This window comes from Pseudophryne corroboree, chromosome 4 (genome assembly GCF_028390025.1).
Source record: "Pseudophryne corroboree isolate aPseCor3 chromosome 4, aPseCor3.hap2, whole genome shotgun sequence".
In the NCBI taxonomy this organism is placed as follows: domain Eukaryota; kingdom Metazoa; phylum Chordata; class Amphibia; order Anura; family Myobatrachidae; genus Pseudophryne; species Pseudophryne corroboree.
Genome location: NC_086447.1, coordinates 78,845,041 through 79,096,471, shown reverse-complemented (window position 1 = coordinate 79,096,471; position 251,431 = coordinate 78,845,041). Strand labels below are relative to the sequence as shown.

The 251,431-nt window shown below is 45.3% G+C and overlaps 2 protein-coding genes and 1 long non-coding RNA gene across 3 annotated transcripts; all 3 read left to right on the top strand.

Moving 5' to 3' along the window:
• The first annotated feature begins 46,783 nt into the window (after window positions 1–46,783).
• LOC134908930 (cytochrome P450 2C5-like) lies at window positions 46,784–229,924 on the top strand. The gene is made up of 10 exons (XM_063915184.1): window positions 46,784–46,888; window positions 64,081–64,280; window positions 75,362–75,524; window positions 137,797–137,946; window positions 160,834–160,994; window positions 164,595–164,771; window positions 167,193–167,334; window positions 167,546–167,730; window positions 183,800–183,941; window positions 229,629–229,924. The coding sequence occupies exons 2-10, from the start codon at window positions 64,101–64,103 to the stop codon at window positions 229,805–229,807; spliced, it is 1,479 nt and encodes a 492-aa protein (XP_063771254.1). The 5' UTR covers window positions 46,784–46,888; window positions 64,081–64,100; the 3' UTR covers window positions 229,808–229,924.
• Window positions 229,925–241,945: 12,021 nt separating this feature from the next.
• Window positions 241,946–242,880, top strand: LOC134908929 (uncharacterized). The gene is made up of 4 exons (XR_010175820.1): window positions 241,946–242,090; window positions 242,173–242,278; window positions 242,361–242,466; window positions 242,549–242,880. It is a non-coding gene; the product is annotated as an uncharacterized LOC134908929 (long non-coding RNA).
• Window positions 242,881–243,027: 147 nt separating this feature from the next.
• Window positions 243,028–247,633, top strand: LOC134908928 (putative nuclease HARBI1). The gene is made up of 3 exons (XM_063915183.1): window positions 243,028–243,889; window positions 243,972–246,481; window positions 247,438–247,633. The coding sequence occupies exons 1-2, from the start codon at window positions 243,304–243,306 to the stop codon at window positions 244,376–244,378; spliced, it is 993 nt and encodes a 330-aa protein (XP_063771253.1). The 5' UTR covers window positions 243,028–243,303; the 3' UTR covers window positions 244,379–246,481; window positions 247,438–247,633.
• Window positions 247,634–251,431: the final 3,798 nt, after the last annotated feature.

Here is a 251,431-nt window from a genome sequence, read left to right as displayed (position 1 = left end):
GGAGGAACAGACAGGCAACACTTTAAACAAACATGTCTTAGTACAGGAGGAACCCCATGCCAGGATTTGCGTAGTCGTCCAATCAATTGTAGGATTGTGAAGACGGAGCCATGGAAGGCCCAGGACCACAGGATGTGTGGCTCTTGGAATCACTAAAAGTGAAATAAGTTCGGAATGAAGAACTCCCACTCTCAGACGAACTGGTAGAGTCCTTAGAGAAATAACTGTATCAAAAATTTTACTGCCATCCACAGCAGTTAAGGAAAAGGACGAAGGAAGTCTCTCGGTGGGTAGGGACCACCGTTTAACATAGGCTTCGGTAATAAAGTTCCCAGCTGCTCCGGAATCCAGGAGGGCAATGACGTTCTGATAACGTTGAGCAACTTGAAGCGAGACTGGGAGGTTACAATCTTGAGGAGATGGAGAGGAGATCATTACTCCTAGCCGGCCCTCTCCTTGGCGAGCTAGGATTTGGAGTTTCCCGGACGTTTGGGACAGGCATTAATGGTGTGAGACGGAGCTGCACAGTACAAACAGAGAAACTCGGAGAGACGTCTTCGGCGCTCAGCAGGAGTTAAACGGGAACGGCCAATTTGCATGGGTTCATCTTTAGTTGGTGACAGTTGGCGAGGAGGAGGAGCAGAAGATTTTGGAGCAGATGATCTTCCACGCTCAGTTGCTCTCTCTCTGAAACGTAAGTCAACTTTCGTACAAAGTGAGATTAACTCATCTAACTTGGAGGGTAAGTCTCTGGTAGCTAACTCATCTTTAATACGCTCGGATAAACCATGCCAGAATGCAGCATACAGGGCCTCGTTGTTCCATGCCAGTTCGGATGCCAGGATCTGGAACTGTATAAGATATTGTCCTACAGTACGTGATCCCTGGCGTAAACGGAGAATCTCAGACAAAGCTGAAGTTACCCGGCCTGGCTCGTCGAAGATGCGCCTGAATGTTGACACGAATGCAGTGTAAGAAGATAGCAGGGTGTCGGACCTCTCCCATAACGGTGATGCCCAATCGAGGGCTGAGCCACTGAGAAGAGAAATAATGTAGGCAATTTTTGTACGGTCACTGGGGAAATTGCCAGGTTGTAGCTCAAACTGAATCTCACACTGGTTGAGAAATCCCCTGCAGAATCTTGGAGATCCGTCAAATTTTGCTGGCGTTGGAAGATGAAGACGTGGAGCAGGAATGGGTAAGGTGGGTGGGGTTATAGCTGGAGTCACTGTGGTTGACGCACCAGACGCGCCTGATCCACGGAGAGTGGTCTGAATCCCATCCAGCCGAGTAGAGAGATCCTGGAGACAGCGGATGATGTGGCCCTGTGCAGCCTCCTGATGTTCTAGTCGGGCTGCCAGTTCTTGCATCGGCCTGGCCGCTTGATCCTGGTCTCCGGCTGGATTCATTAGGTCAGTGCTTACTGTCACAACTGAGGGCCTGAGCTGACGGGAGGCAGCCTCAGTTGTAGGGGCTGAGATGTACCGGAACCTGGGAGGTTGTATCAGACCCCTGGACATGTAAGTAACATGAATAATAACTGCCCGAAGGCGTGACCACGACAACTTAGATAAAAGTCAATGATGTTTATTATGACAACTCCGCATCACAGCAGCAATAAAAGAAAACGTAAAAGTCAGCAAAGAATAAATACAGTTCCTGAGTACTACAGCATGGCAGGAGCCACAGGGCACTGGTAGTGTGAGATAGTTCTTATGATCTTCTAGATGGAAAGTCCTTACCAGGCCCGGCTGTAGCAATGGAGATAACCCAGGATTGTACCAGCTGGTGTTCCAGGAAGAGCTGGGTTGCTGAAGGTAAAACAGCTGCTGTGGATACTGGCTGGAACCAGACTGTTGTTAGCACGGAGTGGATACTGGCTGGAACCAGTTAAATAATAAATGAACTTTGGGAGCGATGAAATGTGAACTGAAATGTAGAACTTGAGAGCGGAGAAATAATAATTCCGGTGGAGAGTGGTAAAGTGTAGAAAGGACACCGGCCCTTTAAGGGAAGCTGTATTCTGCTGGAAGCTGAGGCTGGAAGCAGGTAGTGTTGTAGCTGGAAACAGATGAATCCACAATGGATTGGAGAGTCAGGCTACACCGCAGGTGGAATGCTGGTGCGGGTCTCTATGGTGGAAGTCTTGAGACAGGAGCTGGAACCTGGAAGACAATCATAGAAGAGAGACAAACAGGAACTAGGTTTGACAACCAAAGCACTGACGTCTTCCTTGCTCAGGCACAGCTTACTTATACCTGCAGCAAGGAAGGGGTTGGCTAGGCAATTATGCAAATCAACAACACAAACAGCAGATTGGTGGAAATGATCAGACGACAGAATCCAAGATGGCTGCGCCCATGCAGACACTTGGAGGGAAGCCTGGCCCGTAATCCATGTGGTCTGGGAAACAGTAATGGCGGCGCCGGCCACCGGAGACAGGAGACGCCAGGCTGATAGATGCACATTTAACCACGCGGGCACAGCGGAGGCCGCGGCTGATGAAAACACCACTCTGACACTCTGCATGTGGAAACTCAGGAACAGCGGAATCTGGTCCCGGAACGCTGAGCCCGCCTTAGGAGGCATCTGAAGGGTAAGTAATGGCGTCCAGATACCCGGATCGTGACATACACCAGGATGAGGAGGATATGGGTGTTGCTGGCGCTGGGGAGGAAATTAACCAGGAGGATTCTGATGGTGAGGTGGTTTGTTTAAGTCAGGCACCCGGGGAGACACCTGTTGTCCGTGGGACGAATATGGCCGTTGACATGCCTGGTGAAAATACCAAAAAAATCAGCTCTTCGGTGTGGAGGTATTTCAACAGAAATGCAGACAACAGGTGTCAAGCCGTGTGTTCCCTTTGTCAAGCTGTAATAAGTAGGGGTAAGGACATTAACCACCTCGGAACATCCTCCCTTATACGTCACCTGCAGCGCATTCATAATAAGTCAGTGACAAGTTCAAAAACTTTGGGTGACAGCGGAAGCAGTCCACTGACCAGTAAATCCCTTCCTCTTGTAACCAAGCTCACGCAAACCACCCCACCAACTCCCTCAGTGTCAATTTCCTCCTTCCCCAGGAATGCCAATAGTCCTGCAGGCCATGTCACTGGCAATTCTGACGATTCCTCTCCTGCCTGGGATTCCTCCGATGCATCCTTGCGTGTAACGCCTACTGCTGCTGGCGCTGCTGTTGTTGCTGCTGGGAGTCGATGGTCATCCCAGAGGGGAAGTCGTAAGACCACTTTTACTACTTCCACCAAGCAATTGACTGTCCAACAGTCCTTTGCGAGGAAGATGAAATATCACAGCAGTCATCCTACTGCAAAGCGGATAACTGAGGCCTTGGCATCCTGGGTGGTGAGAAACGTGGTTCCGGTATCCATCATTACTGCAGAGCCAACTAGAGACTTGTTGGAGGTACTGTGTCCCCGGTACCAAATACCATCTAGGTTCCATTTCTCTAGGCAGGCGATACCGAAAATGTACACAGACCTCAGAAAAAGAGTCACCATTGTCCTAAAAAATGCAGCTGTACCCAATGTCCACTTAACCACGGACATGTGGACAAGTGGAGCAGGGCAGGGTCAGGACTATATGACTGTGACAGCCCACTGGGTAGATGTATGGACTCCCGCCGCAAGAACAGCAGCGGCGGCACCAGTAGCAGCATCTCGCAAACGCCAACTCTTTCCTAGGCAGGCTACGCTTTGTATCACCGCTTTCCAGAATACGCACACAGCTGAAAACCTCTTACGGCAACTGAGGAAGATCATCGCGGAATGGCTTACCCCAATTGGACTCTCCTGTGGATTTGTGGCATCGGACAACGCCAGCAATATTGTGTGTGCATTAAATATGGGCAAATTCCAGCACGTCCCATGTTTTGCACATACCTTGAATTTGGTGGTGCAGAATTATTTAAAAAACGACAGGGGCGTGCAAGAGATGCTGTCGGTGGCCAGAAGAATTGCGGGACACTTTCGGCGTACAGGCACCACGTACAGAAGACTGGAGCAACACCAAAAACTACTGAACCTGCCCTGCCATCATCTGAAGCAAGAAGTGGTAACGAGGTGGAATTCAACCCTCTATATGCTTCAGAGGTTGGAGGAGCAGCAAAAGGCCATTCAAGCCTATACAATTGAGCACGATATAGGAGGTGGAATGCACCTGTCTCAAGCGCAGTGGAGAATGATTTCAACGTTGTGCAAGGTTCTGCTGCCCTTTGAACTTGCCACACGTGAAGTCAGTTCAGACACTGCCAGCCTGAGTCAGGTCATTCCCCTCATCAGGCTTTTGCAGAAGAAGCTGGAGACATTGAAGGAGGAGCTAACACGGAGCGATTCCGCTAGGCATGTGGGACTTGTGGATGGAGCCCTTAATTCGCTTAACAAGGATTCACGGGTGGTCAATCTGTTGAAATCAGAGCACTACATTTTGGCCACCATGCTCGATCCTAGATTTAAAGCCTACCTTGGATCTCTCTTTCCGGCAGACACAAGTCTGCTGGGGTTGAAAGACCTGCTGGTGAGAAAATTGTCAAATCAAGCGGAACGCGACCTGTCAACATCTCCTCCTTCACATTCTCCCGCAACTGGGGGTGCGAGGAAAAGGCTCAGAATTCCGAGCCCACCCGCTGGCGGTGATGCAGGGCAGTCTGGAGCGACTGCTGATGCTGACATCTGGTCCGGACTGAAGGACCTGACAACGATTACGGACATGTCGTCTACTGTCACTGCATATGATTCTCTCACCATTGAAAGAATGGTGGAGGATTATATGAGTGACCGCATCCAAGTAGGCACGTCACACAGTCCATACTTATACTGGCAGGAAAAAGAGGCAATTTGGAGGCCCTTGCACAAACTGGCTTTATTCTACCTAAGTTGCCCTCCCACAAGTGTGTACTCCGAAAGAGTGTTTAGTGGCGCCGCTCACCTTGTCAGCAATCGGCGTACGAGGTTACATCCAGAAAATGTGGAGAAGATGATGTTCATTAAAATGAATTATAATCAATTCCTCCGCGGAGACATTGACCAGCAGCAATTGCCTCCACAAAGTACACAGGGAGCTGAGATGGTGGATTCCAGTGGGGACGAATTGATAATCTGTGAGGAGGGGGATGTACACGGTGATATATCGGAGGATGATGATGAGGTGGACATCTTGCCTCTGTAGAGCCAGTTTGTGCAAGGAGAGATTAATTGCTTCTTTTTTGGGGGGGGTCCAAACCAACCCGTCATATCAGTCACAGTCGTGTGGCAGACCCTGTCACTGAAATGATGGGTTGGTTAAAGTGTGCATGTCCTGTTTTGTTTATACAACATAAGGGTGGGTGGGAGGGCCCAAGGACAATTCCATCTTGCACCTCTTTTTTCTTTTATTTTTCTTTGCGTCATGTGCTGTTTGGGGAGGGTTTTTTGGAAGGGACATCCTACGTGACACTGCAGTGCCACTCCTAGATGGGCCCGGTGTTTGTGTCGGCCACTAGGGTCGCTAATCTTACACAGCTACCTCATTGCGCCTCTTTTTTTCTTTGCGTCATGTGCTGTTTGGGGAGGTTTTTTTGGAAGGGACATCCTGCGTGACACTGCAGTGCCACTCCTAAATGGGCCCGGTGTTTGTGTCGGCCACTAGGGTCGCTAATCTTACTCACACAGCTACCTCATTGCGCCTCTTTTTTTCTTTGCGTCATGTGCTGTTTGGGGAGTGTTTTTTGGAAGGGCCATCCTGCGTGACACTGCAGTGCCACTCCTAGATGGGCCCGGTGTTTGTGTCGGCCACTAGGGTCGCTAATCTTACTCACACAGCTACCTTATTGCGCCTCTTTTTTTCTTTGCGTCATGTGCTGTTTGGGGAGGGTTTTTTGGAAGGGACATCCTGCGTGACACTGCAGTGCCACTCCTAAATGGGCCCGGTGTTTGTGTCGGCCACTAGGGTCGCTAATCTTACTCACACAGCTACCTCATTGCGCCTCTTTTTTTCTTTGCGTCATGTGCTGTTTGGGGAGGGTTTTTTGGAAGGGACATCCTGCGTGACACTGCAGTGCCACTCCTAAATGGGCCCGGTGTTTGTGTCGGCCACTAGGGTCGCTAATCTTACTCACACAGCTACCTCATTGCGCCTCTTTTTTTCTTTGCGTCATGTGCTGTTTGGGGAGTGTTTTTTGGAAGGGCCATCCTGCGTGACACTGCAGTGCCACTCCTAGATGGGCCCGGTGTTTGTGTCGGCAACTAGGGTCGCTAATCTTACTCACACAGCTACCTCATTGCGCCTCTTTTTTTCTTTGCGTCATGTGCTGTTTGGGGAGGGTTTTTTGGAAGGGACATCCTGCGTGACACTGCAGTGCCACTCCTAAATGGGCCCAGTGTTTGTGTCGGCCACTAGGGTCGCTAATCTTACTCACACAGCTACCTCATTGCGCCTCTTTTTTTCTTTGCGTCATGTGCTGTTTGGGGAGGGTTTTTTGGAAGGGACATCCTGCGTGACACTGCAGTGCCACTCCTAGATTGGCCCGGTGTTTGTGTCGGCCACTAGGGTCGCTAATCTTACTCACACAGCTACCTCATTGCGCCTCTTTTTTTCTTTGCGTCATGTGCTGTTTGGGGAGGGTTTTTTGGAAGGGACATCCTGCGTGACACTGCAGTGCCACTCCTAAATGGGCCCAGTGTTTGTGTCGGCCACTAGGGTCGCTAATCTTACTCACACAGCTACCTCATTGCGCCTCTTTTTTTCTTTGCGTCATGTGCTGTTTGGGGAGGGTTTTTTGGAAGGGACATCCTGCGTGACACTGCAGTGCCACTCCTAAATGGGCCCGGTGTTTGTGTCGGCCACTAGGGTCGCTAATCTTACTCACACAGCTACCTCATTGCGCCTCTTTTTTTCTTTGCATCATGTGCTGTTTGGGGAGGGTTTTTTGGAAGGGACATCCTGCGTGACACTGCAGTGCCACTCCTAGATGGGCCAGGTGTTTGTGTCGGCCACTAGGGTCGCTTAGCTTAGTCATCCAGCGACCTCGGTGCAAATTTTAGGACTAAAAATAATATTGTGAGGTGTGAGGTATTCAGAATAGACTGAAAATGAGTGGAAATTATGGTTTTTGAGGTTAATAATAATATGGGATCAAAATGACCCCCAAATTCTATGATTTAAGCTGTTTTTTAGGGTTTTTTGAAAAAAACACCCGAATCCAAAACACACCCGAATCCGACAAAAAAAATTTGGTGAGGTTTTGCCAAAACGCGGTCGAACCCAAAACACGGCCGCGGAACCGAACCCAAAACCAAAACACAAAACCCGAAAAATTTCAGGCGCTCATCACTAGTTCACACCACACAAGACATTGTGCTTGTACCTCTGTCACCCACTGACTCTCCCTGTCACCCACTGACTCTCCCTGTCACCCACTACCTCCCCCTGTCACTCACTACCTCCCCGTGTCACCTACTGCCTTCCCGTCACCCTTTGCCTCTCCCTGTGACTCACTGCCATTTGGCATATTGTGAACTTGGGTTGGGGTGGAGTAGGGGGGCCCAAATTATATTTTTGCACCTGGGCCCACCACTTACATGTTCCGCCACTGTGCACCACCAACCTTAAGCCATGCTGAATCCAAAGATAAATGTATGTGAATGAGTGTAGTTAATGTGGCACAATTTTTCCCAACACAATTACACTAACTGATGACTTTTAACCCAGATAAAACAGGTGTGCACTGGAACAAGGTACAAGTTTATTTAACAATACACAGGAACATAAAGTAATGGCAAACAGACAGCACTGCAAATGCCATCTCTAGCTATACCGTTAACTATTTGGGGGTGGCCACCTGTGCTGGGCCCTTAGGCTCCTAGCTACAGTACATTACCCTGACTTTACACAAAGGATCCCCGCAAGGATTAAATAATGCACTTCCATGTAATTTAAATGTGGTGTCCTCTCCTTGCACCACCCAAAGGCATCAGCCTGCACTACTGTGCCATCACCACCAGGTTCCCTGCAGAACTGCAAGCCTCCACCATTGCTGCGACCACCCTCAATCCTATAATGATCTAATTTAAACCCTTAGAACATGATCATATGTTAAAACTCAATCAACATTCAAACCCATGACAGGTAATAATAAATTAGACACAAATTAACAAACCATGACATACAAATAAGAAAAGTGTGACACCTAGCAAGGTACAGAAAAATGGATCCAATGAAAGCAAGTCTCAGAGAAGAGCCATCAGCCAATCTAGGATCTCTTTTAGGAAAGACAAAATTCTGGAAAATCTCTTAAGGGGGTATATTTACTAAGCTCCCGATTTTGACCGATTTTGTGTTTTTTTTTTCAAAGTGTCATCTCGGGAATTTAATAAACACAAATCTCGGCAGTGATGAGGGCATTCGTATTTTTTTTGAAGGCAAAGAAAAAAATATGAATGAATACACCATCGGTCAAACACGCCTGTTATTTTATACAACTCGGTAATTTACTAAAAATTCGTATTCACAATCACTGCCGGCAATAGCCAAACACTGCCGGGAAAAAGTACAAATCGTAAAAAAAGCAGTTTTCAAATAGACCTGCTTTTTTTTTTTTTTACCGTATTCTGATAGGTATGCATGGATCAGTGAGATCCGTGCATGTTTATCAATGGGAAGGGGTGTGAAAGAGTTAAAAAACATTTAAAAAAAATGCGTAGGATCCCCCCTCCTGAGCATAACCAGCCTCGGGCTCTTTGAGCCGGTCCTGGTTGTAAAAATACGGGGGAAAAATTGACTGGGGTCCCCCCATATTTAAACAACCAGCACCGGGCTCTGCGCCTGGTGCAAAAAATACGGGGGACTAAAAGCGTAGGGGTCCCCCGTATTTTTAACACCAGCACCGGGCTCCACTAGTCAGAGAGATAATGCCACAGCCAGGGGACCCCTTTTATATTGGTCCCTGCGGCCCTGGCATTAAATCCCCAACTAGTCACCCCTGGCCAGGGGACCCCTCAAATCAAGGGGTCCCCCCTCCAGCCACCCAAGGACCAGGGGTGAAGCCCGAGGCTGTCCCTTCCATCCAAGGGTGGTGGATGGGAGGTGAAAGCCTTTTGTGTAAAAAAAGAGTATTGTTTTTTGTAGCAGAACTACAAGTCCCAACAAGCCTCCCATGCAAGCAGCTACAAGACCTTACCCTTCGTTTAGACACTCAGGAGGAAAATCGTAGGACCCAGACCTTCTCGTCACCTGCTCCGAGGGAAACTAAACTAAACCTCCCAGATAGGTTCTCTGGGGACCGTAAACAGTTTGTGAACTTCCAGGAAAGTTGTAAGCTGTATTTCAAGCTCAGGTCTTACTCTTCAGTTTCTGAATCCCAGTGAGTAGGAATCATAATTTCCCTGTTGCAAGGTGACCCACAATTTTGGGCCTTTGGCCTTTCAGCAGATCACCCCAGTCTGCATTCCATGGATTCCTTCTTTAAAACCTTGGGAATACTCTATGATGACCCAGATCGAGCAGCATCCGCAGAGGCCCATCTTCATTCCCTTAAGCAAGGGAGAAATTCTGCCGAGGTATATTGTACCGAATTTCGCCAATGGGCCAATGACTGGTTGGAATGACCTGGCACTTCGGAGTCAGTTCCGGTTGGGACTAACAGAGCAAATTAAGGTTTTTCTTGTCCAATATCCTTCCCCGGCAACTTTGGATGCGCTTATGGAGTTATCCATCAAAGTAGATAGGCGTATCCAGGAACACTAATCTTTCACTCCTATCCTTTTTCTGTGTGATGCCCTGGGGTGGTTTAGCTGGGGTGGTCTGGGGGTGCTCTGCGTCCCGGAGGTGAACCCCTATAGTGTTAGGGACCTGTCCGATGAGGTCACCGTGAAGCAGGTGGGCAGGCTCATATACTGGCCAATATATGCCAAGAACCTCGAATATTATATTACGGTTATAATAATTTTAATGGTGTATGGTGCACCTGCACCCTTTGTTCCTAAGTTGTAGTACTACAGTACTTAGTCCCAGCAAGGTAGCACATCCCATTATAATAAGCCAGGGTGTGCAGTCCAGGGCCCGTTTCCACATAGTCTATATCATGTATGTGTATACACACCTGAGGGATTGGGACAGCCCTCATTTCTGGATTAGCACCCCACCCACTGCCTCTCATGATTTTAAACAGGGAACCAGCACATTCTGACTGCACAAAAGACACAGGTATGATCCTTTTAATTATATACAAAGTCAGTTTGGGGGTGAGCTTTTGGGGCATGGGGCTCCCTGTATTGCTCTGGCTGGGCCACCTTGGGGCATCACCACCTTACATTTACTTTTAACACTTATATCACATTGTGTTTGTTTTATATTTATGTCGCTTTCTTCACATATCTCTTACACTTATAACACTGCTCAGCTAAACTTCACATTCTGATACTTTACTGCTGTCCTCCTCTTTTCTTTTATATTCAGCAGCCTCTTTCATTTGCTTAACACTAATCTTTCACTCCTATCCTTTTTCTGTGTGATGCCCTGGGGTGGTTTAGCTGGGGTGGTCTGGGGGTGCTCTGCGTCCCGGAGGTGAACCCCTATAGTGTTAGGGACCTGTCCGATGAGGTCACCGTGAAGCAGGTGGGCAGGCTCATATACTGGCCAATATATGCCAAGAACCTCGAATATTATATTACGGTTATAATAATTTTAATGGTGTATGGTGCACCTGCACCCTTTGTTCCTAAGTTGTAGTACTAAAGTACTTAGTCCCAGCAAGGTAGCACATCCCATTATAATAAGCCAGGGTGTGCAGTCCAGGGCCCGTTTCCACATAGTCTATATCATGTGTGTGTATACACACCTGAGGGATTGGGACAGCCCTCATTTCTGGATTAGCACCCCACCCACTGCCTCTCATGATTTTAAACAGGGAACCAGCACATTCTGACTGCACAAAAGACACAGGTATGATCCTTTTAATTATATACAAAGTCAGTTTGGGGGTGAGCTTTTGGGGTGTGGGGCTCCCTGTATTGCTCTGGCTGGGCCACCTTGGGGCATCACCACCTTACATTTACTTTTAACACTTATATCACATTGTGTTTGTTTTATATTTATGTCGCTTTCTTCACATATCTCTTACACTTATAACACTGCTCAGCTAAACTGCACATTCTGATACTTTACTGCTGTCCTCCTCTTTTCTTTTATATTCTGCAGCCTCTTTCATTTGCTTAACACTAATCTTTCACTCCTATCCTTTTTCTGTGTGATGCCCTGGGGTGGTTTAGCTGGGGTGGTCTGGGGGTGCTCTGCGTCCCGGAGGTGAACCCCTATAGTGTTAGGGACCTGTCCGATGAGGTCACCGTGAAGCAGGTGGGCAGGCTCATATACTGGCCAATATATGCCAAGAACCTCGAATATTATATTACGGTTATAATAATTTTAATGGTGTATGGTGCACCTGCACCCTTTGTTCCTAAGTTGTAGTACTACAGTACTTAGTCCCAGCAAGGTAGCACATCCCATTATAATAAGCCAGGGTGTGCAGTCCAGGGCCCGTTTCCACAGAGAATGAAGAAAGAGGTTCCCACACCTACATCTCGATGGACGGTGCCAGAGGTTGCAGGGAATACTAAGGAACCCATGCAAATCAGGGCTTTCCATTTGGCGCCTCAAGAGAAGGCTAGCCGTCGCAGTCTAGGACTATGTCTTTATTGCAGGACCAAGGGGCATCTGGCGAACACTTGCCCGCAGACAGCGGAAAACTAGTAGACCCGAGAAATTCAGGAAGAGTTTTCTCGGGTCTCTGTTCCATCTCCCCGAATAATTCTTTATTGTTACCTTGTAGGATAACTACCCCTTCTGATCCTATTGAAGTAACTGCTTTTGTAGACTCTGGTGCTGTCGGAAATTTTATGGACTTGGAATTTGCTCGTGCCCGACGAATTACAATGGAGACTCTTTGTTCACCAATTTCCATCTGTGGATTAGAACGGTCGGGTGAGCACCCGGAGGGGTGAGCAGCCCTCCAGTTTTTTGATGGAATGTTTCATTGTGAAGAGTTATCTTTTTTCCTTGTACATTGTCCCCTAACTCCAGTAGTTCTGGGTCTGCCCTGGCTAAAAGCTCATAACCGAGTATTCAACTAGAGTACAGGAGATCTTGTTTCCTGGGGTACGGAATGTGCAGGTCCACTCAGCACTTCCAGTCCCTGAAGGGTTGCCAACCCAGTACATGTCTATCATGAACATTTTTCCCAAACAGCAAGCTGAATCTTTGCCTCCTCAATGTCCTTATGATTGTGCAATCAATCTTATACCTGGAGCTAGACTCCCTAAAGGCCGCCTCTATGCTCTGTCTTTGCCCGAGACAAAACCTATAGAGGAATACATCCGGGAAAGTTTAGAGAAAAGCTTTATCAGGCCTTCTAAGTCACTGGTGGGAGCCGGCTTTTTCTATGTTGGGAAAAACGACAGCTCATTACAGCCATGCATAGATTATAGGGGACTGAATAAAATAACAATTAAAAATTCATGCCCATTGCCTCTGATCTCCATCTTATTTGATCAGCTCAGAAATGCTACAGTCTTCTCTAAGATTGATTTGCGAGGAGCATACAATCTTATTCGGATCCGGCAGGGGGATGAGTGGAAAACCACATTCAATACCCACTCAGGACACTACGAGTACTTGGTAATGCCTTTTGGACTCTCCAACGCCCCTGCCGTCTTCCAGGATCTCATAAATGACGTTCTTCGGGAATTTCTAGGAATTCCTAGGAAAAGTTGTGGTCGTCTATCTAGATGATATACAGATGGGTCCACGGTTATCTTGACTAGTTTTCTGCGCCTAGGCACAACATGACTTATTAGCATAAACCCTTCATCTATTGTTCTCAACAGCAATACAATACAGAGAACAATACAGTCATTACAGCAGGGGATTAAGGCCCTCATTCCAAGTTGATCGCTTGCTAGCTGCTTTTAACAGCAGTGCAAATGCTAAGCCGCCGCCCTCTGGGAGTGTATCTAAGCTTAGCAGAAGTGCGAACGAAAGGTTAGTAGAACAGTGCTGAAATTTTTTCAAGCAGTTTCAGAGTTGCTGCAGACCTACTTCTTCCTTGCGATCACTTCAGTCTGTTTAGTTCCTGCTTTGACGGCACAAACACGCCCTGCGTTCGGCCAGCCACTCCCCTGTTACCCCAGGCACGCCTGCGTTTTTGCCTGACATGCCTGCGTTTTTTAGCACACTCCCGGAAAATCACCCAAAAACACCCACTTCTTGTCAATCATTCAACGATCAACAGTGCGACTGAAAAGCGCACTGCCGCCTGTATGCATGCGCAGAAATGCGGATTTTTAGCCTGATCGCTGCACTGCGAACAACGGCAGCTAGCGATCAACTCGGAATGACCCCCTAAGTCCGACTGGCCAGTCTCAGTTAATCCTATTAAAGGTCAAGATAAACATGGACCCATCTGTATTGATCTACTCTGCCTCACTCAAAGAACACCGAGCTCATGTTAAAGCAGTCCTCACCAAGCTCAGGGAAAATCATCTTTATGCAAAACTGGAAAAGTGTGAATTTTAGGTTGAGAAGGGGTTTTCTAATTTCAAATGTGGAATGGGTTTGTCCCTCTAATCTAAAAGCTACTCAAAGTTTCCTCAGTTTTGCAAATTATTACAGAAGAGTTATTGATTAATTTTCTTCAATTGTAACCCCAATTGTGAGTTTAACCAAGAAAGCTGCGGATCCCGCTCATTGGTCACCACAGGTGGTAAAGGTATTTGAGGACCTTAAAAAAGCATTTATCTCTGCTCCTGTTCTCCGGCATCCCGTTACAGCACTGCCATTCATTTTAGAAGTGGATGCCTCCGAAGTAGGTGTTGGAGCTATTCTTTCACAAGTGGATCCAGTCAGTCATAAACTCCACCCCTGTGCCTTTTTTTCTCTGAAATTTTCCACTGCTGAAGTCAATTATGACATAGAAAATCGAGAGCTCTTAGCAGTCAAATATGCTCTGGAGGAAAGGAGGCACTGGCTGGAGGAGGCAAGGCATACAGTAACCGTATTCATCGACCTCAAAAATTTAGTTTATCTTGAATCTGCTAAAAGATTGAACTCTTGGCAAGCCAAATGGGCATTGTTCTTTGCTAGGTTCAATTTTGTAATTACCAAAAATATCAAAGCTGATACTTTTTCCCAGAGTTTTTTGTCTAACCATGAAGTCTCTAAGCTTCCAGAGCCCATTCTTACCCCAGGATGCATTCTTGTTGGTTTTACCTTTAATCTTGTTTCTCAAGTCCAGTCAGAACAGACGCAGGCCCCATCTGAGACTCCTTCAGGACTCCTGTTCGTTCCAGAGAAACTCAGATCAGCTGTGTTATCTGAGTTCCATTTCAACAAGACCTCAGGACATCCAGGGGTTAATAAGACTTTACACCTTCTCTCTCACACTGCATGGTGGCCAACTATCAAGACAGATGTTCAGGAGCTTGTTAGGGCCTGTCATGTCTGTGCTAAAAACTATTCTTGTTCTTCCTTCTGGACAATTACTTCCTCTGTCTGTACCCTCCAAGCCCTGGATCCATTTGTCAATGGATTTGATAGTGGACCTGCCAAGATCTTCCAAATGCTCCGGCATCTGGGTGGTAGTTGGCCATTTCAGTAAAATGGCTCATTTCATTCCCCTGTCAAAACTGCCTAATGCTAAGGATCGTGCTTCATTGTTCATTCAACACAAATTTCATAGTCATGGCTTACCACAGAACATTGTCTCGGAGGCTCTCAATTTTTAGCTCGTTTCTGAAGGTCTCAATATCAGTCTCTCTTCAGGGTATCATCCACAGTCCAATGGGCAGACAAAGCGGGTTAATCAATCATTGGAGCAATACTGTATCTACGGTGTTTCATCTCTAAATACCAGGATGATTGGGTTGACCAACTACCCTTTGCAGAATTTGCGTATAATAAGTCTGACATTCCTTAACTTCCATGTCTCCTTCTTTTGAGTTTCCGGTTTTCATCCTAAATGTAATATTTTCACTCCATCACAACAGTCTAGTTCTTCTTTTTCTTCCGTGTCTCGCCTCAGGAGGATTTGGAGGGAAGTACATCAAGCCTAGGAGGATGCGGCAGCCTGGTCTAAGAGATTTGCTGACAGATTTCGGAAACCTTGCTCTTTCAAAGTAGGAGGCCAAATTGCAGCAGAAATATAGAAAATTCTTAAGGGTTCACAAACTTTAAAGTATATATATATATATATATATATATATAACATGCAGTATCTCCACTATGTGGAAAAAGACAGCACTCTCCAGATTAATTTTCAAAAAAATAAAAAGTGAATATTTATTATAAAGTCTTATCTCACAGTTTTCCTGATATGTCCGTTTCGGTCCACACCGGGACCTTCCTCAAGGTGTGCAGCGACAAAGGCATCCAATACAGCAATGCAGCATAAGTCAAATCAAAATAGGGAAACTGGAGCACTGACATGGCCTCACAGGCCCCCATTATATACCCTGCTTTTGGCGCCAATATCGCCTCCAATTCAGTTGGAGGCATGGTGGAACGCACGGTGGAACGCAAAAACGTCACTTCCGGTCCGGAAGTGAGTTGCGTTCTACATCAAGAACTATTGAGTCACGGAGTTGAGCTTCCTTCATGTCCTGGGCCACAATAAGTAAAACTTCAACCACGCAGTGCCTCAAATAATACACACTGTTTGTCTTTTTTTGATGCAGAACGCAACTCACTTCCGGACCGGAAGTGACGTCTTTTGCGTTCCACGTGCGTTCCACCATGCCTCCAAATGCGTTCCAGCCTGCGTTCCAACCCCCGTTAACTCCGGCAGAAGGACTATTGAGCCACGGAGCTTAGCTCCTTCCATGTCCCAGGCCTCAATGAGTAGGACTTCTACTACACAGGGCCTTGAACTAATAACATAATAATACATACTGTTTTGTCTTTTTTGATGTAGAACGCAACTCACTTCCGGACCGGAAGTGACGTTTTTGCATTCCACCGTGCGTTCCACCATGCCTCCAACTGAATTGGAGGCGATATTGGCGCCAAAAGCAGGGTATATAATGGGGGCCTGTGAGGCCATGTCAGTGCTCCAGTTTCCCTATTTTGATTTGACTTATGCTGCATTGCTGTATTGGATGCCTTTGTCGCTGCACACCTTGAGGAAGGTCCCGGTGTGGACCGAAACGTTGGACATATCAGGAAAACTGTGAGATAAGACTTTATAATAAATATTCACTTTTGATTTTTTTGAAAATTAATCTGGAGAGTGCTGTCTTTTTCCACATAGTGGAGATACTGCATGTTGTACTATGGGTCCTGTCTTCTAGGAGATTGGACTCTGATTGGCACCCCAGTAGTTGTTTATATTATGTGAGAGTGCAGGGATTCCTATTATATATATATATATATATATATATATATATATATATATACACACAGTATATTTATATATATATATATATATTGGGGGAAGCGCACAGAGGTGTAAATGAACCCAATGCTATTAGTCACCTAGCGCCTCTGACTGGTGGTAATTACTAAATTTTACAGATGGAGACCTCTTTGTCTTTGCCTTTAACAGGATTAATTGAGCCAGGGCAGTCGGATTTAATCCCCTGCTGTAATGACTTAATCCCCTGCTGTATTATTCTCTGTGTATTGTATTGCAGCTGAGAACAATAGGTGAAAGGCTTATGCTAATAAACCATGGTGCACCTAGACGCAGCAGAGAAGCCAAGATGAGTGTGGCTCCATCTGTAAATGTATGTTTAGAAAGATGTACAATGTTCCAATTTAATACATTTATTAAAAGACATTTTATCATACATAAGCATAATAAAACAGTGTCTGTATTATAACAAAATATCCTTCTCCAGTCTTCTTACTAGGAAGATCTACAAGTCACAGTTGTAAGAAAAACCAACGCGTTTCATCTCTCACCGGGACTTCATCAGGGCTATATCTAAATACAAAACAATGATTTAGGACTCAGTTGTAGGGATGCAGCTAATAAACACTAATGCAGATGGCTATGGTGACATATGAATCCATAGCAACATAACCTGACTCTTCAGTAGATTAAATATGTAATGATCACTGCTGGAGGTACAGCACCACAGTGAATAGGGGCAGAATCCACTTTTGGAGTCCTCCACCAGCCAGATTGACAAATTATCTGATCAATACATATTTAATAAAAATAGATTTAGTAATTACCACTAGTCAGAGGTGCTGGGTGACTAATAGTATTGGGTTCATTTACACCTCTGTGGCGCTCTCCCACTATTGTTTAATATGCTCTTGGTTCTAGTTCCAACTAACAGGGAACTTAGGGGGTCATTCCGACCCGATCGCTCGCTGCAGTTTGTCGCAGCGCAGCAATCGGATCGGAACTGCGCATGCGCCGGCACATTGCAGTCGTCGCTGCCTGGCGATTTCCTCTGAGACAGAGGCGGTCGCTGGGTGGGAGGGGGCTGAACGGCGGCATTTAGGCGCGGTACGGCCAATGCAGGCGTGGCCGGACCGTTGGGGGGGCATGTCGCGGCAACTGCGTGACGTCTCACGCAGTCGCTGTGGCCAGCGGCACACAACTCCCGGCCAGCCGCAGGAGCTGCGCTGGCCGGGAGTTACTCCACAAATACAAGAGCATCGACGCTGTGCAATGCTTTTGTATTTGTGCGGGGTGGGCGGCACTGACATGCGGGGCGGACTAGCCCTGTGCTGGGCATCCCACCGCATGTCAGACGTGGCCCATCTAGGAGTTCACAGCACCCCTGTATTTTTACATCATACAGGACAGCAACACCCATAAACAGCTGCAGCACCCCTAACAGCACATGACACCACAGTGACAAGACAGCACTCCTAACAGCACAGTGACAGGACAGCACCCCTAACAGCACACACTGACCCACCCGAAGTCACCACCATCAGAAAGAGACAGAGGTCTGTCTCCCTCACTGTCCAAGTCCAGAGAGAAAATGTCTACGACGCACGGCTCTTTATATGGAATCCAAAACCTGCGAGAATCCAACAGCGGGATGATGACATTTTGCCTCGTTCTGGGATCAAAAGTCTGGAGGGAAGTCCCGAGTTGGACTTGGTTCCCGGCTCGGATCGTGAAGTTGCGGGGGTTCAGATCTCGGAGTTCCAAACCCACTCATCTCTAATCTAGATATCTTTGCAGGCAGTGCTCTGTAGCATCTGTCTGAAGGAACTAATTGAAAAACGTCACAACCAGGATGCGATTGATCCCCTACAATGTTCCTTGCTTGCTTTCTCACTCTAGACAAATACAACTCCTGGATGGGTGGGAGACCTGCACCAATAAGCCTTTCTGCTGTCCTCTCTATCCTTCTGAAGCCTAAGCCTATCCCATTTCCTCAGGGCCGTATTAAGGTCCACATGGGTCTGGAGCTGAAAATGATCAAAGGCCCACTGCAGGAAGTTAGGGAGGTGTGGCTAATGCTGTGTGGGTGTGGCCAGTGACATATGGGCATGTACACTCCCTACACTATAAGCCCCAATGTCTCCCAAAATATGTAAAAGTTGAATAATGGCATCATTTTGTGAGGAAATTAAAAACATAATTTTAATTCTTATGATTTATGGCAACTATGTGACCAGCTGGGCAGTTAGTCATCATCATGCTGTCATGGTGATGGGCCTATTTTTATCTGGGGCCTGGAGCTGTAGATCCATCTGCTCCATTGTTAATCTGGCCCTGCATTCACTAGCTGAGCCAAACCAAACTATGGGACTAATTCAGACCTGATTGCTGTTTATCGATCGACTGCGCATGCGTACAGATTGTAATGCGCAGGCACGAGGCCAAACTGCGAAAAACAAACTGCATTTTTTTTTATCGCTAGGCGAATGTAGACTGATTTGAAGGTAGCGAACATTTGGAAGTGGTAACTGTTTGTTTTCTGGGAGTGTCAGGATAAACACAGGCGTTCCCAAGCATTTTCTAGGAGGGTGTGACGTCAGCTCCGGCCCCAATCAGCCTATTTGTATTGCACTGTAGGAGTAAGTCCTGGGCTACGCACACACTGCACACAGTGGAAAAATCATTCGATGGTGAGTTGCGAATGGATTTGCAGATGTCCGCTGTCTGCCGAAGTTTTCACACGGCGTATGCACACATTCGCACACTTGCACGGCGCAGGTTTTCACTTTCTATGGGCTGCGGCTATCTGATCGCAGACCGCTGCAAAAATGCAGGGGAGCGATCAGGTCTGAATTAGGACCAATAATCAAAGTACATAACACAGACTCAATTATTGCAGAATATAAAAAGTCAGCAACTCTTGAGGAAGGTTGAACTTTTTAAGCTGCCACAAGAAATACCACCTTTGCTGTCCCTTTTTAACAATAGCATCAATGTTGGGCCCCCTCTTAAGGTCTCGTGAAAACTTAAAGGAGTCCACCATAGCTACTACTTTCCCAGCTATCCTAAGTGGGGACACAGCAACTGAGTGACTCCTGAAATCCACAACCATCCCCACTGTCTTGAATGGGTTTAACCCCAAATTATTCCTATTGCACCACAGGGCTGACTGGTCCACCTCTATAAGAGGACTCCTCCCAGTCTTTGATCAGACTGATAACTGTGGTGTCATCCGTTCCAATTTCAAGAATTTCACAGATTGGTCACACCCAAGGTGCAGTCATTAGTATACAAGGAGAAGAGCACGGGGGGGCACACACCCTTGGGGAGCCTTCGTGCTGATCTTTCGTACACTCAAAATGAACTCCCCCATTTTCACACACTGCGGCTTATCCGACAAGAAAACTACAATCCAATGATAGGTAGACATCGCAACCCCCAGATGAAGTAATTTGGAATATAATTTTTCTGGGACAACTGTGTTGAACGCTGAACTGCAGTCCATTTATTTATTATTTATTTATTTATTTATTACCAGTTATTTATAAAGCGCACACATATTCCGCAGCGCTTTACAGAGAATATTTGTCCATTCACATCAGTCCCTGCCGCTGTGGAGCTTACAATCTATATTCCCTATCACATGTACACACACATTCACTCTAGGGTTAATTTTGTTGGGAGCCAATTAACCGACCAGTATATTTTTGGATTGTGGGAGGAAACCGGAGCACCCGGAGGAAACCCACGCAAGTACGGGGAGAATATATAAACTCCACACAGTTATATTTATAACATAAATATATCATCTCATGTCCACGCAATCACATAGACAGGACCAGCACACTGTAGTTTTGTCAAGAAATGCTGTATTATAAACGTGAATAAAGTTACAAGGCTCGTCATATACTCATCGTTTGTTCAGCACAGGGAAACACAGTAGACCACCCAAACAGCCGTTTTCGGACTTAATCCTTCATCAGGGGAATAGCCTTACAAAGTGCCATAGTGCCATGTGCAAAATAAGCCTGTATAAAGTGCCAAAAAATCTATTCACTTGTGTGCTCTATTTAAACACACTTAATGGAGCTTACCTACTACACCTGTGCCCGCCATCGCTCCCATCCGCCCAGACCCGCCACACCGTCCGGCCGGAGTGCACCGCAGCTGGAACGCACGCCAGCGAACCACCCGGCCGGAAGTCCGGACACGCGACACGCACGCGTCACCCAACCGGAAGTCAGGACCCGTGAACCGCATCGTGCGTCCCACCTGCGGCGCAGACACCAGCCGTTGAGAACAGCAAAGTCAGAACCAAAGGGGGCGTGTACGGGACACCCCGCAGTTGGCAGCATCCACAACAGTATACAAAAAACTTATCATAAAAACCTAATCATATTCACCAACAATAGACCCAGTGAATGCTCCTCGGCACTGTTCTGCATCGGGTCCATATATTTATGAACCATCCACTACAGTAATTAAAGAGGGACAACGATGATCATTAGCCCCGATGCAGGACAGTATCGACAGAGTTGACATATACAAATAAATAAAAATAAAAATAAAAAATGGAGAATGATAATAAAACAATCCACTAGTTAGACCCAATGTCCTTGCACCAACTCTCTATACTTAATTATATAATATTATGGGGATCTTCAATCTATCACCAGTGCCAACATTACAAAAATGAAGCAAATGAACATTCTTCATTAAGTCCATTAGGGACCATCGCATCAAGCATGTAAATCTATCGGCACTCTTGCTGTAATAGCAGTCTGTGTCTATCTCCTCCTCTTCTCAAAGGTGGTACATGGTCTATAGGCATAAATTTGAATTCACCTAATTTGTGTCCCATAGTCACAAAGTGCCTAGCCACCGGTGGCGTGCTTCCATCCATTTTTTGATACGCCTTTTTTATGGAGGACCTGTGCATCGCTATCCTCTCCTTCAGCATACGTATCGTCTTCCCTATATAGATCTTCCCACAGGGACAGAGTATCAAGTATGTCACAAATTTAGTATCACATGACATCCGAAATCGTAGTGGGTAGGTTGTTCCTTTAGTTGGATGACTGCATGTTTTTCCTGTCATCATAAAGCTGCAGTTTACACAGCCATGGCACTTAAAGGCACCCTTTTGTAGCTGCAGCCATCTGTTGCTCCTGCCCACTCTGGGACTAATGTCAGAAAAAGTCACCTCCTCTTTCAGATTATGGCTACGGCGGTAGCCAAATAAAGGTGTCTCTTCGCAGAAATGTTTCATCACCGGGTCGGTCTGCAGAATGTGCCAGTGTTTCAAGATAGACTGACGAGCCTTGTTCGAAGAAATAGAATATGTGCTGGTGTATACCATCCTGTTATTCGTTTGCCTCTGTTGGGGTTTCAACAGGTCTTCTCGGGGTATTTGCAAGCAACGAGTTATCGCATCCTTCACTTCCTTCTCGTCATAACCCCTCTCAACAAATTTTTCACCCATAGAATGTAAGGCTTCAGGTAAAGCGGCTCTATCGGAAACTATCCTTGCGACCCGGACCAACTGCGAATAAGGCAGTCCTTTTTTTAGAGCTACTGGATGGAAGCTTGATGCGAGCAAAAGAGAGTTTTTGTCAGTGGGCTTCCGGTACATGCCAGTCGTTAATGTCCCTTGTTGTATACGCACCAGGACGTCCAAATAATTGATCTCAACATCACTACTGGCACTGGTGAATTTGATAGACCCCAATACATTATTAAGTTTATCAACAAATTCATCTAATAACTGCTGGCCACCAGTCCACAGCATGAATAAGTCGTCTATGAAACGTACATAGACTATTTTTAATGGTTTTTATTAGTTTGTTTTGTGGTTTTTTCTAATTGTTTTTGGAGTGCACTTTATTTATCTTTTCACTCAGTATATGATGGAGAGTGATGTAGGTAATCTTACAGGAACGAAAAGGTTTCTTGAAAAGGATGTTAATCGCATTTTATTTAACACCACAGATCAGCTGTCTTTTGATGTAGATTCACCAGCTGAGGTGAATAGTGATTTACTTAAGTTACGCAAGAGGTTGATTGAATTGGAGTTGCACGGTTTAACACTCTCCCAATATCATAAGGAGAACCTCATCCCGAGGGGGTTGAGGATTAGAAATCAACCAACACTTGGGCGTAATAATAAAGAATTTTGTAGGCAATGGTGCCAGATATTGAACCAGTGCAGCTTTGATCTGATGGTGTTAATTGTGCAACAAGTGAATACAGATATTGACAATGTAAAAAAGAAATAACCTTATGTGAAGCCCAGGGTCTTGCTATTTTGAAAGCTGACAGCACAGTGGACTGGTTGGCTCAACTTGATGAGAACTTGGTCTCGTTTAAAAATGAATTGTTAGCCTTTAAAAAAACTAAATATAAAAAGGTCAAGGATGACTACAAGGAGCTCAGGGTGTATCCCTGGGTATCCCAGTAGTGATGTTGAGATCAATTATTTGGACGTCCTGGTGCGTATACAACAAGGGACATTAACGACTGGCATGTACCGGAAGCCCACTGACAAAAACTCTCTTTTGCTCGCATCAAGCTTCCATCCAGTAGCTCTAAAAAAAGGACTGCCTTATTCGCAGTTGGTCCGGGTCGCAAGGATAGTTTCCGATAGAGCCGCTTTACCTGAAGCCTTACATTCTATGGGTGAAAAATTTGTTGAGAGGGGTTATGACGAGAAGGAAGTGAAGGATGCGATAACTTGTTGCTTGCAAATACCCCGAGAAGACCTGTTGAAACCCCAACAGAGGCAAACGAATAACAGGATGGTATACACCAGCACATATTCTATTTCTTCGAACAAGGCTCGTCAGTCTATCTTGAAACACTGGCACATTCTGCAGACCGACCCGGTGATGAAACATTTCTGCGAAGAGACACCTTTATTTGGCTACCGCCGTAGCCATAATCTGAAAGAGGAGGTGACTTTTTCTGACATTAGTCCCAGAGTGGGCAGGAGCAACAGATGGCTGCAGCTACAAAAGGGTGCCTTTAAGTGCCATGGCTGTGTAAACTGCAGCTTTATGATGACAGGAAAAACATGCAGTCATCCAACTAAAGGAACAACCTACCCACTACGATTTCGGATGTCATGTGATACTAAATTTGTGACATACTTGATACTCTGTCCCTGTGGGAAGATCTATATAGGGAAGACGATACGTATGCTGAAGGAGAGGACAGCGATGCACAGGTCCTCCATAAAAAAGGCGTATCAAAAAATGGATGGAAGCACGCCACCGGTGGCTAGGCACTTTGTGACTATGGGACACAAATTAGGTGAATTCAAATTTATGCCTATAGACCATGTACCACCTTTGAGAAGAGGAGGAGATAGACACAGACTGCTATTACAGCAAGAGTGCCGATGGATTTACATGCTTGATGCGATGGTCCCTAATGGACTTAATGAAGAATGTTCATTTGCTTCATTTTTGTAATGTTGGCACTGGTGATAGATTGAAGATCCCCATAATATTATATAATTAAGTATAGAGAGTTGGTGCAAGGACATTGGGTCTAACTAGTGGATTGTTTTATTATCATTCTCCATTTTTTTTTTTTTTTTTTTATTTATTTGTATATGTCAACTCTGTCGATACTGTCCTGCATCGGGGCTAATGATCATCGTTGTCCCTCTTTAATTACTGTAGTGGATGGTTCATAAATATATGGACCCGATGCAGAACAGTGCCGAGGAGCATTCACTGGGTCTATTGTTGGTGAATATGATTAGGTTTTTATGATAAGTTTTTTGTATACTGTTGTGGATGCTGCCAACTGCGGGGTGTCCCGTACACGCCCCCTTAGGTTCTGACTTTGCTGTTCTCAACGGCTGGTGTCTGCGCCGCAGGTGGGACGCACGATGCGGTTCACGGGTCCTGACTTCCGGTTGGGTGACGCGTGCGTGTCGCGTGTCCGGACTTCCGGCCGGGTGGTTCGCTGGCGTGCGTTCCAGCTGCGGTGCACTCCGGCCGGACGGTGTGGCGGGTCTGGGCGGATGGGAGCGATGGCGGGCACAGGTGTAGTAGGTAAGCTCCATTAAGTGTGTTTAAATAGAGCACACAAGTGAATAGATTTTTTGGCACTTTATACAGGCTTATTTTGCACATGGCACTATGGCACTTTGTAAGGCTATTCCCCTGATGAAGGATTAAGTCCGAAAACGGCTGTTTGGGTGGTCTACTGTGTTTCCCTGTGCTGAACAAACGATGAGTATATGACGAGCCTTGTAACTTTATTCACGTTTATAATACAGCATTTCTTGACAAAACTACAGTGTGCTGGTCCTGTCTATGTGATTGCGTGGACATGAGATGATATATTTACTTGCTTGACCGGACACCTGGACTATATTTCTGAGAGTGTCAGTGCGGCTTCCCGGATTCTCATTCTGTGATAATCTTATATGAAATTTTGGAGCTGCACCACTATTTGACTATTTTTAATGGTTTTTATTAGTTTGTTTTGTGGTTTTTTCTAATTGTTTTTGGAGTGCACTTTATTTATCTTTTCACTCAGTATATGATGGAGAGTGATGTAGGTAATCTTACAGGAACGAAAAGGTTTCTTGAAAAGGATGTTAATCGCATTTTATTTAACACCACAGATCAGCTGTCTTTTGATGTAGATTCACCAGCTGAGGTGAATAGTGATTTACTTAAGTTACGCAAGAGGTTGATTGAATTGGAGTTGCACGGTTTAACACTCTCCCAATATCATAAGGAGAACCTCATCCCGAGGGGGTTGAGGATTAGAAATCAACCAACACTTGGGCGTAATAATAAAGAATTTTGTAGGCAATGGTGCCAGATATTGAACCAGTGCAGCTTTGATCTGATGGTGTTAATTGTGCAACAAGTGAATACAGATATTGACAATGTAAAAAAAGAAATAACCTTATGTGAAGCCCAGGGTCTTGCTATTTTGAAAGCTGACAGCACAGTGGACTGGTTGGCTCAACTTGATGAGAACTTGGTCTCGTTTAAAAATGAATTGTTAGCCTTTAAAAAAACTAAATATAAAAAGGTCAAGGATGACTACAAGGAGCTCAGGGTGTATCCCTGGGTTTTTGCCCCGTTAAATCGTAGACCATGGCGATCAGGACAAGGGTATAGGAAAAGGAATGATATACACTTCACTGATTTAGAATCTCAGACATCACACAGTGACTCCGATACCTCTACCCAAAGTAAAGGCTCAACGGCTTTTTTAGGCGGAAGGGCCAATACCAGGAGCTACGTGAGGGGCAACAGAAACCCAAAAAACCTTGTAGACGGGGAGGGCAGAGACACAAAAGTCGCAGGAAAAAGTCAGAAGGGAGGCAGGAGATAACAGTATTGAACCTATCGTCCTATTCACCCACTGATTTAGAGCTAGCTGTCTTATCTAAAGGATTGACTCATGTACAAACACATCGGCAGAACAAATTTAACTGTGAAATTGAGTTATATAAGTTTCAAAGGCAGTTAAGACTAAAAAATCATTTTTTCAGGAAGGGTGAACAGGAGGACAGACCCTCGTTATTTAGAGGGAGGAGTACTTTTGAGCCACCTGCAACGAATGCTTCTATAGAAACATTTATGAGGCTGGTACGGACTGAAACTCTATCTTCCGTACAGAACACCAGGCTGCGTTTCTCTAATATGTCTAAAGCAGAAACGGAGGCAGTTAAGAGCCTACGTGAGAATCCAGAAGTAATCATACGCCCGCGGATAAAGGCGGGGCTATTGTCTTAATGGATAGACAGGACTACTTAGATGAGATTACACGCCAACTTTCTGATACGACATGTTATAAACTACTGCCCTGTGATCCGACAGAGCGCTTTAAGAAAGAGATTGATTCCATCATTCTCTTGGGCAAATCCAATAACTGGATTGATACAATGACCAGTGACTTTTTGACGCAGGAATATCCTATAATCCCGTTAATTTATGTGTTACCGAAGGTGCACAAGACGTTGGATAAACCACCGGGTAGGCCCATCATATCCTCGAGGGGATCGTTGGGCCAACCAATTTCCCAATATATAGACCATCATTTACAGTCGGTGGTTCAGAGTACACCCTACTATATTAAGGATACCACGGATTTCTTGTGTAAGTTGAGAGCAACCGGTCCACTGGTACCTGGATGTATACTGGTGACACTAGATGTCACCAGTTTATACACGAATATTAGTCATGAGGAAGGTATTGCTGCTGTCAGGGAGGTTGTTGGCCACAGTCCACATTATGAGGGTCCACCTTTGGAATATTTATTGTTATTGATTGAAGTGGTACTACATAAGAACTACTTCTTATTCAATAACTCATTTTTCTTGCAGCTCAAAGGTACGGCGATGGGGTCTAATATGGCCCCAGCCTACGCCAATATTTTTATGTACCAGTACGAGCGACTACACATCATGGGTGATCCTGTATACTCGCGATATATTAAGTTCTATGTACGTTTCATAGACGACTTATTCATGCTGTGGACTGGTGGCCAGCAGTTATTAGATGAATTTGTTGATAAACTTAATAATGTATTGGGGTCTATCAAATTCACTAGTGCCAGTAGTGATGTTGAGATCAATTATTTGGACGTCCTGGTGCGTATACAACAAGGGACATTAACGACTGGCATGTACCGGAAGCCCACTGACAAAAACTCTCTTTTGCTCGCATCAAGCTTCCATCCAGTAGCTCTAAAAAAAGGACTGCCTTATTCGCAGTTGGTCCGGGTCGCAAGGATAGTTTCCGATAGAGCCGCTTTACCTGAAGCCTTACATTCTATGGGTGAAAAATTTGTTGAGAGGGGTTATGACGAGAAGGAAGTGAAGGATGCGATAACTCGTTGCTTGCAAATACCCCGAGAAGACCTGTTGAAACCCCAACAGAGGCAAACGAATAACAGGATGGTATACACCAGCACATATTCTATTTCTTCGAACAAGGCTCGTCAGTCTATCTTGAAACACTGGCACATTCTGCAGACCGACCCGGTGATGAAACATTTCTGCGAAGAGACACCTTTATTTGGCTACCGCCGTAGCCATAATCTGAAAGAGGAGGTGACTTTTTCTGACATTAGTCCCAGAGTGGGCAGGAGCAACAGATGGCTGCAGCTACAAAAGGGTGCCTTTAAGTGCCATGGCTGTGTAAACTGCAGCTTTATGATGACAGGAAAAACATGCAGTCATCCAACTAAAGGAACAACCTACCCACTACGATTTCGGATGTCATGTGATACTAAATTTGTGACATACTTGATACTCTGTCCCTGTGGGAAGATCTATATAGGGAAGACGATACGTATGCTGAAGGAGAGGATAGCGATGCACAGGTCCTCCATAAAAAAGGCGTATCAAAAAATGGATGGAAGCACGCCACCGGTGGCTAGGCACTTTGTGACTATGGGACACAAATTAGGTGAATTCAAATTTATGCCTATAGACCATGTACCACCTTTGAGAAGAGGAGGAGATAGACACAGACTGCTATTACAGCAAGAGTGCCGATGGATTTACATGCTTGATGCGATGGTCCCTAATGGACTTAATGAAGAATGTTCATTTGCTTCATTTTTGTAATGTTGGCACTGGTGATAGATTGAAGATCCCCATAATATTATATAATTAAGTATAGAGAGTTGGTGCAAGGACATTGGGTCTAACTAGTGGATTGTTTTATTATCATTCTCCATTTTTTATTTTTATTTTTATTTATTTGTATATGTCAACTCTGTCGATACTGTCCTGCATCGGGGCTAATGATCATCGTTGTCCCTCTTTAATTACTGTAGTGGATGGTTCATAAATATATGGACCCGATGCAGAACAGTGCCGAGGAGCATTCACTGGGTCTATTGTTGGTGAATATGATTAGGTTTTTATGATAAGTTTTTTGTATACTGTTGTGGATGCTGCCAACTGCGGGGTGTCCCGTACACGCCCCCTTTGGTTCTGACTTTGCTGTTCTCAACGGCTGGTGTCTGCGCCGCAGGTGGGACGCACGATGCGGTTCACGGGTCCTGACTTCCGGTTGGGTGACGCGTGCGTGTCGCGTGTCCGGACTTCCGGCCGGGTGGTTCGCTGGCGTGCGTTCCAGCTGCGGTGCACTCCGGCCGGACGGTGTGGCGGGTCTGGGCGGATGGGAGCGATGGCGGGCACAGGTGTAGTAGGTAAGCTCCATTAAGTGTGTTTAAATAGAGCACACAAGTGAATAGATTTTTTGGCACTTTATACAGGCTTATTTTGCACATGGCACTATGGCACTTTGTAAGGCTATTCCCCTGATGAAGGATTAAGTCCGAAAACGGCTGTTTGGGTGGTCTACTGTGTTTCCCTGTGCTGAACAAACGATGAGTATATGACGAGCCTTGTAACTTTATTCACGTTTATAATACAGCATTTCTTGACAAAACTACAGTGTGCTGGTCCTGTCTATGTGATTGCGTGGACATGAGATGATATATTTACTTGCTTGACCGGACACCTGGACTATATTTCTGAGAGTGTCAGTGCGGCTTCCCGGATTCTCATTCTGTGATAATCTTATATAACATAAATATATATATCTCAATCTACTGTATGTAGGGGTTCGGTATGATATGCCGGCTGACGGGATGCCAGTTGACGAGATCTCGGCTGTCAGGATCCAGACAGCGGCATCCAGCCAGCCGCAATACCGGCAGCGAGCGCAAAGAGTTGGCTCGCTACGGGATCTGGTATCCCTTTGGTGGTGGCATGGACCCACCGCCCGAGTGGGAATACTGTGGAGTGGTCGGCATTTTAACGGCTGCCGGGATTCCTATAGCCTGTATATTAACTACATCCTGTATGTAGAATAAAGGTGCTCTCCAAGTTTGTTTTCTTTTGTTTTAAAAAAAAATAATGCAGTTTCTTATAGCTTTATTTGCATGCCATTGCGCATGTGTTTACACTGTACTTTCTTGCCTTGCCATTATCTTTGTATATGATGATGAAGTCTAGATAAAGATTTTTGTTGAATAGAAACGTTGGCGCAATGGCATGCAAATAAAGCTTCAAGAAATTGTATTTAAAAAAAAAAATGGAGAGCGCTATTATTCTACATACAGTAGATTGAAATACATATATTTATTGGATACCTAATCCAATGGATTCCTAAAGAGCACCCCAGTGATACACTCTTCAAATGCTGTGAGTGCAGGACCAGCAACACACACTAATAATATGTGTATACACACACATATACATATATATATATATATATATATATATATATATATATATATATAATACCATATATCCGCTCTTAACTAATTCTCAATTCCAAACTGTATTTCATTTAAAATCTGGGAATGTTAGTTTCCAAAATATTGGGCTCAGTGTATCATACTGATTTTAAATACAATTTATGCTTCTTCAATGGGTTTAGCTTCTGGCTCCCTGGCCTAAAGAGAGAGGACCACAACCAAGCATATCCATTACTGAGCACTGGGGAATAAGCTGACAAAACCCAACATATATGGGAAGTAGGGGAGCATTTTTATTTACATGATGTGGTCACACCGCAGTAGGTTGGTTGAGGGCTGTGGGTTAAAGCCAATTGTTTACGTTATATTTTGTGGTCACACTTTCTCTTACACATCACACAAAACATACAAGTTTGCAAAATTGCACTTCAGTAAACTCCCCCTTTAGATCCCCCCCCCCCGACTTAGATTTTTACAGTTACAGATCTTAAGATATTATTTTCTTTTTAAATGTTAAAATAAAAAATACAATTCTGACTATTGTACATTCCACATTTTTTTTCCTTAAAATTTCACTTACTGAAAATGTTGATATAGCATAACAGTTGGTATTTACAAAAGTATTCTTAAAACTGCAGTATAAAACATTGTATTAGTGGTTCTGATATCTTGCATAGGCCTCCTAACGCTCTATAACAGGCCTGGCCAACCTGTGGCTCTCCAGATGTTGTGAAACTACACATCCCAGCATGCATTGCCACAGTTTTAGCATTCCCTAATAGCCAAACTGTGGCAAAGCATGATGGGACTTGTAGTTTTACAACAGCTGGAGAGCCACAGGTTGGCCAGGCCTGCTCTATAAAGACAAATGCAGGTTTAATAGTGAAACTCCCAATGGATACGTGCTCTGGCAATTATCCAGCTACATCCACCACACTGACCGCAGCCTGAATGAATCTGATAATAGACATTACTAATGTTTTATAGCAAGGGCATACACTATACCCACAGACCTTTATATCAGGGCTGGCTGGACCGCAAACCCTACAAAAAGCATCTAGGTCTGGCCAGCACATGAAGCAAATGGCAGAGAGAAAGTCAGTGCAGTTCTCAGGGTCAATAATCTCTATCACAGGTTCTCAGACTCGGTCCTCAGGACCCCACACAGTTCTGTCCATGAACAGGACCCTCGCAAAAGTACCTGGCAGACCAAGATATTGCAGAATGTAATGCAGCCCCATATTGACCACATCCTCTACTGATCTATTCGCATAGTAGGCAAACTGCAAGGGGTCCAAATGGAGACCTGCCATCTCTTTCAGATGGTTCACCACTAATTGTTCAAACGTTTTCATGACCACAGACATCAAAGCAATTGGTATGTTGTCATTTAAACCTGAGATAGTAGGTTTCTTAGGTACCGGGACAATTGTGGAACACTTAAAACAGGAAGGAACCACACATCTTTTAAAGATCCTTGTGAATAACAGGGACAATTGCACGGCACAGGTTTTCAAAACTGATGGAGACACACCATCTGGTCCAGGTGCCTCAAAAACACCCCATACAGTACAGTCAAAACAAGCCTGAAGTTCCAACTTCGCCTCATTAGACCATCTCATTACGGACCCGACCACAGGCTTAACTGATACCAAACAATGATCTGAGAGACAAAGCGCAGCGTGAGATATGGATCAATAAGCAGCCTTTAAGGTGGTATAACAGCGCTTATACTTGGTTACTCATGACTCAGATTTGCTCTGTTAAAGTCTCCCAGCACAATGAACAATGAATCCGGATGTTTAAGCTCCGTATCAGTTATAAAAGCAGCCAAAAGATATAATGCTGCCAGTCTGCGTTTGTTAGGTGAGTTCAGTCCCTTGACATTGAGGGATAAAAGGTTCAGCATTGGGAACACATATCAGGAATGAGAAAAAAAGATCTATATTGAACAAATTTAGTGCAAATGTACCGAAAACCAGGGTTCAGCTGTGAATGGAGGAGTGAGCCATGTCTGGAGCTCGAAGGGAAGGGCGGCATGTGGGGAGTAGGTGAGGGGGGTTCAAATCGTGGACATAGGATGGAAACAACAAAGAAAAAACAAAAAGGTGTGGTATATTGGACCTGCATGACTACTACAGGGAAGGGGGAAAAGGTTCAGGGACTTGTAGTAGTACAGAAAAAGGTGGAGGCGGGCTGGCGAAGCTTGCACCGCCACTCTAATACAACATCAAAAAAATATTTAAACAAAAACACGTACATGTAATAGAAATCCTCACTAATTAGCAGGTGAGTGTAAATGGGGCAACAACACACAATCGACAGGAAGTATCGACATAACAAACTAGGGCCCCTCAACAAAAAAGAAACATTTGTTGAACAACATGTGAAAGAGTAAACCTGTAACATATAGACCTGAATAGGGGTCAACTAGTTAGGTAGACAACGATATTTAGAAAAACCTGCCCCTCTCTGAAGAGGGGGAGAGGTCTATAACCTCAGTGGACCTGAGAAAAGATAACAGAATTTGAAAGGACCTTGTGCAGTGATCTAGTGGTTCAAATTGTCGACCATTCCTGGCGGACGGCAGCTGCACGGGATGGTGCAGATGGCTTCTGGATAGTTATGTCCCAATCTAGTAGCAATTTAACTCCCGCATCTAGCGAGGAGATGACATAAGTCGAATCTTCGTACGTAACAATCAATTTGACCGGAAGTCCCCAGCGGTATTGGATGTCATGGGACCGAAGGGCGAGTGTGATAGGTGTAAAGGCACGTCTCTTTGCTATGGTGGCAGCTGAGATATCCTGGAATATTTGAAGTCCTCCTAAAGTATCTGAGTTCTTGGATTCTCTAGCGGCCCTCATGATACGCTCCTTAACAGTGAAGAAATGCACTCGAAGGAGGGTGTCTTTAGGAAGGTCGGATGAAACGGTGCGTGGTCTAGGGAGTCGGTGAATACGGTCAATTAAAAGCTCCGTGGAATCTGCAGCGGGAAGGAGCTTCTTAAATAAAGCAATGGCATAGGACTCCAATTCAGAGTTGGTGACTGAGTCAGGGATGCCCCTGATCTTGATGTTGTTTCGTCGTGATCTGTCCTCCATATCTGCCAGCTTAGACTTAAACTGGTCCAGATCTTGTTGTTGGTGATCGTGGGACGAGAGCAAGTCGTTATGGGAGGCGACCAATTCTTCCATCTTGCGTTCTAAATGGTCTGTCCTGTCCCCCAGCGCTACCAACTCGGTCTTGACCTCGCAGACAGCAGAGGTCAGATCTTTAGATAGTTCTGACTTGAAGGCAGACAGGATCTGGCAGAGGGATCAGGGGAGCATCAGATTCACAGTCCACTCCTGAAACTGAAAGAGCGGAGGACAGGACACTTGATCCCGTGGGATCCGGCATGATGGGAGGAGAGGAGATACTTTGCAAGGGGGAAATTTGGAGGGGTTTCTGAGGGGGGAAGGAAATTTTAGGAGGCATTGGATCTTTGTTTTTTTTAGGAGGCATTTCTCGTCAGCAGGAACGTATCCAGAAAGCACTAAAAGGCGCACCTCGGGGCCGGGTCCAATCAGCGAATTGAAGTGAAACAGGAGTACTCAGTCACATTGATAATATGTACGTGTGAATTAGGCAAACATGAGTGGCGGTGGGAGAAGCTAGGAGCACTTACATTTTGGAGGTTTCACAGGTGTAGGGCGACAAGGCCGTAGAGCAGGAAGCTTGAAAGTATAGAATGAGGTCGGAGTAGGATGGGTCGGCACACAGATCAATGGTTCTGAAGGGGTGGAGATAACCACTTCGGGGACAGCAAGGCAGGGACAGCCGGTGTTTTCTGTCTTCTAGGCCCCGGGGACGTTGAGGTAGCCGAAGCTATAATGGTAGGCTCTGACTCTCCCTGTGTGTGTCTCACAATGTGCAGGCTTCTTCTATTCCATGTAAGGGGGGGCCGCAGTGGAGAATGACCAGACGCAGTGTCCCCTTGGCTCTGGAGTGGGGGAGGGAGCTGACGGCCGTGCACCACCGCGGATTGAAGCGTCGGGTGGAGGGGGGGGATAATTGCCGGCACCCCACACCTCACGGGCGCCGCCGGCTGACGAACACCTCACCTGAAGGGCTCGACCCCCGGGCCTCAGGGGAGCCACAGGACAGGCAAGCCACAGGGCGCACTCCCGGAGGGCAGGTCCACCGGTACTCAGGAGGGGTGGATGGAGCCGGGGATCGGGGGCCGCGTGACGAGCCGCCGACCGCGGCACGTATCTCCAGATGCGCCGGTCCCAGGGGGTGAGGCACTCAGCCACGAAGGGAGGTGTGATGGGAGGCAGATGGAGGCAACAGAGATGGAGTGCAGCGGGGCAGCGGCAAGCCTGGTCAGTATCCGCGCTCTCCTCTGGGCTTCAAGATGGCCGCCGGCGGGAGGACGAGCAAGGGGGTCCGTACGGCAGTCGCAGCTCCTGCGGTGAGGCAGCAGTTTTACCTCATTTCTTTCGTGGCCGGAGGTCTGGAGCAGGGTGGAGAGTGCTGTAGTCAGGCCCAGGTGGGAAGGCACGTCGCTACGGATCCCGTTCTGGACGCGTTCCGGACCCGGAGCTCGAAGTCGGGCAGACCCCAAACTCAAGGCCCCGGCTTCTGATCGTGGTTTAGGCCTCAGTCTTTAAAATGGAGCAGCGGTCTCCCGGCAGGGTCTCCTCGCCCAGGGTGCAGCCCACGGCTGTGGGATGTGTTAGTTAGGGTGGGTTCGGATGTAGGGCACCCCCGGAACCGGCCGTTTTTGCCCCACTATAAGCAGGAGCTTTGGTATAGCACAACCTCTCACTGCAGCGTCCAGGCCACGCCCCAATTTTTTTTCAGATTTTTAAACACTTTAAACACCTTTTTAAGGTACACAATGAAGCCCTGCACGGATCCGGCCGGGATTCCTTGTGTTTTGTCAGGCAGTGTTTTACTCATCACTCCCGTAAAACACTGCCTAACATTACGAATCACATCGACATCGGAAAATACGAATTTGGAAAAGTCGGCAGCTTAGTGAATGACCGTATCAGGATTCAAAAAGTTGCAGTAGAATGCACCCGATACCATTCGAGATCAAACACCCTTAAAAACGGCAAAAACATGAATCTTTGTAAATATACCCCCAGGTGTCACAAATCAGCCTGGTCTCCACTGTCGTTGGTTACTCACCACTCACCCCGCTCCATATTTTGCTCCACAGCAGGCTTCCTGCATCTTACAGATGGCGCCGCGTTCATCTGAGGCGGCTCCATCCCAAACGTGTACTCCTGCCGTAACTAGGCGATCCGTCCGCCTAGTCACGCCGGGAGTGCACAGAAATGCTTCCCATTCTGAGCATCTCTGTCTGGGCGCGCACGCCCTCCCGGATGGAGACGCTCTCCATTCAAGTGAATGGAGCACATCTCCATCACGGGCGCGTGTTCCCGACCAGACGAAGACGCTCTCAAAGTCCCGGTGCGCCTGGCCATGTGCGCCTAGTCACAGACGAAGCCATGGCTCCATCTGTATGTCTGTACCATCCTCCAGGGACCCAAGTCACATCCTTGTTCATGCCATGGGTCCCTGGCATTGATAGACCGCAGTCCACATTGGTACTGAGTCCTGGGCACTGCCGTGACAGACCAGATCACATGACTGGGAATCGTCCAATCATAGACCAGCCTGAGCCACCTGACACTGGCAGCCTTCCCAGCTCAGCCAGTGGTATAAAGCCAGAACTCTGACACTCCCAAATTGCCAGTGCAATATTGTCTAACACAGTTCCTGTTGTGTTCAGCTATTTCCTGAACACCTCAGTGTAAAACTTCCTATTGTTCAGTGACTTCAATAACCTCCTGAGCAAACCGTTTACCAGACTGCAGTATTTAGGGGGTCATTCCGAGTTGTTCGCTCGGTAAATTTTTTCGCATCGCAGCGATTTTCCGCTTAGTGCGCATGCGCAATGTCCGCACTGCGACTGCGCCAAGTAAATTTGCTATGCAGTTAGGAATTTTACTCACGGTTTTTTCCTCGTTCTGGTGATCGTAATGTGATTGACAGGAAGTGGGTGTTTCTGGGCGGAAACTGGCCGTTTTATGGGAGTGTGTGAAAAAACGCTACCATTTCTGGGAAAAACGCGGGAGTGGCTGGAGAAACGGGGGAGTGTCTGGGCGAACGCTGGGTGTGTTTGTGACGTCAAACCAGGAACGACAAGCACTGAACTGATCGCAGATGCAGAGTAAGTCTCGAGTTACTCAGAAACTGCACAGAGATGTATTTTCGCAATAATGCAAATCTTTCGTTCGCAATTTTAAGAAGCTAAGATTCACTCCCAGTAGGCGGCGGCTTAGCGTGTGCAATGCTGCTAAAAAGCAGCTTGCGAGCGAACAACTCGGAATGACCCCCTTACTACAAGAGCATACTGACTGTGTCTAGGGGATGATTCAGATCTGATTACTGCTTTGCGTTTTTACACAGTGGGTGATCAGGGATTAACTGTGCATGTGTATGCACCGCAATGCGCACACGCATCGCCAAACAACAGGAATCGCCAACCAGCGACAGGGTGGTGCGAAAGTTCCGATCGCATGGGTGGTCGCAAGGTGATTGACAGGAAGAGGCTGTTTGTGGGTGGTAACTGGCCGTTTTCTGGGAGTGACAGGGGAAATGCACACACTGTATTTTTACAGCTCGGCGAACTCATGCATACGCACACTTGCACAGCGAATTTACACTCCCCTTGGGCGCCGAAAATCTTAACGCAGGACAGCGTTCAGTCTTCACAGACTAATCAGTTCAGAGAGGCTCTTCTGTGCTTTCCAATCTGCTACAGGAATCCTGAACCACAGAAGTGCATTTAACCTCTGGATTCCGTCCCTTAATTTAGTATACAGTATTCATTACCTCTGCCTGCTACCAATTATCAGCACCCAGCAGCACAGTCTTACCTTCAGTTCCCTGTGATTATTTTGCTCAGTTCCAACAGAGGGGGTCATTCCGAGTTGTTCGCTCGCAAGCTGCTTTTAGCAGCATTGCACACGCTAAGCCGCCGCCTACTGGGAGTGAATCTTAGCTTATCAAAATTGCGAACGAAAGATTCGCAATATTGCGAAAAGACTTCTCTGTGCAGTTTCTGAGTAGCTCGAGACTTACTCTTCCAGTGCGATCAGTTCAGTGCTTATCGTTCCTGGTTTGACGTCACAAACACACCCAGCGTTCGCCCAGACACTCCTCCGGTTCTCCAGCCACTCCCGCGTTTTTCCCAGAAACGGTAGCGTTTTTTCACACACTCCCATAAAACGGCCAGTTTCCGCCCAGAAACACCCACTTCCTGTCAATCACATTACGATCACCAGAACGAAGAAAAAACCTCGTAATGCCATGGGTAAAATTCCTAACTGCACAGCAAATTTACTTGGCGCAGTCGCACTGCGGACATTGCGCATGCGCATTAGCGACTAATCGCTCCGTTGCGAAAAAAAAATAACGAGCGACCAACTCGGAATGACCCTCAGAGTCAAGCTGTACTGAGCGCTGACTGTTTTCCTAAATCAGCTCAGTTTCCAGCAAGGTGCAGTTCTGCCTACAACTGCACTACCAGTACAAGTACCATCTTGATCATGGGGGTAATTCTGAGTTGATCGCAGCAGGAACTTTGGGGGTAATTCCAAGTTGATCGCAGCAGGAAATTTTTTAGCAGTTGGGCAAAACCATGTGCACTGCAGGGGGGGCAGATATAACATTTGCAGAGAGAGTTAGATTTGGGTGTGTTATTTTGTTTCTGTGCAGGAAATACTGGCTGCTTTATTTTTACACTGCAATTTAGATTGCAGATTGAACACATCACACCCAAATCTAACTCTCTCTGCACATGCTATATCTGCCTCCCCTGCAGTGCACATGGGGGGTCATTCCGAGTTGTTCGCTCGTTATTTTTTTGTCGCAACGGAGCGATTAGTCGCTAATGCGCATGCGCAATGTCCGCAGTGCGAATGCGCCAAGTAAATTTGCTATGCAGTTAGGAATTTTACTCAAGGTTTTTTCTTCGTTCTGGTGATCGTAATGTGATTGACAGGAAGTGGGTGTTTCTGGGCGGAAACTGGCCGTTTTATGGGTGTGTGTGAAAAAACGCTACCGTTTCTGGGAAAAACGCGGGAGTGGCTGGAGAAATGGAGGAGTGTCTGGGCGAACGCTGGGTGTGTTTATGACGTCAAACCAGGAACGACAAGCACTGAACTGATCGCAGATGCCGAGTAAGGTTGAAGCTACTCAGAAACTGCTAAGAGGTGTGTGGTCGCAATTTTGAGAATCTTTCGTTCGCAATTTTAAGAAGCTAAGATTCACTCCCAGTAGGTGGCGGCTTAGCGTGTGTAAAGCTGCTAAAAGCAGCTTGCGAGCGAACAACTCGGAATGAGGGCCATGGTTTTGCCCAACTGCTAACAAACTTGCAGCTGCGATCAACTCAGAATTACCCCCAAAGTTCCTGCTGCGATCAACTCAGAATTACCACCCATGTCTGTTGTGTAAACCTTTCCTTTGGCTGCACAGTAGGTTACTATCTGATCCTGTCTACCTTGTCCAGCAATCCATCACCAGTCGTATTCGGTCTTGTCTGTAATCCGGTAAAAACCATCATCCAGTTCCTGACCGTAATACGGATCCAGGCATCATCCGGTTCCTGATCTTTACAGTACTAATCCCGGTTCCAGCCCGGACTCATCATTTATGTACACTTCTCATCTGGTTGTATCTCCACCACACCCTACCTGCCAGCAACTAGGAATGAGCGGGTTCGGTTCTCCTAACTTTGAGATCCAAGCCCGGATACGAGTCAGGCTTGGATCTCCCTGCCAAACCTCAGGATCCCACTGTCAGATCCTGAGGTCTCAAATAGTAACGTATGGAAGACTGCTGATTGGCTGAGGGAGCCATCTGTCATGGCTCTCAGCCAATCAGCATGTCCCCATAGGCTACAACGGGCAAGATCAATGCCCCCACAGCACTAATAGCGCCACCTGCACTGCCAATACCGCCATCTGCACTGCCGACACGGCCGCCCACACTTCCCACACTACTACCTGCACTGCCCACACTGCCGACACTCCTGCACTGGGGACACTGCCAGCACTCCTGCACTGAGGACACTGACGGCACTCCTGCACTGAGGACACCTCCAGCACTCCCGCACTGCCGACACTAACGGACACTGAGGACACTCCCGGCACTCCTGCACTGAGGACACCTCCGGCACTCCCACACTTGCCGACACTGCCGGGACCCCTGCACTGTGGACACTGCTGGCACCACCACACTGAGGACACCACTAGCACCCCAGCACTGCCGACACTGCTGGCACCATCGCATTGAGGACACCACTTACACCATTGCAGTGCCGACACTGCCGGCACCACCGCACTGAGGACACCACTGACACCCCTGCACTGCCGACACTGCTGGCACCACCGCACTGAGGACACTGGTGCATGGCTTTAACACATACACTGCACTGTATCATTATAATTATGTTATTGCTGGAATACTGATGACATATATAGGTGCAGTGAATTTAGCTAAGCACCCGGGCCAAAGAGATAGAGGACACTATTGGTATCTGGAACTAATAGAATATATACACACGCCTAATAATATACTGTTGCTACTAAAAGTGAATCTGTATATGTAGTGGGTGCAGTATACTAAGCAGGGCCTGTTCTTGCCCTTGTGGCGCCCCGGGCAAAAGATAGGGGCGTGGCTTAATATGGGGGCATGGTAGCGCCGCTGAAAGGAAATAAAAAAAACAAAAACAAAGTATAATTACTATTCCCCGCTCCTGATTCCAGACCTGCAGACCTCCGCCGGCGCCGCTCTTCTCCTCGGATCTATGGGAGAGACGTCAGTCATGACGTCTCTCCCATAGCACAGCATAGGCACTAGAGGTCAATTATGACCCCTAGTGTCTGTGCCACAATGCTGTGCGGTGCGCGATGATGTCATCGCGCACAGCACAGCAAAGGTCCTCTCCATGAAGGGAAATTAGACGCTTAGCGTCTGATTCCCTTCAAAGCGCGCGGGGGGGGGGGGGGGGACCAGCGCCACGAAGGGAAACTAGACATGTAGCGTCTGGTTCCCTTCTCACAGCGGTGGGGGGCACAGCGGGGGGGCACACTGCACAGTGGCTGATCTTGCCATGGTACGGTGCCCTCCGGATGGCGCCGGCGCCCTCCGGAAGGCGGCGCCCCGGGCAAAAGTCCTGCTTGCCCGTGGCAGGATCCGCCACTGATACTATGTGGCGTCACTAGCGGTCCTGCAGGACACCGGCACAGCCGCTAACCATATAAATAAACTACAAAGATTACGTGTGGAACACAGACATATTGGTTAAATGAGAGCAACAATGTAACTTTATTGTATGTGAAACAAGTGTGTATTTATCCCATCCAGTGTGAAAGCAGAGGCTATATATAAGACATACATCTCGACAAAAAAGAAAACTTTATTGCAATAAAAACAAGTTACATTTTATTTCCAACAATTGATACTTTGTATAAACAGAAAGTGAGAATTACTGGTGATTGCTGAACAGTGACACTGAAAGTCAGCAGGATCACACAAATTATAGCTTTCTAATAGCAGCAGGGGCTATTAAGCCTTTATTAGAAGAGAAATCTTCATCATAGCAGCAGCAGTCTCTGTGGAAGATAATTAATTTTAAATTCACAATTTCTAATTCTTTTTTTCACCTACAGTATCTTTTTTTATATATTTCATAAGGCTGAAAAATTTTAATGAGAACAATAAAAGTTATATATTAATTTAAGAGTATTAGAATCTCGGTGCACCCCAAAAACCGGCTTCTTTCTCTGTATGTTTGCACTGAGGACACCGCTGGCACCCCTGCACTGCCAACACTGCCGACACTACCACACTGAGGACACCGCTAGCACCCATGCACTGCCGACACTGCTGGCACCACCGCACTGAGGACACCGTTGGCACCCCTGCACTGCTGACACAACCGCACTAAGAACACTGCTGACACCTCTGCACTGCTGACACTACCACTAGAAGGACACAGATGGCACCCCTGTACTGCCAACACTGCTGGCACAACCACACTGAAGACACCGCTGACAAGCCAGCACTAAGGACCCTCCTTCACAGTAAGTGCACTATTGGTGTATCTAACCTGCACTGTATCTGACCTTCACTGTAACCCATGCTGTATCTGACCCACACTGTATCCAACCTACACTGTATCCGACCTACACTGTATGCGATATGCACTATATAGGGGTGGTCTTCAGTATGCCAGCTCTTGGGATCCCGGCGCTCAGTATCCCGACACTTATTCTCCCTCGTGGGGGTCCACGACCCCCCTGGAGGGAGAATAAAATAGCCTGGCGCGTAGCACGCCACCGTGCCCGCAGCGTGGCGAGCGCAGCGAGCCTGCAAGGGGCTCATTTGCGCTCGCCACACTGTCGGTATGCCGGCGGTCGGGCTCCCGGCGCCGGTATGCTGGTTGCCGGGAGCCCGACCGCCGGCATACCAAACTACACCCCTATATACAACCCGCAATTAATTCCACCTACACTGTATCCGACCTGTCCTGTATCCACCTGCACTGTATCTGACCCACACTGTAACCTGCATTTTATCCGTACCACTTTGTATCCAACCTGCACTGTAACCTGCACTGTATCTGACCCACACTGTAACCTGCATTTTATCCGTACCACTTTGTATCCAACCTGCACTGTAACCTGCACTGTATCTGACCAACACTGTAACCTGCATTTTATCCGTACCACTTTGTATCCAACCTGCACTGTAACCTGCACTGTATCTGACCCACACTGTAACCTGCATTTTATCCGTACCACTTTGTATCCAACCTGCACTGTAACCTGCACTGTATCTGACCCACACTGTAACCTGCATTTTATCCGTACCACTTTGTATCCAACCTGCACTGTAACCTGCACTGTATCTGACCAACACTGTAACCTGCATTTTATCCGTACCACTTTGTATCCAACCTGCACTGTAACCTGCACTGTATCTGACCCACACTGTAACCTGCATTTTATCCGTACCACTTTGTATCCGACCTGCACTGTAACCTGCACTGTATCTGACCAACACTGTAACCTGCATTTTATCCGTACCACTTTGTATCCAACCTGCACTGTAACCTGCACTGTATCTGACCCACACTGTAACCTGCATTTTATCCGTACCACTTTGTATCCAACCTGCACTGTAACCCGCACTGTATCCGACCAGCACTGTAGCCTGGTCAATATTTAACTGTGTGTCCCAAAGTATTCCACACTGTACTACGCAGGTACGGAATGCTGTTTTTTGTGATTGGGGAGATTTTTGGGAGCTGCTCGACAAAAAGGCTGATTGATTCGGGCTTTACATGAGCACAGAGTGCCAGTCATCAGTTACCCAGGGCCCCCAGAGGGAGGTACAGACTGGGCACTGAGAATATGCATGTGCTGGGGGCATGTGCATCAATGCCTGCTGTTTCTATTTTACACATTTTTGTTTTATTCTGGTTTCTTTCTATGGGGTCGGATATTTTATTAAACTGCCATCCTGTCTACCCCTGCAGTACCACTCTGTTTCCTAGATGTGCCATGTTTGAAGTTGTGTTTGTGCCACTCACTGCTGTTGCTTAGCTTAGTCAGCGGGCTAGCTTGGTGCATCCTTTGGACTAAAATGCATGAAATAAATATTATGACCTGTGAGTTTGTCAAAACTGACACAAAATGACTGGAAATCAAAACACGTGAGGGTGGTTTTGATAGATTAAAACCAAAACATGAAATCAATACAGATCCGAAACCAAAACCAAACAAGGGGGTCAGTGCACATAGTAATATAGTAACATAGTATCTAAGGTTGAAAAAAAAGACAATTTGTCCATCGAGTTCAACCTATTTGTGGTCTCCTATGCAGGATTATTTTGGTCTAAATTTTGTCTGATGCTGATGTCAGCCGTTGTGTTTTATTCCTCTTTTTATAGTAACTAGAGTGCGTGACTATGCACCATAACGCTGGATATCCTTATCCATTAGGAATTTATCTAACCCATTCTTAAAGGTGTTGACTGAGTCCGCCATAACAACTCCCTCAGGCAGGGAATTCCAAACACGTATCGTCCTTACCGTAAAAAAGCCTTTACGCCGTATTGTGTGGAATCTCCTCTCCTCTAACCTGAGCGAGTGTCCACGAGTCCTCTGAGCTGATCTTACCAAAAAACAGGTCCCGCGCAAGCTCTGTGTATTGTCCCCTTATATATTTGTAGATGTTGATCATGTCCCCTCTTAGTCTCCTCTTTCCAGTGTAAACATGCCTAGCCTTGTAAGCCTTTTCTCGTATTCCAGTGTCTCCATGCCCTTAATTAGTTTGGTCGCCCGCCTCTGAACCTTTTCTTGCTCCAGGATATCCTTTTTGTAGTATGGTGCCCAAAATTGTACACAGTATTCAAGGTGTGGCCTCACTAGTGATTTGTATAACACTCTCGTCCATTGTATCAATTCCCCGTTTTATGCATGCTAATATTTTATTAGCCTTCTTTGCTGCAATCCTACTTTGGGTACTGCTGCTTAGTTTGCTATCTATGTGAACACCTAAGTCCTTTTCCAGTACAGAATCCCCTAATATTACCCCATTTAGTATGTAGGTGTTATTTTTGTTCTTGTTACCACAGTGCATTACCTTACACTGTATTGAAGCGCATTCTCCATTTGGCTGCCCATGCTTCTAGTTTAACTAAGTCATTTTGAAGAGACTCAGCATCCTCTTCCGTATTTATAACCTTACACAATTTGGTATCGTCTGCAAAAATTGACACCATGCTCTCTAGACCTGCTGTTAGGTCGTTAATGAAAATGTTGAACAATAGTGATCCTAGTACAGAACCTTGTGGCACACCACTTAGCACTTCAGTCCAATTTGAAAATTATCCATTTACCACAATGCACTGCTCCCTAATGTCTAACCAGTTTTTGACCCAAGTGCATATTGTGCTCCCTAGCCCTATTTCTTGTAGCTTATAGATAAGTCGCATGTGTGGTACTGTGTCGAAAGCTTTGGTAAAGTCTAAAAAGATTACATCCACCTCCTTACCCTGATCAAGGTTCACACTTACTGTTTCATAAAAGCCAAGTAAGTTGGTTTGACAAGATCTGTCCTTCACAAATCCATGTTGATTCCCTTTAATGACCTTATTGGCTTCAAGGAACTTCTGAATACTATCCCTTAGAATACCTTCCAATACTTTCCCCACTAGAGAAGTAAGACTAACTGGTCTATAATTACCCGGTTCAGCTTTACTTCCCTTTTGAATATTGGCACTACTTCCACTATACGCCAGTCTTTGGGAACCATACCTGATATAACTGAATCTTTAAAGATCAAGGGCTAGATGCATCATCGCTTGGAAAGTGATAAAAAGGAGAGTGAAAAAGTACCGGCCAATCAGCTCCTAACTGCCACTTTTCAAACACAGCCTGTGACATGGCAGTTAGTATCTGATTGGCTGGTACTTTTTAACTCTCCATTTTATCACTTTCCAAGCGATGATGCATCTAGCCCCAAAAACTCTCTACTTAAGATACAGTTTGTGAAGTTACACTGCTACTGTCTATATTCCTTGTACAGCGCTACAGACACTGTGGCACCTGAAAAATAAAAGATAATATTGTACACATTTTCATGAATCTCAAATCACATAAGTTCGAATGTTTGGAAAATGAAACAGAATACATAAATATACAGAAGGAATATATATTTTACATACTTTACAGTATAATGGATGGCAGACTATGCACATACTGTATGGTGACAATAGATGTAGTTTATGCAGGAGAAGAACCACATACTGTACAGCAATACCCAAATGTGTATAACAATAAACCATAGCACAACTAGATATGTGCAGGCTCGGAGCTCAGAGATCCAGCTGCATTTCTAGAGAGAAGGAGGCCCGTGTGCAGGCTCCGTCTGGGCCCCCTCCTCTCTAGTCAGCAGCACAGCAGCTCTGGACAATAGTGTCCCAAAGGGACTGCTGCTGTGTTGTGATGTGTCCAATGTCCATCCACTCCAGTCAGTGGCTGCTGTGCTGTGCTGTCTCCATTGTAAAGTGTCCATACACTCCAGTCTGTGGCTGCTGCTGTGTAGTGCTGTGTGCAGTGTCCATCCACTCCAGTCTGTGGCTGCTGCTGTGTAGTGCTGTGTGCACTGTCCATCCACTGCAGTCTGTGGCTGCTGCTGTGTAGTGCTGTGTGCACTGTCCATCCACTCCAGTCAGTGGCTGCTGGGCTGTTCTGTCTCCATTGTGCTATGTTCACTGTAGTCATTCCACTCCAGTCAATGGTTGCTACTGTGCTGTGTCCATCCACTCCAGTCAATGGTTGCTGCTGTGCTGTGTCCATCCACTCCAAATATAAGAAGTGTGACTCTGCATTGTCATTTGCAATAAAGTCTTAAAAAATGTAATAAAAAGAAAAAAATGCTGAAGCAATTGTATTTTTTTTGGAACAAATTATTGTATGTGCTGTACCTCACAGCATTTGATCGCATACATATAAGCACTGTGATATCCCACAGTGTGAGATGTCATTTGTGAAAAAAATAGTCAAAAATATATATTGATCTATTGTTTGAACTACTAATTCTATGCATTGAACTCAACTGTTTGTTTGCATGCATATACTGTGATACCTTGCAGTGTGAGCTGTCATTTGTGAAAAATGTAGTATAAATGTATATATTGTTCTATTGTTAGTACTCTGTGTGTTTGTCGATATGGATTACGATCCGTTGAGAGAAGAGCAGGTGCAGTAACTAAATACTAGCTCTGCAGCAGCTGCCAATGCTACCAGTCATGTTCTTCAGCTAGTACTTCACTAAAATCGATGCCTAGAGGCATAAAGGGTTTAAGTCTTGGCATCTAAAATAAAAAAAAACACAATATTTTACAGTGGTAAAGAAAAAAGGCTCAGGGCTTGGCAATTATTTCTGAGTGGTGATTTTGCAACTGTCAGTGAGGCAGATTCTTCTGCCTCTCATGACGATGTAAGCATTTATCATTCAGAGTCTAAAAAATTAAAACCACTAAGGGCCTAATTCAGACCTGATCGCAAAAGCAAAATTTTCTCTAATGGGCAAATCCATGTGCACTGCAGGTGAGGCATATGTAACATGTGCAGAGAGAGTTAGATTTGGGTGGGTTATATTGTTTCTATGCAGGGTAAATACTGGCTGCTTTATTTTGACACTGCAAATTAGATTTCAGTTTGAACACACCCAACCCAAACCTAACGCTCTCTGTACATTATATCTTCCCCACCGGCACTGCACATGGTTTTGCCCATTAGAGCAAGAATTTGCTTTGCGATCCATGTTGAATTAGGACCTAAGGCAGTAGATCTATCACACATCCCTGAGGAGTCTAGGGTGTCCACGATAGCTATGAGTGAATCTGACATTTCTCATACTGTCCTTATCATCAACCTCTTCATTAGTGATCAGAGGTAGTCCTTCCAAAAAATTGATTTATGAGGGCCAAAACAAAGCCAGCACTTCAGCCACAAAAGTGGTAGTCCCTGTCACTGAAGTGCTTGGTTTGTTAAGCTGTGCATGTCCTTTTTAATATCCAAAATACTAGCCCGTGGAAGAGCCCAAGGGCAAATATCACCTTGCATCACATTTCTTTTCATTATAGACTGTACTTTTGGGTTGCATTGGTGATGGCCTATTTTGCATAGACAAATTGTCTGGAAATGACTGGACATTAATGTTACTGAAATTAATAATAAGACATGAACAAAAAAAGGCACAAATTATGTGAATTTAGCAGTTTTTATCACATTTTTTTTGGGGGGGAAATACAATATTCAAAACCAAAACCAAAACATGGAGGTCAGCGGACATCCGTAAGCATGACTACTGACAAGAAGCCATTAAGGTAGCTCAGTGGATCATAACTGTACATTACAATTATTCTATATCATTATCTCTGTTTTGCCATTTTGCTGAGTGTATCTTTAAGGTTTTTTTCTGGCCAGTTTACAAAACCATTTATTGCAAAACTGTTTACTCAGGGTGAGATAACTTGTCCTTTCAATACCTTTTGATATTATGCGTTACAGCTTCTCTATAAATACGATATAACTGAAACTGGCTTGCTGAGTCTTCAACATAAAGTCGGTGAGTTCTAACTGCATCCCCTGCAGAATCTAAGGTGAGTCCTTACTATAAGTACAGACATCCGGTTGGTGTTATTTAAAGTCACTATTGTATTCCAGTAAGGTGTTTCAAGTTCTTTAGCAATGTAAGTATCAATTGTATTATTTACATATAAAAGTATATTGCAAAGCAGTAGTAATTGCAAATAAAAAATAAAACTAAAATGGTCCACTAAAGGCACTGGCCATGCAGTAAAAATGTAGAGGGAGGATGTCAACCTCTAAGCCCAGGTTTTAAAACAAGAAAAAACAGCGCTAATAGATATAAAAAATTTCTTGATATTAAAATCAGAGTTTCAAAGAACAACCAAATCAGGACACCTGTCCCTATCGGATATTCAACCGGCGCTAATTAAAAAAGGAATTAATTAGTTGTGTAACAACAGCAGCTGAGTACGGCAACTAGCTAGGTTGCCAACTTTATAGAACAGAAAAAGAGTTTTTGTGTACTCAGCGCTAATTGTGTACTGTAAAAAATTATTATTTAAACCTGAAATATAAATAAAAATAAAACTAAAGTGTGCGGTCTGTCATATCGAATGATTGACTCAGTAAACTGTATGAATAAATATCAATAAGTACTTTATCAAATAGTTGTTAAAAATAACATTACAAACGACACAAGCAGCATTTACTTAATAACAATTACTCAGTTGTTTTACCGATTATTATGGCAAACAATATAATGAGGTTTCTTGGTTATAATACTGTATAAAATACAATTACACTGGCGTCCCAGTGTTAAGTAAAAATAGTCCCGCAAGAATTTATCACAGTCTTAATGGAGATGTGCTTCAGATGTGTAGGAACATATAATTACCCGTGTGCTGATTCCGTTTGTTGGGCACGGCTGCACTCCAGATAATTGGAGGCTTTTTGATGTTCTTTGAATAGAACTTCACAGGCTCGCTTACTCGTCACGGATGTTTAGACCCCTCTGCGGAGGTCAGCAGCATTCAATCAGTGCGGGCAAGCAGATCACCGGACATCAGCGGCACAGCACTGCGGAGATCAGTAGCATTCAATCGGTGCGGGTAAGCAGAACACCGGACATCAGCGGCACAGCACGGAGATCGATGTCTGTGCTCCTGGTGAAAAGCCGCCGGCTGCAGCGCCTGGCGTCTGGCAGATCGTAGAGTATTGTAGTATGGAAAGCCGTTAGCCGGATCAGACAACGGGTAATACCGAACAGCTGATTGAATGCTGCTGACCTCCGCAGAGGGGTCTAAACATCCGTGACGAGTAAGCGAGCCTGTGAAGTTCTATTCAAAGAACATCAAAAAGCCTCCAATTATCTGGAGTGCAGCCGTGCCCAACAAACGGAATCAGCACACGGGTAATTATATGTTCCTACACATCTGAAGCCCACCTCCATTAAGACTGTGATAAATTCTTGCGGGACTATTTTTACTTAACACTGGGACGCCAGTGTAATTGTATTTTATACAGTATTATAACCAAGAAACCTCATTATATTGTTTGCCATAATAATCGGTAAAACAACTGAGTAATTGTTATTAAGTAAATGCTGCTTGTGTCGTTTGTAATGTTATTTTTAACAACTATTTGATAAAGTACTTATTGATATTTATTCATACAGTTTACTGAGTCAATCATTCGATATGACAGACCGCACACTTTAGTTTTATTTTTATTTATATTTCAGGTTTAAATAATAATTTTTTACAGTACACAATTAGCGCTGAGTACACAAAAACTCTTTTTCTATTAAAATCAGAGTAACTAGTTAGTACTTTTATACTTATTAGTGCTGTTTTTACTTCTAATTGAAAATAAAATGCACATAGAAATATAAAAATACAACCTTCAAACTAGAGATTACCTCTAATCCGGACCACTCCGAACACAGGCATTCGAGCTGCGGCTTTGAGCATCCTGTCTGATTCCGTTCTGGCGTTGAGGCTGAACATCATCTTCACTGCGTCGGATTCTTGTGGGACTTGGATTCTATATAAGGTGCCGGGGCCGTGACTTGGCACAATTTCACTGGAACGCACACTGCCATTTACTGCGCTATACTCTGCTGTAGTGGCTGAACTGGATAGTTACTGTATAATGTGTATAGGGGCCACACTGCACGCTGATGTATGCTGCGCTAAGCTCTGCTTCACTGGCTATGCTCTGTCCAGACTCCAGAGTGTCACAAGTGTCTGTGCTGTATATTAGTGACTGTGTATCGGTGGCATGCTGCATGCTGCTGTGTACTGTGCTATACTCTGCTATACTGGCTGTGCTGTGTCCAGACTCACAAGTGGCTGTGCTTTATAGTGACTGTGTATAGGGGGCACGCCGCTGTGTGCTGCGCTATACTCTGCTGTAAATTGTACTGTTTGCAACACTTTGATCACGTGCATCTATAAGCCCTGTGATCCACGGAGTTCAAACTAGAGATGAGCGGGTTCGGTTTTACTCGGTTTTACTCGGATTTACTCGGTTCTCAAAATGGCATCTTATTGGCTCACGGACGTCACGTGTTTTGGATAGCCAATAAGAAACATCCGGATAAAACCGAACTGGCGTTAATTCTGGCGTTACATTCGAACCCGCTCATCTCTAGTTCAAACCAAGCTGCAAGTTTAAAAATAACATATATATACAGTACCTATTGTTTTTGTACTGGTTGGTTGGTGGGCTTATAAGCACTGTGATCCATACAGTTGTCACCGAGCTGCAATTGCACAAACAGAAAGATTATATATATATATATATATATATATATATATATATATATATATATATATGGCCCTCATTCCGAGTTGTTCGCTCAGAGATTTTCATCGCATCGCAGTGAAAATTCTCTTAGTGCGCATGCGCAATGTTCGCACTGCGACTGCGCCAAGTAACTTTACTATGAAGAAAGTAAGTTTACTCACGGCTTTTTCATCGCTCCGACGTTCGCATTGTGATTGACAGGAAATGGGTGTTACTGGGCGGATGCACGGCGTTTTAGGGGCGTGTGGCTGAAAACGCTACCGTTTCCGGAAAAAACGCAGGAGTGTCCGGGGAAACGGTGGGTGTGCCTGGGCGAACGCTGGGTGTGTTTATGACGTCAGCCAGGAACGAAAAGCACTGAACTGATCGCACAGGCAGAGTAAGTCTGAAGCTACTCAAAAACTGCTAACTCGTTTGTGATCGCAATATTGCGCATACATCGGTCGCACATTTAAGAAGCTAAGATTCACTCCCAGTAGGCGGCGGCTTAGCGTGTGTAACTCTGCTACATTCGCCTTGCGAGCGAACAACTCGGAATGAGGGCCTATATATATATTGGAAAAGAGTAGCAGCGCCACTCCAGAAAAGAGTAAACAAGCAGCTTTAGTGATAAAACAAAAAAATGGTCACATACAGCCAACATTTCGGGGCCGGTAGCCCCTTTGTCAAGGCGTATACTGTGTGTGTGTGTGTGTGTGTGTGTGTGTGTGTGTGTGTGTGTGTGTGTGTGTGTGTATATATATATATATATATATACATATATAAAATCTTTCTGTTGTTACAATTGCAGCTCGGTTTCAACTGCAAGGATCACAGGGCTTGTAATGTGCACCCACCTACCAGTACAAAAACAATAGATATATTATATACAATATACATACAGTGCTCAAAAAAATAAAGGGAACACTAAAATAACACATCCTAGATCTGAATGAATGAAATATTCTTATTAAATACTTTGTTCTTTACATAGTTGAATGTGCTGACAACAAAATCACACAAAAATTATCAATGGAAATCAAATTTATTAACCCATGGATGTCTGGTTTTGGAGTCACACTCAAAATTAAAGTGGAAAAACACACTACAGGCTGATCCAACTTTGATGTAATGCCCTTAAAACAAGTCAAAATGAGGCTCAGTAGTGTGTGTGGCCTCCACGTGCCTGTATGACCTCCCTACAACGCCTGGGCATGCTCCTGATGAGGTGGCGGATGGTCTCCTGAGGGATCTCCTCCCAGACCTGGACTAAAGCATCCGCCAACTCCTGGACAGTCTGTGGTGGCGTTGGTGGATGGAGCGGGACATGATGTTCCAGATGTGCTCAATTGGATTCAGGTCTGGGGAACGGGCAGGCCAGTCCTTAGCATCAATGCGTTCGTCTTGCAGGAACTTCTGACACACTCCAGCCACACGAGGTCTAGCATTGTCTTGCATTAGGAGGAACCCAGGGCCAACCGCACCAGCATATGGTCTCACAAGGGGTGTGAGGATCACATCTCGGTACCTAATGGCAGTCAGGCTACCTCTGGCGAGCACATGGAGGGCTGTGCGGCCCCCCAAAGAAATGCCACCCCACACCATTACTGACCCACTGCCAAACTGGTCATGTTGGAGGATATTGCAGGCAGCAGAACGTTCTCCTTGGCGTCTCCAGACTCTGTCACGTCTGTCACATGTGCTCAGTGAGAACCTGCTTTCATCTGTGAAGAGCACAGGGCACCAGTGGCGAATTTGCCAATCTTGGTGTTCTCTGGCAAATGCCAAACGTCCTGCACGGGGTTGGGCTGTAAGCACAACCCCCACCTGTGGATGTCGGGCCCTCATACCACCCTCATGGAGTCTGTTTCTGATCATTTGAGTAGACACATGCACATTTGTGGCTTGCTGGAGGTCATTTTGCAGGGCTCTGGCAGTGCTCCTCCTGTTCCTCCTTGCACAAAGGCGGAGGTAGCGGTCCTGCTGCTGGGTTGTTGCCCTCCTACGGCCTCCTTCACGCCTCCTGATGTACTGGCCTGTCTCCTGGTAGCGCCTCCATGCTCTGGACACTACGCTGACAGACACAGCAAACCTTCTTGCCACAGCTCGCATTGATGTGCCATCCTGGATGAGCTGCACTACCTGAGCTACTTGTGTGGGTTGTAGACTCCGTCTCATGCTACCACTAGAGTAAAAGCACCGGCAGCTTTCAAAAGTGATCAAAACAGCAGCCAGAACGCATAGGAGCTGAGAAGTTGTCTGTGGTTACCACCTGCAGAACAACTCCTTTATTGGGGGTGTCTTGCTAATTGCCTATAATTTCCACCTGTTGTCTATTCCATTTGCACAACAGCATGTGAAATTTATTGTCAATCAGTGTTGCTTCCTAAGTGGACAGTTTGATTTCACAGAAGTGTGATTGACTTGGAGTTACATTGTGTTGTTTAAGTGCTCCCTTTATTTTTTTGAGCAGTGTATATATATATATATATATATAAGGCAACAAATGAGGCGGCACTCGGAGACTTTGAAAATCAAAAAGTGACTTTAGTGCATAAAGTGCTGAATCGACGTTTCAGGGTACTAGATCCCTTCTTCATCCTGAAGAAGGGGTCTAGTACCCTGAAACGTCGATTCAGCACTTTATGCACTAAAGTCACTTTTTGATTTTCAAAGTCTCCGAGTGCCGCCTCATTTGTTGCCTTATGGATATGGGGGATCTACCCTAGTGGAGGGCACCGGAGCAAGCCAGCCCTGGGGGCAGTCCGAGTGCCGGCGGTGTGTGCATGTATATATATATATATATATATATATTAGAGATGAGCGGGTTCGGTTTTACTCGGATTTACTTGGTTCTCAAAACGGCATCCTATTGGCTCACGGACGTCACGTGTTTTGGACAGCCAATAAGAAACATCCGGATAAAACCGAACTGGCGTTAATTCTGGCGTTACATTCGAACCCGCTCATCTCTAGTATATATATATATATATATATATATGTGTGTGTGTGTGTGTGTGTATATATATATACAAAACATAGCAAAATGACAGCATTCAGTAAAAATCAAATAATATTGACATGGTGGTGCAGGGTCCTGGAAATTGATACAAACACTCACTTTTGCAAAAGAAAAGAAAAAAAGACCAGCACTCACGTTTTGATGATGAAAAGAAAAAAGGGGCCCCTGACGAAAACCACGGAGAGTTGAAACGGCCGTCGGGCTGTAGTACTAGGATCATGTCCAGATGTTTCTTCTGTAAGGAATAAACCCCTTTTTCCTTTTCATCATCAAAACGTGAGTGCTGGTCTTTTTTTCTTTTCTTTTGCAAAAGTGAGTGTCTGTATATATATATAAATATATATATATATATACAAAGAAAAGTAGCGGCACTCACAGGGTGTTATATAGCAATCCATGGTGACCGGCACTCCTATATGCAAGTTCCATTTATTACCTGGGTGCCATCAATCAGACATCATCAAACATGCAAAGAAAGGTACTCACAGGGTTTTTCAGTCAGAGTTCCATGCCAGCCCCCAGAATCTTAGCGGGTTATCCAAAGTATGGTCAACGTTTCTTTTATTATTATAAATTTCATCAGGCCTGTTACAATCCTGAGCACTCATGTTTTGTTAGTTATTGTTGTGATTTACCTTTGCTTCAGTTTGTGGAACTACAGGTCACAGCTAGCTCCTGCATAGTTGTCTCCCAGTGCCTCCACTCCTGCACTCAGCAACTGACTCTACAGGTGTCTGGATTCTGTAATTACAGCTGGTTACCTGAAACCTACTATTCAGCTTGTCAGCCTGCTCAGTCTGCACTGCAGCTGCATGTTATATCAATTACTGGGGGCCTGTCTGGTGCTCACAGCTGATTGGTCCAGCCTGTTCTTTTAAGCCTCTCAATCCCAAGAGGCCTTGCCAGTTATAGCTACTCCATGCGGTGTTCTGCTCTCTGGTTCCTCTCTGGTCTCAGTTCATCTGTCCTGTGGGTTTTGCCTTGTTCCTGCATTGAATTCTAGCTTCACCATCTTGCTGACGATCTTAGTCTGCCGACTGCCGTTGCCCTGTCTCCAAGTGTCTGCACCCCAGTCCGTCCGTGTGCCGCAACCTCCTGTGTCTCTCCAAGAGTTCCTGCTGCTGTTCCATCTCCACGGCCCCAGTGTACCATCTGGCCGTGTGCACCCTGCAACCTTCTCCAGTTCCTGTTTGTTCCTGCGTATCCCTGCGGCTTGTCATATACAACACCTCTACCATAACTCTAGTCCAGTTCAGGTATCAAGTGACCCAGACAGGGGGCCGCGACCTGCACGTCGGGAGCCGCGAAGCCCATATCCCCTTGCGGGGTTCCCTGGTGAAAACCTTTCGGTGTGTTAGACTCTGCGCTTCTGTTTTGGGTAACGTCAACCACTTGGTACCTGATCCCAAATTCCGGATTCTGCACCAGTTCCTGACATTATAAATGGCCCACCACTTCCTGGGCATGGACCCGTCACAGCAAAATCCGTCTCAAATCTTGGCTGGTCAAATACAAAATTTGACGCAGCAACTGCAAGATCTAAAGCTCCGAGTTTCCACCCAGGAAAAAACTAGCAGGTCATTGGTGGTGACAAGGGCTCCTGGGCCTGAACCACAGCTGCATCTTCCTGATCGGTTCACAGGTGACTGGAAACAGTTCCAGAATTTCCGTGGTAGCTGCAAGCTATATTTCAGACTCTGGACGTTATCGTCTGTTCTGAGGCTCAGCGAGTAGGTATCATCATCTCCCTCCTGCAGGGGGAACCCCAGTCCTGGGTGTTCGGATTAAAAACAGAGAATCCCGCCTTGCACACAGCGCCCTAGGAATTCTTTATGATGACCCGGACCGAGCAGCTTCTGCAGTGGCTCACTTACGAGCCCTGAGACAAGGGAAAAACACGGCCGAGGTATACTGCACTGAGTTTCGCAGATGGGCAGGTGATAGTGGTTGGAATGACCCAGCCCTCCGAAGTCAGTTCCGCTTAGGCCTCACTGAGCAAATTAAAGACTACCTTGTCCAGTATCCTACTTCTGAAACCCTGGACAAGCTCATGCAGTTAGCAATTCGAGTAGTTCGTCGGATCAGGGAACGGAGGATGGAGAAAGGAGGAGGGTCACCATCTCCCTCAGCAGTAGCCTTGAAAGAAGCCGAAGACTCCAGTGAACCCTATCGTCTTTCTGCTCAGGAAAAATCCCGTAGGCGATCGATGGGCCTATGCTTATATTGTGGAGCAAAGGGTTATTTTGCTAATGTTTGCACCCTGAAGTTGGGAAAAGACAAGACCATGGGGTAAAAGGGGAGTTACTCCTGGGTCTGGCTGGAATCTCTCCTAAAAATTCAGTCTTGCTTCCAGTTCAAATTAGTCTGCCTACTCAGCAAGCTGCAGTCAAGGCTTTCGTTGATTGTGGTGCAGCTGACAACTTTATGGATATCTCTTTCGCCCGGTCCTGGAACATTCCTATACTAAGGATGAAGCCTCCTGTGACTATTTGTGGCCTTGACGGTAAACCCCTCCTCAGTGTGCAAGTGTCTCAGCAAACTCCTCTTGTTCATTTAACTACTGGTCTTCTGCATTCAGAGAAGATTAGTTTCCTCCTTGTCAATTGCCCCATGGCTTCCATAGTCCTAGGGCTTCCATGGTTGAAATCCCATAATCCATCCATCTGCTGGAAGACAGGAGAACTCTTACAGTGGGGAACAGAATGTACGGGAAGATGTCTGTCCTTGCCAGTGCGATGCTCTCAAGTTATACCAGAGGGGCTACCGACTCCATATCGTTCATTTGCGGATGTCTTCTCCAAGAAAGAGGCGGATACTCTTCCCCCACATCGACCTTATGACTGCGCCATCAGTCTGGTATCCGAAGATAATTTACCTAAGGGTAGATTATATGCTCTTTCTTTGCCAGAAACCAAAGCTATGGAGGACTATATTCAGGAGAACCTAAGCAAAGGGTTTATTTGTCCCTCAAAATCACCAGTAGGAGCAGGATTCTTCTTTGTGGCAAAAAAGGACGGCTCCTTACGTCCATGCATTGATTATAGAGGACACAACAAAATCACTGTTAAGAACTCTTATCCTTTGCCTTTAATTTCCGTGTTGCTTGATCAACTCTGGATGGCGGAAATCTTCTCTAAAATTGATCTTCGGGGGGCATATAACCTCATACGCATTAAGGCCGGTGACGAGTGGAAGACGGCCTTCAACACTCATTCTGGACATTATGAATACCTTGTTATGCCATTTGGATTGTCAAATGCTCCTGCCGTCTTCCAAGATTTTATCAATGATCTGCTCCGAGAATTCCTGGGAAAATTTGTTGTGGTCTACTTGGATGACATCCTAATATATTCACGGTCACTTGAGCAGCATCGAGTCCATGTCCAGATGGTATTGCAAAAGCTTCGGGAACACCATCTATACGCCAAGTTAGAAAAATGTGAATTCGAAGTGAAGGAAGTCGCTTTCTTAGGCTACATCATCTCTCCCAAGGTGTTCTCCATGGATCCCAGTAAGCTCCAAGCAATTCAAGATTGGGCACAACCTACTAACCTTAAAGCTATACAACGCTTTCTTGGATTCGCTAATTATTACAGGAGATTTATTCGTTCATTTTCAGACATTGTTGCACCTATTGTTGCTTTGACCAAGAAAGGTGCGGATCCGTCACATTGGTCACCTTCAGCTCTACAAGCTTTTCTCAAGTTAAAAAAAGCCTTTATATCCGCACCTGTTCTTAGTCATCCAAATCCTGACCTGCCTTTTGTTATGGAAGTGGATGCTTCTGAAGTGGGAGTGGGAGCAGTCCTATCGCAGAAAGATCCCGTGGATTCTAAACTTCACCCGTGCTCTTTTCTGTCCAGAAAGTTCTCTCCTGCCGAAGCCAACTATGATGTTGGAAATCGTGAACTGCTTGCTATCAAGTGGGCTCTAGAAGAATGGAGGCATTGGTTGGACATGTGATTACAATCCTCACTGACCATAAAAATCTATCCTATATTGAATCAGCCAAGAGACTGAATCCAAGACAGGCACGATGGGCATTATTCTTCACCAGATTCAACCATGTGATCTCCTATCGGCCAGGATCAAAGAATCTTAAAGCAGATGCCTTGTCACGAAGCTTCCTTCCAATTCAAAATTCATCCTGCTCTTCTGAACCAATTATTCCTGTTTCCAATATCCATGCTTGCTCAAGATTTAGTCTCCCAGATTCAAGCCAAACAGTCTCTTGCACCCATGGGGACTCCCTCAGGACTCCTTTTTGTCCCTAAAGAGTACAGGAAAGCAGTTTTATCTGAATTTAATGTAAAAAGAGTCTCTGGGCATCCAGGGATTTCTAAGACTCTGGATTTATTGTCTCGCTCAGTTTGGTGGCCTTCTATGTGTCAAGTTGTTAGAGAGTTCATTCTTGCTTGTGAGATCTGTGCTCAACATAAAACTCCTCGTAAAGCTCCCATGGGATATCTTCTGCCTCTTACGGTTCCCTCAAGACCTTGGTCCCATATTTCTATGGACTTTGTGGTTGATCTTCGTAAGCATCAGGGTACAATACCATTTGGGTTGTGGTAGACCGGTTCAGTAAGATGGCTCACTTTGTTCCTCTTCGCAAGCTCCCCAGTGCCAGAGAATTGGCAACCTTGTTTATCAAACATATCTTTAAATTACATGGATTACCACAGGACATCGTCTCCGACAGAGGAACTCAGTTTATTGCTCGATTCTGGCGAGCTTTCTGTTCAGCCTTGGATATTAATCTAAGTCTGTCCTCTGGTTATCATCCACAATCCAATGGACAGACTGAGCGAGTGAACCAGTCTCTTGAACAGTATCTCCGTTGTTATGTTTCCAAGTACCATAACGATTGGGTGGACCATCTGGCATTTGCTGAATTTGCATATAATAATTCCAGTCACTCTTCTTCATCCATGTCACCCTTCTTTTGTCTCTCGGGTTTCCATCCTAGGTCTAACGCTTTTGACATCCTGCAGCAACAGACTTCTTCCCTTGATCCTGTAGCTCGTCTGAGGAAAATTTGAAGGAGAGTACGTCTGGCACTCAACCAAGTCTCTGTTCGTTCCAAACAAATTGCTGACAGACGACGAAGACCTTGTACTTTTAAAGTGGGTGGCATGGTGTGGCTGTCCACTCGAAATATCAAGTTACGCCAGCCCTCTCAAAAATTTGGGCCTAGGTTCATTGATCCATTCTGGATTATAAAACAGATTAATCCAGTAGCCTTTCGACTCCTTTTACCAAAATCACTTAAGATCAATAACACTTTCCACTGTTCCTTGTTGAAACCAGCATTTGTGTCCCAGAGCTTTAGAAGATCTTTCAGAAGGCCTGCCGCTGTGTTAGTCCAAGGTCAGGGGGAGTTTGTTGTGGAAAAGATTCTGGATTCCAAGTTCAGGAGGGGTCAAGTTCATTTCCTCGTGCATTGGAAGGGTTACGGTCCAGAAGAGAGAACCTGGGTACCAGAGAGGTTTCTTCATGCACCCAGACTTAAGAGGTCTTTCTTCTATGAATTTCTGGATAAGCTTGGTTCTTGGTTCTCCCAGTGCCTCTACTCCTGCACTCAGCAACTGACTCCACAGGTGTCTGGATTCTGTAATTACAGCTGGTAACCTGAAACCTACTATTCAGCTTGTCCGCCTGCTCAGTCTGCACTGCAGCTGCATGTTATATCAATTACTGGGGGTCTGTCTGGTGCTCACAGCTGATTGGTCCAGCCTGTTCTTTTAAGCCTCTCAATCCCAAGAGGCCTTGCCAGTTATAGCTACTACATGCGGTGTTCTGCTCTCTGGTTCCTGTCTGGTCTCAGTTCATCTGTCCAGTGGGTTTTGCCTTGTTCCTGCATTGAATTCCAGCTTCACCATCTTGCTGATGACCTTAGTCTGCCGACTGCCGTTACCCTGTCTCCAAGTGTCTGCACCCCAGTCCGTCCGTGTGCCGCAACCTCCTGTGTCTCTCCAAGAGTTCCTGCTGCTGTTCCATCTCCACGGCCCCAGACGCGTTTCGTCTCATCAGACTTCTTCAAAGGGTCTTTGAAGAAGTCTGATGAGATGAAACGCGTTGGGCTTCCTGCACTAACCCCCTGCTGTTTTTTAAGCTAAGTTGGTCTTCTTATCCTTTTAATATTTACTTGGTCCATATTTTTATGTTTTTATGTACTATGTATAACTTTTTACTCTCATATATATTAAATGTTTTTTATAAAACAAGAATTGCACATATATTTCTTTGGCTTTTAAATTAACCATTTCTTAGCAACACTGAGCGCCAAACCCTATTTCTCCAGTTTTCCATATATATATCTCCCTTTATGTATATATTTTTCATTTACAGTGTTAGTTTTTATTAATTTTTCCATATACTTAAGTATAAATCCCTGTGAGTGGAACGTGCCTATAAGATATTTATTTAATAGGCAGTATTATCTTAATAGCTCCTATTTTTGACTCTATATATTATTAATACTATATTAGGGCTATAAAATCGTATAGTATATGTAGTATAAATTGAGATACTGTATTATATGATTCCCTTACCAGCACTGTGTTACTATTGTTTGTTCGGTACTATGTATGCCATCTAGTGATCATTTGTTAATATGAAACTTGGGCTTGCTCCCTTTATTACCCAGCTTGCCCTTCACCTGAGGCCAGTTATAGCTTCTTGTTCCTGATAGTACCTGTGTCCAGTCACTGTCCTATGATGGTATCTCGAACCTGTGCAGTTGGTGCTATTACATTACTTGTGATACCCAGTCCAGTCTATATCCTGTGTACCCTGTATTGCCAGAATCCTGAGTTCATTACCTGTGTCACCTGAGTTCCTGGCTGTGTATGTGAGACCTAGCCTGGAAGTACAGCCTTACCTTGCCTTGTCTTTCTTTGTCCTGCCTTGCCTGGAATCCAGGGGACTCCTGCAGCTAAGTAATCTTGTTATCCTTGCCTTACTCTGCCTAGTTCCTTAAGGAACTCACTGCTAAGTTATTTATTGCTTGTACTTAGTTGCTTATAACACCTTATGTGTTGCATTTACATACAGTTTGTGTTTAGTTGCTAATACCATCTTGTGCATTGTTGCATTTACATACAGTTTATACTCAGTTGCTAATACTACCCTGTGCATTGTTGCACTCACGTACATTCTGTTACTTATCCCAGCTTGTGAATTGGTCAGCCTAATAAAGGTAGTATTCAGTGAGCGTCTCTCTGCACTTGTGTTTTACTCTTGCCCAGCCTCCTATCGTAGCCTTGTCCATCCATGAGTCCTGGGGCATCTGAGTACGGGGTGGACATAATTCATCGTGGAAAGGAGGCTGCTAATGGCAAAGCCTAGCATTGCAGGAGGCTAAGATACTGCTGGGCAAGTGAAATCACGTGAGCACCACCTTGTACTACCTGGTTGCCTTAGTAACACAGTTATTACAGTTCCACATATCAGGCCAACCCATTAAATCCATCTCATATACAGACTGCTGCCCAGGTATCTACTATGAATCATAACATGCACTTGGTTTATGCTAGCTCTATGGCTGTATTATAATACCACTGTGCCATGTTTGCCAAACTTATGGCTACAAGAGGGGTCTGTCAGCTAGTCCGGGTGTGCATTTTTTGTTTTGTTTTGCCAAGCCCCCTGGATTTCTACAGTACTTGGAGAAGGGGACTGACCAATGACATGGAGTAGGTGAGTATGTAGTGTGACTGTGAGTGTGCATGAGTGTGTAACAAAGGGTTAAATTGGTTCATTACTATCCGGGTATCCTGGCACTTATAGTTCCCCAAGTGCAGCGATGCAGGACTAGACTGGCAGGGACCTGTAGTCCCACTGTAAAGAGCAATACTGTTTCTACTTTTAAAACTATGAACTCCGCACTCACCACCACAACCAAGGAGCACAAAGCATAGTCCAGGCTTTACCCCAGGCCTGGGATATTCCTGAGAGGGTGGAACCCTTTGTTGGGGGGGGTCCTCTTTTCCAAAGCAGGGCTGTTTCTAGCCAATTTGGCTCCCAGAGTGAATACAAAAAAACGTGCCATAGTCATGAGGGGGGGGGGGGGGGGAGATTGCGCCCCACAATAAGGAGCATGGTTTTGCTGAAATGGGTGTGGTGTTGCAGGAAAATACCACCTTACACGATATTATGCCCCAAACAGTAATGCCACTATTACCATATTATGCCCTACACAGTAATGCCACTTGCAGCAAATTAAGCCCCACACAGTAATGCCCTTGCACCTTATTATGCCCCACACAGTAATACCCTTGCACCTTATTATGCCCCACACAGTAATGCCCCTTGCACCAAAGTATGCTCCACATAGTAATGCCCCTTGTTAAGCCCCACACAGTAATGCACCTTATTATGCCCCACATAGTAATACCCTAACACCATATTATGCCAAACACGGTAATGCCCCTTGTACCTTATTATGCCCACACAGTAATGCCCCTTGTTATGCCCCACACAGTAATGTCACTTGCAACTTATTATGCCCCACATAGTAATGCCCCTAGCACCATATTAAGCCACACACAGTAATGCCTTTTGCATTAAAGTATGCCCCACACAGTAATGCCCATTGTTATGCCCCACACAGTAATGCCCCTTGCACCATGCCTCACTTAATAAAACTCATAATGCTCCTTACAATTGGCACTGTACCTGGTCCTGCTCATTGTCAGAGGTTGTTTAATGCTGCTACTGCTGCTAGCCTCAGCCTGCTCCCTCTGTTTCTGCTGCCGCTGCCACATTTCCTGCACTGGTGTGCCATCGCCTGCCTCCCCCCTCCAGGTTCCGTCTCTTGAATGTCTCTCCTAAAATGGCTACCACCTCCTCTAGTATCCATCAAAACAGTCCTCTCTCAGGCAGCGGCCATTTTGGGAGGGAAGTTTTCACAGAATTCTATGCGACCTGCCAGACTGCATAGAATACTGCACACAATGGTCACGGGCAGGAGCCCCATGCGATTGCATGGCTGGCCCAGCCTTAGAAATGGCACTGTTCCTGAGTAATATCAGGGCGGGGGTGACCTCTCCAGGGCAGGATTATGTAATGGCGGGGGGACCCTGTGATGTTTATGGCATTAACCTTCAGCTGGTTGAGCACGATGCTGGTGACTGAAAAAACTGGAAATGTATTCCCGATGTTTGGTTTCAATCAGGAGTCTATTTTTTGGGAGGGGGTCAATTTTGCCTTTAGTAAATCTCTAATTAGTAAAATCAACCAAAAATCAGTCAAAAATCAAAATTTGTCGAAATTGACCTTTAGTAAATACTGTATGTCCCCAGGATTCTAAAGCTTCCACACATACGAGTTTTTGTTGTATATTGAAACTGGTAGCTAAAGTTTATTGTTGGCTTTTTTATAGAATTAATCTTAAACAAATACTGTAGATGGCTAACTGGCATGCAATTAAGCAGGCTTGAGTAATTATCCATGTTCCAGATAAAGAGTAGCTTTAATACTTTGACAAAATGTAAAAGTTTATAAATATAATTAAAACAATAGTATTAAAAAAATAAAGTGAAATCCCTGTTTTACCAGTACAGGAAACAAAATTGGTGTAAAATACATAAAACTGTAACATGGTATCAGTATGACGGAACATTTTAAAGTGCAGGTTTAATAAATAAAACTTCAGAGGTTGGTTTTACAACTGACCAGATAATACTGTACTATGGGGGTCATTCCAAGTTGATCGCTCGCTAGCTATTTTTTGCAGCGCTATGATCAGGTCAAAACTCGTCAGAACTGAGCATGCGTGTGCACCGCAATGCGCAGGCACGTTGTACGGGTACAAAACGGATCGGTGCTGGGCGATGGATTTAACGAAGAATCCATTCGCACAGCCGATCTCAAGAAGATTGACAGGAAGAAGGCATTTATGGGTGGCAACTGACTGTTTTCAGGGAGTGGTTGGGAAAACGCAGGCGTGTCCGGGCGTTTGCAGGGCGGGTGTCTGACATCAATTCCGGGACCGGACAGGCTGAAGTGATTGCAGCGGCTGAGTAAGTTCAGAACTAGCGAGCGGTGGGCCCAGGTGCTACAAAATGCTTGGCCCCTCCCCCCCCATCCCATCCAAGTCCACCCCCTCACCCCTGGAGAGGATCTGGTGAGGGGGACCTGCTCAGGGCCAGGGAAATGGATACCTAGCATCAGTGCTGTAACTAGACATTTTAGCGTTGTGTGCAAGAAACGGCATCGGAGCCCCCCCTCTATGTAAAACAGGGGCAGTGCACGCGCGCAAAAAATATAGGGGCGTGGCTTCACGGGGAAGGGGTGTGGCCACAAAATAATACAAATTCATATAACGGTGCACAGTAGTCTCCATTATTCAAATTACGCCACACAGTAGCACCACTACACCAGGTAGAGCCCCTTTTACACATTACGGCGGACAGTTACCCTTTTTACACATTCCGGTAGACAGAATCCAGCTTTTATACATTATGGCAGAAAGCGTCCGGTTTTTACACATTACGGCAGACAGCGTCCCCTTTTTTACACATTACGGCAGACAGCGTCCCTTTTTTACACATTACGGCAGGCAGCGTCCCGTTTTTACACATTACTGCAGACAGCGTCCCCTTTTTTCACATTACGGCAGACAGTGTCCCCTTTTTACACATTACGGCAGTGTCCCCTTTTTACACATTACGACAGACAGTCCCCCTTTTTACACATTACAGCAGTCAGTCCCCCTTTTTACACATTACGGCAGACAGCGTCCCCTTTGTTACACATAACGGCAGACAGCGTCCCCTTTTTTTTACACATTACGGCAGACACAGTACCCATTTTTTACACATTACGGCAGACAGCGCCCCCGTGATGTCAAACGCAGCCACTCCGATAAAACAAATCGGTGGTGCGCCTGCCTTCGCAGCTAGGCTGCACAGGCAGGGGGCTACCGTTAAATTGCGGGGACAGCGATGCAATCACAATTTAACTACAATAGCATCACTGGCAGCAATTAGCATGCTGGGTGGCCCCCCAGCATGCTATTTAGCAAAACTTCAACTTATGCTGAATAAGGTCCTTAGGGCCTAATTCAAGGTTGATTGTAAAACAACATTTTCCTCTAATGGGCAAAACCAGGTGCACTGCAGGTGGGACAGATGTAACATGTGCAGAGAGAGAGTTAGATTTGGGTGGGGTGTGTTAAAACTGAAATCTGAATTGCAGTGCAAAAATGAAGCAGCCAGTATTTACCCTGCACAGAAACAATATAACCCACCCAAATCTAAATCTCTCCTCACATGTTACATCTGCCCCACCTGCAATGCACATGGTTTTTCCCATTAGAGAAAAATGTTGTTTTGCAATCAACCTTGAATTAGGCCCTTAGTTCTCTGTCAATGTACTGTTTTATCCCCGTGAAGCTGTCTTTATGACATACAGTAAGACCTCAAACTGACATTCAATTTATTATTTTTATAGGTGAAAGCTTTGCTGGCGCCATGAGTAACACTGATCCAGTTACAGTACTGTCTATTACTCTATGTATTTTCGCGGCATTACTTTACTACGGACGCAGAAGAAATGGTTATCGCAATTTTCCTCCTGGACCCACGCCATTACCTATCATCGGAAATATGCATATTATGGACATGAATAGACCTTATGAAACACTTCACCAGGTAATATTCAATTTACTATAATAAACCTACTGTAATGAAGGGGTTAAATGATGGTCTGTTTCTATATTACTACAAGCAGTGGAAGGTGGCTGGTACCGCCATTAACAGAAAGTAAGAAGTACTGGAATACAGGAATACATTCATAGGGATCAATCCTATTAGATGCGAGAACTGCGAGTTTCCGTAGCAATGCCGTGGAAAACCTTGGCAAAGCACCGCAACTCCCATCCCTCGTGGCTCGATCTCGCTCGGGACTAATCGATTTTGTACACAGCTCTATCGGGCTGCAAACAAAACTCAGAAAGTCCGTCGTTACTGCAAGCGCTGCATCTAATCGCTCATACTCGCACTGCAAGAGGACTCACAGTTTACAGGATTAACCACATAGCATACCTCCCAACTGGCCCGATTTTGGCGGGACAGTCCTGTTTTTCACGGTCTGTCCCGATGTCCCACCCGCGGGTCTCAGTGTCCCGCGGTGGCGGGGGGGACTCAATTGGGAGATCCTCCCTGTCACTCGCTGCTCTGAGCAAAGCAGCGGTGAATAGATACTGTGCGCATGCGCGCAGCGTCTATTCCCGGCAGAGAGGGACAGGGGGCATGGTCAGCAGCTCTCTCAGTGCTGTTCATGCCCCCATAATAACAAAAAGTGGGCGTGGCTTGTGAGCGCAAGCCTTCACCGAGGGCACGCCTCCTTTCTGAAAGGCCACACCCCCTAATTTCAGGCACGCGATGATGTCCCTCCCTGACTCACAGCAAACTCGGGAGGTATGCCATAGTGTGAAAGTACAGTTAAATTACAGTAGCCGATAAATGGCCAATGTGACTAATGAAATAAGGGGCTAATTCAGACCCGATCGTTCCTCTGCGAATTTGCAGAGGTTTGCGATTGGATAGTCCCCGGGCTGATCGTGCCAGAGCTCACGTCACACACCCTCCCTGAAAACGCATGGGAACGCCTGCTTTTTCCTGACACTCCTGGAAAACGGGATTACACCATAATGCCAACAGGTAAAATATGTAGGGCTAGATGCATCATCACTTGGAAAGTGATAAAATGGAGAGTGAAAAAGTACCAGCCAATCAGGTCCTAACTACCATGTCACAGGCTGTGTTTGAAAAATGGCAGTTAGGAGCTGATTGGCTGATACTTTTTCACTCTCCATTTTATCACTTTCCAAGCGATGATGCATCTGGCCCTTAGACAACTAGAATGACTATATGTCGCCAATCCATATGGAGACAGATGTAATGTTGATAGGTGCATAATTCAGACATGGACATAAATTAGACATTTAATATACTGTACAGACTGTTTTAAATGTCAATAGGGTCAAGATGTCAACAGATAAAATATAGACCTTTAAAATATAGCCAAACATAGGCAGATCCAGGGGGGGGGGGGGGGCACTCGGGCCCGAGCCCCCCCCCCCCCCCCCCCCCTGTCGGTTCTGAATTCTTTTTTCTTCAAAAGGAGAAAAGCACCAGCGCTACTGCTATTTCCGTCAGTCACATTTTATAAAAGAGCCGGCAGGCACTAGAAACCGCTGCGGCTCTAACAGCAAGTCCGTGTGGTAACCAATGGGGAGGCTGCAGCTGCAGCTCCAGCCTCCCCCTGCTCACACAGCAACCTACCTCCCCCACTGCCAGCCGGCCAGAGTCCAGCCCAGGCACGGGGTTCAAATGCCAGCATGGAGTAAGACTGTTACTTATGATGGCGCAGAACATTAGCCCTCACTGCACCGCACAGTTTCCCAGCGCTTCCTCCTCCACTTCCTTTACCACCATGCTAGGTGCAGTCACACTCAGCCTCAGCTTTGAGAAGGCGGCCCGTGTGATTGTGACAGGGCTGTCCTGCAGAAGTCTTATGCTGCTTGTTGGAGATCCAGCTGGCTGCTTCTACTGATCAAAGATGGGCAGTTCGTGTCCTGCAGTCTGAGTCTCAGTACAGTGCCCAAAATAAGATATGCTGCACCTGCCACCACCAACTAAACACTATAATAATTATATTGTGCTGGGGTGCCTACCTGGCTCTCATAACTAATGGAACAGGTGACCAACATTTCAAGGCCCAATCAGCCTTTTCATCAGGGTGAAACACTGGCAATAATACAGGATGCGCTCCTACAGTCAATCATTACCTGGTGGCATATTCTGTGAGACCACGCCCCCAGTGATACCACACCCCATATCTGGGAGCACATGTGTCTTAGGTGCATGTAAATATTAGTGATGAGCGGGTTCGGTTCCTCGGAAACCGAACCCCCCCGAACTTCACCCATTTTACACGGGTCCGAGGCATACTCGAATTCTCCCGTATGGCTTGGTTAACCCGAGCGCGCCCGAACGTCATCATCCCGCTGTCGGATTCTCGCGAGATTCGGATTCTATATAAACAGCCGTGCGTCGCCGCCATTTTCACTCGTGCATTGGAAATGTTAGGGAGAGGACGTGGCTGGCGTCCTCTCCGTTTATTAATAATATTTGTGCTTATTGCTTAATTGTGGGGACTGGGGAGCAGCTGTATTATATAGGAGGAGTACAGTGCAGAGTTTTGCTGACAGTGACCACCAGTATACGTTGTCTGCCTGAAAAACACTCCATATCTGTGCTCAGTGTGCTGCATATATCTGTGCTCACACTGCTTAATTGTGGGGACTGGGGAGCAGCTGTATTATATAGGAGGAGTACAGTGCACAGTATTGCTGACAGTGACCACCAGTTTACGTTGTCTGCCTGAAAAACACTCCATATCTGTGCTCAGTGTGCTGCATATATCTGTGCTCACACTGCTTTATTGTGGGCACTGGGGACCACCAGTATATTATATAGGAGGAGTACCGTGCAGAGTTTTGCTGACCAGTGACCACCAGTATACGTTGTCTGCCTGAAAAACACTCCATATCTGTGCTCAGTGTGCTGCATATATCTGTGCTCACACTGCTTAATTGTGGGGACTGGGGAGCAGCTGTATTATATAGGAGGAGTACGGTGCAGAGTTTTGCTGACAGTGACCACCAGTATATATAGCAGTACGGTACGGAAGGCCACTGCTCTACCTACCTCTGTGTCATCAAGTATACTATCCATCCATACCTGCGGTGCATTTCAGTTGTGCGCAGTATATATAGTAGTAGGCCATTGCTATTGATACTGGCATATAATTCCACACATTAAAAAATGGAGAACAAAAATGTGGAGGTTAAAATAGGGAAAGATCAAGATCCACTTCCACCTCGTGCTGAAGCTGCTGCCACTAGTCATGGCCGAGACGATGAAATGCCATCAACATCGTCTGCCAAGGCCGATGCCCAATGTCATAGTAGAGAGCATGTAAAAAAACAAAAGTTCAGTAAAATGACCCAAAAATCAAAATTGAAAGCGTCTGATGAGAAGCGTAAACTTGCCAATATGCCATTACGGCACGGAGTGGCAAGGAACGGCTGAGGCCCTGGCCTATGTTCATGGCTAGTGGTTCAGATTCACATGAGGATGGAAGCACTCATCCTCTCGCTAGAAAACTGCAGTGCCACTCCTAGATGGGCCAGGTGTTTGTGTCGGCCACTTGGGTCGCTTAGCTTAGTCACACAGCGACCTTGGTGCACCTCTTTTTTTATTTGCATCATGTGCTGTTTGGGGACAATTTTTTTGAAGTGCCATCCTGTCCGACACTGCAGTGCCACTCCTAGATGGGCCAGGTGTTTGTGTCGGCCACTTGTGTCGCTTAGCTTAGTCACACAGCGACCTTGGTGCGCCTCTTTTTTTCTTTGCATCATGTGCTGTTTGGGGACAATTTTTTTGAAGTGCCATCCTGCCTGACACTGCAGTGCCACTCCTAGATGGGCCAGGTGTTTGTGTCGGCCCCTTGTGTCGCTTAGCTTAGTCACACAGCATCCTTGGTGCGCCTCTTTTTTTCTTTGCATCATGTGCTGTTTGGGGACAATTTTTTTTAAGTGCCATCCTGCCTGACACTGCAGTGCCACTCCTAGATGGGCCAGGTGTTTGTGTCTGACGTGCCTACTTGGATGCGGTCACTCATATAATCCTCCACCATTCTTTCAATGGTGAGAGAATCATATGCAGTGACAGTAGACGACATGTCAGTAATCGTTGGCAGGTCCTTCAGTCCGGACCAGATGTCAGCACTCGCTCCAGACTGCCCTGCATCACCGCCAGCGGGTGGGCTCGGAATTCTTAGCCTTTTCCTCGCACCCCCAGTTGCGGGAGAATGTGAAGGAGGAGATGTTGACGGGTCACGTTCCGCTTGACTTGACAATTTTCTCATCAGCAGGTCTTTGAACCTCGGCAGACTTGTGTCTGCCGGAAAGAGAGATACAACATAGGTTTTAAATCTAGGATCGAGCACGGTGGCCAAAATGTAGTGCTCTGATTTCAATAGATTGACCACCCGTGAATCCTTGTTAAGCGAATTAAGGGCTCCATCCACAAGTCCCACATGCCTAGCGGAATTGCTCTGTTTTAGCTCCTCCTTCAATGTCTCCAGCTTCTTCTGCAAAAGCCTGATGAGGGGAATGACCTGACTCAGGCTGGCAGTGTCTGAACTGACTTCACGTGTGGCAAGTTCAAAGGGTTGCAGAACCTTGCACAACGTTGAAATCATTCTCCACTGCGCTTGAGTCAGGTGCATTCCCCATCCTTTGCCTATATCGTAGGCCGATGTATAGGCTTGAATGGCCTTTTGCTGCTCCTCCATCCTCTGAAGCATATAGAGGGCTGAATTCCACCTCGTTACCACCTCTTGCTTCAGATGATGGCAGGGCAGGTTCAGGAATGTTTGGTGATGCTCCAGTCTTCGGCACGCGGTGGCTGAATGCCGAAAGTGGCCCGCAATTCTTCGGGCCACCGACAGCATCTCTTGCACGCCCCTGTCGTTTTTTAAATAGTTCTGCACCACCAAATTCAATGTATGTGCAAAACATGGGATGTGCTGGAATTTGCCCAGATGTAATGTACGCACAATATTGCTGGCGTTGTCCGATGTCACAAATCCCCAGGAGAGTCCAATTGGGGTAAGCCATTCTGCGATGACCTTCCTCAGTTTCCGTAAGAGGTTGTCAGCTGTGTGCCTCTTCTGGAAAGCGGTGATACAAAGCGTAGCCTGCCTAGGAACGAGTTGGCGTTTGCGAGATGCTGCTATTGGTGCTGCCGCTGCTGTTCTTGCTGCGGGAGACAATACATCTACCCAGTGGGCTGTCACAGTCATATAGTCCTGAGTCTGCCCTGCTCCACTTGTCCACATGCCCGTGGTTAAGTGGACATTGGGTACAACTGCATTTTTTGGACACTGGTGACTCTTTTTCTGACGTCTGTGTACATTTTCGGTGTCGCCTGCCTAGAGAAATGGAACCTAGATGGTATTTGGTACCGGGGACACAGTACCTCAATCAAGTCTCTAGTTGCCTCTGAAATAACGGTGGATACCGGAACCACATTTCTCACCGCCCAGGCTGCCAAGGCATGAGTTATCTGCTTTGCAGCAGGATGACTGCTGTGATATTTCATCTTCCTCGCAAAGGACTGTTGGACAATCAATTGCTTACTGGAAGTAGTACAAGTGGTCTTCCGACTTCCCCTCTGGGATGAGGATCGACTCCCAGCAGCAACAATAGCAGCGCCAGCAGCAGTAGGCGTTACACTCAAGGATGCATCGGAGGAATTCCAAGCAGGAGAGGACTCGTCAGACTTGCCAGTGACATGGCCTGCAGGACTATTGGCTTTCCTGTGTAAGGTGGAAATTGACACTGAGGGAGTTGGTGGTGTGGTTTGCAGGAGCTTGGTTACAAGAGGAAGGGATTTAGTGGTCAGTGGACTGCTTCCGCTGTCATCCAAAGTTTTTGAACTTGTCACTGACTTATGATGAATGCGCTGCAGGTGACGTATAAGGGAGGATGTTCCGAGGTGGTTAACGTCCTTGCCCCAACTTATTACAGCTTGACAAAGGCAACACACGGCTTGACACCTGTTGTCCGCATTTGTGTTGAAATAATTCCACACCGAAGAGCTGATTTTTTTTTGTATTTTGACCAGGCATGTCAATGGCCATATTCGTCCCACGGACAACAGGTGTCTCCCCGGGTGCCTGACTTAAACAAACCACCTCACCATCAGAATCCTCCTTGTCAATTTCCTCCCCAGCGCCAGCAACACCCATATCCTCATCCTGGTGTACATCAACAGTGACATCTTCAATTTGACTATCAGGAACTGGACTGCGGGTGCTCCTTCCAGCACTTGCAGGGGGCATGCAAATGGTGGAAGGCGCAAGCTCTTCCCGTCCAGTATTGGGAAGGTCAGGCATCGCATCCGACAAAATTGGACTCTCCTTGGGGATTTGTGATTTAGAAGAATGCACAGTTCTTTGCTGTGCTTTTGCCAGCTTAAGTCTTTTCATTTTTCTAGCGAGAGGATGAGTGCTTCCATCCTCATGTGAATCTGAACCACTAGCCATGAACATAGGCCAGGGCCTCAGCCGTTCCTTGCCACTCCGTGTCGTAAATGGCATATTGGCAAGTTTACGCTTCTCATCAGACGCTTTCAATTTTGATTTTTGGGTCATTTTACTGAACTTTTGTTTTTTGGATTTTACATGCTCTCTACTATGACATTGGGCATCGGCCTTGGCAGATGACGTTGATGGCATTTCATCGTCTCGGCCATGACTAGTGGCAGCAGCTTCAGCACGAGGTGGAAGTGGATCTCGATCTTTCCCTATTTTAACCTCCACATTTTTGTTCTCCATTTTTTAATGTGTGGAATTATATGCCAGTATCAATAGCAATGGCCTACTACTATATATACTGCGCACAACTGATATGCACCACAGGTATAGAATGTAGATGGATAGTATACTTGACGACACAGAGGTAGGTACAGCAGTGGCCTTCCGTACCATACTGCTATATATACTGGTGGTCACTGTGTCAGCAAACTGCAAAACTAAAATGCACCACAGGTATAGAATGTAGATGGATAGTATACTTGACGACACAGAGGTAGGTACAGCAGTGGCCTTCCGTACCGTACTGCTATATATACTGGTGGTCACTGTGTAAGCAAACCGCACAACTGAAATGCACCACAGGTATATAATCTAGATGGATAGTATACTTGACGACACAGAGGTAGGTACAGCAGTGGCCTACCGTACCGTACTGCTATATATACTGGTGGTCACTGTGTAAGCAAACTGCAAAACTAAAATGAACCACAGGTATAGAATCTAGATGGATAGTATACTTGACGACACAGAGGTAGGTACAGCAGTTGCCTTCCGTACCGTACTGCTATATATGCTGGTGGTCACTGTGTCAGCAAACTGCAAAACTAAAATGCACCACAGGTATAGAATGTAGATGGATAGTATACTTGACAACACAGAGGTAGGTACAGCAGTGGTCTACTGTACCGTAATGCTATATATTATATACTGGTGGTCAGCAAACTGTGCAAAACTGAAATGCACCACAGGTATGGATGGATAGTATACTTGACGACACAGAGGTGGGTACAGCAGTGGCCTACTGTACCGTAATGCTATATATTATATACTGGTGGTCAGCAGACTGTGCAAAACTGAAATGCACCACAGGTATGGATGGATAGTATACTTGACGACACAGAGGAAGGTACAGCAGTGGCCTTCTGTACCGTACTCCTATATATTATATACTGGTGGTCAGCAAAATGATGCACTGTACTCCTACTATATACTGTCTACAATGCAGCACAGATATGGAGTGTTTTTCAGGCAGACAACGTATACTGGTGGTTACTGGTCAGCAAAACTCTGCACTGTACTCCTCCTATATAATATTATACTGGTGGTCCCCAGTCCCCACAATAAAGCAGCACACTGAGCACAGATATGGAGTGTTTTTCAGGCAGACAACGTATACTGGTGGTCACTGTCAGCAAAACTCTGCACTGTACTCCTTCTATATAATACAGCTGCACCCCAGTCCCCACAATTAAGCAGTGTGAGCACATATATATGCAGCACACTGAGCACAGATATGGAGTGTTTTTCAGGCAGACAACGTATACTGGTGGTCACTGTCAGCAAAACTCTGCACCGTACTCCTCCTATATAATACAGCTGCTCCCCAGTCCCCACAATTAAGCAGTGTGAGCACAGATATATGCAGCACACTGAGCACAGAAATGGAGCGTTTTTTTATGCAGAGAACGGATAAAACTGGTGGTCACTGATCAGCAAAACTCTGCACTGTACTCCTCCTATATTAATATACAGCTGCTACCCAGTCTCCACAATTAAGCAATAAGTAAAGCAAGCACAAATATTTGCATCAACAATACACGGAGAGGACGCCAGCCACGTCCTCTCCCTAACATTTCCAATGCACGAGTGAAAATGGCGGCGAAGCGCGGCTGCTTATATAGAATCCGAATCTCGCGAGAATCCGACAGTGGGATGATGACGTTCGGGCGCGCTCGGGTTAACCGAGCCATACGGGAGAATCCAAGTATGCCTCGGACCCGTGTAAAAAGGGTGAAGTTCGGAGGGGTTCGGTTTCCGAGAAACCGAACCCGCTCATCACTAATGCAAATGCCCTCCAATAGCATAATATTTTAGCAAAAGGGGTAGGCCTAATGAGGAAATTAGTCTGGCCCTGCCCCACATCACTGCCCTCCTGCTTCTCCTCTCACAGCATCTACTGCAGAGAGGAAAGCTATATTGTAGGCAAGTATGCTTCAGCACAAACCTAACAATAGGGAATACATTTGCTTTGCAGTCCTGGAAGACATACGGAGGCAGGAATATTGGTTTGTGTGCAGTATGTCACTACTTGTGCTTTCATGGTATTAAGAAGACAATTTCACTAATATATTGTACAGTTAGAGTAGAATTGAAATTAATTGTGATATTATTGCATGAATAATGCATTGTTAAAGAGTCTAGGGAGATAATGTCATGGAAATTGCAGCTCACAGGCTAAATTGTAAATCCAGGATTGGTTCCCAGTCTCTGGTCGCTGAGGGGGTAAAAGAAAGACACAATCAGATAGTACAGGTTGAGTATCCCATATCCAAATATACCGAAATACGGAATATTCCGAAATACGGACTTTTTTGAGTGAAAGTGAGATAGTGAAACCTTTGTTTTTTGATAGCTCAATGTACACAAACTTTGTTTAATACACAAAGTTACTAAAAATATTGTATTAAATGACCTTCAGGCTGTGTGTATAAGGTGTATATGAAACATAAATGAATTGTGTTAATGTACACACACTTTGTTTAATGCACAAAGTTATAAAAAATATTGGCTAAAATGACCTTCAGGCTGTGTGTATAAGGTGTATATGTAACATAAATGCATTCTGTGCTTATACTTGGGTCCCATCACCATGATATCTCATTATGGTATGCAATTATTCCAAAATACGGAAAAATCCCATATCCAAAATACTTCTGGTCCCAAGCATTTTGGATAAGGGATACTCAACCTGTAGTTTAGTATTCAGGTTAAAAAAAAAAAAAAAAAGAGCGTTGGAAAGTTGTACTCTCAAATTTATTAAATCATTATAAGGTCTGATGTACCAAGGTGTTTCCGCAGTAATTTTTCGCAATAAGCATGCTTATCGCGATATTTTGGTGATAAGCCTAAATTAGGCCCCTTAATGGTAAAATATTGTAACTAGAGTGCAGTTAATTAAGAGACTGTGGATTGTTTTAGGTTCTAGCTGCCCATATATAAAAAAAAAAAAAAACTAATAAAATATATGTGCTATTATAATCAATACAGCTCGGTAAGAAATTAAGGAGACTAATAAATCCCTAATACATGGCCAGCTGAAACGTAGAATATCATTGGAGGAAGCTATTAAATGTGGCAATATATATGCCTTTGGTGGGACAAAGCCATTAAAAAGTAAAAACTGTGATTTAGGGTGTTTGCGATCAGCTGATAATTTTACGTAATTGTTTTTAATTGATAAAACATTTATAATGATTCAATAAATTTGAGAGCACAACTTGCCAGCGCTCTCTTTTTTTGTTTAATACTGAGTATTTGATTGGCGCCAGTTGTTTTTTTTTTTTCTTTTTTTATTTACTTGAGAATTCAGGTAGGATGTCAGGAATATGTTGCTTGTAATCAAGGGTTTAGGTTTATCCAGGGACAAGGTCACAAACAGTGCCAGGGAAATCAAAGCCTGACTAGAAGTAAGATGAAGCCAAGGGTCAAAGTCTAGATAGTCAGCTGAGCAGACCCAGGAGACTAGGAACAGAGAGACTGAAGTGCAGCACAAAAACATGGCATGATGCTGTTGTTTTCCAGCCTTATATACCCGCAGGTTGCAGAGGATTGGCTGTGGACAGGCAGTGTGTGTGTGTGTGTGTGTGTGTGTGTGTGTTTGTGTGTGGTGGGGGGGGTGGGAGAGGTCAAACAAACAAATTATATTTAAGATATTCTAAACTGAGGCCCAAAATATTAGGGGATCCGGTCTCTAGGTCGACAGTAACTAGGTCGACCACTATTGGTCGACAGTAACTAGGTCGACAGGGTCTCTATTTTGACAGGGTCAAAAAGTCGACATGAGTTTTTCACAATTTTTTACTTTTTTTGAACTTTTTCATACTTAACGATCCACACGGACTAAGATTGGGAATAATAACCTGTGCCGAGTGCAGCGGTAGCAGAGCAAGGCACCTTGCCCGAAGCATGGCGAGCGGATACGGTGTACTAATTGGGGTTCCCGGTCACTGCACGGAGGAAACGGCACCAAAAAAAGCACAAAAAAACTCATATCGACCTTTTGACCTGTCGACCTAGACCATGTCGACCTAGAGACCCTGTCAACCTAGCTACTGTTGACCAATAGTGGTCGACCTAGTTACTGTTGACCTTCCATACCACACCCAAATATTACCTGCTGGAGCTCACATGCCGGGGTCACTGCTCCTGAGATCACACAACCTGGGATCAAGTCAGTTTATATTTTTATTACGAGAGTGTGATGTTGCCATATAGATGCAATGCTTAGTCATGGAAATAGAATGTAGAGTGCATCAATAAATGTTCTTATGTGGATTTGCAGCTTTCAGAGAAGTACGGCTCAGTGTACAGTGTGCAACTAGGAGAGGAGAAAATGGTCATCCTGACCGGATATGAGACGGTGAAAGATGCCCTGGTAAACCACGCGGATGAGTTTTCTGGAAGACCAAGAGTGCCACTTTTCCATGAGATAACTAAAGGACACGGTAACCATTCTTGTATAATTGGTTCCATCACAGTTATTATAGGTGTTGTTTTTGTTTGCTTTTTTGTACACTGTAGGTTCATAGATAATACGAATTTATTATAATAAATAATAAAAATAATAATAATAACAATAATAACAATAATAAATGAAATACTCCTAGTTGGTAACAGTAAAGTGGATGTCCTCTCTCACTCCACGATGATATAGCCCCTGTTACATATTCTCAGTACACAAGTGTGGTGCCCCACTGCCGTGAAGATGATTATTGTGCACCACGGTAGTAAATATAGTGGCATTGTTGTCTCCCACTGGGCAGTGAATTTATTGTATGTAAATTTATTGTATTTATTGTATTGAATTTATTGTATCTAAAAATCTGTGCTGCATGAACAATAGTCTGGGGGGACCCGCACATGGGGGATATGGAGAGAGACTGGCCCTGCACGAGAATAAAACTGTTGGGTCCCGGCGGAAGGATACGGGGACTCGGGGAAAGGAGGTGAAGGGGAGTGAGGACTGGTCGGTTGGCAGTTGAGCAACGGATGAGAGAGGGTCTGAGCTAACGAAGCAGGGGAAGTGCTGTAAGGCTACGGAGCTTGAGGACAGGGTTTGGTCTCCCTTCGCGATCAGCGACTCTCACCCGGTGTTTGGCACCCAGCAGCAGTAGCAATGTGAGCTCTCCCTCGGCAGCAGTGAGCGGAAAATCCACGCCGGCGGGACCCGGGACGCAAGCCTCCAGAGGCGGTGATGAGGAGCTGAGCTGAGGCGGCTGGCAGTGACGCAGAGATCCGGAGGGAGAGGAGAGGAGCGGCCTGTTGGTGAGTGACGGCCAGGGAGGCGGAGCCATCTATAATAAAAAGAAACAAAGAGTCAGCCACAGCTGAGAGTATAGGAAAGGTACCTTAACTTTATTAATCCTACAACTCCACGCAGGCACACCACACAGAGAGTCAAGCTACCTGCAAATAGCAATAAGTGCACTTATTAAACAGATTGAAAAGTAGTAAAAGACACACTGCAGTGTAATTCAGCATTGATTCAACACGTTTATATAGTAGTCCGGAGGCAGCAATCGACACAACTAGTAAGCGTCGATAGGAGAGAAGATTGTATCGCAGTTAAGAGCTATCACATTTCCCTCAGGAATCAAGCCTCTGCTACCCTACTATGCTAACAACAAAGAGAGGGAGTCAGTGTAATACGTCCTAAAGTCAGGAGAATGAACTGAATCCGTCAAGTTACATAGATGTGCATGTCCACCCAGTGAGAGAGGAATACCAGTGACTTGGTAATGGAGTGACTAATAAATACCTTCATTAAGGCACTCACGGTCATCTAGAGTAACAGGGCGTTTTACAGATCTCAACAGTAAACTCTGAACGAGAGACTATAGCTTGGACGGGAATTAATTGTGATAGATCCACTGAGGGACGTCACCCATATTAGAGTGGTAACTGTATTCGTCCATCGTTAAGGACAAGTTCAATTAACATGATAAAAGTAGTACCCAATTGAACTGCATTGTGAAGTCAGACTTGGGGAGTACCGGGGACGTGATTCATGTACTAATCTTACAAAGTTGTAGTACGTACGTTTAACCAGCAATACTGGTCTGTTAGAGTTTTACCAAATGTTTTATGCTTGTATTCACTTATAACCGGCATGTTATTAGAGAAAGTTGGGTATCCATTTATTTACAGGCGGAATTGACAGCACGGAGTAGTGTAATAAACACGGTTACTAACTGTAAAGTTAATTACTCTGTTGACAATGAAACCGTATTGTGATGGTTTATCGAATTAATACTTATTTAACTTACCAGGAATTTCTTAAGCACCATTGCTATATCAATAAATTGAAATTAATTCTAAGCAACTAAAGGCAACGGTTATTTCTTAGGAGTTGTCCGACACACCTCTCAGCAAAGTTCTATACTGCTAAAGGTCCAGGTGGCAGGAATAAAAAGGTAACTCAACCAATCAACATATCCGTCCAAACCCGATACTTACCTGGTTTGTCACACAAGCACCTAGAGTCTATACATTTTACTGAAAAAGACTCTATATAATACAGGACACTACAACCTGCAAAGGGCAGACACAAGGATGCCAGAAAAGGAGGAGGAGACAAAATGGTTCCAAGGAATGGGGGAGGAGTCAGGAGCAGTCCCTGGAGAGATGGGGGTAGACAGGCGAACCCCCCTTACTACCTTGGGAAGATTTCATTATGCTGCTTTGGATGTTGCAAATAGGCAAAAGGATGAGGGGGATAATTGTGTATATGACATTAATGAAGACAACAACAATGATGATGATGATGATGATGATGATGATGATGATGATGAATGTGTTGGACAAGTTAATATAATTCAGGAGGAGGATGTTGTTTGTGTCGAAGTAGGTCAGCCACCAGTGGCAGCACTCATGCCAGTGATAATAAATGCAATGTCATGCCTGGGCAAATGACCAAAAAAAATGCCTGTTTATTCTGGAGCTATTCTTTTCCCCAAATCTTGGCAACATTTTTCAATCTATCTGTGGCACTTGTAGTGCTAAAGTAACTCGAGGAATGGACATTAACCATCTAAGCACCTGGGGCCTTTTATGTCATTTGCAGCAAGTTCATTCTAGTTGTCTATCAAGAGGAACCAAGTATGACAGCCGATATCCTGTTGCATATCAAATTAGCAAAGCCATGATAGCTATCATAGCATTACATCTGTGTCCAATATTCACCATATTGACCCAACTAAACACTTAACTACAGATATGTGGACAAACGGTACTGATCACACTACAGATTACATGACTGTGACAGCTCACTGAGTGGGTGTGTCACCTTCAGCAGCAGCCGTATCTAGCACACAATGCCAGCTCATTCATAGACAGGCTACTCTCTGTATCACTGGCTTCACTAAAAGCATATCTGTGGGAACAACTCAGGGATGTGATAACACAATGGCTTACCCCCTTTCTCCTCAGGATTTGTACGACTCTCCTCAGGATTTGTATGAGCATTACAACTGGGTTATTTTCAACAAGTACAACGTTTCGATCAGTGGCGCAACTAGCGAGCGGTGGGCCCAGGTGCAACAAAATGCTTTGGGGGCCCCCCCGCCCCCTCACATCCCATCCAAGTCCACCCCCTCACCCCCAAATTAGGGATTCTTTGCATGCTCCCGTATTATATATATATATATATATATATATATATATATATACAATGCAAAAAGACTTGGCACTCAGACGTCCTTGTAGATATAACTTGCTGCCGGTGCCCTCCCTCTAGGTGATGACCCAGAAAAATAGAACAACAGAAGGGCGGCACTCGGAGACTTGGTTTTAACAAATAAAGTGCAGTGACTTTATTGTGAACATCAACGTTTCGAGGTCTGCGCCCCGTCGTCAGGATAACACAAAGTGAACATAAGGGTGTTTAAATACCTTACAATACAGTGGTGTTCTCCCGCCAGCTCAGACGCCGCTGCCTGGTTTCCGGCCGTGTCTCCAGGTCCCACAGGAAATGACACACTGCCGGTCCGTCTAGCACGCGCGCCGCAGCTGTGGAAATAGTCACCATGGTAACATATCAACAAATCGTATGCGAACAACAGAGGAAGAACAATAAACTTCCATATCAATGTGCCTATGAGCAATATTTGCTAGCAGCATTATAATAATAAAGTGCAACGTGCCAAAATATATTATACACAAACGAATAAATATACAGTGAACAAAACAATTCATGAGTGATAAAAAAACCTAATTCTGCAAATAATAAAAACAAATGTTGTTAAAAACCTGGCATCCTGTTACATTGGCCATGGGTAGGTACTAATAATCTCTCACCGATCATATACTGTAGGATACCTTTGTGTCATACTAGTATGTATCCAATAATCAAAAATATGAAATAGCGAATCAACAAAAATATATAGGAAATCCATCAATATTTTCTATTTATTTTTGTTGATTCGCCATTTCATATTTTTGATTATTGGATACATACTAATATGACACAAAGGTATCCTACAGTCAGAGGCGGGTTGACAGGGAAGATTCCCGGTGGGCCGATGCACTAGTGGGGCCTGTTTTGTTTGAGGACATGTGGTCCTTTTTATAGACATAATGAATAAGATGCAAAATAATTTGCATATATGAAAATTACTTTGCCACTTAGCCTGTGATTGCAGATGATCTAGTGCAGTGGTGGCCAAACAGTCGATCGCGGACATGCGACCAGTCGATCGCGATCATCTGCCCGTCCACACACAGACGCCCGTCCAGTCACACACAAACGCTGTAGCAGGGGGAGCCAGGGAGCCGAGGCAGCAGCGCTGACGAAGTGCAGCAGAGAGCCGGGGAGCATAGGCAGCAGCGACGGGTGCGGGAGAGCCGGGGACGGAGTCAGCGGCGATGTCCAGGAGGGCAGAGGCAGCGGCGGTGAGCAGGTAAGCCGGGGAGCAGAGGCAGCAGCGACGGGTGCGGGAGAGCCGGGGACAGAGGCAACGGCGATGTCCAGGAGGGCAGAGGCAGCGGCGGTGAACAGAGAGCCGGAGAGCAGAGGCAGCAGCGACAGGTGCGGGAGAGCCGGGCAGCGAGGCAGCGGTGAAGTCCAGGAGAGACGGGGAGCAGAGGCAGCAGCAGTGAGCAGGTAAGCCGGGGAGCATATGCAGTATGCGGGGGAGCCGGGTAACTGTCACCCCTATGTACATGTATGGAACGGCTGCAACAAAAGGGTGGTTAACCCTTGTGCTGCCGCCGGTGTGGTGCTGCGGCTGACAGCGATGAGTAGTGTGTCATTAATAATAATAATAATAATTATTATTATATCCGTCAATGTATATAATAATAATAATAATAACAACACACTCCCATCTGTAGCCGTGATGTGTGGCAGACACTCCCCCTCTGCCTCCGACACTCCCCCTCTACCTCCGGAAACAGCTAAATTAGCAGGCGTGGGCCGTGATTGGAAGTCAGGGCGGGTGGTTTCTATTGGCCACTGTCCCGGTCATGTGGTACAGCGCCAGCCTATTGGATTTTGATCTCACATGTCTCCGTAGTGTCCATGCATCAGCTTTCCTTACTGCCCGCCATTTGCTGTTAACACTGACAGTGAGTAGACCTGTGAAGAGAGCTCACTGTGTTGTTTGATACAAAAAAAATTGGAGGGTTTTTTGTTACATAATTAAGAGAAATCCTGTGCTGTAATTTAAACACAGGGATCTGTATACTGCTGGCTGTAATTTAAACACAGGGATCTGTGTACTCCTGGCTGTAATGTAAACACAGGGATCTGTATACTGCTGGCTGTAATTTATCTTAAACACAGGGATCTGTATACTCCTGGCTGTAATTTAAACACAGGGATCTGTGTACTCCTGGCTATAATGTAAACACAGGGATCTGTATACTGCTGGCTGTAATTTATCTTAAACACAGGGATCTGTATACTGCTGGCTGTAATTTATCTTAAACACAGGGATCTGTATATTCTTGGTTGTAATTTAAACACAGGGATCTGTGTACTGCTGGCTGTAATTTATCTTAAAAACACAGGGATCTGTATACTGCTGGCTGTAATTTATCTTAAAAACACAAGGATCTGTATACTGCTGGCTGTAATTTATCTTAAACACAGGGATCAGTATACTACTGGCTGTAATTTATCTTAAACACATGGATCTGTATACTGCTGGCTGTAATTTATCTTAAACACCGGGATCTGTATACTGCTGGCTGTAATTTATCTTAAACACAGGGATCTGTATACTGCTGGCTGTAATTTATCTTAAACACAGGGATCTGTATACTGCTGGCTGTAATTTATCTTAAACACAGGGATCTGTGTACTGCTGGCTGTAATTTATCTTAAACACAGGGATCTGTGTACTGCTGGCTGTAATTTATCTTAAACACAGGGATCTGTATACTGCTGGCTGTAATTTATCTTAAACACAGGGATCTGTATACTCTTGGTTGTAATTTAAACACAGGGATCTGTGTACTCCTGGCTGTAATTTAAACACAGGGATCTGTATACTGCTGGCTGTAATTTATCTTAAACACAGGATCTGTGTACTGCTGGCTGTAATTTATCTTTAAAACACAGGGATCTGTATACTCCTGGCTGTAATTTATCTTAAAAACACAGGGATCTGTATACTGTTGGCTGTAATTTATCTTAAACACAGGGATCTGTACCCTAGCTGTAATTTTTCTTAAACACAGGGATCTGTACCCTGGCTGTAATTTTTCTTAAACACAGGGATCTGTGTACTGCTGTAATTTTTCTTAAACACAGGGATCTGTACTCCTGCCTGTAATTTTTCTTAAACACAGGGATCTGTGAACTGCTGTAATTTATCTTAAAAACAGGGATCTGTGTACTTCCTGCTGGCTGTAATTTATCTGAAAACACAGGGATCTGTGTACCTTCTTACCCTGTTATAGTGTTCATTACAGAAAAGATTTTTATAATAAATTGAGTTTTAACACACTTACTGAACATGAGTGGTTCTAAAAGGCCAAAAAACTACCATTTTCATGAAGAATGGGAACATGATTTTTTTTTTACAATGTTTAAAGACAAATGCATATGTTTAATATGCCGTGCTAAAGTTGGTCTGGCGAAGAAGGGGAATTTACAGAGACATTACTCAAGTCTGCATCAGAAATATGATCAAGACTTTCCACCTAATAGTGAATTAAGAAAGACTAAACTGAAATCCATGAAAACTAATTTAGGAGCGCAACAGCTCACATTCACAAAACCTATTTTGCAGTCCCAGGCAGCGGCTGAAGCATCTTTCCGTATTACAAATATTTTAGTGAAACATAAGAAACCTTTCCAGGATAGTGAAATGTTGAAGGAAGCTTTCCTTAATGCTGGAAATGTTTTATTTGAAACATTTAAAAATAAAGATGACATCTTGAAAGCAATTAAAGATATTCCACTATCTCGTCAAACTACAGTGAGACGAGTAGAGGCAATTGGCAATGACTTACAGAACCAGCTGAGAAAACACATCAGTACCTGTTGTTACTTATCCTTGCAGTTTGATGAATCCACTGATATAGTGGATACTTCTCAATTAATTGTTTTTATAAGAATGGTATTTCCTGATATGAGTTATAAGGAGGAGTTTTTAACTCTCATCCCTATGAAGGGTAAAACTAGAGGTGAAGACATTTACAAAGGCTTTGCTAGTTTTGCCAAGGAAACTAGTCTTCCTCTTAGCAAACTAGTGTGCATTGCTACTGATGGTGCCCCGGCCATGGTTGGCAAGAATAATGGGTTTCTTGCACTGTGTCAAAAAAATGAGGATTTTCCTGATTTTACAAGAATCCATTGTGTTATACATCAGAATGCACTGTGTGCTAAAGTTTTAAACATGGCTGATGTTATGGACATTGCCATGAAAATCGTAAACTCAGTTCGTGCAAGGAGTTTACGAAGACGACTTTTCCGTACCTTACTGGAGGAAAGTGAGTCTGAATATGAAGATTTGCTGTTGTATAATGATATTAGGTGGCTTAGTCGGGGGCAGTTCTTAGAACGATTCCAGTCCTTGCTGCCTGACATTACTGAATTCTTGGAATCACTTGGAGAAAGTCCATCTCAGCTGCATGATTCATCATGGTTGCTACAGTTGGCTTTTATATCAGATTTAACCAGTCACTGCAATGCATTCAACCTTGAACTTCAGGGCAAGGATAAAAATATTATCCAATTAATTAGTTCAATAAATGCTTTTAAATCAAAATTGCAGTTTTTAAAGTCACAGCTTGCAAAGGGAATTTTGAGGAACTTCCCTAGTTTTGAGAAAGTGATAGAAGAGAATCCTGAAGGCAGCAGCACATATAATACATTCTGTGCTGAGATCCAAAATCTTTGGGGAGAACTAGAGAGGCGATTTCAAGACATTAAGCAGCTTGAGCCTATCCTAGCCTTCATTTCCTTTCCAGTTGCTGATGTTGACATTGATGAAATTTCTGGTAATATCTCCTCTATGTTCAATATGAATATATCAAGTGTAGAGGAAGAAATATTAAAGCTGCAATCTGATATCCATTTGAAAGCAAGAGCTTCTGATATTAATTTCTGGAAACTACTAAGTGAAGAACTGTACCCAGGCTTGAGATCATTAGCTCTTCACTTGACAGCATTTTTTGGGTCAACTTATCTTTGTGAATCTGCTTTTTCACAAATGAAGATAATTAAAACAAGATACAGAAGCCGTATGACTGATGAACATTTAAAATACTGCCTTCATATGTGCCTAACTAACTTGGAACCGTGTTTTAGCAAGTTAACAGCAGACATGCAGCCTCATGCGTCGTCAACTTCACACTGTCAGTAACTTTAGTTTATGTGAAAAACACCCGTTAATTAGGCTAACATTGATGTATAGTTCGTTCCATGTGTTCATTGCCTCACAGTTCCCTAAAAACTAATGCATTATCATGATTTTGTACTATGGTAGATCACAAAAGATTTTTGAAATTTGGAGTAGATCTCCAAGTCTGAAAGTCTGGCCACCCCTGATCTAGTGTATGCTCTGCCTGCCTGCTTGGCTGACATATAAGATTGAGTGAATAGTGATTGGGATACGGTTGGTGTAATAAGCAAGAAAATATATCTTTCTAAAGAATGATATAGTTTTCTAAATTCTGAAGGTGTATCATATAATGTGCTCATAATATTTAATGTTATTTCCTTTTAACTTCCCCCTTCATGCTTGACATGCCCACTATCTGGAAAGTCTTGGGGGAGGGTGCTGCTGCCATGGCCCATGGCTAGACCTTACACCTCTGGTGCTGCCCATGTGGGGCCACTAGTGCAAATTTTTCCAGGGCCGCTTTTTGTTCCCAATCTGCCCCTGCCTACAGTATATGATTGGTGAGAGATTATTAGTACCTACCCATGGCCAATGTAGCAGGATGCCAGGTTTTTAACAACATTTGTTTTTATTATTTGCAGCATTAGGTTTTTTTATCACTCATGAATTGTTTTGTTCACTGTATATTTATTCGTTTGTGTATAATATATTTTGGCACGTTGCACTTTATTATTATAATGCTGCTAGCAAATATTGCACATAGGCACATTGATATGGAAGTTTATTGTTCTTCCTCTGTTGTTCGCATACGATTTGTTGATATGTTACCATGGTGACTATTTCCACAGCTGCGGCGCGTGTGCTAGACGGACCGGCAGTGTGTCATTTCCTGTGGGACCTGGAGACACGGCCGGAAACCGGGCAGCGGTGTCTGAGCTAGCTGGCGGGAGAAAACCACTGTATTGTAAGGTATTTAAACACTGTTATGTTCACTTCGTGTTATCCTGATGACGGGGCGCAGACCTCGAAACGTTGATGTTCACAACAAAGTCACTGCACTTTATTTGTTAAAACCAAGTCTCCGAGTGCCGCCCTTCTGTTGTTCTATATATATATATATATATATATATATTATGTATAGATATTGATATATTATTTAAAAAAGGGATTGCTGGCCACACAGATGTATGTGTGTGTGTATGTATATATATATATATATATATATATATATGTAGACCAGGGTGCGGCACTCCGTCAAATAAATCAATGCAGTCGGTTTGATAGAAAATCAACGTTTCAATGTTAATACATTTTCGTCAGGATTATCCTGACGAAAATGTATTAACATTGAAACGTTGATTTTCTATCAAACCGACTGCATTGATTTATTTGACGGAGTGCCGCACCCTGGTCTACAAATGTAAGTGTGAGGATTCAGATTGCACTTGTGAGGGCACCCGCAACAGTTTTCTATTGATAATGGAGTGCCGAACACCACTGTTGTTTATATATATATATATATATATATATATATATACATACATATACACACTGCTCAAAAAAAATAAAGGGAACACTAAAATAACACATCCTAGATCTGAATGAATGAAATATTCTTATTAAATACTTTGTTCTTTACATAGTTGAATGTGCTGACAACAAAATTACACAAAAATTATCAATGGAAATCAAATTTATTAACCCATGGAGGTCTGGATTTGGAGTCACACTCAAAATTAAAGTGGAAAAACACACTACAGGCTGATCCAACTTTGATGTAATGTCCTTAAAACAAGTCAAAATGAGGCTCAGTAGTGTGTATGGCCTCCACGTGCCTGTATGACCTCCCTGCATTGTGTCTGCCGGAAAGAGAGATACAACGTAGGCTTTAAACCTAGGATCGAGCACGGTGGTCAAAATGTAGTGCTCTGATTTCAACAGATTGACCACCCATGAATCCTGGTTAAGCGAAGTAAGGGCTCCATCCACAAGTCCCACATGCTTAGCGGAATCGCTCCATTTTAGCTCCTCCTTCAATCTCTCCAGCTTCTTCTGCAAAAGCCTGATGAGGGGAATGACCTGACTCAAACTGGCAGCGTCTGAACTGACTTTACGTGTGGCAAGTTCAAAGGGTTGCAGAACCTTGCACAACGTTGAAATCATTCTCAACTGTGCTTGAGTCAGGTGCATTCCCCCTCCTTTGCCTATATCGTAGGTAGATGTATAGGCTTGAATGGCCTTTTGCTGCTCCTCCATCCTCTGAAGCATATAGAGGGTTGAATTCCACTTCGTTACCACCTCTTGCTTCAGCTGATAGCGGGGCAGGTTCAGGAGTGTTTGCTGGTGCTCCAGTCTTCGGCACGTGATGGCTGAATGCCGATAGTGGCCCGCAATTCTTCGGGCCACCGACAGCATCTCTTGCATGCCCCTGTCGTTTTTTAAAAAAATCTGCACCACAAAATTCAATGTATGTGCAAAACATGGGATGTGCTGGAATTTGCCCACATGGAATGCACGCACAATATTGGTGGCGTTGTCCGATGTCACAAATCCCCAGGAGAGTCCAATTGGGATAAGCCATTCTGCGATGATGTTCCTCAGTTTCCGTAAGAGGTTGTCAGCTGTGTGCCTCTTATGAAAAGCGGTGATACAAAGTGTAGCCTGCCTAGGAATGATTTGGCGTTTGCGAGATGCTGCTACTGGTGTCGCCGCTGCTGTTCTTGCTGCGGGAGGCAATACATCTACCCAGTGCCGAACTGGCCATCTGGCACTTCTGGCAAATGCCAGAAGGGCCGAGGGTCACGTGGGCCGGTCCAGCGCTTTCGAGCCGACTTGTATCACTGAGACACGCTGCCGCTCAGTCCGGCGACAGCGTGTCTCAGCTGTCAGGAGAGGAGAGCGCGCCAGCGCGGCTAAGTCTGGTGGCGTGTAGCGGACTTCAAACCAGTCGCCGGTTCATGAGCCAATCAGAGCTCGCGGACCGGCAGTCAATCAGGAGCCGCCGCTGCTGGTCCACGAGCTCTGATTGGCTCACGGACCGGCGGCTGGTTTGAAGTCCGCTACACGCCGCCAGACATAGCCGCGCTGACGCGCTCTGAGCTCCTGACACCCTCACATCACAGCCGGAAGAGCAGCAGCGGCAAGCAGCTGCAGCACTGCTGTGGGGGCATTTGGCTGGCACTGTGGGGACTGATAAAGCTAAATATTTATCTTACTTAAAACCCTTTAAGAGGTCTAAGAACACTGTACGCTATTGACGTATGGAATACCGTAAGGGTACGCACGTTGCGTAACAATCGCTTAGCCGTAGTCGAGACGCTCAAGCGTCACATTCGCTCACGGCCAAGAGATCACAGGCAGGCACGCTATTGGCTGCCGACTAACGTAATGATTTGCTATAGCGTAGCGGACGCTCGGGACCACGAGGAGATCACCAGCGGCGCAAACGCTCACAATGTTAAACCTTTATAACTATACCATAAAACAGTGTATTATGCAGTAAACCTTGGTGTAGTGGTAGGGTGTAGATGCAACACAGTGTAACCTTATTAACTTAAAAGCTGTTCGAGCGTCTCCGACGCTCTGAGAATACTTAACACTACAAGAATTACACAAATACCGGGCTTAGGGTCTAACGCCTTATATGAATGTTATACTTGAAAAAGAATAATACAATACAAGTCATACACTACCAATATAACATAGACTAACTAACCAGATAACTACACAGTAAATACAATACAATACAATTACGTTTAAGGGAAAATGAGAGAGAAAGAGAAGAGAGAGAGAGAGAGAGAGAGAGAGAGATATGGCCCACAATATCAACAAAGACAATATGGTTGCGGAGAAAACTTACGCACAAGGGGAACGATCGCATGCGCCTCGATATCCAGCTCCCGATTATCAGCAATGAGAACCGTTGAAGAGAGTGAGCTGGATATGATCGGCTTGTCTATTTATGCCCCACACACAATACAATTCAATGGTCCCTACAATCTCATTGTTCATTGGACACAGGAATTCGTCTTCGCATTATAACAAAAGGTCATAGGTTGATTCATACAGGTGGGCTGTGTCTACTTCCAACTGCTCAGGTGGGTGGGAAACTAGGTTTCCCGCCGCATGGATAAGTAAGTGCAAATAATAGTAAAAGTACATAAACTTCTTATGTCCATAACTATTCGCACGAGCGATTAATCCGCTTCAAACCAACACCGGAATATTGCTAATTAAATACTCTTCCGATGGATACTAAACACCACTGTATGACCCATGTCTGACCCTTCGTATCAAACAAAGAGGGATCTCTTTGTCCAGGAACATGCTACATTAACTAAACTTTCAGATTCTATCAAAGGGACCATAATCTACAAAATACATTATATGGTGAAAATATGTAAAGATTGAGTCGCACGCTAGGCGCACATAAACTCTACCGTAAATGCGCATACTGTGCGCCCGCAGGTGCACGCAACAGCGAGTATGCGCACGCACGGGAGAGCGTACGCATGCGCAGAGCGGACATGTATGAGGTGCAAATATGGTAGTGTGCATCGTGATATTTTTCTGACTTTGACAGTCCACCCTTTGGCAGTCAACAATAACTGCCACTTCCTAAAACGTTTCAAAAAGAGAAAAATATATGTCAGGTGAAAATACATTTCCATGGTTGGGTAGGGGAGGAGAGGAGAAGGTAGGAAAAGGGTATGACCTATTGAGATAGCAGAAGCATGTGTGTATGTATCCGTGTTTGGGGGGTCATGTATCATCGTGCCGTACGTGTTTTAAATCAAGCTTCGAGGTATTGCGAAGTATACATTTGAATTCCTTCTTATCCCGTGGTACGGGTCTGTGGATGGGCTGTCAAACTTTACCGAGCTCTTTTCGGCTGTGGTTGTAACAAAATGGGGGAGCACATTTTAGTTGATGATACATGAATGGGGGAATATGTGATTGCTGATATCTGTGCCTGTATTCCCTATCGACTATGTGTGTAATTACCTGAAGGTTGTAGAGATGAAGATAAAGAACAATTATGGTAAATGCAGTGGTATTCTATGTCAGGTTAATGAACATTTGTCGGTTGAAGTCTTGTTCGGTGTCTGTTGAATGCAGTCTTCTTTGGGCTTTTGCCAAAAGGTGTGGGCAAAAAGCTTTGTCAATGTCCATAGACTTACAAAAGTGTTGGGCTAGCATCATTTTAAAATTTCTAGGGAAACTGGGGGTCTATGGCATAGTTCATCAAATATCTGTGTATAAGGTTGTCAAAACTTCTTCTTTAATCCATCAGTTGTCTGTATACATGGTCATCAAATTCCTCGTCAAAAGTGGGTCTTTTTACCTTGGAAAAACAGGTGAAAGAAACGGACCGTATAATCGCATTTTCATCACATCATTGTTTCTACAGTTGGGTCATAAATGAAATCCATTGGAATTACAATTTCCTCCCTTCTTAGACTCATTACCCTGGTACGACGTTTGCACTTCGTTAAAGCCTGACCGCATCTAAATATCAAGCCAATCATTATGTCAACACCTAAGATACATAGGAGAAACTTCCCTACATCCATTATGACTCCTTGAGCCCATTCTCCTAAACCAGAGAACCAATTTCGCGGGTTCAACCATGACACCCAACCAGTCAGCTCATTACCCACAGCAGCAAGGGTGAGATTGTGTCTCCTGCGAAATTCCCACTTTAATTGGAGAATATCGTCCATCTTTTGGTCTATGACCTCGACCGGGTCCTCGGTACTATTCAGAATATATGTGCAGCATTTCACGCCGTACTGCGTTGCCAGTGTGACACAATATCCACCTGTCACTGCCGTGAGATAATTAAGAACCATTCTATGCTGTACCAGTTCTGTTTTATAAGCTTGAAGCTCTCTTCCAGTATACCTAAAAGTGTCATCATACATTTCTGTGATATTGTCTAACAAATTTGCAAGCGCAGAGATATATCTATAGTTCAGCACTCCTCTAGAGGTGCGAGTGAAATCTAATGCAAGTAGGACCTGAATCCCAGTGGATTCATGGATCATGTCAGAGGCCGAATGCTCTGTCCTTTCTGTCAGTTGCCTTTTAACTACGTGCTCGTAGTGGGTGTGAGTATAAGGAGCTTGGGCACCACGGTGTATATCTTTCATTTTGGCATGTGATACAGTCATTACTTCAGGCAGTACTTTTCCAATATAACACAATCCTTCAGAGTTTGGGGCAAGCCACTTATACACCTTCCTCCCGCATATGAAATATGCATCATCGGGGAGAACATATGGGACGGAGTAGGACATAACCATATTACACATCCTCCATGTGAAATCTCCTGACCCTAATTCTCCCATCTGTCTAGTACACGTACCAGTTTGTACGATATGTGCACAGTATCCTGGTGATACCTCTCCAACTCTCGTAATCCTACTTCCTAGGGTATACCTATATCGGAAAGACTTTTCTCTACTGGCTATGTGGCGTATAAGCTCTGTATCTGTAGGCATTCTATCTGCCCTATATGAAAAGGTCATGGTTTGGTTACTCCATGACACTTCCCAATTTCCCGGCTTTCGGGGATTGGAAATGTTAAAACATATTAGGGACTTATCCACATGATATTGGTGGAGCTTCAAACTAGGAGGACTTGAGATATTAAACCTCCTGTCCACCGGTCTCCCACCCTTTAGCTCAAGTACCTCCCCTACCGTTAAAGGAAATGGTACTAGTCCTGATTTGCTATGACCTTGAGGTACTTGAGAGCATACCCAACAATCTGTTTGATTTAACACACTACCCACTAAGGAGTGATAGTCACTCAAGGGATGCCGGTCCATGTGGATATTAAAACTGGATTGGCATTTCTTGATGCACCCATCCTCAACTACATTGTCACAGAGCCTACAGATACAGTTTTCTTCAGCTAACAATCCTTCACAATTCCTTCTATTGTCAATGCTATCGGATCGTTTTCTGATACTCGCCTTTACTTGTTGGTTAAGTTGTTCTTGGAAAACTACGCCTCCATCTTTGTCATCAGAACCCATTCCAGAACCTCTCTCGACCTCCATGGTACTCTCGCCGGAACAGACTGCTCTGGTCAACATCATGGTCAACAGGAAAATCCGGATCACAGTCTCTTGGGGCAAGTCCATCTTATAGGAGGAAACGGAGAAGAATGAGAAGGGGGAAAAAATAATTTGAGGGAGAGGGGATGGGAAGTGGAGAAAGACAATAAAAGGGAACAGGGAATCGACAACTGCTTTTGATCTTATGATTTTCCGATGCTCAGGTGCCACCTCAGTCCTCCTGAAACAGACACTCCAGTGATACAACTTCCTCTACCGTCTGTTCCTTATCACGGGACCTCTCTGGATCAGCAACCTTCTTACAGTGGGACGAATGAACCCAAGTCTCTCTCTCGGCAACCTTCAATGCTGTAGTGCTAGTCAATAAGACTTAGTATGGTCCTTCCCATCTGTCAATAAGGCAACCTGAGCGTAGAAAATTCCGTATCATTACATAATCCCCAGGTTCAATGTCATGACAATTACTATCTGGTAAATCAGGAATCACCAACTTCAAATTGTCATTTTGATTCCTTAGCTGTTTACTCATGTTAACCAGGTACTTTACAGTCACTTCATTGTTACACTTCAAATCATCCTGAGGGTTAATAATAACATGTGGTTGTCGACCAAACAAGATTTCAAAGGGAGACAGATTAAGAGGGGACCTGGGAGTGGTTCTGATGCTGTACAGTACAATGGGTAAAGCTTCTGGCCATGTCAATCCTGTTTCTGCCATAACTTTGCTCAGTTTATTTTTAATAGTGCTGTTCACTCTTTCCACCTTCGCACTCGCCTGTGGACGGTATGGAGTGTGCAGCTTGCTATCAATTCCCATCAACTTACACATTCCTTGAAAGACATCACCTGTAAAATGGGTACCCCTATCACTTTCGATAATTCTAGGGATACCATATCTACATACAAATTCCTGCACAATTTTCTTGGCAGTGAACATAGCGGTATTTGTGGCCGCAGGAAATGCTTCGACCCAATTTGAGAATACATCTATACAAACAAGTACATATTTCAAATTTCGACAAGGGGGTAATTGAATAAAGTCAATCTGTATTACCTGAAAAGGGCCGCCTGTAGGTGGGATATGAGATGGTTCTGTTGGTATTGCCTTTCCGATATTCTTTCTCAGACAGGTAAGGCATGACATTGCTCTCTTACCTGCATGAGATGAAAATCCTGGGGCGCACCAATATGCTCTTACCAACTTGCACATTCCCTCCTTGCCCAGATGAGTCAGCCCGTGTGCTGCCTCAGCTAAACATGGAAGATATGCTCTGGGGGCCACCGGTTTACCTTGTCCATCCGTCCAGAGTCCTGAGGACTCCTGGCCATATCCCTTTGCCTTCCAGACTGCCTTTTCCTGTGTGGAACACAAATTTTGCATCTCACACAACTTCTGTGTGTTGATGGTATTAAATACCATCAATTGTGTGGTGTCTGTCTGTCTGGGGGTACCAGCTGCTAACTTAGCTGCTTCGTCTGCTCGGCTGTTACCAAGTGATACTGGGTCCTGGCTATATGTGTGTTCTTTACACTTGATAACAGCCACTCTGTCGGGTTCCTGTATCGCTGTTAGAAGCCTTTTTATGTAAGCTGCATGCGCTACTGGTGTACCAGCTGCCGTCATGAAATTTCTGAGGCGCCATAGGGCTCCGAAATCATGGACTACCCCGAATGCGTATCTAGAGTCGGTGTAGATATTGGCTGATTTGCCCTTAGCCAATTCACATGCTCTGGTTAGGGCGACCAGTTCAGCAACCTGGGCTGAGTGAGGTGGGCCTAGCGGTTCTGCTTCTATGGTGCCTTGGTCATCTACGACTGCGTATCCAGTACACAAGTCTCCCGAGTCCGACTGTCTGTGACAACTACCGTCCGTGTAGAAAGTTAGATCTACATCTTCCAGTGGGTTGTCACTGATGTCAGGCCTTGCGGTAAAATTTTGGGTCAAATATTCCATACAATCATGTGTGTCCTCCTTTGTATTAAATCCTCCTTCCCCACCACTCTCATCCTCCACCCTTTGTGCCTATCCAGGCACACCTGGGAGATATGTTGCAGGATTTAATGCACTGCATCTCCTTATGGTGATGTTTACGGGGGCCATTAGTGCCAATTCCCATCTTGTAAACCGCGCTGATGAGACGTGCCTGGTTTGGGCAGAATTTAGCAAGGCTGACACTGCATGTGGTGTATGAATTGTGAGGTTGTGACCTAGCACTACATCTTCGCTTTTCGTTACTAGCAATGCTATCGCAGCAACGCTTCGCAAGCATGTGGGGAGGGATCGCGCTACCGTATCTAGCTGAGCGCTGTAGTATGCTACTGGCCTGCTGGCATCACCGTGCTTTTGGGTTAGGACGCCTGCCGCGCAACCAGCACTTTCTGTTCCGTACAGCTCAAAGGGTTTCCCATAGTCTGGCATACCTAATGCTGGTGCCTGCGTTAGGCACTGTTTAAGTCTCTCAAATGCCATTTCGGACTCGTCTGTGTGCGAAATCCGATCAGGCTTGTTTGAGGAAACCATCTCCTGCAAAGGTAATGCTAGAATGGAAAATCCTGGGATCCAGTTACGGCAATACCCACACATTCCTAAAAACGTTCTGATCTGTTTCTGATCTGTTTCTGGGTTTGAGGCAGAGTCATGTCTCTAATTGCTTGAATTCTATCAGCGGTCAGGTGTCTCAGTCCTTGTGTTAGACAGTGTCCCAAATATTTTTCTTTAGTTTGGCATAATTGTAACTTGTCTTTGGAAACCTTGTGTCCTGTGTCTGAAAGATGAAACAGGAGTTGTTTCGTATCCTTCAGGGAGGCTTCCAATGAATCTGAACACAGTAGTAAATCATCCACATACTGTATCAATACTGATCCACTCTCTGGTTGGAAAGACTGTAAACAATCATGCAAAGCCTTGGAAAATATACTTGGACTGTCTATGAAACCTTGTGGTAATCGAGTCCATGTGTATTGGACTCCTCTGTATGTAAATGCAAACAAATATTGGCTGTCAGGGTGCAGAGGTACCGAAAAGAAAGCGGAGCAGAGGACAATAACAGTGAAAAATTTCGCAGTGGGAGGGATTTGCATAAGGATGACAGGTGGATTTGGCACTACGGGGAACTGACTCTCAACTATTTTGTTAATCCCCCTTAGATCCTGCACTAGCCTGTAACCCCTCCCCCCACTCTTTTTAACAGGGAAGATGGGACTGTTGGCTGTGCTGGATGTTCTTACCAGAATGCCCTGTTGTAGCAAGCGCTCTATTACTGGGTAAACTCCTAACTCCACCTCTGGCTTCAGAGGGTACTGTGGGATTTTTGGAGCTATCCTACCATCTTTTACTTGCACAACTACTGGAGCTACGTTTGCCATCAATCCAGTGTCTTGTCCGTCTTTAGTCCACAGTGACTCTGGTATCTGGGATGTCATTTCTTCTACTTGGGATGGAGTCCTATTTGTCATAATGGTATGTGACATTAATTTTGATGGGGAGTCTAACATGTCTCACACTTCCTGAGCGTGATTCTCAGGTATGTCCAAGAATACACCTTCAGGAGTACAATAAATGACGCACCCCATTTTACACAATAAATCTCTTCCCAGGAGATTAGTCGGTGCCGATGCAGCCAGCAAAAAGGAATGCTTGGTATGTAAAGGCCCTATTGTAATCTCGGCTGGTTTGCTAACAGGGTAATGCTGGACTACTCCCGTTACTCCCATGGCTGGAATTGTCTTACCAGTGGTTCTCATGCCCACTGTCGAATTTATCACTGATTTGGCCGCCCCCATATCTACAAGAAAGTTTAATGATTTACCAGCTACATTAATTGCAATTTCGGGTTCACTTCCAAGACTTGCAATTAATTTTACTGGCTGCAGATTACAGGTATGGCCACACCCCTATTGGGTATGGTGACCTCCCTGAATCCCGCTGGCAGCAACTACTTGTGAAGGGGTTAAATGGGAACTACCAGAGGCTTGCCAGTCTCTGTTCGGGGGGTATCTTTTTGTTTCCCCTGCATGTGGCTCATAACTCCGTTTCTGCGAACCCTGCTCCCAATGTCGTGTGTCGTGTCGTTGTCTAGGGGGTTGATATGAGTTTTGTGAATTTTTCACTCTACAGTCTCGTGCCATGTGTCCCTGTCTATGACAAGTATAACAAGTTACCACATTTGACTTACCCACAGGGTTTGGTGATTTATACAAAGGCTGCCTTGTGGTCAGGGCCTGTATACTTACGGCCATTAACTTACCACCTTGTAATTCCCTGTGTCTGGTGATATTCCGATCGTGATCAACAGCTGCCTCTCTCAAAGTAGCCACCGACAGACCTCGCCAGCATGGTTGCGTGGTCTGCACCCTTGTCTTTAATGCCTCTTTTAAACCATCCATTAGTACAGATACTGCTACTTCTCGATGGTTTATGTTTGTTTTAATGTCCTCTATGCCTGTGTATTTTGCCATTTCTAGTAATGCCCTGTGAAAATATTCTGCAGCAGTTTCTGACTCTTTTTGTTTAATGGAGAAAATCTTGTTCCATTTAACTACAGCTGGAAAATACTCCTTTAACTGTAAACTTATTCTTTTTACATTATCTTTGTTGTACACATCTGTAAGAGGTACATCCTGATCCAATCCACAGTCAGCTAAAAATTGAGCTGCGTCGACATTGGAGGGTAAACATGCCCTCAGCAATATCTGCCAGTCTTTGTTATTGGGCTCTAAAGTGTTCCCTAGGCCTCTGATGTATTTCTGGCTAGCAACTAAGTCTTTCCTAGGGTCAGGGAATTCAGACACTATGGTTCTTAATTCCATTCGGGAAAACGGGCTGTACATGGCAATGTTCCTAACAGGAGTGATTCCTGAAGTGTCAGTTTTCCCATTTGGCACTGCTATTACCCTAACAGGATTTAATATAGCAACATCATTCTGTGTAGATTCTACAACCTGTGGTGAAATGGTTTCAGCATAGTGTATGGTGCCGTACTTACCCGTAGATACGACCTCACCTGTCCCTCCGCTAGGTGCCTTTGTTACTAATCTTAAGGGTTGGGCCGTGCCTACTGTTGTTTCTGATATGGTGGCTGCTAGAGAGAGCGCCGATATTGTTGCCGATTCGTCCTCTTGATCACACTCCTGGGGAAAGTTCAAAACAGGGTACAACTTGCACGGGTTAATACTTGCATTGGTTAACTTATTAACATTTACACAGTTGCTAAGTGTTTGTTTGTTACACCCTAATGCGTCATTCTCCGCAACCAATTTCTCTCCTGATATGTATGGTGGCGGCGGGGCCGTGGCTATCAGTTTCTTGATAGAATTAGATCCCGCCGCCTGAGCCAATCCTCTCTGTATTTCACCCTCCTGTTGCCATAACTGCAAATAATCATAATGTTGGATTCGTCTCTTTGTTGATTTAATGAGACATATCCTCCTCCTTAAATTTTGTGACACTTCTGGGCTAAAGCTGCCTACTCTTGGGAACTTCTCCCCGTCATGCACCGTCATTCTCTCCCATTCATCACATAAAACCTCTGTGTGTGAACCATATTTTTCACACATTACGTACCTTGCCGACCCGACTGGTCGGTTTACTGAATCAACCCAAACCGAGGTTGATCGCCCCCTTCCTGAACAATTGGCCCCCATAACTTGCTGGTGTTGCTTTCACCACCTCTGACCTTCAATCAGGGTCTTCAGCGAACCCTTACAAAAACCAAAATGTTCACGATAGGCTGACGGTGGCGGTTTACCGAGTACCCCACTCACTCGCCCACGCCGACCAATACGACCTACACACTGCCCTAGTGCTGGCGTACTCGACCCAGGGCCCCTATGAACCTTTGTTTACTGGAACATGTGAGTGTGATCCGCAGAGCATTAACCCTTTCCAGTAACTGTTGGTTGTTGGATAATTCCTGAGTGACCAGCGAACTTCCCTTTAGAAAATAAAAAATGACACAAATCACGTCAGAATGTACAAATAGTGTTTATGACCTGTTTCGTACACAAATGGTACTGGTCAGATTAACTAATGCACACAATTACGTGCGGTACAATCGTTCAGCACATAAGCAACTAATCTTATGTGCAGAGCGACCAGTGGAATCGAAAATTTCGGCTGCGAATTCCTTCAGCCAGAGCTTTATTGGCCTATATGGGTTTTGCACCAACCCCCTGGGTTGTGCTCTTCTCTCTTATTTATAGCGGACTTCTTTGTCTGCTGTACCTGGACCTCCTGGTCTGTTCTGGACCTCCTGGTCTGTGCTACAGTATGACCTCCTGGTCTGCTATACTCTACTGCTCAAATTTTATATTTAACAAGGGATGCCTCCCTAGCCACCATGTACGTCACTTACATGCATGTACCTCACGAGTACTCGACTTCTTTGTGGTTCAACCTCAAAAATTGTATAAACTTATATATACAAAACACTCACTCACCACATGTACACTTTTGTTTCTATTTCTATTTCTGCGCAGAAATTTTCTTTCCTTTAGACCAGATGTGTTGTAAATTTGGAGAAGGATTAGTTAGTCTAAATTTTCGGACACTAAAATAGACTTGCGCTATTTATCGTGTTGTCACCTTTTCGCCTGTTACAATAACACTACCGTGTGATTTGAGTTACGTGGGCGTACCCGGACGCTCCGTTGCGTAATATACGCTGCATGCGTCGGCCTTTGCGTTGCGTACGCGAGTCTCACCCTTTGTTAGAGACACATGTACACAAAGCAAATATCCACCGTAACACAATTCACACGTTTATCAATGTAGATGATCCTCGATCATCTACCGAACACCACACCAATCTCTCCTTGTATCTTTAGGCAGAGCTGTGTGCGTGCTTTTCACTTTACACCTTAATGTATTACTTTTACACTTTAACTATGAAATAGCGACAAATCTCTCTTAGCACATTTTATCAATTATAAAATGGCAAACAGGAGAGTGATATGAAAATACATGAATGAAAAAGAAATGCAGATATGTGCGTGCGTGTGTACGCAAGACAGAAAATAAACAGTTTTAAAAGACACTAGCGTTTTGTTCTTACCTCCGGTTCCGGATTCCTTCAGCACCCTTTACTAAGCGAAGCAGACGCTTATCCAGACAGCACTACGAGGAATATGACCTCCCGCCCTTTGCTGATGGATAATGTCTGCTGAAATTACCTAGCAGAGATGTGTGAAGGACGGACGAGCGGCCAATTGATAAAGCTAAATATTTATCTTACTTAAAACCCTTTAAGAGGTCTAAGAACACTGTACGCTATTGACGTATGGAATACCGTAAGGGTACGCATGTTGCGTAACAATCGCTTAGCCGTAGTCGAGACGCTCAAGCGACACGTTCGCTCACGGCCAAGAGATCACAGGCAGGCACGCTATTGGCTGCCGACTAACGTAATGATTCGCTATAGCGTAGCGGACGCTCGGGACCATGAGGAGATCACCAGCGGCGCAGACGCTCACAATGTTAAACCTTTATAACTATACCATAAAACAGTGTATTATGCAGTAAACCTTGGTGTAGTGGTAGGGTGTAGATGCAACACAGTGTAACCTTATTAACTTAAAAGCTGTTCGAGCGTCTCCGACGCTCTGAGAATACTTAACACTATAAGAAATACACAAATACCGGGCTTAGGGTCTAACGCCTTATATGAATGTTATACTTGAAAAAGAATAATACAATACAAGTCATACACTACCAATATAACATAGACTAACTAACCAGATAACTACACAGTAAATACAATACAATACAATTACGTTTAAGGGAAAATGAGAGAGAAAGAGAAGAGAGAGAGAGAGATATGGCCCACAATATCAACAAAGACAATATGGTTGCGGAGAAAACTTACGCACAAGGGGAACGATCGCATGCGCCTCGATATCCAGCTCCCGATTATCAGCAATGAGAACCGTTGAAGAGAGTGAGCTGGATATGATCGGCTTGTCTATTTATGCCCCACACACAATACAATTCAATGGTCCTTACAATCTCATTGTTCATTGGACACAGGAATTCGTCTTCGCATTATAACAAAAGGTCATAGGTTGATTCATACAGGTGGGCTGTGTCTACTTCCAACTGCTCAGGTGGGTGGGAAACTAGGTTTCCCGCCGCATGGATAAGTAAGTGCAAATAATAGTAAAAGTACATAAACTTCTTATGTCCATAACTATTCGCACGAGCGATTAATCCGCTTCAAACCAACACCGGAATATTGCTAATTAAATACTCTTCCGATGGATACTAAACACCACTGTATGACCCATGTCTGACCCTTCGTATCAAACAAAGAGGGATCTCTTTGTCCAGGAACATGCTACATTAACTAAACTTTCAGATTCTATCAAAGGGACCATAATCTACAAAATACATTATATGGTGAAAATATGTAACGATTGAGTCGCACGCTAGGCGCACATAAACTCTACCGTAAATGCGCATACTGTGCGCCCGCGGATGCACGCAACAGCGAGTATGCGCACGCACGGGAGAGCGTACGCATGCGCAGAGCGGACATGTATGAGGGGCAAATATGGTAGTGTGCATCGTGATATTTTTCTGACTTTGACAGGACATTTGTATACCTGGCACTGTGGGGGCAATTGGCTGGCACTGTGGGGGCAATTGTTTACCTGGCACTGTGGGGGCAGTTGGCTGGCACTGTGAGGGCAATTGTTTACCTGGCACTGTGTGGGCATTTGTATACCTGGAACTGTGGGGGTATTTGTATACCTGGCACTGTGGGGCATTTGTGGATCTGGCACTGTGGGGGCATTTGTATACCTGGCACTGTGGGGACATTTGTATACCTGGCACTGTGGGGCATTTGTGGATCTGGCACTATGGGGGCATTTGTATACCTGGCACTGTGGGGCATTTGTGGATCTGGCACTGTGGGGGCATTTGTATACCTGGCACTGTGGGGCATTTGTGGACTTGGCACTGTGGGGGCATTTGTGGACCTGGCACTGTGGGGGCATTTGTATACCTGGCACTGTGGGGGCATTTGTATACCTGGCACTGTGGGCGCAAATGTGGATCTGGCACTGCACTATTGGGGGCATATGTCTGTGTATCACGTCCCATTTTAATTTGCCACACCCATATTTTTGACGCGCGCGCACACAGTACCTCTGTGGGACACTCTCTGTCTGATTGGTCTCCCATTAGCCCCGCCGGGAGTGCACACAGACGCTCTCATTCTAGTGAATGAGGCATGTGTGTGTCCACGCCCCTTTTCTGGAGCGCGCGCGCTTAGTTACAACCTTTATTTTTCCATACCCCCACTTCAACATTTCCACTTCAACCAATGGTTGTGTGTATTTTATTACAGAATGATGTACACTTGTTTGTTGTTATAATATTAATTATATTTGTAAGATCATAGACTAAGAAGTAGGAGGAGTCGGGAATAGTAAGGGGAGGAGTCAGATGCTGACACCGAGGTGGGACTGTGTGCTTCAAAAATGCCAGGGCCTATTTTTGGTCCCAGTCCGGCCCTGCATCTACCCAGTTGGCTGTCACAGTCATATAGTCCTGAGTCTGCCCTGCTCCACTTGTCCACATGTCCGTGGTTAAGTAGACTTTGGGTACAACTGCATTTTTTAGGACACTGGTGAGTCTTTTTCTGACGTCTGTGTACATTCTCAGTATCGCCTGCCTTGAGAAATGGAACCTAGATGGTATTTGGTACCGGGGACACAGTACCTCAAACAATTCTCTAATTCCCTGTGAATTAACGGTGGATACTGGACACACGTTTAACACCAACGCAGCTGCCAATACCTGAGTTATACGCTTTGCAGCAGGATGACTGCTGTGATATTTCATCTTCCTCGCAAAGGACTGTTGGACAGTCAATTGCTTACTGGGAGTAGTACAAGTGGTCTTCCGACTTCCCCTCTGGGATGACGATCGACTCCCAGCAGCAGCAACAGCAGCGCCAGCAGCAGTAGGCGTTACACTCAAGGATGTATTGGAGAAATCCCAGACAGGAAAGGACTCGTCAGACTTGCCAGTGACATGGCCTACAGGACTATTGGTTTTCCTGTCTAATGAGGAAATTGACACTGAGGGAGTTGGTGTGGTTTGCAAGAGCTTGGTTACAAGAGGAAGGGATTTAGTTGTCAGTGGACTGCTTCCGCTGTCACCCAAAGTTTTTGAACTTGTCAATGACTTCTGATGAATGCGCTCCAGGTGACGAATAAGGGAAGATGTTCCTAGGTGGTTAACGTCCTTACCCCTACTTATTACAGCTTGACAAAGGCAACACACGGCTTGACACCTGTTGTCGGCATTTCTGTTAAAATAATTCCACACCGAAGTGGGTTTTTTTTTTTTTTGTAATTTGACCAGGCATGTCAATGGCCATATTCCCCCCACGGACAACAGGTGTCTCCCCGGGTGCCTGACTTAAACAAACCACCTCACCATCAGAATCCTCCTTGTCAATTTCCTCCTCAGTTCCAGCAACACCCATATCCTCATCCTGGTGTACTTCAACACTGACATCTTCAATTTCACTATCAGGAACTGGACTGCGGGTGCTCCTTCCAGCATTTGCAGGGGGCATGCAAATGGTGGAAGGCGCAACCTCTTCCCGTCCAGTGTTGGGGAGGTCAGGCATCGCAACCGATACAATTGGACTCTCCTTGGGGATTTGTGATTTAGAAGAACGCACAGTTCTTTGCTGTGCTTTTGCCAGCTTAAGTTTTTTCATTTTTCTAGCGAGAGGATGAGTGCCTCCATCCTCATGTGAAGCTGAACCACAAGCAATGAACATAGGCCAGGGCCTCAGCAGTTCCTTGCCACTCCGTGTCGTAAATGGCATATTGGCAAGTTTACGCTTCTCAGACGCTTTTAATTTAGATTTCTCTATCGTCCTAGTGGATGCTGGGGTTCCTGAAAGGACCATGGGGAATAGCGGCTCCGCAGGAGACAGGGCACAAAAAGTAAAGCTTTACGATCAGGTGGTGTGTACTGGCTCCTCCCCCTATGACCCTCCTCCAAGCCTCAGTTAGATTTTTGTGCCCGGCCGAGAAGGGTGCAATCTAGGTGGCTCTCCTAAAGAGCTGCTTAGAAAAGTTTAGCTTAGGTTTTTTATTTTACAGTGAGTCCTGCTGGCAACAGGATCACTGCAACGAGGGACTTAGGGGAGAAGAAGTGAACTCACCTGCGTGCAGGATGGATTGGCTTCTTGGCTACTGGACATCAGCTCCAGAGGGACGATCACAGGTACAGCCTGGATGGTCACCGGAGCCTTGCCGCCGGCCCCCTTGCAGATGCTGAAATAAGAAGAGGTCCAGAATCGGCGGCAGAAGACACCTCAGTCTTCTAAAGGTAGCGCACAGCACTGCAGCTGTGCGCCATTTTCCTCTCAGCACACTTCACACGGCAGTCACTGAGGGTGCAGGGCGCTGGGAGGGGGGCGCCCTGGGAGGCAAATGAAAACCTATTTTGGCTAAAAATACCTCACATATAGCCTCCGGAGGCTATATGGAGATATTTAACCCCTGCCAGAATCCGTTAAGAGCGGGAGACGAGGCCGCCGAAAAAGGGGCGGGGCCTATCTCCTCAGCACACAGCGCCATTTTCCCTCACAGAAAGGCTGGAGGGAAGGCTCCCAGGCTCTCCCCTGCACTGCACTACAGAAACAGGGTTAAAACAGAGAGGGGGGGCACTAATTTGGCGTTAGAAATATATAAAAAAGATGCTATAAGGGAAAACACTTATATAAGGTTGTCCCTATATAATTATAGCGTTTTTGGTGTGTGCTGGCAAACTCTCCCTCTGTCTCTCCAAAGGGCTAGTGGGTCCTGTCCTCTATCAGAGCATTCCCTGTGTGTGTGCTGTGTGTCGGTACGTGTGTGTCGACATGTATGAGGACGATGTTGGTGAGGAGGCGGAGCAATTGCCTGTAATGGTGATGTCACTCTCTAGGGAGTCGACACCGGAATGGATGGCTTATTTAGGGAATTACGTGATAATGTCAACACGCTGCAAGGTCGGTTGACGACATGAGACGGCCGACAAACAATTAGTACCGGTCCAGACGTCTCAAAAACACCGTCAGGGGTTTTAAAACGCCCGTTTACTTTAGTCGGTCGACACAGACACAGACAGGGACACTGAATCCAGTGTCGACGGTGAATAAACAAACGTATTCCTTATTAGGGCCACACGTTAAAGGCAATGAAGGAGGTGTTACATATTTCTGATACTACAAGTACCACAAAAGAGGGTATTATGTGGGATGTGAAAAAACTACCGTAGTTTTTCCTGAATCAGATAAATTAAATAAAGTGTGTGATGATGCGTGGGTTCCCCCCGATAGAAAATTATGGGCGGTATACCCTTTCCCGCCAGAAGTTAGGGCGCGTTGGGAAACACCCCTTAGGGTGGATAAGGCGCTCACACGCTTATCAAAACAAGTGGCGGTACCGTCTATAGATAGGGCCGTCCTCAAGGACCAGCTGACAGGAGGCTGGAAAATATCATAACAAGTATATACACACATACTGGTGTTATACTGCGACCAGCGATCGCCTCAGCCTGGATGTGCAGAGCTGGGGTGGCTTGGTCGGATTCCCTGACTAAAAATATTGATACCCTTGACAGGGACAGTATTTTATTGACTATAGAGCATTTAAAGGATGCATTTCTATATATGCGAGATGCACAGAGGGATATTTGCACTCTGGCATCAAGAGTAAATGCGATGTCCATAACTGCCAGAAGATGTTATGGACACGACAGTGGTCAGGTGATGCAGATTCCAAACGGCACAAAGGTGTATTGCCGTATAAAGGAAGAGGAGTTATTTGGGGTCGGTCCATCGGACCTGGTGGCCACGGCAACTGCTGGAAAATCCACCGTTTTTACCCTAAGTCACATCTCTGCAGAAAAAGACACCGTCTTTTCAGCCTCAGTCCTTTCGTCCCTATAAGATCATATCTGCCCAGGGATAGAGGAAAGGGAAGAAGACTGCAGCAGGCAGCCCATTCCCAGGAACAGAAGCGTTCCACCGCTTCTGACAAGTTCTCAGCATGGCGCTGAGACCGTACAGGACCCCTGGATCCTACAAGTAGTATCCCAGGGGTACAGATTGGAATGTCAAGACGTTTCCCCTTCGCAGGCTCCTGAAGTCTGCTTTACCAAGGTCTCCCTCCGACAAGGAGGCAGTATGGGAAAAAAATTCACAAGCTGTATTCCCAGCAGGTGATAATTAAATTACCCCTCCTACTACAAGAAAAGGGGTATTATTCCACACTATATTGTGGTACTGAAGCCAGAAGGCTAGGTGAGACTTATTCTAAATCTAAAAAATTTTGAACACTTACAAAGGTTCAAATCAAGATGGAGTCACTCAGAGCAGTGATAACGAACAGGAAGAAGGGGACTATATAGTATCCCGGGACATCAGGGATGCTTACCTCTATGTCCCAAATTTGCCTTTCTCACTAAGGGTACCTCAGGTTCGTGGTGCAGAACTGTCACTATCAGTTTCAGACGCTGCCGTTTGGATTGTCCACGGCACCCCGGGTCTTTACTAAGGTAATGGCCGAAATGATGATTCTTCTTCGAAGAAAAGGCGTCTTAATTATCCCTTACTTGGACGATCTCCTGATAAGGGCATAGTCCAGGGAACAGTTGGAGGTCGGAGTAGCACTATCTCGGATACTGCTACAACAGCACGGGTGGATTCTAAATATTCCAAAATCGCAGCTGATCCAGACGACACGTCTGCTGTGCCTAGGGATGATTCTGGACACAGTCCAGAAAAAGGTGTTTCTCCCGGAAGAGAAAGCCAGGGAGTTATCCGAGCTAGTCAGGAACCTCCTAAAAACAGTGCATCATTGCACAAGGGTCCTGGTAGAAAATGGTGGCTTCCTACGAAGCAATTCCATTCGGCAGATTTCACGCAAGAACTTTTCAGTGGGATCTGCTGGACAAATGGTCCGGATCGCATCTTCAGATGCATCAGCGGATAACCCTATATCCAAGGACAAGGGTGTCTCTCCTGTGGTGGTTATAGAGTGCTCATCTTCTAGAGGGCCGCAGATTCGGCATTCAGGATTGGATGCTGGTGACCACGGAGCCCAGCCCGAGAGGCTGGGGAGCAGTCACACAAGGAAAAAATTTCCAGGGAGTGTGATCAAGTCTGGAGACTTTTCTCCACATAAATATACTGGAGTTAAGGGTAAATTTATAATGCTCTAAGCTTAGTAAGACCTCTGCTTCAAGGTCAGCCGGTATTGATCCAGTGGGAAAAACATCACGGCAGTCGCCCACGTAAACAGACAGGGCGACACAAGAAGCAGGAGGGCAATGGCAAAAACTGCAAGGACTTTTCGCTGGGCGGAAAATCATGTGATAGCACTGTCAGCAGTGTTTCATCCCGGGAATGGAAACTGGGAAGCAGACTTCCTCAGCAGGCACGACCTCCACCCGGGAGAGTGGAAACTTCATCGGGAAGTTTTTTCCACATGATTGTAAACCGTTGGGAAATACCAAAGGTGGACATGATGGCGTCCCGTCTGAACAAAAAACGGGACAGGTATTGCGCCAGGTCAAGAGACCCTCAGGCAATAGCTGTGGACGTTCTGGTAACACCGTGGGTGTACCAGTCGGTGTATGTGTTCCCTCCTCTGCTTCTCATACCTAAGGTGCTGAGAATTATAAGACGTAGAGGAGTAAGAACTATACTCATGGCTCCGGATTGGCCAAGAAGGACTTGGTACCCGGAACTTCAAGAGATGTTTACAGAGGTCTTATGGCCTCTGCCGCTAAGAAGGGACTTGCTTCAGCAAGTACCATGTCTGTTCCAAGACTTACCGCAGCTGCGTTTGTCGGCATGGCGGTGGAACGCCGGATCCTAAGGGAAAAAGGCATTCCGGAAGAGGTCATTCCTACCCTGGTCAAAGCCAGAAAGGAGGTGACCGCACAACATTATCACCACATGTGGCGAAAATATGTTGCGTGGTGTGAGGCCAGGAAGGCCCCACAAAGAAATTTCAACTCGGTCGATTCCTGCATTTCCTGCAAACAGGAGTGTCTATGGGCCTCAAATTGGGGTCCATTAAGGTTCAAATTTCGGCCCTGTCAATTTTCTTCCAGAAAGAATTGGCTTCAGTTCCTGAAGTCCAGAACTTTGTCAAGGGAGTATTGCATATACAACCCTCTTTTGTGCCTCCAGTGGCACTGTGGGATCTTAACGTAGTTCTGGGATTCTTCAAATCACATTGGTTTAAAACCAGTCAAATCTGTGGATTTGAAGCATCTCACATGAAAAGTGACCATGCTCTTGGCCCTGGCCTGGACCAGGCGAGTGTCAAATTGGTGGTTTTTTTCTCAAAAAAGCCCATATTTGTTTGTCCATTCGGACAGGGCAGAGCTGCGGACTCGTCCCCAGTTCTCTCCCTAAGGTGGTGTCAGTGTTTCACCTGAACCAGCTTATTGTAGTGCCTTGCACCTACTAGGGACTTGGAGGACTCCAAGTTGCTAGATGTTGTCAGGGCCCTGAAAATATAGGTTCCAGGACGGCTGGAGTCAGGAAAACTGACTTGCTGTTATCCTGTATGCACCCAACAAACTGGGTGCTCTTGCTTTTAAGCAGACTATTGCTAGTTGGATGTGTAATACAATTCAGCTTGCACATTCTGTGGCAGGCCTGCCACAGCCAAAATATGTAAATGCCCATTCCACAAGGAAGGTGGGCTCATCTTGGGCGGCTGCCCGAGGGGTCTCGGCTTTACAACTTTGCCGAGCGGTTATTTAGTCAGGGGCAAACACGTTTGTAAAATCCTGCAAATTTGATACCCTGGCTAAGGAGGACCTGGAGTTCTCTCATTCGGTGCTGCAGAGTCATCCGCACTCTCCCGCCCGTTTGGGAGCTTTGGTATAATCCCCATGGTCCTTTCAGGAACCCCAGCATCCACTAGGACGATAGAGAAAATAAGAATTTACTTACCGATAATTCTATTTCTCGGAGTCCGTAGTGGATGCTGGGCGCCCATCCCAAGTGCGGATTATCTGCAATACTTGTACATAGTTACAAAAATCGGGTTATTATTGTTGTGAGCCATCTTTTCAGAGGCTCCGCTGTTATCATACTGTTAACTGGGTTCAGATCACAGGTTGTACAGTGTGATTGGTGTGGCTGGTATGAGTCTTACCCGGGATTCAAAATCCTTCCTTATTGTGTACGCTCGTCCGGGCACAGTACCTAACTGAGGCTTGGAGGAGGGTCATAGGGGGAGGAGCCAGTACACACCACCTGATCGTAAAGCTTTACTTTTTGTGCCCTGTCTCCTGCGGAGCCGCTATTCCCCATGGTCCTTTCAGGAACCCCAGCATCCACTACGGACTCCGAGAAATAGAATTATCGGTAAGTAAATTCTTATTTTTTGGGTCATTTTACTGAACTTTTGTTTTTTGGATTTTACATGCTCTCTACTATGACATTGGGCATCGGCCTTGGCAGACGAAGTTGATGGCATTTCATCGTCTCGGCTATGACTAGTGGCAGCAGCTTCAGCACGAGGTGGAAGTGGATCTTGATCTTTCCCTATTTTACCCTCCACATTTTTGTTCTCCATTTTTTAATGTGTGGAATTATATGCCAGTAATATATCAATAGCAATGGCCTACTGTACTGTACTATATATGTATACTGTTGTTCACCAAAATGCTGCACTGGAAAACTATATATACTGCTCACAAAAATGACGCACATATATGGGATGGATACGTGCAGTGACACAGAACTGCAAGATACAGCACTGGCCTACTGTACACAACTTTATACTGTTGGGTCACCAAAATGCTGCACTGTAATACTATATATACTGCTCACAAAAATGCCGCACAGATATGGAATGGATACGTGCAGTGACACAGAGCTGCAAGATACAGCAATGGCCTACTGTACACAACTATATACTGTTGGGTCACCAAAATGCTGCACTGTAATACTAGTATATATACTGCTCACTAAAATGCCGCACAGATATGGAATGGATACTTGCAGTGACACAGAGCTGCAAGATACAGCAATGGCCTACTGTACAACTATATAGTACTGTTAGTCACCAAAATGCTGCACTGTAATACTATATATACGGCTCACAAAAATGCAGCACAGATATGGAATGGATACTTGCAGTGACACAGAGCTGCAAGTTACACAGCAATGGCCTACTGTACTGTACTATATAAGTATATTGCTTGCCACCAAAATGCTGCACTGTGCTACTATAGTATATACTGCTCACAATAATGCAGCACAGAGATACAAGATACACAGCAATGGCCTACTGTACTGTACTACTATAATACTGGTGGTCCCTAGCATGCAGCACACTGAGCACAGATATGAAGCGTTTTCAGGCAGAGAACGTAGATATTTTCAGCACACTGAGCACAGATATTTGCAGCACACTGAGCACAGATTAAGGAGCTTTTCAGGGAGAGAACGCAGCCACGTCCTTTCCGTTCAATCTACAAAGCACAAGTGAAAATGGTGGCGATGCGCGGCTCCTTATATATGATACGAATCTCGCGAGGATCCGACAGCGGGATGATGACGTTCATGCGCGTTCTGGTTAACCGAGCTGCCTCGGAACCGTGTAAAATGGTTGAAGTTCGGGGGGGTTCGGATCCCGAGGAGCCGAACCCGCTCATCTCTAATATATATATATATATATATATATATATATATATATACCAATACAACCAGGCACTCAAAGGGACAGCGGCACCTATGAGTAACTTGCTGGGGTGCCCTCCATGAGAACATGAATCCCAATATAGCCAGAAAGAAGAGGCGGCACTCCCAGCGTTTTTAAAGTGCAAAAAATCTTTAGTCAAGAACGACGTTTCGGGGGGTCTCCCCCCGTCATCAGGATAACATGTGCATCTTACATGAACAAACATTTATACTTACATGCCGCCCGTACCTCACCCGACGCCGGCCCGCAGTCCACGGACGCCCGCATCTCCTTCCGGTTTCAGGGCCCTGACGTCACCGGAACCAGCGCGGTCACGTGAATCTACGCCGGGAGGTCTGGGGGAAACGAGCAGCAAACATTTACATATCACCATGGCAACGAGATAAAAACAAGTGAACACACAAATAAAGATGTGAGGTCACAAGCCCCACAATAAAACAGTGTAAAACCACATTACAATAACAAGAAAAATTGCATAATAGTGACAGTAAAAATTACAAAGCACAAAACGTGGACTGAAAAACATGTACAAAGATGAATAATCTTAATGCTTAATAATCACAGATCCGGAACCTAACAAACCTGTCTGCGTTATTAACCTGTACTCTTACTAAACTTAGGTGTAATATCTCATGGTTAACTAATTACACTACGTTATATATACTGACTCAACTGCCATACCGGCAATAGAATCGGTAGATCAAATGTCTGACAAACTGGAATATGGTGTTCCTATTAAAATGCACTGGATCACAAACACCTACAGTGTAGAATCTACACATAGTTAAAGATATAAGGAATTAGAGTTATTTAAATGAACGCAGACAAACTTAAAGATTCATTCAGCCCCTTGGGGTTCACGGTGTCAAGGGTAAAGATCCACCAAGCCTCTAATTGTAGCAGCTTCTTTCCCCGGTCACCTCCTCGCAGTGACTTAGGCACCTGTGTAATCATTCTATATCTCAGTGCCGCTAGGCTATGTCTAGCCTGCGCAAAATGCCTGGCCACAGCTTGATCGCTGGTGCCCGTCAACAACGCTGCCCTAATGGCAGTCCTGTGTTGGGCAATCCTTTCTTTGAATTGCCTTTCTGTCTTGCCCACGTAGTGTAAACCACAAGGACAAGACAGAAGATAAACCACGAACTTCGAGGTACAGGAAAAGGCTGGCTTAATGAAAAATACCTTCCGAGAGAATGGATGATTAAACTTATTGCCTATAATCAACGCACTACAAGTCGTGCACCCCGTGCATCTAAAACATCCTCCTTTTCTAGACAAAAAATGCTGCTGTTTAGGTGGCCCCATCCCCGTTATGTCTGTATGAACTACTCGATCTTTGATATTGGGGCCCCTGGTGAAACTAGGCAGGAGACGTGAATTATGCAGGGATGGTAATTCAGGCTCTGAGTTGATGATGGGCCAAAGCTGTTTGGCCCTTTTGAATGTGTGCTTACTTTTGCTAGTATAGCGGTTAACCCAAGGGACTAACTGTGTTACTGCTGTTCTTGGTTCTTTTTGCTTCAATAATGTGAGTCGATCCAATGGCAGAGCCCTCATTTTAGCCTGCGTGAGCAATTTCTGTGGATATCCTTGTTCAAGGAATTTAGAGGTCATTTTGTCAATTTGAACCTCTCTATCCTTAGCATCACTGGAAATCCGACAGGCTCTAATGAATTGGGAAAAAGGCAAACTGTCAATGGTCGCAGCAGGGTGAAAGCTATTGTGTTGTAAAAGAGTGTTCCGGTCTGTGGGCTTTACAAACAGACTGGTTCGTAGACGTCCCTCACTGATACTAATGTCCACGTCAAGAAACTGTACCCTCTCAGTGCTAATGTTCGCTGTCAACTTAGCTGGACAGGAAGACGCATTGTGTGTTGATATAATCTCCTGTAACGACTCAATGCTACCTGTCCAGAACAACAAAATATCATCTATATATCTAAAATATTTAAATACATAGCTTTGAACGGAAGGCACTGAAAAAAACAATTTACCTTCCACAACATGCATAAATGAATTAGCATACGAGGGGGCCACCCGGCTCCCCATCGCACACCCTGCTTGTTGCAGAAAAAAGCTGCCATCATATATGAAAAAGTTATGCCTTAATGTAAACTCTAATAGCTTCATAAAGAAGCCTACTTCTGGTCCCTCATATAATGGGTTATCACAAATCAATTCATACACAGCCGCCAAGCCCAGATCGTGAGGAATGCAAGTATATAAACTTGTGATAGCAATGCTTGCCATTATCATATCTGGTGGTAGTGGGCCAATTTCCTCAAACTCTCTTAAAAGTGACGATGTGTCTTTAAGGTGCGTTCTAGTGCCCTGAATAACTGGTTGCAGAAAAAAATCCAAAAAACTAGCTACAGGTTCACACAGCGACCCCCTGGCTGATATAATCGGTCTACCAGGAGGGCGCTGTGGATCCTTATGTAGCTTGGGGATAATATAAAAAATCGGAACAACAGGAAATGCTTTACATAAAAATGCCTTAGTGTCAGAGTCTATCACACCGTCCTGAAATCCATTCTGTACAATGCCCAACAACTGTTTCTTAAATCTCTCAGTCGGGTCTGCAGTCAGTTTACAGTACGTCTTAGCATCGTCCAACAGCCTAAGACATTCCTGTTTGTAAAAGCTGAGGTCCATGACCACCACCGCTCCCCCCTTATCGGCTCCCCTTATAATAATGTCTTGACGTTTACTTAAATCATTCAAGGCGGACTTCTCATCCCTTGAAAGGTTATGATGAATGTATGGGGCATTCGCGGGAGGTTCCTGGCTACAGGTATCCAACAATCTGTGGAATGTCCGGACTGAAGGATTGAATGACTGTGGGTCAAAAGTTGACACAAGTTTAAATTTCTTGACTACCTGCATGTCATCTGTGCCAACATCATCACTCACATCAGTTGTTCCACTGAGTCCTTTATTTTTGTTTTTACTTTTATCAAAAAACTCTCTAAATTTAAGTTTTCTGTGAAACCTAAAATTGTCCACCTTCCATTGGAAATCTTGGTGAAAATGTGTGGGAACAAAACTGAGACCCTTTGCCAACACCTGTGTCTCAGCTTCAGTCAGAGGGTGGCTGGATAAATTGAAGATTAGGTCCTTCGACCCCTCGGTGGCTTGCTTCCGCCTCTGCCTTTCCGCCTGCCTCCCCCTTCTCGTGCGTTTATTCTGGACCCGGCCTTGTAGGCTCGGGTATCCACACCTAAAGGGACATTTTTCGGTGCTTGTGCTAGTTCACTGTCGCTGGCTGAAGTGCTGGAGTAGGTGGTAGCTCTCTGACTTCTAGTTTTAGTAAAGTGCATCGTGCCTCTTGGTGGTCTATTGGTGGTGTTCAACTAGTTATAGACTCTGTGTTCTGCATAGTCCTGTTGAACTTTGATGAGTTTTTCTTTTTTAAATTTGAGGAGATCCTTCTGGTATGTGTCCAGCTGTTGTTGTAACTGATTGATCCAGTTCGTCTTATCATCTTGCCGCAGAGAAGTCAGATGCTCTTGCTCAAATCCTGTGATTTTCTCCTTTACAGTGTTTAGTTCCTTAGTGGATTCCTCAATAACGAGAAGTATGAGATCCATAGAACACTTGTTGAGGATCGCAATCCACTTGGAACAAAATGGAATACTGTAACATCCAATCGTCGGGATGTTATGAAGTCTAAAACCGCTTGGGATCTGTTTATTCCTATAGTATTCCGAGAGGGTCAAACCATGGTATTTGAAGTCCATTTTCCGTTTTTTCAACTTGAACCACTCTCTATACAAATCTTCATTTGAGCCACTAGCTTGTAGATCAAACTGGGGTTCTGTCCGCAAAATGTCGTTAGCTTCAGCATCTGAGAAGCTAAACGTATCTGTGGTGTCACACACGAGCATCTGGTTAATGAGTTACGTTGCTGTACTGTCAGACCCAGTCATGTTGTCCACAAAGTGCTTCAATGTGCCGTGCAGAAAAAAAGGTGCAAGTGCTGTATAACGAGACCAGTGCTGGTTTAAAGTGCTAAGTGCAAAACACAGTGCTGCAGGTCCTGACAAGTATAAATGCTGCTGATTTGCGGTGCCTTGGTAGCTAATCAGGTTCCGAGCACGGACCACCTGTAGCCATAAATACCAATACAACCCGGCACTCAAAGGGACAGCGGCACCTATGAGTAACTTGCTGGGGTGCCCTCCATGAGAACATGAATCCCAATATAGCCAGAAAGAAGAGGCGGCACTCCCAGCGTTTTTAAAGTGCAAAAAATCTTTAGTCAAGAACGACGTTTCGGGGGGTCTCATCCGGTCATCAGGATAACATGTGCATCTTACATGAACAAACATTTATACTTACATGCCGCCCGTACCTCACCCGACGCCGGCCGCAGTCCACGGACGCCCGCATCTCCTTCCGGGTTCAGGGCCCTGACGTCACCGGAACCAGCGCGGTCACGTGAATCTACGCCGGGAGGTCTGGGGGAAACGAGCAGCAAACATTTACATATCACCATGGCAACGAGATAAAAACAAGTGAACACACAAATAAAGATGTGAGGTCACAAGCCCCACAATAAAACAGTGTAAAACCACATTACAATAACAAGAAAAATTGCATAATAGTGACAGTAAAAATTACAAAGCACAAAACGTGGACTGAAAAACATGTACAAAGATGAATAACCTTAATGCTTAATAATCACAGATCCGGAACATAACAAACCTGTCTGCGTTATTAACCTGTACTCTTACTAAACTTAGGTGTAATATACCTTAAAGACACATCGTCACTTTTAAGAGAGTTTGAGGAAATTGGCCCACTACCACCAGATATGATAACGGCAAGCATTGATGTCACAAGTTTATATACTTGCATTCCTCACGATCTGGGCTTGGCGGCTGTGTATGAATTGATTTGTGATAACCCATTATATGAGGGACCAGAAGTAGGCTTCTTTATGAAGCTATTAGAGTTTACATTAATGCATAACTTTTCCATATATGATGGCAGCTTTTTTCTGCAACAAGCAGGGTGTGCGATGGGGAGCCGGGTGGCCCCCTCGTATGCTAATTCATTTATGCATGTTGTGGAAGGTAAATTGTTTTTTTCAGTGCCTTCCGTTCAAAGCTATGTATTTAAATATTTTAGATATATAGATGATATTTTGTTGTTCTGGACAGGTAGCATTGAGTCGTTACAGGAGATTATATCAACACACAATGCGTCTTCCTGTCCAGCTAAGTTGACAGCGAACATTAGCACTGAGAGGGTACAGTTTCTTGACGTGGACATTAGTATCAGTGAGGGACGTCTACGAACCAGTCTGTTTGTAAAGCCCACAGACCGGAACACTCTTTTACAACACAATAGCTTTCACCCTGCTGCGACCATTGACAGTTTGCCTTTTTCCCAATTCATTAGAGCCTGTCGGAATTTCCAGTGATGCTAAGGATAGAGAGGTTCAAATTGACAAAATGACCTCTAAATTCCTTGAACAAGGATATCCACAGAAATTGCTCACGCAGGCTAAAATGAGGGCTCTGCCATTGGATCGACTCACATTATTGAAGCAAAAAGAACCAAGAACAGCAGTAACACAGTTAGTCCCTTGGGTTAACCGCTATACTAGCAAAAGTAAGCACACATGCAAAAGGGCCAAACAGCTTTGGCCCATCATCAACTCAGAGCCTGAATTACCATCCCTGCATAATTCACGTCTCCTGCCTAGTTTCACCAGGGGCCCCAATATCAAAGATCGAGTAGTTCATACAGACATCACGGGGATGGGGCCACCTAAACAGCAGCATTTTTTGTCTAGAAAAGGAGGATGTTTTAGATGCACGGGGTGCACGACTTGTAGTGCGTTGATTATAGGCAATAAGTTTAATCATCCATTCTCTGGGAAGGTATTTTTCATTAAGCCAGCCTTATCCTGTACCTCGAAGTTCGTGGTTTATCTTCTGTCTTGTCCTTGTGGTTTACACTACGTGGGCAAGACAGAAAGGCAATTCAAAGAAAGGATTGCCCAACACAGGACTGCCATTAGGGCAGCGTTGTTGACGGGCACCAGCGATCAAGCTGTGGCCAGGCATTTTGCGCAGGCTAGACATAGCCTAGCGGCACTGAGATATAGAATGATTGCACAGGTGCCTAAGTCACTGCGAGGAGGTGACCGGGGAAAGAAGCTGCTACAATTAGAGGCTTGGTGGATCTTTACCCTTGACACCGTGAACCCCAAGGGGCTGAATGAATCTTTAAGTTTGTCTGTGTTCATTTAAATAACTCTAATTTCTTATATCTTTAACTATGTGTAGATTCTACACTGTAGGTGTTTGTGATCTGCATTTTAATAGGAACATCATATTCCAGTTTGTCAGACATTTGATCTACCGATTCTATTGCCGGTATGGCAGTTGAGTCAGTATATATAACGTAGTGTAATTAGTTAACCATGAGATATTACACCTAAGTTTAGTAAGAGTACAGGTTAATAACGCAGACAGGTTTGTTATGTTCCGGATCTGTGATTATTAAGCATTAAGATTATTCATCTTTGTACATGTTTTTCAGTCCACGTTTTGTGCTTTGTAATTTTTACTGTCACTATTATGCAATTTTTCTTGTTATTGTAATGTGGTTTTACACTGTTTTATTGTGGGGCTTGTGACCTCACATCTTATTTGTGTGTTCACTTGTATTTATCTCGTTGCCATGGTGATATGTAAATGTTTGCTGCTCGTTTCCCCCAGACCTCCCGGCGTAGATTCACGTGACCGCGCTGGTTCCGGTGACGTCAGGGCCCTGAACCCGGAAGGAGATGCGGGCATCCGTGGACTGTGGCCGGCGTCGGGTGAGGTACGGGCGGCATGTAAGTATAAATGTTTGTTCATGTAAGATGCACATGTTATCCTGATGACGGGGTGAGACCCCCCGAAACGTCGTTCTTGACTAAAGATTTTTTGCACTTTAAAAACGCTGGGAGTGCCGCCTCTTCTTTCTGGCTATATATGTATATATATATATATATATATATATATATATATATACATACATACATACATATACAATACTCAGCGGCACTCAGGGATGCAAAGTCCAGTATGACATAACAGGGTAGAGATACACATACAGATGGGATCCGTTCAGGTTTAGGATGTGGATGTGTCCTACATTTAGGATGTGGAGAGGGGGGTGATTATTTGGATGCAATGGGGGAACTGTGCTGGAGAGGATCTGGTGAGGGTGACCTGCTCAGGGCCAGGGAAATGGATACCTAGCAACAGTGCCATAACTAGACATTTTAGTGCTGTGTGCAAGTAACGGCATCAGTGCCCACCCCCCTTTATGTAGAATAGAGGCAGTGCACCAAAAATTATAGGGCGTGGCTTCATGGAGAAAGGGTGTGGCCACAAAATAATACCAATTCATATTACGGTGCACAGTAGTCTCCATTATTCAAATTATGACACACAGTAGCGCCACTACACCAGGTTGATCCCTTTTTACACATTACGGCAGACAGCGTCCCCTTTTTAACACACATTACGGCAGACAGCATCCCCTTTTTACACATTACGGCAGACAGCGTCCCCTTTTTACACATTACGGCAGACAGCATCCCCTTTTTACACATTACGGCAGACAGCGTCACCATTTTACACATTACGGCAGAAAGCGTCCCCTTTTTACACATTATGGCAGACAGCATCCCTTTTTACACATTACAGCAGACAGCATCCCTTTTTACACATTACAGCAGACAGCGTCCCCTTTTTACATATTACGGCAGAGTCCCCTTTTTACACATTACGGCAGACAGCGTCCCCCTTTTTACACATTATGGCAGACAGTGTCCCCTTTTTACACATTATGGCAGACAGCGTCCCCTTTTTACACATTATGGCAGACAGCGTCCCCCTTTTTACACATTAAGGCAGACAGCATCCCCTTTTTACACATTACGGCAGACAGCATCCCACTTTTTATACATTATGGCAGACAGCATCCCCCTTTGTACACATTAAGGCAGACAGCGTCCCTTTTTACACATTACGGCAGAGTCCCCTTTTTACACATTACGGCAGAGTCCCCTTTTTACACATTACGGCAGACAGCATCCCCTTTTTACACATTACGGCAGACAGCCTCCCCCTTTTTACACATTACGGCAGACAGCATCCCCTTTTTACACATTATGGCAGAAAGTGTTCCCTTTTTACACATTACGGCAGACAGCATCCCTTTTTACACATTACAGCAGACAGCGTCCCCTTTTTACACATTACGACAGAGTCCCCTTTTTTACACATTACGGCAGACAGCGTCCCCTTTTTACACATCACGGCAGACAGCGTCCCCTTTTTACACATTACGGCAGACAGCGTCCCCTTTCCCCTTTTTACACATTACGGCAGACAGCGTCCCCCTTTTTACACATTATGTCAGACAGTGTCCCCTTTTTACACTTTAATGCAGACAGCGTCCCCTTTTTACACATTACGGCAGACAGCATCCCCCTTTTTATACATTATGGCAGACAGCGTCCCCCTTTTTACACATTAAGGCAAACAGCGTCCTTTTTACATATTACAGCAGACAGCATCCCCTTTTTACACATTATGGCAGACAGCGTCCACCTTTTTACACATTAAGGCAGACAGCATCCCTTTTTACACATTACGGCACACAGCATACCCCTTTTTATACATTATGGCAGACAGCGTCCCCCGTTTTACACACTATGGCATACAGCGTTCCCTTTTTGCACATTACGGCAGACAGCGTCCCCCTTTTTACACATTACAGCAGACAGTTTCCCCTTTTTACACATTACGGCAGACTGAGTCCCCTTTTTACACATTACGGAAGACAGTGCCCCCTTTCTACACATTATGGCAGACAGCGTCCCCTTTTTGCACATTACGACAAACAGCGTCCCCTTTTTACACATTACGGCAGACAGCGTCCCCCTTTTTAGACATTACGGCAGACAGCATCCCCTTTTTACACATTACGGCAGACAGCATCCCCTTTTTACACATTATGGCAGACAGAATAGATAGACAGACAGACAGACAGATAGATATAGATAGATAGATAGATAGATAGATAGATAGATAGATAGATAGATAGATAGATAGATAGATAGATAGATAAGTTGATAGATAGATAAATAGACAGACAGACAGATAGACAGACAGAAAACACAGACAATACTTACTCTCTCCCCGCTGGCAGTCAGGCTCCTCGGTGCAGGCAGATGATGATCCCGGGCAGCGGAGAAGAAGGAGGAGGGAGGTGGACTGGAGCCGCAGCAGCACTATGTAATTGGTGGAGGCACCGCTGCAGCAGCCCCTCTCCTTCCACATAGGCTGTCCTCCGCCACTGTGATGAGGGAAGCACATCCCAGCATTCACAGTGGCGGCGGCCAGCCTATGTGGAAGGAGAGGGGCAGCTGCAGCGGTGCCTCCACCAATTACATAGCACTGCTGCGGCTCCAGTCCCCCTCCTTTCTCCTCCTTCTACCCATGGCTGTGTCCCTGCGCTCTCCTCCTCGGCTGCACGAAGCGACATGCGGGATGTAATGAGTTAGTTTGACTCATTACATGCCACGCGGGCTTTGGACCCCTTCACAGTGGCGGGCCCCAGTGCAAGGCACTGCTTGCACTGGTGGTAGTTCCGCCACTGGTTTTTATGACACAATAAACTTGGTGGTTCAGAATTTCTTATAAATACCAGGTCCATGAAGAACATTCTCTTGGTTTTAAGCAAGCTACTGAAATAATTTGAAATTACCAATGAAGTATTTTCAGACACTGCCAGCATGAGTCAGATCATACCCATAATTAAACTACTGGAAAAACAGCTAGAGAAGCTGAAAGAAGAGATGAAACTAAGTGATTCTGCTAAGTATTGTATGTTGGACTCTTAGATTAATATATTTCTTTGCTATGCAGCATCAAAAGGTTTGCAACTGGATCAGAACATTTTAGGCAACTATGCTTGGTTTACAGTATGCCCGTGTAATGTCTTTTTTCCCGAACTAACACAGATATTTAGAGCTGTAAAGAGCTCATTGCAAGCAAGCTGTCTGCTCATGTGGCACAAGACACAACGTCTTCTGCTTCAGTTTCTCCTGTAGAGTCTGCTGCCAAGAAAAAACTGACCTTTTCCAAGAGACCCACAGGTGATAATGATGAGTCAACACTGCTCATCAGAGTGAAACATTATGACATCTGGTCAGGCTTAAAAGAAATTCCCACATTAATTGACACAATGACTCAATCTTGACAATAAGCATCAATAGAATCAGTTATTGAGCCTCTTGCACAAACTAGCTATGGTTTACTTAAGCTTCCCACCCTCCAGTGTTTGCTTGGAAAGAGTGTTTAGCACAGCAGGAACCTGTGAGTAATTGGCATAGGAGGATACTACCAAAAAATATTTAAAAACTGATTTTCATTAAAATGAACTAAAGATTGCACTGTATGACAAAAACCTTTGACACCGATTATAAAAGAGACTTTAAAGATGGATTTCAGTGCAGATAAGCTAATATTGTGTGATGATATTAACAACAGTGATGATGAGGATGATGACATCTACCAAATGTGATGATGATTGCCAACAATGTTAGCCTTAGGCCCCTTGATTTAACCAAACCACTCAGATTTTTCTTTTGTGGAGATCCAAACAATCAAGCACTTTAACCACAAAAGTGGCAGACCCTGTCACTGAAGTGCTTGTTTGTTAAACCGTGCATGCACTTTTTAATATATGACATAAGGGTGGGTGGAAGAGCACAAGGACAATTCCATCATGCATAACTTTTCATTATGGGCTTTGACACCTTTCTTTATTGGTGTGATAATGTCGATATTATCTTAAACCATAAAGCTATACCTTTAAACACACTTTTACCATGGAGCCGCTGCGGCCGCTAGACTTAATACACACGCTACGCACTTGGTACGCTATTTGCTTACAGAGTCCCGTACCGTGTACGCACTTAGCGTGCAAACGCCACGCTGGGGGTACAAAGTACACACCGCGCGCGCACACACTCTTGATAAACTGTAAACCTTATTCGTAATGCAATGCAATGATATTATTACACTCTAAACCTTATGCAGCAAAGTACTGCAATGATGTTACACCTTAAACCTTTAAGCAGCGCTGACGGTATAAAGTACCCGCAGTGCGTACACACCTTATCAATATACTCTTAAACCTTATACAGTTAGGTAATGTAATACGCTTTAAACCCTAGCAGGGAAAAGAGGACACAACACAGATTTGTAGTTAACCGCTAGGTTCTAACGCCACAGTGGATTATTTGAAAGGGGATAACAATACAAATTATACACTACAAGGCTAACAAGATAAATCTACAACAGAATAATGGCTACAGTCAATGTACATACGTGAGAATATTCGCTTGCGCAACCTGGACCAGTCCTCCGCTCATCAGGTAGATAGTGTTCAGAGTCTTCTGATCAGCCAGGCAGCAACAGGCTTTTTATACACTACTTCCATAAACAATACAATGGTTACTGTAATCCCTTTGTCTATTGGACACAGAGATGCATCTCTACATTACAGGAGAGGTCATAGGTTGATTTGAAAAGGTGGGCGATGTCTTTCCTAACTGCAGGACCGCGGGAGCGAACATACGCAAATTGCGGATATGTGCACGCACGGCGGAACAAGTGCATGCGCAGCGCCCATGTGTGTGTGGTTAGTACGGAGTGTGTGTACTACAATATTTTTCGACTTTGACAGTCCACCCTTTGGCAGTCAACAATAACTGCCACTATCTAAACACTAAACAGAAAAATATACAATACAATATCTACAAATGATTGGATGGTAGGAGGGGAGGTGTAGGTGGGAAATGTATGACCTAGTGGGATAGTAAAAGCATGTATGTATGAATTCATGTCTGAGGGGCATGTATCATCGTGCCGTATATGTTCTAGATAAGCTTCAAGGTATTGCGAAGTATACATTAAATCCTTCTTATCCCGTATTAGGGGTCTGTAAGTGGGCCAACAAACACTGCCGAGCTCTTTTCGGCTTCTTGTTCCAACAAATGGGGTGCACATTTAGTTGATGATACATGGAGGGGGGAACATATGTGAGTGCTAGTATATGTGGATATCACCTGTCGACTATGTGTGTCACTAACTAAAGGTTGTAGAGATGAAGATAAGACACATATCTAAAATACATTCACATAACATTTTCATAAACATTCTTGGGTGTAGTTGATGTCTTTTCCGGATCGATGTATCTGGGCAAAGGGGGAGACAAAGGAAAAACGGGTGAAAGAAACGGGCCATGGAATTCATTTGCAATCCTTATCATAACATTATTTCTATGGATGGGTCGTAAATTAAATCTGCTGCTGTAACAATGCCCCCGCTCCTTAAACTCATCAAATTTGTGCCGTGCTTGCGCCGCGTTAGAATTCGAACACACTCAAATATCAAGCCAATAATTATGACGACTCCCATGATACAAAGGAGAAACTTTCCTACACTCATATTAACATTTTGAGCCCATTCTCCTAAACCTGAGAACCAATTGCGTGGGTTCAACCATGAGACCCAGCCGGTCAGTTCATTACTCACAGCAGTCAGGGTAAGGTTGTGTCTCCTTCGGAACTCCCACTTCAACTGCAAGATATCGTCCATCTTTTGATCGATGATCTCGGTTGGGTCATCAGTGCTGTTTGTAATGTACATGCAGCACTTCACTCCATATTGAGTTGCCAAAGTGACACAGTACCCACCCGTAACAGCTGTGATATAATTTAGGACCATCCTGTCCTGGATCAGTTCCGTTTTGTAAGCTTGCAACTCCCTACCCGTATATCTGAAGGTGTCGTCATACATCTCAGTGATATTATCTATCAAGTTCGCTAGCGCATGGATGTACCTATAATTTATAATTCCTCTGGCAGTATGGGTGATGTCTAAGTGCGAGAAGGAATTGAATCCCGGTGGATTCGTGGATCAAATCAGAGGCTACATGCTCTGTCCTATCTATGAGGTGTCTCTTAACGATGTGTTCATAATGAGTATGAGTATAAGGAGCCTGAGCACTGCGGTGAACGTCTTTCATCTTATCATGGGTTATGGTCATGACCTCCGGCAACACTCTTCCAATGTAACACAATCCCTCTGAGTTTGGGGCAAGCCACTTATACGCCTTCCTCCCACATATGAAATAGGCATCATCGGGGAGAACATAGAGCAACTGGCCCCCATATTTTGCAGGTATTGCCGTCCCGGCTAATCCTACAAAAACCAAAATACTCAATATAAGGCAACGGTGAAAGTTCTACGAGTGCTTTCACCCACTCACCGCCCACGTTGGCCAATACTACCAAATACTGTCGTCAGCGAAGGTAAGTACCCAACCTAGGGCCCCTATGTAACCTCTATTCACTGGAAATATATGGGAGTGACTTACCCTTTCCAGTAAATATTGGTTGTTGGAGATTTCCTGAATGAGACCAGCGAAACTCCCTTAAAATATTTCTTTTTTTTACACAAATCATGCTTGCGTATGCTATATCCAGCGCTAATGATCCCGCGATTTTACGCAAAGCTTGTAAAAAGGGTATCACGTTGCGCTAAGTATTGCACCCACAAACGCGCGGTCCAATCGCACAGCATATAGGTAACTGTTACTTATCCGCCATACGACCAATGGAATTGATTTTTCAGGCTGCGAAACCTCAGCCGGAGCGTATTAATCAAATGGACTATATGGGTATCTTCACTAACCCCCTGGGCTGCAGTACCTAAACAAAAACTTCGTTGACCTTTGGTCTGCGGTACTCTAAACCTTCGCTGACCTTCTGGCCTGCGGTATCTGCTACCTTGCTCCTTTGTACTTCAATTTATTTTTTAACGTGAGCCAGCAAATTATCACGCCACCAAGTCTCCACACCTGGTGTACCACCTCTACGGGATCCCGAATTCCCTGGGTCCACAAAATCTTTGTTATGTTTGCACACTCACGCTCGTTCACTCAAATACACTTTGGTTTTCTTCTGTGCCGAAAAATAAGAATTTACTCACCGGTAATTCTATTTCTCGTAGTCCGTAGTGGATGCTGGGAACTCCGTAAGGACCATGGGGAATAGACGGGCTCCGCAGGAGATTGGGCACTCTAAAGAAAAGATTAGGTACTATCTGGTGTGCACTGGCTCCTCCCTCTATGCCCCTCCTCCAGACCTCAGTTAGGGAAACTGTGCCCGGAAGAGCTGCCATTACAAGGAAAGGAAATTTTGAATCCAGGGTAACACTCATACCAGCCACACCAATCACACCGTACAACTTGTGATAACCTTACCCAGTTAACAGTATGAACAACAACTGAGCCTCACTCAACGGATGGCTCATAACAATAACCCTTAGTTAAGTAATAACGATATACACATATTGCAGAAAGTCCGCACTTGGGACGGGCGCCCAGCATCCACTACGAACTACGAGAAATAGAATTACCGGTGAGTAAATTCTTATTTTCTCTGACGTCCTAGTGGATGCTGGGAACTCCGTAAGGACCATGGGGATTATACCAAAGCTCCCAAATGGGCGGGAGAGTGCGGATGACTCTGCAGCACCGAATGAGCAAACACAAGGTCCTCCTCAGCCAGGGTATCAAACTTGTAGAACTTTGCAAATGTGTTTGAACCCGTCCAAGTAGCCGCTCGGCAAAGCTGTAAAGCCGAGACCCCTCGGGCAGCCGCCCAAGAAGAGCCCACCTTCCTTGTGGAATGGGCCTTCACCGATTTTGGATGCAGCAATCCAGCCGCAGAATGAGCCAGGTGAATCGTGCTACAGATCCAGCGAGCAATAGTTTGCTTTGAAGCAGGAGCACCCAGCTTGTTGGGTGCATGCAAGATAAACAGCGAGTCAGTCTTCCTGACTCCAGCCGTTCTGGAAACATATATTTTCAAAGCCCTGACTACGTCCAGCAACTTGGATTCCTCCAAGTCCCGAGTAGCCGCAGGCACCACAATAGGTTGGTTCAAATGAAACGATGACACCACCTTTGGGAGAAATTGGGGACGAGTCCTCAATTCTGCCCTGTCCATATGGAAGATCAGATATGGGCTTTTACATGACAAAGCCGCCAATTCTGACACACGCCTAGCCGATGCTAAGGCCAACAGCATGACCACTTTCCACGGTCCTAAGTGGCTCAAACCAGTGGGATTTCAGGAAATCCTACACAACGTTAAGATCCCAGGGTGCCACAGGTGGCACAAAAGGGGGCTGAATATGCAGCACTCCCTTAACAAATGTCTGAACCTCAGGCAGTGAAGCCAGTTCTTTTTGAAAGAAAATGGATAGGGCCGAAATCTGGACCTTTATGGACCCCAATTTTAGGCCCATAGTCACCCCCGACTGTAGGAAGTGCAGGAAACGACCCAGTTGGAATTCCTCTGTAGGGGCCTTCCTGGCCTCACACCAAGCAACATACTTCCGCCATATACGGTGATAATGCTTTGCTGTCACGTCTTTCCTAGCCTTTATCAGCGTAGGAATAACTTCATTCGGAATGCCTTTTTCCGCTAGGATCCGGCGTTCAACCGCCATGCCATCAAACGCAGCCGCGGTAAGTCTTGGAACAGACAGGGCCCTTGTTGCAGCAGGTCCTGTCTGAGAGGCAGAGGCCATGGGTCCTCTGTGCGCATTTCTTGCAGTTCCGGGTACCAGGGCCTTCTTGGCCAGTCCGGAACAATGAGTATTGTTCTTATTCCTCTCTTTCTTACTATTCTCAGTACTTTTGGTATGAGAGGAAGAGGAGGAAACACATATACCGACTGGTACACCCACGGTGTCACTAGGGCGTCCACAGCTATCGCCTGAGGGTCCCTTGACCTGGTGCAATATCTTTTTAGCTTTTTGTTGAGGCGGGACGCCATCATGTCCACCTGTGGCAGTTCCCATCGGTTTGCTATCAGTTGGAAGACTTCTTAATGAAGTCCCCACTCTCCCGGGTGGAGGTCGTGTCTGCTGAGGAAGTCTGCTTCCCAGTTGTCCACTCCCGGAATGAGCACTGCTGACAGTGCTTGCACGTGATTCTCCGCCCATCGCAGAATCTTTGTGGCTTCCGCCATTGCCATCCTGCTTCTTGTGCCGCCCTGGCAGTTTACATGGGCAACTGCCGTGATGTTGTCTGACTGAATCAGCACTGGCTGGTTTTAAAGCAGCGGCTCTGCTTGACTCACGGCGTTGTAAATGGCCCTTAATTCCAGTATATTTATGTGTAGAGAAGTCTCCAGACTTGACTACAGCCCTTGGAAGTTTCTTACCTGAGTGACTGCCCCCCATCCTCGGAGGCTTGCATCCGTGGTCACCAGGACCCAGTCCTGTATGCCGAACCTGCGGCCCTCGAGAAGGTGAACACTCTGCAGCCACCACAGAAGAGACACCCTGGCCCTCGGGGACAGGATGATCAGCCGATGCATCTGAAGATGCGATCCGGACCACTTGTCCAACAGATCCCACTGAAAGATCCTCGCATGGAACCTGCCGAAGGGAATGGCTTCGTATGAAGCCACCATCTTTCCCAGGACTCGCGTGCAGTGATGCACCGATACCTGTTTTGGTTTCAGGAGGTCCCTGACCAGAGATGCTAATTCCTGGGCCTTCTCCACCGGGAGAAACACCTTCTTCTGTTCTGTGTCCAGAATCATGCCCAGGAAAAGCAGACGCGTCGTAGGAATCAGCTGCAACTTTGGAACATTCAGAATCCAGCCGTGCCGTAGTAACACTTCCTGAGAGAGTGCTACGCTGATCAACAACTGCTCCCTGGACCTCGCCTTTATGAGGAGATCGTCCAAGTACGGGATAATTATAACTCCCTTCTGCCGAAGGAGTATCATCATTTCGGCCATTACCTTGGTAAATATTCTCGGTGCCGTGGACAGGCCAAACGGCAACGTCTGGAATTGGTAATGACAGTCCTGTACCACAAATCTGAGGTACTCCTGGTGAGGTGGGTAAATGGGGACATGCAAGTAAGCATCTTTGATGTCCAGCGACACCATAAAATCCCCCTCTTCCAGGCTTGCAATAACCGCTCTAAACGATTCAATTTTGAACTTGAATTTCTTTATATAAGTGTTCAAGGATTTTTAATTCAGAATGGGTCTCACCGAACCGTCCGGTTTCGGTACCACAAACATTGTGGAATAGTAATCCCTTCCCTGTTGAAGGAGGGGGACCCTGACAATCACTTGCTGGAGGTACAGCTTGTGAATTGCCGCCAGCACTACCTCCCTTTCCATGGGGGAAGCTGGCAAGGCTGATTTGAGGTAACGGCGGGGGGGGGAAGTCGCTTCGAATTCCAGCTTGTATGCCTGAGATACAATTTGTATAGCCCAGAGATCCACCTGTGAGCGAACCCACTGGCTGCTGAAGTTTCGGAGACGCGCCCCCACCGCACCTGGCTCCGCCTGTGGAGCCCCAACGTCATGCGGTGGAAGCAGGGGAGGACTTTTATTCCTGGGAACTGGCTGCATGGTGCAGCTTCTTACCTCTACCCCTGCCTCTGGCAAGAAAGGATGCGCCCCTTACCCTCTTGCCTTTTTGGGAACGAAAGGACTGCATTTGATAATACGGTGCTTTCTTAGGCTGTGAGGAAACCTGAGGCAAGAAAATCGACTTTCCAGCTGTCGCTGTAGACACTAGGTCCGACAGACCGCCCCCAAACAATTCCTCACCCTTATAAGGCAAAACCTTGCCGAGTCCATAAGACCCTCCTGGCAGAAATGGACATAGCATTAATTCTAGAGCCCAGCAGGCAAATGTCCCTCTGAGCATCCCGCATATATAAGACGACATCTTTGATATGGCCCAGGGTTAGCAAAACAGTATCTCTGTCGAGGGAATCTATGTCGTCTAACAGAGTATCTGTCCATGCTGCTACAGCACTACACATCCAGGCTGAAGCAATAGAAGGTCTCAGTAGAGTACCAGAGTGTGTATACACTGACTTCAGGATAGCTTCCTGCTTTCTATCCGCAAGCTCCTTAAGGGCGGCCGTATCTTGAGATGGCAGGGCCACCTTTTTAGATAAGCATGTCAGCGCCTTGTCCACCCTAGGGGATGTTTCCCAACGTAACCTGTCCGTTGGCGGGAAAGGGTACGCCATCAGTAACCTCTTAGAAATCACTAATTTCTCATCAGGGGAACTCCACGCTTCTTCACACAATTCATTTAATTCATCAGATGGGGGAAAAGTCACTGGTTGCTTTTAGAGATGAGCGGGTTCGGTTCCTCGGAATCCGAACCCCCCCGAACTTCAGCCTTTTTACACGGGTCCGAGGCAGACTCGGATCTTCCCGCCTTGCTCGGTTAACCCGAGCGCGCCCGAACGTCATTATCCCGCTGTCGGATTCTCGCGAGGCTCTGATTCTATCGCGAGACTCGGATTCTATATAAGGAGCCGCGCGTCGCCGCCATTTTCACACGTGCATTGAGATTGATAGGGAGAGGACGTGGCTGGCGTCCTCTCCGTTAGAATAGAGACACTTGAGTTGATTACTTAGTAATTTTGGGGAGCATTAGGAGTACTCAGAGTGCAGAGTTTTGCTGATAGTTAGTTACTAGTGACTGACCACCACCAGTTTTATTTATTATTTAATATAATCCGTTCTCTGCCTGAAAAAAAACGATACACAGTCACATACCATATCTGTGCTCAGCCTCAGTGTGCTGCATGATAATATCATCTATGTATTTCTGACTGTGCTGAGTGCTCACTGCTCACACAGCTGAATTGTGGCGGAGACAGGGGTGCAGTTATAGCAGGAGTACAGTGCACACTTTTGCTGCCATTGTGACTGACCAGTGACCACCAGTATATTGTCTGCCTGAAAAAGTTAAACACTCCTGTGGTGTTTTTTTTTTTTATTCTATAAACGCATTCTGCTGACAGTGTCCAGCAGGTCCGTCATTCATTATATTATATAAATATTTACCTGCAGTAGTGTTATATTTTTTTTGTTCATCTCTATCATCTTTATCATCTCTATATTAGCAGACGCAGTACGGTAGTCCACGGCTGTGGCTACCTCTGTGTCGTCAGTGCTCGTCCATAATTGTATACCTACCTGTGGTGGGTTTTTTTTTTATTCTATAAACGCATTCTGCTGACAGTGTCCAGCAGGTCCGTCATTCATTATATTATATAAATATTTACCTGCAGTAGTGTTATATTTTTTTTGTTCATCTCTATCATCTTTATCATCTCTATATTAGCAGACGCAGTACGGTAGTCCACGGCTGTGGCTACCTCTGTGTCGTCAGTGCTCGTCCATAATTGTATACCTACCTGTGGTGGGTTTTTTTTTCTATCTTCTTCATACTAGTAGTTTAGGAGTCTGCTGACAGTGTCCAGCAGGTCCGTCATTATATTATATATACCTGCAGTAGTGATATATATATTTTTTATATCATTATCATCTCTATACTAGCAGACGCAGTACAGTAGTCCACGGCTGTAGCTACCTCTGTGTCGTCAGTGCTCGTCCATAATTGTATACCTACCTGTGGTGGTTTTTTTTTTTCTATCTTCTTCATACTAGTAGTAGGAGTCTGCTGGCAGTGTCCAGCAGGTCCGTCATTATATTATATATACCTGCAGTAGTGATATATATACATTTTTTATATCATTATCATCTCTATACTAGCAGACGCAGTACGGTAGTCCACGGCTGTAGCTACCTCTGTGTCGTCAGTGCTCGTCCATAATTGTATACCTACCTGTGGTGGGGTTTTTTTTTCTATCTTCTTCATACTAGTAGTTTAGGAGTCTGCTGACAGTGTCCAGCAGGTCCGTCATTATATTATATATACCTGCAGTAGTGATATATATATATTTTTTATATCATTATCATCTCTATACTAGCAGACGCAGTACAGTAGTCCACGGCTGTAGCTACCTCTGTGTCGTCAGTGCTCGTCCATAATTGTATACCTACCTGTGGTGGTTTTTTTTTTCTATCTTCTTCATACTAGTAGTAGGAGTCTGCTGACAGTGTCCAGCAGGTCCGTCATTATATTATATATACCTGCAGTAGTGATAAATATATATATTTTTTATATCATTATCATCTCTATACTAGCAGACGCAGTACGGTAGTCCACGGCTGTAGCTACCTCTGTGTCGTCAGTCACTCGTCATCCATAAGTATACTAGTATCCATCCATCTCCATTGTTTACCTGAGGTGCCTTTTAGTTGTGCCTATTAAAATATGGAGAACAAAAATGTTGAGGTTCCAAAAATAGGGAAAGATCAAGATCCACTTCCACCTCGTGTTGAAGCTGCTGCCACTAGTCATGGCCGAGACGATGAAATTCCATCAACGTCGTCTGCCAAGGCCGATGCCCAATGTAATAGTACAGAGCATGTAAAATCCAAAACACAAAATATCAGTAAAAAAAGGACTCAAAAATCTAAAATAAAATCGTCGGAGGAGAAGCGTAAACTTGCCAAAATGCCATTTACCACACGGAGTGGCAAGGAACGGCTGAGGCCCTGGCCTATGTTCATGGCTAGTGGATCAGCTTCACATGAGGATGGAAGCACTCAGCTTCTCGCTAGAAAAATGAAAAGATTAAGCTGGCAAAAGCACAGCAAAGAACTGTGCGTTCTTCGAAATCACAAATCCACAAGGAGAGTCCAATTGTGTCGGTTGCGATGCCTGACCTTCCCAACACTGGACGTGAAGAGCATGCGCCTTCCACCATTTGCACGCCCCCTGCAAGTGCTGGAAGGAGTACCCGTAGTCCAGTTCCTGATAGTCAGATTGAAGATGTCAGTGTTGAAGTACACCAGGATGAGGAGGATATGGGTGTTGCTGGCGCTGGGGAGGAAATTGACAAGGAGGATTCTGATGGTGAGGTGGTTTGTTTAAGTCAGGCACCCGGGGAGACACCTGTTGTCTGTGGGAGGAATATGGCCATTGACATGCCTGGTGAAAATACCAAAAAAATCAGCTCTTCGGTGTGGAAGTATTTCAACAGAAATGCGGACAACAGGTGTCAAGCCGTGTGTTGCCTTTGTCAAGCTGTAATATGTAGGGGTAAGGACGTTAACCACCTCGGAACATCCTCCCTTATACGTCACCTGCAGCGCATTCATCATAAGTCAGTGACAAGTTCAAAAACATTGGGCGACAGCGGAAGCAGTCCACTGACCAGTAAATCCCTTCCTCTTGTAACAAAGCTCACGCAAACCACACCACCAACTCCCTCAGTGTCAATTTCCTCCTTCCCCAGGAATGCCAATAGTCCTGTAGGCCATGTCACTGGCAATTCTGACGAGTCCTCTCCTGCCTGGGATTCCTCCGATGCATCCTTGAGTGTAACGCCTACTGCTGCTGGCGCTGCTGTTGTTGCTGCTGGGAGTCGATGGTCATCCCAGAGGGGAAGTCGTAAGACCACTTTTACTACTTCCACCAAGCAATTGACTGTCCAACAGTCCTTTGCGAGGAAGATGAAATATCACAGCAGTCATCCTGCTGCAAAGCGGATAACTGAGGCCTTGGCATCCTGGGCGGTGAGAAACGTGGTTCCAGTATCCATCATTACTGCAGAGCCAACTATAGACTTGTTTGAGGTACTGTGTCCCCGGTACCAAATACCATCTAGGTTCCATTTCTCTAGGCAGGCGATACCGAAAATGTACACAGACCTCAGAAAAAGACTCACCAGTGTCCTAAAAAATGCAGTTGTACCCAATGTCCACTTAACCACGGACATGTGGACAAGTGGAGCAGGGCAGACTCAGGACTATATGACTGTGACAGCCCACTGGGTAGATGTATTGGCTCCCGCCGCAAGAACAGCAGCGGCGGCACCAGTAGCAGCATCTCGCAAACGCCAACTCTTTCCTAGGCAGGCTACGCTTTGTATCACCGCTTTCCAGAATACGCACACAGCTGAAAACCTCTTACGGCAACTGAGGAAGATCATCGCAGAATGGCTTACCCCAATTGGACTCTCCTGTGGATTTGTGGCATCGGACAACGCCAGCAATATTGTGTGTGCATTAAATCTGGGCAAATTCCAGCACGTCCCATGTTTTGCACATACCTTGAATTTGGTGGTGCAGAATTATTTAAAAAATGACAGGGGCGTGCAAGAGATGCTGTCGGTGGCCAGAAGAATTGCGGGACACTTTCGGCGTACAGGCACCACGTACAGAAGACTGGAGCAACACCAAAAACGCCTGAACCTGCCCTGCCATCATCTGAAGCAAGAAGTGGTAACGAGGTGGAATTCAACCCTCTATATGCTTCAGAGGTTGGAGGAGCAGCAAAAGGCCATTCAAGCCTATACAACTGACACGATATAGGAGGTGGAATGCACCTGTCTCAAGCGCAGTGGAGAATGATTTCAACGTTGTGCAAGGTTCTGCAACCTTTTGAACTTGCCACACGTGAAGTCAGTTCAGACACTGCCAGCCTGAGTCAGGTCATTCCCCTCATCAGGCTTTTGCAGAAGAAGCTGGAGACATTGAAGGATTCCGCTAGGCATGTGGGACTTGTGGATGGAGCCCTTAATTCGCTTAACAAGGATTCACGGGTGGTCAATCTGTTGAAATCAGAGCACTACATTTTGGCCACCGTGCTCGATCCTAGATTTAAAACCTACGTTGCATCTCTCTTTCCGGCAGACACAAGTCTGCAGGGGTTCAAAGAACTGCTGGTGAGAAAATTGTCAAGTCAAGCGGAACGCGACCTGTCAACATCTCCTCCTTCACATTCTCCCGCAACTGAGGGTGCGAGGAAAAGGCTCAGAATTCCGAGCCCACCCGCTGGCGGTGATGCAGGGCAGTCTGGAGCGACTGCTGATGCTGACATCTGGTCCGGACTGAAGGACCTGCCAACGATTACGGACATGTCGTCTACTGTCACTGCATATGATTCTCTCACCATTGAAAGAATAGTGGAGGATTATATGAGTGACCGCATCCAAGTAGACACATCAGACAGTCCGTACGTATACTGGCAGGAAAAAGAGGCAATTTGGAGGCCCTTGCACAAACTGGCTTTATTCTACCTAAGTTGCCCTCCCACAAGTGTGTACTCCGAAAGAGTGTTTAGTGCCGCCGCTCACCTTGTCAGCAATCGGCGTACGAGGTTACTTACAGAAAATGTGGAGAAGATGATGTTCATTAAAATGAATTATAATCAATTCCTCCGTGGAGACATTCACCAGCAGCAATTGCCTCCACAAAGTACACAGGGAGCTGTGATGGTGGATTCCAGTGGGGACAAATTGATAATCTGTGAGGAGGGGGATGTACACCGTGATGAATCGGAGGATGATGATGAGGTGGACATCTTGCCTCTGTAGAGCCAGTTTGTGCAAGGAGAGATTAATTGCTTCTTTTTTGGTGGGGGTCCAAACCAACCCGTCATTTCAGTCACAGTCGTGTGGCAGACCCTGTCACTGAAATGATGGGTTGGTTAAAGTGTGCATGTCCTGTTTATACAACATAAGGGTGGGTGGGAGGGCCCAAGGACAATTCCATCTTGCACCTCTTTTTTCTTTCATTTTTCTTTGCGTCATGTGCTGTTTGGGGAGTGTTTTTTGGAAGGGCCATCCTGCGTGACACTGCAGTGCCACTCCTAGATGGGCCAGGTGTTTGTGTCGGCCACTAGGGTCGCTTATCTTAGTCACACAGCTACCTCATTGCGCCTCTTTTTTTTCTTCTTTGCGTCATGTGCTGTTTGGGGAGTATTTTTTGGAAGGGCCATCCTGCGTGACACTGCAGTGCCACTCCTAGATGGGCCAGGTGTTTGTGTCGGCCACTAGGGTCACTTATCTTAGTCACACAGCTACCTCATTGCGCCTCTTTTTTTTCTTCTTTGCGTCATGTGCTGTTTGGGGAGTATTTTTTGGAAGGGCCATCCGGCCTGACCCTGCAGTGCCACTCCTAGATGGGCCAGGTGTTTGTGTCGGCCACTAGGGTCGCTTAGCTTACTCACACAGCTACCTCATTGCACCTCTTTTTTTCTTTGCATCATGTGCTGTGTGGGGAGTGTTTTTTGGAAGGGCCATCCTGCGTGACACTGCAGTGACACTCCTAGATGGGCCCGGTGTTTGTGTCGGCCACTTGGGTCGCTGAGCTTAGTCATCCAGCGACCTTGGTGCAAATTTTAGGACTAAAAATAATATTGTGAGGTGTGAGGTGTTCAGAATAGACTGAAAATTAGTGGAAATTATGGTTATTGAGGTTAATAATACTTTAGGATCAAAATGACCCCCAAATTCTATGATTTAAGCTGTTTTTTAGGGTTTTTTGAAAAAAACACCCGAATCCAAAACACACCCGAATCCGACAAAAAAAATTAGGTGAGGGTTTGCCAAAATGCGTTCGAACTCAAAACACGGCCGCGGAACCGAACCCAAAACCAAAACACAAAACCCGAAAAATTTCCGGTGCACATCTCTAGTTGCTTTTTCTCCCCAAACATATAAACCCTCTTGGTATTAACAGGGTTACTCTCAGAAATGTGTAATACATCTTTCATTGTAATAATCATGTATCGGATGGCCTTGGTCATTTTAGACTGTAAATGTGCCTCATCATCGTCGACACTGGAGTCGGACTCCGTGTCGGCATCTGTGTCAACCATCTGAGATAGAGGGCGTTTATGAGCCCCTGACGATTTCTGAGTCGCCTAGGCAGGCGCGGGCTGAGACCACGGCTGTCCCAAGGCTGCAGCGTCATCAAACCTTTTATGTAAGGAGTTTACATTGTCATTTAAGACCTTCCACATATCCATCCAATCAGGTGTCGGCCCTGACGGGGGCGATACCACACTTATCTGCCCTTGCTCCGCCTCCACGTAACCTTCCTCATCAAACATGTCGACACAGCCATACCGACACACCGCACACACACAGGGAATGTTCAGACTGAGGACAGGACCCCACAAAGTCCTTTGGGGAGACAGAGAGAGAGTATGCCAGCACACACCACAGCGCTATATAACACAGGGATTTTCACTGCTAATAAGTGATTTACCCAATAGCTGCTTTTTTTGCATTATTTGCGCCTAAATTTATGTGCCCCCCCTCTCTTTTTAACCCGTCTTGTACCTGGATACTGCAGGGGAGAGCCTAGGGAGCTGCTTCCAGCGGAGCTGTGTAGGAAAAATGGCGCTGGTGTGCTGAGGAAGAAGGCCCCGCCCCCTCAGTGGCGGGCTTCTGTCCCGCTTTCCATGTAAAAAAATGGCGGGGGTTTTTACATATATACAGTGCTAGACTGTATATATGTATGTTTTTATGCCAAAGGTACTTCAATTGCAGCCCAGGGCGCCCCCCTTCCCCCCCCCCAGCGCCCTGCACCCTACAGTGACCGGAGTGTGTAAGTGTGCTGGGAGCAATGGCGCACAGCTGCGGTGCTGTGCGCTACCTTAATGAAGACAGGAGTCTTCAGCCGCCGATTTCGTCGTCTTCAAGCTTCTGTTCTTCTGGCTCTGCAAGGGGGACGGCGGCGCGGCTCCAGGAATGGACGATCGAGGACAGGTGCCTGTGTTCGAACCCTCTGGAGCTAATGGTGTCCAGTAGCCTAAGAAGCACAAACTAGCTGCAAGCAGGTAGGTTTGCTTCTCTCCCCTTAGTCCCACGAAGCAGTGAGTCTGTTGCCAGCAGAAGCTCACTGAAAATAAAAAAACCTAATAAATACTTTCTTTACTAGTTAGCTCAGGAGAGCCCACTAGGAGCACCCAGCTCTGGCCGGGCACAGATTCTAACTGAGGTCTGGAGGAGGGGCATAGAAGGAGGAGCCAGTGAACACCAGATAGTACCTAATCTTTTCTTTAGAGTGCCCAGTCTCCTGCGGAGCCCGTCTATTCCCCATGGTCCTTACGGAGTTCCCAGCATCCACTAGGACGTCAGAGAAATTAACTTTCATTCAGATAAACAGCGGTAAAACAGTAATAAAGGTTTTCTTTAAACTAAATCTTGGACACTGAGCAATTTGTGCTATTGTCGCGTGGCTACCGTCCCTCGCCTAAACTAAACAATGCTATTGTGTAATTTGTACTTTAGCGGCCGTACCCTTAACCACGTCGCGTAAACACGCGACCGTGCGTATGTCTTTACGTTGCGTACGCAGTCCCGTACTTTGTCCGAGACACGTGTACAAAGACCGTTCGTCCGCAGTAGTACAAATCCCACGCTTCTATAAATGTAAGCGATGTTACCTATAATCGTTTACTTAACATAACACAGTATCTTTCTGTATAAACCTGTTTAACTAGGCCAGACTGTGTTTGTTTTTTACGTTTACTTCCTTAATATTTAGTCTATGTCTTAACTAAATAGTAACACATTTCTCAGTACAGGTCAAAATAAATCTAATAATCAATACTTATGGCAACAATGCGAGCAGGTATACAAAGTACAGGTGTATGCTTGTGTTGTGTGCGCATTTGGCGCCAAACAGAAATTCACAGACTTTTAAAATAGCTTTGCGTATTTACCTTACGGATCCCACCAGCATCCCTACAAACCATGCAGAGCAGACGCCATCTTATCAGCAATGAGATAGGGTTTACCAGTGTATCCACCAACCAGGAGAAGGCTTACGTAGATACCTGTCCGCCCTTTGCTGATAGATAAAGTCTGCTTTTACCTGCTAGGCTGCGGGTATGAGGAAAAACCGGACGATGTCCCCAATTGATAATGTTGATATTATCTTAAACCATAAAGCTATACCTTTAAACACACTTTTACAATGGAGCCGCTGCGGCCGCTAGACTTAATACACACGCTACACACTTGGTACGCTATTTGCGGACAGAGTCCCATACCGTGTACGGACTTAGCGTGCAAACGCCGCGCTGGGGGTACAAAGTACACACCGCGCGCGCACACACTCTTGATAAACTTTAAACCTTATTCGTAATGCAATGCAATGATATTATTACACTCTAAACCTTATGCAGCAAAGTACTGCAATGATGTTACACCTTAAACCTTTAAGCAGCGCTGACGGCATAAAGTACCCGCAGTGCGTACACACCTTATCAATATACTCTTAAACCTTATACAGTTAGGTAATGTAATACGCTTTAAACCCTAGCAGGGAAAAGAGGACACAACACCGATTTGTAGTTAACCGCTGGGTTCTAACGCCACAGTGGATTATTTGAAAGGGGATGACAATACAAATTATACACTTCAAGGCTAACAAGATAAATCTACAACAGAATAATGGCTACAGTCAATGTACATACGTGAGAATATTCGCTTGTGTAACCTGGACCAGTCCTCCGCTCATCAGGTAGATAGCATTCAGAGTCTTCTGACCAGCAAGGCAGAAACAGGCTTTTTATACACTATTTCCATAAACAATACAATGGTTACTGTAATCCCTTTGTCTATTAGACACAGAGATGCATCTCTACATTACAGGAGAGGTCATAGGTTGATTTGAAAAGGTGGGCAATGTCTTTCCCAACTGCTCTTGTGGGTGGTCTCCTCTGGATTCCCGCCGCATACATAATATACAGTAAATACAGTTTATATCTATATTCTACTTCTGCACATAACTATACGCAGGGACATGCGATCTTCCTCAAACCAACACCGGAATGTTACCCTTAAAATACCCTACAGCTGGATACTAGACATCACCCTATAACCTTAGTCTGTCTCTTTCTATCATGCAAAGGTGAATTCCTTAGTCCTGTAATCATTTAAACTGTTGATACTTGCTGATGTGGTGCAGGGGAGCTATGTGTACAATGTGCACTATTTGGGTTAAATATGTAATGTTTTGATAACCCTCTATGCGCTCACAAACTCCGCCGTAAATACCCATACCACGCGCAGGACCGCGGGAGCGAACATACGCAAATTGCGGATATGTGCACGCACGGCGGAACAAGTGGACGCGCAGCGGGCATGTGTGTGTGGTTAGTACGGAGTGTGTGTACTACAATATTTTTCGACTTTAACAGGTGTAAACCTACTAGCCTGCTATTCCATCTCTATTTACCTGTACTGGCCTGAGGCCTGTGATTTGCTGTTTGAAGTTTGTCAGTAATAAATTATATTAGGCTTTTAGTTTTAAGATTTTAGTTTTTGATAATTTAAAACATTCTATTGCGTTGTGTAGTTTATAAAACTGCCATCTTGTTTGCTACTGCTGTGCCATAGATGTGCTGGGTGCGGTTCATAGGTTCGACCATACTTAGGCTGACAGTGTCTAGGTCGACCACTATTGGTCGACAGTGACTAGGTCAACATGAAGGTTTTTTTTAAATTTTGGTGTCGTTTTCTTTGTACCCCAATTAGTGCACCATGTCCCCTTGCATGGCTCGCTTCAATTGCCATGCTTCGGGCAAGGTGCCTCGCTCCACTACCACTGCGCTTGGCACAGGTTACCGTTCCCAATTGTAGTCCACGTGGATCGTAAAGTATAAAAAAAATTAAAAAAATTGTGGAAAAACTCATGTTGACCTTTTGTCATGTTGACCTAGTATATGTTGACCTAGTGATCATGTTGACCTAGAAACCCTGTCGACCTAATGCATGTTGACCAATAGTGGTCGACCTCATGATTGTCGACCTAAGTTTGGTCAACCTAGAGACCAGATACCGATGTGCTATATTCTTTTAAACTGCCGTGTGTTTGTGCCGCTACTCTGTTGCTTGCTGCAGACTTTGGCCAATATTGGTGAAAGCAATATTGTGAGCTGTGAGGTGGTCATAATTGACTAGAAATTAATGGTATTGATGTTAATAATAATGTATGAGAAAAGGTCAATGTTGCATGATTTTAGCTATTTCATTTTTAAAGAATTACAAAACCAAAACATTTGAGAGTGATTTTTCTGAAACCGAAACACGATGAATATTTAGAACCAAAACCATGACATATCTAGTTGTTATTGGTGTTTGCATAATCCCATGTAGGTATAATGAACCCAATTTACTGTACTTTATTTTTGGTTGGGATGGCTGTCTCTAATTTAACCACTTTTAACACCTTGCATAATCATTTAATTCTTAGGAAATTGAAATATTGAAAACTTTTTGTTCCCTCCACCTCACAGGAGTTATATTTTCTAATAATGAAAGCTGGAAGGTGATGAGACGGTTCACTCTTTCCACACTGCGAGATTTCGGGATGGGGAAAGAAACAATTGAAAACAGGATTGATGAAGAAAGTGATTATTTAGTGGAAAAGATAAACTCATACAAAGGTCAGTGGCTACTTTATTTTACTGTGATACCCTCTTCAGGTCTTGAGTGAACCTAAGGCTTGGTTGTGGTAGAGCAATACATTTTATAAACTGTCAGTGCAGAATCTACGGTAATTTGAGGTTCTGCAGCGTAGATACAGCATTGACATGTAAGCTATGATTTCTGCACATATGCCTCTTCTATGTCTGCTCCAAATGATATCATAAAAAGAGTCACACATACAGAAATAATACATATAATTAAACATTGATGTCCACTTGACCTAATAATTTTCATGCAAAAAAAACCCTTCAAACTAGAAATGTGCTCATCCGGTTTCCTTGAAACCGAAAACACCCGAATTTGGGTTCTGAGATGAAATGAGTGCTGACTCGAGTCTGTTCTCTCCAAGTTCGGTACCTAGAACAAGCAAAAAAGTGATCTTCCAGAATCGGATCTTGCAGGCTTTGGATCATACTTGCCTACTGTCCCGGAATGGCCGGGAGGCTCCCGAAAACAGCGGGCACTACCAGCCACCCAGTAGAGTGGGCAGGTCTCCTGGATTCAGCTGTGCCCCGCCGCAACCCCCACTCACCGCCAGCTCACAGATAAAAGTGGGCAGGGCGATAACATAATTCATGCTAAATTGTGTCATCGTAGCCCCGGCCCCCACTTTACAATACCGGTACTGTGGGTATTGTAAAGTAGGGTGCAGGTCTGCCATTGCACGAGTGCGTCTCTACATCCCTGGACCGTCCCCGTTTCCAGAACCTCTTACCCAGTTGTGTGATCTGGCTGCTTCCTCCAAGAGGGAGTAAGGGGTCTATACATGGAACAGTGAAAAGAGTGGAGAAGTGATCCAGTAGAGAAGTTGCCCTTGGCAACCATTCAGCAATGAAGTAACATTTATAATTTACATACTATAAAACAGTACAGAGCGGCTGATTGGTTGCCATGGGCAACTTCTCCACTGTCTCACTTCTCCACTCTTTTCACTGCTTCATGAATAGACCCCTAAGTAGGCAAGTATGTTTTGAAACTCATATAAAGTCCCAACCTTGTGATAAGGTGCCATTTCACACTGAATACTGGAGTGGGAACTGGGATCAGCACACATTAGGGGCCAGGGTCGGACTGGCCCACAGAGGAACAGGAGAAACCACCGGTGGGCCTCATTGCCTGTGGGCCCTCCTCATCCTCTAAGGATCAGGTTCCAGACCAGAGGCGTATCTAGGGTAGGGCGAGTGGGGCACGTGCCCTTGGCGCCTTGGCAGGCCAAGGAGAGGGGGGCGCAGCCGGCATCCAGGGCATCATGCCCCACTCGCCCCCGTCAACCCTAAATGTGAGGGGAGGAGAGCGCAGCGTCTCTCCCTCCCCTCACCGCCGCTGCCAGCACTAGCAGCGCTGCCAGCAGCGCTGCTGTGTCCGGTCTCCGGCGCTAGCCAATCAGAGCTTGCAGACCGGCTCCTGATTGGCTGCCGGTCCGCGAGCTCTGATTGGCTAGGGAACCGGCGCCAGACAGCCGCCGGAGACCTGGAGCGGTGAGGGGAAGGAGAGGCGCTGCGCTGCGCTCTCCTCCCCTCACATAACAACAAGCCAGCGGCCGGTGAGTGATGGGGGGGGGGGGCGTCCGGCGGCACGGGGGCGGGTCCGGCGGCACAGTAGGGCAAGTATCTGGCACCAAGTGGGGCCTGGCACTGTGGGGCATGTATCTGGCACTGTGGGGCAATGTAACTGGCACTGTGGGGCAATGTATCTGGCACTGTGGGGCAATGTAACTGGCACTGTGGGGCAATGTATCTGGCACTGTGGGGCAATGTAACTGGCACTGTGGGGCATTGTATCCGGCACTGTGGGGCAATGTATCTGGCAATGAGTGTGGCATGTATCTGGCACAGTGGGGCAATGTATCTGGCACTGTGGGGCATGTATCTGGCACTGTGGGGCATTGTATCCGGCACTGTGGGGCAATGTAACTGGCACTGTGGGGCATGTATCTGGCACTGAGTGGGGCATGTATCTGGCACTGTGGGGCAATGTATCCGGCACTGTGGGGCATGTATCCGGCACTGTGGGGCAATGTAACTGGCACTGTGGGGCAATGTAACTGGCACTGAGTGGGGCATGTATCTGGTACTGTGGGGCATGTATCTGGCACTGTGGGGCAATGTATCCGGCACTGTGGGGCAATGTATCCGGCACCGTGGGGCATGTATCCGGCACTGTGGGGCAATGTAACTGGCACTGTGGGCCATTTTCAGTGACCACACCCCTTCTGGAGCGTAGCCACACCCCTTCTGGAGTGTGGCCATGCCCATTTTTTTCGGCGCGCGCGCATTCTTCTTTTTGTGTGCTTTTTTTTTTTTGGGGGGGGCGCCATTTTCCATCTTGCCCTGGGCTCCGAAAACCCTAGTTACGCCTCTGTTCCAGACTATCCTAGTGCACTTCAATTATGCATTATACATATATTACATTATACTTCCCAATAATATGGTTTATTATATATTAACCAAGGGGCACAGAACATGTACTTTGTAATGGTTTGCCAAACCTCTGTGGTGGCTGGCCACGCCCCCACTGTAGCCTGGCCACACCCATAAGCATGGGCCTCTACAACAGCATTCCCCCGGTGGCCCTTCATTCCCAGTCCGACACTGTTAGGGGCACAATGTTAAAGGGGCACAGTGAGGGTTATTCAAGTGTGGATGCAAAGCGGCTATTGTATTCATATCAATCAATGTTTTCACACTACACATGCATCTAATCCTTAGTGCGCACGTGCAGCGATTGATTCGCGAGTGCGTTCGCAGCAAGATTAAAGTTGCAAGGTCAGTGACAGTTAATCAGCATTTGGGGGTGATAATGGGGAGTGGTTGGGTGAATTCAGGTGTGCCATGGCCGTTTGGGCAGCATTTTCTGGGCATACATACATTAGCAGCTGTAATCACACTTGCTGCTGGAGGGGCCTGTGCATCCCGGGAGATCAGCTCAGCCTGCTCATCTACAGAGGCACTCAGGCTCTGTGTGGTGACCAATGTGCAACGATGTTAGCAATGCTTCAGCAATATTAGCAGAGCCGGCCCTAGCCATAGCCAGAATAGGCATTTGCCTAGGGCATCTGGCAATTCCTAGGGCATCTGTGCATTATATGTAGATATGCTCCGTTAACTCCAGCTGTCCCATGTGCTTCTGAGGAGAAGGAGCCTCCACCAGCTTTATAATGAGTCAAGTAGACTCTTTCTGGTGCGGATTGATTGGACATTAAAGTTCCAGCGGGGCTGTGGGGCAAAATGCCACACAGCAGTCACCATTATGACAGGCAGCACTGGCAGCCTGGCGGCACCTGTCCTGCAGCTTGGAGGACCTTCTAAAACAGAGGCTTATAGCTCCTCCATTCAGTTCACCAGGTCCGGGTAACCAGGCAGAAGTTGCACAGGGGTCCCCTAAATGTGGGAGACAGCATCAATAGAGACTCTACTGACATTTGTGAGTAGTTTGAGTTCCCATCTGTGCCCCTCCCCACCCATTTTCCCTCACTGCTCTTACCCAGACCCAATCTGCCCTCCCCACTACACAAACTCCTCTCTTTATAGCTCCGTGTTCCCTAACTACTCCATCCTCCATCTGTGGCACGTCAGACATCCCCTCCCCAGCACAGGCTCCTGTCTCCAGTCCTCCGTATTCCCTCACTATTACCCACCCTCCCACCATCCGCTGCCCCCACGACCGCCCTCCCCCGTACAGGCTCATGTATCCAGTTCTCCATGTTCCCTTACTGCTCCAACCCCCCCCTCATCTATGCACCCCCGCCTCATGAGCTCCTCTCTCCAGTCCTCCATGTTCCCTCACTGGCACTGCTCTTACCCACCCCCATCCTCTGCCCCCCTGACCCTATCCACCCACACAGACTCCCCTCTCCCGTCCTTCATGTTCGCTCGCTGCTCCTGCTCCTACCCACCCCCATCCACGGTACCCCCGACCCCCTCATCCACCACAAAGGCTCTTCTCTTAAGTGCTCTGTGTTGCCTCACTGCTCCTACACCCCCCCATCTGCATCTTTCCCCCATACAGGCTCCTCTCTCCAGTGCTCCCTCACTAATCTGACCCACCCCCCATCTGCGGCACCCCCAGCCCCTTTCCCCCGCACAGGCTCCCCTCTTCAGTCCTCCATGTTCCCTCACTGCTCCTACCCACTCTCATCTGTGGTCCTTCCTTCCCTGCACAGACTCCCCTCTCCAGTCCTCCATGTTCACTCACAGCTAAAACTCCCCCATCCTTGTCACCGCCTTCCCCGTACAGACCCCCCTCTCCTCTTTTTTTCCCCTCACAGCTCTAAACTCCCTACATCCATGGTACCCCCTCCCCCGCACAGACCCCCCTCTCCTCCTTTTTTACCTTCACAGCACCAAACTCCCCCCACATCAGTGGCACCCCCTCCCCTGCAGACTCCTCTCTCCTATCTGCTCCCTCACAACTGCAATCCCCCCTCCTCTCTCACACACACACACACACACACACACTATCTCCCTGTCACCCAACCCTGTTACCTACTGTCTCCCTGTCACCCTCTCCCTGCCACCCAAAGTCCCCCTGTCATTGTCTCCCTGTCACCCAATGTCTCCCTGTCACCCACTACCTCCGTCACCCTCACTATGTCACTCCTTGTTATCCCTGCCTACCCAATCACCCACTATCTCCCTGTCACCCTCTATCTCCATTACCTACTATCTCCCTGTCATCCTCACTTTTTCACACACTATCTCCCTGTCACCCAACGTCTCCCTGTCACCCAATGTCTCTCTGTCACCCACTATCTCCCTGTCACCCTCTCCCTGCCACCCAATGTCCCGCTGTCATTGTCTCCCTGTCACCCAATGTCTCCCTGTCACCCACTATCTCCATCACCCTTACTATATCCCTCCCTGTTATCTCTGCCTGCCCAGTCACCCACTATCTCTCTGTCACCCTCTGTCTCCATCACCCACTATATCCATGTCACCCTCCCCATGTCACCCACTATCTCCCTTTCACCCTCTCACCATGTCATCCACTATCTCTCTGTCACCCTCTCCCTGTCATCCACTATCTCCAGGGCAATTGCACCTGCCAGAATATTGCGTAGGGCATTAAAATAGTCAGGGTCAGCTCTGCATATTAGCATATAATCGCCATTTACATACAGCAAATCATTACAGCAGGAGTAGGAAGAACAACTGCACCTCAATGACCCCCAGTGTGCAGCTGCAGCACTTTTAGGCACAAGTTAGTGTATACTGTGGGCTGGCTACTGTCTGCAGTAGTGGAAGGTGTAGGAACTGGGCTGCTGCACTCATTAGGGGCACTTTAAAAAAAAGTTTTTAGGAGCACTGAGTTAAAGGGGCTTCTGTATAACTGTGAGGTGCCAAAAAAAAAAAAGAGTAAAACACCATAGGAGTGGACTGCAGCACTTTCTTACTTAAGTCACCTACTGCATTTTTTTTTTCTCAACATAAAAAAAAATCATTAGGGTGCCACCCTGATATTAGGGGCACTGTGAGGCAGTTTGTTGTTGTGTTCAGTCACCATAAATTATTTTAAAAAAAAACCTTGTGTGCTTAAAAAAAAATAACATCATTAGGATGCCACCCTTATCCTATGGGCTCTGAGGAAGTTTGTTGTGTGTTAAGTAATGGTAATTTTTTTTTTTTTTTTAAACCTTTCGTTGAAAAAAAAAAATACATTAAGTCATCATTACATTACGGTGTCACCCTTGTACTAGGAGCACTGTGAATCTATATGGATCAATTGATAGAAGAGCAGAAGCAGCAACCCATTACTAGTGCTGCGGCTGCTGCTAGCAGTCTTGATAGTAGTAGTACTGTACTTCAACATCTACTAAAGGTGGGCCAGGAAAAAGAAAGTTTAAGAAAGACACCTGAAATCTAAACAATATTTCACAAAAAAACATCACCTATAACAATAAAGGGAAAATTTACTGCTGAAAAATATAAAAATGGCAACATTCCATACACCACATGCAGGGTAAAGGAAAGCCTCGGGCCATGGCCTTCATTTGCTACTGTTCATGCACTAGAATGCCTATTGCAGAAGTCATTGCCAAACACAGTCAGGCATCTTCTGAAACTTCACAGGCAACACCGTCTCATTCATCTAAGTCTACATACGTCACCTTTAAAACAGACCAATCAGTTCACCAAAACAAATCTAAGGCTGAAAAAAAAAACTGTGTTCACAAACTTCACAAATCCCAGAGGAGAGTCTAAGTGGGAAAGGGGGGACTGGGGAGCGTCAGGACACTTAGACACACCCCCTCCCATGAAGCCACACCCTATCCCACGAAGCCACGCCCTGTCCTGTGAAGCCACTCTCTACTTTTACAATGCTGCACCCAGTGTAACGAGGGTAAATGACGCCCCTGAATTGAGACCATCTTTGCTGTCTTAACCATAGAAGTGTCTTGTGCAGACTCCATCCCCTTTATTATTTACAGTGATATGTCAAGTTATATCATTACTATGTATAATCCCTAAGTGTACCAGCAATCACTGGGGCTGATTCTGAGGTGGGCTAAAAAAGAACTTTGTATCTGGAACAAACCATCTGGCACATGCATTTATTATTATTATTATTATTATTATTATTATTATTATTATTATTTTGCAAGCAGGGTAAATACTGGCTGCTATTAGGTACCTGGACAGCTTTATTTTTACAAAGTAATTTAGATTAAACTTTAGACATGCCACTACTCACATCTAGGGGGGTAATTCAGACCTGGTCGCTGCTGTGCATTTTTACACAGCGGGCGATCAGATCCGAACTGTGCATGCGTATGCAACGCAATGCGCAGGCACAACAGATGGCTGCAAAGGGGATCACTGGTCAGCGAGGGGTTTGTGCGAAGGATTCATTCATTATTATTATTATTATTCAATGGTTTAATCAATCTAATCACAGATACATGCATAATCCAAGAAAAGAAGACAATAAGGAGGACAATAAAGAAAATGATTTAAAATATTGTTTCAATAGCAATCACTAATTTTATAACTATCCCTGATAAGAATGTCCCAATCTTCACTGGCACTTTTACGTTGGAGCTCTTAGATCCAACAGTGCCACAGTGTTGCAATGGGGCTGTGATATAACTGTTCTTGTTGCACAAGGGGTGAAGATCCTACAGTGCCACAGTATTGCAATTGGGGGGGTAACAGCACTTGTGAAGCAATAGATTTTCTCTCTTCTTTCTTTTTCACTGATACCTAAGAGGTAATATTTATTTTGTTCTTCTTTCTGATCTTCTTATAGGGGGGTAATTTACATTCTTTTCTGCCACCACTGATTCTTCTCTTGCTTGTAGCTCTTGTACTGGCTCTGGTATGGGTTCTTCTTTATTACTTCCCCGACACCAAGTTTTTTTCTTTCAGCGGTCTCTTCTTCTCCAATTTTCACGTCTTCCAACCAAGCAGTGACAGTGGCCTTCTTGTCACAAGTTGCTGATACTGCATTCTGCTGTATGTTCAGCTGTGGGATTATTACGTCTTCAAAATGCTTCCAACTCAATTGAGCAATTAGAATATCCAGATACAATCTCACGGCATGGTTTTGTGGATGAAGGATTCTCACTGGAACTTGACCATCCTTTAAAGTCACCAATGTTCTTGCCATTACTACTTCACCTCTGATGGGCTCTGCACATGGTTCTAACAAAGCTTCACAACTTGTACCTTGGGGTCCACACTTGGCCTTTCCCCAGACAATAGTTTCGGTGTTTAGCTTCAGGATAATGGGTTTATGATCAATGATTCTCACTTTCCCCACCTCCCCGCTGGAATCTCGAACTCCCTAGTGTCCTTGCTGCAATCGAATCGAACGCTTTTCATTTCTCACTTCTTGCTCATCCACTGCTCATACAGCTCGTAAGGCCTCTTGCAATCCTAATGCTTAGTCTCTCAGAGTTTCTCCTGGTAACTGCTTTCTCAAATAAAACTTGGTTTTCAATTCAGGGATGGTGTGAAGATCAAATATCTTTGCCAGATGCTACTTCTCGCAGAGCCGAGCCTTTAAGTTGCCCTGATAGGATCTCTAGCTGTTAGTCATCAGTCAATGCATATAAATTGAACATAGATCACATACTCTTTCTAAACTCTTTCAAGGTATTATGTTTTTTATCTCTCAAGTCTCCTGAATATGTAGGGAAAAATGGGGCACCAAAGTATTAGGGTAGTGTTGTGGGATTCAATTGGGCCTACTGAAGGGCTTCTGGCTTAATGTTATCTATTCCTGGCTGTGGAGGGTTTGGAGCATTATCAACTCTATGCTGTGGAGGATTTATGACATTATCCTCACCTGGTTGTGGTGGATTTGGGATAACTGTTACATGATACTGTAGTTGTGACATGATCAGGGCCGGATTAAGACTATGGGGGGCCCAGGGCGCACTTCAGTCAGGGGGGCCCCTAATAAAGAGGCAGGCACACACATACACACACATATCCCCACACGGTGCAGCACTCTAGGCAGCTGAAATAAATACTATAACAGCAGCATATATTTGGTAACGTTTCAGTGCCGTTTATAGGTGACACTTTCTATGTGCTGCTGTTATAGTGTTTATTTCAGCCGCCTGGAGTGCTGCACTATGTGGGGATGTGTGTGATTCAGAGTGTGCGGGCACCCGACGCTGATGGCTTTATTCTACAGAGAGAGCCAGACACCTTGCTGTGATGTGTGTGTGTGTGTGTGTGTGTGTGTGTGTGTGTGTGTGTGTGTGTGTATATATATATATATATATATACACACGTGTGTGTGTGTGTGTGTGTGTGTGTGTGTGTGTGTGTGTGTGTGTGTGTGTATATATATATATATATATATTTATATATACACACGTGTGTGTGTGTGTGTGTGTGTGTGTGTGTGTGTGTGTGTGTGTGCGTGTGTGTGTGTATTTATTATAATGGGTGGGTGGGTGCATGTCAGAGCTACTTACTGAGGGCATCTGCTCCAATCCACTGGATCCTCTTCTAGATACTTGGTTTTCGATGTCCGAGCCTTCAAATCTGTAGACATGTAAAAGTACAGAATCCTATGAATGTATGAACCCTTGCACTACAGTATGTCAAGTCGGACCAATATAATATGTCCCAGTCGTTACCACCAGGAAACATATCTGCATTGCATGGATAGCCATGCAATTTCGTTAGGTGTTCCTGGGAGGTGATTGGATAGTGGTTAATGGTGGTAGACGTGTCAATGTCAGGGACTGTGTCATAAAATGCAGTTCCATTGGCACTGGCAGCCATGATCCAATGGACATTCTGAGCACCAAAGGGATTCTATAATGTCTGATGGTGCAACCGATGTTTGATCGATGGCCCGTCTTCATGCACACATCGACAGATTTGCATTACAGCTGGTGGACGACACATAAGGGCGCCCACCGACTGCGGCATTAGCATAAAGACGTAGTAGCAGCTGCTGCAGCTACTGCAAATCCACCCACCTCCAAATCAGGCTCAAAGGGATATTCAATTACCCCCCGAAGAGACATCTGGAGTAAAAACCCCTGATGTTTCTTCGGGTGCTGCTATTTGATTTAGTCGGCTGGTAAAAAGTGCATTTTCACCCGAAAACACACAGGTTTAGTGAAACCTGTGTGTTTACGGGTTTACGGCAATACAGTGTTTACGGCAGTGTTTACGGCAATACAGTACACCCGACAGCAAGTCAGGGTAATTGAATATCCCTTTCAGTATTATATAACCCCACCACCCAGATAACAGTAATATACCCCCATATTATTAATACACCCCCACCCCCAACTCACCACCCAGATAACAGTAATATACTCCCATAATATTAATACACCCCCACCCCAACCCACCACCCAGATAACAGTAATATACCCCATAATATTAATACACCCCCACCCCAATAACAGTAATACTGTATAGTCCCCATAATGTTAATACACCCCCATCCTCTTAACATAACCCCCACATATAACATTAATACAACCCCAGACTGTATTAATATACCCCCCCAGTGATCGCAAAAACGCGCTATAGCGCGTATTTTACCCTGAAACTGTCACCTGGGACCCACTTTTAGAAGATGAGCGGGTCCCACAGGACGCGCTCATTCTAGATCTGTGTGTCAGCGCCCTAACCAATCAGCGGCACACAAGAGGTGACTGGCTGCTTCCCCAACCAGTCACCTCCTGTAGTCTCCAGCGAATCATAGCCTGCTGTGTCTCCCTCTCATTGGCCGCCAGTCCGGCACGCTGCGGCTTTGAATCCTCCTCCCGCTGCGCGCTGATCCTAGGCTCCGCTGCCAGCACGTACCTGGTATGTATCTGTGCCGCAGCACTGGCAGAGACTGGCCCCGCTCACCCAGCAGTGTCACCAGCGCCCTCCTCCTATGCAACGGTGAGTGCCGCTCGAGTCAGTCACTGCTCCATGCTGTGCTGTGTCCATGCTCAAAGACAGCATGATACTCTGTGCCCTTGCACTGTCCTGGTCGGCATGTCTCACCTATAGACTGTGCCCCTTGCATGGTAAGAAGGCACAGCAGCAGTGCGGGTATAGAGACACTCCAAGGTCCAGGGGCATATAAAGGGGTCTGTGGTGCCTAACAAAAAAGTTTACAATTATCGCTCTGGCCACCCACAACTTAACTGGCAGGGAGGGATGGGGGGAGGGGGGAGGAGAGAGAGGTGTTTGATGTAAGGTGAAGACAGAGAGCGCTGGATCTACCTGCAGAACATCAGTGTAAACGGCATAGTGCATGCATGGGGCAGATGATCCAGATGACATACAGAGGCTGGCCGGGCAGGGAGAGTTTTCACCATTGACCAATCAGCACGGAGTAGGGGAGGAGCCTAGGGAGTATCTCAGAAGCAGGCAGCCGTTCATTCAGTGGTGAGTTGAACAGAGCAAGTAAAAATGCATAGAGGTCTGTATAATAACTGTCACTTCAACATCTATATTAATACAGCTTACCCATCACACTAGAAAATACAGATAGGATAGCTAATCTGCACTAACCTCCATCAGCTGCAATTACTGCAAGTGCCCTGTTAACATATATGTATTTATTTGTTGCTGAAATTTGTTTATGCTAAATAGCTATATAACACAGTGCAGTAGCAGTGTTATGTCGTTTTGGTCATTGCCTAAATGTTCAAGTTAGATTTTAGTTGTAAACTAAAAAAAAAGAATATTTAAATCCCAACCAAATGCTTTTGGCATAATTCTTTGTTTTCTTCGCCCCTTGTGGGCTTGCTGAGCTCACCACGAGTTCTATTCCCACTCTATGGGTGTCGTGGACACCCACGAGTGGGAATAGCCCCTGTTAGCCGGCATTCTGGTGGCGGGGATCCTGTGCAGGGCCGGATTGGCCATTACAGTTACCGGGGAGTTCCCCGGGGGGGCTGACTAGTGTGTGGGGCCACCTGTCATCGGTAGCCCCTCCCTCTCCCTTTTACAGCTAGTACTAGCGCGGCTACTATCGCAAGAAGAGGCCCGCGCTGCCTAGCTGAGAATAGGTGCGCGCGCCACATCAGTGATGTCACGCACCTCGAACGAGTGACTTGTCTAGCAGTCTGCTCTCCGCTCCCCGAGCCGCCGTCAGCTGCAGCCTGCAAGCCAGTGGTAAGAGGAGGGGACACGGAGTGGGCAGGGCCGGATTAACAATGGGGCTGATGGAGCTGCAGCTCCATGCCCCCCCTCTCTTTAAAATAGAGACAGGGGGGAAAAAAATTTTTTTTTTTTTTTTTTTTAGCTTGAAGCAGCCACTTGGGGCCCATCCATTCACACCACAACTGATCTCCCCCTGATAGCCAGCCAGAAACTTTAATAATGAAATATGTATGTGCAGTGATCGCAAAAACGCGCTATGGCGCGTTTTTTACCCATTTTTTAAGACCTGGAGGACGACGGACAAGGTGATTACTGCAGTGTGCCTCAGTGCTCTTACCTGGTGTAGTGTGCCTCAGTGCTCTTACCTGGTGTAGTGTGCCTCAGTGCTCTTACCTGGTGCAGTGTGCCTCAGTGCTCTTACCTGGTGCAGTGTGCCTCAGTGCTCTTACCTGGTGCAATGTGCCTCAGTGCTCTACCGAGCGCATTGTGTATAACGTACTCTACCGGGCGCATTGTGTATAACTTGCTCTACCGGGCGCAGTGTGTATAACGCGCTCTAACTGGCGCAGTGTGTATAACGCGCTCTAACTGGCGCAGTGTGTATAACGCGCTCTGACTGGCGCAGTGTGTATAACGCGCTCTAACTGGCAAAATGTGTATAACGCGCTTTAACTGGCGAAATGTGTACAACGTGCTCTAACTGGCGAAATTTGTATAAGTCCTCAACCTGGTGCAAAGTGTATAACGTGCTGTACCTGGTGCAAATTGTATAACGTGCTGTACCTGGTGCAAAGTGTATAACGTGCTGTACCTGGTGCAAAGTGTATAACGTGCTGTACCTGGTGCAAAGTGTATAACGTGCTGTACCTGGTGCAAAGTGTATAACGTGCTGTACCTGGTGCAAAGTGTATAACGTGCTGTACCTGGTGCAAAGTGTATAACGTGCTGTACCTGGTGCAAAGTGTATAACGTGCTGTACCTGGAGCAAAGTGTATAACGTGCTGCACCTGGTGCAAAGTGTATAACGTGCTGTACCTGGTGCAAAGTGTATAACGTGCTGTACCTGGAGCAAAGTGTATAACGTGCTGTACCTGGAGCAAAGTGTATAACGTGCTGTACCTGGAGCAAAGTGTATAACGTGCTGTACCTGGAGCAAAGTGTATAACGTGCTGTACCTGGCGCAATATGTATAAAGTGCTCTACCTGGTGCAGTGTGCATAGGAGGTTCTACCTGGTGCAATGTGTATAAGAGGCACTACTGTGTGGTGTAATGTGAATTGGCACTAATATGTGGTCACGCCCCTTCCCCATGAAGCCATGCCCCTAAAATTTTGTGGAGCGCCTTCGGCGCGCATTGCCTATACTTTGCGGTCTGGGAGGTGGGACACCAATTCACTTTCTGCCTAAGGGCACCAAAATGTCTAGTTACACCTCTGGTGCAGGGTGTCCTGCATGCTACACAGCCCAGCAGCATTGTCACCCCATCCCCCCACCTTGCAACACTTTTGTAGTGTCCAAACAAGATTAAGTTTAAAAAGAACCTTCATTTCGATGGGACCCAGAAAAAGACCGGTAGGACCCCAATTTTTAAAAGTGAGGGGTCCCTGGGACTCACTTTTTTTTTGGCTCAGCGCGATCATTGCCCCCCTACACTTCCCCATATACTTACCTCAGTAGGAAGTAGGCTGCCTGTTCTCAGCAGACTGCGGAGCTGGAGCTCATGGGGAGAAGGAGAGACAGTCACAGATAGGGTAGAAGAGAGGAGGAGAGGGAAGGGGTGGAGACTAGAGCAGGATAAGCAAAGACATAGGGATAGAGGAGAGAAGGGGGCGGGGCTTCACGGAGCATAGGGGGCGGAGTCTCAGCAGGGGGGGGGGGAGTGAGCAGAGGAATCCTCACCGCAGCCCATTGGTGGCAGTGGGAGATGATGACCAGTTCAGCAGCTGTGACTGGCTGCTGCACTCAGTGCTGGCCCCGATGACAGCAGCAATGCAGCAGCAGAAGCTGCATGATCTTGGAGCCTAAGTGAAAGATTCCTACGGATCCTCCAGGGGGCCCCTGAGATTTGGGGGGCCCAGGGTAATGTACCCCCTGGGCTCCCCCCTTAATCCGGCTCTGGACATGATCACCCTGACACGTTCTTCCTACTTTGGACTTGGTGTCCAGTCTCCAGCTGCAATGTCTCATGCCTGCTCTCCCAGTTCTCTGCACTCACAGAAGCACCCCACTGCTCTAGCTCTGCAGAGCTGCTCTCCACCGCCCTGCGTGACCAGCTGATGAAAACCTAACAGAAACCCTGCTCCATTACAGCATACGCAGCATCTATATAGACACTCCTAAAGCATACTATACAACAACGTATAAAAACATATCAACATACTGTCACACGCCAGAGGCGGCGTTCGTCGCGCTTACCCCTGCGTGCTTGCTGGTCTGTGTTGCAGCCTCCGTCTTCGGTGGTCCACGGGCTCCGGTTCTCCGGGGCAGGGGCGCCGCCATGACACCCGGCATCACGTGGGCGGGGAGCAGGTGACGTCATCAGACTGTTCCGCCAATCCAGCAGAGGCGGGAGATTCAAAGTCAGACGCCGGGCAGAGCCTCGGTGCCTGAGTATCGTCTCTTTTCTGTAGTGGATGCCAGAGCTCCCGTACGCAGTGTGTTTTCCAGCAGCTATACTCCAGTGCATCTAGCATTCAGGGTGCCTTCCTGCAGCACAGTCTCCAGTGATCCGAGCAACTAGTGTGTTCCTCTGCAGTGCAGTTGCCAGCGCTCCCTGGATTCAGCAAGGCCTGTGGGCCGAACCAACCTTAGTGCTTCCAGCGTTCAGTGTCCTTAAACACCGCTCACCAATTCTTCAGTGTCCGACTCATTTATCATCGCTCACAAGTTCTTCATTCATCAGTGTCCTTAAACACCGCTCACCAATTCTTCAGTGTCATTTATCATCGCTCACAAGTTCTTCATTCATCAGTGTCCTTAAACACCGCTCACCAATTCTTCAGTGTCATTTATTATCGCTCACAAGTTCTTCATTCATCAGTGTCTTTAAACACCGCTCACTAATTTTTCAGTGTCATTCACCATCGCTTAAAGTTCTTCATTCATCAGTGTCTTTAAACATTGCTCACAAATTCTTCAATGTCATTTACCATCGCTCACAAGTTCTTCATTCATCAGTGTCTTTAACCATTGCTCACAAATTCTTCAGTGTCCTTCATCATTGCTTATGAATTCTTCAGTAACTTTTTGACATTGCCTACAAGTTTACGTTCTTTCATGTGCCGCTGTATTGCCCCCTTCACTTAATAAAGTTCCTCAGCATTCTTTTACCAAACCTAACTATTAGAGTCTTGTATGAGGAAATCCTATATCCGACCATCCCTGCTCCGACCTACCTGTGGTTCCTTTTCCCGACCATCGGAAGAACCCCCGAGTCCACAACATCCCCAACCCAGGTCAGTGACACATACTGGGTCAACTTTTTTGTACAATATATAGTAGATGCCTCTCGCTGCATTAACATATTAGTGCTATCACTACTACTTCTAGGCCCAGATTCAGATATACTGGAAATGCACATCAATATCAAATCATCCTTGTCGAAAAAAAAAAAAAACAATAAGAAAATGCTAAATCAATATATAAAACAGATAACAGTAATGTTTGATAATTAGATGCAACCAAATCTGAAGGTGTAAGCACTCCACCAAATGCACCATGTAATGGACAAGCATGCCAACCCAAAGGATGACCAAAAAACATTTGGGTATATCACTTTCTATTGTATCTCATGGATCATAAAACATAATCCTATATCCGACCATCTCTGCTCCGACCTACCTGTGGTTCCTTTTCCCGACCATCGGAAGAACCCCCGAGTCCACAACATCCCCAACCCAGGTCAGTGACAGTATACTCAGGCCCCATGGACCCGGGGGGTCGGAAACCAGAGGCAAGCGCCATCCAGGATCTGGTTTCCCGAGTTCAAAGTCAGGAGACGGCACAAAGCCAAGTGATGCAGTATCTCCAGGAGTTATCTGGTCGGCTGGATCAAATTCAGGCTTCTCCAGCTTCAGTAGTCTCGGCTCCAGCTCCAGTACCCGCTCCAGTAGTTATCCCTGGTAATGTTCAATTCTTGCCCGGAACTAGGTCACGCCTTCAGCTCCCTACTCCCTCTCATTATAACGGGAATCCAAAGAATTGCCGTGGCTTTCTCAACCAATGCGAAGTACATTTTGAACTTCTTTCACACAACTTCCCCACAGATCGGTCCAAGGTGGCATACATTATTTCCTTGCTTGAAGATTCAGCGTTGGATTTGGGTGTCTCCGTTATGGGAGCGTTCTGACCCGCTGGTTTCCAGTTACACCAACTTTATCACGTCATTCCGTAGAATCTTTGATGAGCCCGGCAGAACGACCGCTGCTTCTTCGGATTTGCTCCGAGTCCGACAAGGCTCCCGTTCAGTGGGACAGTATGTGATTAATTTCCAAACCATAGCTTCGTAACTGCGCTGGAATAATGATGCTCTCTGGGCCGCTTTCTGCAATGGGATCTCTGACCGTCTAAAGGACGAACTGATCACTAGGGACTTGCCAGATTCCTTAGAAGAGTTGATCTCACTCTGTGTAAAGGTGGATCTTCGTATGCAGGAACGAGGTGGTGAACGTAGTCGGACTGAACGATCCAGATTCCGGTCTCTCCCGACTAAGCAAACGATCACTCCAAGTCCAGACGAACCTATGCAAATTAATCGATCTCGGCTGTCCCCGGAAGAACGACAGCGCCGCCGTGAGGGTAGACTCTGCCTCTACTGTGGAGCTGCGGATCACTTTCTCAAGTTTTGTAAGTCCCGTCCGGGAAACGGGCAGTCCTAGCTTGTTCCGTAGAAGTCGAGTTAGGGGTTACATCTAAAACTTCTCCGACAGTGTACTGTTTACTCTCCGTGTCTTTGTTTTCTGGGCCTATTGCCAAACCTGTTAAGGCCCTGCTGGACTCCGGGGCTGCAGGGAATTTTGTTTCTCTTTCTTGCGTTCAAAAACTGGGTTTACAGTTACAATCCGTCGAACGACCTATTACGCTGACTGCCATCAATGGTACCCAAATTTCTAATGGTCTTATTTCAAGTCGCACAGTGCCTATCAAACTGCAGGTTGGAGTTCTACATCAAGAACATCTGGAATTCCTAGTGATTCGGGAGATGCCTCACGATCTGGTTCTTGGTCTTCCTTGGCTTAAGGTACACAACCCTCACGTCGACTGGAAGTCATCACAAATAATATATTGGAGTTCATTCTGTTATTCTAATTGTTTCACTCTTGTCTATCCGCTCCGTGTATCTTCCAAGTCGGATGAGGAGCTCATTCCGGAGGCCTATCGGGAGTTCGCAGACGTGTTTTCGGAACAGGCGGATGATCAGTTACCACCCCATAAGACCCTGGGACTGTCCCATTGAGCTCATCCCAGGGAAGATTCCACCCCAGGGGAGCATTTTTCCTTTGTCATTGCCCGAGACCCAAGCCATGTCGGACTATATCAAGTCTAATCTGCAGAAAGGATTCATTCGTCCCTCTTCTTCTCCGGCGGGATCCGGCTTCTTCTTTGTGAAGAAGAAGGACGGAGGGTTGAGGCCATGCATTGACTACCGCGGTTTAAATGAGATCACCATTAAGAACAAATATCCTTTGCCGCTCATCACGGAACTATTTGATAGGGTTCGCGGAGCCCATGTCTTTACGATGCTCAACTTAAGGGGAGCTTATAATTTGATTCGTATTCGACAGGGGGACGAATGGAAGACGGCCTTCCGTACCAGGGACGGGCATTACAAAAATCTGGTAATGCCGTTTGGGCTCAGTAATGCCCCTGCCGTCTTCCAAGGTTTTGAAATCTTCTGAGATATGTTATACTTAAGTGTAGTGGTATACTTGGATGACATTCTGATATTTTCTAAGAATCTCACGGAGCATAGAATTCAGGTCAAGGAGGTACTTCTTCGTCTACGAAGGAATCATCTCTACGGTAAGATCTCCAAATGTACCTTTGAGGTTCCTTCAATTCCATTTCTTGGTTACGTCATCTCAGGTACGGAGCTTCGCATGGATCTGGAAAAACTCACTGCTATTCGGGACTGGACTCAGCCTCTTTCTTTGAGAGCGGTACAAAGATTTCTGGGTTTTGCGAATTATTACCGGAAATTCATAAAGGGATTCTCTACCATTGTGGCAAATATTACTGCTCTAACCAAAAAGGGGTCTGACCCAAGTCACTGGTCTTCTGAAGCTGTAGCAGCGTTCGCCCAGTTGAAAGCAGCCTTTATGTCCGCTCCGGTACTCCAGCAACCGAATTTTTCAAAACCATTCTTCTTGGAGGTCGATGCTTCCTCGGTCGGCATTGGTGCCGTGCTCTCACAGTACTCCTCTGATGGGAAGCTGCATCCATGTGGTTTCCCTTCTCGCAAGTTCTCTCCTGCTGAACGAAACTACACCATCGGAGATCAGGAACTCTTGGCAATAAAATCTGCCCTGGAAGAATGGAGATATCTATTGGAAGGTGCTAAACACCTAATTACGATTTATACCGATCACAAGAACTTGCTGTATCTCAAGACAGCCCAGTGCTTGAATCCTCGTCAAGCTAGATGGGCGCTCTTCTTCACTCGATTCTCGTTTGTCATTAAGTACCGGTCCGGGACACTTAACACCAAAGCTGATGCTTTATCTCGCTCCTTGACGGCTTCAGATGAGGAGAACCCCGTTGGAAAGGCTTTGATTCTCAGTCCAGTTTCTATTTCAGCAGCTCCCACCGCTCTGGGTCCTCCTCCTGGGAGAATGTCTGTGCCAGCTAAATTCCGACCAAGGTTGTTGCAGTGGGCTCATATTTCTAAGTTTTCCGGTCATCCTGGAGTTCAAAAGATGTGGGAGTTTCTACGAAGATCTTACTGGTGGGACTCTATGAAGAAGGATATTCAAAGTTATGTCAACTCATGTCCTCAGTGTGCTCAGCACAAAATTCTTCATTTGCCTCCTGCGGGGTTGTTGCACCCACTGTCCATTCCTAAGAGGCCTTGGACCCATATCTCTATGGACTTTGTCACTGAATTGCCTCTCTCCAAGGGTCACAATACCGTCTGGGTAATTATTGACCGTTTCTCTAAGATGGCACATTTTGTACCTTTGACCGGGTTACTATCAACTCCCAAGTTGGCTTTGTTATTTATCCGGGAACATTTCCGCCTGCACGGGTTACCACAGGAAATCGTCTCTGATCGGCGGGTACAGTTCATTGCAAGATTCTGGAGAGCCCTCTGTACAGCCTTACAAATAAAACTCAAGTTTTCATCCGCTTACCATCCACAAACCAATGGGCAAACTGAACGCGTCAATCAAGATTTAGAGACTTTTCTCCGTGTTTACCTCTCTCCCTCGCAAGATGATTGGGTGGAACTGTTGCCATGGGCCGAGTTTGCCCATAATCATCTGTACCACTCTTCAACCGGATTTCATCCCCAAGTTACGGAATTACCCATTTGTCCTCCGGAGGATGTTCCTGCTGCAGCCTCTACTCTCCGGCACTTCAGTCAAATTTGGAGTCGAGTCCATGCTAACCTCAAGAGAGTCTCCAGCCGTTATAAGTTCTTTGCGGATAGGAAGCGACGAGCGGCTCCCCAATATAAGGTTGGTGACAGGGTATGGCTCTCTACCCGCAAACTTCGGTTAAGGGTGCCCACTATGAAGTTTGCTCCGAGGTTCTTTGGTCCTTATCCCGTGTTACAAGTCCTGAACCCAGTTGTCTGTAAATTGGGATTGCCTTCCCACCTCCGGATACCAAATTCCTTCCATGTCTCTCTCCTTCGCCCCCTTATTTTAAACCGGTTCCATTCAAAGTCCCCGAGGCCAACCTCTGCAGAGACTGAAGCTGGAACGGACTTTGAAATCTAAGCTATTCTTGACTCTCGTTATCTTCACAAGAATCTACAGTATTTGGTGGAGTGGAAAGGTTTTGGCCCCGAGGAGAGGAGCTGGGTCAAGGCTACAGAAGTTATGGCTCCCCGACTGGTGCAGATCTTCCATTCCAGACATCCAACAAAACCTGGGAAGTGTCCGGGGGCCACTACTAGAGGAGGGGGTACTGTCACACGCCAGAGGCGGCGTTCGCCGCGCTTACCCCTGCGTGCTTGCTGGTCTGTGTTGCGGCCTCCGTCTTCGGTGGTCCACGGGCTCCGGCGTCTGGCTGGCGCGGCTCCCGGCGGTTCTCCGGGGCAGGGGCGCCGCCATGACACCCGGCATCACGTGGGTGGGGAGCAGGTGACGTTATCAGACTGTTCCGCCAATCCAGCGTAGGCGGGAGATTCAAAGTCAGACGCCGGGCAGAGCCTCGGTGCCTGAGTATCATCTCTTTTCTGTAGTGGATGCCAGAGCTCCCGTACGCAGTGTGTTTTCCAGCAGCTATACTCCAGTGCATCTAGCATTCAGGGTGCCTTCCTGCAGCACAGTCTCCAGTGATCCGAGCAACTAGTGTGTTCCTCTGCAGTGCAGTTGCCAGCGCTCCCTGGATTCAGCAAGGCCTGTGGGCCGAACCAACCTTAGTGCTTCCAGCGTTCAGTGTCCTTAAACACCGCTCACCAATTCTTCAGTGTCATTTATCATCGCTCACAAGTTCTTCATTCATCAGTGTCCTTAAACATCGCTCACCAATTCTTCAGTGTCATTTATCATTGCTCACAAGTTCTTCATTCATCAGTGTCCTTAAACACCGCTCACCAATTCTTCAGTGTCATTTATCATCGCTCACAAGTTCTTCATTCATCAGTGTCCTTAAACACCGCTCACCAATTCTTCAGTGTCATTTACCATCGCTCACAAGTTCTTCATTCATCAGTGTCTTTAAACACCGCTCACTAATTCTTCAGTGTCATTCACCATCGCTCACAAGTTCTTCATTCATCAGTGTCTTTAAACATTGCTCACAAATTCTTCAGTGTCCTTCATCATTGCTTATGAATTCTTCAGTAACTTTTTGACATTGCCTACAAGTTTACGTTCTTTCATGTGCCGCTGTATTGCTCCCTTCATTTAATAAAGTTCCTCAGCATTCTTTTACCAAACCTAACTATTAGAGTCTTGTATGAGGAAATCCTATATCCGACCATCCCTGCTCCGACCTACCTGTGGTTCCTTTTCCCGACCATCGGAAGAACCCCCGAGTCCACAACATCCCCAACCCAGGTCAGTGACACATACTGGGTCAACTTTTTTGTACAATATATAGTAGATGCCTCTCGCTGCATTAACATATTAGTGCTATCACTACTACTTCTAGGCCCAGATTCAGATATACTGGAAATGCACATCAATATCAAATCATCCTTGTCGAAAAAAAAAAAAAACAATAAGAAAATGCTAAATCAATATATAAAACAGATAACAGTAATGTTTGATAATTAGATGCAACCAAATCTGAAGGTGTAAGCACTCCACCAAATGCACCATGTAATGGACAAGCATGCCAACCCAAAGGATGACCAAAAAACATTTGGGTATATCACTTTCTATTGTATCTCATGGATCATAAAACATAAAAAGAGCAAAAATATAGTTTATTATTGTCAAGCAAAATACCTGCTTTAGAAACAGATTTATCAAGCAGTGGAAAGAGTGGAGAAAAGGACAAGCGCAGAAGAAACCAAATCAGCTTTGATGTAGCATTTAGCAAGTACATTATATAAAATGTCAACAAATAGAGAAGTTGTCCATAGCAACCCATCAGCTACGATAGGTTGCTATGGACAACTTCTCTACTTGTTGTCTTCTCACTCTTTACACTGCATGATACATCTCCCCTACCCTATAGTCTCCCAAATTCCACACTAACAGTAAGAAACTGGCAGATCTGCATGTACAGTCATGGGGCCATAAGTAATAGGGTCTGAGTTTGCCGGAGGTGCGGGAGGCCGACCAATCTCAGATGTTTTTTTAAAGCGGCAGTCATTTACGAGGCATGGCTTTGCCTTGTAAATGATTGCCACTTTAAAAAAAACTCTGAGATTGGCCGGCATTTTGCACCTCTGGCAAACTCAGATCCTATTACATATACCCCCATGGTATCTTTCTTTATCCAGATGTATAGCTTTCTATAATCCATAAATAGCATAACTGATCTCCTTCATTGAAACCTATGGCTGCTGTGGGGATAAATGTTTCAACTTGTCTCGATGAAGAGAAGAGAAGAGAAAAAGCAGGGAAATCGTAGACTTCAGTATTCTCTTCTATAAATAGGGAGAAGAAAAAAACACGTCTTTTGTCCAGCTGAAATGCTGGAGAAAAGAAGTTTAAGTAACTAGAGCCCTAAATAACAGATGCCTCTGTGTGACCACCTGGTTTACTCTGATTCAGTTTCTCCCGCTCCACTCCTCTTAACATGTCCAGCTCCTTCAATGGCTTCTCTACAACTCCTCCTTCTTCTTCCCACAATGATCTGCTTGCTCTCTCTCTCTCTCTCTATCTGTCCAATCGGCTCTCGCCACCTCACCAATACAGAACATGTGACCTGACTCTGGTCTGTCCTTTAACCCCTGCTGTACCAGCATGACACTCTCCAGGTTGCAAACACTGTCTTTACAATTTTAAAGGTGTACAAACAATATTCCGGGGTGCCACATAGACTACTGTTTCTGGGGTCACAATTATAAAGTAAAAAATACATTTCTGGGTCAAATATTAGCTTAATTATAAGTACAGGTTGAGTATCCCATATCCAAATATTCCGAAATATGGAATATTCCGAAATACAGAATTTTTTTGAGTGAGAGTGAGATAGTGAAATCTTTGTTTTCTGATAGCTCAATGTACACAAACTTTGTTTAATACACACAGTTATTAAAATATTGTATTAAATGACCTTCAGGCTGTGTGTATAAGCTGTATATGAAATATAAATGAATTGTGTGTATGTGCACAAACTTTGTTTAATGCTCAAAGTTATTAAAAATATTGGCTAAAATTACCTTCAGGCTGCGTGTATAAGGTGTTTATGAAATATAAATGCATTCTGTGCTTAGACTTGGGTCCCATCGCCATGATAACTTATTATGGTATGCAATTATTCCAAAATACGGAAAAATCCAATATCCAAAATACTTCTGGTCCCAAGCATTTTGGATAAGGGAAACTCAACCTGTATTATTTTTAAATGTAATTACCTTATGCTGTTTGAAAATGTTATTACATACAGAATGCTACATAGATTTCCTTTTCTCTGTAATTACAGGCAAACCATTTGATAATACTATGATTATAAACGCGGCTGTTGGCAATATAATTGTTTCCATATTACTGAACCATCGATTTGATTATGAAGATCCAACACTCTTGAGGCTTTTGAAAGTAGTCAATGATAATACCAAATTATTAGGTTGCCCCATGTCCATGGTAAGCAGTTATAGTATACTGTATATTTAGATATGATGAAAACGGGTATTGGTCATTGGATAGACACAACTTAGGTCGACAGTCATTAGGTCAACCATGGAAGGTCGACATGCATTAGGTCGACAAGGACAATAGGTCGACATGGTCATTAGGTTGACATGTACTATGTCGACAGGTCAAAAGGTCGACATGGGATTTTTGACTGTTTTTGGCGTCGTTTTCTTCGTAAAGTGATGGGGAACCCCAATTAGTGCACCGTGTCCCCTCACATGGCTCACTTCGCTCGAGATTACCATTCCAATCGTAGTCCACGTGGATCGTTAAGTATGAAAAAAAGCCAAAAAATTTAAAACAGTGTGAAAAACTAATGTCGATATTTTGACCTGTCGACCTAGTACTTGTCGACATAATGAACATGTCGACCTATTGACCATGTCGACCTAACGCATGTCGACCTTCATTGGTCGACCTAATGACTGTTGACCTAAGCTGTGTCGATCTAACGACTGTATCCCGATGAAAACCTAACAGAAACCCTGCTCCATTACAGCATACGCAGCATCTTTATAGACACTCCTAAAACATACTATACAACAACATATAAAAACATATCAACACACTGGGTCAACTTTTTTGTACAATATATAGTAGATGCCACTCGCTGCATTAACATATTAGTGCTATCACTACTACTTCCAGGCCCAGATTCAGATATACTGGAAATGCACATCAATGTCAAATCACCCTTGTCGGACAAAAAAAAAAAACCCAATAAGAAAATGCTAAATCAATATATAAAATAGATAACAGTAATGTTTGATAATTAGATGCAACCAAATCTGAAGGTGTAAGCACTCCACCAAATGCACCATGTAATGGACAAGCATGCCAACCCAAAGGATGATCAAAAAACATTTGGGTATATCACTAACATCCACTTTCTATTGTATCTCATGGATCATAAAACATAAAAAGAGCAAACATATAGTTTATTATTGTCAAGCAAAATACCTGCTTTAGAAACAGATTTATCAAGCAGTGGAAAGAGTGGAGAAGAGGACAAGTGCAGTAGAAACCAAATCAACTGTGATGTAGCATTTAGCAAGTACATTATATAAAATGTCAACAAATAGAGAAGTTGTCCATAGCAACCCATCAGCTACGATAGGTTGCTATGGACAACTTCTCTACTTGTTGTCTTCTCACTCTTTATACTGCATGATACATCTCCCCTACCCTATAGTCTCCCAAATTCCACACTTACAGTAAGAAACTGGCAGATCTGCATGTACAGTCATGGGGCCATAAGTAATAGGGTCTGAGTTTGCCGGAGGTGCGGGAGGCCGACCAAATTCAGATGTTTTTTTAAAGCGGCAGTCATTTACGAGGCATGGCTTTGCCTTGTAAATGATTGCCACTTTAAAAAAACTCTGAGATTGGCCGGCATTTTGCACCTCTGGCAAACTCAGATCCAATTACATATACCCCCATGGTATCTTTCTTTATCCAAATGTATAACTTTCTATAATCCATAAATAGCATAACTGATCTCCTCCATTGAAACCTATGGCTGCTGTGGGGATAAATGTTTCCACCAGTCTCTATGAAGAGAAGAGAAGAGAAGAGAAGAGAAGAGAAGAGAAGAGAAAAAGCAGGGAAATCGTAGACTTCAGTTTTCTCTTCTATAAATAGGGAGAAGAAAAAAACACGTCTTTTGTCCAGCTGAAATGCTGGAGAAAAGAAGTTTAAGTAAATAGAGCCCTCAATATGTAACAGATGCCACTGCCACGGTTAGACCAATGTCACATTCACCCGGAAATTATATAGATTACAATATACATAGACAAATTGTATACAGTACCTTGTACGATAACGGTTAATACGCCAGAGCGTTAAACAGTCCAGTAATGATATTGCTGTTTGGGCACACGCGCACAGTCTCACCTAGTATGGAGATGGTAATAAATTCATTATAAGTTTTTGGCTACTGAATAATTCCACCATGCAGTTGTAGATGAAAGAGAATGAAGTCCCACCAGCGCTGCTCCTACTATAGGTTTGTATGCCACTCAGTGGTGGAAGAATGATGAGCCATAAAGCATTAGTATGACCATGCTGGCAGCTCTCAGCTGCTTTCTGGAGAGGTAACGGATAAGGTGGTAATTTTTGGAGGAATATTCTCAGCCATTGGTTCTAGCCAGTTAAGGTATGCTCGTCCGGCTGTAGTTCTCCACAATCAGGTCTCCATTAACACAAGGACAAGCTGAGTGGACCTAATAAGGTTGGTTAAGGTCACTTATAAACACTGTATTATAGCTGGAAAATATAGTAAAGTGACAAGGTAATAAGTCCTTTTGTTGCCCTGACCGGTTTCTCCATCTCTGTATATAAGACTTATGCAGAGATGGTCTCCCAGCTCTAAGGGGTTATTTACTAAAGTGTGAGTTCTTAGAAGTGGACGAATCAGATTCTAGCTATTACCTTCTAGAAGGTGCCAGATAAATGATATGTAGAATCTCATTGGTTGCCATTGGCAACATCTCCACTTCTAAAAACCGGCACTTTAGTAAATATACCCCTAAATGTCAACCTACTGTACATTAGCTCTATATTTTTCATCTACAAAGTGGTGTTAATAGTCCACTAAGGACAGTGTCAGGAGATCCACAATTGATAGAACAATTAATTTGATCACCCTCAAAGACCTAATATAGGGGGAGATTTATCAAAAGATTGGAGAAAGACAAAATGGAAAGAGATAAACTACCAACCAATAAGCTTCTGTAATTTTTCAAACACAGCCTGTAAAATGACCACTATATCTCTCTGTAGACTTTGATAAATCTCCCCCATAGTGTAAACCATCACCACCAATTAAGTGACTGGTGATATTGTGTTGAGGCATGCTGCTTGCATTGTAGATGCTGTAAATTTTTTATTGTATTTAAACAGATTTTTTATTCAACTTAAATTAGTAAAAGTGCTTCTGGAGACCATTTTAGCTGTGTATCTGTCTACGTATATATATATATATATATGTGTGTGTAAGGATATATGCGCTGATCCACACAGTCCAAGTATTAATCAAGAAATATTTGATGCTCCTGAAGAATCCTCAATGGAAACAATTAGCAGTCCTCTGTAACCTCCTCAAGGTATTAGCCGTACCAAAGGCTCAATTGAAGTACATGTAAAAAGAACAGATGAAGGGCGCAGAGTATAAGTAAAATAATACAGCACTTGCTTTAATTGTAATATACATATACATACATTTAAGTTTCAGAAGAACGGCTCAGTAGGTCACCCTCGGTGCCTTCGGATAGCGTCCGATATGGTAAAACCTCCTGCCGGCAAATTCACCACTCTCGGGTTGAAACTCAAGCAGAGTCAGGGCAGCACTTGTGACGTCAGCACGTCTGGTTTTGTCATTGCCACGCCAATGCGTTTCGACCAATCACGGTCTTCGTCAGGGGGTGTGGCTACAAAATGCTCTGTCTCGTATTTATACCACTGGTATTAATTATCTAATCACAGTACTAGTGTTCAACAATAAAACATTATAAGCGCTAATATTACATATACATATACTTTCTTTGTAAGATGTACAACGCATTTCCCTCTGTGATGAGCTGGTTTCCTGGAATTCAGAAAACAGTGGCTAAAAATCAAGGAGAGTTGCACGAATTTATTGAAGAGACTTTCACCACCCAGAAGAAACAATTGGATGCTAATGACCAAAGGAATCTTATCGACTCATTCCTGGTGAAACAACGGGAGGTAATGCAGTACTTACTGGTTCTTGTATGATGCATTTAAAAAACAAATAGGGCTTGCATTATAGAGGAATGGGGCTGTCAAACTATTCATTGTTAGAACCACAAACTCCATTTACCCAGCAATGATGAGATTGGGGTCAAATACTTGAATCCCAGGGTCTCCATTTCATACTGTAGCTTCTATCTTGGAAAAGCTGTTTCATCTCATGGGCAGGACCCGCTCCTTCTGCAATATATGTCTACCTGTCTGTGTAGACCACATCGTTGAGTAAGAGTCTCTAATATTATACTGTGTCTTAATTGTGGCATTAAATGTATCACACTATTGCTTTTCCATTTATTTGAGGTACTATACAGGACACAAGGATTGAATTTAAGAACTGACCATTCAAATGGGAACTAATTTATTCTAATGCTTTTGTGTGTGCGGATGATATTTTTCAGTGTTGGGTTTGGGTTTGATTTGGAGTGTGGAGTGAAACGTTTCACACGTACTATTAATAGAGCTGCTTGTTGAACATCAAGTGATATCCAATTTTATTCCTATTTACCTCCTATGTTTGGGACCAAATCCTCTACAGGAAAAGCTCTCTCTAAGTGTCTGTTGATACTTACCCAGGGTTTAGAATGGGTAGATACAAAGCAGTTTTAAATCTGGGCCCTGTAGATTGATAGCTTGTGAGCAGGACCCTCTTACCTCTATTGGACGGTATCCAATTAGATGTGCTAGTTTTTCGGCCGATAAAAATGGACTGATATTTGACAAATGGTCATTATTAAGCTATCCAATTATAGCTCATTTTATCGGCTGAAAAATGCCCTGTTTTTGGCCGATACCACATGGGATCCGGGATGAGTGTCTGGACCCATGTGTTATTGTGGAAAAAAGGGTCTTTTATCGAGGATTATGCTATGCATGCATGAGGTACGAGAAGCATAATCCCCAATAAGTGCTGGGAACTGGGGCTAATTGGATAGCCCCGGCAAGTCCATTAGCTGCGGTAAATTAAAAAATTGTAACTTAGGATAGTAAAGATATCAGAGGGAATCCAATTTACCAGGTTGTTAGAATCCAGTATAAGCACAGTTCAGCAGCTCCTGGTGAGAGGAATTCTGTAAGGTTCAATCAGTCTTCTGGCAACCAGTCAGCTGTGCAATCTAGACATCGTTATGCTTGGTTGCGTTCTGACTTTGAATTGCTACAGCCGAGTACAAAGTCTTGCTTGGTTTCTGAACCTATGGTGATTTGCTATTCAGCCCTTGTATGAATTTCCCTCTGAAACTGCTTATTGAGTTGTAATCAGTATGATTTTTTTTAGTCCTAGCTACCTTGTATACCAGCTTTGTGCTGCTTAGTGGAGCTCATTTACTTGTGCTTTTTGGGAGATCTGTCAGCATTTCTCCATAGTGCAACTAATATGTGATATGCAGGAGATCTGCAAAGCATATCTCTGCAGTTCAATTACCTGTGTTATTTAAGAGTTCTCTCTGCATGTATCCACAGTGCAGCTAATCTATGCTATTTAGAAGATCTGCACAGCATTTATTTACTCTGCATTTATCTGTGCTTTTCAGAAAACCAGTAACTTGAAGCATTGCTCTACTATGCAAATTACCTGTGCTATTTGGAAGAACTGTCTGTACAGTACAATTACAGTATCTTTGGCATTCAGAAAAAAAATGTTACTTGCCAGCATGTCTCTACAGTGCAAATACCTATTCAATTTAAGAGATCTGTAAGCATTTCTCTACTGTACAAAATTACAAGTATTTTTTGGAACTTCCAACCAGCATCTCTTCGCAGAGCAATTACCTGTGCTATTCAGAAAACCTGCTAGCATACTCTTCAGTGTAAATTACCAGAGCTATCCTGAAGATTCCTTTAACTGTTTTCTATATAGTTTTATTATTATCTAGTGGTTTTTACTTAGCTGGAATATTCAACTACTGCATTTATTTCTTGACGCCATTAAGTTAAATGGGCATTTAGCTAGTGCTTTTAGATCCTTATGTCATTCAGTTGTTCTGAATTATGCTGTTCCCTTTAAATATATGTTCCTGTGATCGTGAGCCTGCCTGCAGCAGCCGAATGCCAGTGAACTATAGTAGTTTCTAAAATAGTGGTTGTTATATGTGAAGTACTTGGCAGTTGGTTCTGCATGCTCAGGATCATGGTAGGCACTCATAACACAGGCAATGTAATCTTTTGACTTGCCAGTTATGTGGGTACTAGGAGTGAAGCAGTTGCAAGGAGACTGGAGAGACAACAACTGAAGCTTAGAGCTCAGATTTAGAAGTATTTTATTTATAGAAAGAAGTTCCAAGTTAAGAGGAAACATGCATGACTGATAAGTAGGCTCAGGGTCATATCATCTGCAAATACCACATTACTTTTTTAGTAATGCAAATCTATGCATTTTAGGAAAAGCCAAGCCTTGAATTATATTTCACCAATGAAAATCTAACAGTCCTTGTGGCCGATCTCTTTGGAGCTGGCATGGAGACGACCTCTACCACTCTGAGATGGGGTCTTCTATTGATGATGAAATACCCTCAAATCCAAAGTAAGAGAAGGTTTTGTATTTCCAAATTATTCTAATACACATCACTTATCGGATTTTCTAAAGAAAATGCTATATACAGCAAGATGCATATATCAGCTAGGTGATACATTCTGTATAAATCAAGGGTCAGCTGTAATAAGTAATCTGAAAGTGTGAGTGCTCCACAGGTGTTCTTATGTTTAATGTTCCTCACCTATTATTTTGGAAACAGGGAAAGTCCAAAATGAGATTGATAAAGTTATTGGTTCATCGGAGCCTCTGGCCGCTCACCGTAAGGATATGCCCTATACGGACGCTGTTATTCATGAGATTCAAAGATTTGGAAATATAATTCCAGTAAATGTCCCCCATGCTACTACTCAGGACGTCACATTCCGAGGGTATTTTATTCCAAAGGTAAGAAGCAAATCTTATTGTGTATCCCATCATTGTACACGCGTCCTCATACGCTGGTGCTCAACTGGTACCAAACAGCCACTCGTTGCATGCAAGGTCCTGGGCAAACCGGCCGCACTGAGCATCTTTCCCACTCAAACTGTTCATCTTATTCTCATAAATAAAACAACTGGTAGTGAAAAAACTACTTTGCTAGATTACACTGATCAGTTTGTGTGACAGACTGTCTCCCGATGCGTCTGCAATTAGATAGCGGACACATCAAACTAAGGTTGACCCCTGTCAGCTCAGCCTGGCTGCACTGTCAGGTTGTAGGTCACCATGTTTTTAATCAGAGTGGCTGTGTGTGACATCACGCAGCTGCCCCGAAAACAGTCACAGCACTTCCCCGTTCATGCCGCCCCCCCCCCCCCCAACGTCATGTCGCCATCCTGCAAAAGCCCGCTGCTGTCAATCATCTTGCGGCCGCATCCTTCCTGGACGCTGCCGCAAGGAGAAGGGTTACGCACGTGCACTGCGGCCCGTGCGCATGCATAGACAATTTCATTATCCATTGGTAGCACAACTATCTCCTCTAGCCCCCAAGTGCGATGTCTTGGAGTAATCCTTGACTCCTCCCTCTCCTTCAAACCACACATTCAGTACCTCTCTAAAACCTGCCATTTCTATCTCAAAAACATCTCCAGGATCAGACCTTTTCTCACCCAGGATGCTACTAAGACCCTCATCCACTCACTGGTCATCTCCAGATTAGACTACTGCAATCTCCTCCTATCTGGCCTCCCTCAAAAATGCCTCTCTCCACTTCAATCTATCCTCAATGCTGCTGCCCGTCTCATCTTCCTCACCAAATGTACTACATCCACATCCCCTCTCTTGCAGGACCTTCACTGGCTACCCTTCCCATTCAGAATCCAATTCAAGCTTCTCACACTCACCTACAAAGCCCTCACCCACTCTTCTCCCTCTTACATCTCTGACCTTATCTCTCTTTACATTCCCACCCATCCTCTTCGCTCTGCTAATGTACGCCGTCTCTCCTGCCAACTAATTACCTCCTCCCACTCCTACCTTCAAGATTTTGCACGTGCTGCTCCCTATCTTTGGAATGCTCTACCTCTCCCCATCCGACTCTCCACCTCTCTACAAAACTTCAAACGGGCTCTCAAGACCCACTTCTTCTCCAAACCCCCACTGCTCACTGTCTACCCCGTCTGTGTCACTCTGGTCTGTTAGCCCCTCACCTTTTAGATTGTAAGCTCGCAAGAGCAGGGACTTCTTTCCTCATGTGCCTTTCCTTTTCTTACTTACGCTATCTTATACTCCATCCTCCCTTTGATGGCACCTAACCCCGGGTTTTCTATACCTGTCCTATTTTGTCCTGTACTGTAAGTGTGGTTTTCTTGTTTGCTCATTTTATTATGTACTCTGTAATGGGCGCGTTTAAATTTGTACAGTGTTATAGAGTTAACATCGCAACAAAACATGACAATTGCAATTAAATCGGAACATGTATCAGAGAATAGCCATATCAAGTAGTAGGCTTACTGAGTATTGGCTATGAATGTTGTATCAATTTTCTAAATAAAAGATGAACATTTGTCGGAATCCTTATTGGACTCTCTGGTTTGATTTCCATCCTTAACAATAAAAGTAATATATGAAAAAGCATGAAGATATATTGTACAGTGTATACATCGATACTGAATGAGATAGAATATGTGACACCCGCTGTTCATGTCTTGGTAACTTCGGAAGAGTTAGGATGTTGACAGAGTGATCGGGGGATCACCATCAAGTATTCTCAAGCTATACCAGTTGGTTAAGTGTAAGCTATTATGAATGGCTTGACGCGTTGAGAGAGGCAATTGTGCAATACAACTTTCCCACACATCGAAGAACCTACCTACGTGTTTTTCTTTGTTGAACATAGGGGGTCATTCCGAGTTGATTGTAGCCCTGCAAAATTTTGCAGGGCTACGATCATGACAATAGACATGCGGGGGGAAGCCCAGCACAGGGCTGTCTCGCCCCGCATGTCAGTGCCCCCCCCCCCCGCAGAAGTTCAAAAGCATCGCACAGCGGCGATGCTTTTGCACTTCAGGAGTAACTCTCGGCCAGCACAGCTTTAGTGTGCTAGCCGAGAGCTACTCGTCGCTCCCCGGCCTGCAGCGGCTGCGTGTGACGTCCGGCTGTCAGTTCTGACCCGAACGCACCACTGCGATAAACTGCAGCATGCGATCGGGTCAGAATGACCCCCACATTCTCCACCCAGTCCATCCGAAAAATATGGTGAAGCTTTATTTTGTATAAAGAAAAAGACGGAGGGCTAGGGTTTATCCAATTTTGTAGAATGTTTTTTTAAGCTGCAGAACTTAGAGCTAGCAGTAGCTTCTTACCTCCTTTGGTGACACGTTGAGATTTTGGGGGGAATCCAAATCAAGCCCATTCCGGGGAGAAGGGGACATAGTTAATTAGCGAGATCTCTGCATCATGTTTAATCTTTAGCCAAAAACCTTTGACGATGGGGCAATCCCATAAAGAGTGGAATAAATCCGCTAAACCTCCTTGACATTTGGGGCATCTATCTGAGGGGATTAGTCCCATTAGGAATTGTCTGTTGAGTGAGAGGTAGGATCTATGTGTCACGTTATATAATAGCACTTGATATGTGCTAGCCGATAATAGTTTACATGAGACATTTAGAAATCGCAAGAGATCTTGAGTCGATAAGGTGGGAAAGTGAACAAGCCATTGGCTCAACCCTGATTGGGACGAAGTGTGATCAAACAGAGTTTCCAAAGTGACGTAATAATGGGATATAGCTTTTTTATGGTAGGGACCCTGTTTAATTAATGTATCTAGAGGGTTAACCCAGTCCGAATCTTTAAAGTCCCTGAGCACCGTCGATATGTAGTGTTGTGCTTGTAGGAATGCCATTGGGTATGCCCGAAGAACTTCATATGTGGCTATAGCTTCCAAAAACATGAGAAGTCTCTTGTCTATTGTGTGGACTAAATGTCCAATGGAGTCTATCCCCCCCATCTTCCAAATGCTAAAGGGGTGAGCGGCCATGCCGCCCTGAAATTTCGGGTTTTTGCTGAAAGCAAGGTGTAAAGAGAGATGAGCATTTATGCCCACTTTGTTTCTCAAGATGTTCCATACTTTGTGTGTATTCCACAAAAGTGGATTGTCTCGTGTCGAGAGCTGGAGATCAGTATCTTGGGCATGAAGAAAGCTAGAGAGACTCATATTCACACGGAATTGAGATTGTAATGCAGTATTTGCATATGTGTTTGTGCCATGAATCCAGTCAGTTAGGTAGCGTAATTGAGCTGCATGGCTATAACGTACAATATCTGGAAAATTTATACCTCCGTTTTGTAAAATGATGCAAGCTCACTTCCCCTTCCAAATGAAGGACCGAAATTGAACATTAATTTGTTTGACGTCCTTTTGGGTCAGCAAAAGGGGCAAAACTTGTAACATATATAATAGTCTGGGAAAGGTGATCAGCTTAATAAAATTTGCTCTGCCCAGATATGATAAAATTAGATGATTCCAGCCCTTAAGTTCGGCACTAATGCCATGAATTGCCTTGGTGATGTTGTGTTTATAGAGATCAACAGGATTAAGGTTAAGGTTATTCCCAAATAAGTCAAAGAAGAAGAAGACCATTTTATAGGAATCGCACTGCAGACACAAGTTTTTTGATGTTCTTTTGGACAACAAATGTCCCTTTCCAAGTTTGTGACCATGATCAGTGTAAACGTAGAACTTTGCGGGTTCGCTTCACTTGCCATGCTTAGTGCAAGGTGGCTTGGTACGCTACTGCTGCGCTCACAACAGGTTACTATTCCAAATCGTAGTCCACGTGGATGGTAATGAAGCAAAAGTTAAAAAACATAAAATAAAAAAACTTGTGTCGATCATTTGTGTGTTGACCATTATCATGAAAACTTTTGAACCTGTCTCAATTTGTACCTGTCAACTAGCACAGTCGACCTTTACCCGCTGACCATTTGACCGTGTCAACTTATTGCATGTCGACCTATTATATGTCGACCATATGGGGTTGACCTATTGAATGTCTAACTAGACACTGTCTATCTATACATTGGAACCTTTGTTGGTGCTGCTTTCTTCTAAATGAGGAGTTCTCAAATCCAGTCTTCAAGTACTGCTAACAGCTCATGTTTTGTAGATTTCTTTAACCATAGGCAGGTGAGTGCATTTATTTTGCTTGGTCAGTAATTATCCCACCTGCAGAAATCCTCAAAACATGACTGTCACAATCCTGTCTAAATTTATAAAATTTGGTGCTTTACCTCTGCCATCTGTCCGGGATCCTGCATATTTTCTGCTCACTGTGATAAACAGCTCACCAGTATCATGAGTTACCTGACTGCTGAGTTCTCTGTCTGGATGGTGAAGCTAGTTAACAAGCAGCACCTGTGCTGATTAACCTTCTGTGGGAATACTAAATTCTCCATGCTGTGCCTACAGAGCATTGTCCATGTTGTCCTTATACTACATGCCTCCCTCACTCCAGTGGTCACCAGATACAGTCTCCGCTGCCTCTGCGGCCATTACAACCTTCATGTGGTCCCACAATGATGAAGTTCCCTCCAAAACCAGCTATGGACATCGTCATGACAGTTCCTGGTCAGCTGACCTTCCTGGGCCCAATCTGGAATCACTTCCTCGTCATGTGAATCCCTCATCCAGTCAGCAGTGAGCAAGAGGTATAAGTTCCAAGTCCCAGCACTGGCAAGCTGTCAGTGCTTTGTTGTCTCTCAGCCTGGAGTGAGCTCCAGTATTTCCTGCTGGTAAAGACCATCTCTAGCAATATCCATGTCTAGCACTACCTGTCTCCCTGAATGATTTAAAGGGCCACTACTGCAATAACATCGCAGCATTTCCAGATTCAGTGGTGTGCCATTCCAGTGATCCAGAGGGACTGTCCTGCATACCATTGCTGTCATAGAGACTTTGCTGGTTCCGTCCAGCATCTAGAAAACCTATTGTGTTGGTTCTGTCCAGCCTTCTTCAATCTACTCAGCTGGTTCCATCCAGCATCTGGAAAACCTGCTCTGCTGGTTCCGCCCAGCCTTCTGCAAACCTACTTCGCTGTTTCCGTCGAGCAACTGGAAAACCTGCTATGCTGGTTCAGCCCAGCCTTCTGCAAATCTACTCCGCTGGTTCCGTCCAGCATCTGGAAAACCTGCTGTGCTGGTTCCGTCCATCCTTCTCCAAACCTACTCCACTAGTTCCATCCAGCATCTGGGAAACCTGTTGTGCTGGTTCAGTCCAGCCTTTTGTAAACCTACTGTGCTGGTTCTGTCCAGCATCTGCAAAACCTGCTATGCTGGTTCCGCACAGCCTTCTGCAAACCTACTCTGCTGGTTCCATCCAGCCTTCTGCAAACCTACTCCACTGGTTCTGTCTAGCATCTGGAAAACCTGCTGTGTTGGTTCCGCCCAGCCTTCTGCATACTCTGCTGGTTCCATCCAGCCTTCTTCAAACCTACTCTGCTGGTTCCATCCATCCTTCTGCAAACCTACTCCACTGGCTCTGTCTAGAATCTGGAAACCCTGCTGTGCTGGTTCCACCCAGCATTCTACAAACCTGCCTTTCTGGTTCCACCCAGCAGTCTGAACTCCTGCTGTGCTGGTTCCATCCAGCATTCTACAAACCTGCCTTGCTGGTTCCGCCCAGCATTCTGAACTCCTGCTGTGCTAGTCCCATCCAACATTCTACAAACCTACCTTGCTGGTTCTGTCCAGCATTCTGAACTCCTGCCTTGCTGGTTCCTCCCAGCATTCAGAAAACTTGCCTTGCTGGTCCCTTCCAGTATTCTTAACTACTGCCTAGTCGGAAAGCCAATCCCGACATTCTGAAAAGCTGCCTGCTCAGAAAGCCAATCCCGACATCCTGAAAAGCTGCCTGTTCAGAAAGCCAATCCTGACATCCTGAAAACCTGCCTGGTCATAAAGTCAATCCCGACATCCTGAAAAGCTGCCTGTTCAGAAAGCCAATCCTGATATCCTGAAAAGCTGCCTGGTCGGAAAGCCAATCCTGACTTCCTGAAAACCTGCTTTGCTGGTCAAGTCAATCCGAGCATTCTGATTAACCTGCCACATCTGGATGAGTAGGAGATATCTCGAACCTGCCCAATTCTGCCCTCAGCTCTCAAGTCCAAACCCAGTATTTAGTCCTAGTCTGGATTCACATATAACTACAGCCGTGACAATGACCAGATGTTATAATCCACCACTGTAGTGGGTTCATCATTGTAGCAGGTCTCGGTCATTGCTAGGCAACCGGGATACAATGTCACATCGGACGCTGGTGTCTTACTGTAGCTGGCTGCTCTGTTTGCTGGTACTAGCTATTGCTATTGCTTAGCAGCCAGGACACCTGTGTAAAACACAGCAGTGTAAATTCCTGGCGCAAAGTGTTGTCAGCCCAATCTAGATCCTCAACAGATCAGTCCAAATAACAGATCAAAACAATATTCTAAGAAAAAACAAATGAGAGGATAGATCAAAGGCGATAACACATAAATAATTTTGATATACGTCACATAGTATGATGTCCTTTTGGATATTCACTCTTTCAATTCTCTCATGATATCCAGATGTCAAACATGAAAAAAAGAGAGATAGTACACATGCATGGGTGGTATTGCTTTCAACACTGAGTGAACAACCTATAAGTGTCCAGAAAATGAAGCCTGAAGTGCTGGACCCAACTTGATAGTAGATGAGAATAGTATCTCGCCACCAATTTGCCAATATTTTGTGGACGTACCGAAACTCACATTGAAGTATACAAGAACAGGTGTATAAAGGTATCTTTAAATTGCTATATCCCATGATGTAACATACCATGAATACGTACAACAGATTCGAACCTTTTAACACCTACAGAGGAGGCAGAGGATCTTTTTTAGGACAACGAGATTATCCGAGGAACACAAGGTACTAAACCCCAGGAAAAGGGGAAAGAGGGGTGGACAGAAGAAAAGGAGAAAAAAGAACAACATCAATAATAAAAGTATACCCACCTCCATCGATCAGACCACCAGTAACGATTCCGTGAAAATATTTAATCTAAGTTCGAGGGTCCTCACAGAAGATGAGGAGAAAATTCTACAGAAGGGACTTAAATTTGCCCCAACTTCAAAAACTAATTCTTTTGATGCTCATATAGATATACACAAATTCTCTAGAAAGTTAAACTCTCAAAAAGTTTTTCTCTATGAATAAACCGGAGGCAAATATAGAGAAGCTCGAGGAATCAACCCCCTTCAAGAAAAAATCCATCTTCTTTCCCTCTCATGTAAAGGGTTGTATGGTGGAAAGTTTCACAAAGTCAGTTTTAGAAGATGCGCATAAGATGAAATCCACCAGGAATAGGAAACATAACCATCATCAAAATGTAACCAGGAAAGAAAGAACGGCTATCAAATCACTGAAAGATGATACTAATATTGTAATCAAACCCTGTGATAAGGGTGGGGGAATTACAATACAGGATAAGGAAGATTATGTTAGGGAAATAACATCACAGCTCAACTCCAATGGAACTTATCAAAAATTAAAATCAGATCCATCTATCAGGATTAAAAATAATTACACCAAACTTATCACTAAGTACCTAGAGAAAGGTATTCTAACCAAAAAGGAGTATGGTTTTCTTAACATCGAACACCCCAAAACACCTACCATCTATACGCTTCCAAAAATTCATAAGAACCCAGAAAAACCACCCGGACGTCCCATAATTTCTGGATCAGGGAGTCTGACTACCAACCTGTCAGAAATGATAGACCATTATCTCCAACCTCTTGTAATAGAAGGAAAATCACATCTAAAGGATACCACGGATACTATCCAGAGATTAGAAAAGATAAGATGGGAAAGTGGTTTTTTCATTTGTTTTTTCTTAGGACACCTGTGTGTTTGTGCAGCTCTGCAGCTGCAATCTGTTAAACATTAAGTGGACTGGTCTTCCGGCACTCTGCTATTGGTCCCTGCTCCTGATAATAGGCAGCCAACCCTGCACCGTCTTGTCGGTGATAGCTCCAGAGTGACTGATTAGTGTTTAGTTGTTAGGCGCCGGGGTCCGCTTGATGGTCTGCGTGGCCCGGCGCCTAGCAACTAGAGACGCCGTGCACGTACAGCCGCCGGCTCCCTAGCAACGCTAGACGCCGGGCGCGCTGAGCCTCACGGACCCTAGCAACGGGGACGCCACTGGCGGACCACGTTTCCCGTTGCTAGGCTTTAGGAAATTAAGATATTCACCTGCTCTCTGGCCGTGCAGCAAGGCAGCTGCACGGCATTTATTCTAATCAGCCTTTAGCAGCTGATTGGAGGACTACTTGTTAAATACACTCCCAGGGCTTCTCACAGACGCCGGTAATAGCTTCCTGCATGCTGCCTGTGTTTGCTGAGAGTCTGTTTCCAGTCCTGCTGTATCCGGTCATTCCAGTCCTCAGAAGTCCGGTATTCGGGAGTTGTCATCTCATCCCAAGAGGTCGTTTGGTTCCCTGGAGTCCTGACTGATCACCGTTTTATATCCAGTGGTGTTCGTGAGTTGCGGCTCTGCCGTGTGTTGCGGCTCAGCCGCTTTACCTTTTATATTTTGTGTTTGGAGCATTTGCGGAGGGTTCCGCTTCCACAAGTCCTCTCTGGTACTCGGCGGTGCCGGGTAGGAGAATTGGACAAGTGGATATTTTGGTTGTCCTTTTCCCTGGCAGTTTCTCCGCACATATTGTAGTTTTGAGTTTGCTTAGCCCCTGGCCTGGTTGTTTAGTTAGAGGGCCTCTTGTTATCACCCTGTCTCGGGTTTCCCTTTGTCTCTCATTAAGACCGGGGGGCATCGAAGTTGGGCAGACATAATCCGCCCTTCAAACGCGGCTGCCAAGGGCTCAAGAAACCATAGTCTCGCAGGGGATTTCTGACAACACGGGTGAGACAACAGAGTTAGGGCGCCAGGGGCTATTTTCCTGTCCTGCTCCCTTCCCCAGCATTCCGTTCCAGTGCTCCGGTCCTTGCCATAAGATCTCCTCTGACCAGAGTGCTGGAATCATAACATTAGTTCTCAAAGTGTAGTTTGGAAACCTTGTCAGCCGGTCCCTGAACAATACTCTACCCTGCCTTGCCTTGTCATGTACCTAAAGACTCTCTCAGCTAAGTGACTGTGTGATAATATTATAGTATTTGCCCTTTGTTTGTGCATTTACTTTAACTGTGGAGCTCACCTGTGCCTGCTGGCATTCCTGGCTATTATTCACTGCAACCTCATATTGGACTGCTGAGTAAACTCTGCATACCTTGTGCTTTGGATTTCAATTGTGAGTTCCTGTGTTATACTTTATTACTCTGCTGCCTGAATCAAGTACTGAGTATATCATCATTTCATCATTACTGTGGATGTTCATTACCAATAGCAGTGGTCATTGTGCTATATTATTGTACTGCATTCAAGTTATGGTTCAGATCTGTGCACTCATCCATCAGCTGCTTTCCACCTATGCAAATGTATTGTGCTGCACTCTAGACCTCACATTACTCTCTTATGGTAAAGTCCACATCCACAGTCTGCTTATCACTATGCTGAGAGTTCCCTGCCACACCTTCCTCCAGTATCCTGAACACATAAAAAAATGACATGCTTCCAAGTTTTGGCTCCGCTGTCAATGCACAAGAGAGATTCGGTAAGCTGTTACAATCTCTCCTCTGGCACCTGAAGTAAAAATGCTGTAATCTATACCTTCAGCCAACTAGCCATTTGGAGTCAAGAAAGCAATAATTTCAGCTGATATGGCTGCCAGACGCTAAGAGCCACAGTATTATAAGTGGGAGGTGGTAGCATACCGCTGGCAACATAACTTTCTGGCGCACTAAGGATATCTTCACCAATTATACCTGTGAGACTAAAAAAATTATGAGATGGAAGCATATTAAACAGAAATGTGGATGTGAGAGTATGCCTACAGAATACCATTGATTTTATTGTTATGTTTTTATTTTAAACCATTGTGTTAACTAATAAATTGATGAGTGCTCTCTAATTGAGTAACCTGTACATCTAATACTCCACAGTCAATCTCCTGTGACAGTTTCCATACCATTCTGCATTTGCCTGCAGTTACCACTCCAGACAATAACTCTGCAGTCTCCAACCAAATGAGAAAGCCCCTATGGCTAGAGATTTAAGTCCTGGTAGCCAACTAAGTACCAACGTGTACATCGAACACTAAAAGAACAGTGGGTAGCTCTTATAGGCAGAAGACCCACTCATGGGCTCTAGGGGTCTGACACAATTAAACTGGAGCTCCCTAACATTATCACCAGCTCCAGACTACTGGAGTGTATGCTCAACATGGATTCCATCTTGCCAAGTCCTGTCCAAGTCTCATCCAGTATGACTCAAGCCGTGAATCCAGTTCTAGATCTTGTAAGCACACTACAAAACTTTGATAACATTTGATCAATGCTGTTACTGGCTTTCTTAGGAATGTCATCTCGTGTGGATGTGCTGCAGCAGCAGTTAACTCAAAACTCTCAAGAATTTGTGGACTCAGTTAACCCTTGCTGAAGTTGGTTGAGTGAGAAAAATTTGGATGCTACCTCTTCTTCCAACAATTCTAGGCCCTCTCAGTCTTACAGTATGGCTAATCCTAAATAACTGAAGGTATTACACCCGAAGATTAAACCGTTAATAAAAATTAATAACTGGTATTAAACAATTAATGCCAGAAATTCTTGGAAGTAAAGTGGACATTATACAAGCTTCCTCCCAAGCTCCAGAGACCAAGCAGACTACAGACTTTGGCTCCCCACAGTTGAGGCCTCTTGTCTGAGCAGGTAAGGTACTGGAGTAATCTACAATCCAGGCACTCTGAAGTAGAGTTTCAGAGGCACAAAGAAAGAAGTCTCTATCTTATGCGGAAGTGCTGATCACTTTATAAAAGACTGTTCTCTATGCAAGTCTATAAATGGTGACAAGCTTCCATGTCCCAGGGTTCAGGCCAACAAACCATCCTGTGTAACATTTACTGTCCCTGGCTCCATTTTCTCGATAGAGGTGCCAAGGTTGCCCAAAAAGAGACTTGTATATACAGTACGATTGGAGTCCCATTATAAGAGGACCTAACCACAGATATGGGAACCAGCAGAGAATGTTCAGATCTCTCATTACTAGAGAGGTATCTGACTCTGCAGCCTCAGGAGGGGAAGTTGATTTGGCAAACTTTAGGAGTGGTATCTGATGTCTCAGCCAATGGTTTGACCCCAGGATTGGTAGCCAATGCCATGATCTCAAGTGAAGTATCCAATGTCCTAGCCCAGAGGTTCTCAAACACGGTCGTCAAGGCACACCCATGGTCCATGGCCTGCTAATTAAGTTACCTGTGGCCATGCATGGATATACTTAAAATCTGGACTGTTGGGGTGCCATGAGGACAGCGTTTGAGAACCTGTGTCCTAGCCAATGGCTTGATCACAGGAGCGGTAATCAATATCTTGATCCCAGAAGGGGTAGCTGATGTCCAGACTCCAGAAAGTGAGGTTGATGTCCTGATTCCAGAAAGGGTAATCGATGTTCAGACTTCAGAAGGGTTATCCAATGTGCAGACTCCAGAGGGGGTATTCAATGTTCAGACTCCATGAGGAGTGTCTGATGCACCGACCCCAGGAGGGATGTCTGATGTAGCGACCCCAGGATGGATGTCCAATGTACCAACTCCAGGATGGGAGTCTAGTGTACCAAACCCAGTTGAGGGGTAGGACATATAGTCCCCAGAAGGAACATCCAAGTCTCTGGTTCTAGGAGTGATGTTGGATCTGTCAACCCCAGGTGGGACATCTCATTCTGTAGTCCTAGAAAGGGCAACTGACTCTGCAGCCCTTGAGGGGCCACTGACTCTGCAGCCCTTGATGGGGCATATGATTTTGCAGCCCAAGGAGGTGTGTCTGATTACACAGCCCGAGGAGGGGCATCTAATTCCTTAGCCCCAGAACAGGTATCTGACTTCTTAGGTTCAAACATGAAAAGTGGTGCCTCAGAGTTGATCACCAGCTTAAACACAGCTTTTCCAGCTCTTACCCAAAATTCCTTGAAGCACAATCCAATTTCTTCTGTCAGTTCCAGTTCCAGTAGAAATCTCCAGTTTACCTTCCAGTAACCATTCTCTTTGAAGGAGATCTAGCTCAATTCTGTTCCCTGTCTTGCAAGGATCTCACTGACATTAACTCAGATTCATCAATCAGCATCACTCCTGCAAATGCAGTTAAATATTTCTTTTGTGCCTTCAGAGGGAAAGCCTTGGACTGGGCTAAGCCTTTCATCAAGTCCAAGGATCCATTACTAAATGATCTCTCCACCTTCATTAAAGCAGTACAACAAGAATTCACCCCAAAATCAGCCTGTTTGAGACCATCTGAAAATCCGGATTCAGTGATGTCAAGTTCTAGTAAAAATCTGCTTGCTCTGGACTCCAAACATAAATTGATTGGTCCTGCCTGTCTGATTGGGGGATTTATGTCTGTCAAGTCTGTAGATAAACCCCATCAGGAGATTCTCAATCTGTCGTTTCTGACCATGGACATCATGTCTTTATTTTAATTAATATAAATGGAATAAATGTTAAGTTTTAAGCTTTTCACCAGGACACATCCACTTTAACTATATATGTTGTAATTCATTTTTGAAGATTGCTCCCAAAAAAAGTTTTTTTTTGTCTATTCTTTCTCTATAACATTTTAGTCTGATCTACAAAAAATATTTGGGAGCCTCACCAATAAGTAACTGTTGTAAATCGCGTTGACGGCAGTGTGTATATTGGTTTTTCTTTGTATTCTTTAATCTTCATATACTATTTGAATATAAGACCAGTTGGTGCGGAACTAAAAATTTCTTGTGTTTCTGACAAGGACTCTGACTCTGTTTTATTCTATGGAAAACTAGACCAATTCCGTGATCTGATGCTTCAACGCCAAGATGTAGCTCCACTTCTCTCCAGCTAAAATTATATTTATATTTGCTCACAGGGACTGATTTAGGAGTAAGGGCACCCCTAGGCACAACATTAACAGACACCCCCATCTAATTTTATTATTTTTACTGATTACTTATAAGCCAGATTTTCAAATGCGGTTATCAAGTTACCCCAACGGTCTATGTTTTAGGTATATCCATGACTCAACACAGATGGTTAAATCAAATTGTGGTGCTAATTAAGTCACCTGTGGCCAAGCATGGATAAACGTAAAACCTGGACTGTTGGGGTGCCTTGAGGACCGCGTTTGAGAACCTCTGTTATAAGCCCTCATTTGATGATAGCCAATTTAATAGAACAACAAAAAAAAGTCACTAACTATTACATTTTAATTATAGCTACTGTATATATTTACTAAGTAGGACAGGTTCCAAGTGCCACCCCCAAATAAGTGCCGCACCTAGGCATGTGCTTCACATGCCTAATTGGAAATTTGCCACTGCTTGCTCATGTGCTTCAAAGGGGAGGCTCTGGAATGGGCTAAATCACTCATTCAATCCATCTATCCTATTATTTAAGATGTAGAAGCCTTCAGTAATGTTGTTATTAAAAGATTTGGTAGTCATGAGATAGTTCTTTTGGGGTCTTCTGGAAATCCTGCCTTGTCGGTAAAATAACCACCTAGTCATATTACTAAGGTCAGAAAACCTTTGATAAACCAATGCACCAACAATTCTAAATCATCACAAAAACAACCAACCAGGTGCATAACTCCTCCATATAACGGGTCTTATGAAAATTCTGGAACTTTGAATCTATTGTCCACCCAGCCTGTCAAGAAATCTGTGATTCTTCCATTGGACATAGACTCCAATTCAGATTAAGACTCTACAGCTTGAGAAGCTCTATTGCTTGAAGCTCCTGTAAACTTTGACAATATATTTTCACTTCCGTTGGTTAGACTAGACAATCTCAGAGAGGGAAGAAGCATCAAAGGAGGCCTTGAACTTACCTGTTTTCAGTAATTTTATGTCAAGTCTTTAAGTTTCCCTTAGTTCTGTTTGGGTGTCTGTAGTCTACCCTGAAGGGGAGGAAACTGTTATGATCTGCCACTGTGGCTCAACATTGTCTCAGGTTCCGGTCATTGTTAGGCGACCAGGACACCATGAGGGTTGCTGGTCCCGGCTGTTGACTAGTAGCCAGGACTACTGTGTGTTTGTGCAGCTCTACAACTGAAATCTGTTAATCATTAAGGTGGCTGGTCTGCCTGATGCTCTGCTATTGGTCCCTGCTCCTGATAATGTGCAGCCAGCCCTGCACAGCCTTGCTGGTGATAGTGCCTGAGTCTAGTGTCTAGTTCTCAAAGTCTAGTTTGGAAGCCTTGTCAGTACCTACCCTTCCCTGCCTTGCCTTGTCATGTACCTAAAGATTCTCTAAACTAAGTGACTGTGTGATAATACTTTGTCTTTGATTCTATAGTATTTGCTCTGTATTTGTGCATTTACTTTAACTGTGGAGCTCACCTGTGCCTGCTGGCATTCCTGGCTATGATTCACTGCAACTGCATACTGGACTGCTGAGTAGACTCTGCATACTTTGTGCTTTTGATTTCAACTGTGTCTGTGTTATACTTTACTCTGCTGCCTAAATAAAGTACTGAGCATATCATCATTACTGTGGATGTTCACTGACAACAGCAGTAGTCATTGTGCGACATTCTTGTACTGCATTCATGTTCTGGTTCAAATCTGCTTAACACCTGTGCAAAAGTATTGTGGTGTACTCCACATTACTCCCTTATGGTAAAGTCTGCATCCACAGTCTGCTAATCACTACACTGAGAGATCCCTGCAGCACCTTCCTACAGTATCCTGAACACTTCTAGTACTTCACAATCAATAATCCTGCAGTCTCTAGCCAATTGCGTAAGCCCCTACTGCTAGAGAATTAAGTCCTGGCGGACACCTAATTACCAGTTTGTATATCATACACTAAGAGAATGGTGGGTGGCTGTTGTAGGCAGAAGATACTCTCATGGGCTCTAACGGTCTTACATAATTGAGCTGGAGCTCCCTAACACCAAGGTTGAGGTTGAGGTTGAGAACAACTTTTTCCAGACTATTATATTACTAGGCTATGATAATTCATATAGCATAGTTATCTACATTTTATAATAATTTACCCAACAGATTAATAGCATTGCAACATGAGAGTGATTACTTTTGAAAACAGAATACATGCCTAATGTAATGTTAGACACTGTGAAAAACATCAATGAATAGGTTTTAGTTTGCTTAGGTGTTACGGTATTTCATTCTTTATTGCCAATTTCCTGTAAGTTTTTGTTTCAACACCCATTCAATAAACATGTTTTCTTTACTACTTTTGGGAAATATTGTGTTACTATGGACATACATTAATACATATATGGTGCATCTACCAAGGCTAAAAATACAATGTACTGTGCAATTTTGTAGCAATTTAGGATTAAAAAAGTAGGATATACAGTAGTAATATAAGATGTAAATAAGGTCAGAGACATCAGACATGAGAAAGAAATTAAAAGTAGTATTGTAATAGTCCAACAAATAGTTGCAAAGTGAATGTAGCCAGGTCTACTGAGACTTTCTATATCACCCTTACACTTTAAATATATGCTCCCATCCAGCACAAACTAGAATAAAGTGGTAGATTTACTACAAATGTCAGTTTTTCAGAGTTGTCAATCATCGATGGCTTTGAAGGATGGATTTAAAGCAACAACACAAACAATTGCAAAACCAGGCCGGATCATTAGATTTGCCAAATGACAGTTTAGTAAATCTTGCACTAAAGATCAAACAGAGTTTACAGTGTTTGGTAGTTAAATGGGCAGACTAGGTAGACAATGGGGTGTTAGCAGACATCGAAAATTTAGTTTCTACGTAGACTTTTTAAAAGTTTGCACCATGCATTAAAAACATACAATGTTGTTAACAATATAATCACTGAATCCTACACACTTTAATTATTCTGACCATAAGTACAGTATACCATACTCAACTGTTATTACTTCTTCAGGGAACACAGGTAATCCCACTGCTGACGTCAGTGCTGTATGACAAGAATCACTTTAAAAAACCAAAAGAGTTTTACCCGGAACATTTTCTGGACGCCAGCGGGAATTTTGTGAAGAATGAAGCGTTCATGCCGTTCTCAGCTGGTGAGTTACATATGACATTCTGCCTTAGTGTAGTTACATAGAAGGAATGATTCCCAAGGTTTGGAGAGAAGATGAGGAGTATGTAGCAATATCAGTATGGGTTGGGTATGAATTCCCGGCAGTGACAATCCCGATGGTCAGGATGCAGACAGCGGCATCCTGACAGTCAAATTCCTGTTGGATTCCAGTAAGTATTTAAACCCTACCTCTATCGCTAACCCACTCCTTCTGCAGACTAGCCCTAACCGTTCACTCCCGCAGCCTAACCCTAACTATCCCTTCCCGCAGGCTAACCCTAACCGTACCACACAGCCTAACCCTAACCTATGCAACCCCTTCGGTCTAAACCTAACCCTCCCCTTAGTGCCTAACATTAGCGGGGCGCACTGTGCATGCGCACCCAGTGAGATGCGAGAGCATCTCACTGGAGGGATGGCCTCTGCCTGATTGAGAGGCAGAGGCAGTCGCGGGGCAAGAGGGGGCGCGTCAAAGGCGTTAGAATGCTGTTGAGGGGGGGGGGGCACATCCGATGCAACCCTAAACATGGCGGGTAGCCGTCTGCCAGGCAGGGAGCTACTCGGCGGATGTGAAAGCACTACCGCCGTGTGATGCTTTCGCACCTCTGCCAGGGGGGGTAGGGCCTGACAAGCGGGGCGGACTAGCTCATCTGCGCAAAGCCGCACTGTTTGAACACATACATTTAAATGCTGATTGGTTGCCATGGGCAACTTCTCCACTGGCTCAAATCCTGCCATCATAGCATGCTGCGGTTGGATCCAGCAGCGGCAGGACTGCCGCATATGTGTAGGCACCAACATAGGCAGAATGGGACCCGTTTGGCTGCTATGTGTGGCCCCAGCCTTACAGTTTATTAGAAGCTCTCTTTTAAAGTCTCTATTAATCCCAGTTACGTTTTGCAACACTATTCAAAAATTCTGTGCTGTACCAGACTATCGGGTCTGTCAGTGAAAAGTGTGGAGAAGTGAGCCAGTGGAGAAGTTGCCCATGGCAACCAATCAGCATTGAAGTAACATTTATTATTTGCATGCTATACAATTGTTCAGAGCAGCTGATTGGTTGCCATGGGCAACTTCTCCACAGGCTCACTTCTCCACTCTTTTCACTGCTTCATGAATAGACCCCTAAACATGGGGTGTGACATGGCTGACCGATGGGCGAGTGCAGCAAGCAGAGGTGTAACAAGGTGTCATGGTGCCTGGAGCAAGGTATGTTTTGGCGCCCCCCCCCCTCCCCTTTACTGAATTGAAATACATATATATATATATATATATATATATATATATATTTGAACTCGTCATGCAGTTTGTTTTATAAATCTTTGTTTCACATCAAATCCGTGGAGTGCCGCCTGTTTCTGTGGTGAGGGGGTCAGTGGACTGTGGCTTCAGTCACCATGAACACCTACATCATATATATATATATATATATATATATATATATATACAATTTCGAGATCTGCACTCACCCCTCAAATAGTATTACAGGCGCCGGGTGCCCTCATTAATGAATATTATAGAACGCACAGACATGCGGCACTCACGGCTGAGTCAAAAATGAAGACAAACGCTCACAGAGTTTTCAACGTTTGTCTTCTTTTTTGACTCAGCCGTGAGTGCCGTATGTGTGTGCGTTCTATATATATATATATATATATATATATATATATATATATACACAACATAGTAAGTCTGGCACTCCTCCATTAAAATAAACTTGACCCGGTGCCCTCACAGTAATGAAGTACAATGTAGAAGAATAAAGGTGCGGCACTCAGAGCTCAGGATGAGGAAAAAACAACAACTAGCATGTCTGCAACGTTTCAATCTTATTCAGATTTTTATCAGGCTTCCATAATGATACAAACAATTCTTACCTTTTAAACATCCCTGCACCAAGTGACCGCCTCCCTACATGGGCGTTCCCCCCGGCGGCGGCACGCCCTGATCACGTCACAGCGTACCCCACAGGTGCCCTCCAGCGTGGACCTAATCCCAGCCGTGGCGCTTTCAGGTAACGCTGCAGCGCGTCATGTAGGCTCCGTCCAGCCCTGGTGTTCCCCCGGCGGCGGCGTTATGCAATGACGTCATCACGCAGCCGCGAGATGCACGTCCACCCCACACATCTCCATGACAACCAGAGACAACAAAGTGCGTGATCTACAATAAAAATAAGTGTGATCTAAAACCAACACCTCTCATGATATTTCGATAATAATAGTGGACAGCATAGCTGAATTAAACAATCTGATCCTATTAAAAGGGAAAATCGGACCCTATATTTATAAAGATAATAAAGTAAATGAGATGCCCAAAAAGACATTAATTACTTCTGTTAGTTAATATAATGCTATAAAATATTTCAAAATTATTGATATCTCTATTACCGTAATTGCACTAATGTTGTTATAATTCAACTATGCAGTCCACGCTTACACAACTACACAGTCTTATTAAAAGCATGCACTTACAAAAAGGCTCCCAATGCTAATTTATCATTAAGTCCTTTTGGATCCATAACCCCCAAACGAATGATCCATTCGGTTTCCTTCTTAATCAGGAGGGCACCCCTATCACCACCCCTTCTAGAGGCAGGTATGTGATCTATCATCCAGTATCGCAGACTTGCAAGGCTATGACGAGCTTCTAAAAAATGTTCCGCCATGGGCTGGTCACTCTCCCCGGTTTCCAAGGCCAATTTAATTGATGAGCGGTGCACCGCCATCCGTTCCTTAAATTTCCGTTGAGTCTTTCCAATGTAGGATAACCCACATGGGCACACTATCTGGTACACCACAAAGCTGCTGTTACAAGTTAAATGATCCCTAATGATGTATTTCTTTCCACTATGTGGATGACAGAAAGTATCTCCACTAATAAGATATCTGCAAGTCGTACAAGATCAACGTGTGCAGCCTCTTACCGGCCTTGAAAATAAATAGACAAATAATAGAAATATCGTTTTTTACCAATATGTCCTTTAGATTTTTTGATCTTGTGTAGCACGGCATCAACTTGGTTTCAGTCAAGGGAAGTTCCTTGTCTGTCCTAATTAATTTCCAAAGATTTTTTGACATTTTATTGATCTCAGTAGAATGTACGTTGTAATTTACAACCCAAGGCATCTTGTTCCCTTTGTTCTCCCGATTTGATTTTCTTCTATCTAACTTAAGGACCTTTTCTTTGTGTTAATAAGATTAGTCCAATGATATCCTCGAACAACGAATTTTTCTATCAATTCATCAATTTGTTTAATGGCAGCCTCTTTATCGCTATTGATCCTCCATATTCGCAACATTTGCGAATATGGCAGTCCTAACTTTAGACTGCTGGGATGACAACTGTTCAAATGGAGCAACGTGTTCCTATCAGTAAATTTGGTGAATACTGTGGTACCCAAAATACCCTCCTGTAAAGAAATAGATACATCTAGAAAAGGTAAAGACATTTGATTCATGCTGATAGTGAATTTAAAAACGGAAAGGGTATGAGTGCGCTGTCAACAGCAGCCAGTATACGGGGGGTCAGCCCCTTACAAGAATAAAACAATAGTATAGAGGTATACTGGCGCTGGCTGAAAGACCAATAAGGGACGAGAAAAATATTATGATAAAGTTTCATATAATTTTAATAAACATTAAAAAATACAATAAGATCATTAAAATATCATAGAGGTGAATACAATTACTTTGTATATTCCCAAATGGAGGGATTAAATCCACTAGGATCTCACTTATATTGGTGATTGTATACGCAGTCTCTGGTTAGGACTCACTCCTTAATACTTTGGTTTGGTAATTACCCAGTCCTTATGAAAGTTGTCCCCGTGGATCTCAGTTTGGCAATTAGGGATCCGATTAGCAGCTAAGGACACTGACCACTTTCATTGGATCCACTTCCATCTCCGGTATCAATTGGACTCTCTTGCCTTTATTTGGACACCTTCAACCCTGGAACCTGAAACAACCCCTGCCGCACGAATAATTAAGTTGGGATTCTTAGATAAGTTCCTCAAAGCTGTTCTCTCATGTTGGTTTAAATTTGGGTGTATTAACTTGGGCTGTTTTACACATTTTTGTATCTCTTCATCCAACAATCTGGTGAAAGTTTTAATCGACGCATTGGACGAGGGTGGTTCAAAAGATTAAGGTTTCTTCAATGCTTGCAACTTTGGAGAAATTCTGGTCTCATCATTCTGTGGAGGAGTGTTTTTCATAAAATATTCCTTCAATTTCAATTTCCTTGTTAATCGATGCTTCTCTAATTGCCAATTAACGTTATCAAATCCTACAGTGGGTACGAATGACAACCCTTTGGACAATAAGCTCTTCTCTCTATCTGTAAGTTCATGGGATGAGAGGTTATAAATTACTTGTTCTTGTTGGTGGGCGGTTTTTTGCCAGGCTGTGGATCTTTTATTTTGTCCCCCTCTCCTGTTGAATCTTCTGCATTTCAGCGGGCTTGCATCCTGGTGATCCGCCCTAAAGGGACGTCAGGAGTTTTGGGCTTTTTGTTCTTATTCACATTCTTATGTTGGATCCCTCCCGTGTTCGAGCCACTGCTTTCATTCTGTGCTTCCCAAGAGGATTCTGTATCCACCGCTGTTTTCGGGTAACGGCCATGTCTAAAGAACGGCTTTTTTCCGCTCAATTTGCCGTCCCCCACTGAGCCACTGATACACCTCGTGATTATCATAGTCGGCTTCTACTTTAAGTAGTTTTTCTCGCTTAAACTTTACCAAGTCTCTTCTATAAGTCGCCAACTGACTGGCCATTTTACTCATCCAATCGGTATCGGTATCGGCTTGTAAATTGCATACATGGGTTTTGTCATGTGTGCTGATTTTATCTTTCAGGATTACCATCTCTTTTTTAGTTTGCTCAATAATTAATAAGATCAAGTCAAATGAGCACTTGTTCAAGATGGAAATCCATCTTTTGCAAAATGCGGGATCATTCCGTCCTATAGTAGGACAATTCCGCACTCTCAGACCCCTAGGTATCTTTTTCTTTCTAAAATAATCACTTAGAGATACCCCACCCTCCCTATGCCCCTGGCAGCAAGCACCTTAGTGTGGCAGATGCTCGTACTAAGCCTTGAAATGTAATAAATTGCACAGTGATAAAGTACCAACCAACCAGCTCCTAGCTGTCATTTTTCAAACCCAGCCTGTGACATGGAAGTTAGGAAGCTGATTGGCTGGTACTTTATCACTGTGAAATGTACTACTTTTCCAGGCTTGGGGGGGTCATTCTGAGTTGATCGCTTGCTAGCAGTTTTTAGCAGCCATGCAAACACATTGTCGCCGCCCACCGAGGAGTGTATTTTCGCTTTGCAGATAAAGTACCAGCAAATCAGCTCCTAACCGCCATGTTACAGGCTGCATTTGAAAAAGTAGGTAGGAACTGGTTGGTTGGTAGATTATCGCTCTACACTTTACCGCACATGCTGTTGATACACAAACTTAGAGGGAGATGTACTAAGCAGTGATAAAATTGGAGTAGTGAGTCAGTGGAGAAGTTGCCCATGGCAACCAATCAGCATTGCCGTAACATTTCTAATTTGCATACTATAAAAGTATACAGAGCAGATGATTGGTTGCCATGGGCAACTTCTCCATTGTCTCACTTCTCCACTTTTATCACTGCTTAGTACATGTCCCTCTTAAGGCCCGTACTTTCTCTTGAACGGCCGATATATCGCGGGTCCGTCGGCCAGTGTGTACAGCCTGCCCAGTTCATGACGTCAGTTCATGACGTCAGTCCCTGATGGATCGGGCAGTGTGTATGCACAGCACACTGCCCGATCCGTCCATAGATATATCTGCAGATCAATTGATCTGCAGATATATCTTTCCAGTGTGTACCTACCTTAAGAGAGACTGGACTAGGATGTGAAATTTGTACTTGGGTCAAACATTGATTGGAAAATAGGGAACAGAGATTTGTGGTCAATGGCAAGTATTTAAACTGCCATTAAGTGGTGTATCTCAAGGCCAATATATCGGGTCGATACCGGGTTATTTGTGTGATGTGAAAGGGATATAACATTAGTTTTACAAAAAAAAAATTTAAATGGATGTTTTTACCCACTTTTTACATTATTTTAGTATCACTGAAATGTATTAAAGGGCTTGAAAAACTGCTCCAAACCCTTTAATTGTCATTTTTTTTTAGTAACCCACATGCATTTCCCATACTTATAATGGGAAATGCAATGTGGACGAATTTACTACAAAAAAAAATTAAAATTAAAAAAACACTGCAGTGAGCCCTGTGATATTAAAGCCAGCTCGGGTTGGCGAAATCACAGGGCAGCACTGCAATATGCTACCTCCTGCCCAGATTTCTCTGGCAGAGAAAGCTGTGAGGGACCCGTCCAGTGTGATCAGCTCTATGTGTCCGATGGACACACAAGATGGTCACTGGTAAAAAAAACTAAAAAACTAAACATACTTACCAGTACCAGTCCAGGGAGCCGGTGATCGGTGCTCTGGTGCGGGCTGCCAGTCATCAGGAACTCCATGTGCTGCACTGTGACCCCCAGTGCAGTTAATTGATGCTGCAAGACGGCAGCTCACTTTCGGGTTTTGGTTTTGGATCCTTTTTTTTTTTTTTTTTTTAAACATAAAAAAAGCTAAAATCACAGAATTTCCACTTATTTCCAGTCTATTCTGAACACCTCACAATATTGTTTTTAGGCCAGAAGGTTGCACCGAGGTCACTGGATGACTAAGCTAAGTGACACAAGTGGCCGGCACAAACACCTGGCCTGTCTAGGAGTTGCACTGCAATGGCAGACAGGAAGGCAGTTTTAAAAACTAGGCCCCAAAGAGCACATAATGCAAAGAAAAATAAGAGGTGCAAAATGGAATTGTCCTTGCGCCCTCCCACCCACCCTTATGTTGTATAAACAGGACATGCACATTTTAACAACCCAATCATTTCAGTGATAGGGTCTGCCACACGACTGTGGCTGAAATGATTGCTTTGTTTAGTCCCCCACCAAAAAAAAAAGCATTCAATCTCTCCTTGCGCAAACTGGCTCTACAGAGGCAAGATGTCCACTTCATCCTCATCCTCTGATTCCTCACCCCTTTCAGTGTGTACATCCTCACCCTCACAGAGTATTACAGTATTCCTCCCCACTGGAATCCACCATCACAGGTCCCTGTGTACTTTCTAAAGGCAATTGCTGGTAAAGGTCTTCCCGGATGAATTTATAATTCATTTTGATGAATATCATCTTCTCCACATTTTGTGGAAGTAAACTCCTATGCCGATCGCTGACAAGGTGACCGGCTGCACTAAACACTCTTTTGGAGTACACACTGGAGGGGGGGGGCAACTTAGGTAAAATAAAGCCAGTTTGTGCAAGGGTCTCCAAATTGCCTCTTTTTCCTGCCAGTATACATACGGACTGTCTGACATGCCTACTTGGATGCTGTCACAGATATAATCCTCCACCATTATTTCAATGGTAACAGCATCATATGTAGTGACAGTAGACATGTCAGTAATAGTTGGCAGCTCCTTCAGTCCGGACCAGATGTCAACACTTACTCCTGACTGCCCTGCATCACCGCCAGCCAGAGGGCTAAGAAATTTTATTATTTTCCTCGCAGCTCCAGTTGTGGGAGAAAATGAAGGAGGAGCTGTTGACGGGTCACGTTCCGCTTGAGTTGACAATTTTCTCACCAGCAGAAAGAGAGACACAATGTAGGCTTTAAACCTAGGGTCGAGCATGGTGGCCAAAATTTAGTGCTCTGATTTCAACAAATTGACCACCCTTCTATTCGGCAATCATTCAATCTGATCTCTGCACCTCAATAATAGTGTGGTTTGGCTCGGCCTCAACTCACGACAGGTACAAACTATAATGAATAGTAAGTGCAGCGGAAAAAATCATAGGGACAAATCTCCCAGCAATCGAGGAAATCTACCGGGCTAGGGTTAGGAAATGGGTGGAAAGGATCATCGATAACCACTCCTACCCTGGTCATGACCTGTTCCGGCGGCTGCCATCTGGAAGTTGGTACAGCCTGCGGCTCGTGAGAACTGTTAGACACAGGAACAGTTTCTTTCACCAGGCGACTATCTTGGTCAACTCGACACTTGCTTAGTCTATTCATTTTCGCACTCAAACCACGTATTCAAGCATCCATTATGTTCCCTTCTCTATGTTTATGTCACGTTGTTTTCTTTTTTCTTTTTTTTTCTTTTTCTCTTTTTTTTCTGTCTGAGAGCTGTGGTTATCGGAAACAATTTCATTGTGTATTATGTACTGATATAATTGGCAATAAAGATTATTCTGATTCTGATTCTTGAATCCTGGCAAAGCGAATGTAGGGCTCCATCCACAAGTCCCACATACTTAGCGGAATCGCTCCGTCTTAGTTCCTCCTTCAATTTCTCCAGCTGCTTCTGCAAAAGCCTGATTAGAGGAATGACCTGACTCAAGCAGGCAGCATCTGAAATGACTTCACGTGTGGCAAGTTCGAAGGGTTGGAGAACCTTGCACAACACAGAAATCATTCTCCACTGCGCTTGAGTCAGGTGCATTCCACCTCCTTTGCCTATATTATAGTTTGATGTATAGGCTTGAATGGCCTTTTTCTGCTCCTCCATCCGCTGAAGCATATAGAGGGTTGAATTCCACCTTGTTACCACCTCTTGCTACAGGTGATGACAGGGCAGGTTCAGGAGTGTTTGCTGGTGCTCCAGTCTTCGCCACGCAGTTGCTGAATGTCGAAAGTGGCCCGCAATTTTTCGGGCCACCGACAGCATCTCCTGCACGCCCCTGTCATTTTTTTTTAAATTCTGCACCACCAAATTAATTGTATGTGCAAAACATGGGACGTTCTGGAATTTGCCCAGATGTAATGCACGCACAATATTGGTGTCGTTGTCAGATATCACAAATCCCCAGGAGAGTCTAAGTGGGATAAGCCATTCTGCGATGATGTCCCTCAGTTTCTGAAAGAGGTTGTCAGTGGTGTGCATCTTACGGAAACAGGTGATACACAGTGTAGCCTGCCTAGGGACAAGTTGGCATTTGTGAGATGCTGCTACTGGTGCCGCTGCTGTTGTTGCTGTGGGAGGCAATACTATTTACCCAGTGGGCTGTAACAGTCATGTAGTCCTTAGTTTGTCCTGCTCCACTTGTCCACATATTCGTGGTTAAGTGGACAGTGGGTACAACCGCAATTTTGAGGACACTGAGAACAATTTTCTTAATGTCCCTGTACAGTCCGGGAAACGCTTGCCTAGTGAAATGGAATCTAGATGGGATTTGGTAAAGGGGACACAGTACGTCCATCAACTGTCTAAATCCCACTGCACTAATAGTGGATACCGGATTCACGGCTAACACCAGCATAGTTGTTATGGCCTCAGTAATTCGCTTTGCAAGAGGGCGACTGCTGTCATATTTCATCTTTCTCGCAAAGGACTGTTGGACAGTCAATTGCTTAGTTGAAGTAGTACAAGTGGTCTTCTGACTTCCTCTCTGGGATGATGATCGACTCCCAGCAGCAACAACAGCAGCGCCAGCAGCAGTAGGTGTACCACTCAAGGATCCTCCAGAGGAATCCCGGTTAGGAGAGAACTCGTCAGTCATGCCAGTGACATGGCCTGGAGGACTACTTACGTTCCAGACTGAGGAGGAAATTGACTTTGAGGGAGTTGGTGATGTGGCTTGCAGGAGCTTGGGTACAAGAGGAAGAAGGGATTTAGGTGTCAGTGGACTACTTACGCTCTTACCCAAAGTTTCTGAACTTGACAATGACTTCTGATGAATACGCTGCAGGTGACATATAAGGGAGAATGTTCCTAGGTGGTTAACGTCCTTACCCCTACTTATTATGGATTGACTAAGGTAAAACACGGCTTGACACCTGTTGTTCGGATTTGTGGAGAAATAATTCCCCATCAAAGATGTGGCTTTTTTGGTATTTTGCCCAGGCATGACAATGGGCTTTTTCAACCCATGGACAACAACTGTGTCCACTGGTGCATTATTCAAACAAACCACATCACCATCAGAATCCTCATTGTCAACTTCCTCCTCAGCGCCATCTGCACCAATATCCTCCTCATCCTGATGTATTTCTACAGGGACATCATCAATCTCAATATTAGCAACTGGAATGGTGGTGCTCCTCCCAGCACTGCAGGGGGTGTGCAAATGGTGGTAGAAGCCTTCTCTTTTCATACAGTCTTGGGAAGGTCAGGCCTAAACATCGCAGCCATGGATACACTTGGAGTCTCCTTGGGGATTTGAGATATCTCTGAATGCACAGTTGTTTTTTTCTGTGCTTTAACAAGCTTAATGTTTTTTGAGAGGGAGGAGTGCTTCCATCCTCATGAGAAGCTGAACCACCAGTCATGAACATAGGCCAAGGCCTTAGCTTTTCCTTGCCACTTTGTGTCGTGAATGGCATATTGCCAATTTTATGTTTCTTATCAGATAATTTCTTTCCTTTTTTCTGATTATTAATTTTTGCTTCTTAGATTTTACATGCCCTCTATGACATTGGGCCTTGGCCTTAGCAGGCGACGTTAATGGAATTGCATCATCAGTGTCATGACTGGTGGCAGCAGCAGCTTCAGCACTAGTACTAGGAACTGGAAGTGGTTCCTGATCTTCCACTATTTTTCCCTCCAAATTTTTGTTCTCCATTTCACAGGACAGCACCCATTTATTATTACAGCACACAGAACAGTGCTCCTTTATTTTCCCCATACCCCTGTATTTTTACAGCATACAGGACCAGTGTACTTTTATTTTAACAACAGCACCCCTGTATTTTTACAGCATACAGGACCAGTGTAATTTTATTTTAACAGCACCCCTGAATTTTTACAGCATACAGAGCCAGTGTACTTTTATGTTCACTGTACCCCTGAATTTTTACAGCATACAAGACAGGGCCAGTGTACATTTATTTTCACTACACCCCTTACATTTTTCAGAATACTAGACAGGGCCAGCACCCCTGTATTTTCACAGCATACAGGAGGACATTGCCCCTGCCCTCTGTACAACACAGTGACAACCAGGACAGCAAAACCCATGTACAGATGCAGCCCACTAACAGCACATGAAACACCAGTGACAGCCAGGCCAGCACCCCTAACAGCACAGGGACACCAAGGTGACATGAACAGCACCCCTACAGAGCACACACTGACCCCACCCGACACCACCACCCACAGAGAGACAGAGGTTTGTCTCCCTCACTCTCCAAGTACGGAGTGAAAATGTAGGTGACACGCGGTTGTTTATATGGAAACCAAAACCTGTGAGAATCCAACAGCGGGATGATGACATTTTGCCTCGTTCTGGTTTCCAAGTATGGTGGGAAGTCCCAAGCTGGACTCAGATTCTGGCTCAGAGCGTGATGTTCGGGAGGGTTCAGTTCTCTGAGAACTGAAACCGCTCATCTGTATTCTCATGTTAGTTAATCAACACAGTGGTTCTTTCATTTGGTTTAATGGAAGCATCACATATTCTTAAATGGCAGTGTCACCAGGACAATACCCCTGGGTGAGACTGGACAGTAACTGCCACTGAAGACTGGAGACTTTGCAGGCCCTAAGTGGCTGATAATTTTCTGGTATGTTGGTGTATTCTCAACTCTGTGTTATTATAGATATTCACTATCAATTGTAGTACTGTAGTGGTATTTAATGGTTTTCACTCTGCAATAAGGGTAATGTTATAACATACTCTACTTCCTACCTGTGTGATCGCCGAACCCAAGGCATCCGGGAATACCTAGGGACCATGAGTCTATCACCCACCGTCCTCACAGTGAGTTCAGTATGATTTCCCGATGGGCGATTAGAATGCCGACAGCGAATTACCATCCATCAGTATCCCAACAGTCCCCTCTAAAGTTCCCTAACCCTCCCCTGCCCCCTACCCTAACCCTCCCTTGTGGGTGCCTAAATCTAACCCTCCCCGGTGGTGCCTAAATCTAACCCTCCCCGGTGGTGCCTAACTCTAGCCATGGGTGGTGATTAACCCTAACCCTCGCTTCCCCGCTGCCTAAACCTAACCCTCTCTACTTGGTGCCTAACTCTAACCTCCCCTTCTATGTGCCTAAACCTAACATCCCCCCCCGCGCAGCTGGCTGCTTGGGATTTTGGCCATCGGTATTGTGACTCCAGTATACCGAGCGGCAGCGGTATTTAGACGGCGGGCTTGCAGTGTCCTTCGAGATCCCAGCATCGGTATATTGGGAACCTAACCCCATCCCCTCACAGTCACCTCCATATCCTTAGGCAAATAAGCATCCTTGCATGGGGAAGGTAGTGATCTTAGCTTTCACTGATTTGTTCAAACACAAGCAGCAAATCTGAGTAATGTACAGCTCCTCACAGAATCAAATCTATGATATACTATTCCAGATGTTTCAGAGACACAAAAAGGCATTATAGACAAAGATGGCCAATCTCTTTAAAAGCAATTGTTCCGCTCCTCACCAGTCTTGAACATGCATAAGTGAAAGTTCATTCTCTGAAAGCCAGCACTCCAGGTTGTTATCTAACCAAGGTAGTCAATCTACATTACATGTCAAAATGCTAATACTTTTAAATGGTCAAGAACTCAAGACGGAAGTGGTCTACTGTAGAAAGAGACTCTCTAGAAAGGAGATAATATGAAGTGCCAAGTATCAGGAAGCAGTAGCCCAATATGTTTCAGACCTCCTTTGCTAACATAAAGTTCTAGAAACCAACTGGAGGACATAAAAAATGAGAACAACTACATTAAGACTAAAAACATTCCAGAATCCACAGGGCCGTAGGATTTGCAAATTTCTTCCAAAAGCTCTATTAATTATGGGGGTGATTCCGAGTTGTTCGCTCGCTAGCTGCTTTTAGCAGCAGTGCAAACGCTAAGCCGCCGCCCTCTGGTAGTGTATCTTAGCTTAGCAGAAGTGCGAACAAAAGGTTAGCAGTTCTGCTATTAAATATTTTCATGCAGTTTCAGAGTAGCTCGAAATGTACTCTTACCTTGCAGACAGTTCAGTTCCTGTTTTGACGTCACAAACACGCCCTGCGTTCGGCCAGCCACTCCCCCGTTTCTCCAGGCACGCCTGTGTTTTCTGCTGACACGCCTGTGTTTTTTAGCACACTCCCGGAAAATGCTCAGTTAGCACCCAGAAACGCCCCTTTCCTGTCAATCACTCACCGATCACTCGAGCGATAGAAAACAGTCGTTCAGCCTTGTGTAAAACTGCAAAGTGAAAGATCAGCAGCGAGCGATTAACTCAGAATGAGGGCCAATATTTTTTTAATGATTTTTTTTTTTTGCTTCATATTATGCTGTACCTACCCAAATCATTGTATATACAGGTAAGGTACCTCTAATATATTATCACAATATGCACAAGTTTTGAGAGATTAAGAGTAGTGCATAGAGAATTGATAAATCCAGATAATCTAAAATTACTGTGCTGAATTGTACAGAATATCAGGGCCGAAACTAGGATTCTTGTCACCCGAGACAAGGCAGTAATGTGCCCCATAGCAAACACAGGGGGTAATTCCAAGTTGATCGCAGCAGGATTGTTGATAGCAATTGGGCAAAACCATGTGCACTGCAGGGGAGGCAGATATAACATGTGCAGATAGAGATAGATTTGGGTGTGGTGTGTTCAATCTGCAATCTAATTTGCAGTGTAAAAATAAAGCAGCCAGTATTTACCCTGCACAGAAATAAAATAACCCACCCAAATCTAACTCTCTCTGCAAATGTTATATCTGCCTCCCCTGCAGTGCACATGGTTTTGCCCAACTGCTAAAAAATTTCCTGCTGCGATCAACTTGGAATTACCCCCACAGATCAATTTACTCTGGGACATAGGTGTAATTCAGATCTGATCGCTGCTGTGCGTTTTCGCACAGCGTACGATCAGTTTCCGTACTGCGCATGCATATGCACCACAATGCGCAGGCGCGACGTATGGCTGCAAAGGGGATCGCCGGTCAGCGAAGGGTTTGTGCGAGGGATCCATTCACACGGGCGTTAGCAAGGAGACTGACAGAAAGAGGGCGTTTTTGGGTGGCAACTGACCGGTTTCTGAGAGTGTTTGGAACAGCCCAGGCAGGACCAAGTGTTTTCAGGGAGGGTGTCTGACTTCAAATCTGGTCCCGATCAGCCTGATGTGATGGCAGCGGCTGAGTAAGTCCTGGGCTGCTCAGAGACTGCACAAAATCAGTTCGTGCAGCTCTGCTACACATGCGTTCTCGCACATGCACAGCTAAAATACACTCCCCCTGTAGGCGGCGACTATCTGATCGCAGGACACTAAAAATCGCTGCCTAGCCATCAGATCTGAATTACTACCTATAGTTTTACCCCCTATAGATGCTTTCCCTATATATATATGCTCCCAATAGATGCACTCTTTAAAGGTACTCTGCAAAGATGTACTTCTTCTAGATTTACTCACTATATATTAGTGATGAGCAGGTTCGGTTCCTCGGAATCCGAACCCCCCCCGAACTTCACCCATTTTACACGGGTCCGAGGCATACTCGGATTCTCCCGTATTGCTCGGTTAACCTGAGCGCGCCCGAACGTCATCATCCCGCTGTCGGATTCTCGCGAGATTCGGATTCTATATAAGGAGCTGCGCGTCGCCGCCATTTTTCACTCGTGCATTGGAAATGATAGTGAGAGGACGTGGCTGATGTCCTCTCAGTTTTGTTCAGGGGCCTGCAAATATCTGTCCTCACTGCTTTATTGTGGGGACTGGGTATATAGGAGGAGTACAGTGCAGAGTTTTGCTGACCAGTGACCACCAGTATTATACGTTCTCTGCCTGAAAAACGCTCCATATCTGTGCTGCATTGTAGTATATAGTAGGAGTACAGTAGAGATGAGCGGGTTCGGTTCCTCGGAATCCGAACCCCCCCGAACTTCAGCCTTTTTACACGGGTCCGAGGCAGACTCGGATCTTTCCGCCTTGCTCGGTTAACCCGAGCGCGCCCGAACGTCATCATCCCGCTGTCGGATTCTCGCAAGGCTCGTATTCTATCGCGAGACTCGGATTCTATATAAGGAGCCGCGCGTCGCCGCCATTTTCACACGTGCATTGAGATTGATAGGGAGAGGACGTGGCTGGCGTCCTCTCCGTTAGAATAGATAGAGACACTTGAGTTGATTTACTACTAACTTAGTAATTTTGGGGAGCATTAGGAGTACTCAGAGTGCAGAGTTTTGCTGATAGTTACTAGTGACCACCACCAGTTTTATTTATTATTTAATATAATCCATTCTCTGCCTGAAAAAAAACGATACACAGTCACATACCATATCTGTGCTCAGCCTCAGTGTGCTGCATGATATAATATCATCTATGTATATCTGACTGTGCTGAGTGCTCACTGCTCACACAGCTGAATTGTGGGGGAGACTGGGGTGCAGTTATAGCAGGAGTACAGTGCACACTTTTGCTGCCAGTGTGACTGACCAGTGACCACCAGTATATTGTCTGCCTGAAAAAGTTAAACACTCCTGTGGTGTTTTTTTTTTATTCTATAAACGCATTCTGCTGACAGTGTCCAGCAGGTCCGTCATTCATTATATTATATAAATATTTACCTGCAGTAGTGTTATATTTTTTTTGTTCATCTCTATCATCTTTATCATCTCTATATTAGCAGACGCAGTACGGTAGTCCACGGCTGTGGCTACCTCTGTGTCGTCAGTGCTCGTCCATAATTGTATACCTACCTGTGGTGGGGTTTATTTTTCTATCTTCTTCATACTAGTAGTTTAGGAGTCTGCTGACAGTGTCCAGGAGGTCCGTCATTATATTATATATACCTGCAGTAGTGATATATATATATATTTTATATCATTATCATCTCTATACTAGCAGACGCAGTACGGTAGTCCACGGCTGTAGCTACCTCTGTGTCGTCAGTGCTCGTCCATAATTGTATACCTACCTGTGGTGGGTTTTTTTTTTCTATCTTCTTCATACTAGTAGTTTAGGAGTCTGCTGACAGTGTCCAGCAGGTCCGTCATTATATTATATATACCTGCAGTAGTGATATATATATATATATTTTATATCATTATCATCTCTATACTAGCAGACGCTGTACGGTAGTCCACGGCTGTAGCTACCTCTGTGTCGTCAGTGCTCGTCCATAATTGTATACCTACCTGTGGTGGGGTTTATTTTTCTATCTTCTTCATACTAGTAGTTTAGGAGTCTGCTGACAGTGTCCAGCAGGTCCGTCATTATATTATATATACCTGTCCTGCAGTAGTGATATATATATATTTTTTATATCATTATCATCTCTATACTAGCAGACGCAGTACGGTAGTCCCCGGCTGTAGCTACCTCTGTGTCGTCAGTGCTCGTCCATAATTGTATACCTACCTGTGGTGGGGTTTTTTTTTCTATCTTCTTCATACTAGTAGTTTAGGAGTCTGCTGACAGTGTCCAGCAGGTCTGTCATTATATTATATATACCTGCAGTAGTGATATATATATATTTTTTATATCATTATCATCTCTATACTAGCAGACGCAGTACGGTAGTCCACGGCTGTAGCTACCTCTGTGTCGTCAGTGCTCGTCCATAATTGTATACCTACCTGTGGTGGGGTTTTTTTTTCTATCTTCTTCATACTAGTAGTTTAGGAGTCTGCTGACAGTGTCCAGCAGGTCTGTCATTATATTATATATAGAAACATAGAAACATAGAAACATAGAATTTGTCGGCAGATAAGAACCACTTGGCCCATCTAGTCTGCCCCTTTTTTTTTTTTATATATTATTTTTTTTTTTTATCACTAACCTTATTTGTTCCTTATTTCTTTGTAAGGATATCCTTATGTCTATCCCATGCATGTTTAAATTGCTCTACTGTCTTAGCCTCTACCACCTCTGATGGGAGGCTATTCCACTTGTCCACTACCCTTTCTGTGAAATAATTTTTCCGCAAATTTCCCCTGAACCTCCCCCCCTCCAGTCTCAGTGCATGTCCTCGTGTCCTATTGCTTCTCTTCATTTGGAGAATGTTTCCCTCCTGGACTTTGTTAAAACCCTTCATATATTTGAAAGTTTCTATCATGTCCCCCCTTTCTCTTCTCTGCTCCAAACTATACATATTGAGATTTCTTAGTCTTTCTGGGTATGTTTTGTGATGTAGGCCATGCACCATTTTAGTTGCCCTCCTTTGTACAGTTTCTAATGTATTAATATCCTTTTGAAGATATGGCCTCCAGAACTGAATACAGTATTCTAGATGAGGCCGTACCAATGACCTATACAGTGGCATTATTACTTCTTTCTTTCTGCTGCTGATTCCTCTCCCAATGCAGCCAAGCATCTGACTAGCCTTCCTCATTGCCTTGTTACATTGCTTACCTGCCTTTAAGTCATCTGGAATAGTGACTCCTAGATCCCTTTCCTCCTCAGTAGTTTCCAGTATAGTGCCATTAATACTGTATTTAGCTTTAGGATTTTTGAGACCCAAGTGCATGATTTTGCATTTTTTGGCATTAAACTGTAATTGCCAGACTCTTGACCATTCCTCTAGTCTACCTAGATCCTCAATCATTTGTTTTACCCCACCTGGTGTGTCTACCCTGTTGCATACCTTTGTGTCATCTGCAAAAAGGCATACTTTCCCTTTAATCCCATTTGCAATGTCACCAATAAAGATATTGAAAAGCACTGGTCCAAGTACAGATCCCTGGGGTACTCCACTGGTAACATTTCCCTCTTGTGAATGCACTCCATTTACCACAACTCTCTGTTTTCTATCCTTCAACCAAGATCTTATCCATTCAATAATCCTAATATCCAATCCCAAACTTTCAAGTTTATTTAGCAGTCTGCGATGTGGAACTGTGTCAAAAGCCTTACTAAAGTCAAGATAAGCTATATCCATGGCTCCACCTTTATCCATCACTTTAGTCACACAATCAAAAAAGTCAATAAGATTTGTTTGACATGATCTTCCCCCAGTGAATCCATGCTGTTTGGGATCCAGTAAATTGCCGGATTTGAGATGATCTACAACTCTTTCTTTTAAGAGTGTTTCCATCAATTTCCCTACTACTGATGTAAGACTCACTGGTCTGTAGTTGTTTGCCTCTTCCTTGCTTCCACTTTTGTGCAGTGGGACTACGTTTGCTCTTTTCCAGTCCCCTGGAATTTCTCCTGTAGCTAATGACTGGTTGAATAATTCTGTCAATGGTGCTACCAGCACCTCTTTAAGTTCTTTTAGTATCCTTGGATGTATCCCATCTGGCCCCATAGATTTGTCCACTTTCAGCTTTGAGAGTTCTGTTAGGACCTTCTCCTCTGTAAATGTACTTGTTTCATTTTCCTGAATATCCCTGCAACTTAACTGTGGCCCCTTCCCCTCTCTTTCAGTAGTAAATACTGAGCAAAAATAATCATTAAGATGATCTGCTATTAAATTGTCTCCCTCAACAAGATTCCCAGTGTCCGTCTTTAGTTTTATAATTCCGCCTTTTGTTTTTCTTTTTTCGCTTATATACCTAAAAAAAGTTTTGCCTCCTTTACCCACTGACTGGGCCATTTTCTCCTCAGCTTGTGCCTTTGCACATCTGATTACCTTCTTTGTCTCCTTCTGTCTAACAAGATATATCTTTTTGTCTTCATTATTTTGTGTCTGCTTATATTTCCTAAAAGCCATCTTTTTTGCTCTCACAATATTTGCTACTTCTTTTGCAAACCACACTGGCTTCCTTTTCCTTGTGTTTTTCCTAACAGTTTTGATACAAAGGTCTGTTGCCTTCAATATTGCACATTTGAATGTTTTCCACCTCTCCTGCACTGTTTCCAAGTTCCTCCACTCTGCCAAAGAATCGCTTACACATTTTCCCATCCCTACAAAATCAGCCTTCCTAAAATCCAACACCTTTGTTTTTGTATGGGACGAGTCAGTCTCTGTCTTAATGCTGAACCATACTGCTTGATGATCACTGGATCCGAGGTTTTCACCCACTTTTACGTCTGATAATCTGTCTCCATTTGTAAGTATTAAGTCTAATATTGCGTCTTTCCGAGTGGGCTCCCTCACCAATTGGTGGAGGGATGCTCCCTGAAGGGAATTTAAAATGTTCCTACTTCTAGTGGAACTAGCAACAGACACCTCCCAGTTTACATCAGGAAGATTAAAGTCTCCCATGATTATTACCTCTCCTTTTAATGCCATTTTAGTTATGTCCTGCAATAGGTTCTTGTCAAGTTCCTCTTCCTGACCTGGTGGCCTGTATATCACGCCAATACGAATAATCAACTTTTCCCCTGTTTCTATGGTCACCCAAAGGGCCTCAGTTTTTTCTTCAATACTTTGTATTAATGTAGTCTTTATGGCATTTTTTACATACATTGCTACCCCTCCCCCGATTTTTCCAATTCTGTCCTTCCTAAACAAAGTATATCCCGGTATAGCTATGTCCCAGTCATGATTTTCATTGTACCATGACTCTGTAATTGCCACAATGTCTAGATCATCCCTTGTCATTATTGCAGTTAGTTCTGGGATTTTATTTCCTAAGCTCCTAGCATTTGCACACATAGCTTTTAGAGTTTTGTTTGTGCTTTTTCTGTTCCTAGCTATGTTCTTCTCTCTGCCTATTTTTATTTGGTTTTGATCTGAATTATCTTCTGTTGCTGTGGATATGCTTCCTATTCCCTTTGCCTGCAGAAACAATACCTCTGTGTTGGGGGAGCAGATTTCTTTATTCCTATTTGGTTCACCTGCAGTAGTGATATATATATATTTTTTATATCATTATCATCTCTATACTAGCAGACGCAGTACGGTAGTCCACGGCTGTAGCTACCTCTGTGTCGTCAGTGCTCGTCCATAATTGTATACCTACCTGTGGTGGGGTTTATTTTTCTATCTTCTTCATACTAGTAGTTTAGGAGTCTGCTGACAGTGTCCAGCAGGTCCGTCATTATATTATATATACCTGCAGTAGTGATATATATATATTTTTATATCATTATCATCTCTATACTAGCAGACGCAGTACGGTAGTCCACGGCTGTAGCTACCTCTGTGTCGTCAGTGCTCGTCAATAATTGTATACCTACCTGTGGTGGGGTTTTTTTTTCTATCTTCTTCATACTAGTAGTTTAGGAGTCTGCTGACAGTGTCCAGCAGGTCCGTCATTATATTATATATACCTGCAGTAGTGATATATATATATTTTTTATATCATTATCATCTCTATACTAGCAGACGCAGTACGGTAGTCCACGGCTGTAGCTACCTCTGTGTCGTCAGTGCTCGTCCATAATTGTATACCTACCTGTGGTGGGGTTTTTAAAAAGGACTAAAAAATCTAAAATAAAATCGTCGGAGGAGAAGCGTAAACTTGCCAATATGCCATTTACCACACGGAGTGGCAAGGAACGGGTGAGGCCCTGGCCTATGTTCATGGCTAGTGGATCAGCTTCACATGAGGATGGAAGCACTCAGCCTCTCGCTAGAAAAATGAAAAGACTTAAGCTGGCAAAAGCACAGCAAAGAACTGTGCATTCTTCGAAATCACAAATCCACAAGGAGAGTCCAATTGTGTCGGTTGCGATGCCTGACCTTCCCAACACTGGACGTGAAGAGCATGCGCCTTCCACCATTTGCACGCCCCCTGCAAGTGCTGGAAGGAGCACCCGCAGTCCAGTTCCTGATAGTCAGATTGAAGATGTCAGTGTTGAAGTACACCAGGATGAGGAGGATATGGGTGTTGCTGGCGCTGGGGAGGAAATTGACAAGGAGGATTCTGATGGTGAGGTGGTTTGTTTAAGTCAGGCACCCGGGGAGACACCTGTTGTCCGTGGGAGGAATATGGCCATTGACATGCCTGGTGAAAATACAAAAAAAATCAGCTCTTCGGTGTGGAAGTATTTCAACAGAAATGCGGACAACAGGTGTCAAGCCGTGTGTTGCCTTTGTCAAGCTGTAATAAGTAGGGGTAAGGACGTTAACCACCTCGGAACATCCTCCCTTATACGTCACCTGCAGCGCATTCATCATAAGTCAGTGACAAGTTCAAAAACTTTGGGCGACAGCGGAAGCAGTCCAGTGACCAGTAAATCCCTTCCTCTTGTAACCAAGCTCACGCAAACCACCCCACCAACTCCCTCAGTGTCAATTTCCTCCTTCCCCAGGAATGCCAATAGTCCTGCAGGCCATGTCACTGGCAATTCTGACGAGTCCTCTCCTGCCTGGAATTCCTCCGATGCATCCTTGCGTGTAATGCCTACTGCTGCTGGCGCTGCTGTTGTTGCTGCTGGGAGTCGATGGTCATCCCAGAGGGGAAGTCGTAAGACGACTTTTACTACTTCCACCAAGCAATTGACTGTCCAACAGTCCTTTGCGAGGAAGATGAAATATCACAGCAGTCATCCTGCTGCAAAGCGGATAACTGATGCCTTGGCATCCTGGGCGGTGAGAAACGTGGTTCCGGTATCCATCATTACTGCAGAGCCAACTATAGACTTGTTTGAGGTACTGTGTCCCCGGTACCAAATACCATCTAGGTTCCATTTCTCTAGGCAGGCGATTCCGAAAATGTACACAGACCTCAGAAAAAGACTCACCAGTGTCCTAAAAAATGCAGTTGTACCCAATGTCCACTTAACCACGGACATGTGGACAAGTGGAGCAGGGCAGACTCAGGACTATATGACTGTGACAGCCCACTGGGTAGATGTATTGACTCCCGCCGCAAGAACAGCAGCGGCGGCACCAGTAGCAGCATCTCGCAAACGCCAACTCTTTCCTAGGCAGGCTACGCTTTGTATCACCGCTTTCCAGAATACGCACACAGCTGAAAAAATCTTACGGCAACTGAGGAAGATCATCGCAGAATGGCTTACCCCAATTGGACTCTCCTGTGGATTTGTGGCATCGGACAACGCCAGCAATATTGTGTGTGCATTAAATCTGGGCAAATTCCAGCACGTCCCATGTTTTGCACATACCTTGAATTTGGTGGTGCAGAATTATTTAAAAAACGACAGGGGCGTGCAAGAGATGCTGTCGGTGGCCCGAAAAATTGCGGGACACTTTCGGCGTACAGGCACGACGTACAGAAGACTGGAGCAACACCAAAAACGCCTGAACCTGCCCTGCCATCATCTGAAGCAAGAAGTGGTAACGAGGTGGAATTCAACCCTCTATATGCTTCAGAGGTTGGAGGAGCAGCAAAAGGCCATTCAAGCCTATACAACTGACCACGATATAGGAGGTGGAATGCACCTGTCTCAAGCGCAGTGGAGAATGATTTCAACGTTGTGCAAGGTTCTGCAACCTTTTGAACTTGCCACACGTGAAGTCAGTTCAGACACTGCCAGCCTGAGTCAGGTCATTCCCCTCATCAGGCTTTTGCAGAAGAAGCTGGAGACATTGAAGGAGGAGCTAACACTGAGCGATTCCGCTAGGCATGTGGGACTTGTGGATGGAGCCCTTAATTCGCTTAACAATGATTCACGGGTGGTCAATCTGTTGAAATCAGAGCACTACATTTTGACCACCGTGCTCGATCCTAGATTTAAAACCTACCTTGGATCTCTCTTTCCGGCAGACACAAGTCTGCAGGGGTTCAAAGAACTGCTGGTGAGAAAATTGTCAAGTCAAGCGGAACGCGACCTGTCAACATCTCCTCCTTCACATTCTCCCGCAATTGGGGGTGCGAGGAAAAGGCTCAGAATTCCGAGCCCACCCGCTGGCGGTGATGCAGGGCAGTCTGGAGCGACTGCTGATGCTGACATCTGGTCCGGACTGAAGGACCTCACAACGATTACGGACATGTCGTCTACTGTCACTGCATATGATTCTCTCACCATTGAAAGAATGGTGGAGGATTATATGAGTGACCGCATCCAAGTAGGCACGTCAGACAGTCCGTACGTATACTGGCAGGATAAAGAGGCAATTTGGAGGCCCTTGCACAAACTGGCTTTATTCTACCTAAGTTGCCCTCCCACAAGTGTGTACTCCGAAAGAGTGTTTAGTGCCGCCGCTCACCTTGTCAGCAATCGGCATACGAGGTAACTTCCAGAAAATGTGGAGAAGATGATGTTCATTAAAATGAATTATAATCAATTCCTCCATGGAGACATTCACCAGCAGCAATTACCTCCACAAAGTACACAGGGAGCTGTGATGGTGGATTCCAGTGGGGACGAATTGATAATCTGTGAGGAGGGGGATGTACACGGTGATGAATCGGAGGATGATGATGAGGTGGACATCTTGCCTCTGTAGAGCCAGTTTGTGCAAGGAGAGATTAATTGCTTCTTTTTTGGTGGGGGTCCAAACCAACCCGTCATTTCAGTCACAGTCGTGTGGCAGACCCTGTCACTGAAATGATGGGTTGGTTAAAGTGTGCATGTCCTGTTTATACAACATAAGGGTGGGTGGGAGGGCCCAAGGACAATTCCATCTTGCACCTCTTTTTTCTTCCATTTTTCTTTGCGTCATGTGCTGTTTGGGGAGTGTTTTTTGGAAGGGCCATCCTGCGTGACACTGCAGTGCCACACCTAGATGGGCCAGGTGTTTGTGTCGGCCACTAGGGTCGCTTATCTTAGTCACACATCTACCTCATTGCGCCTCTTTTTTTTCTTCTTTGCGTCATGTGCTGTTTGGGGAGTATTTATTGGAAGGGCCATCCTGCGTGACACTGCAGTGCCACTCCTAGATGGGCCAGGTGTTTGTGTCGGCCACTAGGGTCACTTATCTTAGTCACACAGCTACCTCATTGCGCCTCTTTTTTTCTTTGCGTTATGTGCTGTTTGGGGAGTGTTTTTTGGAAGGGCCATCCTGCGTGACACTGCAGTGCCACTCCTAGATGGGCCAGGTGTTTGTGTCGGCCACTTGGGTCGCTGAGCTTAGTCATCCAGCGACCTCGGTGCAAATTTTAGGACTAAAAATAATATTGTGAGGTGTGAGGTGTTCAGAATAGACTGAAAATGAGTGGAAATTATGGTTATTGAGGTTAATAATACTTTGGGATCAAAATGACCCCCAAATTCTATGATTTAAGCAGTTTTTTTAGGGTTTTTTGAAAAAAAAACACCCGAATCCAAAACACACCCGAATCCGACAAAAAAAATTCGGTGAGGTTTTGCCAAAACGCGTTCGAACCCAAAACACGGCCACGGAACCGAAGATGCTTTCGGTGGCCCGAAGAATTGCGGGCCACTTTCGACATTCAGGCACCGCGTACAGAAGACTGGAGCACCACCAAACATTCCTGAACCTGCCCTGCCATCATCTGAAGCAAGAGGTGGTAACGAGGTGGAATTCAACCCTCTATATGCTTCAGAGGATGGAGGAGCAGCAAAAGGCCATTCAAGCCTATACATCTGCCCACGATATAGGCAAAGGAGGGGGAATGCACCTGACTCAAGCGCAGTGGAGAATGATTTCAACGTTGTGCAAGGTTCTGCAACCCTTTGAACTTGCCACACGTGAAGTCAATTCAGACACTGCCAGCCTGAGTCAGGTCATTCCCCTCATCAGGCTTTTGCAGAAGAAGCTGGAGACATTGAAGGAGGAGCTAAAACAGAGCGATTCCGCTAGGCATGTGGGACTTGTGGATGGAGCCCTTAATTTGCTTAACCAGGATTCACGGGTGGTCAATCTGTTGAAATCAGAGCACTACATTTTGGCCACCGTGCTCGATCCTAGATTTAAAACCTACGTTGTATCTCTCTTTCCGGCAGACACAAGTCTGCAGAGGTTCAAAGACCTGCTGGTGAGAAAATTGTCAAGTCAAGCGGAACGTGACCCGTCAACAGCTCCTCCTTCACATTCTCCCGCAACTGGGTTTGCGAGGAAAAGGCTAAGATTTCCGAGCCCACCCGCTGGCGGTGATGCAGGGCAGTCTGGAGCGAGTGCTGACATCTGGTCCGGACTGAAGGACCTGCCAATGATTACTGACATGTCGTCTACTGTCACTGCATATGATTCTCTCACCATGGAAAGAATGGTGGAGGATTATATGAGTGACCGCATCCAAGTAGGCACGTCAGACAGTCCGTACGTATACTGGCAAGAAAAAGAGGAAATTTGGAGGCCCTTGCACAAACTGGCTTTATTCTACCTAAGTTGCCCTCCCTCCAGTGTGTTCTCCGAAAGAGTGTTTAGTGCAGCCGCTCACCTTGTCAGCAATCAGCGTACGAGGTTACTTCCAGAAAATGTGGAGAAGATGATGTTCATCAAAATGAATTATAATCAATTCCTCCGTGGAGACATTCACCAGCAGCAATTGCCTCCAGAAAGTACACGGGGACCTGAGATGGTGGATTCCAGTGGGGACGAATTAATAATCTGTGAGGAGGGGGATGTACACAGTGAAAGGGGTGAGGAATCAGAGGATGAGGAGGTGGACATCTTGCCTCTGTAGAGCCAGTTTGTGCAAGGAGAGATTGATTGCTTCTTTTTTGGTGGGGGCCCAAACCAACCAGTCATTTCAGTCACAGTCGTGTGGCAGACCCTGTCGCTGAAATGATGGGTTCGTTAAAGTGTGCATGTCCTGTTTATACAACATAAGGGTGGGTGGGAGGGCCCAAGTACAATTCCATCTTGCACCTCTTTTTTCTTTCATTTTTCTTTGCATCATGTGCTGTTTGGGGACAATTTTTTGGAAGTGCCATCCTGCCTGACACTGCAGAGCCACTCCTAGATGGGCCAGGTGTTTGTGTCGGCCACTTGTGTCGCTTAGCTTAGTCACACAGCCACCTTGGTGCGCCTCTTTTTTTCTTTGCATCATGTGCTGTTTGGGGACTATTTTTTGGAAGTGCCATCCTGCCTGACACTGCAGTGCCACTCCTAGATGGGCCAGGTGTTTGTGTCGGCCACTTGTGTCGCTTAGCTTAGTCACACAGCCACCTTGGTGCGCCTCTTTTTTTCTTTGCATCATGTGCTGTTTGGGGACAATTTTTTGGAAGTGCCATCCTGTCTTGATTGACACTGCAGTGCCACTCCTAGATGGGCCAGGTGTTTGTGTCGGCCACTTGTGTCGCTTAGCTTAGCCATCCAGCGACCTCGGTGCAAATTGTAGGACTAAAAATAATATTGTGAGGTGTGAGGTGTTCAGAATAGACTGGAAATGAGTGGAAATTATGGTAATTGAGGTTAATAATACTATGGGATCAAAATGACCCCCAAATTCTATGATTTAAGCTATTTTTTAGGGTTTTTTGAAAAAAACACACGAATCCAAAACACACCCGAATCCGACAAAAAAAATTCGGTGAGGTTTTGCCAAAACGCGTCCGAATCCAAAACACGGCCACGGAACCGAATCCAAAACCAAAACACAAAACCCGAAAAATGTCCGGTACACATCACTAGTTTAAATACAGCTGGTGTTACCCATGGTGATGGAGTCCTCCAAGAGCTTGAAAAGTAACAGCAGGCAAGCTGTGATGTTTTATGCAGAGGCTGATTATCTCCAATCGGTGCTGTAATGATGCAGTCCCACAGAGAAATTTCCAAAGCAGGAATATTTGTGTTAAAAGTCCATATCTGGATCCTCACAGGATGGAATGCATATGTTGGTGGCAGCTTGTCACTTAACGCGTTTCCCTAGGCACGGTCACCTAGCTTCATCAGATGAAGCTAGGTGACCGTGCCTAGGGAAACGCCATCACCATGGGTAACACCAGCTGTATTTAAACAACATTATTCCCCAGGGAACTTTATTTCTCAGTCCGGGATCACATGTGGATGCATACTAGCAGCTATTCTTATTTTGATTCTCAGCTTCAATCTATGCCCAACCTTATTTGTTTTTAAGTGACATTTTAACTGTTGAGTAATTAAATTATTTACTTGTTTCAATTCATCCACGTTTCTGTTATTAATATTGGAGAAACTACTACTAGCGCCAGTATACCTTTTTCTATATTATACAAAAAAAAAAATCACCTCTTCGGTGTGGAATTATTTTAACACAAATGCGGACAACAGGTGTCAAGCCGTGTGTTGCATTTGTCAAGCTGTAATAAGTGGGGGTAAGGACGTTAACCACCTCGGAACATCCCCTCTTATACGTCACCTGCAGCGCATTCATCATAAGTCAGTGACAAGTTCAAAATCTTTGGATTACAGCGGAATCAGTTCACTGACCACTAAATCCCTTCCTCTTGTAACCAAGCTCCTGCAAACCACACCACCAACTCCCTCAGTGTCAATTTCCTCCTTACACAGGAAAGCCAATAGTCCTGCAGGCCATGTCACTGCCAAGTCTGATGAGTCCTCTCCTGCCTGGGATTCCTCCGATGCATCCTTGAGTGTAACGCCTACTGCTGCTGGCGCTGCTGTTGTTGCTGCTGGGAATCGATCGTCATCCCAGAGGAGATGTCGGAAGACCACTTGTACTACTTCCAGTAAGCAATTGACTGTCCAACAGTCCTTTGCGAGGAAGATGAAATATCACAGCAGTCATCCTGCTGCAAAGCGGATAACTCAGGCCTTGGCAGCCTGGGCGGTGAGAAACGTGTTTCCGTTATCCACCGTTAATTCACAGGCAACTACAGACTTGATTGAGGTACTGTGTCCCCGGTACCAAATACCATCTAGGTTCCATTTCTCTAGGCAGGCGATACCGAAAATGTACACAGACCTCAGAAAAAGAGTCACCAGTGTCCTTAAAAATGCAGTTGTACCCAATGTCCACTTAACCACGGACATGTGGACAAGTGGAGCAGGGCAGACTCAGGACCATATGACTGTGACAGCCCACTGGGTAGATGTATTGCCTCCCGCAGCAAGAACAACAGCGGCGGCACCAGTAGCAGCATCTCGCAAACGCCAACTCGTTCCTAGGCAGGCTTCGCTTTGTATCACCGCTTTCCATAAGAGGCACACAGCTGACAACCTCTTACGGAAACTGAGGAACATCATCGCAGAATGGCTTACCCCAATTGGACTCTCCTGGGGATTTGTGACATCGGACAACGCCAGCAATATTGTGCGTGCATTACATCTGGGCAAATTCCAGCACGTCCCATGTTTTGCACATACATTGAATTTGGTGGTGCAGAATTATTTAAATAACGACAGGGGCGTGCAAGAGATGCTGTCGGTGGCCCGAAGAATTGCGGGCCACTTTCGGCATTCAGCCACCACGTGCTGAATACTGGAGCACCAGCAAACAGTCCTGAACCTGCCCTGCCATCATCTGAAGCAAGAGGTGGAAACGAGGTGGAATTCAACCCTCTATATGCTTCAGAGGATGGAGGAACAGCAAAAGGCCATTCAAGCCTATACATCGGCCAACGATATAGGCAAAGGAGGGGGAATGCACCTGACTCAAGCGCAGTGGAGAATGATTTCAACGTTGTGCAAGGTTCTGCAACCCTTTGAACTTGCCACACGTGAAGTCAGTTCAGACACTGCCAGCCTGAGTCAGGTCATTCCCCTCATCAGGCTTTTGCAGAAGAAGCTGGAGACATTGAAGGAGGAGCTAAAACAGAGCGATTCCGCTAGGCATGTGGGACTTGGAGATGGAGCCCTTAATTCGCTTAACCAGGATTCACGGGTGGTCAATCTGTTGAAATCAGAGCACTACATTTTGGCCACCGTGCTCGATCCTAGATTTAAAACCTACGTTGTATCTCTTTCCGGCAGACACAAGTCTGCAGAGGTTCAAAGACCTGCTGGTGAGAAAATTGTCAAGTCAAGCGGAACGTGACCCGTCAACAGCTCCTCCTTCACATTCTCCCGCAACTGGGGCTGCGAGGAAAAGGCTAAGAATTCCGAGCCCACCCGCTGGCGGTGATGCAGGGCAGTCTGGAGCGAGTGCTGACATCTGGTCCGGACTGAAGGACCTGCCAACGATTACTGACATGTCGTCTACTGTCACTGCATATGATTCTGTCACCATTGAAAGAATGGTGGAGGATTATATGAGTGACAGCATCCAAGTAGGCATGTCAGACAGTCCGTACGTATACTGGCAGGAAAAAGAGGCAATTTGGAGGCCCTTGCAGAAACTGGCTTTATTTTACCTAAGTTGCCCCCCCTCCAGTGTGTACTCCGAAAGAGTGTTTAGTGCAGCCGCTCACCTTGTCAGCAATCGGCGTATGAGGTTACTTCCTGAAAATGTGGAGAAGATGATGTTCATCAAAATGAATTATAATCAATTCCTCCGTAGAGACATTCACCAGCAATTGCCTCCAGGAAGTACACAGGGACCTGAGATGGTGGATTCCAGTGGGGACGAATTAATAATCTGTGAGGAGGGGGATGTACACAGTGAAAGGGGTGAGGAATCGGAGGATGAGGAGGAGGTGGACATCTTGCCTCTGTAGAGCCAGTTTGTGCAAGGAGAGATTGACTGCTTCTTTTTTGGTGGGGGCCCAAACCAACCAGTCATTTCAGTCACAGTTGTGTGGCAGACCCTGTCGCTGAAATGATGGGTTCGTTAAAGTGTGCATGTCCTGTGTATACAACATAAGGGTGGGTGGGAGGGCCCAAGGACAATTCCATCTTGCACCTCTTTTTTCTTTCATTTTTCTTTGCATCATGTGCTGTTTGGGGACTATTTTTTTGAAGTGCCATCCTGACTGACACTGCAGTGCCACTCCTAGATGGGCCAGGTGTTTGTGTCGGCCACTTGTGTCGCTTAGCTTAGCCATCCAGCGACCTTGGTGCACCTCTTTTTTTCTTTGCATCATGTGCTGTTTGGGGACTATTTTTTTGAAATGCCATCCTGTCTGACACTGCAGTGCCACTCCTAGATGGGCCAGGTGTTTGTGTCGGCCACTTGTGTCGCTTAGCTTAGCCATCCAGCGACCTTGGTGCACCTCTTTTTTTCTTTGCATCATGTGCTGTTTGGGGACTATTTTTTTGAAATGCCATCCTGTCTGACACTGCAGTGCCAATCTTAGATGGGCCAGGTGTTTGTGTTGGCCACTTGGGTCGCTTAGCTTAGTCATCCAGCGACCTCGGTGCAAATTTTAGGATTAAAAATAATATTGTGAGGTGTGAGGTGTTCAGAATAGACTGAAAATGAGTGGAAATTATGGTTATTGAAATAATAATACTATGGGATCAAAATGACCCCCACATTCTATGATTTAAGCTGTTTTTGAGGGTTTTTTGTAAAAAACACCCGAATCCAAAACACACCCGAATCCGACAAAAATTTTTCAGGGACGTTTTGCCAAAAACGCGTCCGAATCCAAAACACGGCCGCGGAACCGTATCCAAAACCAAAACACAAAACCCGAAAAATGTCCGGTGCACATCACTACTATATATAATAAGAATTTACTTACCGATAATTCTATTTCTCGTAGTCCGTAGTGGATGCTGGGGACTCCGTCAGGACCATGGGGAATAGCGGCTCCGCAGGAGACAGGGCACAAAAGTAAAAGCTTTAGGATCCGGTGGTGTGCACTGGCTCCTCCCCCTATGACCCTCCTCCAAGCCTCAGTTAGGATACTGTGCCCGGACGAGTGTACACAATAAGGAAGGATTTTGAATCCCGGGTAAGACTCATACCAGCCACACCAATCACACTGTACAACCTGTGATCTGAACCCAGTTAACAGCATGATAACAGCGGAGCCTCTGAAAAGATGGCTCACAACAATAATAACCCGATTTTTGTAACAATAACTATGTACAAGTATTGCAGACAATCCGCACTTGGGATGGGCGCCCAGCATCCACTACGGACTACGAGAAATAGAATTATCGGTAAGTAAATTCTTATTTTCTCTGACGTCCTAAGTGGATGCTGGGGACTCCGTCAGGACCATGGGGATTATACCAAAGCTCCCAAACGGGTGGGAGAGTGCGGATGACTCTGCAGCACCGAATGAGAGAACTCCAGGTCCTCCTCAGCCAGGGTGTGCCCCTGACCAAGTAGCAGCTCGGCAAAGTTGTAAAGCCGAGACCCCTCGGGCAGCCGCCCAAGATGAGCCCACCTTCCTTGTGGAATGGGCATTTACATATTTTGGCTGTGGCAGTGCTGCCACAGAATGTGCAAGCTGAATTGTACTACACATCGAACTAGCAATCGTCTGCTTAGAAGCAAGAGCACCCAGATTTTTGGGTGCCTACAGGATAACAGGAAGTCAGTCTTCCTGACTCCAGCCGTCCTGGAAACCTATATTTTCAGGGTCCTGACAACATCTAGCAACTTGGAGTCCTCCAAGTCCCTAGTATCCGCAGGTACCACAATAAACTGGTGCAGGTGAAACGCTGACACCACCTTAGGGAGAAACTGGGGACGAGTCCGCAACTCTGCCCCGTCCGCATGGACAATCAGATATGGGCTTTGTGAGACAAAGCCGCCAATTTTGACACTCGCCTGGCCGAGGCCAGGGCCAACAGCATGGTCACTTTTCATGTGAGATATTTCAAATCCACAGATTTGAGCGGTTTAAACCAATGTGATTTGAGGAATCCCAGAACTACGTTGAGATCCCACAGTGCCACTGGAGGCACAAAAAGGGGTTGTATATGCAGTACTCCCTTGACAAACTTCTGGACTTCAGGAACTGAAGCCAATTCTTTCTGGAAGAAAATTGACAGGGCCGAAATTTGAACCTTAATGGACCCCAATTTGAGGCCCATAGACACTCCTGTTTTCAGGAAATGCAGGAATCGACCGAGTTGAAATTTCTTCGTGGGGCCTTCCTGGCCTCACACCACGCAACATATTTTCGCCACATGTGGTGATAATGTTGTGCGGTCACCTCCTTCCTGGCTTTGACCAGGGTAGGAATGACCTCTTCCGGAATGCCTTTTTCCCTTAGGATCCGGCGTTCCACCGCCATACCGTCAAACGCAGCCGCGGTAAGTCTTGGAAACAGACATGGTACTTGCTGAAGCAAGTCCCTTCTTAGCGGCAGAGGCCTTGAGTCCTCTGTGAGCATTTCTTGAAGTTCCGGGTACCAAGTCCTTCTTGGCCAATCCGGAGCCACGAGTATAGTTCTTACTCCTCTACGTCTTATAATTCTCAGTACCTTGGGTATGAGAAGCAGAGGAGGGAACACATACACCGACTGGTACACCCACGGTGTTACCAGAAACGTCCACAGCTATTGCCTGAGGGTCTCTTGACCTGGCGCAATACCTGTCCAGTTTTTTGTTCAGGCGGGACGCCATCATGTCCACCTTTGGTCTTTCCCAACGGTTCACAATCATGTGGAAGACTTACCGATGAAGTCCCCACTCTCCCGGGTGGAGGTCGTGCCTGCTGAGGAAGTTTGCTTCCCAGTTGTCCACTCCCGGAATGAACACTGCTGACAGTGCTATCACATGATTTTCCGCCCAGCGAAGAATCCTTGCAGTTTCTGCCATTGCCCTCCTGCTTCTTGTGCCGCCCTGTCTGTTTACGTGGGCGACTGCCGTGATGTTGTCCCACTGGATCAATACCGGCTGACCTTGAAGCAGAGGTCTTGCTAAGCTTAGAGCATTGTAAATTGTCCTTAGCTCCAGTATATTTATGTGGAGAGAAGTCTCCAGACTTGATCACACTCCCTGGAAATTTTTTCCCTGTGTGACTGCTCCCCAGCCTCTCAGGCTGGCATCCGTGGTTACCAGGACCCAGTCCTGAATGCCGAATCTGCGGCCCTTTAGTAGATGAGCACTCTGCAGCCACCGCAGAAGAAACACCCTTGTCCTTGGAGACAGGGTTATCCGCTGATGCATCTGAAGATGCGATCCGGACCATTTTTCCTGCAGATCCCACTGAAAAGTGCCGAATGGAATCGCTTCGTAAGAAGCCACCATTTTTCCCAGGACCCTTGTGCAATGATGCACTGACACTTTTCCCGGTTTTAGGAGGTTCCTGACTAGCTCGGATAACTCCCTGGCTTTCTTCTCCAGGAGAAACACCCTTTTCTGGACTGTCATCAATCATCCCTAGGAACAGCAGACGTGTCGTCGGAAACAGCTGCGATTTTGGAATATTTAGAATCCACTCGTGCTGTCGTAGAACTACTTGAGATAGTGCTACTCCGACCTCCAACTGTTCTCTGGACCTTGCCCTTATCAGGCGATCGTCCATTTTCTTTGAAGAAGAATCATCATTTCGGCCATTACCTTGGTAAAGACCCGGGGTGCCGTGGACAATCCAAACGGCAGCGTCTGAAACTGATAGTGACAGTTCTGTACCACGAACCTGAGGTACCCTTGGTGAGAAGGGCAAATTGGGACATGGAGGTAAGCATCCCTGATGTCCAGGGACACCATATAGTCCCCTTCTTCCTGGTTTGCTATCACTGCTCTGAGTGACTCCATCTTGATTTGAACCTTTGTATGTAAGTGTTCAAATATTTCAGATTTAGAATAGGTCTCACCGAGCCGTCTGGCTTCAGTACCACAATATAGTGTGGAATAATACCCCTTTCCTTGTTGTAGGAGGGGTACTTTGATTATCACCTGCTGGGAATACAGCTTGTGAAATGTTTCCAATAGTGCCTCCCTGTCGGAGGGAGACGTTGGTAAAGCAAACTTCAGGAACCTGCGAGGGGGAGACGTCTCGAATTTCCAATCTGTACCCCTGGGATACTACTTGTAGGATCCAGGGGTCCACTTGCGAGTGAGCCCACTGCGTGCTGAAACTCTTGAGACGACCCCCCCACCGCACCTGTTTGTACGGCCCCAGCGTCATGCTGAGGACTTGGCAGAAGCGGTGGAGGGCTTCTGTTCCTGGGAATGGGCTGCCTGCTGCAGTCTTCTTCCCTTTCCTCTATCCCTGGGCAGATATGACTGGCCTTTTGCCCGCTTGCCCTTATGGGGACGAAAGGACTGAGGCTAAAAAGACGATGTCTTTTTCTGCTGAGATGTGACTTGGGGTAAAAAAGGTGGGTTTTCCAGCTGTTGCCGTGGCCACCAGGTCCGATGGACCGACCCCAAATAACTCCTCCCCTTTATACGGCAATACTTCCATGTGCCGTTTGGAATCTGCATCACCTGACCACTGTCGTGTCCATAAACATCTTCTGGCAGATATGGACATCGCACTTACTCTTGATGCCAGAGTGCAAATATCCCTCTGTGCATCTCGCATATATAGAAATGCATCCTTTAAATGCTCTATAGTCAATAAAATACTGTCCCTGTCAAGGGTATCAATATTTTCAGTCAGGGAATCCGACCAAGCCACCCCAGCGCTGCCCATCCAGGCTGAGGCGATCGCTGGTCGCAGTATAACACCAGTATGTGTGTATATACTAGAGATGAGCGCCTGAAATTTTTCGGGTTTTGTGTTTTGGTTTTGGGTTCGGTTCCGCGGCCGTGTTTTGGGTTCGAACGCGTTTTGGCAAAACCTCACCGAATTTTTTTTGTCGGATTCGGGTGTGTTTTGGATTCGGGTGTTTTTTTCAAAAAACACTAAAAAACAGCTTAAATCATAGAATTTGGGGGTCATTTTGATCCCAAAGTATTATTAACCTCAAAAACCATAATTTACACTCATTTTCAGTCTATTCTGAATACCTCACACCTCACAATATTATTTTTAGTCCTAAAATTTGCACCGAGGTCGCTGTGTGAGTAAGATAAGCGACCCTAGTGGCCGACACAAACACCGGGCCCATCTAGGAGTGGCACTGCAGTGTCACGCAGGATGTCCCTTCCAAAAAACCCTCCCCAAACAGCACATGACGCAAAGAAAAAAAGAGGCGCAATGAGGTAGCTGTGTGAGTAAGATTAGCGACCCTAGTGGCCGACACAAACACCGGGCCCATCTAGGAGTGGCACTGCAGTGTCACGCAGGATGGCCCTTCCAAAAAACCCTCCCCAAACAGCACATGACGCAAAGAAAAAAAGAGGCGCAATGAGGTAGCTGACTGTGTGAGTAAGATTAGCGACCCTAGTGGCCGACACAAACACCGGGCACATCTAGGAGTGGCACTGCAGTGTCACGCAGGATGTCCCTTCCAAAAACCCTCCCCAAACAGCACATGACGCAAAGAAAAAAAGAGGCGCAATGAGGTAGCTGTGTGAGTAAGATTAGCGACCCTAGTGGCCGACACAAACACCGGGCCCATCTAGGAGTGGCACTGCAGTGTCACGCAGGGTGTCCCTTCCAAAAAACCCACCCCAATCAGCACATGATGCAAAGAAAAAGAAAAGAAAAAAGAGGTGCAAGATGGAATTATCCTTGGGCCCTCCCACCCACCCTTATGTTGTATAAACAAAACAGGACATGCACACTTTAACCAACCCATCATTTCAGTGACAGGGTCTGCCACACGACTGTGACTGATATGACGGGTTGGTTTGGACCCCCCCCAAAAAAGAAGCAATTAATCTCTCCTTGCACAAACTGGCTCTACAGAGGCAAGATGTCCACCTCATCTTCACCCTCCGATATATCACCGTGTACATCCCCCTCCTCACAGATTATCAATTCGTCCCCACTGGAATCCACCATCTCAGCTCCCTGTGTACTTTGTGGAGGCAATTGCTGCTGGTCAATGTCTCCGCGGAGGAATTGATTATAATTCATTTTAATGAACATCATCTTCTCCACATTTTCTGGATGTAACCTCGTACGCCGATTGCTGACAAGGTGAGCGGCGGCACTAAACACTCTTTCGGAGTACACACTTGTGGGAGGGCAACTTAGGTAGAATAAAGCCAGTTTGTGCAAGGGCCTCCAAATTGCCTCTTTTTCCTGCCAGTATAAGTACGGACTGTGTGACGTGCCTACTTGGATGCGGTCACTCATATAATCCTCCACCATTCTATCAATGTTGAGAGAATCATATGCAGTGACAGTAGACGACATGTCCGTAATCGTTGTCAGGTCCTTCAGTCCGGACCAGATGTCAGCATCAGCAGTCGCTCCAGACTGCCCTGCATCACCGCCAGCGGGTGGGCTCGGAATTCTGAGCCTTTTCCTCGCACCCCCAGTTGCGGGAGAATGTGAAGGAGGAGATGTTGACAGGTCGCGTTCCGCTTGACTTGACAATTTTGTCACCAGCAGGTCTTTCAACCCCAGCAGACCTGTGTCTGCCGGAAAGAGAGATCCAAGGTAGGCTTTAAATCTAGGATCGAGCACGGTGGCCAAAATGTAGTGCTCTGATTTCAACAGATTGACCACCCGTGAATCCTTGTTAAGCGAATTAAGGGCTGCATCCACAAGTCCCACATGCCTAGCGGAATCGCTCCGTGTTAGCTCCTCCTTCAATGCCTCCAGCTTCTTCTGCAAAAGCCTGATGAGGGGAATGACCTGACTCAGGCTGGCAGTGTCTGAACTGACTTCACGTGTGGCAAGTTCAAAGGGCATCAGAACCTTGCACAACGTTGAAATCATTCTCCACTGCACTTGAGACAGGTGCATTCCACCTACTATATCGTGCTCAATTGTATAGGCTTGAATGGCCTTTTGCTGCTCCTCCAACCTCTGAAGCATATAGAGGGTTGAATTCCACCTCGTTACCACTTCTTGCTTCAGATGATGGCAGGGCAGGTTCAGTAGTTTTTGGTGGTGCTCCAGTTTTCTGTACGTGGTGCCTGTACGCCGAAAGTGTCCCGCAATTCTTCTGGCCACCGACAGCATCTCTTGCACGGCCCTGTCGTTTTTTAAAAAATTCTGCACCACCAAATTCAAGGTATGTGCAAAACATGGGACGTGCTGGAATTGGCCCAGATTTAATGCACACACAATATTGCTGGCGTTGTCCGATGCCACAAATCCACAGGAGAGTCCAATTGGGGTAAGCCATTCCGCGATGATCTTCCTCAGTTGCCGTAAGAGGTTTTCAGCTGTGTGCGTATTCTGGAAAGCGGTGATACAAAGCGTAGCCTGCCTAGGAAAGAGTTGGCGTTTGCGAGATGCTGCTACTGGTGCCGCCGCTGCTGTTCTTGCGGCGGGAGTCCATACATCTACCCAGTGGGCTGTCACAGTCATATAGTCCTGACCCTGCCCTGCTCCACTTGTCCACATGTCCGTGGTTAAGTGGACATTGGGTACAGCTGCATTTTTTAGGACACTGGTGACTCTTTTTCTGAGGTCTGTGTACATTTTCGGTATCGCCTGCCTAGAGAAATGGAACCTAGATGGTATTTGGTACCGGGGACACAGTACCTCCAACAAGTCTCTAGTTGGCTCTGCAGTAATGATGGATACCGGAACCACGTTTCTCACCACCCAGGATGCCAAGGCCTCAGTTATCCGCTTTGCAGTAGGATGACTGCTGTGATATTTCATCTTCCTCGCAAAGGACTGTTGAACAGTCAATTGCTTACTGGAAGTAGTACAAGTGGGCTTACGACTTCCCCTCTGGGATGACCATCGACTCCCAGCGGCAACAACAGCAGCGCCAGCAGCAGTAGGCGTTACACGCAAGGATGCATCGGAGGAATCCCAGGCAGGAGAGGACTCGTCAGACTTGCCAGTGACATGGCCTGCAGGACTATTGGCATTCCTGGGGAAGGAGGAAATTGACACTGAGGGAGTTGGTGGGGTGGTTTGCGTGAGCTTGGTTACAAGAGGAAGGGATTTACTGGTCAGTGGACTGCTTCCGCTGTCACCCAAAGTTTTTGAACTTGTCACTGACTTATTATGAATGCGCTGCAGGTGACGTATAAGGGAGGATGTTCCGAGGTGGTTAACGTCCTTACCCCTACTTATTACAGCTTGACAAAGGGAACACACGGCTTGACACCTGTTGTCCGCATTTGTGGTGAAATACCTCCACACCGAAGAGCTGATTTTTTTGGTATTTTCACCTGGCATGTCAACGGCCATATTCCTCCCACGGACAACAGGTGTCTCCCCGGGTGCCTGACTTAAACAAACCACCTCACCATCAGAATCCTCCTGGTCAATTTCCTCCCCAGCGCCAGCAACACCCATATCCTCCTCATCCTGGTGTACTTCAACACTGACATCTTCAATCTGACTATCAGGAACTGGACTGCGGGTGCTCCTTCCAGCACTTGCAGGGGGCATGCAAATAGTGGAAGGCGCATGCTCTTCACGTCCAGTGTTGGGAAGGTCAGGCATCGCAAACGACACAATTGGACTCTCCTTGTGGATTTGGGATTTCAAAGAACGCACAGTTCTTTGCGGTGCTTTTGCCAGCTTGAGTCTTTTCAGTTTTCTAGCGAGAGGCTGAGTGCTTCCATCCTCATGTGAAGCTGAACCACTAGCCATGAACATAGGCCAGGGCCTCAGCCGTTCCTTGCCACTCCGTGTGGTAAATGGCATATTGGCAAGTTTACGCTTCTCCTCCGACAATTTTATTTTAGGTTTTGGAGTCCTTTTTTTTCTGATATTTGGTGTTTTGGATTTGACATGCTCTGTACTATGACATTGGGCATCGGCCTTGGCAGACGACGTTGCTGGCATTTCATCGTCTCGGCCATGACTAGTGGCAGCAGCTTCAGCACGAGGTGGAAGTGGATCTTGATCTTTCCCTAATTTTGGAACCTCAACTTTTTTGTTCTCCATATTTTATAGGCAGAACTAAAAGGCACCTCAGGTAAACAATGGAGATGGATGGATTGGATACTAGTATACAATTATGGACGGACTGCCACGGTTAGGTGGTATAAAAAAACCACGGTTAGGTGGTATATATTATAATAATAATACAATTATGGATGGACGGACTGCCTGCCGACTGCCGACACAGAGGTAGCCACAGCCGTGAACTACCGCACTGTACACTGGTTGATAAAGAGATAGTAGTATACTCGTAACAATTAGGATGACACTATGACGGTATAAAGAATGAAAAAAAAACCACGGTTAGGTGGTAGGTATATAATAATAAATAATACAATTCTGGTCGGACGGACTGCCTGCCGTGTGCCGACACAGAGGTAGCCACAGCCGTGAACTACCGCACTGTACACTGGTTGATAAAGAGATAGTAGTATACTCGTAACAATTAGGATGACACTATGACGGTATAAAGAATGAAAAAAAAACCACGGTTAGGTGGTAGGTATATAATAATAAATAATACAATTCTGGTCGGACGGACTGCCTGCCGTGTGCCGACACAGAGGTAGCCACAGCCGTGAACTACCGCACTGTACACTGGTTGATAAAGAGATAGTAGTATACTCGTAACAATTAGGATGACACTATGACGGTATAAAGAATGAAAAAAAAACCACGGTTAGGTGGTAGGTATATAATAATAAATAATACAATTCTGGTCGGACGGACTGCCTGCCGTGTGCCGACACAGAGGTAGCCACAGCCGTGAACTACCGCACTGTACACTGGTTGATAAAGAGATAGTAGTATACTCGTAACAATTAGGATGACACTATGACGGTATAAAGAATGAAAAAAAAACCACGGTTAGGTGGTAGGTATATAATAATAAATAATACAATTCTGGTCGGACGGACTGCCTGCCGTGTGCCGACACAGAGGTAGCCACAGCCGTGAACTACCGCACTGTACACTGGTTGATAAAGAGATAGTAGTATACTCGTAACAATTAGGATGACACTATGACGGTATAAAGAATGAAAAAAAAAACCACGGTTAGGTGGTAGGTATATAATAATAAATAATACAATTCTGGTCGGACGGACTGCCTGCCGTGTGCCGACACAGAGGTAGCCACAGCCGTGAACTACCGCACTGTACACTGGTTGATAAAGAGATAGTAGTATACTCGTAACAATTAGGATGACACTATGACGGTATAAAGAATGAAAAAAAAAACCACGGTTAGGTGGTAGGTATATAATAATAAATAATACAATTCTGGTCGGACGGACTGCCTGCCGTGTGCCGACACAGAGGTAGCCACAGCCGTGAACTACCGCACTGTACACTGGTTGATAAAGAGATAGTAGTATACTCGTAACAATTAGGATGACACTATGACGGTATAAAGAATGAAAAAAAAACCACGGTTAGGTGGTAGGTATATAATAATAAATAATACAATTCTGGTCGGACGGACTGCCTGCCGTGTGCCGACACAGAGGTAGCCACAGCCGTGAACTACCGCACTGTACACTGGTTGATAAAGAGATAGTAGTATACTCGTAACAATTAGGATGACACTATGACGGTATAAAGAATGAAAAAAAAACCACGGTTAGGTGGTAGGTATATAATAATAAATAATACAATTCTGGTCGGACGGACTGCCTGCCGTGTGCCGACACAGAGGTAGCCACAGCCGTGAACTACCGCACTGTACTGTGTCTGCTGCTAATATAGACTGGTTGATATTTAAAGAGATATTAGTAGTATACAACAATACTATACTGGTGGTCAGGCACTGGTCACCACTCCTGCAGCAAAAGTGTGCACTGTTAATTAATATAATTGTACTCCTGGCTCCTGCTAACAACCTGCAGTGCTCCCCAGTCTCCCCCACAATTAATTATAAGCTTTTAATTTATACATTGATGACTGTGCAGCACACTGGGCTGAGCTGAGTGCACACAGACTGAGTCACACTGTGTGACTGACTGTGCTGTGTATCGTTTTTTTTTTCAGGCAGAGAACGGATCTAGCAGAGAGAAGTGAATGGATATATTATATTAAATAAAAGTTAACTAGCAACTGCACTGGTCACTGACTGTGGTAAACTAACTCTGTCTGCGACTCTGCACAATCTCTCTCTCTCTATCTAATCTATCTCTATTCTAATGGAGAGGACGCCAGACACGTCCTCTCCCTATCAATCTCAATGCACGAGTGAAAATGGCGGCGACGCGCGGCTCCTTATATAGAATCCGAGTCTCGCGATAGAATCCGAGCCTCGCGAGAATCCGACAGCGTCATGATGACGTTCGGGCGCGCTCGGGTTAACCGAGCAAGGCGGGAAGATCCGAGTCGCTCGGACCCGTGAAAAAAAACATGAAGTTCGGGCGGGTTCGGATTCCGAGGAACCGAACCCGCTCATCTCTAGTATATACTTTTTAGGATATTTTCCAGCCTCCTATCAGTTGGCTCCTTGAGGGCGGCCGTATCTGGAGACGGTAACGCCACTTGTTTTGATAAGCGTGTGAGCGCCTTATCCACCCTAAGGGGTGTTTCCCAACGCGCCATAACTTCTGGCGGTAAAGGGTATACCGCCAATAATTTTCTATCGGGGGAAACCCACGCATCATCACACACTTCATTTAATTTATCTGATTCAGGAAAAACCACAGGTAGTTTTTTCACACCCCACATAATACCCTTTTTTGTGTACTTGTAGTATCAGAAATATGTAACACCTCCTTCATTGCCCTTGACATGTAACGTGTGGCCCTAAAGGAAAATACGTTTGTTTCTTCACCGTCGACACTGGAGTCAGTGTCCCTGTCTGTGTCTGTGTCGACCGACTGAGGTAAATGGGCGTTTTAAAGCCCCTGACGGTGTTTGAGACGCCTGGACAGGTACTAATTTGTTTGCCGGCCGTCTCATGTCGTCAACCGACCTTGCAGCGTGTTGACATTATCACGTAATTCCCTAAATACGCCATCCATTCCGGTGTCGACTCCCTAGAGAGTGACATCACCATTACAGGCAATTGCTCCGCCTCCTCACCAACATCGTCCTCATACATGTCGACACACACGTACCGACACCCAGCACACACCCAGGGAATGCTCTGATAGAGGACAGGACCCCACTAGCCCTTTGGGGAGACAGAGGGAGAGTTTGCCAGCACACACCAAAACGCTATAATTATACAGGGACAACCTTTATATAAGTGTTTTCCCCTTATAGCATCTTAATATATAATCATATCGCCAAATAAGTGCCCCCCCTCTCTGTTTTGACCCTGTTTCTGTAGTGCAGTGCAGGGGAGAGCCTGGGAGCCTTCCCACCAGCAGTTCTGTGAGGGAATATGGCGCTGTGTGCTGAGGAGAATAGGCCCCACCCCCTTTTCGGCGGGCTTCTTCTCCCGTTTTTCTGACAACCTGGCAGGGGTTAAATACATCCATATAGCCCCAGAGGCTATATGTGATGTATTTTTAGCCAGTATAGGTACTTTCAGTGCTGCCCAGGGCGCCCCCCCCCAGCGCCCTGCACCCTCAGTGACCGTTGGTGTGAAGTGTGCTGAGAGCAATGGCGCACAGCTGCAGTGCTGTGCGCTACCTCATGAAGACTGAGAAGTCTTCAGCCGCCGATTTCTGGACCTCTTCTCTCTTCAGCATCTGCAAGGGGGTCGGCGGCGCGGCTCCGGTGACCCATCCAGGCTGTACCTGTGATCGTCCCTCTGGAGCTAGTGTCCAGTAGCCTAAGAAGCCAATCCATCCTGCACGCAGGTGAGTTCACTTCTTCTCCCCTAAGTCCCTCGTTGCAGTGAGCCTGTTGCCAGCAGGACTCACTGAAAATAAAAAACCTAATAAAACTTTTACTCTAAGCAGCTCTTTAGGAGAGCCACCTAGATTGCACCCTTCTCGGCCGGGCACAAAAACCTAACTGAGGCTTGGAGGAGGGTCATAGGGGGAGGAGCCAGTGCACACCACCTGATCCTAAAGCTTTTACTTTTGTGCCCTGTCTCCTGCGGAGCCGCTATTCCCCATGGTCCTGACGGAGTCCCCAGCATCCACTTAGGACGTCAGAGAAATATATATATATATATATTAGTGATGAGCGGGTTCGGTACCTCGGAATCCGAACCTCCCCGAACTTCACCCATTTTACACGGGCAGACTCGGATCCTCCCGCCTTGCTCGGTTAACCCGAGCACGCCCGAACGTCGTCATCCCGTGGTCGGATTCTCGCGAGATTCGTATTCTACATAAGGAGCCGTGCGTCGCCGCCATTTTTCACTCGTGCATTGGAGATGATCGTGAGAAGACGTGGCTGGCATCCTCTCAGTTTCTATGTTCAGGGGGCTGCAAATATCTGTGCTCAGTGTGCTGCAAATATCTGTGCTCAGTGTGCTGCAAATATCTGTGCTCAGTGTGCTGCAAGTGCAAATATCTATGTTCTCTGCCTGAAAAACGCTCCATATCTGTGCTCAGTGTGCTGCAAATATCTGTGCTCAGTGTGCTAATTGCTTTATTGTGGGGACTGGGGACCAGCAGTATTATATAGTAGGAGGACAGTGCAGAGTTTTGCTGACCAGTGACGACCAGCATTATACGTTCTCTGCCTGAAAAACGCTCCATATCTGTGCTGCATTGTAGTATATAGTAGGAGGACAGTGCAGAATTTTGCTGACCACCAGTATAACTATATATTTAGCAGTACGTTACAGTAGTCCACTGCTCTACCTCTGTGTCGTCAAGTATACTATCCCATCCATACCTGTGGTGCATTTCAGTTTTGCACAGTTTGCTGACCACCAGTATATAATATATAGCAGTACGGTACAGAAGGCCACTGCTCTACCTACCTCTGTGTCGTCAAGTATACTATCCATCCATACCTGTGGTGCATTTAAGTTTTGCACAGTTTGCTAAGCACCAGTATATAATATATAGCAGTACAGTACAGTAGGCCACTGCTCTACCTACCACTGTGTCATCAAGTATACTATCCATCCATACCTGTGGTGCATTTCAGTTTTGCACAGTTTGCTGACCACCAGTATATAATATATAGCAGTACGGTACAGAAGGCCACTGCTCTACCTACCGCTGTGTCGTCAAGTATACTATCCATCCATACCTGTGGTGCATTTCAGTTTTGCACAGTTTGCTGACCACCAGTATGTAATATATAGCAGTACGGTACAGTAGGCCACTGCTCTACCTCTGTGTCGTCAAGTATACTGTCCATCCATACCTGTGGTGCATTTCAGTTGTGCGCAGTATATATAGTAGTAGGCCATTGCTATTGATATATTACTGGCATATAATTCCACACATTAAAAAATGGAGAACAAAAATGTGGAGGGTAAAATAGGGAAAGATCAAGATCCACTTCCACCTCGTGCTGAAGCTGATGCCACTAGTCATGGCCGAGATGATGAAATGCCATCAACGTCATCTGCCAAGGCCGATGCCCAATCTCATAGTAGAGAGCATGTAAAATCCCAAAAAATAAAGCTCAGTAAAATGACCCAAAAATCTAAATCAAAATCGTCTGAGGAGAAGCGTAAACTTGCCAATGTGCCATTTACGACACTCCTAGATGGGCCAGGTGTTTGTGTCGGCCACTTATGTCGCTTAGCTTAGCCATCCAGCGACCTTGGTGCACCTCTTTTTTTCTTTGCATCATGTGCTGTTTGGGGACTATTTTTTAAATCTGCCATCCTGTCTGACACTGCAGTGCCACTCCTAGATGGGCCAGGTGTTTGTGTCGGCCACTTGGGTCGCTTAGCTTAGTCACACAGCTACCTCATTGCGCCTCTTTTTTTTCTTTGCATCATGTGCTGTTTGGGGACAATTTTTTGGAAGTGCCATCCTGTCTGACACTGCAGTGCCACTCCTAGATGGGCCAGGTGTTTGTGTCGGCCACTTGGGTCGCTTAGCTTAGTCACACAGCTACCTCATTGCGCCTCTTTTTTTCCTTGCATCATGTGCTGTTTGGGGACTATTTTTTTGAAGTGCCATCCTGTCTGACACTGCAGTGCCACTCCTAGATGGGCCAGGTGTTTGTGTCGGCCACTTGGGTCGCTTAGCTTAGTCACACAGCTACCTCATTGCGCCTCTTTTTTTCCTTGCATCATGTGGTGTTTGGGGACTATTTTTTTGAAGTGCCATCCTGTCTGACACTACAGTGCCACTCCTAGATGGGCCAGGTGTTTGTGTCGGCCACTTGGGTCGCTTAGCTTAGCCATCCAGCGACCTCGGTGCAAATTTTAGGACTAAAAATAATATTGTGAGGTGCGAGGTGTTCAGAATAGACTGGAAATGAGTGGAAATGATGGTTATTGAGGTTAATAATACTATGGGATCAAAATGACCCCCACATTCTATGATTTAAGCTGTTTTTGAGGGTTTTTTGTAAAAAAACACCGAATCCAAAACACACCCGAATCCGACAAAAATTTTCAGGGAGGTTTTGCCAAAACGCGTCCGAATCCAAAACACGGCCTCGGAGCCGAATCCAAAACCAAAACACAAAACCCGAAAAATTTCCGGTGCACATCACTAATATATATATATATATATATTTCCTATAAATGCAATCCCTATGGATGGGTTCACTATAGATGCTCTCACACACTGTAGTGGCTGTGATTTCCCATGCACAGAGATGGTCGCACTGGGGCCGGTGTGTGAGGGCAGGGGGCTGCTACTCGGATGATCCTCAGAGGAGCAGGGTGTGTAGTCAGTGATGGAACTGAGCTGCTGCTGCCTCCGGTGTCTGTGTCTCTGTGTACACTCACAGCTCCTGTCCTGGCTTGTGATTGGAGGAGAGCCGTGGGGGGCGCTGCCATGCACAGCCTGGTATAGAAGTGACAGCTTGCTGACTGGCTGGGACACTGCAAAACTTTCACAAGGTTCCCCAGCCTGAGAGAGACTGAGCGCCGACTCCCACACAGGCTGCAGCAGCGACGCTGGGAGAGAGGCACACGGAGATAGCTGCTGTATGTATGCCGGTGACTGGGATAGGAGAGAATGCGGCAGTGTTGGGAGTGCGGAGGGGGGGGAAAGCTTGCAAATCTGGCACCCGGGGTGAGTACCCCCCTAGGCCGCCCCCCCCCCCTCCCCCCCTGTTAGGGCCATGAGTATATAATAACTGATATATAATAATATTATATGTTCTGATACATGTTTCTTCGTTCTAGGTAAGAGAAGTTGTGCCGGTGAGACTTTGGCCAAAATGGAGCTTTTCATGTTCTTTGTGAAGCTGCTGCAGAACTTCACTTTCCAGGCTCCGCCGGGGGCCACACTGGACCTGACCCCTGCAGTTGCTTTTACATGTTGTCCTATGAGCTATATGATGCGTGCTGTGCCTCGTACATAAAACAGGATTGTAACATGCACTAAATATAAAGAACTTCATTTTTTCCTAGCTGGGTTTATGGAGGTTTATGGAGACATACAGTAATAAAGAATAAACCTTATTTTTAAACCATTGAAAGTCGCTTACTAGTGTAGGTCTGGGCTGTTTTTGCTTTGAAATGGGATTCATTTATTACCCTCTTTCAATCTTCTGATGTAAAGGAGCCCATCCCTGTGTATGCCTGTGTTCATTCAATCCAGCACCAATAATGATAAATGCAAGGTGATAAATGCACCAGCCAATCAGCTTCTAACTGTTAATTTACATATTGGAGCTGATTGGCTGGTGCATTTATCACCTTGCATTTATCACTGGTTTATCACTTCCTTACACCTTCTCCAGGTTAATACATCTGCCCCACAGTGTCCAACAAATGCACCACCAACAGTACCTGAAGCCATGCTGTACCCACAAAGTGAGTGGTACTAATGCAGCACAAACTCCTCCCCTTTTTCCCTACCAAATCACACTGGGCATAAACTTTGTTGACTGGGTTGAAGCCCAGATAAAGACAGAGACATGTATGCTGAAACAAGGTCACAACTTTACTGAACAATGGGGGTAATTCCAAGTTGATCGCAGCAGGAAATTTTTTATCAGTTGGGCAAAACCATGGCCCTCATTCCGAGTTGATCGCTCGCAAGGCGATTTTAGCAGAGTTACACACGCTAAGCCGCCGCCTACTGGGAGTGAATCTTAGCTTCTTAAAATTGCGAACGATGTATTCGCAATATTGCGATTACAAACTACTTAGCAGTTTCAGAGTAGCTTCAGACTTACTCGGCATCTGCGATCAGTTCAGTGCTTGTCGTTCCTGGTTTGACGTCACAAACACACCCAGCGTTCGCCTAGACACTCCTCCGTTTCTCCGGCCACTCCTGCGTTTTTTCCGGAAACGGTAGCGTTTTTATCCACACGCCCATAAAACGCCGTGTTTCCGCCCAGTAACACCCATTTCCTGTCAATCACACTACGATCGCCGGAGCGAAGAAAAAGCCGTGAGTAAAAATACTATCTTCATTGTTAAATTACTTGGCGCAGTCGCAGTGCGAATATTGCGCATGCGTACTAAGCGGAATTTCACTGCGATGCGATGAAAATTACCGAGCGAACGACTCGGAATGAGGGCCCATGTGCACTGCAGTAGGGGCAGATATAACATGTGCAAAGAGAGAGATTTGGGTGTGGTGAGTTCAATCTGCAATCTAAATTGCAGTGTAAAAATAAAGCAGCCAGTATTTACGCTGCACAGAAACAAAATAACCCACCCAAATCTAACTCTCTCTGCACATGTTATATCTGCCCCCCTGCAGTGCACATGGTTTTGCCCAACTGGTAAAAAAAAATCCTGCTGCGATCAACTTGAAATTACCCCCAATACTCAGGAACATACACTTATGGCAAACAGCACTGCAAATTGTTTTCGGGTGGCCATCTGCAGGGCCGGCTCCAGGCCTACTAGCACCCTGAGCGAGAAAATGTAAAAGCGCCCCCCCCCCCCCCCCATGCGCGCGCCGAAGGCGCGCGCGCTTCCGGAAAAGTGGGTGTGGCCTCTGGAAAAGTGGGCGTGGTCTCATAACTTCATATCATCAAACTATAAACATATTTTCACACAATTAGCAGCCTTACACATAGCCACAGTAGTGTTCCTTACAGATAAATGCCCCCCCCGCACTGCCAGATAAATGAATGCCCCCCACAGTGCCAGATAAATGCCCCCACAGTGCCAGATACATAAATGCCCCCACAGTGCAAGATTCATAAATGCCCCCACAGTGCAGATATGACCCCACAGCGACAGATATGCCCCCACACTGTGCCAGTGCCCCCACAGTGCAGATATGCCCCCACACAGTGCCAGTGCCCCCACAGTGCAGATATGCCCCCACACAGTGCCAGTGCCCCCACAGTGCAGATATGCCCCCACACAGTGCCAATGCCCCCACATAGTGCCAATGCCCCCACAGTGCAAGATTCATAAATGCCCCCACAGTGCAGATATGACCCCACAGCGACAGATATGCCCCCACACTGTGCCAGTGCCCCCACAGTGCAGATATGCCCCCACACAGTGCCAGTGCCCCCACAGTGCAGATATGCCCCCACACAGTGCCAATGCCCCCACATAGTGCCAGTGCCCCCACACACAGTGCCAGTGCCCGGCCCCGACGATCCCAACATACCTGCGGCGACGCTGGGAGGGGACGTGCTGCTGTTGAGCCTGAGGGCCACCGACTGTTCCCGGCTGCTTGGTGCGCGCTGCGCGGCGTCTGACGTCAGACGCCGGCGCCGCGCAGCGCACAGTTTTGAAAGGCCGGGGACGGTGGGGAGAGCTGCCAGCAGTGTACAGGGCCGGCTCCAGGTAAGACTATGGCGGCGCCAGCGCGCGGCGCCCATTAAGGGTGGCGCCCCGCGCGGCCGCTCTAGTCGAACGTGCCTAGAGCCGGCCCTGGCCATCTGTGTTGGGAACTATGGGGGTAATTCCAAGTTGATCGCAGCAGGAAATTTTTTAGCAGTTGGGCAAAACCATGTGCACTGCAGGGGGGGGGCAGATATAACATTTGCAGAGAGAGTTAGATTTGGGTGGGTTATTTTGTTTCTGTGCAGGGTAAATACTGGCTGCTTTATTTTTACACTGCAATCTAGATTGCAGATTAAACACACCACACCCAAATCTAACTCTCTATGCACATGTTCTATCTGCCTCCCCTGCAGTGCACATGGTTTTGCCCAACTGCTAACAAATTTCCTGCTGCGATCAACTTGGAATTACCCCCCATATGGTTTCTAGCTACTGTTCAAAGGATCCTCACAAGAGTCAAATAATACACTTCGGCCCTCATTCCGAGTTGTTCGCTCGCTAGCTGCTTTTAGCAGCATTGCACACGCTAAGCCGCCGCCCTCTGGGAGTGTATCTTAGCATAGCAGAATTGCGAATGAAAGATTCGCAAAATTGCGAATAGAAATTTCTTAGCAGTTTCTGAGTAGCTCGACACTTACTCTGCCACTGCGATCAGTTCAGTCAGTTTCGTTCCTGGTTTGACGTCACAAACACGCCCAGCGTTCGCCCATGCACTCCCCCGTTTCTCCAGCCACTCCCGCGTTTTTCCCAGAAACGGCAGCGTTTTTTCACACACACCCATAAAACGGCCAGTTTCCGCCCAGAAACACCCACTTCCTGTCAATCACACTCCGATCACCAGAACGAAGAAAAATCCTCGTAATGCCGTGAGTAAAATACCTAACTTTTGAGTAAAATAACTAAGCGCATGCGCTCTGCAAACATTGCGCATGCGCAGTAAGCGACTAATCGCAATATAGCGAAATTCGGCAACGAGCGAACAACTCTGAATGAGGGCCTTCATCTCTAAATGAAAGAAGGTGTCCTCATGGCAGCTATGCTTGGATATAAAAAAGCGCTAACATAGTACAATAATATCACATTAAATAATATGAGATGGAATAGATATATAAAAAAAGAGTATTTATTTGGTAATACTGACATCAACACCAGTTCTGTGTGGCAGTATACAGGTCCAATTAGCGATGATGACAATGCATGGCGAAGGTCCGATCTACCCTCTATGTTTTGGGTTGCAGCAGCTGCATGTGACGTCAAGCAGCTGCCGTGGTCTGCCCCAGCAACGGTCTGGACACGCCTGCGTTGACCAGACTGCACCCCCCAACAGCGTTCTAACGCCATTGGCACGCCTCCTCCCGCCCTGCGACCGCCTCTGCCTATCAATCAGACAGAGGCGATCGCACCAGTGAGATGCCTTCTCCAGAAAGGGATTCAGAGTGCGCACTCCAGAAAGGGCTTCAGAGTTCGATCGCTGTCGGTGCAGCGATCGGCTCTGAATTAGTGCCATAGCCATCCAGGTTACAAAAACACAGTTCTTACTGGTCCATCAAAGTACGTGTACGAGCGTCTGGTAACCGGTTCCATAAAGTGGCGCATGGGTCCAGTTTAGTGATGATAACAACACACATAGGAGTCCTGTCCCAATGAACCCATGGCAGGCCGCTGTCACACTAGAAGGTGGAGGTATGGCACCTATCGGATGACCGCTAGCATTTTGCAATAGAAGTGGCTGGTAGGTGTGTCCCTGTATAAAACAGCTTTTTCAGAGGTGTTCTTTTTCAGTCAGGTTAAGGTTTACATACCCCTTGAATATTGCTGCTATTTGGCAGCTATGTTTAATAAGTTAGTTTATCTACGTAAAAAAGGTATCCGGACTCTGGGTGGACACCACAAGGGTCGACACCCATTGGTCGACAGTGAATAGGTCGACATGAGTTTTTTTTTAAATGTTCCTTTTTTTGAACTTTTTCATACTTTACAATCCACTTGGACTACGATTGGGAATGGTAACCTGTGCTGTGCGCAGCGGTAGAGGAGTGAGGCATCTTACCCAAAGCATGGTGAGCAAAGATCGCCATGCGAGGGGACACGGTGCACTAATTGGGGTTCCCCGTCACTTTACGAAGACAACGACACCAAAAAAACACGAAAAACTCAACCTGTTTTCATGTCGACCTTGTTCATGCCACCTTAATGGCCGCTGCGACCTATTTCTAGTGTCGACCTAGCCACTGTCGACCAATAGATGTCGACTTAACGGGTGTCTACCTAGACATTGTCGACCCTGAGTCACATACTCGGGAAAAAATGTGCAAAACAAACAATACATACTATATAAAAATAGAAAGCAGGAGGCAAACCTTTCTTAGCGATCTAGAGTTTGATTTATTATAATTCAGTGTATTCACAAGATCATGTCTTGTATTCACAAAGTGATTAATAGTTACCGATCATGTGAATCATAGGGGGTGGTTCAGAGCTGATCGTAGACGTGCTAAAATTAGCACATCTATGATCAGATTCTCTGACATGCGGGGGGGAAGCCAAGCATAGGACTAGTCTGCCCTGCATGGGAAGCCCTACCCCCTCACCCCTGTACAGGTGCAAAGGCATTGCAATGCTGCGATGCTTTCGCACCGGGAGAGTAGGTCCCTGCCTGCACAGCTCAGCTGCACTGGCAGATGACTACCCACCATGTTTTCGGTTGCAACAGCTGTGTGTGTCATCAAGCAGCTGCCGTGGCCCGCCGCAGCAACGGTCTGGAAGCGCCTGCGTTGTCCGGACTGCAACCCCCCAACGGCATTCTAACGCCATTGGCGCGCCTCCTCCCGCCCCACGACCGCCTATGCCTATCAATAAGACAGAGGCAATCGCACCAGTGAGATGCCTTCTCCAGAAAGTGATTGAGAGTGAACACTCCAGAAAGGGCTTCAGAGTGTGCAGTCCAGAAAGGGCTGCAGAGTTCGCACTCCAGAAAGGGCTTCAGAGTTCGATCGCTGTCGGTGCAGCGATCGGCTCTGAATTAGGCCCATAGCCATCCAGTTTACAAAAATACAGTTCTTACTGGTCCAGCCTATAACATAATCCCACAGCCATCTCTTAAAAAAGCCACCCAGGGTGCGGTGAAACGCATTGAGGAAAATGGATTTACTGGGACTCTTGCATCTTCCAAATAGGAACTTTTGTTATCAGCGCTTGTAAGCTATTGGAAGTTGGCGCACACAGCTACATGGAGCCGTCACCACACATGCGTTCACAGCCATCTGGAGCCGCTTAACTCTGCATTGGAATACCAGGGCGCATTGCAGCAGCATGTTCGGTTCTCCTGGTAAGACAGACCTGCGGCCAGTATTGGCTCATTATCACGCAGTGCCTGTGTCACCAAGTTGTTTGGCATGAGAATACAGTGAGCCAGAGCCATACTGCCAGGCAAGATAAGCAGCGGGACAGTTGGCTGAAGCTGCGATTCCATCACTACAAGTAATATGGTGAGAATAAGAACTGTCCTCTAACAAGTTATAATAATCAAATTTACATTAATAGACCCCACGTCACTGTGAGATTGACTGTCCATGCTGGCTACACACTAACAGATATATCCGCAGATCAATTGATCTGCAGATATATCTATGGACGCAGCAGGCAGTGTGCTGTGCATACACACAGGGGGTCATTCCGAGTTGATCGCTCACTGACGATTTTCGCAGCTCAGCGATCAGGTGAAAAATCATAATTTCTGCGCATGCGTATGGGCCACAATGCGCACGCGTGTCGTACAGGTACAAAGCTCGTTGTGGTTGTGCACAGGTTGTAGCGAAGGTTTCAGTCGCACTGATGACTGCAAGAATATTGACAGGAAGGGGGCGTTTCTGGTTGTCAACTGACCGTTTTCAGGGAGTGTTTGCAAAAATGCAGGCGTGTCTGAAAATACACAGGAGTGGCTGGGCGATCGCTGGGTGGGTGTATGACATCAAATCCAGACACGAATAGGCTGAAGTGATTGCAAGCGCTGAGTAGGTTCAGAGCTACTCTGAAACTGCACAAACTGTTTTTGCAGAGCTCGGCTGCACAAGCGTTCGCACTTCTGCTAACCTAAAATACACTCCCCAGTGGGCGGCGGCATAGCGTTTGCATGGCTGCTAAAACTAGCCAGCGATCGATCAACTCAGAATGACTTCCACTGTCCGATCCGTCGGGACTGATGTTATGAACTAGACGGGCATTTACATGCGTCCGCCCAGTTCAGCCGTCACTCACCGCCCATGCACACAAAGTGACGCACCAATATATTGGTAGATATATTTGTCATCGGCTGTGCTGCAGGGCCGACGTGATATGTCTGTGAACGACGGTGTTCACAGACATATCGTTCGTACACACTGGCCGACGGACCCGCGATACTGTATATAGGTGGTCATTCCGAGTTGTTCGCTCTGTAATTTTCTTCGCATCGCATCGATTTTACGCTAATTGCGCATGCGCAATGTTCGCACTGCGACTGCGCCAAGTAAATTTGCTATGCAGTTTGGTATTTTACTCACGGCATTACGAGGTTTTTTCATCGTTCTGGTGTTCGTAATGTGATTGACAGGAAGTGGGTGTTTCTGGGCAGAAACAGGCCGTTTTATGGGAGTGTGTGAAAAAACGCTTCCGTTTCTGGGAAAAACGCGGGAGTGGCTGGAGAAACGGAGGAGTGTCTGGGCGAACGCTGGGTGTGTTTGTGACGTCAAACCAGGAACGACAAGCACTGAACTGATCGCACTGGCAGAGTAAGTCTCGAGCTACTCAGAAACTGCACAGAGAAGTCTTTTCACAATATTGCTAATCTTTCGTTCGCAATTTTGATAAGCTAAGATTCACTCCCAGTAGGCGGCGGCTTAGCGTGTGCAAAGCTGCTAAAAGCAGCTTGCGAGCGAACAACTCGGAATGAGGGCCATAGTGTTGTTGCTCCAAGGGAGGTAATAATTGTATGTTCAGTTGTGATAATACATTTTCATGATTTTATTAAAAATGAACGAATGTTAACGGAGCCCAACCTGTATTCTGGTTTTCTATACTATGATCCCAACTGATGTCACAGGCTGACCCAGAAGACTCCAGCCGGGAAAACAACACAGAGCTACATTCCTTGTGGAGGTTCCACCTGTCACGTATATAACGCGTCTTGTGACCGGATTCCTCGCGTCATTTCTAGGATACACAGAGGTCTATTTACTAAGCCTTGGACGGAGATAATGTGGCTGGAGATAAAGGGGGTCAATCCGAGTTGATCGTTCGCTGCTGTTTTTCGCAGCGCAGCGATCAGTTAAAAAAAATGCAAATCTGCGCATGCGTCTGCACCGCAATGCACACGCGCGATGTACGGGTACATCGAGCATCGTGGTTTTGCACAGGTACTAGCGACGCTTTCAGTCGCACTGGCGGTCGCAAGAAGATTGACAGAAAGTGGGAGTTTCTGGGTGTCAACTGAACGTTTTCTGGGAATGTTTGGAAAAACGCAGGTGTGGCCGGGCGTTTGCTGGGCGGGTATCTGACGTCATTACCGTGTCACTCGTCGCAGCAATCATCGCACAGGATAAGCAACTACAGGGCTGGTCTTGTTTTGCACAAAATGTGTTTGCAGGCGCACTGCTGCACAGGCGTTCGCACTCCTGCAAAGCGAAAATACACTCTCCCGTGGGTGGCGACTATGCGTTTGCGCGGCTGCTAAAAACTGCTACCGAGCAAACAACTCGGAATGACCCCCAAAGTACCAGCCAATCGTCTCCTGTCATTGTTCAAACACAGCCTCTGACATGGCAGTTAGGAGCTGATTGGTTGGTACTTTATCTCCGTCTGCTTTATCTCCATCCAAGGCTTAGTAAATAGTCTCCAAAAACTGTACTTTGGGACTGGACCTTCCCATATGTTGTCATCATCGCTAATTGGACCTGTACACTGCCACATTGAACTGGTGATTATCTGCCAAGTGTTGGATGTACTAGGGCCCTCATTCCGAGTTGTTCGCAGAGATTCATCGCATCGCAAATGTACAAAACCTAACTAACCGCGCATGCGCAAAAGCGTAAATACGCATGCGCGAGCACAACGATGCGACAAATGTGCAAAAATACTTTTTAAAAAAAAACACACGTTACTCACAAACGAAAACGGGGAGTGGCGGAGGCGAGACTTCGCAATGGTCCGACATGGGCGTGAAAGTGGGCGTACAGTGTGGGAGTATGCAACTGGCAATAGGCGTGTTTTTCGCATAAAAACATTGTCGCTGTTAAAACTAACATAGGAATCCGTTGCAATCTTCACGCAGCAGCCGAGTAGGTCTGAAGTAAGGGGCCCTACTCACTGGCCGACCCGCCGCCGAACTGCCCGACGGCGGATACGGCCGACGAGCGACCCGGCGGCGGGGGGGCAGTGACGGGGGGAGTGAAGTTTCTTCACTCCCCCCGTCACGCTGCTGCATTGAAGTGCAGGCAAATATGGACGAGATCGTCCATATTGGCCTGCATGCACAGCCGACGGGAGACCAGCGATGAACGAGCGTGGGGCCGCGCATCGTTCATCGCTGGAGTCTCCACACTGAAAGATATGAACGAGTTCTCGTTCATTTATGAACGAGATCGTTCATATCTTTCAAAAAATCGGGCAGTGTGTAGGGCCTATTACTCTGCATTTGCGAAGTACTGTTACAAGTGTGTATGCACTAATTAGCAGTTAATTGGAGAGCACATTCATCTGTTGGCCAATTACTTGTTAAATACTGCTCAGATGAAAGTCAGCAAACAGCAATTGTCTGAACCCACATTACATGTTTATTCTAATCACATATAAATCTGTCACACTGCCTAATAAGGTTGTTATTTGTGCTCAAGTTGGTGTGTAAACATTTTTTTAAAGGGCAGGTTTTAATGTGTGTAAGACTACCAAATCCAAACAAGTAAAATTATCCAAAATGTAATTTAAAAGCTGCAACATTTTACATAAATAAACAGACACCACCATAATGCAGCATACGGTTACATTTCTGCATAAATGATACTTTAATCTTTGTTTTTAATATCTGTCAATGTTTTAAATGATGTCCTGTTGCCCATAGTAAATAATAAAACGAGTTGTGTCATTTTTATTAATATGGACCTTAAAGTGTGGTGCAAGGCATACCTGTAGGAATTTAAAAGATGCAATAGTTTTAGGAATTTGCAGATTGTTCCCTTGTTTCCCAAGTGTCTATATGCTTACCTAATCTTCCTGGCACTAAGATTTACCTAATGCATTACCTTGAATAAAGTACACAGTTTGTTATTTTTTTAATTTTTTTATTACTGTAGTAATATATTTTTACATCAAAACAACATGGCTACAGGTGAGTCTCACAGGCAGAGATGGACCAAGCAGCAAGCAGATGGCACTGACAAAAATGATATAGCAGAACTCAGTACTCGGAAAACTCCAGCTTCTGACCAAATGAAAATTTGAAGTAAAGTAAATTAAAAAAAAAAAACCCTGCCAGACAACAATATTGGGCCAACTGAGAAAGAATTAGGATCCACCACACAAACACAGCAATACATAGCACACTAGTAAGAGGAAGATGGCTCTGGTGTTTCTGAAAAAAAAGCTCACAGGCTACAATACCTCCAAACATTATGAATACATTTCACTAAGAGGGAGTGAGCCATTCTGGCCACACAAGCCAACTCCAAAATAGCATAGAGACAACATGAAAAACATGGGTGCTGCACATCTGGAGAGACATCACTTTCTTTTTTTTCTCCCCGCCTGATGCTGATCTTCTTGGCTTGGTCTGCGGAGCGACCTTCGTTGGCCCTGCCCAGTGGGCTGTTCTTCCTGGGCAGGGGCAGGGGAGGGAGCTGATGTGGGTGGCTCTCTGCCACTGTGGGCAAGGGAGACAGCGATGGCCTGGAGGCCTTGCAAGATGTTAGTTGCAAGGCTTTGGAATGAGGAGGCAAGTTGTTCTTGTCCCTGCCTGATCTCTGCCAGACCTTGGCAGAGTTGAGCAACACCTTGCTCAACACTGGTTCGGTGCTCACTGAGCCGGACAGCTATCTGGCTTACCTCCCGGATGACCCCGTCTTGAAAAGCATTTAGGCTCTCACCATACCTAGCTATTTCAAGCAGGATCTCCGGGATAGCAGAGGGTTGGGTGGGGGGGCCAGTTGGAACCTGGAGAGGTGGGATTTGTCATCCCACACTGCCAGACCCACTAGGTCCCTCCACCTCAGCCTCAGCCACATAACCCTCCTGTGACTCCAACTGCTCACCCCCCTGTGCTGTGTTATGTTGCAAGCAAATAGAAGAATATGTGGGAAAAGAGTACAAAAAAAGAATTAGGTATTGTTTTAGAAATACAGTTTAAAGACCACACAAATAAGTGTGTAAACTTACCTGGCAAGTCATGTTCCGTCAGGATCTCAGGCAGGTCCGTGTCCATATTAGACACCCCTTGGGCCTCCTCATAACTGACACAGGCCATCGCCATCTCCTCCAAGTCTGTAAACTCCACAGCGACAGCTGGTCCTCCACCTATAGCCCTTGAGGCATTCCACTCCGCAGACCTCTTTGCCTTCAGGCGGGATTTGAAGTCGGCCCAACTACATATGTTTGGGGAAATAGGGGCAAGGTAGAGTATTATTAATTTTGGACATAAATATATAGGACACATGTTCTGCTTTTGTTTGCTATACACAACATCACATGTAACTACATTTTTAAGACTACTTAGCACAGAGAATGGACTGGCAAGATGCACTTACCGTCGTCTAACTTCCTGTGATGTTCTGACGATAGAGCCGACTTCATTCACAGAATGTGTGATGTCCCTCCAGATGCGATCTTTCGTAGCAGCACCCATGTTTTTTGGTCCTCTATGTATTTTGGACATGGTCTGCGTGACCAAAACACGCAACTCCCTCTTAGTGAATGCTGGCTGTCTTTTTTTTCGTCTGGAGGTAGCCTGTGAGCTTTGCTCCTGTTGCTCCTCACCATCTTCCTCGTCACTAGCAGCTTCTATCTGTTGTGCTTGTGTGGCTAATGATGATTCTCCCTCAGTTGGCCAGTATGTGTGTCTGGCAGGGTATCCCCACTTAATTGTTGGGGCTCAGAAGCTGAAATTTCCAGAGTACTGGGTCCTGCGTCTTCCACATCCGCAGAGGCGAATTCCATCATTCGTCTCTGGCAATCTATGCGTTTTTTTGCCAATGCCATCTGCTGCTGCATAATGCGGTCCATCTCTGCTGCTAAATCCTCACGAGTAGCCATGTTGGAGATGTCTGTACGGCCAGGTGTGTGGCTATTTATACCTACGTGCGGCGCATTCATTCACACAGGTGTACAGTATGCGAATAGTGCTACTGATTGTACTGCTTATTTAAGTGCCTGGTTTGCACGCTGTGAGTGTGTTGGTGATGAATGGAGTTTCTGTGTCGTGCGAGAAGGTGCTCTTTTGTACTTTGCAGAGGGAGTAAGTTTAGCATTGTCAAGCATACAGTTTTCCGTTTATTAGCTTATAGCATATACACCGTATTGCATTTTTTTTGCGATTTTCCGTTTGTGAGTATTCCTGCAATCGTCTTTTTGTTAAATGCAAGTATGTTTGTTGGTGCAATGCAGGTGTTTTTCTGAATTTGTAAGAATATCTGTTTTTAGATGTTGTTTTTCGTTTGTTTTTTTATTTTTTGGCCTAACCTGTACTTTAGTGTTTCTGTTTTGTTTTAAAATTTTTAAATGTTGCTCTTACCCTCATTTTGTGTCTCTTGTAGGTATTTTTGGCTGGAGAATTAATCCGCATTTATTTTGTTGGCAAGTTAGCCTTTTTTCTTTGGCCCAGTTTAAGCACAAAATCATCTCTGTTGTTTTCTGGAGCAGGTAAGTCCCCTAGGCCTGTGTGTGTGTCTGTTTGTGCTAATGGTCTATATGTGCTCTTACCCTCATTTTGTGTCTCTTGTAGGTATTTTTGGCTGGAGAATTAATCCGCATTTATTTTGTTGGCAAGTTAGCCTTTTTTCTTTGGCCCAGTTTAAGCACAAAATCATCTCTGTTGTTTTCTGGAGCAGGTAAGTCCCCTAGGCCTGTGTGTGTGTCTGTTTGTGCTAATGGTCTATATGTGCTCTTACCCTCATTTTGTGTCTCTTGTAGGTATTTTTGGCTGGAGAATTAATCCGCATTTATTTTGTTGGCAAGTTAGCCTTTTTTCTTTGGCCCAGTTTAAGCACAAAATCTTCTCTGTTGTTTTCTGGAGCAGGTAAGTCCCCTAGGCCTGTGTGTGTGTCTGTTTGTGCTAATGGTCTATATGTGCTCTTACCCTCATTTTGTGTCTCTTGTAGGTATTTTTGGCTGGAGAATTAATCCACATTTATTTTGTTGGCAAGTTAGCCTTTTTTCTTTGGCCAAGTTTAAGCACAAACTCATCTCTGTTGTTTTCTGGAGCAGGTAAGTCCCCTAGGCCTGTGTGTTGTGGAGTCTGTGTGTGTTCAAAGTGTTTAGCTTATGTTTGTCATCACTAATTTTTTTGTTTTTTATTTTATTTTACCGGATTGATCCGCAAAGTAGTGCTGTTCTTGCCTGTAATAGCTACTAAAGGGCTCCATTTTGTTTAGAATGTAGTTTTACTTTTTTACATATTTTTGATTAGTTATACTTAGCTGTTTGAAATATTTGTGATGCTCTTATTATATGTGTAATTTTGGTTTGTTTACACATTGAGTTTTTGTTTGGTTAACCTATGTTTGTTCTTACAATTTAATTTGTGCTTTCCCTTTTTTTACACAATTTATACTTGGTCCGTAATTGAATCCAGAATAAATGTCGTATGCTCCTGCAGTAAGTTTACACCCAGACAATGTTACTTTGATTAAGGTTGTAAATTTGAAATTTGAAATTGTCTTATTCTCAATATTATTACCTTTATTTTAAGTTGGTGATGTCGGTATTTGTGGCTGCTGAAGCCCTCCCACCCCAACCCACGGAAGCACTCCCACCATAACCGCCAGCCCACCAACCACAACCGGCTCCTCATCAACCAAGGCAACGGAGGCGTGCTAGGCCACCAATTTTCCCCACCCGTGTCCTCCTTTTTGGGATGCCAGATGATGTGGTTGTGCGAAGATACTGGCTGCCACCACATCTAATCCTAGACACTCTCTCCATAATAGAGAGTGATCTGGAGTCTTCAATTCGGTATCCTACAGCAATACCACCATTGACACAATTCCTTGCTGTGTTACATTTTGTGGCCACAGGGTCATTCCAACATGTTGTGGGAGACCTGGTTGGCATGTCGCAGGGCCAGTTCAGTAAGGTCCTGCGGCGTGTCAGCCAGGCTTTCATAAAGCGTGTGAAGCAATTTATTGCTATGCCTTTGGATGATGGTGCCCTAGATGTGGTGAAGCGGCAATTTGAGGAAGGTGGTAGTCGCTTCCCACATGTTATTGGGGTTGTGGATGGTACACATGTAGCTATTGTGCCACCAAGACATAATGAAGAAATTTATAGAAACAGGAAACTGTTTCATTCTCTGAATGTAATGGTTGTTTGTGGCCCATCCCTCCAGATCCTTTCCCTGAATGCCATGTTTCCCGGAAACTCACATGATGCTTATGTCATTAGACAATCAGGGATATGGCAGAGATTAAGATCAAGTCAACGAGCAGACATGTGGTTATTGGGTGAGTTGGCCAACATAATTTCCTGCAAATTTTTAAAAAATAAAGAATATTCTCATTCTAATTTTATCTTCTCATCAAACAGGAGACCGTGGATATCCTTGCACCCCCTGGCTCATGACTCCTTACCGTAATCCCAGGCCAGGACCACAGACGGCATTTAACTCCGCGCTTACTGCCACTAGACAGCTGGTGGAGCGCACAATTGGGGTCCTTAAAGGACGTTTTCGTGTGCTCCACCGCACTGGTGGCGACATTATGTATTCGCCGGAGATGGCAAGTAAAATAGTGGTCCTGTGCGCTATACTACATAACATCGCGGTAAGGAGTCGCGTAGAGCTTCCTCACACAGAGGAATTGCAAGATGAGGAGCCAGGGGTTGTCCGTAGATTCGGTGGGGGGAGTGTTTCACGGAGGGGAAGACAAGTAAGGGCAAGCATTGTGGAAGAATATTTCAGGTTTAGTGTTTTTGGTTTTACTTTTAGAAATTAATAAAAAACACTGTATGCTTATGCTCATTTTGGTCAGATGTCATTTCGGTAGCTATTGTAAGGTCATTGTGTTATTGTTAGGGTGTGTGGGAATATCTGATTATGTTTTTAAAAAATAACATTAAACATGTTAAGCTTACAATGTTTTTTTCATTGAATCTAATAATGTGACGTGCCTAAATAGTGTCCTTATTTGATTTTTTTCATCTAATCCTGTTTTTTACAAAAATAAACACCAACAAATGAAACTAAATGTTGGCCACTTTGTGACTGTGCAGCTGATTTATCGCACAAAATGTGGTGAGTACACAGTTTTGTGTTAATTTAATTCTAAGTGTGTGTGTGTGTGTGTGTGTGTGTGTGTGTGTGTGTGTGTGTGTCCGTGTGGGTGTTTGTGTTGGGGGTTGTGTGAAAATATATATTTTTTTTCGCTTTCGCGACTGCGTATTTCCGCTCTAGAGAACTTACCACTCTGCTCTTCACAGCATTGCAGACATCAATAAAGTTTATTTTAATGACAGCATAGATTTTAGACCAATCACATGCTAACACACACTATAAATATATGCCCAAAAAAGGAAAACGCCATTGCCATGATGCGTGCAGCACCATTCACACGGCGGGAACTCCGCTTGCTAGTGGCGGTGATGGACCGACGCGTAGGGCGTTTTATCCCAAATAGGGTTAAACGCGAGGCCTACGCGGAGGTACGCCACCTGCTACGGAGCCGCCTCCGCTGCTGCAGGAGCATAATCCAATTAGAGAGGCGCTGGAGCGACCTGCGGAGGCGCACGCCAGACCTCCTGGCAGAGCTCCGCCATCAGATCAGGACCCTATGTGTCCGCAGTAAGTAACATTTCGTGCTGTGACGGGTTTTACGCATAACCTTTGCAAACTTTAGTTAAGTGTGAGTGCTAAAATGTTTTATAAAAAAATTAGCATGAGTGTGTGTAGGTAGGTTATGCAGTGATGCATACCTCCCAATATGACCTTTTGCAAGAGGAACAGAATACTCTGCTTAGGGATTTGTCACTTAATTGTTAGTCTCAAGTTTTCTCAGCACAAGTGATGGCAATCATACATTAAGAGGGAAGTGACGGAGCAGAACATTATGTCCCTCCTGGAGAGACTCCTGTTGGGAGGTATGGTACTGACTGTATGTTGTGCATAATTACAACACAGGAAGAAAACTGAACAAAATAACCTGCTCAGTGGTTCACCAAATGTTAAAAATGGGTGCGTTTTATCACACTGGGGATGTTGTTTAGATTTTAAAATGTGAATATTTTTTTTTTTTGGATAGAAGGTATTTTTTTTTTTTTACAGATAATAGGTTTGTTTGCTAAGGCCAACATCAGCCTAATATATATTTCACTAACTTAGTAATGTTAACCCTGTCTCTTTAACATGGTACAGAACCGAGTAATAGGAATATGCTGTGGGACAAAATAATTATGTTTTAATACAAATTTAACATATGTCATTATAGGGCGAGCACAACGGCAAGGGGCTGGTGCTGGAAGGCAACACCAGCAACTTTCACCATCCCCATCCCCTTCGCCATCACCCTCCCCCTCTCCGGCCCAATCACCCTCTCCTGCCCAATCCCCCTCTCCTGCCCAATCCCCCTCTCCGGCCCAATCACCCTCTCCGGCCCAATCCCCCTCTCCTGCCACCTCTCCCTCTCCTGCCCAATCCCCCTCTCCTGCCACCTATGCCTCACCTGCACAAACCCCCTCTGCAGGCCACACCCCCTCTCCAGCCCAAGCCCACAGTTTGGACAAATTCCCCTCTCTGCCCCCCTCACCCGCTGTGTCCCTAAATAACTCACCCACACCCTCACCCTATAATTCAAAATCCCACTCTCTAACTACATCCCCCTTCCATCCACTCACACAATTTGACCCTCCTTCCCCCATCCTGCCTCCTTCCCCCATCCAGCACCCATCCCCCATCCAGCCAACCTCACCCCTCCAGCCTCCATCCCCCAGCCAGCAACCACCACCCATCCAGCCTCCATCACCCAGCCAGCCGACGTCGCAGACAGAATGGGCATCAGAGGCCCCGGAGCCACTACAGGGAAGTGTCCAAGTGGCAGAGGAGAGTAAGTTCCCACACATTAATTATTTTTTTTTAAATGTAAAAATATAAACATTCTAAAAAATGCAGTTTTGTACTGTGGCCAATCTTTTGTCTAGGTTAAATGCTTGTCTTCTTCATCATGGTATGGATGATGCATTCACATTTGTGTGCGTGACATTATATGTACAGTGTGTACATCTGGTTGTTAATCACTATGTTGACAGGTTTTCCTGCACAACAAGGTTTGTATGTGAAACATTTTATGATACACATTTAGACCCCAGTTATTTTTTGGGTGTTTTTTTACTTTTACAATTGAGCTTGGCTATTGCAAAATTTACAAACAAAAGTCGCAGGAGTCACTTTGTTAGCCAGACTAACGACACAATGATATGTGTTATGAAAGTTACACGCCAAAAAAAAAAAATTGCTTTTGAAACACATGTTTGACGTGATATTTGATGTAAGGCAACCTTACAGGGAGTGTGGGGATGCTAGGATATGTTGTCCTTCTGAAGATGATAATATGCAGTATGATGATGCAGGTGAAAACATCACACAAAAAATGTCTGCTTCACTACAGATGTGACTGCTGACCAGTATGGGGTTACATGTACTAATTTTGGGGTGTGATTGTAGCTTGGAGATTTACCATAGCAAACAAACAATAACAACTTCTCTGAAATTTACCACCTTCTACAAGATAAGTTTAATGAGATTGGTTGCTATGGGCAACATCACATCTTAAATATAACTCCCATCTTAGGAAATGTACATCATGGTGTGTTAAACTTTTACACATAGGCAATTATAAAAAAAAAAAACATTGCTGAGTATGCTTGTGTGGTGCTATGCTACTGTTTGGAAATTAATACTTCCATGATGTATCTCATTTTATCTTAAAGTGTGCTTTGTGGAATTGTAATGTAATAGGTAATATTTTTTTTTATTATAAAAAATTTTTACTCTGCATTTCAGATGTTGCCATTGGAGATCCCTCAAGCCTGGCAGGCATAATTGTAAGAATGCAGTCGAATTTGGAGGCCATGTTGGCTGAACTGAATAATTTAAAAGAATTTGTTCTCAAGAAATAAAACTGTTTTTTTGTTAAAAATTATTCTTAAAAGATTTTTGTTTAAAAAAAAATAATTGTGTAACAAATAAATACACATTTTGAACCGTTATGCGCTTGTGATGTTTTGATTGCCCAAAAATTAAAGGATATTACAAAACAGAATTGGTTAACAAACAAATAAAATAAAAAAACCACAAAAAAAGCCATATTTAAAACATACAAATTAGGTTAGTTAGTAGCTAATTTATTATAAAAACATGTAAGCACATACATTCACACACTAAACATCCACAACAAATTAAACTCTTTTCATTTCGGCAAGGCACGGCTTACATATCTCTTGCACTTCTTTAAAAATAAACATGGTAATGTACAATTATGCATACAAACTGTTCTTGAGGTATTCTTTGCAGACTTAATGGGTCATGCACACAATCAATTACACTAATTGGAATTGTAATTGAGGGACGCTTGCTGAGTTAGAATTGCAAGGTATCATGTAAATTAGTAGATAAATACCATTGCTATGCGTTTGTTTGCTAAAGCCTTAGCACATTTAAGAGAAATGTGTAAATCTAAGATGACATCGTATTTTTGCTATGAAGTTTGTGCGTATACGTTGGATTCGCATTACTGCGTTGGAATATGGCATACGTCTACCTTGTGTAATACTGCGTACGAAATTGCAAAAATACATTGGGGGCGGATGTTCGCAATTTTACAACATTATCGCAACTTTGCGAATATGTTGTGCGAACGAAAAACTTAGCGACCAACTCGGAATGACCCCCTATATTTTAATGTGACACCTAATGTGATTTACACTGTGGAAAATGTATGGACTTCAATGAGGATTGTACCCCTTGAAATGTGGACCCCAATATGAACTGGCTGTTATACTGACTGATTCTTTTGAACCATATTAAAATACCCTGTATATGAAATACGTAGGTTTTTAACATGTTAAATTGTTGATGTCAGTATTATCAAATAAATACAGATTTTTCTGTGACATTATTTGTACCATGTCAGCACTGTTTCATAGCCAAGCATTATGGTCATATTTTTGTTGGAACTGACTATCTTTCCCCTAGACAACAGCTACTGTATAAAAGAAAGACTTCCCTGTAAGCGCCTAATATACTGTACATAATCACTTATTTGTTCAACTTTTCTTTTACATTGCACATTAGGGGTCATTCCGAGTTGATCGCTCGCTGACGATTTTTGCAGCGCAGCGTTCAGGTGAAAAAATTGCAAAACTGCGCATGCGTATTCGCCGCAATGCGCACATGCGTTGTACAGTCACAAAGAGCATCGCTGCTGTGCACTGGATCTAGCGAAGATTCCATTCACACAGCCGATCGCAAGGAGATTGACAGGAAGAGGATGTTTATGGGTGTCAACTGACCGTTTTCTGGGAGTGTTTGCAGGCGTGGCCTGGCGTTTGCTGGGCGGGTATCTGACGTCATTACCGTGTCATTCGTTGCAGCAATTATCGCACAGAATAAGTAACTACAGGGCTGGTCTTGTTTTGCACAAAATGTGTTTGCTGCTGCTCTGCTGCACAGGCGTTCGCACCCTTGCTATGCTAAAATACACTCCCCCGTGGGTGGCGACTATGCGTTTGCACGGCTGCTAAAAGTAGCTAGCGAGCGATCAACTCGGAATGACCCCCATAGTCATATCAGACAGCAACCGTGGGCTGTTTTTCCAATTTTATGGATAGAGCTAATAGGAGGCAAACCTGTAAGGTTAGGTTTAGGCTGCGGGGGGAGAGTTAGGCTGCGAGGTGGGAGGGTTAGGTTTAGGCTGCGGGGAGGGGGTGTTAGGTTTGGTACCACCGGAAAGGTTTAGGGTTAGGCTGGAGGGGAGGATGGGTTAAGTTTATGCTGTGGGGAGGAGGGTAGGTCTAGGCACCACCCGGGAGAGTTATAGTTAGGCTGCAGGGAAGGGACAGGTAAGTTTAGGCTGCAGGGAGGGCGAGTAAGTTTGAGTACCACCGGGGATGGTTTAGGCTGAAAGAGGGGTGGGGTTATGGTAAGGCTACGGGTAGGGGAGGTTAGGGGGTTTGTGGATTAGGGAAACAATATTTACCTAGTAGGTTTGGGATCCTGAGCGTCGGGATGCCGCTGTTGGTATTCTGACTGCCGGAACCCCAAGCGATATGATCCTGATACCATCCCGATGAAACAGTAATAGAGAAAGTGGTGAAATTTGAACAGTCATTAATGGAAACCAAATGTAAGAAGCTTAGAAGAGACCAGTTACATTATAGGAATAGACAAAACAGATCATATAAAAAAACATTCCAAAGCATCCAGAAGAGGTTCTTGTAACCCCAGGAATGAGCAGAATAAGGGAAGACAGGGAGCCCTCTCTGATCATAGTAGAAATGGAGATATGAAAATAATAACAGTGGACACCCCTAATCATAAACTATGAAAGTCAGAATTAAGTGCAAGCTCTAAAGAACACACTATATATAAGAATAATAGTACTAATGGAACCATGGAAGTACAGTCAGTCAAAGATCATCACAGAAACAGAGCACAGGATAGAATAACATCATCAAGAAGACAAAGAAATTCATGATTAGAGGCAGGGAAAAAGGAAAAAGGTAAGAACCTAAAATAAAAAAAATAAAAAGTTGGTAGTGACTAGTATATACAAAAAACTGTCCGCAAGTGAAATGTTTTATAATAATCCCCCCTACAGCAACCCCTAACATATTTGATATTCTTGTAGCTCTAAATAGATTCATTGGCCCTTTACGCAGAAAAATATATTTTGCCAATGATTTTACCTTAAGTAAACAAGGGAAGGAATGCTTCCTTATTTACTTAGATTAAGGGGATGAACTTGCCTTGAATGCTTTAGACCAACTGCGGGAGAGAACCAGTTTAGTTTTCCGTCATTAAAACCACAACAAATCTATGATGTGAATAGAGACAGATTCAAAATAAAATATGAATTATTCCCAATCAAGTCCAACAGTGTAGACATAGAGAGTTTCCACAAGACCACTTTGGATGATTTTAAGAACTTGTGTTCTCAGACTGAATGTAAACCAAATAACAACAAATCAAATCTAAATAAGTGGGAGAGAATAGCATTGCTTAGGCTCACAAACGTTACAACGATTATAATTAAAGATGCAGACAAAGGGGATGGATTGGTAAACCAGGATATAGATATAGACACACTCATTGTGGCTACATCTAGGCATGCATTTGCCTCATTTTCCGCGACAGCGTGCACGTCTTAGATGCGCATGTGCCCCATTCAAAGTGAATGAGGCGACAAAAGACGCAGCCCAGCTCAGCTAGGCGCAGGCTCCCCTAGCTGCGCCGGGAATGCCCGTGCCAGCAAGATGTAGCCATGATGAGTGTGCATATAAAAGAAGCTTCCAAACAGCTGGAGAATGTACAATTCTGCAAAAATTATCCTCTTAACCTACCCAACTTTTCCTTTTCAAACTGCAAACTCTCCAGAAAAGTACACTTGAGGATGGGGTCATATCTTGGGAGGAATACAGGTTTCTTTTCTCTGCTTTTCTGAACATTCCCATCTATTCACCCGAGAGTTCTTATGGAGCTGCACGCTGAACTAGCAAGACCTCTATTTTTGATCTTCATGGATTCGGTTAAATCGGGTATGGTTCCCAAAGACTGGCGTATAGCGGAGGTAGTGCCGATATTCAAAAAGGGGAGCATAGCTGAACCAGGTAATTATAGACCAGTTAGTCTTACATCTTTAGTGGGGAAAGTATTGGAAGGTATTCTAAGGGACAGTATTCAAAAGTTCCTTGAAGCAAATAAGGTCATTAAAAGGAACCAACATGGATTTGTAAAGGACAGATCATGTCAAACCAACTTACTTGGCTTTTATGAAAGA

What these genes read in the sequence shown, in the direction of transcription:
- LOC134908928 (XM_063915183.1), top strand. Translation starts at nt 243,304, where the DNA reads ATGCCAGATGATGTGGTTGTGCGAAGATACTGGCTGCCACCACATCTA. An exon ending in AGCAGACATGTGGTTATTGG is followed by an intron (nt 243,890 to 243,971) that starts GTGAGTTGGCCA and finishes CTCATCAAACAG; the next exon opens with GAGACCGTGGATATCCTTGC.
- LOC134908930 (XM_063915184.1), top strand. Translation starts at nt 64,101, where the DNA reads ATGAGTAACACTGATCCAGTTACAGTACTGTCTATTACTCTATGTATT. An exon ending in GAGGGTATTTTATTCCAAAG is followed by an intron (nt 167,731 to 183,799) that starts GTAAGAAGCAAA and finishes TTACTTCTTCAG; the next exon opens with GGAACACAGGTAATCCCACT. An exon ending in GTTCATGCCGTTCTCAGCTG is followed by an intron (nt 183,942 to 229,628) that starts GTGAGTTACATA and finishes TCTTCGTTCTAG; the next exon opens with GTAAGAGAAGTTGTGCCGGT.